This window comes from Synchiropus splendidus, chromosome 18, assembly GCF_027744825.2.
Source record: "Synchiropus splendidus isolate RoL2022-P1 chromosome 18, RoL_Sspl_1.0, whole genome shotgun sequence".
In the NCBI taxonomy this organism is placed as follows: Eukaryota; Metazoa; Chordata; class Actinopteri; order Syngnathiformes; family Callionymidae; genus Synchiropus; species Synchiropus splendidus.
In genome coordinates, this window is record NC_071351.1 from 16,375,992 (window position 1) to 16,664,349 (window position 288,358).

Here is a 288,358-nt window from a genome sequence, read left to right on the forward strand (position 1 = left end):
AAGACCCTTTCTGCTATAGTGGGAGGTTAAAATTTCATCTTCTGAAGCTTCCCTGAGAAGTTATGGCTCAATGCACAAAAACGCTTTTCAGACTGAGATAAGGTGGGTTTCGCAACGCCAAACATAAAGGTGTTGATAACTTTCGAAAAACACTTCAGACACCTTAGATTTGATGTGCAACTGCTAGAAAAACCCTTTCTGCTATCGTGGGAGGTTAAACTTTCATGTTCTGAAGCTTCCCTGAAAAGTTATGGCACAATGCACAAAAACGCTTTTCAGCCTGAGATAAGGTGGGTTTCGGAACGCCAAACATAAAAGTGTTGATAACTTTCGAAAAACACTCCAGACAGCTTAGATTTGATGTGCAACTACTAGAAAGACCCTTTCTGCGATAGTGGGAGGTTAAAATTTCATGTTCTGAAGCTTCCCTGAAAAGTTATGGCACAATCCACAAAAACGCTTTTCAGCCTGAGATAAGGTGGGTTTCGGAACGCCAAACATGAAAGTGTTGATAACTTTCGAAAAACACATCAGACAGTTTAGATTTGATATGCAACTTCTGGAAAGACCCTTTCTGCTATAGTGGGAGGTTAAAATTTCATGTTCTGAAGCTTCCCTGAAAAGTTATGGCACAATGCACAAAAACGCTTTTCAGCCTGAGATAAGGTGGGTTTCGGAACGCCAAACATCAGAGTGTTGATAACTTTCGAAATACACTTCAGACAGCTTAGATTTGATGTGCAACTACTGGAAAGACCCTTTCTGCTATAGTGGGAGATTAAAATTTCATGTTCTGAAGCTTCCCTGAAAAGTTATGGCACAATGCACAAAAACGCTTTTCAGCCTGAGATAAGGTGGGTTTCGGAACGCCAAACATAAAAGTGTTGATAGCTTTCGAAAAACACTTCAGACAGCTTATATTTGATGTGCAACTACTAGAAAGACCGTTTCTGCTATAGTGGGAGGTTAAAATTTCATGTTCTGAAGCTTCCCTGAGAAGTTATGGCACAATCCAAAAAAACGCTTTTCAACCTGAGATAAAGTGGGTTTCGGAACGCCAAACATAAAAGTGTTGATAACTTTTGAAAAACACTTCAGACAGCTTAGATTTGATGTGCAACTTCTAGAAAGACCCTTTCTGCTATAGTCGGCGGTTAAAATTTCATGTTCTGAAGCTTCCCTGAAAAGTTATGGCACAATGCGTAAAAACGCTTTTCAGCCTGAGATAAGGTGGGTGTCGGAAAGCCAAACATAAAAGTGTTAATAACTTTCGAAAAACACTTCAGACAACTTAGATTTGATGTGCAACTACTAGAATGACCCTTTCTGCTATAGTGGGAGGTTAAAATTTCATCTTCTGAAGCTTCCCTGAGAAGTTATGGCACATTGCACAAAAACGCTTTTCAGCCTGAGATAAGGTGGGTTTCGGAACGCCAAACATAAAAGTGTTGATAACTTTCGAAAAACACTTCAGACAGCTTAGATTTGATGTGCAACTTCTAGAAAGACCCTTTCTGCTGTAGTGGGAGGTTAAAATTTCATGTTCTGAAGCTTCGCTGAAAAGTTATGGCACAATGCACAAAAACGCTTTTCAGCCAGAGATAAGGTGGGTTTCGGAACACCAAACATAAAAGTGTTGATAACTTTTGAAAAACACTTCAGACAGCTTAGATTTGATGTGCAACTACTCGAAAGACCCTTTCTGCTATAGTGGGAGGTTAAAATTTCATGTTCTGAAGCTTCCCTGAAAAGTTATGGCACAATACGTAGAAACGCTTTTCAGCCTGAGATAAGGTGGGTTTCGGAACGCCAAACATAAAAGTGTTAATAAGTTTCAAAAAACACATCAGACAGCTTAGATTTGATGTGCAACTTCTGGAAAGACCCTTTCTGCTATAGTGGGAGGTTAAAATTTCATGTTCTGAAGCTTCCCTGAAAAGTTATGGCACAATGCACAAAAACGCTTTTCAGCCTGAGATAAGGTGGGTTTCGGACCGCCAAACATAAGTGTTGATAACTTCCGAAAAACACTTCAGACAGCTTAGATTTGATGTGCAACTACTAGAAAGACCCTTTCTGCTATAGTGGGAGGTTAAAATTTCATCTTCTGAAGCTTCCCTGAGAAGTTATGGCTCAATGCACAAAAACGCTTTTCAGACTGAGATAAGGTGGGTTTCGCAACGCCAAACATAAAGGTGTTGATAACTTTCGAAAAACACTTCAGACAGCTTAGATTTGATGTGCAACTACTAGAAAGACCCTTTCTGCTATAGTGGGATGTTAAAATTTCATGTTCTGAAGCTTCCCTGAAACGTTATGGCACAATGCAAAAAAAACGCTTTTCAGCCTGAGATAAGGTGGGTTTCGGAACGCCAAACAAAAAAGTGTTGATAACTTTCGAAAAACACTTCAGACAGCTTAGATTTGATGTGCCACTACAAGAAAGACCCCTTCTGCTATAGTGGGAGGTTAAAATTTCATGTTCTGAAGCTTCCCTGAAAAGTTATGGCACAATGCGTAAAAACGCTTTTCAGCCTGAGATAAGGTGGGTGTCGGAAAGCCAAACATAAAAGTCTTAATAACTTTCGAAAAACACTTCAGACAGCTTAGATTTGATGTGCAACTACAGGAAAGACCCTTTCTGCTATAGTGGGAGATTAAAATTTCATGTTCTGAAGCTTCCCTGAAAAGTTATGGCACAATGCACAAAAACGCTTTTCAGCCTGAGATAAGGTGGGTTTCGGAACGCCAAACATAAAAGTGTTGATAGCTTTCGAAAAACACTTCAGACAGCTTATATTTGATGTGCAACTACTAGAAAGACAGTTTCTGCTATAGTGGGAGATTAAAATTTCATGTTCTGAAGCTTCCCTGAAAAGTTATGGCACAATGCACAAAAACGCTTTTCAGCCTGAGATAAGGTGGGTTTCGGAACGCCAAACATAAAAGTGTTGATAGCTTTCGAAAAACACTTCAGACAGCTTATATTTGATGTGCAACTACTAGAAAGACCGTTTCTGCTATAGTGGGAGGTTAAAATTTCATGTTCTGAAGCTTCCCTGAAAAGTTATGGCACAATCCAAAAAAACGCTTTTCAACCTGAGATAAAGTGGGTTTCGGAACGCCAAACATAAAAGTGTTGATAACTTTTGAAAAACACTTCAGACAGCTTAGATTTGATGTGCAACTTCTAGAAAGACCCTTTCTGCTATAGTCGGCGGTTAAAATTTCATGTTCTGAAGCTTCCCTGAAAAGTTATGGCACAATGCACAAAAACGCTTTTCAGCCTGAGATAAGGTGGGTTTCGGAACGCCAAACATAAAAGTGTTGATAGCTTTCGAAAAACACTTCAGACAGCTTATATTTGATGTGCAACTACTAGAAAGACCCTTTCTGCTATAGTGGGAGGTTAAAATTTCATGTTCTGAAGCTTCGCTGAAAAGTTATGGCACAATGCACAAAAACGCTTTTCAGCCTGAGATAAGGTGGGTTTCGGAAGGCCAAACATAAAAGTGTTGATAACTTTTGAAAAACACTTCAGACAGCTTAGATTTGATGTGCAACTTCTAGAAAGACCCTTTCTGCTATAGTGGGAGGTTAAAATTTGATGTTCTGAAGCTTCCCTGAAAAGTTATGGCACAATACGTAGAAACGCTTTTCAGCCTGAGATAAGGTGGGTTTCGGAACGCCAAACATAAAAGTGTTAATAACTTTCAAAAAACACATCAGACAGCTTAGATTTGATGTGCAACTACTAGAAAGACCCTTTCTGCTATAGTGGGAGGTTAAAATTTCCTGTTCTGAAGCTTCCCAGAAAAGTTATGGCACAATGCACAAAAACGCTTTTCAGCCTGAGATAAGGTGGGTTTCGGAACGCCAAACATAAAAGTGTTGATAACTTTCGAAAAACACTTCAGACACCTTAGATTTGATGTGCAACTACAACAAAGACCCTTTCTGCTATAGTGGGAGGTTAAAATTTCATCTTCTGAAGCTTCCCTGAAAAGTTATGGCACAATGCACAAAAACGCTTTTCAGACTGAGATAAGGTGGGTTTCGCAACGCCAAACATAAAGGTGTTGATAACTTTCGAAAAACACTTCAGACAGCTTAGATTTGATGTGCAACTACTAGAAAGACCCTTTCTGCTATAGTGGGATGTTAAAAATTCATGTTCTGAAGCTTCCCTGAAACGTTATGGCACAATGCAAAAAAAACGCTTTTCAGCCTGAGATAAGGTGGTTTTCGGAACACCAAACAAAAAAGTGTTGATAACTTTCGAAAAACACTTCAGACAGCTTAGATTTGATGTGCCACTACAAGAAAGACCCCTTCTGCTATAGTGGGAGGTTAAAATTTCATGTTCTGAAGCTTCCCTGAAAAGTTATGGCACAATGCGTAAAAACGCTTTTCAGCCTGAGATAAGGTGGGTGTCGGAAAGCCAAACATAAAAGTCTTAATAACTTTCGAAAAACACTTCAGACAGCTTAGATTTGATGTGCAACTACTAGAAAGAACATTTCTGCTAAAGTGGGAGGTTAAAATTTCATGTTCTGAAGCTTCCTTGAAAAGTTATGGCACAATGCACAAAAAACGCTTTTCAGCCTGAGATAAGGTGGGTTTCGGAACGCCAAACATAAAGGTGTTGATAACTTTCGAAAAACACTTCAGACAGCTTAGATTTGATGTACAACTACTAGAAAGACCCTTTCTGCTGTAGTGGGAGGTTAAAATTTCATGTTCTGAAGCTTCGCTGAAAAGTTATGGCACAATGCACAAAAACGCTTTTCAGCCTGAGATAAGGTGGGTTTCGGAAGGCCAAACATCAAAGTGTTGATAACTTTCGAAACACACTTCAGACAGCTTAGATTTGATGTGCAACTACGAGAAAGACCCTTTCTGCTATAGTGGGAGGTTAAAATTTCATGTTCTGAAGCTTCCCTGAAAAGTTATGGCACAATGCACAAAAACGCTTTTCAGCCTGAGATAAGGTGGGTTTCGGAACGCCAAACATAAAAGTGTTGATAACTTTCGAAAAACACTTCAGACAGCTTAGATTTGATGTGCAACTACCAGAAAGACCTTTTCTGCAATAGTGGAAGGTTAAAATTTCATGTTCTGAAGCTTCCCTGATAAGTTATGGCACAATGCACAAAAACGCTTTTCAGCCTGAGATAAGGTGGGTTTTTAGAACGCCAAACATAAAAGTGTTGATAACTTTCGAAAAACACTTCAGACAGCTTAGATTTGATGTGCAACTACTAGAAAGACCCTTTCTGCTATAGTGGGAGGTTAAAATTTCATGTTCTGAAGCTTCCCTGAAAAGTTATGGCACAATGCACAAAAACGCTTTTCAGCCTGAGATAAGGTGGGTTTCGGAACGCCAAACATAAATGTGTTGATAACTTTCGAAAAACACATCAGACAGCTTAGATTTGATGTGCAACTTCTGGAAAGACCCTTTCTGCTATAGTGGGAGGTTAAAATTTCATGTTCTGAAGCTTCCCTGAAAAGTTATGGCACAATGCACAAAAACGCTTTTCAGCCTGAGTTAAGGTGGGTTTCGGAACGCCAAACATAAAAGTGTTGATAACTTTCGAAAAACTCTTCAGACAGCTTATATTTGATGTGCAACTACTACTTTCTGCTATAGTGGGAGGTTAAAATTTCATGTTCTGAAGCTTCCCTGAAAAGTTATGGCACAATCCACAAAAACGCTTTTCAACCTGAGATAAGGTGTGTTTCGGAACGCCAAACATAAAAGTGTTGATAACTTTCGAAAAACACTTCAGACAGCTTAGATTTAATGTGCAACTACTAGAAAGACCCTTTCTGCTATAGTGGGAGGTTAAAATTTCATGTTCTGAAGCTTCCCTGAGAAGTTATGGCACAATGCACAAAAACGCTTTTCAGCCTAAGATAAGGTGGGTTTCGGAACGCCAAACATGAAAGTGTTAATAACTTTCTAAAAACACTTCAGACAGCTTAGATTTGATCTGCAACTACGAGAAAGACCCTTTCTGCTAGAGTGGGAGGTTAAAATGTCATGTTCTGAAGCTTCCCTGAAAAGTTATGCCACAATGCACAAAAACGCTTTTCAGCCTGAGATAAGGTGGGTTTCGGAACGCCAAACATAAAAGTGTTGATAACTATCGAAAAACACATGAGACAGCTTAGATTTGATGTGCAACTACTAGAAAGACCCTTTCTACTAGAGTGGGAGGTTAAAATTTTATGTTCTGAAGCTTCCCTGAAAAGTTATGGCACAATGCACAAAAAAGCTTTTCAGCCTGAGATAAGGTGGGTTTCGGAACGCCAATGATAAAAGTGTTGATAACTTTCGAAAAACTCTTCAGACAGCTTATATTTGATGTGCAACTACTACTTTCTGCTATAGTGGGAGGTTAAAATTTCATGTTCTGAAGCTTCCCTGAAAAGTTATGGCACAATCCACAAAAACGCTTTTCAACCTGAGATAAGGTGTGTTTCGGAACGCCAAACATAAAAGTGTTGATAACTTTCGAAAAACACTTCAGACAGCTTAGATTTAATGTGCAACTACTAGAAAGACCCTTTCTGCTATAGTGGGAGGTTAAAATTTCATGTTCTGAAGCTTCCCTGAGAAGTTATGGCACAATGCACAAAAACGCTTTTCAGCCTAAGATAAGGTGGGTTTCGGAACGCCAAACATAAAAGTGTTGATAACTATCGAAAAACACTTGAGACAGCTTAGATTTGATGTGCAACTACTAGAAAGACCCTTTCTACTAGAGTGGGAGGTTAAAATTTTATGTTCTGAAGCTTCCCTGAAAAGTTATGGCACAATGCACAAAAAAGCTTTTCAGCCTGAGATAAGGTGGGTTTCGGAACGCCAATGATAAAAGTGTTCATAACTTTCGAAAAACACTCCAGACAGCTGAGATTTGATGTGCAACTACTAGAAAGACCCTTTCTGCTATAGTGGGAGGTTAAAATTTCATGTTCTGAAGCGTCCCTGAAAAGTTATGGCACAATCCACAAAAACGCTTTTCAGCCTGAGATAAGGTGGGTTTCGGAACGCCAAACAAAAAAGTGTTGATAACTTTCGAAAAACACATCAGACAGCTTAGATTTGATGTGCAACTTCTGGAAAGACCCTTTCTGCTATAGTGGGAGGTTAAAATTTCATGTTCTGAAGCTTCCCTGAAAAGTTATGGCACAATGCACAAAAACGCTTTTCAGCCTGAGATAAGGTGGGTTTTTAGAACGCCAAACATAAAAGTGTTGATAACTTTCGAAAAACACTTCAGACAGCTTAGATTTGATGTGCAACTACTAGAAAGACCCTTTCTGCTATAGTGGGAGGTTAAAATTTTATGTTCTGAAGCTTCCCTGAAAAGTTATGGCACAATGCACAAAAACGCTTTTCAGCCTGAGATAAGGTGGGTTTCGGAACGCCAAACATAAAAGTGTTGATAACTTTCGAAAAACACTTCAGACAGCTTATATTTGATGTGCAACTACTAGAAAGACCCTTTCTGCTATAGTGGGAGGTTAAAATTTCATGTTCTGAAGCTTCCCTGAAAAGTTATGGCACAATCCACAAAAACGCTTTTCAACCTGAGATAAGGTGGGTTTCGGAACGCCAAACATAAAAGTGTTGATAACTTTCGAAAAACACTTCAGAAAGCATAGATGTGATGTGCAACTACTAGAAAGACCCTTTCTGCTATAGTGGGAGGTTAAAATTTCATCTTCTGAAGCTTCCCTGAAAAGTTATGGCACAATCCACAAAAACGCTTTTCAACCTGAGATAAGGTGTGTTTCGGAACGCCAAACATAAAAGTGTTGATAACTTTCGAAAAACACTTCAGACAGCTTAGATTTAATGTGCAACTACTAGAAAGACCCTTTCTGCTATAGTGGGAGGTTAAAATTTCATGTTCTGAAGCTTCCCTGAGAAGTTATGGCACAATGCACAAAAACGCTTTTCAGCCTAAGATAAGGTGGGTTTCGGAACGCCAAACATAAAAGTGTTAATAACTTTCTAAAAACACTTCAGACAGCTTAGATTTGATGTGCAACTACGAGAAAGACCCTTTCTGCTAGAGTGGGAGGTTAAAATGTCATGTTCTGAAGCTTCCCTGAAAAGTTATGCCACAATGCACAAAAACGCTTTTCAGCCTGAGATAAGGTGGGTTTCGGAACGCCAAACATAAAAGTGTTGATAACTATCGAAAAACACATGAGACAGCTTAGATTTGATGTGCAACTACTAGAAAGACCCTTTCTACTAGAGTGGGAGGTTAAAATTTTATGTTCTGAAGCTTCCCTGAAAAGTTATGGCACAATGCACAAAAAAGCTTTTCAGCCTGAGATAAGGTGGGTTTCGGAACGCCAATGATAAAAGTGTTGATAACTTTCGAAAAACTCTTCAGACAGCTTATATTTGATGTGCAACTACTACTTTCTGCTATAGTGGGAGGTTAAAATTTCATGTTCTGAAGCTTCCCTGAAAAGTTATGGCACAATCCACAAAAACGCTTTTCAACCTGAGATAAGGTGTGTTTCGGAACGCCAAACATAAAAGTGTTGATAACTTTCGAAAAACACTTCAGACAGCTTAGATTTAATGTGCAACTACTAGAAAGACCCTTTCTGCTATAGTGGGAGGTTAAAATTTCATGTTCTGAAGCTTCCCTGAGAAGTTATGGCACAATGCACAAAAACGCTTTTCAGCCTAAGATAAGGTGGGTTTCGGAACGCCAAACATAAAAGTGTTAATAACTTTCTAAAAACACTTCAGACAGCTTAGATTTGATGTGCAACTACGAGAAAGACCCTTTCTGCTAGAGTGGGAGGTTAAAATTTCATGTTCTGAAGCTTCCCTGAAAAGTTATGCCACAATGCACAAAAACGCTTTTCAGCCTGAGATAAGGTGGGTTTCGGAACGCCAAACATAAAAGTGTTGATAACTATCGAAAAACACTTGAGACAGCTTAGATTTGATGTGCAACTACTAGAAAGACCCTTTCTACTAGAGTGGGAGGTTAAAATTTTATGTTCTGAAGCTTCCCTGAAAAGTTATGGCACAATGCACAAAAAAGCTTTTCAGCCTGAGATAAGGTGGGTTTCGGAACGCCAATGATAAAAGTGTTGATAACTTTCGAAAAACACTCCAGACAGCTGAGATTTGATGTGCAACTACTAGAAAGACCCTTTCTGCTATAGTGGGAGGTTAAAATTTCATGTTCTGAAGCGTCCCTGAAAAGTTATGGCACAATCCACAAAAACGCTTTTCAGCCTGAGATAAGGTGGGTTTCGGAACGCCAAACAAAAAAGTGTTGATAACTTTCGAAAAACACATCAGACAGCTTAGATTTGATGTGCAACTTCTGGAAAGACCCTTTCTGCTATAGTGGGAGGTTAAAATTTCATGTTCTGAAGCTTCCCTGAAAAGTTATGGCACAATGCACAAAAACGCTTTTCAGCCTAAGATAAGGTGGGTTTCGGAACGCCAAACATAAAAGTGTTAATAACTTTCTAAAAACACTTCAGACAGCTTAGATTTGATGTGCAACTACGAGAAAGACCCTTTCTGCTAGAGTGGGAGGTTAAAATTTCATGTTCTGAAGCTTCCCTGAAAAGTTATGCCACAATGCACAAAAACGCTTTTCAGCCTGAGATAAGGTGGGTTTCGGAACGCCAAACATAAAAGTGTTGATAACTATCGAAAAACACTTGAGACAGCTTAGATTTGATGTGCAACTACTAGAAAGACCCTTTCTACTAGAGTGGGAGGTTAAAATTTTATGTTCTGAAGCTTCCCTGAAAAGTTATGGCACAATGCACAAAAAAGCTTTTCAGCCTGAGATAAGGTGGGTTTCGGAACGCCAATGATAAAAGTGTTGATAACATTCGAAAAACACTCCAGACAGCTGAGATTTGATGTGCAACTACTAGAAAGACCCTTTCTGCTATAGTGGGAGGTTAAAATTTCATGGTCTGAAGCGTCCCTGAAAAGTTATGGCACAATCCACAAAAACGCTTTTCAGCCTGAGATAAGGTGGGTTTCGGAACGCCAAACAAAAAAGTGTTGATAACTTTCGAAAAACACATCAGACAGCTTAGATTTGATGTGCAACTTCTGGAAAGACCCTTTCTGCTATAGTGGGAGGTTAAAATTTCATGTTCTGAAGCTTCCCTGAAAAGTTATGGCACAATGCACAAAAACGCTTTTCAGCCTGAGATAAGGTGGGTTTTTAGAACGCCAAACATAAAAGTGTTGATAACTTTCGAAAAACACTTCAGACAGCTTAGATTTGATGTGCAACTACTAGAAAGACCCTTTCTGCTATAGTGGGAGGTTAAAATTTTATGTTCTGAAGCTTCCCTGAAAAGTTATGGCACAATGCACAAAAACGCTTTTCAGCCTGAGATAAGGTGGGTTTCGGAACGCCAAACATAAAAGTGTTGATAACTTTCGAAAAACACTTCAGACAGCTTATATTTGATGTGCAACTACTAGAAAGACCCTTTCTGCTATAATGGGAGGTTAAAATTTCATGTTCTGAAGCTTCCCTGAAAAGTTATGGCACAATCCACAAAAACGCTTTTCAACCTGAGATAAGGTGGGTTTCGGAACGCCAAACATAAAAGTGTTGATAACTATCGAAAAACACTTGAGACAGCTTAGATTTGATGTGCAACTACTAGAAAGACCCTTTCTACTAGAGTGGGAGGTTAAAAGTTTATGTTCTGAAGCTTCCCTGAAAAGTTATGGCACAATGCACAAAAAAGCTTTTCAGCCTGAGATAAGGTGGGTTTCGGAACGCCAATGATAAAAGTGTTGATAACTTTCGAAAAACACTCCAGACAGCTGAGATTTGATGTGCAACTACTAGAAAGACCCTTTCTGCTATAGTGGGAGGTTAAAATTTCATGTTCTGAAGCGTCCCTGAAAAGTTATGGCACAATCCACAAAAACGCTTTTCAGCCTGAGATAAGGTGGGTTTCGGAACGCCAAACAAAAAAGTGTTGATAACTTTCGAAAAACACATCAGACAGCTTAGATTTGATGTGCAACTTCTGGAAAGACCCTTTCTGCTATAGTGGGAGGTTAAAATTTCATGTTCTGAAGCTTCCCTGAAAAGTTATGGCACAATGCACAAAAACGCTTTTCAGCCTGAGATAAGGTGGGTTTTTAGAACGCCAAACATAAAAGTGTTGATAACTTTCGAAAAACACTTCAGACAGCTTAGATTTGATGTGCAACTACTAGAAAGACCCTTTCTGCTATAGTGGGAGGTTAAAATTTTATGTTCTGAAGCTTCCCTGAAAAGTTATGGCACAATGCACAAAAACGCTTTTCAGCCTGAGATAAGGTGGGTTTCGGAACGCCAAACATAAAAGTGTTGATAACTTTCGAAAAACACTTCAGACAGCTTATATTTGATGTGCAACTACTAGAAAGACCCTTTCTGCTATAGTGGGAGGTTAAAATTTCATGTTCTGAAGCTTCCCTGAAAAGTTATGGCACAATCCACAAAAACGCTTTTCAACCTGAGATAAGGTGGGTTTCGGAACGCCAAACATAAAAGTGTTGATAACTTTCGAAAAACACTTCAGACAGCATAGATGTGATGTGCAACTACTAGAAAGACCCTTTCTGCTATAGTGGGAGGTTAAAATTTCATCTTCTGAAGCTTCCCTGAGAAGTTATGGCACAATGCACAAAAAAAGGTTTTCAGCCTGACATAAGGTGGGTTTCGGAACGCCAAACATAAAAGTGTTGATAACTTTCGAAAAACACTTCAGACAGCTTAGATTTGATGTGCAACTACTAGAAAGACCCTTTCTGCTATAGTGGGAGGTTAAAATTTCATGTTCTGAAGCCTCCCTGAAAAGTTATGGCACAATGCACAAAAACGCTTTTCAGCCTGAGATAAGGTGGGTTTCGGAACGCCAAACATAAAAGTGTTGATAACTTTCGAAAAACACTTCAGACAGCTTATATTTGATGTGCAACTACTAGAAAGACCCTTTCTGCTATAGTGGGAGGTTAAAATTTCATGTTCTGAAGCTTCCCTGAAAAGTTATGGCACAATCCACAAAAACGCTTTTCAGCCTGAGATAAGGTGGGTTTCGGAACGCCAAACATAAAAGTGTTGATAACTTTCGAAAAACACATCAGACAGCTTAGATTTGATGTGCAACTTCTGGAAAGACCCTTTCTGCTATAGTGGGAGGTTAAAATTTCATGTTCTGAAGCTTCCCTGAAAAGTTATGGCACAATGCACAAAAACGCTTTTCAGCCTGAGTTAAGGTGGGTTTTTAGAACGCCAAACATAAAAGTGTTGATAACTTTCGAAAAACACTTCAGACAGCTTAGATTTGATGTGCAACTACTAGAAAGACCCTTTCTGCTATAGTGGGAGGTTAAAATTTTATGTTCTGAAGCTTCCCTGAAAAGTTATGGCACAATGCACAAAAACGCTTTTCAGCCTGAGATAAGGTGGGTTTCGGAACGCCAAACATAAAAGTGTTGATAACTTTCGAAAAACACTTCAGACAGCTTATATTTGATGTGCAACTACTAGAAAGACCCTTTCTGCTTTAGTGGGAGGTTAAAATTTCATGTTCTGAAGCTTCCCTGAAAAGTTATGGCACAATCCACAAAAACGCTTTTTAACCTGAGATAAGGTGGGTTTCGGAACGCCAAACATAAAAGTGTTGATAACTTTCGAAAAACACTTCAGACAGCTTAGATTTGATGTGCAACTACTAGAAAGACCCTTTCTGCTTTAGTGGGGCGTTAAAATGTCATGTTCTGAAGCTTCCCTGAAAAGTTATGGCACAATGCACAAAAACGCTTTTCAGCCTGAGATAAGGTGGGTTTCGGAACGCCAAACATAAAAGTGTTAATAACTTTCGAAAAACACTTCAGACAGCTTAGATTTGATGTGCAACTAATAGAAAGACCCTTTCTGCTATAGTGGGAGGTTAAAATTTCATGTTCTGAAGCTTCCCTGAAAAGTTATGGCAAAATGCAAAAAAACGCTTTTCAGCCTGAGATAAGGTGGGTTTCGGAACGCCAAACATAAAAGTATTGATAACTTTCGAAAAACACTTCAGACAGCTTAGATTTGATGTGCAACTACTAGAAAGACCCTTTCTGCTGTTGTGGGAGGTTAAAATTTCGTGTTCTGAAGCTTCCCTGAGAAGTTATGGCACAATGCACAAAAACGCATTTCAGCCTGAGATAAGGTGGGTTTCGGAACGCCAAAAAAAAAAGTGTTAACTTTCGAAAAACACTTCAGACAGCTTAGATTTGATGTGCAACTACTAGAAAGACCCTTTCTGCTGTAGTGGGAGGTTAAAATTTCATGTTCTGAAGCTTCCCTGAAAAGTTATGGCACAATGCACAAAAACGCTTTTCAGCCTGATATAAGGTGGGTTTCGGAACGCCAAACATAAAAGTGTTGATAACTTTCGAAAAACACTTCAGACAACTTAGATTTGATGTGCAACTACGAGAAAAACCTATTCCGCTATAGTGGGAGGTTAAAATTTCATGTTCTGAAGCTTCCCTGAAAAGTTATGGCACAATGCACAAAAACGCTTTTCAGCCTGAGATAAGGTGGGTTTCGGAACGCCAAACATCAGTGTTGATAACTTTCGAAAAACACTTCAGACAGCTTAGATTTGATGTGCAACTACTAGAAAGACCCTTTCTGCTATAGTGGGAGGTTAAAATTTCATGTACTGAAGCTTCCCTGAGAAGTTATGGCACAATGCACAAAAACGCTTTTCAGCCTGAGGTAAGGTGGGTTTCGGAACGCCAAACAAAAGTGTTGATAACTTTCGAAAAACACTTCAGACAGCTTAGATTTGATGTGCAACTACTAGAAAGACCCTTTCTGCTATAGTGGGAGGTTAAAATGTCATGTTCTGAAGCTTCCCTGAAAAGTTATGGCACAATGCACAAAAACGCTTTTCAGCCTGAGATAAGGTGGGTTTCGGTACGCCAAACATAAGTGTTAATAACTTTCGAAAAACACTTCAGACCCCTTAGATTTGATGTGCAACTACTAGAAAGTGTCACGAGACGAACGGACGAGGGAGTTAGAGCCACGTATAGAGGACGTGGTGTAGGACCCAAGTGCAAGTGGTTATAGGCACAGGAGGTAGGAGGGAATTATAAATAATATTTAATAATTAAACAAACTAAAATAGAACAGAAAGCGTTACCGAACCGGGAAGAAACAGAGCAAACGCAGAGTGTAAAAACAGTAACGAAACTAACAGAAGTGCACGAACATGAGTAAAAAGTCAAAACAGAAAACGTCACCGAACCGGGAGTTAAATGAACATAAATCACAAATGAAACCGAGAATAAACTACAAAAGAAACCAAGAAACACACGGCAAACAGCAAGAAACCAAAAACACTAACTCAGGAACCATAGTTAAACACAGACAAATCCAAAATAAGCTAGCTGACAGAACAGGGGACCGAAAATAAGGAGAACCAGGAGTTAAACGAGCTAGCGAGCTCAAAGAACAAGACAGAACAAAAAGCCGAACACAGGAAGAGACACGAGAACCAGGAGTGACCACAAGAGCTAGCAAACAGAACAAAAGAAGCCGAACACAGGGAGAGACACGAGAACCGGGAGTTACAGCTAGCAAACAGAACAAAAGAAGCCGAACACAGGGAGAGACACAAGAACCAGGAGTTAAATGAACTAGCTAGCAAACAGAACAGGAGCCGAACACAGGGAGAGACACGAGAACCAGGAATTACCACAGGGGAACGAGAGGAGTCCAAAATCAAGCCGAACACAGGGAGAGACACGAGAACCAGGAGTTACCACAGGGGAACGAGAGGAGTCCAAAATCACAGGAATCAGGAAACTTCACAGGGGCCGTGGAAACACACAGGGACTAGGCGAAGTGGCAGGAAACAAACACAACGATTTGGCACACGTTGCTGGAGCCCAGGTGTTCTTGAAGACAGTAATCAGGGGGTAATCGGCTCCAGCCGTGTGCCAAAGGAACAGAGGGAGAGAAGCAAAACCAGGACTCGGAGCCTGGAAGCGGAGCCATGACAGAAAGAACCTTTCTGCTATAGTGGGAGGTTAAAATTTCATGTTCTGAAACTTCGCTGAAAAGTTATGGCACAATGCACAAAAACGCTTTTCAGCCTGAGATAAGGTGGGTTTCGGAACGCCAAACATCAGAGTGTTGATAACTTTCGAAATACACTTCAGACAGCTGAGATTTGATGTGCAACTACTAGAAAGACCCTTTCTACTAGAGTGGGAGGTTAAAATTTCATGTTCTGAAGCTTCCCTGAAAAGTTATGGCACAATGCACAAAAACGCTTTTCAACCTGAGATAAGGTGGGTTTCGGAGCGCCAAACATAAGTGTTGATAACTTTCGAAAAACACTTCAGACAGCTTAGATTTGATGTGCAACTATTAGAAAAACCCTTTCTGCTATAGTGGGAGGTTAAAATGTCATGTTCTGAAGCTTCCCTGAAAAGTTATGGCACAATGCACAAAAACGCTTTTCAGCCTGAGATAAGGTGGGTTTCGGAACGCCAAACATAAAAGTGTTAATAACTTTCGAAAAACACTTCAGACAGCTTAGATTTGATGTGCAACTAATAGAAAGACCCTTTCTGCTATAGTGGGAGGTTAAAATTTCATGTTCTGAAGCTTCCCTGAAAAGTTATGGCACAATGCAAAAAAACGCTTTTCAGCCTGAGATAAGGTGGGTTTCGGAACGCCAAACATAAAAGTGTTGATAACTTTCGAAAAACACTTCAGACAGCTTAGATTTGATGTGCAACTACTAGAAAGACCCTTTCTGCTGTAGTGGGAGGTTAAAATTTCATGTTCTGAAGCTTCCCTGAGAAGTTATGGCACAATGCACAAAAACGCATTTCAGCCTGAGATAAGGTGGGCTTCGGAACGCCAAATATAAAAGTGTTGATAACTTTCGAAAAACACTTCAGACAACTTAGATTTGATGTGCAACTACGAGAAAAACCTATTCCGCTATAGTGGGAGGTTAAAATTTCATGTTCTGAAGCTTCCCTGAAAAGTTATGGCACAATGCACAAAAACGCTTTTCAGCCTGAGATAAGGTGGGTTTCGGAACGCCAAACATAAGTGTTGATAACTTTCGAAAAACACTTCAGACAGCTTAGATTTGATGTGCAACTACTAGAAAGACCCTTTCTGCTATAGTGGGATGTTAAAATTTCATGTACTGAAGCTTCCCTGAGAAGTTATGGCACAATGCACAAAAACGCTTTTCAGCCTGAGATAAGGTGGGTTTCGGAACGCCAAACAAAAGTGTTGATAACTTTCGAAAAACACTTCAAACAGCTTAGATTTGATGTGCAACTACTAGAAAGACCCTTTCTGCTATAGTGGTAGGTTAAAATTTTATGTTCTGAAGCTTCCCTGAAAAGTTATGGCACAATGCGTAAAAACGCTTTTCAGCCTGAAAAAAGGTGGGTTTCGGAACGCCAAACAAAAAAGTGTAGATAACTTTCGAAAAACACTTCAGACAGCTTAGATTTGATGTGCAACTACTAGAAAGACCCTTTCTGCTATAGTGGGAGGTTAAAATGTCATGTTCTGAAGCTTCCCTGAAAGGTTATGGCACAATGCACAAAAACGCTTTTCAGCCTGAGATAAGGTGGGTTTCGGAACGCCAAAGATAAAAGTGTTGATAACTTTCGAAAAACACTTCAGACAGCTTAGATTTGATGTGCAACTTCTAGAAAGACCATTTCTGCTATAGTGGGAGGTTAAAATTTCATGTTCTGAAGCTTCCCTGAAAAGTTACGGCACAATGCGTAGAAACGCTTTTCAGCCTGAGATATGGTGGGTTTCGGAACGCCAAACATAAAAGTGTTAATAACTTTCGAAAAACACTTCAGACAGCTTAGATTTGATGTGCCACTACTAGAAATACCCCATCTGCTATAGTGGGAGGTTAAAATTTCATGTTCTGAAGCTTCCCTGAAAAGTTATGGCACAATGCGTAAAAACGCTTTTCAGCATGAGATAAGGTGTGTTTCGGAACGCCAAACATAAAAATGTTGATAACTTTCGAAAAACACTTCAGACAGCTTAGATTTGATGTGCAACTACTAGAAAGACCCTTTCTGCTATAGTGGGAGGTTAAAATTTCATGTTCTGAAGCTTCCCTGAAAAGTTATGGCACAATGCACAAAAACGCTTTTCAGCCTGAGATAAGGTGGGTTTTTAGGACGCCAAACATAAAAGTGTTGATAACTTTCGACAAAAACTTCAGACAGCTTAGATTTGATGTGCAACTACTAGAAAGACCCTTTCTGCTATAGTGGGAGGTTAAAATTTTAAGTTCTGAAGCTTCCCTGAAAAGTTATGGCACAATGCACAAAAACGCTTTTCAGCCTGAGATAAGGTGGGTTTCGGAAAGCCATACATAAAAGTGTTGATAACCTTCGAAAAACACTTCAGACAGCTTAGATTTGATGTGCAACTACAAGAAAGACCCTTTCTGCTATAGTGGGAGGTTAAAATTTTAAGTTCTGAAGCTTCCCTGAAAAGTTATGGCACAATGCACAAAAACGCTTTTCAGCCTGAGACAAGGTGGGTTTCGGAACGCCAAACATAAAAGTGTTAATAACTTTCGAAAAACACTTCAGACAGCTTAGATTTGATGTGCAACTACTAGAAATACCCTTTCTGCAATAGTGGGAGGTTAAAATTTCATGTTCTGAAGCTTCCCTGAAAAGTTATGTCACAATGCACAAAAACGCTTTTCAGCCTGAGATAAGGTGGGTTTCGGAACGCCAAACATAAAAGTGTTGATAACTTTCGAAAAACACTTCAGACAGCTTAGATATGTGCAACTACTAGAAAGACCCTTTCTGCTATAGTGGAAGGTTAAAATTTCATGTTCTGAAGCTTCCCTGAAAAGTTATGGCACAATGCAAAAAAACGCTTTTCAGCCTGAGATAAGGTGGGTTTCGGAACGCCAAACATAAAATTGTTGATAACTTTCTAAAAACACTTCAGACAGCTTAGATTTGATGAGCAACTACTAGAAAGAACCTTTCTGCTATAGTGGGACGTGAAAATTTCATGTTCTGAAGCTTCCCTGAAAAGTTATGGTACAATGCACGAAAACGCTTTTCAGCCTGAGATAAGGTGGGTTTCGGAAAGCCATACATAAAAGTGTTGATAACCTTCGAAAAACACTTCAGACAGCTTAGATTTGATGTGCAACTACAAGAAAGACCACTTTCTGCTATAGTGGGAGGTTAAAATTTCATGTTCTGAAGCTTCCCTGAAAAGTTATGGCAATATGCACAAAACCGCTTTTCAGCCTGAGACAAGGTGGGTTTCGGAACGCCAAACATAAAAGTGTTGATAACTTTCGAAAAACACTTCAGACAGCTTTGATTTGATGTGCAACTGCTAGAAAGACCCTTTCTGCTATAGTGGGAGGTTAAAATTTCATGTTCTGAAGCTTCCCTGAAAAGTTACGGCACAATCCACAAAAACGCTTTTCAGCCTGAGATAAGGTGGGTTTCGGAACGCCAAACATAAAAGTGTTGATAACTTTCGAAAAACACATCGGACAGCTTAGATTTGATGGGGAACTTCTTGAAAGACCCTTTCTGCTATAGTGGGAGGTTAAAATTTCATGTTCTGAAGCTTCCCTGAAAAGTTACGGCACAATCCACAAAAACGCTTTTCAGCCTGAGATAAGGTGGGTTTCGGAACGCCAAACATAAAAGTGTTGATAACTTTCGAAAAACACTTCAGACAGCTTAGATTTGATGTGCAACTACTAGAAAGACCCTTTCTGCTATAGTGGGAGGTTAAAATTTCATGTTCGAAAGGTTCGATGCAAAGTTATGGGACAATGCAGAAAACGCGTTTTCAGCCTGAGATAAGGTCGATTCCGGAACCCCAAACATAAAAATGTTGATAACTATGGAAAAACACTTCAGACATCTTAGATTTGATGTGCAACTACTAGAAAGACCCTTTCTGCTATAGTGGGACGTTAAAATTTCATGTACGAAAGCTTCTATGCAAAGTTATGGCACAATTTAGAAAACGCGTTTTCAGCCTGAGATAAGGTCGATTCCGGAACCCCAAACATAAAAATGTTGATAACTATGGAAAAACACTTCAGACATCTTAGATTTGATGTGCAACTACTAGAAAGACCCTTTCTGCTATAGTGGGACGTTAAAATTTCATGTACGAAAGCTTCTATGCAAAGTTATGGCACAATGCAAAAAACGCGTTTTCAGCCTGAGATAAGGTCGATTCCGGAACGCCAAACATAAAAATGTTGATAACTTTGGAAAAACACATCAGACAGCTTAGATTTGATGTGCATCTACTAGAAAGACCCTTTCTGCTATAGTGGGAGGTTAAAATTTCATGTTCGAAAGCTTCCATGCAAAGTTATGGCACAATGCACACAACGCGTTTTCAGCCTGACATAAGGTCGGTTCTGGCACGCCAAACATAAAAACGTTGATAACTTTTGGAAAACACTTCAGACAGCTTAGATTTGATGTGCAACTACTAGAAAGACCCTTTCTGCGAAAGTGGGAGGTGAACATTTCATGTTCTGAAGCTTCCCTGCAAAGTTATGGCACAATGCAGACAACGCGTTTTCAGCCTGAGATAAGGTCGATTCTGGAACGCCAAACATAAAAATGTTGATAACTTTCGAAAAACACTTCAAACAGCTTAGATTTGATGTGCAACTACTAGAAAGACCCTTTCTGCTATAGTGGGAGGTGAAAATTTCATGTTCTGAAGCTTCCCTGCAAAGTTATGGCACAATGCGTAAAACGCGTTTTCAGCCTGAGATAAGGTCGATTCCCGAACGCCAAAAGTAAAAATGTTGATAACTATGGAAAAACACTTCAGACAGCTTAGATTTGATGTGCAACTACTAGAAAGACCCTTTCTGCTATAGTGGGAGGTGAAAATTTCATTATCTGAAGCTTCCCTGCAAAGTTATGGGACAATGCGTGAAACGCGTTTTCAGCCTGAGATAAGGTCGATTCCGGAACGCCAAACATAAAAATGTTGATAACTTTGGTAAAACACTTCAGACAGCTTAGATTTGATGTGCAACTACGAGAAAGACCCTTCCTGCTATAGTGGGAGGTGAAAATTTCATGTTCTGAAGCTTCCCTGCAAAGTTATGGCACAATGCAGAAAACGCGTTTTCAGCATGAGATAAGGTGGGTTCCGGAACGCCAAACATAAAAATGTTGATAACTTTCGAAAACACCTCAGACAGCTTAGATTTGATGTGCAAATACTAGAAAGACCCTTTCTGCTATAGTGGGACGTGAAAATTTCATGTTCTGAAGCTTCCCTGCAAAGTTATGGGACAATGCAGAATACGATTTTTCATCCTGAGATAAGGTCGATTCCGGAACGCCAAACATAAAAAGGTTGATAACTTTGGAAAAACACTTCAGACAGCTTAGAATTGATGTGCAACTACTAGAAAGACCCTTTCTGCTATAGTGGGAGGTGAACATTTCATGTTCTGAAGCTTCCCTGCAAAGTTATGGCACAATGCAGAAAACGCGTTTCCACCTTGAGATTAGGTCGATTCCGGTACACCAAACATAAAAATGTTGATAACTTTCGAAAAACACTTCAGACAGCTTAGATTTGATGTGCAACTACTAGAAAGACCCTTTCTGCTATAGTGGGACGTGAAAATTTCATGTTCTGAAGCTTCCCTGCAAAGTTATGGCACAATGCAGAAAATGCGTTTTCAGCTTGAGATAAGGTGGGTTCCGGAACGCCAAACATATAAATGTTGATAACTTTCGAAAAACACTTCAGACAGCTTAGATTTGATGTGCAAATACTAGAAAGACCCTTTCTGCTATAGTGGGACGTGAAAATTTCACGTTCTGAAGCTTCCCTGCAAAGTTATGGGACAATGCAGAAAACGATTTTTCATCCTGAGATAAGGTCGATTCCGGAACGCCAAACATAAAAATGTTGATAACTTTCGGAAAACACTTCAGACAGCTTAGATTTGATGTGCAACTACTAGAAAGACCCTTTCTGCTATAGTGGGAGGTGAACATTTCACGTTTTGAAGCTTCCCTGCAAAGTTATGGCACAATGCAGAAAACGCGTTTTCAGCTTGAGATAAGGTGGGTTCTGGAACGCCAAACATAAAAATGTTGATAACTTTGGAAAAACACTTCAGACAGCTTAGATTTGATGTGCAACTACTAGAAAGACCCTTTCTGCTATAGTGGGACGTGAAAATTTCATGTTCTGAAGCTTCCCTGCAAAGTTATGGCACAATGCAGAAAACGCGTTTTCAGCATGAGATAAGGTGGGTTCCGGAACGCCAAACATAAAAATGTTGATAACTTTCGAAAGCACCTCAGACAGCTTAGATTTGATGTGCAAATACTAGAAAGACCCTTTCTGCTATAGTGGGACGTGAAAATTTCATGTTCTGAATCTTCCCATGGAAAGTTATGGGACAATGCAGAAAACGCGTTTTCAGCTTGAGATAAGGTGGGTTCTGGAACGCCAAACATAAAAATGTTGATAACTTTGGAAAAACACTTCAGACAGCTTAGATTTGATGTGCAACTACTAGAAAGACCCTTTCTGCTATAGTGGGACGTGAAAATTTCATGTTCTGAAGCTTCCCTGCAAAGTTATGGCACAATGCAGAAAACGCGTTTTCAGCATGAGATAAGGTGGGTTCCGGAAAGCCAAACATAAAAATGTTGATAACTTTCGAAAGCACCTCAGACAGCTTAGATTTGATGTGCAAATACTAGAAAGACCCTTTCTGCTATAGTGGGAGGTGAACATTTCATGTTCTGAAGCTTCCCTGCAAAGTTATGGCACAATGCAGAAAACGCGTTTTCAGCTTGAGATAAGGTGGGTTCCGGAACGCCAAACATAAAAATGTTGATAACTTTGGAAAAACACTTCAGACAGCTTAGATTTGATGTGCAACTACTAGAAAGACCCTTTCTGCTATAGTGGGAGGTGAAAATTTCATGTTCTAAAGGTTCCCTGCAAAGTTATTGCACAATGCGTAAAACGCGTTTTCAGCCTGAGATAAGGTCAATTCCGGAACGCCATACATAAAAATGTTGATAACTTTGGAAAAACACATCAGACAGCTTAGATTTGATGTGCAACTACTAGAAAGACCCTTTCTGCCATAGCGGGAGGTTAAAATTTCATGTTCGGAAGCTTCCATGCAAAGTTATGGCACAATGCAGACAACGCGTTTTCAGCCAGAGATAAGGTGGGTTCCGGAACGGCAAACATAAAAATGTTGATAACTTTCGAAAAACACTTCAGAGAGCTTAGATTTGATGTGCAACTACTAGAAAGACCCTTTCTGCTATAGTGGGAGGTGAACATTTCATGTTCTGAAGCTTCCCTGAGAAGTTATGGCACAATGCAGAAAACGCGTTTTCAGCCTGAGATAAGGAAGGTTCCGGAACGCCAAGCGTAAAAATGTTGATAACTTTGGAACAACACTTCAGACAGCTTAGATTTGATGTGCAACTACTAGAAAGACCCTTTCTGCTATAGTGGGAGGTTAAAATTTCATGTTCGAAAGCTTCGATGCAAAGTTATGGCACAATGCAGAAAACGCGTTTTCAGCCTGAGATAAGGTCGATTCCGGAACCCCAAACATAAAAATGTTGATAACTATGGAAAAACACTTCAGACATCTTAGATTTGATGTGCAACTACTAGAAAGACCCTTTCTGCTATAGTGGGAGCTTAAAATTTCATGTTCGAAAGCTTCCATGCAAAGTTATGGCACAATGCAGAAAACGCGTTTTCAGCCTGAGATAAGGTCGATTCCGGAACGCCAAACATAAAAATGTTGATAAATTTGGAAAAACACATCAGACAGCTTAGATTTGATGTGCATCTACTAGAAAGACCCTTTCTGCTATAGTGGGAGGTTAAAATTTCATGTTCGAAAGCTTAAATGCAAAGTTATGGAACAATGCAGACAACGCGTTTTCAGCCTGAGATAAGGTCGATTCTGGAACGCCAAACATAAAAACGTTGATAACTTTCGGAAAACACTTCAGACAGCTTAGATTTGATGTGCAACTACTAGAAAGACCCTTTCTGCTAAAGTGGGAGGTGAACATTTCATGTTCTGAAGCTTCCCTGCAAAGTTATGGCACAATGCAGAAAACGCGTTTCCAGCTTGAGATAAGGTGGGTTCCGGAACGCCAAATATGAAAATGTTGATAACTTTGGAAAAACACATCAGAATGCTTAGATTTGATGTGCAACTACTAGAAAGACCCTTTCTGCGATAGTGGGAGGTGAACATTTCATGTTCTGAAGCTTCCCTGCAAATTTATTGCACAATGTGTAAAACGCGTTTTCAGCCTAAGATAAGGTCGATTCCGGAACGCCAAACATAAAAATGTTGATAACTTTGGAAAAACACATCAGACAGCTTAGATTTGATGTGCAACTACTAGAAAGACCCTTTCTGCTTTAGTGGGAGGTTAAAATTTCATGTTCGTAAGCTTTCAGGCAAAGTTATGGCACAATGCAGACAATGCGTTTTCAGCCTGAGATAAGATCGATTCTGGAACGCCAAACATAAAAATGTTGATAACTTTCGAAAAACACTTCAGACAGCTTAGATTTGATGTGCAACTACTAGAAAGACCCTTTCTGCTATAGTGGGACGTGAAAATTTCATGTTCTGAAGCTTTCATGCAAAGTTATGGCACAATGCAGACATTGCGTTTTTTGCCTGAGATAAGGTCGATTCTGGAACGCCAAACATAAAAATGTTGATAACTTTGGAAAAACACTTCAGACAGCTTAGATTTGATGTGCTACTACTAGAAAGACCCTTTCTGCCATAGTGCGAGGTGAACATTTCATGTTCTGACGCTTCCCTGCAAAGTTATGGCACAATGCAGAAAACGCGTTTTCAGCTTGAGATAAGGTGGGTTCCGGAACGCCAAACATAAAAATGTTGATAACTTTGGAAAAACACATCAGACAGCTTAGATTTGATGTGCAACTACTAGAAAGACCCTTTCTACTATAGTGGGAGGTTAACATTTCATGTTCTGAGGCTTCCCTGCAAAGTTATGGCACAATGCGTAAAACGCGTCTTCAGCCCGAGATAAGGTCGATTCCGGAACGCCAAACATAAAAATGTTGATAACTTTGGAAAAACACTTCAGACAGCTTAGATTTGATGTGCAACTACTAGAAAGACCCTTTCTGCTATAGTGGGAGGTGAACATTTCATGTTCTGAAGCTTCCCTGCAAAGTTATTGCACAATGTGTAAAACGCGTTTTCAGCCTAAGATAAGGTCGATTCCGGAACGCCAAACATAAAAATGTTGATAACTTTGGAAAAACACATCAGACAGCTTAGATTTGATGTGCAACTACTAGAAAGACCCTTTCTGCTATAGTGGGAGGTTAAAATTTCATGTTCGTAAGCTTTCATGCAAAGTTATGGCACAATGCAGACAATGCGTTTTCAGCCTGAGATAAGGTCGATTCTGGAACGCCAAACATAAAAATGTTGTTAACTTTCGAAAAACACTTCAGACAGCTTAGATTTGATGTGCAACTACTAGAAAGACCCTTTCTCCTTTAGTGGGAGGTGAAAATTTCATGTTCTGAAGCTTCCCTGCAAAGTTATGGCCCAATGCAGAAAACGCGTTTTCATCCTGAGATCAGGTGGGTTCCGGAATGCCAAACATAAAAATGTTGATAACTTTAGAAAAAAAAACTTCAGACGGCTTAGATTTGATTTGCAACTTCTAGAAAGACCCTTTCTGCTATAGTGGGAGGTGAAAATTTCATTTTCTGAAGCTTCCCTGCAAAGTTGTGGCACAATGCGTAAAACGCGTTTTCAGCATGAGATAAGGCCGATTCCAGAACGCCAAACATAAAAATGTTGATAACTTTGGAAAAACACTTGAGACAGCTTAGACTTGATGTGCAACTACTAGAAAAACCCTTTCTGCTATAGTGGGAGGTGAAAATTTCATTTTCTGAAGCTTCCCTGCAAAGTTATGGCACAATGCGTAAAACGCGTTTTCAGCCTGAGATAAGGCTTTGGAAAAACACTTCAGACAGCTTAGATTTGATGTGCAACTACTAGAAAGACCCTTTCTGCTATAGTGGGAGGAGAAAATTTCATGTTCTAAAGGTTCCCTGCAAAGTTATGGCATAATGCGTAAAACGCGTTTTCACCCTGAGATAAGGTCGATTCCGGAACGCCAAACATAAAAATGTTGATAACTTTAAAAAAAACACTTCAGACAGCTTAGATTTGATGTGCAACTACTAGAAAGACCCTTTCTGCTATAGTGGGAGGTTAAAATTTCATGTTCGGAAGCTTCAAAGCAAAGTTATGGCACAATGCAGACAACGCGTTTTCAGCCCGAGATAAGGTCGTTTCCGGAACGCCAAACATAAAAATGTAGATGACTTTGGAAAAACACTTCAGACAACTTAGATTTGATGAGCAACTACTAGAAAGACCCTGTCTGTTATAGTGGGAGTTGAAAATTTCATGTTCTGAAGCTTCCCTGCAAAGTTATTGCACAATGCAGAAAACGCGTTTTCAGCCTGAGATAAGGTGGGTTCCGAAACGCCAAACGTAAAAATGTTGATAACTTTGGAACAACATTTCAGACAGCTTAGATTTGATGTGCAACTACGAGAAAGACCCTTTCTGCTATAGTGGGAGGAGAAAATTTCATGTTCTAAAGGTTCCCTGCAAAGTTATGGCATAATGCGTAAAACGCGTTTTCACCCTGAGATAAGGTCGATTCCGGAACGCCAAACATAAAAATGTTGATAACTTTAAAAAAACACTTCAGACAGCTTAGATTTGATGTGCAACTACTAGAAAGACCCTTTCTGCAATAGTGGGAGGTTAAAATTTCATGTTCGGAAGCTTCCATGCAAAGTTATGGCACAATGCAGACAACGCGTTTTCAGCCTCAGATAAGGTCGATTCTGGAACGGCAAACATAAAAATGTTGATAACTTTCGAAAAACACTTCAGACAGCTTAGATTTGATGTGCAACTACTAGAAAGACCCTTTCTGCTATAGTGGGAGGTGAAAATTTCATGTTTTGAAGCTTTCTTGCAAAGTTATGGCACAATGCAGAAAATGCGTTTTCAGCCTGAGATAAGGTGGGTTCCGGAATGCCAAACATAAAAATGTTGATGACTTTGGAAAAACATTTCAGACAGCTTAGATTTGATGTGCAACTACTAGAAAGACCCTTTCGGCTATAGTGGGAGGTGAAAGTTTCATGTTCTGAAGCTTCCCTCCAAAGTTATGGCACAATGCGTAAAATGCGTTTTCAGCCTGAGATAAGGTTGATTCTGGAACGCCAAACATAAAAATCTTGATAACTTTGGAAAAACACATCAGACAGCTTAGATTTGATGTGCAGCTACTAGAAAGACCCTTTCTGCTATAGTGGGAGGTGAACATTTCATGTTCTGAAGCTTCCCTGAGAAGTTATGGCACAATGCAGAAAACGCGTTTTCAGCCTGAGATAAGGTGGGCTCCGAAACGCCAAACGTAAAAATGTTGATAACTTTGGAACATTTCAGACAGCTTAGATTTGATGTGCAACTACTAGAAAGACCCTTTCTGCTATAGTGGGAGGTGAAAATTTCATGTTTTGAAGCTTCCCTGCAAAGTTATGGCACAATGCAGAAAATGCGTTTTCAGCTTTAGATAAGGTGGGTTCCGGAACGCCAAACATATAAATGTTGATAACTTTCGAAAAACACTTCAGACAGCTTAGATTTGATGTGCAAATACTAGAAAGACCCTTTCTGCTCTAGTGGGACGTGAAAATTTCACGTTCTGAAGCTTCCCTGCAAAGTTATGGGACAATGCAGAAAACGATTTTTCATCCTGAGATAAGGTCGATTCCGGAACGCCAAACATAAAAATGTTGATAACTTTGGAAAAACACTTCAGACAGCTTAGATTTGATGTGCAACTACTACAAAGACCCTTTTTGCTATAGTGGGAGGTGAAAATTTCATTTTCTGAAGCTTTCCTGCAAAGTTATGGTACAATGCAGAAAACGCGTTTTCAGCCTGAGATAAGGTGGGCTCCGAAACGCCAAACGTAAAAATGTTGATAACTTTGGAACATTTCAGACAGCTTAGATTTGATGTGCAACTACTAGAAAGACCCTTTCTGCTATAGTGGGAGGTGAAAATTTCATGTTCTGAAGCTTCCCTGCAAAGTTATGGCACAATGCAGAAAATGCGTTTTCAGCTTTAGATAAGGTGGGTTCCGGAACGCCAAACATATAAATGTTGATAACTTTCGAAAAACACTTCAGACAGCTTAGATTTGATGTGCAAATACTAGAAAGACCCTTTCTGCTCTAGTGGGACGTGAAAATTTCACGTTCTGAAGCTTCCCTGCAAAGTTATGGGACAATGCAGAAAACGATTTTTCATCCTGAGATAAGGTCGATTCCGGAACGCCAAACATAAAAATGTTGATAACTTTGGAAAAACACTTCAGACAGCTTAGATTTGATGTGCAACTACTCCAAAGACCCTTTTTGCTATAGTGGGAGGTGAAAATTTCATTTTCTGAAGCTTCCCTGCAAAGTTATGGTACAATGCGTAAAACGCATTTTCAGCCTGAGATAAGGTCGATTCCGGAACGCCAAACATAAAAATGTTGATAACTTTGGAAAAACACTTCAGACAGCTTAGATTTGATGTGCAACTACTAGAAAGACCCTTTCTGCTATAGTGGGAGGTGAAAATTTCATGTTCTAAAGGTTCCCTGCAAAGTTATTGCACAATGCGTAAAACGCGTTTTCAGCCTGAGATAAGGTCAATTCCGGAACGCCATACATAAAAATGTTGATAACTTTGGAAAAACACATCAGACAGCTTAGATTTGATGTGCAACTACTAGAAAGACCCTTTCTGCCATAGCGGGAGGTTAAAATTTCATGTTCGGAAGCTTCCATGCAAAGTTATGGCACAATGCAGACAACGCGTTTTCAGCCAGAGATAAGGTGGGTTCCGGAACGGCAAACATAAAAATGTTGATAACTTTCGAAAAACACTTCAGACAGCTTAGATTTGATGTGCAACTACTAGAAAGACCCTTTCTGCTATAGTGGGAGGTGAACATTTCATGTTCTGAAGCTTCCCTGAGAAGTTATGGCACAATGCAGAAAACGCGTTTTCAGCCTGAGATAAGGAAGGTTCCGTAACGCCAAGCGTAAAAATGTTGATAACTTTGGAACAACACTTCAGACAGCTTAGATTTGATGTGCAACTACTAGAAAGACCCTTTCTGCTATAGTGGGAGGTTAAAATTTCATGTTCGAAAGCTTCGATGCAAAGTTATGGCACAATGCCGAAAACGCGTTTTCAGCCTGAGATAAGGTCGATTCCGGAACCCCAAACATAAAAATGTTGATAACTATGGAAAAACACTTCAGACATCTTAGATTTGATGTGCAACTACTAGAAAGACCCTTTCTGCTATAGTGGGAGCTTAAAATTTCATGTTCGAAAGCTTCCATGCAAAGTTATGGCACAATGCAGAAAACGCGTTTTCAGCCTGAGATAAGGTCGATTCCGGAACGCCAAACATAAAAATGTTGATAAATTTGGAAAAACACATCAGACAGCTTAGATTTGATGTGCATCTACTAGAAAGACCCTTTCTGCTATAGTGGGAGGTTAAAATTTCATGTTCGAAAGCTTAAATGCAAAGTTATGGAACAATGCAGACAACGCGTTTTCAGCCTGAGATAAGGTCGATTCTGGAACGCCAAACATAAAAACGTTGATAACTTTCGGAAAACACTTCAGACAGCTTAGATTTGATGTGCAACTACTAGAAAGACCCTTTCTGCGATAGTGGGAGGTGAACATTTCATGTTCTGAAGCTTCCCTGCAAAGTTATTGCACAATGTGTAAAACGCGTTTTCAGCCTAAGATAAGGTCGATTCCGGAACGCCAAACATAAAAATGTTGATAACTTTGGAAAAACACATCAGACAGCTTAGATTTGATGTGCAACTACTAGATAGACCCTTTCTGCTTTAGTGGGAGGTTAAAATTTGATGTTCGTAAGCTTTCAGGCAAAGTTATGGCACAATGCAGACAATGCGTTTTCAGCCTGAGATAAGGTCGATTCTGGAACGCCAAACATAAAAATGTTGATAACTTTCGAAAAACACTTCAGACAGCTGAGATTTGATGTGCAACTACTAGAAAGACCCTTTCTGCTATAGTGGGACGTGAAAATTTCATGTTCTGAAGCTTTCATGCAATGTTATGGCACAATGCAGACATTGCGTTTTTAGCCTGAGATAAGGTCGATTCTGGAACGCCAAACATAAAAATGTTGATAACTTTCGAAAAACACTTCAGACAGCTTAGATTTGATGTGCAACTACTAGAAAGACCCTTTCAGCTATAGTGGGACGTGAAAATTTCATGTTCTGAAGCTTCCCTGCAAAGTCATGGGACAATGCAGAAAACGATTTTTCATCCTGAGATAAGGTCGATTCCGGAACGCCAAACATAAAAATGTTGATAACTTTGGAAAAACACTTCAGACAGCTTAGATTTGATGTGCTACTACTAGAAAGACCCTTTCTGCCATAGTGCGAGGTGAACATTTCATGTTCTGACGCTTCCCTGCAAAGTTATGGCACAATGCAGAAAACGCGTTTTCAGCTTGAGATAAGGTGGGTTCCGGAACGCCAAACATAAAAATGTTGATAACATTGGAAAAACACATCAGACAGCTTAGATTTGATGTGCAACTACTAGAAAGACCCTTTCTACTATAGTGGGAGGTTAACATTTCATGTTCTGAGGCTTCCCTGCAAAGTTATGGCACAATGCGTAAAACGCGTCTTCAGCCCGAGATAAGGTCGATTCCGGAACACCAAACATAAAAATGTTGATAACTTTGGAAAAACACATCAGAATGCTTAGATTTGATGTGCAACTACTAGAAAGACCCTTTCTGCTATAGTGGGAGGTGAAAATTTCATGTTCTGAAGCTTCCCTGCAAAGTTATGGCACAATGCAGAAAAATCGTTTTCAGCCTGAGATAATGTCGATTCCGGAACGCCAAACATAAAAATGTTGATAACTTTGGAAAAACACTTCAGACAGCTTAGATTTGATGTGCAACTACTAGAAAGACCCTTTCTGCTATAGTGGGAGGTGAACATTTCATGTTCTGAAGCTTCCCTGCAAAGTTATTGCACAATGTGTAAAACGCGTTTTCAGCCTAAGATAAGGTCGATTCCGGAACGCCAAACATAAAAATGTTGATAACTTAGGAAAAACACATAAGACAGCTTAGATTTGATGTGCAACTACTAGAAAGACCCTTTCTGCTATAGTGGGAGGTTAAAATTTCATGTCCGTAAGCTTTCATGCAAAGTTATGGCACGATGCAGACAATGCGTTTTCAGCCTGAGATAAGGTCGATTCTGGAACGCCAAACATAAAAATGTTGTTAACTTTCGAAAAACACTTCAGACAGCTTAGATTTGATGTGCAACTACTAGAAAGACCCTTTCTCCTTTAGTGGGAGGTGAACATTTCAAGTTCTGAAGCTTCCCTGAGAAGTTATGGCACAATGCAGAAAACGCGTTTTCAGCCTGAGATAAGGTGGGTTCCGAAACGCCAAACGTAAAAATGTTGATAACTTTGGAAAAACATTTCAGACAGCTTAGATTTGATGTGCAACTACTAGAAAGACACTTTCTGCTATAGTGGGAGGTTAAAATTTCATGTTCTGAAGCTTCCCTGCAAAGTTATGGCCCAATGCAGAAAACGCGTTTTCATCCTGAGATCAGGTGGGTTCCGGAATGCCAAACAAAAAAAATGTTGATAACTTTAGAAAAAAAAACTTCAGACGGCTTAGATTTGATTTGCAACTTCTAGAAAGACCCTTTCTGCTAGAGTGGGAGGTGAAAATTTCATGTTCTGAAGCTTCCCTGCAAAGTTGTGGCACAATGCGTAAAACGCATTTTCAGAATGAGATAAGGCCGATTCCAGAACGCCAAACATAAAAATGTAGGTAACTTTGGAAAAACAATTCAGACAGCTTAGATTTGACGTGCAACTACGCGAAAGACCCTTTCTGCTATAGTGGGAGGTTAAAATTTCATGTACTGAAGCTTCCCTGCAAAGTTATGGCACAATGCAGAAAATGCGTTTTCAGCCTGAGATAAGGTTGATTCCGGAACGCCAAACATAAAAATGTTGATAACTTTGGAAAAACACTTGAGACAGCTTAGACTTGATGTGCAACTACTAGAAAAACCCTTTCTGCTATAGTGGGAGGTGAAAATTTCATTTTCTGAAGCTTCCCTGCAAAGTTATGGCACAATGCGTAAAACGCGTTTTCAGCCTGAGATAAGGCTTTGGAAAAACACTTCAGACAGCTTAGATTTGATGTGCAACTACAAGAAAGACCCTTTCTGCTATAGTGGGAGGAGAAAATGTCATGTTCTGAAGCTTCCCTGCAAAGTTATGGCATAATGCGTAAAACGCGTTTTCACCCTGAGATAAGGTCGATTCCGGAACGCCAAACATAAAAATGTTGATAACTTTAAAAAAACACTTCAGACAGCTTAGATTTGATGTGCAACTACTAGAAAGACCATTTCTGCTATAGTGGGAGGTGAAAATTTCATGTTTTGAAGCTTTCTTGCAAAGTTATGGCACAATGCAGAAAATGCGTTTTCAGCCTGAGATAAGGTGGGTTCCGGAATGCCAAACATAAAAATGTTGCTGACTTTGGAAAAACATTTCAGACAGCTTAGATTTGATGTGCAACTACTAGAAAGACCCTTTCGGCTATAGTGGGAGGTGAAAGTTTCATGTTCTGAAGCTTCCCTCCAAAGTTATGGCACAATGCGTAAAATGCGTTTTCAGCCTGAGATAAGGTTGATTCTGGAACGCCAAACATAAAAATCTTGATAACTTTGGAAAAACACATCAGACAGCTTAGATTTGATGTGCAGCTACTAGAAAGACCCTTTCTGCTATAGTGGGAGGTGAACATTTCATGTTCTGAAGCTTCCCTGAGAAGTTATGGCACAATGCAGAAAACGCGTTTTCAGCCTGAGATAAGGTGGGTTCCGAAACTCCATACGTAAAAATGTTGATAGCTTCGGAACAACATTTCAGACAGCTTAGATTTGATGTGCAACTACTAGAAAGACCCTTTCTGCTATAGTGGGAGCAGAAAATTTCATGTTCTAAAGGTTCCCTGCAAATTTATGGCATAATGCGTAAAACGCGTTTTCACCCTGAGATAAGGTCGATTCCGGAACGCCAAACATAAAAATGTTGATAACTTTAAAAAAACACTTCAGACAGTTTATATTTGATGTGCAACTACTAGAAAGACCCTTTCTGCTATAGTGGGAGGTGAAAATTTCATTTTCTGAAGCTTCCCTCCAAAGTTATGGCACAATGCGTAAAACGCGTTTTCAGCCTGAGATAAGTTCGATTCCGGAACGCCAAACATAAAAATGTTGATAACTTTGGAAAAACACTTCAGACAGCTTAGTGTTGATGTGCAACTACTAGAAAAACCCTTCCTGCTATAGTGGGAGGTGAAAATTTCATTTTCTGAAGCTTCCCTGCAAAGTTATGGCACAATGCGTAAAACGCGTTTTCAGCCTGAGATAAGGTCGATTCCGGAACGCCAAACATAAAAATGTTGATAACTTTGGAAAAACACTTCAGACGGCTTAGATTTGATGTGCAACTACGAGAAAGACCCTGTCTGTTATAGTGGGAGTTGAAAATTTCATGTTCTGAAGCTTCCCTGCAAAGTTAAGGAACAATGAAGAAAACGCGTTTTCAGCCTGAGATAAGGTGGGTTCCGGAACGCCAAACATAAAAATGTTGATAACTTTGGAAAAACACTTCAGAAAGCACAGTGTCGATGTGCAACTACTAGAAAAACCCTTCCTGCTTTAGTGGGAGGTTAAAATTTCATGTTCGGAAGCTTCCATGCAAAGTTATGGCACAATGCAGACAACGCGTTTTCAGCCTGAGATAAGGTCGATTCTGGAACGCCAAACATAAAAATGTTGATAACTTTGGAAAAACACTTCAAAAAGCTTAGATTTGATGTGCAGCTACTAGAAAGACCCTTTCTGCTATAGTGGGAGTTGAAAATTTCATGTTCTGAAGCTTCCCTGCAAAGTTAAGCAACAATGAAGAAAACGCGTTTTCAGCCTGAGATAAGGTCGATTCCGGAACGCCAAACATAAAAATGTTGATAACTTTGAAAAAACACTTCAGACAGCTTAGATTTGATGTGCAGCTACTAGAAAGACCCTTTCTGCTATAGTGGGAGGTGAACATTTCATGTTCTGAAGCTTCCCTGCAAAGTTATGGCACAATGCAGAAAACGCGTTTTCAGCCTGAGATAAGGTGGGTTCCGAAACGCCAAACGTAAAAATGTTGATAACTTTGGAACAACATTTCAGACAGCTTAGATTTGATGTGCAACTAGTAGAAAGACCCTTTCTGCTAAAGTGGGAGGTCAAAATTTCATGTTCTGAAGCTTCCCTGCAAAGTTATGGCACAATGCGTAAAACGCGTTTTCAGCCTGAGATAAGTTCGATTCCGGAACGCCAAACATAAAAATGTTGATAACTTTGGAAAAACACTTCAGACAGCTTAGTGTTGATGTGCAACTACTAGAAAAACCCTTCCTGCTATAGTGGGAGGTGAAAATTTCATTTTCTGAAGCTTCCCTGCAAAGTTATGGCACAATGCGTAAAACGCGTTTTAAGCCTGAGATAAGGTCGATTCCGGAACGCCAAACATAAAAATGTTGATAACTTTGGAAAAACACTTCAGACGGCTTAGATTTGATTTGCAACTACGAGAAAGACCCTGTCTGTTATAGTGGGAGTTGTAAATTTCATGTTCTGAAGCTTCCCTGCAAAGTTAAGGAACAATGAAGAAAACGCGTTTTCAGCCTGAGATAAGGTGGGTTCCGGAACGCCAAACATAAAAATGTTGATAACTTTGGAAAAACACTTCAGAAAGCACAGTGTCGATGTGCAACTACTAGAAAAACCATTCCTGCTTTAGTGGGAGGTGAAAATTTCATTTTCAAAAGCTTCGCTGCAAAGTAATGGCACAATGCGTAAAACGCGTTTTCAGCCTGAGATAAGGTCGATTCCGGAACGCCAAACATAAAAATGTTGATAACTTTGGAAAAACACTTCAGACGGCTTAGATTTGATGTGCAACTACTAGAAAGACCCTTTCTGCTATAGTGGGAGGTGAAAATTTCATGTTCTGAAGCTTCCCTGCAAAGTTAAGCAACAATGAAGAAAACGCGTTTTCAGCCTGAGATAAGGTCGATTCCGGAACGCCAAACATAAAAATGTTGATAACTTTGAAAAAACACTTCAGACAGCTTAGATTTGATGTGCAGCTACTAGAAAGACCCTTTCTGCTATAGTGGGAGGTGAACATTTCATGTTCTGAAGCTTCCCTGCAAAGTTATGGCACAATGCAGAAAACGCGTTTTCAGCCTGAGATAAGGTGGGTTCCGAAACGCCAAACGTAAAAATGTTGATAACTTTGGAACAACATTTCAGACAGCTTAGATTTGATGTGCAACTAGTAGAAAGACCCTTTCTGCTAAAGTGGGAGGTCAAAATTTCATGTTCTGAAGCTTCCCTGCAAAGTTATGGCACAATGCGTAAAACGCGTTTTCAGCCTGAAATAAGTTCGATTCCGGAACGCCAAACATAAAAATGTTGATAACTTTGGAAAAACACTTCAGACAGCTTAGTGTTGATGTGCAACTACTAGAAAAACCCTTCCTGCTATAGTGGGAGGTGAAAATTTCATTTTCTGAAGCTTCCCTGCAAAGTTATGGCACAATGCGTAAAACGCGTTTTAAGCCTGAGATAAGGTCGATTCCGGAACGCCAAACATAAAAATGTTGATAACTTTGGAAAAACACTTCAGACGGCTTAGATTTGATGTGCAACTACGAGAAAGACCCTGTCTGTTATAGTGGGAGTTGTAAATTTCATGTTCTGAAGCTTCCCTGCAAAGTTAAGGAACAATGAAGAAAACGCGTTTTCAGCCTGAGATAAGGTGGGTTCCGGAACGCCAAACATAAAAATGTTGATAACTTTGGAAAAACACTTCAGAAAGCACAGTGTCGATGTGCAACTACTAGAAAAACCATTCCTGCTTTAGTGGGAGGTGAAAATTTCATTTTCAAAAGCTTCGCTGCAAAGTTATGGCACAATGCGTAAAACGCGTTTTCAGCCTGAGATAAGGTCGATTCCGGAACGCCAAACATAAAAATGTTGATAACTTTGGAAAAACACTTCAGACGGCTTAGATTTGATGTGCAACTACTAGAAAGACCCTTTCTGCTATAGTGGGAGGTGAACATTTCATGTTCTGAAGCTTCCCTGCAAAGTTATGGCACAATGCAGAAAATGCGTTTTCAGCTTGAGATAAGGTGGGTTCCGGAACGCCAAACATATAAATGTTGATAACTTTCGAAAAACACTTCAGACAGCTTAGATTTGATGTGCAAATACTAGAAAGACACTTTCTGCTTCAGTGGGACGTGAAAATTTCACGTTCTGAAGCTTCCCTGCAAAGTTATGGGACAATGCAGAAAACGATTTTTCATCCTGACATAAGGTCGATTCCAGAACACCAAACATAAAAATGTTGATAACTTTCGAAAAAAAACTTCAGACAGCTTAGATTTGATGTGCAACTACTAGAAAGACCCTTTCTGCTATTGTGGGAGGTGAAAATTTCATGTTCTGAAGCTTCCCTGCAAAGTTATGGCACAATGCCGAAAACGCGTTTTCAGCCTGAGATAAGGTGGGTTCCGGAACGCCAAACATAAAAATGTTGATAACTTTGGAAAAACACTTCAGACAGCTTATATTTGATGTGCAACTACTAGAAAGACCCTTTCTGCTATGGTGGGAGGTGAACATTTCATGTTCTGAAGCTTCCCTGCAAAGTTATGGCACAATGCAGAAAACGCGTTTTCAGCTTGAGATAAGGTGGGTTCCGGAACGCCAAACATAAAAATGTTGATAACTTTGGAAAAACACTTCAGACAGCTTAGATTTGATGTGCAACTACTAGAAAGACCCTTTCTGCTATAGTGGGAGGTTAAAATTTCATGTTCTAAAGGTTCCCTGCAAAGTTATGGCACAATGCGTAAAACGCGTTTTCAGCCTGAGATAAGGTGGATTCTGGAACGCCATACATAAAAAGGTTGATAACTTTGGAAAAACACTTCAGACAGCTTAGATTTGATGTGCAACTACTAGAAAGACCCTTTCTGCTATAGTGGGAGGTGAAATTTTCATATTCTAAAGGTTCCCTGCAAAGTTATGGCACAATGCGTAAAACGCATTTTCAGCCTGAGATAAGGTCGATTCCGGAACGCCAAACATAAAAATGTTGATAACTTTGGAAAAACACTTCAGACAGCTTAGATTTGATGTGCAACTACTAGAACGACCCTTTCTGCTATAGTGGGAGGTGAAAATATCATTTTCTGAACCTTCCTTGCAAAGTTGTGGCACAATGCGTAAAACGCATTTTCAGCCTGAGATAAGGACGATTCCGGAACGCCAAACATAAAAATGTTAATAACTTTGGAAAAAAACACTTCAGACAGCTTAGATTTGATGTGCAACTACTAGAAAGACCCTTTCTGCTATAGTGGGAGGTGAACATTTCATGTTCTGAAGCTTCCCTGCAAAGTTATGGCACAATGCAGAAACCGCGTTTTCAGCCTGAGATAAGGTGGTTTCCGAAATGCCCAACGTAAAAATGTTGATACCTTTGGAACAACACTTCAGACAGCTTAGATTTGATGTTGCACAGCTAGAAAGACCATTTCTGCTATAGTGGGAGGTGCAAATTTTATTTTCTGAAGCTTCCCTGGAAAGTTATGGGACAATGCAGAAAACGCATTTTCATCCTGAGATTGGATCGATTCCGGAACGCCAAACATAAAAATGTTGATAACTTTGGAAAAACACTTCAGACAGCTTAGATTTGATGTGCAACTACTAGAAAGACCCTTTCTGCTATAGTGGGAGGTGAAATTTTCATATTCTAAAGGTTCCCTGCAAAGTTATGGCACAATGCGTAAAACGCGTTTTCAGCCTGAGATAAGGAGGATTCTGGAACGCCATACATAAAAATGTTGATAACTTTGGAAAAAGACATCAGACAGCTTAGATTTGATGTGCAACTACTAGAAAGACCCTTTCTGCTATAGTAGGAGGTGAACATTTCATGTTCTGAAGCTCCCCTGCAAAGTTATGGCACAATGCAGAAAACGTGTTTTCTGCTTGAGATAAGGTGGGTTCCGGAACGCCAAACAAAAAAATGTTGATAACTTTCGAAAAACACTTCAGACAGCTTAGATTTGATGTGCAAATACTAGAAAGACCCTTTCTGCTATAGTGGGACGTGAAAATTTCATGTTCTGAAGCTTCCCTGCAAAGTTATGGGACAATGCAGAAAACGATTTTTCATCCTGAGATAAGGTCGATTCCGGAACGCCAAACATAAAAATGTTGATAACTTTGGAAAAACACTGCAGACAGCTTAGATTTGATTTGCAACTACTAGAAAGACCCTTTCTGCTATAGTGGGAGGTGAACATTTCATGTTCTGAAGCTTCCCTGCAAAGTTATGGCACAATGCAGAAAACGCGTTTTCAGCCTGAGATAAGGTGGTTTCCGAAATGCCCAACGTAAAAATGTTGATACCTTTGGAACAACACTTCAGACAGCTTAGATTTGATGTTGCACAGCTAGAAAGACCATTTCTGCTATAGTTGGAGGTGCAAATTTCATTTTCTGAAGCTTCCCTGGAAAGTTATGGGACAATGCAGAAAACGCATTTTCATCCTGAGATTGGATCGATTCCGGAACGCCAAACATAAAAATGTTGATAACTTTGGAAAAACACTTCAGACAGCTTAGATTTGATGTGCAACTACTAGAAAGACCCTTTCTGCTATAGTGGGAGGAGAAATTTTCATATTCTAAAGGTTCCCTGCAAAGTTATGGCACAATGCGTAAAACGCGTTTTCAGCCTGAGATAAGGTCGATTCCGGAACGCCAATCATAAAAATGTTGATAACTTTGGAAAAACACTTCAGACAGCTTAGATTTGATGTGCAACTACTAGAACGACCCTTTCTGCTATAGTGGGAGGTGAAAATATCATTTTCTGAACCTTCCTTGCAAAGTTGTGGCACAATGCGTAAAACGCATTTTCAGCCTGAGATAAGGTGGATTCCGGAACGCCAAACATAAAAATGTTAATAACTTTGGAAAAACACTTCAGACAGCTTAGATTTGATGTGCAAATACTAGAAAGACCCTTTCTGCTATAGTGGGACGTGAAAATTTCATGTTCTGAAGCTTCCCTGAAAAGTTATGGGACAATGCAGAAAACGATTTTTCATCCTGAGATAAGGTCGATTCCGGAACGCCAAACATAAAAATGTTGATAACTTTGGAAAAACACTGCAGACAGCTTAGATTTGATTTGCAACTACTAGAAAGACCCTTTCTGCTATAGTGGGAGGTGAACATTTCATGTTCTGAAGCTTCCCTGCAAAGTTATGGCACAATGCAGAAAACGCGTTGTCAGCCTGAGATAAGGTGGTTTCCGAAATGCCCAACGTAAAAATGTTGATACCTTTGGAACAACACTTCAGACAGCTTAGATTTAATGTGCAACTACTACAAAGACCCTTTCTGCTATAGTGGGAGGTGAACATTTCATGTTCTGAAGCTTCCCTGAGAAGTTATGGCACAATGCAGAAAACGCGTTTTCAGCCTGAGATAAGGTGGGTTCCGGAACGCCAAGCGTAAAAATGTTGATAACTTTCGAAAAACACTTCAGACAGCTTAGATTTGATGTGCAAATACTAGAAAGACCCTTTCTGCTATAGTGGGACGTGAAAATTTCATGTTCTGAAGCTTCCCTGCAAAGTTATGGGACAATGCAGAAAACGATTTTTCATCCTGAGATAAGGTCGATTCCGGAACGCCAAACATAAAAATGTTGATAACTTTGGAAAAACACTGCAGACAGCTTAGATTTGATTTGCAACTACTAGAAAGACCCTTTCTGCTATAGTGGGAGGTGAACATTTCATGTTCTGAAGCTTCCCTGCAAAGTTATGGCACAATGCAGAAAACGCGTTTTCAGCCTGAGATAAGGTGGTTTCCGAAATGCCCAACGTAAAAATGTTGATACCTTTGGAACAACACTTCAGACAGCTTAGATTTGATGTTGCACAGCTAGAAAGACCATTTCTGCTATAGTGGGAGGTGCAAATTTCATTTTCTGAAGCTTCCCTGGAAAGTTATGGGACAATGCAGAAAACGCATTTTCATCCTGAGATTGGATCGATTCCGGAACGCCAAACATAAAAATGTTGATAACTTTGGAAAAACACTTCAGACAGCTTAGATTTGATGTGCAACTACTAGAAAGACCCTTTCTGCTATAGTGGGAGGTGAAATTTTCATATTCTAAAGGTTCCCTGCAAAGTTATGGCACAATGCGTAAAACGCGTTTTCAGCCTGAGATAAGGTCGATTCCGGAACGCCAATCATAAAAATGTTGATAACTTTGGAAAAACACTTCAGACAGCTTAGATTTGATGTGCAACTACTAGAACGACCCTTTCTGCTATAGTGGGAGGTGAAAATATCATTTTCTGAACCTTCCTTGCAAAGTTGTGGCACAATGCGTAAAACGCATTTTCAGCCTGAGATAAGGTGGATTCCGGAACGCCAAACATAAAAATGTTAATAACTTTGGAAAAACACTTCAGACAGCTTAGATTTGATGTGCAAATACTAGAAAGACCCTTTCTGCTATAGTGGGACGTGAAAATTTCATGTTCTGAAGCTTCCCTGAAAAGTTATGGGAAATGCAGAAAACGATTTTTCATCCTGAGATAAGGTCGATTCCGGAACGCCAAACATAAAAATGTTGATAACTTTGGAAAAACACTGCAGACAGCTTAGATTTGATTTGCAACTACTAGAAAGACCCTTTCTGCTATAGTGGGAGGTGAACATTTCATGTTCTGAAGCTTCCCTGCAAAGTTATGGCACAATGCAGAAAACGTGTTGTCAGCCTGAGATAAGGTGGTTTCCGAAATGCCCAACGTAAAAATGTTGATACCTTTGGAACAACACTTCAGACAGCTTAGATTTAATGTGCAACTACTACAAAGACCCTTTCTGCTATAGTGGGAGGTGAACATTTCATGTTCTGAAGCTTCCCTGAGAAGTTATGGCACAATGCAGAAAACGCGTTTTCAGCCTGAGATAAGGTGGGTTCCGGAACGCCAAGCGTAAAAATGTTGATAACTTTGGAACAACACTTCAGACAGCTTAGATTTGATGTGCAACTACTAGAAAGACCCTTTCTGCTATAGTAGGAGGTGAACATTTCATTTTCTGAAGCTTCCCTGCAAAGTTATGGCACAATGCGTAAAACGCATTTTCAGCCTGAGATAAGGTCGATTCCGGAACGCCAAACATAAAAATGTTGATAACTATGGAAAAACACTTCAGACAGCTTAGATTTGATGTGCAACTACTAGAAAGACCCTTTCTGCCATAGCGGGAGGTTAAAATTTCATGTTCGGAAGCCTCCATGCAAAGTTATGGCACAATGCAGACAACGCGTTTTCAGCCTGAGATTAGGTCGATTCTGGAACGCCAAACAAAAAAATGTTGACAACTTTCGAAAAACACTTCATACAGCTTAGATTTGATGTGCAACTACTAGAAAGACCCTTTCTGCCATAGTGGGAGGTTAAAATTTCATGTTCGAAAGCTTCCATGCAAAGTTATGGCACAATGCAGAAAACGCGTTTTCAGCCTGAGATAAGGTCGATTCCGGAACGCCATACATAAAAATGTTGATAACTTTGGAAAAACACATCAGACAGCTTAGATTTGATGTGCAACTACTAGAAATACCCTTTCTGCCATAGCGGGGGGTTAAAATTTCATGTTCGGAAGCTTCCATGCAAAGTTATGGCACAATGCAGACAACGCGTATTCAGCCTGAGATTAGGTCGATTATGGAACGCCAAACAAAAAAATGTTGATAACTTTCGAAAAACACTTCAGACAGCTTAGATTTGATGTGCAACTACTAGAAAGACCCTTTCTGCTATAGTGGGAGGTGAAAATTTCATTTTCTGAAGCTTCCCTGCAAAGTTATGGCACAATGCGTAAAACGCGTTTTCAGCCTGAGATAAGGTCGATTCCGGAACGTTAAACATAAAAATGTTGATAGCTTTCGAAAAACACTTCAGACAGCTTAGATTTGATGTGCAACTACTAGAAAGACCCTTTCTGCCATAGTGGGAGGTTAAAATTTCATGTTCGAAAGCTTCCAAGCAAAGTTATGGCACAATGCAGAAAACGCGTTTTCAGCCTGAGATAAGGTGGTTTCCGAAACGCCCAACGTAAAAATGTTGATAACTTTGGAACAACACTTCAGACAGCTTAGATTTAATGTGCAACTACTAGAAAGACCCTTTCTGCTATAGTGGGAGGTAAAAATGTCATGTTCTGAAGATTCCCTGCAAAGTTATGGCACAATGCAGAAAACGCGTTTTCAGCTTGAGATAAGGTGGGTTCCGGAACGCCAAACATAAAAATGTTGATAACTTTGGAAAAACACTTCAGACAGCTTAGATTTGATGTGCAACTACTAGAAAGACCCTTTCTGCTATAGTGGGAGGTTTAAATTTCATGTTCGAAAGCTTCCATGCAAAGTTATGGCACAATGCAGACAACGCGTTTTCAGCCTGAGATAAGGTCGATTCTGGAAAGCCAAACATAAAAATGTGGATAACTTTCGAAAAACACTTCAGAGGGGAAGGGAAATTTTAATTTTAACCTCCCACTATAACAGAAAGGGTCTTTCTAGTAGTTGCACATCAAATCTAAGCTGTCTGAAGTGTTTTTCGAAAGTTATCAACATTTTTATGTTTGGCGTTCCGAAACCCACCTTATCTCAGGCTGAAAAGCGTTTTTGTGCATTGTGCCATAACTTTTCAGGTAAGCTTCACAACATGAAATTTTAACTTCCCACTATAGCAGAAGGGGTATTTCTAGTAGTGGCACATCAAATCTAAGCTGTCTGAAGTGTTTATCGAAAGTTATCAACACTATTATGTTTGGCGTTCCGAAACCCACCATTATCTCTGGCTGAAAAGCATTTGTGTGCATTGTGCCATAACTTTGCACGGAAGCTTCAGAACATGAAATTTTAACCTCCCACTATAGCAGAAAGGTTCTTTCTAGTAGTTGCACATCAAATCGAAGCTGTCTGAAGTGTTTTTCGAAAGTTATCTACACTTTTATGATTGGCGTTCCGAAACCCACCTTATCTCAGGCTGAAAAGCGTTTTTGTGCATTGTGCCATAACTTCTCAGGGAAGCCTCAGAAGATGAAATTTTAATCTCCCACTATAGCAGAAAGGGTCTTTCTACTAGTTGCACATCAAATCTAAGCTGTCTGAAGTGTTTTTCGAAAGTCATTAACACTTTTATTTTTGGCGTTCCGACAACCACCTTATCTCAGGCTGAAAAGCGTTTTTGTGCATTGTGCCATAATTTTTCAGGGAAGCTTCAGAACATGAAATTTTAGCCTCCCACTATAGCAGAAAGGGCCTTTCTAGTTGTTGCAAATCAAATCTAAGCTGTCTGAAGTGTTTTTCGAAAGTTATCAACACTTTTATGTTTGGCGTTCCGAAACCCACCTTATCTCAGGCTGAAAAGCGTTTTTGTGCATTGTGCCATAACTTTTCAGGGAAGCTTCAGAACATGAAATGTTAACCTCCCACTATAGCAGAAATGGTCTTTCTAGTAATTGCTCATCAAATCTAAGCTGTCTGAATTGTTTTTCGAAAGTTATCAACACTTTTATGTTTGGCGTTCCGAAACCCACCTTATCTCAGGCTGAAAAGCGTTTTTGTGCATTGTGCCTTAACTTCTCAGGGAAGCTTCAGAAGATGAAATTTTAAGCTCCCACTATAGCAGAAATGGTCTTTCTAGTAGTTGCACATCAAATCGAAGCTGTCTGAAGTGTTTTTCGAAAGTTATTAACACTTTTATGTTTGGCTTTCCGACACGCACCTTATCTCACGCTGAAAAGCGTTTCTACGCAATGTGCCATAACTTTCCATGGGAAGCTTCAGAACATGAAATTTTGACCTCCCACTATAGCAGAAAGGGTCTTTCTAGTAGATGCACATCAAATCTAAGCTGTCTGAAGTGTATTTCCAAAGTTATCAACATTTTTATGTTTGGCGTTCCGGAACCCACCTTATCTCAAGCTGAAAACGCGTTTTCTGCATTGTGCCATAACTTTGCAGGGAAGCTTCAGAACATGAAACGTTCACCTACCACTATAGCAGAAAGGGTCTTTCTAGTAGTTGCACATCAAATCTAAGCTGTCTGAAGTGTTTTTCGAAAGTTATCAACATTTTTACGTATGGCGTTCCGGAATCGACCTTATTTCAGGCTGAAAACGCGTTTTACGCATTGTGCCATAACTTTGCAGGGAAGCTTCAGAAAATGAAATTTTGACCTCCCACTATAGAAGAAAGGGTCTTTCTAGTAGTTGCACATCAAATCTAAGCTGTCTGAAGTGTTTTTCAAAAGTTATCAACATTTTTATGTTTGGCGTTCCGGATCACACCCTTATCTCAAGCTGAAAACGCGTTTTCTGGATTGTGCCATAACTTTGCAGCGAAGCTTCAGAACATGAAATGTTCACCTCCCACTATAGCAGAAAGGGTCTTTCTAGTAGTTGCACATCAAATCTAAGCTGTCTGAAGTGTTTTTCTAAAGTTATCAACATTTTTATATTTGGCGTTCCAGAATCGACCTTATCTCAGGCTGAAAACGCGTTGTCTGCATTGTGCCATAACTTTGCATGGAAGCTTTCGAACATGAAATTTTAACCTCCCACTATAGCAGAAAGGGTCTTTCTACTAGTTGCTCATCAAATCTAAGCTGTCTGAAGTGTTTTTCGAAAGTTATCAACACTTTTATGTTTGGCGTTCCGAAACCCACCTTATCTCAGGCTGAAAAGCGTTTTTGTGCATTGTGCCTTAACTTCTCAGTGAAGCTTCAGAAGATGAAATTTTAAGCTCCCACTATAGCAGAAATGGTCTTTCTAGTAGTTGCACATCAAATCGAAGCTGTCTGAAGTGTTTTTCGAAAGTTATTAACACTTTTATGTTTGGCTTTCCGACACGCACCTTATCTCACGCTGAAAAGCGTTTCTACGCAATGTGCCATAACTTTCCATGGGAAGCTTCAGAACATGAAATTTTGACCTCCCACTATAGCAGAAAGGGTCTTTCTAGTAGATGCACATCAAATCTAAGCTGTCTGAAGTGTATTTCCAAAGTTATCAACATTTTTATGTTTGGCGTTCCGGAACCCACCTTATCTCAAGCTGAAAACGCGTTTTCTGCATTGTGCCATAACTTTGCAGGGAAGCTTCAGAACATGAAATGTTCACCTACCACTATAGCAGAAAGGGTCTTTCTAGTAGTTGCACATCAAATCTAAGCTGTCTGAAGTGTTTTTCGAAAGTTATCAACATTTTTATGTATGGCGTTCCGGAATCGACCTTATTTCAGGCTGAAAACGCGTTTTACGCATTGTGCCATAACTTTGCAGGGAAGCTTCAGAAAATGAAATTTTGACCTCCCACTATAGAAGAAAGGGTCTTTCTAGTAGTTGCACATCAAAACTAAACTGTCTGATGTGTTTTTCAAAAGTTATCAACATTTTTATGTTTGGCGTTCAGGAATCGACCTTATCTCAGGCTGAACACGCGTTGTGCGCATTGTGCCATAACTTTGCAGGGAACCTTTAGATCATGAAATTTTCACCTCCCACTATAGCAGAAAGGGTCTTTCTATTAGTTGCACATCAAATCTAAGCTGTCTGAAGTGTTTTTCAAAAGTTATCAACATTTTTATGTTTGCGTTCCGGATCACACCTTATCTCAAGCTGAAAATGCGTTTTCTGGATTGTGCCATAACTTTGCAGCGAAGCTTCAGAACATGAAATGTTCACCTCCCACTATAGCAGAAAGGGTCTTTCTAGTAGTTGCACATCAAATCTAAGCTGTCTGAAGTGTTTTTCCAAAGTTATCAACATTTTTATATTTGGCGTTCCAGAATCGACCTTATCTCAGGCTGAAAACGCATTGTCTGCATTGTGCCATAACTTTGCATGGAAGCTTTCGAAGATGAAATTTTAACCTCCCACTATAGCAGAAATGGTCTTTCTAGTAGTTGCACATCAAAACTAAACTGTCTGATGTGTTTTTCCAAAGTTATCAACATTTTTATGTTTGGCAATCGGAAACCACCTTATCTCAGGCTGAAAACGCGTTTTCTGCATTGTGCCATAACTTTGCATCGAAGCTTCAGAACATGAAATGTTCACCTCACACTATAGCAGAAAGCGTCTTTCTAGTAGTTGCACATCAAATCTAAGCTGTCTGAAGTGTTTTTCGAAAGTTATCAACATTTTTTTGTTTGGCGTTCCAGATTCGACCTTATCTCAGGCTGTAAACGCGTTGTCTGCATTGTGCCATAACTTTGCATGGAAGCTTTCGAACATGAAATTTTAACCTCCCACTATAGCAGAAAGGGTCTTTCTAGTAGTTGCACATCAAATCTAAGCTGTCTGATGTGTTTTTCCAAAGTTATCAACATTTTTATGTATGGCGTTCCGGAATCGACCTTATCTCAGGCTGAAAACGCGTTTTACGCATTGTGCCATAACTTTGCTGGGAACCTTCAGAACATGAAATGTTCACCTCCCACTATAGCAGAAAGGGTCTTTCTCGTAGTTGCACATCAAATCTAAGCTGTCTGAAGTGTTTTTCAAAAGTTATCAACATTTTTATGTTTGGCGTTCCGGATCACACCTTATCTCAAGCTGAAAAGCGTTTTTGTGCATTGTGCCATAACTTTTCAGGGAAGCTTCAGAACATGAAATTTTAACCTCCCACTGTAGCAGAAAGGGTCTTTCTAGTAGTTGCACATCAAATCTAAGGTGTCTGAAGCGTTTTTCGAAAGTTATCAACACTTTTATGTTTGGCGTTCCGAAACCCACCTTATCTCAGGCTGAAAAGCGTTTTTGTGCATTGTGCCATAACTTTTCAGGGAAGCTTCAGAACATGAAATTTTAACCTCCCACTATAGCAGAAAGGGCCTTTCTCGTTGTTGTACATCAAATCTAAGCTGTCTGAAGTGTTTTTCGAAAGTTATTAACACTTTTATGTTTGGCGTTCCGAAACCCACCTTATCTCAGGCTGAAAAGCGTTTTTGTGCATTGTGCCATAACTTTTCAGGGAAGCTTCAGAACATGAAATTTTAACCTCCCACTATAGCAGAAAGGGTCTTTTTAGTAGTTGCACATAAAATCTAAGCTGTCTGAAGTGTTTTTCGATATTTTTCAACACTTTTATGTTTGGCTTTCCGAAACCCACCTTATCTCAGGCTGAAAAGCGTTTTTGTGCATTGTGCCATAACTTTTCAGGGAAGCTTCAGAACATGAAATGTTAACCTCCCACTATAGCAGAAATGGTCTTTCTAGTAGTTGCTCATCAAATCTAAGCTGTCTGAAGTGTTTTTCGAAAGTTATCAACATTTTTATATTTGGCGTTCCAGAATCGACCTTATCTCAGGCTGAAAACGGGTTGTCTGCATTGTGCCATAACTTTGCATGGAAGCTTTCGAACATGAAATTTTAACCTCCCACTATAGCAGAAAGGGTCTTTCTAGTAGTTGCTCATCAAATCTAAGCTGTCTGAAGTGTTTTTCGAAAGTTATCAACACTTTTATGTTTGGCTTTCCGACACGCACCTTATCTCACGCTGAAAAGCGTTTCTACGCAATGTGCCATAACTTTCCATGGGAAGCTTCAGAACATGAAATTTTGACCTCCCACTATAGCAGAAAGGGTCTTTCTAGTAGATGCACATCAAATCTAAGCTGTCTGAAGTGTATTTCCAAAGTTATCAACATTTTTATGTTTGGCGTTCCGGAACCCACCTTATCTCAGGCTGAAAACGCGTTGTCTGCATTGTGCCATAACTTTGCATGGAAGCTTTCGAACATGAAATTTTAACCTCCCACTATAGCAGAAAGGGTCTTTCTAGTAGTTGCACATCAAAACTAAACTGTCTGATGTGTTTTTCAAAAGTTATCAACATTTTTATGTTTGGCGTTCAGGAATCGACCTTATCTCAGGCTGAACACGCGTTTTGCGCATTGTGCCATAACTTTGCAGGGAACCTTTAGATCATGAAACTTTCACCTCCCACTATAGAAGAAAGGGTCTTTCTAGTAGTTGCACATCAAATCTAAGCTGTCTGAAGTGTTTTTCAAAAGTTATCAACATTTTTATGTTTGCGTTCCGGATCACACCTTATCTCAAGCTGAAAATGCGTTTTCTGGATTGTGCCATAACTTTGCAGCGAAGCTTCAGAACATGAAATGTTCACCTCCCACTATAGCAGAAAGGGTCTTTCTAGTAGTTGCACATCAAATCTAAGCTGTCTGAAGTGTTTTTCCAAAGTTATCAACATTTTTATATTTGGCGTTCCAGAATCGACCTTATCTCAGGCTGAAAACGCATTGTCTGCATTGTGCCATAACTTTGCATGGAAGCTTTCGAAGATGAAATTTTAACCTCCCACTATAGCAGAAATGGTCTTTCTAGTAGTTGCACATCAAAACTAAACTGTCTGATGTGTTTTTCCAAAGTTATCAACATTTTTATGTTTGGCGTATCGGAAACCACCTTATCTCAGGCTGAAAACGCGTTTTCTGGATTGTGCCATAACTTTGCATCGAAGCTTCAGAACATGAAATGTTCACCTCCCACTATAGCAGAAAGCGTCTTTCTAGTAGTTGCACATCAAATCTAAGCTGTCTGAAGTGTTTTTCGAAAGTTATCAACATTTTTTTGTTTGGCGTTCCAGATTCGACCTTATCTCAGGCTGTAAACGCGTTGTCTGCATTGTGCCATAACTTTGCATGGAAGCTTTCGAACATGAAATTTTAACCTCCCACTATAGCAGAAAGGGTCTTTCTAGTAGTTGCACATCAAATCTAAGCTGTCTGATGTGTTTTTCCAAAGTTATCAACATTTTTATGTATGGCGTTCCGGAATCGACCTTATCTCAGGCTGAAAACGCGTTTTACACATTGTGCCATAACGTTGCAGGGAACCTTCAGAACATGAAATGTTCACCTCCCACTATAGCAGAAAGGGTCTTTCTAGTAGTTGCACATCAAATCTAAGCTGTCTGAAGTGTTTTTCCAAAGTTATCAACATTTTTATGTTTGGCATTCCGGAATCGACCTTATCTCAGGCTGAAAACGCGTTTTACGCATTGTGCCATAACTTTGCAGGGAAGCTTCAGAAAATGAAATTTTGACCTCCCACTATAGCAGAAAGGGTCTTTCTAGTAGTTGCACATCAAATCTAAGCTGTCTGAAGTGTTTTTCAAAAGTTATCAACATTTTTATGTTTGGCGTTCCGGATCACACCTTATCTCAAGCTGAAAACGCGTTTTCTGGATTGTGCCATAACTTTGCAGCGAAGCTTCAGAACATGAAATGTTCACCTCCCACTATAGCAGAAAGGGTCTTTCTAGTAGTTGCACATCAAATTTAAGCTGTCTGAAGTGTTTTTCCAAAGTTATCAACATTTTTATGTTTGGCGTTCCGGAACCCACCTTATCTCAAGCTGAAAACGCATTTTCTGCATTGTGCCATAACTTTGCAGGGAAGCTTCTGAACATGAAATTTTAACCTCCCACTATAGCAGAAAGGGTATTTTTAGTAGTTGCACATCAAATCTAAGCTGTCTGAAGTGTTTTTCGAAAGTTATCAACACTTTTATGTTTGGCGTTCCGAAACCCACCTTATCTCAGGCTGAAAAGCGTTTTTGTTCATTGTGCCATAACTTTTCAGGGAAGCTTCAGAACATGAAATTTTAACCTCCCACTGTAGCAGAAAGGGTCTTTCTAGTAGTTGCACATCAAATCTATGGTGTCTGAAGCGTTTTTCGAAAGTTATCAACACTTTTATGTTTGGCGTTCCGAAACCCACCTTATCTCAGGCTGAAAAGCGTTTTTGTGCATTGTGGCATAACTTTTCAGGGAAGCTTCAGAACATGAAATTTTAACCTCCCACTGTAGCAGAAAGGGCCTTTCTCGTTGTTGTACATCAAATCTAAGCTGTCTGAAGTGTTTTTCGATATTTTTCAACACTTTTATGTTTGGCGTTCCGAAACCCACCTTATCTCAGGCTGAAAAGCGATTTTGTGCATTGTGCCTTAACTTCTCAGGGAAGCTTCAGAAGATGAAATTTTAAGCTCCCACTATAGCAGAAATGGTCTTTCTAGTAGTTGCACATCAAATCGAAGCTGTCTGAAGTGTTTTTCGAAAGTTATTAACACTTTTATGTTTGGCTTTCCGACACGCACCTTATCTCACGCTGAAAAGCGTTTCTACGCAATGTGCCATAACTTTCCATGGGAAGCTTCAGAACATGAAATTTTGACCTCCCACTATAGCAGAAAGGGTCTTTCTAGTAGATGCACATCAAATCTAAGCTGTCTGAAGTGTTTTTCCAAAGTTATCAACATTTTTATGTTTGGCGTTCCGGAACCCACCTTATCTCAAGCTGAAAACGCATTTTCTGCATTGTGCCATAACTTTGCAGGGAAGCTTCAGAACATGAAATGTTCACCTCCCACTATAGCAGAAAGGGTCTTTCTAGTAGTTGCACATCAAATCTAAGCTGTCTGAAGTGTTTTTCTAAAGTTATCAACATTTTTACATTTGGCGTTCCAGAATCGACCTTATCTCAGGCTGAAAACGCGTTGTCTGCATTGTGCCATAACTTTGCATGGAAGCTTTCGAACATGAAATTTTAACCTCCCACTATAGCAGAAAGGGTCTTTCTAGTAGTTGCACATCAAAACTAAACTGTCTGAAGTGTTTTTCCAAAGTTATCAACATTTTTATGTTTGGCGTTCCGGAACCCACCTTATCTCAAGCTGAAAACGCATTTTCTGCATTGTGCCATAACTTTGCAGGGAAGCTTCAGAACATGAAATTTTAACCTCCCACTATAGCAGAAAGGGTATTTATAGTAGTTGCACATCAAATCTAAGCTGTCTGAAGTGTTTTTCGAAAGTTATCAACACTTTTATGTTTGGCGTTCCGAAACCCACCTTATCTCAGGCTGAAAAGCGTTTTTGTGCATTGTGCCATAACTTTTCAGGGAAGCTTCAGAACATGAAATTTTAACCTCCCACTGTAGCAGAAAGGGTCTTTCTAGTAGTTGCACATCAAATCTAAGGTGTCTGAAGCGTTTTTCGAAAGTTATCAACACTTTTATGTTTGGCGTTCCGAAACCCACCTTATCTCAGGCTGAAAAGCGTTTTTGTGCATTGTGCCATAACTTTTCAGGGAAGCTTCAGAACATGAAATTTTAACCTCCCACTATAGCAGAAAGGGCCTTTCTCGTTGTTGTACATCAAATCTTAGCTGTCTGAAGTGTTTTTCGAAAGTTATTAACACTTATGTTTGGCGTTCCGAAACCCACCTTATCTCAGGCTGAAAAGCGTTTTTATGCATTGTGCCATAACTTTTCAGGGAAGCTTCAGAACATGAAATTTTAACCTCCCACTATAGCAGAAAGGGTCTTTTTAGTAGTTGCACATAAAATCTAAGCTGTCTGAAGTGTTTTTCGATATTTTTCAACATTTTTATGTTTGGCTTTCCGAAACCCACCTTATCTCAGGCTGAAAAGCGTTTTTGTGCATTGTGCCATAACTTTTCAGGGAAGCTTCAGAACATGAAATTTTAACCTCCCACTGTAGCAGAAATGGTCTTTCTAGTAGTTGCTCATCAAATCTAAGCTGTCTGAAGTGTTTTTCGAAAGTTATCAACACTTTTATGTTTGGCGTTCCGAAACCCACCTTATCTCAGGCTGAAAAGCGTTTTTGTGCATTGTGCCTTAACTTCTCAGGGAAGCTTCAGAAGATGAAATTTTAAGCTCCCACTATAGCAGAAATGGTCTTTCTAGTAGTTGCACATCAAATCGAAGCTGTCTGAAGTGTTTTTCGAAAGTTATTAACACTTTTATGTTTGGCTTTCCGACACGCACCTTATCTCACGCTGAAAAGCGTTTCTACGCAATGTGCCATAACTTTCCATGGGAAGCTTCAGAACATGAAATTTTGACCTCCCACTATAGCAGAAAGGGTCTTTCTAGTAGTTGCACATCAAATCGAAGCTGTCTGAAGTGTTTTTCCAAAGTTATCAACATTTTTATGTTTGGCGTTCCGGAACCCACCTTATCTCAAGCTGAAAATGCATTTTCTGCATTGTGCCATAACTTTGCAGGGAAGCTTCAGAACATGAAATTTTAACCTCCCACTATAGCAGAATGGGTATTTATAGTAGTTGCACATCAAATCTAAGCTGTCTGAAGTGTTTTTCGAAAGTTATCAACACTTTTATGTTTGGCGTTCCGAAACCCACCTTATCTCAGGCTGAAAAGCGTTTTTGTGCATTGTGCCATAACTTTTCAGGGAAGCTTCAGAACATGAAATTTTAACCTCCCACTATAGCAGAAAGGGTCTTTTTAGTAGTTGCACATAAAATCTAAGCTGTCTGAAGTGTTTTTCGATATTTTTCAACATTTTTATGTTTGGCTTTCCGAAACCCACCTTATCTCAGGCTGAAAAGCGTTTTTGTGCATTGTGCCATAACTTTTCAGGGAAGCTTCAGAACATGAAATTTTAACCTCCCACTATAGCAGAAATGGTCTTTCTAGTAGTTGCTCATCAAATCTAAGCTGTCTGAAGTGTTTTTCGAAAGTTATCAACACTTTTATGTTTGGCGTTCCGAAACCCACCTTATCTCAGGCTGAAAAGCGTTTTTGTGCATTGTGCCTTAACTTCTCAGGGATGCTTCAGAAGATGAAATTTTAAGCTCCCACTATAGCAGAAATGGTCTTTCTAGTAGTTGCACATCAAATCTAAGCTGTCTGAAGTGTTTTTCGAAAGTTATTAACACTTTTATGTTTGGCTTTCCGACACGCACCTTATCTCACGCTGAAAAGCGTTTCTACGCAATGTGCCATAACTTTCCATGGGAAGCTTCAGAACATGAAATTTTGACCTCCCACTATAGCAGAAAGGGTCTTTCTAGTAGATGCACATCAAATCTAAGCTGTCTGAAGTGTATTTCCAAAGTTATCAACATTTTTATGTTTGGCGTTCCGGAACCCACCTTATCTCAAGCTGAAAACGCGTTTTCTGCATTGTGCCATAACTTTGCAGGGAAGCTTCAGAACATGAAATGTTCACCTACCACTATAGCAGAAAGGGTCTTTCTAGTAGTTGCACATCAAATCTAAGCTGTCTGAAGTGTTTTTCGAAAGTTATCAACATTTTTATGTTTGGCGTTCCAGATTCGACCTTATCTCAGGCTGTAGGCGCGTTGTCTGCATTTTGCCATAACTTTGCATGGAAGCTTTCGAACATGAAATTTTAACCTCCCACTATAGCAGAAAGGGTCTTTCTAGTAGTTGCACATCAAATCTAAGCTGTCTGATGTGTTTTTCCAAAGTTATCAACATTTTTATGTATGGCGTTCCGGAATCGACCTTATCTCAGGCTGAAAACGCGTTTTACGCATTGTGCCATAACTTTGCAGGGAAGCTTCAGAAAATGAAATTTTGACCTCCCACTATAGAAGAAAGGGTCTTTCTAGTAGTTGCACATCAAATCTAAGCTGTCTGAAGTGTTTTTCAAAAGTTATCAACATTTTTATGTTTGGCGTTCCGGATCACACCTTATCTCAAGCTGAAAACGCGTTTTCTGGATTGTGCCATAACTTTGCAGCGAAGCTTCAGAACATGAAATGTTCACCTCCCACTATAGCAGAAATGGTCTTTCTAGTAGTTGCACATCAAATCTAAGCTGTCTGATGTGTTTTTCCAAAGTTATCAACATTTTTATGTTTGGCGTTCCGGAAACCACCTTATCTCAAGCTGAAAACGCATTTTCTGCATTGTGCCATAACTTTGCAGGGAAGCTTCAGAACATGAAATGTTCACCTCCCACTATAGCAGAAAGGGTCTTTCTAGTAGTTGCACATCAAAACTAAACTGTCTGATGTGTTTTTCAAAAGTTATCAACATTTTTATGTTTGGCGTTCAGGAATCGACATTATCTCAGGCTGAACACGCGTTTTGCGCATTGTGCCATAACTTTGCAGGGAACCTTTAGAACATGAAATTTTCACCTCCCACTATAGCAGAAAGGGTCTTTCTAGTAGTTGCACATCAAATCTAAGCTGTCTGAAGTGTTTTTCAAAAGTTATCAACATTTTTATGTTTGCGTTCCGGATCACACCTTATCTCAAGCTGAAAATGCGTTTTCTGGATTGTGCCATAACTTTGCAGCGAAGCTTCAGAACATGAAATGTTCACCTCCAACTATAGCAGAAAGGGTCTTTCTAGTAGTTGCACATCAAATCTAAGCTGTCTGAAGTGTTTTTCTAAAGTTATCAACATTTTTATGTTTGGCGTTCCGGAACCCACCTTATCTCAAGCTGAAAACGCATTTTCTGCATTGTGCCATAACTTTGCAGGGAAGCTTCAGAACATGAAATGTTCACCTCCCACTATAGCAGAAAGGGTCTTTCTAGTAGTTGCACATCAAATCTAAGCTGTCTGAAGTGTTTTTCTAAAGTTATCAACATTTTTATATTTGGCGTTCCAGAATCGACCTTATCTCAGGCTGAAAACGCGTTGTCTGCATTGTGCCATTACTTTGCATGGAAGCTTTCGAACATGAAATTTTAACCTCCCACTATAGCAGAAAGGGTCTTTCTAGTAGTTGCACATCAAAACTCAACTGTCTGATGTGTTTTTCCAAAGTTATCAACATTTTTATGTTTGGCGTTCCGGAATCGACCTTATCTCAGGCTGAACACGCGTTTTGCGCATTGTGCCATAACTGCAGGGAACCTTTAGAACATGAAATTTTCACCTCCCACTATAGCAGAAAGGGTTTTTCTAGTAGTTGCACATTAAATATTAGCTGTCTGAAGTGTTGTTCCAAAGTTATAAACATTTTTACGTTTGGCGTATGGGAAACCACCTTATCTCAGGCTGAAAACGCGTTTTCTGCATTGTGCCATAACTTTGCATCGAAGCTTCAGAACATGAAATGTTCACCTCCCACTACAGCAGAAAGGGTCTTTCTAGTAGTTGCACATCAAATCTAAGCTGTCTGATGTGTTTTTCCAAAGTTATCAACATTTTTATGTATGGCGTTCCGGAATCGACCTTTTCTCAGGCTGAAAACGCGTTTTACGCATTGTGCCATAACTTTGCAGGGAACCTTTAGAACATGAAATTTTCACCTCCCACTATAGCAGAAAGGGTCTTTCTAGTAGTTGCACATCAAATCTAAGCTGTCTGAAGTGTTTTTCCATAGTTATCAACATTTTTATGTTTGGCGTTCCGGAATCGACCTTATCTCAGGCTGAAAACGCGTTTTACGCATTGTGCCATAACTTTGCAGGGAACCAACTACTAGAAAGACCCTTTCTGCTATAGTGGGAGGTTAAAATTTCATGTTCGAAAGCTTCCATGCAAAGTTATGACACAATGCAGACAACGCGTTTTCAGCCTGAGATAAGGTCGATTCTGGAACGCCAAACATAAAAATGTTGATAACTTTGGAAATACACTTCAGACTGCTTAGATTTGATGTGCATCTACTAGAAAGACCTTTTCTGCTATAGTGGGAGGTCAAAATTTCATGTTCTGAAGCTTCCCATGGAAAGTTATGGGACAATGCAGAAAACAAATTTTCATCCTGAGATAAGGTCGATTCCGGAACGCCGAACATAAAAATGTTGATAACTTTCGAGAAACACTTCAAACAGCTTAGATTTGATGTGCAACTACTAGAAAGACCCTTTCTGCTATAGTGGGACGTGAAAATTTCATGTTCTGAAGCTTCCCTGCAAAGTTATGGCACAATGCAGAAAATGCGTTTTCAGCTTGAGATAAGGTGGGTTCCGGAACGCCAAACATATAAATGTTGATAACTTTCGAAAAACATTTAAGACAGCTTAGATTTAATGTTCAAATACTAGCAAGACCCTTTCTGCTATAGTGGGACGTGAAAATTTCACGTTCTGAAGCTTCCCTGCAAAGTTATGGGACAATGCAGAAAACGATTTTTCATCCTGAGATAAGGTCGATTCCAGAACGCCAAACATAAAAATGTTGATAACTTTGGAAAAACACTTCAGACAGCTTAGATTTAATGTGCAACTACTATAAAAACCCTTTCTGCTATAGTGGGAGGTGAAAATTTCATGTTGTAAAGGTTCCCTGCAGTTACGGCACAATGCAGAAAACGCGTTTTCAGCCTGAGATAAGGTGGGTTCCGGAACGCCAAACCTAAAAATGTTGATAATTTTAGAAAAACACTTCAGACAGCTTAGATTTGATGTGCAACTACTAGAAAGACCCTTTGTGCTATAGTGGGAGGTTAAAATTTCATGTTCGAAACCTTCCATGCAAAGTTATGGTACAAGGCAGACAACGCGTTTTCAGCCTGAGATACTGTCGATTCTGGAACGCCAAACATAAAAATATTGATAACTTTGGAAAAACACTTCAGACTGCTTAGATTTGATGTGCAACTACTAGAAAGACCCTTTCTGCTATAGTGGGAGGTGAACATTTCATGTTCTGAAGCTTCCCTGCAAAGTTATGGCATAATGCGTAAAACGCGTTTTCAGCCTGAGATAAGGTCGATTCCGGAACGCCAAACATAAAAATTTTGATAACTTTGGAAAAACACTTCAGACAGCTTAGATTTGATGTGCAACTACTAGAAAGACCCTTTCTGCTATAGTGGGAGGTGAAAATTTCATGTTCAAAAGGTTCCCTGCAAAGTTATGGCACAATGCGTAAAACGCATTTTCAGCCTGAGATAAGGTCGATTCCGGAACGCCATACATAAAAATGTTGATAACTTTGGAAAAATACATCAGACAGCTTAGATTTGATGTGCAACTACTAGAAAGACCCTTTCTGCTATAGTGGGAGGTGAAAATTTCATGTTCTAAAGGTTCCCTGCAAAGTTATGGCACAATGCGTAAAACGCGTTTTCAGCCTGAGATAAGGTCGATTCCGGAACGCCAAACATAAAAATGTTGATAACTTTGGAAAAACACATCAGACAGCTTAGATTTGATGTGCAACTACTAGAAAGACCCTTTTTGCTATAGTGGGAGGTGAACATTTCATGTTCTGAAGCTTCCCTGCAAAGTTATGGCACAATGCAGAAAACGCGTTTTCAGCTTGAGATTAGGTGGGTTCCGGTACGCCAAACATAAATATGTTGATAACTTTGGAAAAACACTTCAGACAGCTTAGATTTGATGTGCAACTACTAGAAAGACCCTTTCTGCTATAGTGGGACGTGAAAATTTCATGTTCTGAAGCTTCCCTGCAAAGTTATGGCACAATGCAGAAAATGCGTTTTCAGCTTGAGATAAGGTGGGTTCCGGAACGCCAAACATAAAAATGTTGATAACTTTGGAAAAACACTTCAGACAGCTTAGATTTGATGTGCAACTACGAGAAAGACCCTTTCTGCTATAGTGGGAGGTGAAAATTTCATGTTCTAAAGGTTCCCTGCAAAGTTATGGCACAATGCGTGGAACCCGTTTTCAGCCTGAGATAAGGTCGATTCCGGAACGCCAAACATAAAAATGTTGATAACTTTGGAAAAACACTTCAGACAGCTTAGATTAAATGTGCAACTACTAGAAGGACCCTTTCTGCCATAGTGGGAGGTGAAAATTTCATGTTCTTAAGGTTCCCTGCAAAGTTATGGCACAATGCGTAAAACGCGTGTTCAGCCTGAGATAAGGTCGATTCCGGAACGCCAAACATAAAAATGTTGATAACTTCGGAAAAACACATCAGACAGCTTAGATTTGATGTGCAACTACTAGAAAGACCCTTTCTGCTATAGTGCGAGGTGAACATTTCATGTTCTGACGCTTCCCTGCAAAGTTATGGCACAATGCAGAAAACGCGTTTTCAGCTTGAGATAAGGTGGGTTCCGGAACGCCAAACATAAAAATGTTGATAACTTTGGAAAAACACTTCAGACAGCTTAGATTTGATGTGCAACTACTAGAAAGACCCTTTCTGCTATAGTGGGAGGTTAAAATTTCATGTTCTAAAGGTTCCCTGCAAAGTTATGGCACAATGCAGAAAATGCGTTTTCAGCCTGAGATAAGGTGGTTTCCGAAACGACCAACGTAAAAATGTTGATAACTTTGGAACAACACTTCAGACAGCTTAGATTTAATGTGCAACTACGAGAAGGACCCTTTCTGCTATAGTGGGAGGTGAAAATTTCATGTTCTAAAGGTTCCCTGCAAAGTTATGGCACAATGCGTAAAACGCCTGTTCAGCCTGAGATAAGGTGGATTCCGGAACGCCAAACGTAAAAACGTTGATAACTTTCGGAATACACTTCAGACAGCTTAGATTTGATGTGCAACTACTAGAAAGACCCTTTCTGGTATAGTGGGACGTGAAAATTTCATGTTCTAAAGCTTCCCTGCAAAGTTATGGCACAATGCGTAAAACGCGTTTTCAGCCTGAGATAAGGTCGATTCCGGAACGCCAAACATAAAAATGTTGATAACTTTGGAAAAACACATCGGACAGCTTAGATTTGATGTGCAACTACTAGAAAGACCCTTTCTGCTATAGTGGGACGTTAAAATTTCATGTTCTAAAGGTTCACTGCAAAGTTATGGCACAATGCAGAAAACGCGTTTTCAGCTTGAGATAAGGTGGGTTCCGGAACGCCAAACATAAAAATGTTGATAACTTTGGAAAAACACTTCAGACAGCTGAGATTTGATGTGCAACTACTAGAAAGACCCTTTCTGCTGTCGTGGGACGTGAAAATTTCATGTTCTGAAGCTTCCCTGCAAAGTTATGGCACAATGCAGAAAACACGTTTTCAGCATGAGATAAGGTGGGTTCTGGAACGCCAAACATAAAATGTTGATAACTTTCGAAAACACTTCAGACAGCTTAGATTTGATGTGCAAATACTAGAAAGACCCTTTCTGCTATAGTGGGATGTGAAAATTTCATGTTCTGAAGCTTCCCTGCAAAGTTATGGCACAATGCGTAAAACGCGTTTTCAGCCTGAGATAAGGTCGATTCCGGAACGCCAAACATAAAAATGTTGATAACTTTGGAAAAACACATCAGACAGCTTAGATTTGATGTGCAACTACTAGAAAGACCCTTTCTGCTATAGTGGGACGTTAAAATTTCATGTTCTAAAGGTTCCCTGCAAAGTTATGGCACAATGCAGAAAACGCGTTTTCAGCTTGAGATAAGGTGGGTTCCGGAACGCCAAACATAAAAATGTTGATAACTTTGGAAAAACACTTCAGACAGCTGAGATTTGATGTGCAACTACTAGAAAGACCCTTTCTGCTGTCGTGGGACGTGAAAATTTCATGTTCTGAAGCTTCCCTGCAAAGTTATGGCACAATGCAGAAAACACGTTTTCAGCATGAGATAAGGTGGGTTCTGGAACGCCAAACATAAAATGTTGATAACTTTCGAAAACACTTCAGACAGCTTAGATTTGATGTGCAAATACTAGAAAGACCCTTTCTGCTATAGTGGGATGTGAAAATTTCATGTTCTGAAGCTTCCCTGCAAAGTTATGGGACAATGCAGAAAACGATTTTTCATCCTGAGATTAGTTCGATTTCGGAACGCCAAACATAAAAATGTTGATAACTTTGGAAAAACACTTCAGACAGCTTAGATTTGATGTGCAACTACTAGAAAGACCCTTTCTGCTATAGTGCGAGGTGAACATTTCATGTTCTGAAGCTTCCCTGCAAAGTTAAGGCACAATGCAGAAAACGCGTTTTCAGCTTGAGATAAGGTGGGTTCCGGAACGCCAAACATAAAAATGTTGATAACTTTGGAAAAACACTTCAGACAGCTCAGATTTGATGTGCAACTACTAGAAAGACCCTTTCTCCTATAGTGGGAGATGAAAATTTCATTTTCTGAAGCTTCCCTGCAAAGTTATGGCACAATGCGTAAAACGCGTTTTCAGCCTGAGATAAGGTCGATTCCGGAACGCCAAACATAAAAATGTTGATAACTTTGGAAAAACACATCAGACAGCTTAGATTTGATGTGCAACTACGAGAAAGACCCTTTCTGCTATAGTGGGAGGTTAAAATTTCATGTTCTAAAGGTTCCCTGCAAAGTTATGGCACAATGCGTAAAACGTGTTTTGAGCCTGAGGTAAGGTCGATTCCGGAACGCCATATATAAAAATGTTGATAACTTTGGAAAAACACATCAGACAGCTTAGATTTGATGTGCAACTACTCGAAAGACCCTTTCTGCTATAGCGGGAGGTTAAAATTTTATGTTCGGAAGCTTCCATGCAAAGTTATGGCACAATGCAGAAAACGCGTTTTCAGCCTGAGATAAGGTCGATTCCGGAACGCCAAACATAAAAATGTTGATAACTTTGGAAAAACACATCAGACAGCTTAGATTTGATGTGCAACTGCTCGAAAGACCCTTTCTGCTATCGAGGGAGGAGAACATTTCATGTTCTGAAGCTTCCCTACAAAGTTATGGCACAATGCAGAAAACCCGTTTTCAGCTTGAGATAAGGTGGGTTCCGGAACGCCAAACATAAAAATGTTGATAACTTTGGAAAAACACTTCAGACAGCTTAGATTTGATGTGCAACTACTAGAAAGACCCTTTCCACTATAGTGGGAGGTGAACATTTCATGTTCTGAGGCTTCCCTGCAAAGTTATGGCACAATGCGTAAAACGCGTCTTTAGCCCGAGATAAGGTCGATTCCGGAACACCAAACATAAAAATGTTGATACCTTTGGAAAAACACTTCAGACAGCTTAGATTTGATGTGCAACTACTAGAAAGACCCTTTCTGCTATAGTGGGAGGTGAAAATTTCATGTTCTGAAGCTTCCCTGCAAAGTTATGGCACAATGCAGAAAACGCGTTTTCAGCCTGAGATAAGGTCGATTCCGGAACGCCAAACATAAAAATGTTGATAACTTTGGAAAAACACATCAGACAGCTTAGATTTGATGTGCAACTACTAGAAAGACCCTTTCTGCTATAGTGGGAGGTGAACATTTCATGTTCTGAAGCTTCCATGCAAAGTTATGGCACAATGCAGACACCGCGTTTTCAGCCTGAGATAAGGTCGATTCTGGAACGCCAAACATAAAAATGTTGATAACTTTGGAAATACACTTCAGACTGCTTAGATTTGATGTGCATCTACTAGAAAGACCTTTTCTGCTATAGTGGGAGGTCAAAATTTCATGTTCTGAAGCTTCCCTGCAAAGTTATGGCACAATGCAGAAAATGCGTTTTCAGCTTGAGATAAGGTGGGTTCCGGAACGCCAAACATATAAATGTTGATAACTTTCGAAAAACATTTGAGACAGCTTAGATTTAATGTTCAAATACTAGCAAGACCCTTTCTGCTATAGTGGGACGTGAAAATTTCACGTTCTGAAGCTTCCCTGCAAAGTTATGGGACAATGCAGAAAACGATTTTTCATCCTGAGATAAGGTCGATTCCAGAACGCCAAACATAAAAATGTTGATAACTTTGGAAAAACACTTCAGACAGCTTAGATTTGATGTGCAACTACTAGAAAGACCCTTTCTGCTATAGTGGGAGGTGAAAATTTCATTTTCTGATGCTTCCCTGCAAAGTTATGGCATAATGTGTAAAACGCGTTTTCAGCCTGAGATAAGGTCGATTCCGGAACGCCAAACATAAAAATGTTGATAACTTTGGAAAAACACTTCAGACAGCTTATATTTGATGTGCAACTACTACAAAGACCCTTTCTGCCATAGCGGGAGGTTAGAATTTCATGTTCGGAAGCTTCCATGCAAAGTTATGGCACAATGCAGACAACGCGTTTTCAGCCTGAGATAAGGTCGATTCTGGAACGCCAAACATAAAAATATTGATAACTTTGGAAAAACACTTCAGACTGCTTAGATTTGATGTGCAACTACTAGAAAGACCCTTTCTGCTATAGTGGGAGGTGAACATTTCATGTTCTGAAGCTTCCCTGCAAAGTTATGGCATAATGCGTAAAACGCGTTTTCAGCCTGAGATAAGGTCGATTCCGGAACGCCAAACATAAAAATTTTGATAACTTTGGAAAAACACTTCAGACAGCTTAGATTTGATGTGCAACTACTAGAAAGACCCTTTCTGCTATAGTGGGAGGTGAAAATTTCATGTTCAAAAGGTTCCCTGCAAAGTTATGGCACAATGCGTAAAACGCATTTTCAGCCTGAGATAAGGTCGATTCCGGAACGCCATACATAAAAATGTTGATAACTTTGGAAAAACACATCAGACAGCTTAGATTTGATGTGCAACTACTAGAAAGACCCTTTCTGCTATAGTGGGAGGTTAAAATTTCATGTTCGAAAGCTTCCATGCAAAGGTATGGCACAAAGCAGACAACGCGTTTTCAGCCTGAGATAAGGTCGATTCTGGAACGCCAAACATAAAAATGTTGATAACTTTCGAAAAACACTTCAGACAGCTTAGATTTGATGTGCAACTACTAGAAAGACCCTTTCTGCTATAGTTGGAGGTGAACATTTCATGTTCTGAAGCTTCCCTGCAAAGTTATGGCACAATGCAGAAAACGCGATTTCAGCTTGAGATAAGGTGGGTTCCTGAACGCCAAACATAAAAATGTTGATAACTTTGGAAAAACACCTCAGACAGCTTAGATTTGATGTGCAACTACGAGAAAGACCCTTTCTGCTATAGTGGGAGGTGAAAATTTCATGTTCTAAATGTTCCCTGCAAAGTTATGGCACAATGCGTAAAACGCGTTTTCAGCCTGAGATAAGGTCGATTCCGGAACGCCAAACATAAAAATGTTGATAACTTTGGAAAAACACATCAGACAGCTTAGATTTGATGTGCAACTACTAGAAAGACCCTCTCTGCTATAGTGGGAGGTGAACATTTCATGTTCTGAAGCTTCCCTGCAAAGTAATGGCACAATGCAGAAAACGCGTTTTCAGCTTGAGATTAGGTGGGTTCCGGTACGCCAAACATAAATATGTTGATAACTTTGGAAAAACACTTCAGACAGCTTAGATTTGATGTGCAACTACTCGAAAGACCCTTTCTGCTATAGCGGGAGGTTAAAATTTTATGTTCGGAAGCTTCCATGCAAAGTTATGGCACAATGCAGAAAACGCGTTTTCAGCCTGAGATAAGGTCGATTCCGGAACGCCAAACATAAAAATGTTGATAACTTTGGAAAAACACATCAGACAGCTTAGATTTGATGTGCAACTGCTCGAAAGACCCTTTCTGCTATCGAGGGAGGAGAACATTTCATGTTCTGAAGCTTCCCTACAAAGTTATGGCACAATGCAGAAAACGCGTTTTCAGCTTGAGATAAGGTGGGTTCCGGAACGCCAAACATAAAAATGTTGATAACTTTGGAAAAACACTTCAGACAGCTTAGATTTGATGTGCAACTACTAGAAAGACCCTTTCCACTATAGTGGGAGGTGAACATTTCATGTTCTGAGGCTTCCCTGCAAAGTTATGGCACAATGCGTAAAACGCGTCTTTAGCCCGAGATAAGGTCGATTCCGGAACACCAAACATAAAAATGTTGATACCTTTGGAAAAACACTTCAGACAGCTTAGATTTGATGTGCAACTACTAAAAAGACCCTTTCTGCTATAGTGGGAGGTGAAAATTTCATGTTCTGAAGCTTCCCTGCAAAGTTATGGCACAATGCAGAAAACGCGTTTTCAGCCTGAGATAAGGTCGATTCCGGAACGCCAAACATAAAAATGTTGATAACTTTGGAAAAACACATCAGACAGCTTAGATTTGATGTGCAACTACTAGAAAGACCCTTTCTGCTATAGTGGGAGGTGAACATTTCATGTTCTGAAGCTTCCATGCAAAGTTATGGCACAATGCAGACACCGCGTTTTCAGCCTGAAATAAGGTCGATTCTGGAACGCCAAACATAAAAATGTTGATAACTTTGGAAATACACTTCAGACTGCTTAGATTTGATGTGCATCTACTAGAAAGACCTTTTCTGCTATAGTGGGAGGTCAAAATTTCATGTTCTGAAGCTTCCCTGCAAAGTTATGGCACAATGCAGAAAATGCGTTTTCAGCTTGAGATAAGGTGGGTTCCGGAACGCCAAACATATAAATGTTGATAACTTTCGAAAAACATTTGAGACAGCTTAGATTTAATGTTCAAATACTAGCAAGACCCTTTCTGCTGTAGTGGGACGTGAAAATTTCACGTTCTGAAGCTTCCCTGCAAAGTTATGGGACAATGCAGAAAACGATTTTTCATCCTGAGATAAGGTCGATTCCAGAACGCCAAACATAAAAATGTTGATAACTTTGGAAAAACACTTCAGACAGCTTAGATTTGATGTGCAACTACTAGAAAGACCCTTTCTGCTATAGTGGGAGGTGAAAATTTCATTTTCTGATGCTTCCCTGCAAAGTTATGGCATAATGTGTAAAACGCGTTTTCAGCCTGAGATAAGGTCGATTCCGGAACGCCAAACATAAAAATGTTGATAACTTTGGAAAAACACTTCAGACAGCTTAGATTTGATGTGCAACTACTAGAAAGACCCTTTCTGCTATAGTGGGAGGTGAAAATTTCATGTTCAAAAGGTTCCCTGCAAAGTTATGGCACAATGCGTAAAACGCATTTTCAGCCTGAGATAAGGTCGATTCCGGAACGCCATACATAAAAATGTTGATAACTTTGGAAAAACACATCAGACAGCTTAGATTTGATGTGCAACTACTAGAAAGACCCTTTCTGCTATAGTGGGAGGTTAAAATTTCATGTTCGAAAGCTTCTATGCAAAGGTATGGCACAAAGCAGACAACGCGTTTTCAGCCTGAGATAAGGTCGATTCTGGAACGCCAAACATAAAAATGTTGATAACTTTCGAAAAACACTTCAGACAGCTTAGATTTGATGTGCAACTACTAGAAAGACCCTTTCTGCTATAGTTGGAGGTGAACATTTCATGTTCTGAAGCTTCCCTGCAAAGTTATGGCACAATGCAGAAAACGCGATTTCAGCTTGAGATAAGGTGGGTTCCTGAACGCCAAACATAAAAATGTTGATAACTTTGGAAAAACACTTCAGACAGCTTAGATTTGATGTGCAACTACGAGAAAGACCCTTTCTGCTATAGTGGGAGGTGAAAATTTCATGTTCTAAATGTTCCCTGCAAAGTTATGGCACAATGCGTAAAACGCGTTTTCAGCCTGAGATAAGGTCGATTCCGGAACGCCAAACATAAAAATGTTGATAACTTTGGAAAAACACATCAGACAGCTTAGATTTGATGTGCAACTACTAGAAAGACCCTCTCTGCTATAGTGGGAGGTGAACATTTCATGTTCTGAAGCTTCCCTGCAAAGTTATGGCACAATGCAGAAAACGCGTTTTCAGCTTGAGATTAGGTGGGTTCCGGTACGCCAAACATAAATATGTTGATAACTTTGGAAAAACACTTCTGACAGCTTAGATTTGATGTGCAACTACTAGAAAGACCCTTTCTGCTATAGTGGGACGTGAAAATTTCATGTTCTGAAGCTTCCCTGCAAAGTTATGGCACAATGCAGAAAATGCGTTTTCAGCTTGAGATAAGGTGGGTTCCGGAACGCCAAACATAAAAATGTTGATAACTTTGGAAAAACACTTCAGACAGCTTAGATTTGATGTGCAACTACGAGAAAGACCCTTTCTGCTATAGTGGGAGGTGAAAATTTCATGTTCTAAAGGTTCCCTGCAAAGTTATGGCACAATGCGTAAAACCCGTTTTCAGCCTGAGATAAGGTCGATTCCGGAACGCCAAACATAAAAATGTTGATAACTTTGGAAAAACACTTCAGACAGCTTAGATTTGATGTGCAACTACTAGAAAGACCCTTTCTGCTATAGTGGGAGGTGAACATTTCATGTTCTGAAGCTTCCCTGCAAAGTTATGGCACAATGCAGAAAACGCGTTTTCAGCTTGAGATTAGGTGGGTTCCGGTACGCCAAACACAAATATGTTGATAACTTTGGAAAAACACTTCAGACAGCTTAGATTTGATGTGCAACTACTAGAAAGACCCTTTCTGCTATAGTGGGACGTGAAAATTTCATGTTCTGAAGCTTCCCTGCAAAGTTATGGCACAATGCGTGAAACGCGTTTTCAGCCTGAGATAAGGTCGATTCAGGAACGCCAAACATAAAAATGTTGATAACTTTGGAAAAACACTTCAGACAGCTTAGATTTGATGTGCAACTACGAGAAAGACCCTTTCTGCTATAGTGGGAGGTGAAAATTTCATGTTCTAAAGGTTCCCTGCAAAGTTATGGCACAATGCGTAAAACGCGTTTTCAGCCTGAGATAAGGTCGATTCAGGAACGCCAAACATAAAAATGTTGATAACTTTGGAAAAACACTTCAGACAGCTTAGATTTGATGTGCAACTACGAGAAAGACCCTTTCTGCTATAGTGGGAGGTGAACATTTCATGTTCTGAAGCTTCCCGGCAAAGTTATGGCACAATGCAGAAAACGTGTTTTCAGCTTGAGATAAGGTGGGTTCCGGAACACCAAGCATAAAAATGTTGATAACTTTGGAAAAACACTTCAGACAGCTTAGATGTGATGTGCAACTACTACAAAGACCCTTTCTGCTATAGTGGGAGGTGAAAATTTCATTTTCTGAAGCTTCCCTGCAAAGTTATGGCACAATGCAGAAAACGCGTTTTCAGCTTGAGATAAGGTGGGTTCCGGAACGCCAAACATAAAAATGTTGATAACTTTGGAAAAACACTTCAGACAGCTTAGATTTGATGTGCAACTACGAGAAAGACCCTTTCTGCTATAGTGGGAGGTGAAAATTTCATGTTCTAAAGGTTCCGTGCAAAGTTATGGCACAATGCGTAAAACGCGTTTTCAGCCTGAGATAAGGTCGATTCCGGAACGCCAAACATAAAAATGTTCATAACTTTGGAAAAACACATCAGACAGCTTAGATTTGATGTGCAACTACTAGAAAGACCCTTTCTGCCATAGCGGGAGGTTAAAATTTCATGTTCGGAAGCTTCCATGCAAAGTTAAGGCACAATGCAGAAAACGCGTTTTCTGCTTGAGATAAGGTGGGTTCCGGAACGCCAAACATAAAAATGTTGATAACTTTCGAAAAACACTTCAGACAGCTAAGATTTGATGTGCAAATACTAGAAAGACCCTTTCTGCTATAGTGGGAGGTTAAAATTTCACGTTCTGAAGCTTCCCTGCAAAGTTATGGGACAATGCAGAAAACGATTTTTCATCCTGAGATAAGGTCGATTCCGGAACGCCAAACATAAAAATGTTGATAACTTTGGAAAAACACTTCAGACAGCTTAGATGTGATGTGCAACTACTACAAAGACCCTTTCTGATATAGTGGGAGGTGAAAATTTCATTTTCTGAAGCTTCCCTGCAAAGTTATGGCACAATGCAGAAAACGCGTTTTCAGCTTGAGATAAGGTGGGTTCCGGAACGCCAAACATAAAAATGTTGATAACTTTGAAAAAACACTTCAGACAGCTTAGATTTGATGTGCAACTACGAGAAAGACCCTGTCTGCTATAGTGGGAGGTGAAAATTTCATGTTCTACAGGTTCCCTGCAAAGTTATGGCACAACGCGTAAAACGCCTTTTCAGCCTGAGATAAGGTCGATTCCGGAACGCCAAACATAAAAATGTTGATAACTTTGGAAAAACACATCAGACAGCTTAGATTTGATGTGCAACTACTAGAAAGACCCTTTCTGCCATAGCGGGAGGTTAAAATTTCATGTTCGGAAGCTTCCATGCAAAGTTAAGGCACAATGCAGAAAATGCGTTTTCTGCTTGAGATAAGGTGGGTTCCGGAACGCCAAACATAAAAATGTTGATAACTTTCGAAAAACACTTCAGACAGCTAAGATTTGATGTGCAAATACTAGAAAGACCCTTTCTGCTATAGTGGGAGGTTAAAATTTCACGTTCTGAAGCTTCCCTGCAAAGTTATGGGACAATGCAGAAAACGATTTTTCATCCTGAGATAAGGTCGATTCCGGAACGCCAAACATAAAAATGTTGATAACTTTGGAAAAACACTTCAGACAGCTTAGATTTGATGTGCAACTACTAGAAAGACCCTTTCTGCTATAGTGCGAGGTGAACATTTCATGTTCTGAAGCTTCCCGGCAAAGTTATGGCACAATGCAGAAAACGCGTTTTCAGCCTGAGATATGGTGGGTTCCGGAACGCCAAGCATAAAAATGTTGATAACTTTGGAAAAACACTTCAGACAGCTTAGATTTGATGTGCAACTACGAGAAAGACCCTGTCTGCTATAGTGGGAGGTGAAAATTTCATTTTCTGAAGCTTCCCTGCAAAGTTATGGCACAACGCGTAAAACGCGTTTTCAGCCTGAGATAAGGTGGGTTCCGGAACGCCAAACATAAAAATGTTGATAACTTTGGAAAAACACATCAGACAGCTTAGATTTGATGTGCAACTACTAGAAAGACCCTTTCTGCCATAGCGGGAGGTTAAAATTTCATGTTCGGAAGCTTCCATGCAAAGTTAAAGCACAATGCAGAAAACGCGTTTTCTGCTTGAGAAAAGGTGGGTTCCGGAACGCCAAACATAAAAATGTTGATAACTTTCGAAAAACACTTCAGACAGCTTAGATTTGATGTGCAACTACTAGAAAGACCCTTTCTGCTATAGTGGGAGGTGAACATTTCATGTTCTGAAGCTTCCCTGAGAAGTTATGGCACAAGGCAGAAAACGCGTTTTCAGCCTGAGATATGGTGGGTTCCGGAACGCCAAGCGTAAAAATGTTGATAACTTTTAAACAACACTTCAGACAGCTTAGATTTGATGTGCAACTACTAGAAAGACCCTTTCTGCTATAGTGGGAGGTGAAAATTTCATTTTCTGAATCTTCCCTGCAAAGTTATGGCACAATGCGTAAAACGCGTTTTCAGCCTGAGATAAGGTCGATTCCGGAACGCCAATCATAAAAATGTTGATAACTATGGAAAAACACTTCAGACAGCTTAGATTTGATGTGCAACTACTAGAAAGACCCCTTCTCCTATAGTGGGAGGTAAAAATTTCATGTTCGAAAGCTTCCATGCAAAGTTATGGCACAATGCAGAAAACACGTTTTCAGCCTGAGATAAGGTGGTTTCCGAAACGCCCAACGTAAAAATGTTGATAACTTTGGAACAACACTTCAGACAGCTTAGATTTAATGTGCAACTACTAGAAGGACCCTTTCTGCTATAGTGGGAGGTGAAAATTTCATGTTCTTAAGGTTCCCTGCAAAGTTATGGCACAATGCGTAAAACGCGTGTTCAGCCTGAGATAAGGTCGATTCCGGAACGCCAAACATAAAAATGTTGATAACTTCGGAAAAACACATCAGACAGCTTAGATTTGATGTGGAACTACTAGAAAGACCCTTTCTGCTATAGTGGGACGTGAAAATTTCATGTTCTGAAGCTTCCCTGCAAAGTAATGGGACAATGCAGAAAACGATTTTTCATCCTGATATAAGGTCGATTCCGGAACGCCAAACATAAAAATGTTGATAACTTTGGAAAAACACTTCAGACAGCTTAGATTTGATGTGCAACTACTAGAAAGACCCTTTCTGCTATAGTGGGAGGTTAAAATTTCATGTTCTAAAGGTTCCCTGCAAAGTTATGGCACAATGCAGAAAACGCGTTTTCAGCCTGAGATAAGGTGGTTTCCGAAACGCCCAACGTAAAAATGTTGACAACTTTGGAACAACACTTCAGACAGCTTAGATTTGATGTGCAACTACTAGAAAGACCCTTTCTGCTATAGTGGGAGGTGAAAATTTCATTTTCTGAATCTTCCCTGCAAAGTTATGGCACAGTGCGTAAAACGCGTTTTCAGCCTGAGATAAGGTCGATTGCGGAACGCCAATCATAAAAATGTTGATAACTATGGAAAAACACTTCAGACAGCTTAGATTTGATGTGCAACTACTAGAAAGACCCCTTCTCCTATAGTGGGAGGTAAAAATTTCATGTTCGAAAGCTTCCATGCAAAGTTATGGCACAATGCAGAAAACACGTTTTCAGCCTGAGATAAGGTGGTTTCCGAAACGCCCAACGTAAAAATGTTGATAACTTTGGAACAACACTTCAGACAGCTTAGATTTAATGTGCAACTACTAGAAGGACCCTTTCTGCTATAGTGGGAGGTGAAAATTTCATGTTCTTAAGGTTCCCTGCAAAGTTATGGCACAATGCGTAAAACGCGTGTTCAGCCTGAGATAAGGTGGTTTCCGAAACGCCCAACGTAAAAATGTTGACAACTTTGGAACAACACTTCAGACAGCTTAGATTTAATGTGCAACTACTAGAAAGACCCTTTCTGCTATAGTGGGACGTGAAAATTTCATGTTCTGAAGCTTCCCTGCAAAGTTATGGCACAATGCGTAAAACGCGTTTTCAGCCTGAGATAAGGTCGATTCCGGAACGCCAAACATAAAAATGTTGATAACTTTGGAAAAACACATCGGACAGCTTAGATTTGATGTGCAACTACTAGAAAGACCCTTTCTGCTATAGTGGGACGTTAAAATTTCATGTTCTAAAGGTTCCCTGCAAAGTTATGGCACAATGCAGAAAACGCGTTTTCAGCTTGAGATAAGGTGGGTTCCGGAACGCCAAACATAAAAATGTTGATAACTTTGGAAAAACACTTCAGACAGCTGAGATTTGATGTGCAACTACTAGAAAGACCCTTTCTGCTGTCGTGGGACGTGAAAATTTCATGTTCTGAAGCTTCCCTGCAAAGTTATGGCACAATGCAGAAAACACGTTTTCAGCATGAGATAAGGTGGGTTCTGGAACGCCAAACATAAAATGTTGATAACTTTCGAAAACACTTCAGACAGCTTAGATTTGATGTGCAAATACTAGAAAGACCCTTTCTGCTATAGTGGGATGTGAAAATTTCATGTTCTGAAGCTTCCCTGCAAAGTTATGGGACAATGCAGAAAACGATTTTTCATGCTGAGATTAGTTCGATTTCGGAACGCCAAACATAAAAATGTTGATAACTTTGGAAAAACACTTCAGACAGCTTAGATTTGATGTGCAACTACTAGAAAGACCCTTTCTGCTATAGTGCGAGGTGAACATTTCATGTTCTGAAGCTTCCCTGCAAAGTTAAGGCACAATGCAGACAACGCGTTTTCAGCCTGAGATAAGGTCGATTCTGGAACGCCACATCAAAAAAATGTTGATAACTTTCGAAAAACACTTCAGACAGCTTAGATTTGATGTGCAACTGCTAGAAAGACCCTTTCTGCTATAGTGGGAGGAGAACATTTCATGTTCTGAAGCTTCCCTACAAAGTTATGGCACAATGCAGAAAACGCGTTTTCAGCTTGAGATAAGGTGGGTTCCGGAACGCCAAACATAAAAATGTTGATAACTTTGGAAAAACACTTCAGACAGCTTAGATTTGATGTGCAACTACTAGAAAGACTCTTTCTCCTATAGTGGGAGGTGAAAATTTCATTTTCTGAAGCTTCCCTGCAAAGTTATGGCACAATGCGTAAAACGCGTTTTCAGCCTGAGATAAGGTCTATTCCGGAACGCCAAACATAAAAATGTTGATAACTTTGGAAAAACACATCAGACAGCTTAGATTTGATGTGCAACTACTAGAAAGACCCTTTCCACTATAGTGGGAGGTGAACATTTCATGTTCTGAGGCTTCCCTGCAAAGTTATGGCACAATGCGTAAAACGCGTCTTTAGCCCGAGATAAGGTCGATTCAGGAACGCCAAACATAAAAATGTTGATAACTTTGGAAAAACACTTCAGACAGCTTAGATTTGATGTGCAACTACGAGAAAGACCCTTTCTGCTATAGTGGGAGGTGAAAATTTCATGTTCTAAAGGTTCCCTGCAAAGTTATGGCACAATGCGTAAAACGCGTTTTCAGCCTGAGATAAGGTCGATTCAGGAACGCCAAACATAAAAATGTTGATAACTTTGGAAAAACACTTCAGACAGCTTAGATTTGATGTGCAACTACGAGAAAGACCCTTTCTGCTATAGTGGGAGGTGAACATTTCATGTTCTGAAGCTTCCCGGCAAAGTTATGGCACAATGCAGAAAACGTGTTTTCAGCTTGAGATAAGGTGGGTTCCGGAACACCAAGCATAAAAATGTTGATAACTTTGGAAAAACACTTCAGACAGCTTAGATGTGATGTGCAACTACTACAAAGACCCTTTCTGCTATAGTGGGAGGTGAAAATTTCATTTTCTGAAGCTTCCCTGCAAAGTTATGGCACAATGCAGAAAACGCGTTTTCAGCTTGAGATAAGGTGGGTTCCGGAACGCCAAACATAAAAATGTTGATAACTTTGGAAAAACACTTCAGACAGCTTAGATTTGATGTGCAACTACGAGAAAGACCCTTTCTGCTATAGTGGGAGGTGAAAATTTCATGTTCTAAAGGTTCCGTGCAAAGTTATGGCACAATGCGTAAAACGCGTTTTCAGCCTGAGATAAGGTCGATTCCGGAACGCCAAACATAAAAATGTTCATAACTTTGGAAAAACACATCAGACAGCTTAGATTTGATGTGCAACTACTAGAAAGACCCTTTCTGCCATAGCGGGAGGTTAAAATTTCATGTTCGGAAGCTTCCATGCAAAGTTAAGGCACAATGCAGAAAACGCGTTTTCTGCTTGAGATAAGGTGGGTTCCGGAACGCCAAACATAAAAATGTTGATAACTTTCGAAAAACACTTCAGACAGCTAAGATTTGATGTGCAAATACTAGAAAGACCCTTTCTGCTATAGTGGGAGGTTAAAATTTCACGTTCTGAAGCTTCCCTGCAAAGTTATGGGACAATGCAGAAAACGATTTTTCATCCTGAGATAAGGTCGATTCCGGAACGCCAAACATAAAAATGTTGATAACTTTGGAAAAACACTTCAGACAGCTTAGATGTGATGTGCAACTACTACAAAGACCCTTTCTGATATAGTGGGAGGTGAAAATTTCATTTTCTGAAGCTTCCCTGCAAAGTTATGGCACAATGCAGAAAACGCGTTTTCAGCTTGAGATAAGGTGGGTTCCGGAACGCCAAACATAAAAATGTTGATAACTTTGAAAAAACACTTCAGACAGCTTAGATTTGATGTGCAACTACGAGAAAGACCCTGTCTGCTATAGTGGGAGGTGAAAATTTCATGTTCTACAGGTTCCCTGCAAAGTTATGGCACAACGCGTAAAACGCCTTTTCAGCCTGAGATAAGGTCGATTCCGGAACGCCAAACATAAAAATGTTGATAACTTTGGAAAAACACATCAGACAGCTTAGATTTGATGTGCAACTACTAGAAAGACCCTTTCTGCCATAGCGGGAGGTTAAAATTTCATGTTCGGAAGCTTCCATGCAAAGTTAAGGCACAATGCAGAAAATGCGTTTTCTGCTTGAGATAAGGTGGGTTCCGGAACGCCAAACATAAAAATGTTGATAACTTTCGAAAAACACTTCAGACAGCTAAGATTTGATGTGCAAATACTAGAAAGACCCTTTCTGCTATAGTGGGAGGTTAAAATTTCACGTTCTGAAGCTTCCCTGCAAAGTTATGGGACAATGCAGAAAACGATTTTTCATCCTGAGATAAGGTCGATTCCGGAACGCCAAACATAAAAATGTTGATAACTTTGGAAAAACACTTCAGACAGCTTAGATTTGATGTGCAACTACGAGAAAGACCCTGTCTGCTATAGTGGGAGGTGAAAATTTCATTTTCTGAAGCTTCCCTGCAAAGTTATGGCACAACGCGTAAAACGCGTTTTCAGCCTGAGATAAGGTGGGTTCCGGAACGCCAAACATAAAAATGTTGATAACTTTGGAAAAACACATCAGACAGCTTAGATTTGATGTGCAACTACTAGAAAGACCCTTTCTGCCATAGCGGGAGGTTAAAATTTCATGTTCGGAAGCTTCCATGCAAAGTTAAAGCACAATGCAGAAAACGCGTTTTCTGCTTGAGAAAAGGTGGGTTCCGGAACGCCAAACATAAAAATGTTGATAACTTTCGAAAAACACTTCAGACAGCTTAGATTTGATGTGCAACTACTAGAAAGACCCCTTCTCCTATAGTGGGAGGTAAAAATTTCATGTTCGAAAGCTTCCATGCAAAGTTATGGCACAATGCAGAAAACACGTTTTCAGCCTGAGATAAGGTGGTTTCCGAAACGCCCAACGTAAAAATGTTGATAACTTTGGAACAACACTTCAGACAGCTTAGATTTAATGTGCAACTACTAGAAGGACCCTTTCTGCTATAGTGGGAGGTGAAAATTTCATGTTCTTAAGGTTCCCTGCAAAGTTATGGCACAATGCGTAAAACGCGTGTTCAGCCTGAGATAAGGTCGATTCCGGAACGCCAAACATAAAAATGTTGATAACTTCGGAAAAACACATCAGACAGCTTAGATTTGATGTGGAACTACTAGAAAGACCCTTTCTGCTATAGTGGGACGTGAAAATTTCATGTTCTGAAGCTTCCCTGCAAAGTAATGGGACAATGCAGAAAACGATTTTTCATCCTGATATAAGGTCGATTCCGGAACGCCAAACATAAAAATGTTGATAACTTTGGAAAAACACTTCAGACAGCTTAGATTTGATGTGCAACTACTAGAAAGACCCTTTCTGCTATAGTGGGAGGTTAAAATTTCATGTTCTAAAGGTTCCCTGCAAAGTTATGGCACAATGCAGAAAACGCGTTTTCAGCCTGAGATAAGGTGGTTTCCGAAACGCCCAACGTAAAAATGTTGACAACTTTGGAACAACACTTCAGACAGCTTAGATTTGATGTGCAACTACTAGAAAGACCCTTTCTGCTATAGTGGGAGGTGAAAATTTCATTTTCTGAATCTTCCCTGCAAAGTTATGGCACAGTGCGTAAAACGCGTTTTCAGCCTGAGATAAGGTCGATTGCGGAACGCCAATCATAAAAATGTTGATAACTATGGAAAAACACTTCAGACAGCTTAGATTTGATGTGCAACTACTAGAAAGACCCCTTCTCCTATAGTGGGAGGTAAAAATTTCATGTTCGAAAGCTTCCATGCAAAGTTATGGCACAATGCAGAAAACACGTTTTCAGCCTGAGATAAGGTGGTTTCCGAAACGCCCAACGTAAAAATGTTGATAACTTTGGAACAACACTTCAGACAGCTTAGATTTAATGTGCAACTACTAGAAGGACCCTTTCTGCTATAGTGGGAGGTGAAAATTTCATGTTCTTAAGGTTCCCTGCAAAGTTATGGCACAATGCGTAAAACGCGTGTTCAGCCTGAGATAAGGTGGTTTCCGAAACGCCCAACGTAAAAATGTTGACAACTTTGGAACAACACTTCAGACAGCTTAGATTTAATGTGCAACTACTAGAAAGACCCTTTCTGCTATAGTGGGACGTGAAAATTTCATGTTCTGAAGCTTCCCTGCAAAGTTATGGCACAATGCGTAAAACGCGTTTTCAGCCTGAGATAAGGTCGATTCCGGAACGCCAAACATAAAAATGTTGATAACTTTGGAAAAACACATCGGACAGCTTAGATTTGATGTGCAACTACTAGAAAGACCCTTTCTGCTATAGTGGGAAGTTAAAATTTCATGTTCTAAAGGTTCCCTGCAAAGTTATGGCACAATGCAGAAAACGCGTTTTCAGCTTGAGATAAGGTGGGTTCCGGAACGCCAAACATAAAAATGTTGATAACTTTGGAAAAACACTTCAGACAGCTGAGATTTGATGTGCAACTACTAGAAAGACCCTTTCTGCTGTCGTGGGACGTGAAAATTTCATGTTCTGAAGCTTCCCTGCAAAGTTATGGCACAATGCAGAAAACACGTTTTCAGCATGAGATAAGGTGGGTTCTGGAACGCCAAACATAAAATGTTGATAACTTTCGAAAACACTTCAGACAGCTTAGATTTGATGTGCAAATACTAGAAAGACCCTTTCTGCTATAGTGGGATGTGAAAATTTCATGTTCTGAAGCTTCCCTGCAAAGTTATGGGACAATGCAGAAAACGATTTTTCATGCTGAGATTAGTTCGATTTCGGAACGCCAAACATAAAAATGTTGATAACTTTGGAAAAACACTTCAGACAGCTTAGATTTGATGTGCAACTACTAGAAAGACCCTTTCTGCTATAGTGCGAGGTGAACATTTCATGTTCTGAAGCTTCCCTGCAAAGTTAAGGCACAATGCAGACAACGCGTTTTCAGCCTGAGATAAGGTCGATTCTGGAACGCCACATCAAAAAAATGTTGATAACTTTCGAAAAACACTTCAGACAGCTTAGATTTGATGTGCAACTGCTAGAAAGACCCTTTCTGCTATAGTGGGAGGAGAACATTTCATGTTCTGAAGCTTCCCTACAAAGTTATGGCACAATGCAGAAAACGCGTTTTCAGCTTGAGATAAGGTGGGTTCCGGAACGCCAAACATAAAAATGTTGATAACTTTGGAAAAACACTTCAGACAGCTTAGATTTGATGTGCAACTACTAGAAAGACTCTTTCTCCTATAGTGGGAGGTGAAAATTTCATTTTCTGAAGCTTCCCTGCAAAGTTATGGCACAATGCGTAAAACGCGTTTTCAGCCTGAGATAAGGTCTATTCCGGAACGCCAAACATAAAAATGTTGATAACTTTGGAAAAACACATCAGACAGCTTAGATTTGATGTGCAACTACTAGAAAGACCCTTTCCACTATAGTGGGAGGTGAACATTTCATGTTCTGAGGCTTCCCTGCAAAGTTATGGCACAATGCGTAAAACGCGTCTTTAGCCCGAGATAAGGTCGATTCCGGAACACCAAACATAAAAATGTTGATAACTTTGGAAAAACACTTCAGACAGCTTAGATTTGATGTGCAACTACTAGAAAGACCCTTTCTGCTATAGTGGGAGGTGAAAATTTCATGTTCTGAAGCTTCCCTGCAAAGTTATGGCACAATGCAGAAAACGCGTTTTCAGCCTGAGATAAGGTCGATTCCGGAACGCCAAACATAAAAATGTTGATAACTTTGGAAAAACACATCAGACAGCTTAGATTTGATGTGCAACTACTAGAAAGACCCTTTCTGCTATAGTGGGAGGTGAACATTTCATGTTCTGAAGCTTCCATGCAAAGTTATGGCACAATGCAGACAATGCTTTTCAGCCTGAGATAAGGTCGATTCTGGAACGCCAAAACAAAAAAATGTTGATAACTTTCGAAAAACACTTCAGACAACTTAGATTTGATGTGCAACTGCTCGAAAGACCCTTTCTGCTATCGTGGGAGGTGAACATTTATGTTCTGAAGCTTCCCTGCAAAGTTATGGCACAATGCAGAAAACGCGTTTTCAGCCTGAGAAAAGGTCGATTCCGGAACGGCAAACATAAAAATGTTGATAACTTTGGAAAAAGACATCAGACAGCTTAGATTTGATGTGCAACTACTAGAAAGACCCTTTCTGCTATAGTGGGAGGTGAACATTTCATGTTCTGAAGCTTCCATGCAAAGTTATGGCACAATGCAGACAACGCGTTTTCAGCCTGAGATAAGGTCGATTCTGGAACGCCAAAACAAAAAAATGTTGATAACTTTCGAAAAACACTTCAGACTGCTTAGATTTGATGTGTAACTGCTCGAAAGACCCTTTCTGCTATCGTGGGAGGTGAACATTTCATGTTCTGATGCTTCGCTGCAAAGTTATGGCACAATGCAGAAAACGCGTTTTCAGCCTGAGATAAGGTCGATTCCGGAACGCCAAACATAAAAATGTTGATAACTTTGGAAAAACACATCAGACAGCTTAGATTTGATGTGCAACTACTAGAAATACCATTCTGCTATAGTGGGAGGTTAAAATTTCATGTTCTGAAGTTTCCATGCAAAGTTATGGCACAATGCAGACAACCCGTTTTCAGCCTGAGATAAGGTCGATTCTGGAACGCCAAAACAAAAAAATGTTGATAACTTTCGAAAAACAATTCAGACAGCTTAGATTTGATGTGCAACTGCTCGAAAGACCCTTTCTGCTATCGTGGGAGGTGAACATTTCATGTTCTGAAGCTTCCTTGCAAAGTTATGGCTCAAAGCAGAAAACGCGTTTTCAGCTTGAGATCAGGTGGGTTCCGGAACGCCAAACATAAAAATGTTGATAACTTTGGAAAAACACTTCAGACAGCTTAGATTTGATGTGCAACTACTAGAAAGACCCTTTCTCCTATAGTGGGAGGTGAAAATTTCATTTTCTGAAGCTTCCCTGCAAAGTTATGTCACAATGCGTAAAACGCGTTTTCATCCTGAGATAAGGTCGATTCCGGAACGCCAAACATAAAAATGTTGATAACTTTGGAAAAACACATCAGACAGCTTCGATTTGATGTGCAACTACTAGAAAGACCCTTTCTACTATAGTGGGAGGTGAACATTTCATGTTCTGAAGCTTCCCTGCAAAGTTAAGGCACAATGCAGAAAACGCGTTTTCAGCTTGAGATAAGGTGGGTTCCGGAACGCCAAACATAAAAATGTTGATAACTTTGGAAAAACACTTCAGACAGCTGAGATTTGATGTGCAACTACTAGAAAGACCCTTTCTGCTGTCGTGGGACGTGAAAATTTCATGTTCTGAAGCTTCCCTGCAAAGTTATGGCACAATGCAGAAAACACGTTTTCAGCATGAGATAAGGTGGGTTCTGGAACGCCAAACATAAAATGTTGATAACTTTCGAAAACACTTCAGACAGCTTAGATTTGATGTGCAAATACTAGAAAGACCCTTTCTGCTATAGTGGGATGTGAAAATTTCATGTTCTGAAGCTTCCCTGCAAAGTTATGGCACAATGCGTAAAACGCGTTTTCAGCCTGAGATAAGGTCGATTCCGGAACGCCAAACATAAAAATGTTGATAACTTTGGAAAAACACATCAGACAGCTTAGATTTGATGTGCAACTACTAGAAAGACCCTTTCTGCTATAGTGGGACGTTAAAATTTCATGTTCTAAAGGTTCCCTGCAAAGTTATGGCACAATGCAGAAAACGCGTTTTCAGCTTGAGATAAGGTGGGTTCCGGAACGCCAAACATAAAAATGTTGATAACTTTGGAAAAACACTTCAGACAGCTGAGATTTGATGTGCAACTACTAGAAAGACCCTTTCTGCTGTCGTGGGACGTGAAAATTTCATGTTCTGAAGCTTCCCTGCAAAGTTATGGCACAATGCAGAAAACACGTTTTCAGCATGAGATAAGGTGGGTTCTGGAACGCCAAACATAAAATGTTGATAACTTTCGAAAACACTTCAGACAGCTTAGATTTGATGTGCAAATACTAGAAAGACCCTTTCTGCTATAGTGGGATGTGAAAATTTCATGTTCTGAAGCTTCCCAGCAAAGTTATGGGACAATGCAGAAAACGATTTTTCATCCTGAGATTAGTTCGATTTCGGAACGCCAAACATAAAAATGTTGATAACTTTGGAAAAACACTTCAGACAGCTTAGATTTGATGTGCAACTACTAGAAAGACCCTTTCTGCTATAGTGCGAGGTGAACATTTCATGTTCTGAAGCTTCCCTGCAAAGTTAAGGCACAATGCAGAAAACGCGTTTTCAGCTTGAGATAAGGTGGGTTCCGGAACGCCAAACATAAAAATGTTGATAACTTTGGAAAAACACTTCAGACAGCTCAGATTTGATGTGCAACTACTAGAAAGACCCTTTCTCCTATAGTGGGAGATGAAAATTTCATTTTCTGAAGCTTCCCTGCAAAGTTATGGCACAATGCGTAAAACGCGTTTTCAGCCTGAGATAAGGTCGATTCCGGAACGCCAAACATAAAAATGTTGATAACTTTGGAAAAACACATCAGACAGCTTAGATTTGATGTGCAACTACGAGAAACACCCTTTCTGCTATAGTGGGAGGTTAAAATTTCATGTTCTAAAGGTTCCCTGCAAAGTTATGGCACAATGCGTAAAACGTGTTTTGAGCCTGAGGTAAGGTCGATTCCGGAACGGCATATATAAAAATGTTGATAACTTTGGAAAAACACATCAGACAGCTTAGATTTGATGTGCAACTACTCGAAAGACCCTTTCTGCTATAGCGGGAGGTTAAAATTTTATGTTCGGAAGCTTCCATGCAAAGTTATGGCACAATGCAGAAAACGCGTTTTCAGCCTGAGATAAGGTCGATTCCGGAACGCCAAACATAAAAATGTTGATAACTTTGGAAAAACACATCAGACAGCTTAGATTTGATGTGCAACTGCTCGGAAGACCCTTTCTGCTATCGAGGGAGGAGAACATTTCATGTTCTGAAGCTTCCCTACAAAGTTATGGCACAATGCAGAAAACGCGTTTTCAGCTTGAGATAAGGTGGGTTCCGGAACGCCAAACATAAAAATGTTGATAACTTTGGAAAAACACTTCAGACAGCTTAGATTTGATGTGCAACTACTAGAAAGACCCTTTCCACTATAGTGGGAGGTGAACATTTCATGTTCTGAGGCTTCCCTGCAAAGTTATGGCACAATGCGTAAAACGCGTCTTTAGCCCGAGATAAGGTCGATTCCGGAACACCAAACATAAAAATGTTGATAACTTTGGAAAAACACTTCAGACAGCTTAGATTTGATGTGCAACTACTAGAAAGACCCTTTCTGCTATAGTGGGAGGTGAAAATTTCATGTTCTGAAGCTTCCCTGCAAAGTTATGGCACAATGCAGAAAACGCGTTTTCAGCCTGAGATAAGGTCGATTCCGGAACGCCAAACATAAAAATGTTGATAACTTTGGAAAAACACATCAGACAGCTTAGATTTGATGTGCAACTACTAGAAAGACCCTTTCTGCTATAGTGGGAGGTGAACATTTCATGTTCTGAAGCTTCCATGCAAAGTTATGGCACAATGCAGACACCGCGTTTTCAGCCTGAGATAAGGTCGATTCTGGAACGCCAAACATAAAAATGTTGATAACTTTGGAAATACACTTCAGACTGCTTAGATTTGATGTGCATCTACTAGAAAGACCTTTTCTGCTATAGTGGGAGGTCAAAATTTCATGTTCTGAAGCTTCCCTGCAAAGTTATGGCACAATGCAGAAAATGCGTTTTCAGCTTGAGATAAGGTGGGTTCCGGAACGCCAAACATATAAATGTTGATAACTTTCGAAAAACATTTGAGACAGCTTAGATTTAATGTTCAAATACTAGCAAGACCCTTTCTGCTATAGTGGGACGTGAAAATTTCACGTTCTGAAGCTTCCCTGTAAAGTTATGGGACAATGCAGAAAACGATTTTTCATCCTGAGATAAGGTCGATTCCAGAACGCCAAACATTAAAATGTTGATAACTTTGGAAAAACACTTCAGACAGCTTAGATTTGATGTGCAACTACTAGAAAGACCCATTCTGCTATAGTGGGAGGTGAAAATTTCATTTTCTGATGCTTCCCTGCAAAGTTATGGCATAATGTGTAAAACGCGTTTTCAGCCTGAGATAAGGTCGATTCCGGAACGCCAAACATAAAAATGTTGATAACTTTGGAAAAACACTTCAGACAGCTTATATTTGATGTGCAACTACTACAAAGACCCTTTCTGCCATAGCGGGAGGTTAAAATTTCATGTTCGGAAGCTTCCATGCAAAGTTATGGCACAATGCAGACAACGCGTTTTCAGCCTGAGATAAGGTCGATTCTGGAACGCCAAACATAAAAATATTGATAACTTTCGAAAAACACATCAGACAGCTTAGATTTGATGTGCAACTACTAGAAAGACCCTTTCTGCTATAGTGGGAGGTTAAAATTTCATGTTCGAAAGCTTCCATGCAAAGGTATGGCACAAAGCAGACAACGCGTTTTCAGCCTGAGATAAGGTCGATTCTGGAACGCCAAACATAAAAATGTTGATAACTTTCGAAAAACACTTCAGACAGCTTAGATTTGATGTGCAACTACTAGAAAGACCCTTTCTGCTATAGTGGGAGGTGAAAATTTCATGTTCAAAAGGTTCCCTGCAAAGTTATGGCACAATGCGTAAAACGCATTTTCAGCCTGAGATAAGGTCGATTCCGGAACGCCATACATAAAAATGTTGATAACTTTGGAAAAACACATCAGACAGCTTAGATTTGATGTGCAACTACTAGAAAGACCCTTTCTGCTATAGTGGGAGGTTAAAATTTCATGTTCGAAAGCTTCCATGCAAAGGTATGGCACAAAGCAGACAACGCGTTTTCAGCCTGAGATAAGGTCGATTCTGGAACGCCAAACATAAAAATGTTGATAACTTTCGAAAAACACTTCAGACAGCTTAGATTTGATGTGCAACTACTAGAAAGACCCTTTCTGCTATAGTTGGAGGTGAACATTTCATGTTCTGAAGCTTCCCTGCAAAGTTATGGCACAATGCAGAAAACGCGATTTCAGCTTGAGATAAGGTGGGTTCCTGAACGCCAAACATAAAAATGTTGATAACTTTGGAAAAACACTTCAGACAGCTTAGATTTGATGTGCAACTACGAGAAAGACCCTTTCTGCTATAGTGGGAGGTGAAAATTTCATGTTCTAAATGTTCCCTGCAAAGTTATGGCACAATGCGTAAAACGCGTTTTCAGCCTGAGATAAGGTCGATTCCGGAACGCCAAACATAAAAATGTTGATAACTTTGGAAAAACACATCAGACAGCTTAGATTTGATGTGCAACTACTAGAAAGACCCTCTCTGCTATAGTGGGAGGTGAACATTTCATGTTCTGAAGCTTCCCTGCAAAGTAATGGCACAATGCAGAAAACGCGTTTTCAGCTTGAGATTAGGTGGGTTCCGGTACGCCAAACATAAAAATGTTGATAACTTTGGAAAAACACTTCAGACAGCTTAGATTTGATGTGCAACTACTAGAAAGACCCTTTCTGCTATAGTGGGACGTGAAAATTTCATGTTCTGAAGCTTCCCTGCAAAGTTATGGCACAATGCAGAAAATGCGTTTTCAGCTTGAGATAAGGTGGGTTCCGGAACGCCAAACATAAAAATGTTGATAACTTTGGAAAAACACTTCAGACAGCTTAGATTTGATGTGCAACTACGAGAAAGACCCTTTCTGCTATAGTGGGAGGTGAAAATTTCATGTTCTAAAGGTTCCCTGCAAAGTTATGGCACAATGCGTAAAACCCGTTTTCAGCCTGAGATAAGGTCGATTCCGGAACGCCAAACATAAAAATGTTGATAACTTTGGAAAAACACTTCAGACAGCTTAGATTTGATGTGCAACTACTAGAAAGACCCTTTCTGCTATAGTGGGAGGTGAACATTTCATGTTCTGAAGCTTCCCTGCAAAGTTATGGCACAATGCAGAAAACGCGTTTTCAGCTTGAGATTAGGTGGGTTCCGGTACGCCAAACATAAATATGTTGATAACTTTGGAAAAACACTTCAGACAGCTTAGATTTGATGTGCAACTACTAGAAAGACCCTTTCTGCTATAGTGGGACGTGAAAATTTCATGTTCTGAAGCTTCCCTGCAAAGTTATGGCACAATGCGTGAAACGCGTTTTCAGCCTGAGATAAGGTCGATTCAGGAACGCCAAACATAAAAATGTTGATAACTTTGGAAAAACACTTCAGACAGCTTAGATTTGATGTGCAACTACGAGAAAGACCCTTTCTGCTATAGTGGGAGGTGAAAATTTCATGTTCTAAAGGTTCCCTGCAAAGTTATGGCACAATGCGTAAAACGCGTTTTCAGCCTGAGATATGGTCGATTCAGGAACGCCAAACATAAAAATGTTGATAACTTTGGAAAAACACTTCAGACAGCTTAGATTTGATGTGCAACTACGAGAAAGACCCTTTCTGCTATAGTGGGAGGTGAACATTTCATGTTCTGAAGCTTCCCGGCAAAGTTATGGCACAATGCAGAAAACGTGTTTTCAGCTTGAGATAAGGTGGGTTCCGGAACACCAAGCATAAAAATGTTGATAACTTTGGAAAAACACTTCAGACAGCTTAGATGTGATGTGCAACTACTACAAAGACCCTTTCTGCTATAGTGGGAGGTGAAAATTTCATTTTCTGAAGCTTCCCTGCAAAGTTATGGCACAATGCAGAAAACGCGTTTTCAGCTTGAGATAAGGTAGGTTCCGGAACGCCAAACATAAAAATGTTGATAACTTTGAAAAAACACTTCAGACAGCTTAGATTTGATGTGCAACTACGAGAAAGACCCTTTCTGCTATAGTGGGAGGTGAAAATTTCATGTTCTAAAGGTTCCGTGCAAAGTTATGGCACAATGCGTAAAACGCGTTTTCAGCCTGAGATAAGGTCGATTCCGGAACGCCAAACATAAAAATGTTCATAACTTTGGAAAAACACATCAGACAGCTTAGATTTGATGTGCAACTACTAGAAAGACCCTTTCTGCCATAGCGGGAGGTTAAAATTTCATGTTCGGAAGCTTCCATGCAAAGTTAAGGCACAATGCAGAAAACGCGTTTTCTGCTTGAGATAAGGTGGGTTCCGGAACGCCAAACATAAAAATGTTGATAACTTTCGAAAAACACTTCAGACAGCTAAGATTTGATGTGCAAATACTAGAAAGACCCTTTCTGCTATAGTGGGAGGTGAACATTTCATGTTCTGAAGCTTCCCGGCAAAGTTATGGCACAATGCAGAAAACGCGTTTTCAGCCTGAGATATGGTGGGTTCCGGAACGCCAAGCATAAAAATGTTGATAACTTTGGAAAAACACTTCAGACAGCTTAGATGTGATGTGCAACTACTACAAAGACCCTTTCTGATATAGTGGGAGGTGAAAATTTCATTTTCTGAAGCTTCCCTGCAAAGTTATGGCACAATGCAGAAAACGCGTTTTCAGCTTGAGATAAGGTGGGTTCCGGAACGCCAAACATAAAAATGTTGATAACTTTGAAAAAACACTTCAGACAGCTTAGATTTGATGTGCAACTACGAGAAAGACCCTGTCTGCTATAGTGGGAGGTGAAAATTTCATGTTCTACAGGTTCCCTGCAAAGTTATGGCACAACGCGTAAAACGCGTTTTCAGCCTGAGATAAGGTGGGTTCCGGAACGCCAAACATAAAAATGTTGATAACTTTGGAAAAACACATCAGACAGCTTAGATTTGATGTGCAACTACTAGAAAGACCCTTTCTGCCATAGCGGGAGGTTAAAATTTCATGTTCGGAAGCTTCCATGCAAAGTTAAGGCACAATGCAGAAAACGCGTTTTCTGCTTGAGAAAAGGTGGGTTCCGGAACGCCAAACATAAAAATGTTGATAACTTTCGAAAAACACTTCAGACAGCTTAGATTTGATGTGCAACTACTAGAAAGACCCTTTCTGCTATAGTGGGAGGTGAACATTTCATGTTCTGAAGCTTCCCTGAGAAGTTATGGCACAAGGCAGAAAACGCGTTTTCAGCCTGAGATATGGTGGGTTCCGGAACGCCAAGCGTAAAAATGTTGATAACTTTTAAACAACACTTCAGACAGCTTAGATTTGATGTGCAACTACTAGAAAGACCCTTTCTGCTATAGTGGGAGGTGAAAATTTCATTTTCTGAATCTTCCCTGCAAAGTTATGGCACAATGCGTAAAACGCGTTTTCAGCCTGAGATAAGGTCGATTCCGGAACGCCAATCATAAAAATGTTGATAACTATGGAAAAACACTTCAGACAGCTTAGATTTGATGTGCAACTACTAGAAGGACCCTTTCTGCTATAGTGGGAGGTGAAAATTTCATGTTCTTAAGGTTCCCTGCAAAGTTATGGCACAATGCGTAAAACGCGTGTTCAGCCTGAGATAAGGTCGATTCCGGAACGCCAAACATAAAAATGTTGATAACTTCGGAAAAACACATCAGACAGCTTAGATTTGATGTGGAACTACTAGAAAGACCCTTTCTGCTATAGTGGGACGTGAAAATTTCATGTTCTGAAGCTTCCCTGCAAAGTAATGGCACAATGCAGAAAACGATTTTTCATCCTGATATAAGGTCGATTCCGGAACGCCAAACATAAAAATGTTGATAACTTTGGAAAAACACTTCAGACAGCTTAGATTTGATGTGCAACTACTAGAAAGACCCTTTCTGCTATAGTGGGAGGTTAAAATTTCATGTTCTAAAGGTTCCCTGCAAAGTTATGGCACAATGCAGAAAACGCGTTTTCAGCCTGAGATAAGGTGGTTTCCGAATCGCCCAACGTAAAAATGTTGACAACTTTGGAACAACACTTCAGACAGCTTAGATTTGATGTGCAACTACTAGAAAGACCCTTTCTGCTATAGTGGGAGGTGAAAATTTCATTTTCTGAATCTTCCCTGCAAAGTTATGGCACAATGCGTAAAACGCGTTTTCAGCCTGAGATAAGGTCGATTCCGGAACGCCAATCATAAAAATGTTGATAACTATGGAAAAACACTTCAGACAGCTTAGATTTGATGTGCAACTACTAGAAAGACCCCTTCTTCTATAGTGGGAGGTAAAAATTTCATGTTCGAAAGCTTCCATGCAAAGTTATGGCACAATGCAGAAAACACGTTTTCAGCCTGAGATAAGGTGGTTTCCGAAACGCCCAACGTAAAAATGTTGATAACTTTGGAACAACACTTCAGACAGCTTAGATTTAATGTGCAACTACTAGAAGGACCCTTTCTGCTATAGTGGGAGGTGAAAATTTCATGTTCTTAAGGTTCCCTGCAAAGTTATGGCACAATGCGTAAAACGCGTGTTCAGCCTGAGATAAGGTCGATTCCGGAACGCCAAACATAAAAATGTTGATAACTTCGGAAAAACACATCAGACAGCTTAGATTTGATGTGGAACTACTAGAAAGACCCTTTCTGCTATAGTGGGACGTGAAAATTTCATGTTCTGAAGCTTCCCTGCAAAGTAATGGGACAATGCAGAAAACGATTTTTCAGCCTGAGATAAGTTGGTTTCCGAAACGCCCAACGTAAAAATGTTGACAACTTTGGAAAAACACTTCAGACAGCTTAGATTTGATGTGCAACTACTAGAAAGACCCTTTCTGCTATAGTGCGAGGTGAACATTTCATGTTCTGACGCTTCCCTGCAAAGTTATGGCACAATGCAGAAAACGCGTTTTCAGCTTGAGATAAGGTGGGTTCCGGAACGCCAAACATAAAAATGTTGATAACTTTGGAAAAACACTTCAGACAGCTTAGATTTGATGTGCAACTACTAGAAAGACCCTTTCTGCTATAGTGGGAGGTTAAAATTTCATGTTCTAAAGGTTCCCTGCAAAGTTATGGCACAATGCAGAAAACGCGTTTTCAGCCTGAGATAAGTTGGTTTCCGAAACGCCCAACGTAAAAATGTTGACAACTTTGGAACAACACTTCAGACAGCTTAGATTTAATGTGCAACTACTAGAAAGACCCTTTCTGCTATAGTGGGACGTGAAAATTTCATGTTCTGAAGCTTCCCTGCAAAGTTATGGCACAATGCGTAAAACGCGTTTTCAGCCTGAGATAAGGTCGATTCCGGAACGCCAAACATAAAAATGTTGATAACTTTGGAAAAACACATCGGACAGCTTAGATTTGATGTGCAACTACTAGAAAGACCCTTTCTGCTATAGTGGGACGTTAAAATTTCATGTTCTAAAGGTTCCCTGCAAAGTTATGGCACAATGCAGAAAACGCGTTTTCAGCTTGAGATAAGGTGGGTTCCGGAACGCCAAACATAAAAATGTTGATAACTTTGGAAAAACACTTCAGACAGCTGAGATTTGATGTGCAACTACTAGAAAGAACCTTTCTGCTGTCGTGGGACGTGAAAATTTCATGTTCTGAAGCTTCCCTGCAAAGTTATGGCACAATGCAGAAAACACGTTTTCAGCATGAGATAAGGTGGGTTCTGGAACGCCAAACATAAAATGTTGATAACTTTCGAAAACACTTCAGACAGCTTAGATTTGATGTGCAAATACTAGAAAGACCCTTTCTGCTATAGTGGGATGTGAAAATTTCATGTTCTGAAGCTTCCCTGCAAAGTTATGGGACAATGCAGAAAACTATTTTTCATCCTGAGATTAGTTCGATTTCGGAACGCCAAACATAAAAATGTTGATAACTTTGGAAAAACACTTCAGACAGCTTAGATTTGATGTGCAACTACTAGAAAGACCCTTTCTGCTATAGTGCGAGGTGAACATTTCATGTTCTGAAGCTTCCCTGCAAAGTTAAGGCACAATGCAGAAAACGCGTTTTCAGCTTGAGATAAGGTGGGTTCCGGAACGCCAAACATAAAAATGTTGATAACTTTGGAAAAACACTTCAGACAGCTCAGATTTGATGTGCAACTACTAGAAAGACCCTTTCTCCTATAGTGGGAGATGAAAATTTCATTTTCTGAAGCTTCCCTGCAAAGTTATGGCACAATGCGTAAAACGCGTTTTCAGCCTGAGATACGGTCGATTCCGGAACGCCAAACATAAAAATGTTGATAACTTTGGAAAAACACATCAGACAGCTTAGATTTGATGTGCAACTACGAGAAAGACCCTTTCTGCTATAGTGGGAGGTTAAAATTTCATGTTCTAAAGGTTCCCTGCAAAGTTATGGCACAATGCGTAAAACGTGTTTTGAGCCTGAGGTAAGGTCGATTCCGGGACGCCATAAATAAAAATGTTGATAACTTTGGAAAAACACATCAGACAGCTTAGATTTGATGTGCAACTACTCGAAAGACCCTTTCTGCTATAGCAGGAGGTTAACATTTTATGTTCGGAAGCTTCCATGCAAAGTTATGGCACAATGCAGACAACGCGTTTTCAGCCTGAGATAAGGTCGATTCTGGAACGCCACATCAAAAAAATGTTGATAACTTTCGAAAAACACTTTAGACAGCGTAGATTTGATGTGCAACTGCTAGAATGACCCTTTCTGCTATAGTGGGAGGAGAACATTTCATGTTCTGAAGCTTCCCTACAAAGTTATGGCACAATGCAGAAAACGCGTTTTCAGCTTGAGATAAGGTGGGTTCCGGAACGCCAAACATAAAAATGTTGATAACTTTGGAAAAACACTTCAGACAGCTTAGATTTGATGTGCAACTACTAGAAAGACTCTTTCTCCTATAGTGGGAGGTGAAAATTTCATTTTCTGAAGCTTCCCTGCAAAGTTATGGCACAATGCGTAAAACGCGTTTTCAGCCTGAGATAAGGTCTATTCCGGAACGCCAAACATAAAAATGTTGATAACTTTGGAAAAACACATCAGACAGCTTAGATTTGATGTGCAACTACTAGAAAGACCCTTTCCACTATAGTGGGAGGTGAACATTTCATGTTCTGAGGCTTCCCTGCAAAGTTATGGCACAATGCGTAAAACGCGTCTTTAGCCCGAGATAAGGTCGATTCCGGAACACCAAACATAAAAATGTTGATAACTTTGGAAAAACACATCAGACAGCTTAGATTTGATGTGCAACTACTCGAAAGACCCTTTCTGCTATAGCGGGAGGTTAAAATTTTATGTTCGGAAGCTTCCATGCAAAGTTATGGCACAATGCAGACAACGCGTTTTCAGCCTGAGATAAGGTCGATTCTGGAACGCCACATCAAAAAAATGTTGATAACTTTCGAAAAACACTTCAGACAGCGTAGATTTGATGTGCAACTGCTAGAATGACCCTTTCTGCTATAGTGGGAGGAGAACATTTCATGTTCTGAAGCTTCCCTACAAAGTTATGGCACAATGCAGAAAACGCGTTTTCAGCTTGAGATAAGGTGGGTTCCGGAACGCCAAACATAAAAATGTTGATAACTTTGGAAAAACACTTCAGACAGCTTAGATTTGATGTGCAACTACTAGAAAGACTCTTTCTCCTATAGTGGGAGGTGAAAATTTCATTTTCTGAAGCTTCCCTGCAAAGTTATGGCACAATGCGTAAAACGCGTTTTCAGCCTGAGATAAGGTCTATTCCGGAACGCCAAACATAAAAATGTTGATAACTTTGGAAAAACACTTCAGACAGCTTAGATTTGATGTGCAACTACTAGAAAGACCCTTTCTGCTATAGTGGGAGGTGAAAATTTCATGTTCTGAAGCTTCCCTGCAAAGTTATGGCACAATGCAGAAAACGCGTTTTCAGCCTGAGATAAGGTCGATTCCGGAACGCCAAACATAAAAATGTTGATAACTTTGGAAAAACACATCAGACAGCTTAGATTTGATGTGCAACTACTAGAAAGACCCTTTCTGCTATAGTGGGAGGTGAACATTTCATGTTCTGAAGCTTCCATGCAAAGTTATGGCAGAATGCAGACAATGCTTTTCAGCCTGAGATAAGGTCGATTCTGGAACGCCAAAACAAAAAAATGTTGATAACTTTCGAAAAACACTTCAGACAACTTAGATTTGATGTGCAACTGCTCGAAAGACCCTTTCTGCTATCGTGGGAGGTGAACATTTATGTTCTGAAGCTTCCCTGCAAAGTTATGGCACAATGCAGAAAACGCGTTTTCAGCCTGAGAAAAGGTCGATTCCGGAACGGCAAACATAAAAATGTTGATAACTTTGGAAAAAGACATCAGACAGCTTAGATTTGATGTGCAACTACTAGAAAGACCCTTTCTGCTATAGTGGGAGGTGAACATTTCATGTTCTGAAGCTTCCATGCAAAGTTATGGCACAATGCAGACAACGCGTTTTCAGCCTGAGATAAGGTCGATTCTGGAACGCCAAAACAAAAAAATGTTGATAACTTTCGAAAAACACTTCAGACTGCTTAGATTTGATGTGCAACTGCTCGAAAGACCCTTTCTGCTATCGTGGGAGGTGAACATTTCATGTTCTGATGCTTCGCTGCAAAGTTATGGCACAATGTAGAAAACGCGTTTTCAGCCTGAGATAAGGTCGATTCCGGAACGCCAAACATAAAAATGTTGATAACTTTGGAAAAACACATCAGACAGCTTAGATTTGATGTGCAACTACTAGAAATACCATTCTGCTATAGTGGGAGGTTAAAATTTCATGTTCTGAAGCTTCCATGCAAAGTTATGGCACAATGCAGACAACCCGTTTTCAGCCTGAGATAAGGTCGATTCTGGAACGCCAAAACAAAAAAATGTTGATAACTTTCGAAAAACAATTCAGACAGCTTAGATTTGATGTGCAACTGCTCGAAAGACCCTTTCTGCTATCGTGGGAGGTGAACATTTCATGTTCTGAAGCTTCCTTGCAAAGTTATGGCTCAAAGCAGAAAACGCGTTTTCAGCTTGAGATCAGGTGGGTTCCGGAACGCCAAACATAAAAATGTTGATAACTTTGGAAAAACACTTCAGACAGCTTAGATTTGATGTGCAACTACTAGAAAGACCCTTTCTCCTATAGTGGGAGGTGAAAATTTCATTTTCTGAAGCTTCCCTGCAAAGTTATGTCACAATGCGTAAAACGCGTTTTCATCCTGAGATAAGGTCGATTCCGGAACGCCAAACATAAAAATGTTGATAACTTTGGAAAAACACATCAGACAGCTTCGATTTGATGTGCAACTACTAGAAAGACCCTTTCTACTATAGTGGGAGGTGAACATTTCATGTTCTGAGGCTTCCCTGCAAAGTTGTGGCACAATGCAGGAAACGCGTTTTCAGCCTGACATAAGGTGCGTTCCGGAACGCCAAACATAAAAATGTTGATAACTTTCGAAAAACACTTCAGACAGCTTCGATTTGATGTGCAAATACTAGAAAGACCCTTTCTGCGATAGTGGGAGGTTAAAATTTCATGTTCTAAAGGTTCCCTGCAAAGTTATGGCACAATGCGTAAAACGCGTTTTCAGCCTGAGATAAGGTCGATTCCGGAACGCCATACATAAAAATGTTGATAACTTTCGAAAAACACTTCAGTCAGCTTAGATTTGATGTGCAACTACTAGAAAGACCCTTTCTGCTATAGTGGGAGGTGAACAATTCATGTTCTGAAGCTTCCCTGCAAAGTTATGGGACAATGCAGAAAACGATTTTTCATCCTGAGATAAGGTCTATTCCGGAACGCCAAACATAAAAATGTTGATAACTTTCGAAAAACACTTCAGACAGCTAAGATTTGATGTGCAAATACTAGAAAGACCCTTTCTGCTATAGTGGGAGGTTAAAATTTCACGTTCTGAAGCTTCCCTGCAAAGTTGTGGCACAATGCAGGAAACGCGTTTTCAGCCTGACATAAGATGCGTTCCGGAACGCCAAACATAAAAATGTTGATAACTTTGGAAAAACACATCAGACAGCTTAGATCTGATGTGCAACTACTAGAAATACCCTTTCTGCTATAGTGGGAGGTTAAAATTTCATGTTCTAAAGGTTCCCTGCAAAGTTATGGCACAATGCGTAAAACGCGTTTTCAGCCTGAGATAAGGTCGATTCCGGAACGCCATACATAAAAATGTTGATAACTTTGGAAAAACACATCAGACAGCTTAGATTTGATGTGGAACTACTCGAAAGACCCTTTCTGTTATAGCGGGAGGTTAAAATTTCATGTTCGGAAGCTTCCATGCAAAGTCATGGCACAATGCAGACAACGCGTTTTCAGCCTGAGATAAGGTCGATTCTGGAACGCCAAACAAAAAAATGTTGATAACTTTCGAAAAACACTTCAGTCAGCTTAGATTTGATGTGCAACTACTAGAAAGACCCTTTCTGCTATAGTGGGAGGTGAACATTTCATGTTCTGAAGCTTCCCTGCAAAGTTATGGCACGATGCAGAAAACGCGTTTTCAGCTTGAGATAAGGTGGGTTCCGGAACGCCAAACATAAAAATGTTGATAACTTTCGAAAAACACTTCAGACAGCTTAGATTTGATGTTCAAATACTAGAAAGACCCTTTCTGCTATAGTGGGACGTGAAAATGTGATGTTCTGAAGCTTCCCTGCAAAGTTATGGGACAATGCAGAAAACGATTTTTCATCCTGAGATAAGGTCTATTCAGGAACGCCAAACATAAAAATGTTGATAACTTTCGAAAAACACTTCAGACAGCTTAGATTTGATGTGCAACTACTAGAAAGACCCTTTCTGCTATAGTGGGAGGTGAAAATTTAATGTTCTGAAGCTTCCCTGCAAAGTTATGGCACAATGCCGAAAACGTGTTTTCAGCCTGAGATAAGGTGGGTTCCGGAACGCCAAACATAAAAATGTTGATAACTTTGGAAAAACACTTCAGACAGCTTAGATTTGATGTGCAACTACTAGAAAGACCCTTTCTGCTATAGTGGGAGGTTAAAATTTCATGTTCTAAAGGTTCCCTGCAAAGTTATGGCACAATGCGTAAAACGCGTTTTCAGCCTGAGATAAGGTCGATTCCGGAACGCCATACATAAAAATGTTGATAACTTTGGAAAAACACATCAGACAGCTTAGATTTGATGTGGAACTACTCGAAAGACCCTTTCTGTTATAGCGGGAGGTTAAAATTTCATGTTCGGAAGCTTCCATGCAAAGTTATGGCACAATGCAGACAACGCGTTTTCAGCCTGAGATAAGGTCGATTCTGGAACGCCAAACAAAAAAATGTTGATAACTTTCGAAAAACACTTCAGACAGATTAGATTTGATGTGCAACTACGAGAAAGACCATTTCTGCTATAGTGGGAGGTGAACATTTCATGTTCTGTAGCTTCCCTGCAAAGTTATGGCACAATGCAGAAAACGCGTTTTCAGCTTGAGATAAGGTGGGTTCCGGAACGCCAAACATAAAAATGTTGATAACTTTGGAAAAACACTTCAGACAGCTTAGATTTGATGTGCAACTACTAGAAAGACTCTTTCTGCTATAGTGGGAGGTGAAAATTTCATGTTCTGAAGCTTCCATGCAAAGCTATGGCACAATGCGTAAAACGCGTTTTCAGCCTGAGATAAGGTCGATTCCGGAACGGCATACATAAAAATGTTGATAACTTTGGAAAAACACATCAGACAGCTTAGATTTGATGTGCAACTACTACAAAGACCCTTTCTGCTATAGCGGGAGGTTAAAATTTCATGTTCGGAAGCTTCCATGCAAAGTAATGGCACAATGCAGAAAACACGTTTTCAGCTTGAGATAAGGTGGTTTCCGGAACACCAAACATAAAAATGTTGATAACTTTCGAAAAACACTTCAGACAGCTTAGATTTGATGTGCAACTACTAGAAAGACCCTTTCTGCTACAGTGGGAGGTGAACATTTCATGTTCTGAAGCTTCCCTGCAAGTTATGGCACAATGCAGAAAACGCGTTTTCAGCTTGAGATAAGGTGGGTTCCGGAACGCCAACCATAAAAATGTTGATAACTTTCGAAAAACACTTCAGACAGCTTAGATTTGATGTGCAACTACTAGAAAGACACTTTCTGCTATAGTGGGACGTGGAAATTTCATGTTCTGAAGCTTCCCTGCAAAGTTATGGCACAATGCAGAAAACGCGTTTTCAGCTTGAGATAACGTGGGTTCCGGAACGCCAAACATAAAAATGTTGATAACTTTCGAAAAACACTTCAGACAGGTTAGATTTGATATGCAAATACTAGAAAGACCCTTTCTACTATAGTGGGACGTGAAAATTTCATGTTCTGAAGCTTCCCTGCAAAGTCATGGGACAATGCAGAAAACGATTTTTAATCCTGAGATAAGGTCGATTCCTGAACGCCAAACATAAAAATGTTGATAACTTTGGAAAAACACTTCAGACAGCTTAGATTTGATGTGCAACTACTAGAAAGACCCTTTCTGCTATAGTGGGAGGTGAAAATTTCATGTTCTGGAGCTTCCATGCAAAGTTATGGCACAATGCAGAAAACGCGTTTTCAGCCTGAGATAAGGTCGATTCCGGAACACCAAACATAAAAATGTTGATAACTTTGGAAAAACACATCAGACAGCTTAGATTTGATGGGCAACTACTAGACAGACCCTTTCTGCTATAGTGGGAAGTGAAAATTTCATGTTCTGAAGCTTCCCTGCAATGTTATGGCAAAATGCAGGAAAACGCGTTTTCAGCCTGAGATAAGGTTGATTCCGGAACGCCAAACATAAAAATGTTGATAACTTTGGAAAAACACTTCAGACAGCTTAGATTTGATGTGCAACTACTAGAAAGACCCTTTCTCCTATAGTGGGAGGTGAAAATTTCATTTTCTGAAGCTTCCCTGCAAAGTTATGGCACAATGCGTAAAACGCGTTTTCAGCCTGAGATAAGGTTGATTCCGGAACGCCAAACATAAAAATGTTGATAACTTTAGAAAAACACATCAGACAGCTTCGATTTGATGTGCAACTACTCGAAAGACCATTTCTGCTTAAGCGGGATGTTAAAATTTCATGTTCCGAAACTTCCATGCAAAGTTATGGCACAATGCAGAAAACGCGTTTTCAGCCTGAGATAAGGTTGATTCCGGAACGCCAAACATAAAAATGTTGATAACTTTGGAAAAACACTTCAGACAGCTTTGATTTGATGTGCAACTACTAGAAAGACCCTTTCTGCTATAGTGGGAGGTGAACATTTCATGTTCTGAAGCTTCCCATGGAAAGTTATGGGACAATGCAGAAACAAATTTTCATCCTGAGATAAGGTCGATTCCGGAACGCCAAACATAAAAATGTTGATAACTTTCGAAAAACACTTCAGACAGCTTAGATTTGATGTGCAACTACTAGAAATACCCTTTCTGCTGTAGTGGGACGTGAAAATTTCATGTTCTGAAGCTTCCCTGCAAAGTTATGGCACAATGCAGAAAACGCGTTTTCAGCTTGAGATAAGGTGGGTTCCGGAACGCCAAACATAAAAATGTTGATAACTTTCGAAAAACACTTCAGACAGCTTAGATTTGATGTGCAACTACTAGAAAGACCCTTTTTGCTATAGTGGGAGGTGAACATTTCATGTTCTGAAGCTTCCCTGCAAAGTTATGACACAATGCAGAAAACGCGTTTTCAGCTTGAGATAAGGTGGGTTCCGGAACGCCAAACATAAAAATGTTGATAACTTTGGAAAAACACATCAGACAGCTTAGATTTGATGTGCAACTACTAGAAAGACCCTTTTTGCTATAGTGGGAGGTTAAAATTTCATGTTCTAAAGGTTCACTGCAAAGTTATGGCACAATGCGCAAAAAGCGTTTTCAGCCTGAGATAAGGTCGATTCCGGAATGCCATACATAAAAATGTTGATAACTTTCTAAAAACACATCAGACAGCTTAGATTTGATGTGCAACTACTCGAAAGACCCTTTCTGCTATAGTGAGAGGTGAACATTTCATATTCTGAAGCTTCCCTCCAAAGTTATGGCACAATGCAGAAAACGCGTTTTCAGCTTGAGATAAGGTCGATTCCGGAACGCCAAACATAAAAATGTTGATAACTTTGGAAAAACACTTCAGACAGCTTAGATTTGATGTGGAACTACTCGAAAGACCCTTTCTGTTATAGCGGGAGGTTAAAATTTCAAGTTCGGAAGCTTCCATGCAAAGTTATGGCACAATGCAGAAAACGCGTTTTCAGCCTGAGATAAGGTCGATTCCGGAACGCCATACATAAAAATGTTGATAACTGTGGAAAAACACATCAGACAGCTTAGATTTGATGTGCAACCACTAATAAGACCCTTTCTGCTATAATGGGAGGTGAACATTTCATGTTCTGAAGCTTCCCCGAGAAGTTATGGCACAATGCAGAAAACGCGTTTTCAGCTTGAGATAAGGTGGGTTCCGGAACGCCAAACATAAAAATGTTGATAACTTTCGAAAAACACTTCAGACAGCTTAGATTTGATGTGGAACTACTCGAAAGACCCTTTTTGCTATAGTGGGAGGTCAAAATTTCATGTTCTGAAGCTTCCCATGGAAAGTTATGGGACAATGCAGAAAACGAATTTTCATCCTGAGATAAGGTCGATTCCGGAACGCCAAACCTAAAAATGTTGATAACTTTCGAAAAACACTTCAGACAGCTTAGATTTGATGTGCAACTACTAGAAAGACCCGTTCTGCTATAGTGGGACGTGAAAATTTCATGTTCTGAAGCTTAGCTGCAAAGTTATGGCACAATGCAGAAAACGCGTTTTCAGCTTGAGATAAGGTGGGTTCCGGAACGCCAAACATAAAAATGTTGATAACTTTCGAAAAACACTTCAGACAGCTTAGATTTGATGTGCAAATACTAGAAAGACCCTTTCTGCTATAGTGGGATGTGAAAATTTCATGTTCTGAAGCTTCCCTGCAAAGTTATGGGACAATGTAGAAAACGATTTTTCATCCTGAGATAAGGTCGATTCCGGAACGCCAAACATAAAAATGTTGATAACTTTGGAAAAACACTTCAGACAGCTTAGATTTGATGTGCAACTACTAGAAAGACCCTTTCTCCTATAGTGGGAGGTGAAAATTTCATTTTCTGAAGCGTCCCTGCAAAGTTATGGCACAATGCGTAAAACGCGTTTTCAGCCTGAGATAAGGTCGATTCCGGAACGCCAAACATAAAAATGTTGATAACTTTGGAAAAACACATCAGACAGCTTAGATTTGATGTGCAACTACTAGAAAGACCCTTTCTGCTATAGTGGGAGGTTAAAATTTCATGTTCTAAAGGTTCACTGCAAAGTTATGGCACAATGCGCAAAACGCGTTTTCAGCCTGAGATAAGGTCGATTCCGGAACGTCATACATAAAAATGTTGATAACTTTGGAAAAACACATCAGACAGCTTAGATTTGATGTGCAACCACTAATAAGACCCTTTCTGCTATAATGGGAGGTGAACATTTCATGTTCTGAAGCTTCCCCGAGAAGTTATGGCACAATGCAGAAAACGCGTTTTCAGCTTGAGATAAGGTCGATTCCGGAACGTCATACATAAAAATGTTGATAACTTTGGAAAAACACATCAGACAGCTTAGATTTGATGTGCAACTACTCGAAAGACCCTTTCTGCTATAGTGAGAGGTGAACATTTCATATTCTGAAGCTTCCCTCCAAAGTTATGGCACAATGCAGAAAACGCGTTTTCAGCCTGAGATAAGGTCGATTCCGGAACGCCAAACATAAAAATGTTGATAACTTTGGAAAAACACTTCAGACAGCTTAGATTTGATGTGCAACTACTAGAAAGACCCTTTCTGCTATAGTGGGGGGTGAAAATTTCATGTTCTGAAGCTTCCATGCAAAGTTATGGCACAATGCAGAAAACGCGTTTTCAGCCTGAGATAAGGTCGATTCCGGAACGCCATACATAAAAATGTTGATAACTGTGGAAAAACACATCAGACAGCTTAGATTTGATGTGCAACTACTCGAAAGACGCTTTCTGCTATAGTGGGAGGCGAACATTTCAAGTTCTGAAGCTTCCCTGCAAAGTTATGGCACAATGCAGAAAACGCGTTTTCAGCTTGAGATAAGGTGGGTTCCGGAACGCCAAACATAAAAGTGTTGATAACTTTCGAAAAACACTTCAGACAGCTTAGACTTGATGTGCAACTACTAGAAAGACCCTTTCTCCTATAGTGGGAGGTGAAAATTTCATTTTCTGAAGCTTCACTGCAAAGTTATGGCACAATGCGCAAAACGCGTTTTCAGCCTGAGATAAGGTCGATTCCGGAACGCCATACATAAAAATGTTGATAACTTTGGAAAAACACATCAGACAGCTTAGATTTGATGTGCAACTACTCGAAAGACCCTTTCTGCTATAGTGAAAGGTGAACTTTTCATATTCTGAAGCTTCCCTCCAAAGTTATGGCACAATGCAGAAAACGCGTTTTCAGCTTGAGATTAGGTGGGTTCCGGAACGCCAAACATAAAAATGTTGATAACTTTCGAAAAACACTTCAGACAGCTTAGATTTGATGTGCAACTACCAGAAAGACTCTTTCTGCTATAGTGGGAGGTCAAAATTTCATGTTCTGAAGCTTCCCATGGAAAGTTATGGGACAATGCAGAAAACGAATTTTCATCCTGAGATAAGGTTGATTCCGGAACGCCAAACATAAAAATGTTGATAACTTTCGAAAAACACTTCAGACAGCTTAGATTTGATGTGCAACTACTAGAAAGACCCGTTCTGCTATAGTGGGACGTGAAAATGTCATGTTCTGAAGCTTAGCTGCAAAGTTATGGCACAATGCAGAAAACGCGTTTTCAGCTTGAGATAAGGTGGGTTCCGGAACGCCACACATAAAAATGTTGATCACTTTGGAACAACACTTCAGACAGCTTAGATTTGATGTGCAACTACTAGAAAGACCCTTTCTGCGATAGTGGGAGGTGAAAATTTCATGTTCTAAAGGTTCCCTGCAAAGTTATGGCACAATGCGTAAAACGCGTTTTCAGCCGGAGATAAGGTCGATTCCGGAACGCCATACATAAAAATGTTGATAACTTTGGAAAAACACATCAGACAGCTTAGATTTGATGTGCAACTACTAGAAAGACCCTTTCTGCCATAGTGGGAGGTCAAAATTTCATGTTCTGAAGCTTCCCCGGAAAGTTATGGGACAATGCAGAAAACGCATTTTCATCCTGAGATAAGGTCGATTCCGGAACGCCAAACATAAAAATGTTGATAACTATCGAAAAACACTTCAGACAGCTTAGATTTGATGTGCAACTACTAGAAAGACCCTTTCTGCATAAGTGGGAGGTTAAAATTTCATGTTCTGAGGCTTCCCTGCAAAGTTATGGCACAAAGCGTAAAAAGTGTTTTCAGCCTGAGATAAGGTCGATTCCGGAACGCCAAACATAAAAATGTTGATAACTTTGGAAAAACATTTCAGACAGCTTAGATTTGATGTGCAACTACTAGAAAGACCCTTTCTGCTATAGTGGGAGGTGAACATTTCATCTTCTAAAGGTTCCCTTCAAAGTTATGGCACAATGCGTAAAACGCGTTTTTAGCCTGAGATAAGGTCGATTCCGGAACGCCAAACAAAAAAATGTTGATAACTTTGGAAAAACACTTCAGACAGCTTAGATTTGAAGTGCAACTACTACAAGGACCCTTTCTGCTATAGTGGGACGTGAACATTTCATGTTCTGAAGCTTCCCTGAGAAGTTATGGCACAATGCAAAAAACGCGTTTTCAGCCTGAGACAAGGTGGGTTCCGAAACGCCAAACGTAAAAATGTTGATCACCTTGGAACAACACTTCAGACAGCTTAGATTTGATGTGCAACTACTAGAAAGACCCTTTCTGCGATAGTGGGAGGTGAAAATTTTATGTTCTAAAGGTTCCCTGCAAAGTTATGGCACAATGCGTAAAACTCGTTTTCAGCCGGAGATAAGGTGGGTTCCGGAACGCCTAACATAAAAATGTTGATAACTTTGGAAAAACACTTCAGACAGCTTCGATTTGATGTGCAACTACTAGAAGGACCCTTTCTGCTATAGTGGGAGGTTAAAATTTCATGTTCTGAAGCTTCCCTGCAAAGTTATGGCACAATGCAGAAAACGCGATTTCAACCTGAGATAAGGTGGGTTCCGGAACGCCAAACACAAAAATGTTGCTAACTTTGGAAAAACATTTCAGACAGCTTCGATTTGATGTGCAACTACTAGAAAGACCCTTTCTGCTATAGTGGGACGTGAACATTTCATGTTCTGAAGCTTCCCTGAGAAGTTATGGCACAATGCAGAAAACGCGTTTTCAGCCTGAGACAAGGTGGGTTCCGAAACGCTAAACGTAAAAATGTTGATCACTTTGGAACAACACTTCAGACAGCTAAGATTTGATGTGCAACTACTAGAAAGACCCTTTCTGCGATAGTGGGAGGTGAAAATTTCATGTTCTAAAGGTTCCCTGAAAAGTTATGGCACAATGCGTAAAACGCGTTTTCAGCCGGAGATAAGGTCGATTCCGGAACGCCATACATAAAAATGTTGCTAACTTTGGAAAAACATTTCAGACAGCTTAGATTTGATGTGCAACTACTAGAAAGACCCTTTCTGCTATAGTGGGAGGTGAACATTTCATGTTCTGAAGCTTCCCTGCAAAGTTATGGCACAATGCGTAAAATGCGTTTTCAGCCTGAGATAAGGTCATTTCCTGAACGCCAAACATAAAAATGTTGATAACTTTGGAAAAACACTTCAGACAGCTTCGATTTGATGTGCAACTACAAGAAAGACCCTTTCTGCTATAGTGGGACGTGAACATTTCATGTTCTGAAGCTTCCCTGAGAAGTTATGGCACAATGCAGAAAACGCGTTTTCAGCCTGAGACAAGGTGGGTTCCGAAACGCCAAACGTAAAAATGTTGATCACTTTGGAAGAACGCTTCAGACAGCTTAGATTTGATGTGCAACTACTAGAAAGACCCTTTCTGTGATCGTGGGAGGTGAAAATTTCATGTTTTATAGGTTCCCTGCAAAGTTATGGCACAATGCGTAAAACGCGTTTTCAGCCGGAGATAAGGTCGATTCCGGAACGCCATACATTACAATGTTGATAACTTTGGAAAAACACATCAGACAGCTTAGATTTGATGTGCAACTACTAGAAAGACCCTTTCTGCTATAGATGGAGGTCAAAATTTCATGTTCTGAAGCTTCCCCGGAAAGTTATGGGACAATGCAGAAAACGCATTTTCATTCTGAGATAAGGTCGATTCCGGAACGCCAAACACAAAAATGTTGATAACTTTGGAAAAACACTTCAGACAGCTTAGATTTGAGGTGCAACTACTACAAGGACCCTTTCTGCTATGGTGGGAGGTTAAAATTTCATGTTCTGAAGCTTCCCTGCAAAGTTATGGCACAATGCAGAAAACACGTTTTCAGCCTGAGACAAGGTGGGTTCCGAAACGCCAAACGTAAAAATGTTGATCACTTTGGAACAACACTTCAGACAGCTTAGATTTGATGTGCAACTACTAGAAAGACCCTTTCTGCGATAGTGGGAGGTGAAAATTTCATGTTCTGAAGCTTCCCTGCAAAGTTATGGCACAATGCGTAAAACGCGTTTTCAGCCGGAGATAAGGTCGATTCCGGAACGCCATACATAAAAATGTTGATAACTTTGGAAAAACACATCAGACAGCTTAGATTTGATGTGCAACTACTAGAAAGACCCTTTCTGCGATAGTGGGAGGTCAAAATTTCATGTTCTGAAGCTTCCCCGGAAAGTTATGGGACAATGCAGAAAACGCATTTTCATCCTGAGATAAGGTCGATTCCGGAACGCCAAACATAAAAATGTTGATAACTATCGAAAAACACTTCAGACAGCTTAGATTTGATGTGCAACTACTAGAAAGACCCTTTCTGCATAAGTGGGAGGTTAAAATTTCATGTTCGGAAGCTTCCATGCAAAGTTATCGCACAATGCAGACAACGCGTTTTCAGACTGAGATAAGGTCGATTCTGGAACGCCAAACATAAAAAATGTTGATAACTTTCGAAAAACACTTCAGACATCTTAGATTTGATGTGCAACTACTAGAAAGACCCTTTCTGCTATAGTGGGAGGTGAAAATTTCATGTTCTGAAGCTTCCTCGGAAAGTTATGGGACAATGCAGAAAACGCATTTTCATCCTGAGATAAGGTCGATTCCGGAATGCCAAACACAAAAATGTTGATAACTTTGGAAAAACACTTCAGACAGCTTAGATTTGATGTGCAACTGATAGAAAAACCCTTTCTGCTATAGTGGAAGGTGAAAATTTTATTTTCTGAAGCTTCCCTGCAAAGTTATGGCACAAAGCGTAAAAAGCGTTTTCAGCCTGAGACAAGGTGGGTTCCGAAACGCCAAACGTAAAAATGTTGATCACTTTGGAACAACACTTCAGACAGCTTAGATTTGATGTGCAACTACTAGAAAGACCCTTTCTGTCATCGTGGGAGGTGAAAATTTCATGTTTTATAGGTTCCCTGCAAAGTTATGGCACAATGCGTAAAACGCGTTTTCAGCCGGAGATAAGGTCGATTCCGGAACGCCATACATAAAAATGTTGATAACTTTGGAAAAACACATCAGACAGCTTAGATTTGATGTGCAACTACTAGAAAGACCCTTTCTGCTATAGAGGGAGGTCAAAATTTCATGTTCTGAAGCTTCCCCGGAAAGTTATGGGACAATGCAGAAAACGCATTTTCATTCTGAGATAAGGTCGATTCCGGAACGCCAAACATAAAAATGTTGATAACTATCGAAAAACACTTCAGACAGCTTAGATTTGATGTGCAACTACTAGAAAGACCCTTTCTGCATAAGTGGGAGGTTAAAATTTCATGTTCGGAAGCTTCCATGCAAAGTTATGGCATAATGCAGACAACGCGTTTTCAGCCTGAGATAAGGTCGATTCTGGAACGCCAAACATAAAAATGTTGATAACTTTCGAAAAACACTTCAGACAGCTTAGATTTGATGTGCAACTACTAGAAAGACCCTTTCTGCTATAGTGGGAGGTGAAAATTTCATGTTCTGAAGCTTCCTTGCAAAGTTATGGCACAATGCAGAAAATGTGTTTTCAGCCTGAGATAAGGTTGATTCCGGAATGCCAAACACAAAAATGTTGATAACTTTGGAAAAACACTTCAGACAGCTTAGATTTGATGTGCAACTGATAGAAAAACCCTTTCTGCTATAGTGGAAGGTGAAAATTTTATTTTCTGAAGCTTCCCTGCAAAGTTATGGCACAAAGCGTAAAAAGCGTTTTCAGCCTGAGACAAGGTGGGTTCCGAAACGCCAAACGTAAAAATGTTGATCACTTTGGAACAACACTTCAGACAGCTTAGATTTGATGTGCAACTACTAGAAAGACCCTTTCTGCGATAGTGGGAGGTGAAAATTTCATGTTCTGAAGCTTCCCTGCAAAGTTATGGCACAATGCGTAAAACGCGTTTTCAGCCGGAGATAAGGTCGATTCCGGAACGCCATACATAAAAATGTTGATAACTTTGGAAAAACACATCAGACAGCTTAGATTTGATGTGCAACTACTAGAAAGACCCTTTCTGCGATAGTGGGAGGTCAAAATTTCATGTTCTGAAGCTTCCCCGGAAAGTTATGGGACAATGCAGAAAACGCATTTTCATCCTGAGATAAGGTCGATTCCGGAACGCCAAACATAAAAATGTTGATAACTAGCGAAAAACACTTCAGACAGCTTAGATTTGATGTGCAACTACTAGAAAGACCCTTTCTGCATAAGTGGGAGGTTAAAATTTCATGTTCGGAAGCTTCCATGCAAAGTTATGGCACAATGCAGACAACGCGTTTTCAGCCTGAGATAAGGTCGATTCTGGAACGCCAAACATAAAAATGTTGATAACTTTCGAAAAACACTTGAGACAGCTTAGATTTGATGTGCAACTACTAGAAAGACCCTTTCTGCTATAGTGGGAGGTCAAAATTTCATGTTCTGAAGCTTCCTCGGAAAGTTATGGGACAATGCAGAAAACGCATTTTCATCCTGAGATAAGGTCGATTCCGGAACGCCAAACATAAAAATGTTGATAACTTTCGAAAAACACTTTAGACAGCTTAGATTTGATGTGCAACTACTAGAAAGACCCTTTCTGTCATCGTGGGAGGTGAAAATTTTATGTTTTATAGGTTCCCTGCAAAGTTATGGCACAATGCGTAAAACGCGTTTTCAGCCGGAGATAAGGTCGATTCCGGAACGCCATACATAAAAATGTTGATAACTTTTGAAAAACACATCAGACAGCTTAGATTTGATGTGCAACTACTAGAAAGACCCTTTCTGCTTTAGAGGGAGGTCAAAATTTCATGTTCTGAAGCTTCCCCGGAAAGTTATGGGACAATGCAGAAAACGCATTTTCATTCTGAGATAAGGTCGATTCCGGAACGCCAAACATAAAAATGTTGATAACTTTCGAAAAACACTTCAGACAGCTTAGATTTGATGTGCAACTGATAGAAAAACCCTTTCTGCTATAGTGGAAGGTGAAAATTTTATTTTCTGAAGCTTCCCTGCAAAGTTATGGCACAAAGCGTAAAAAGCGTTTTCAGCCTGAGACAAGGTGGGTTCCGAAACGCCAAACGTAAAAATGTTGATCACTTTGGAACAACACTTCAGACAGCTTAGATTTGATGTGCAACTACTAGAAAGACCCTTTCTGCGATAGTGGGAGGTGAAAATTTCATGTTCTGAAGCTTCCCTGCAAAGTTATGGCACAATGCGTAAAACGCGTTTTCAGCCGGAGATAAGGTCGATTCCGGAACGCCATACATAAAAATGTTGATAACTTTGGAAAAACACATCAGACAGCTTAGATTTGATGTGCAACTACTAGAAAGACCCTTTCTGCGATAGTGGGAGGTCAAAATTTCATGTTCTGAAGCTTCCCCGGAAAGTTATGGGACAATGCAGAAAACGCATTTTCATCCTGAGATAAGGTCGATTCCGGAACGCCAAACATAAAAATGTTGATAACTATCGAAAAACACTTCAGACAGCTTAGATTTGATGTGCAACTACTAGAAAGACCCTTTCTGCATAAGTGGGAGGTTAAAATTTCATGTTCGGAAGCTTCCATGCAAAGTTATGGCACAATGCAGACAACGCGTTTTCAGCCTGAGATAAGGTCGATTCTGGAACGCCAAACATAAAAATGTTGATAACTTTCGAAAAACACTTGAGACAGCTTAGATTTGATGTGCAACTACTAGAAAGACCCTTTCTGCTATAGTGGGAGGTCAAAATTTCATGTTCTGAAGCTTCCTCGGAAAGTTATGGGACAATGCAGAAAACGCATTTTCATCCTGAGATAAGGTCGATTCCGGAACGCCAAACATAAAAATGTTGATAACTTTCGAAAAACACTTTAGACAGCTTAGATTTGATGTGCAACTACTAGAAAGACCCTTTCTGTCATCGTGGGAGGTGAAAATTTCATGTTTTATAGGTTCCCTGCAAAGTTATGGCACAATGCGTAAAACGCGTTTTCAGCCGGAGATAAGGTCGATTCCGGAACGCCAAACATAAAAATGTTGATAACTATCGAAAAAAACTTCAGACAGCTTAGATTTGATGTGCAACTACTAGAAAGACCCTTTCTGCTATAGTGGGTGGTCAAAATTTCATGTTCTGAAGCTTCCTCGGAAAGTTATGGGACAATGCAGAAAACGCATTTTCATGCTGAGATAAGGTCGATTCCGGAACGCCAAACATAAAAATGTTGATAACTTTCGAAAAACACTTCAGACAGCTTAGATTTGATGTGCAACTTCTAGAAAGACCCTTTCTGCTATAGTGGGAGGTGAAAATTTCATGTTCTGAAGCTTCCTTGCAAAGTTATGGCACAAGGCAGAAAATGCGTTTTCAGCCTGAGATAAGGTTGATTCCGGAACGCCAAACACAAAAATGTTGATAACTTTGGAAAAACATTTCAGACAGCTTAGATTTGATGTGCAACTACTAGAAAAACCCTTTCTGCTATAGTGGGAGGTGAAAATTTCATGTTCTGAAGCTTCCTTGCAAAGTTATGGCACAATGCAGAAAACGCGTTTTCAGCCTGAGACAAGGTGGGTTCCGAAACGCCAAACGTAAAAATGTTGATCACTTTGGAACAACACTTCAGACAGCTTAGATTTGATGTGCAACTACTAGAAAGACCCTTTCTGTCATCGTGGGAGGTGAAAATTTCATGTTTTATAGGTTCCCTGCAAAGTTATGGCACAATGCGTAAAACGCGTTTTCAGCCGGAGATAAGGTCGATTCCGGAACGCCATACATAAAAATGTTGATAACTTTGGAAAAACACATCAGACAGCTTAGATTTGATGTGCAACTACTAGAAAGACCCTTTCTGCTATAGAGGGAGGTCAAAATTTCATGTTCTGAAGCTTCCCCGGAAAGTTATGGGACAATGCAGAAAACGCATTTTCATTCTGAGATAAGGTCGATTCTGGAACGCCAAACATAAAAATGTTGATAACTTTCGAAAAACACTTCAGACAGCTTAGATTTGATGTGCAACTACTAGAAAGACCCTTTCTGCTATAGTGGGAGGTGAAAATTTCATGTTCTGAAGCTTCCTTGCAAAGTTATGGCACAATGCAGAAAATGCGTTTTCAGCCTGAGAAAAGGTGGGTTCCGGAACGCCAAATATAAAAATGTTGCTAACTTTGGAAAAACATTTCAGACAGCTTAGATTTGATGTGCAACTACGAGAAAGACCCTTTTTGCTATAGTGGGAGGTGAACATTTCATGTTCTGAAGCTTCCCTGCAAAGTCATGGCACAATGCGTAAAACGCATTTTCAGCCTGAGATAAGGTCATTTCCGGAACGCCAAACATAAAAATGTTGATAACTTTGGAAAAACACTTCAGACAGCTTTGATTTGATGTGCAACTACTAGAAAGACCCTTTCTGCTATAGTGGGACGTGAACATTTCAAGTTCTGAAGCTTCCCATAGAAGTTATGGCACAATGCAGAAAACGCGTTTTCAGCATGAGACAAGGTGGGTTCCGAAACGCCAAACGTAAAAATGTTGATCACTTTGGAACAACACTTCAGACAGCTTAGATTTGATGTGCAACTACCAGAAAGACCCTTTCTGCGATAGTGGGAGGTGAAAATTTCATGTTCTAAAGGTTCCCTGCAAAGTTATGGCACAATGCGTAAAACGCGTTTTCAGCCGGAGATAAGGTCGATTCCGGAACGCCATACATAAAAATGTTGATAACTTTGGAAAAACACATCAGACATCTTAGATTTGATGAGCAACTACTAGAAAGACCCTTTCTGCTATAGTGGGAGGTCAAAATTTCATGTTCTGAAGCTTCCCCGGACAGTTATGGGACAATGCAGAAAACGCATTTTCATCCTGAGATAAGGTGGATTCCGGAACGCCAAACATAAAAATGTTGATAACTATCGAAAAACACTTCAGACAGCTTAGATTTGATGTGCAAGTACTAGAAAGACCCTTTCTGCATAAGTGGGAGGTTAAAATTTCTTTTTCTGAAGCTTCCCTGCAAAGTTATGGCACAAAGCGTAAAAAGCGTTTTCAGCCTGAGATAAGGTCGATTCCGGAACGCCAAACATAAAAATGTTGATAACTTTGGAAAAACACTTCAGACAGCTTAGATTTGATGTGCAACTACTAGAAGGACCCTTTCTGCTATAGTGGGAGGTTAAAATTTCATGTTCTGAAGCTTCCCTGCAAAGTTATGGCACAATGCAGAAAACGCGTTTTCAGCATGAGACAAGGTGGGTTCCGAAACGCCAAACGTAAAAATGTTGATCACTTTGGAACAACACTTCAGACAGCTTAGATTTGATGTGCAACTACCAGAAAGACCCTTTCTGCGATAGTGGGAGGTGAAAATTTCATGTTCTAAAGGTTCCCTGCAAAGTTATGGCACAATGCGTAAAACGCGTTTTCAGCCTGAGATAAGGTCATTTCCGGAACGCCAAACATAAAAATGTTGATAACTTTGGAAAAACACTTCAGACAGCTTAGATTTGATGTGCAACTACTACAAGGACCCTTTCTGCTATAGTGGGACGTGAACATTTCATGTTCTGAAGCTTCCCTGAGAAGTTACGGCACAATGCAAAAAACGCGTTTTCAGCCTGAGACAAGGTGGGTTCCGAAACGCCAAACGTAAAAATGTTGATCACTTTGGAACAACACTTCAGACAGCTTAGATTTGATGTGCAACTACTAGAAAGACCCTTTCTGCGATAGTGGGAGGTGAAAATTCCATGTTCTAAAGGTTCCCTGCAAAGTTATGGCACATTGCGTAAAACTCGTTTTCAGCCGAAGATAAGGTCGATTCCGGAACGCCATACATAAAAATGTTGATAACTTTGGAAAAACACATCAGACAGCTTAGATTTGATGTGCAACTACTAGAAAGACCCTTTCTGCTATAGTGGGAGGTCAAAATTTCATGTTCTGAAGCTTCCTTGCAAAGTTATGGCACAATGCAGAAAATGCGTTTTCAGCATGAGATAAGGTTGATTCCGGAACGCCAAACACAAAAATGTTGATAACTTTGGAAAATCATTTCAGACAGCTTAGATTTGATGTGCAACTACTAGAAAGACCCTTTCTGCATAAGTGGGAGGTTAAAATTTCATGTTCCGAAGCTTCCATGCAAAGTTATGGCACAATGCAGACAACGCGTTTTCAGCCTGAGATAAGGTCGATTCTGGAACGCCAAACATAAAAATGTTGATAACTTTCGAAAAACACTTCAGACAGCTTAGATTTGATGTGCAACTACTAGAAAGACCCTTTCTGCTATAGTGGGAGATGAAAATTTCATGTTCTGAAGCTTCCTTGCAAAGTTATGGCACAATGCAGAAAATGCGTTTTCAGCCTGCGATATGGTTGATTCCGGAACGCCAAACACAAAAATGTTGATAACTTTGGAAAAACACTTCAGACAGCTTAGATTTGATGTGCAACTACTAGAAAAACCCTTTCTGCTATAGTGGGAGGTGAACATTTCATGTTCTGAAGCTTCCCTGCAAAGTTATGGCACAATGCGTAAAATGCGTTTTCAGCCTGAGATAAGGTCATTTCCTGAACGCCAAACATAAAAATGTTGATAACTTTGGAAAAACACTTCAGACAGCTTCGATTTGATGTGCAACTACAAGAAAGACCCTTTCTGCTATAGTGGGACGTGAACATTTCATGTTCTGAAGCTTCCCTGAGAAGTTATGGCACAATGCAGAAAACGCGTTTTCAGCCTGAGACAAGGTGGGTTCCGAAACGCCAAACATAAAAATGTTGATAACTTTGGAAAAACCCTTCAGACAGCTTAGATTTGATGTGCAACTACTAGAAAGACCCTTTCTGCTATAGTGGGAGGTGAAAATTTCATGTTCTGAAGCTTCCTTGCAAAGTTATGGCACAATGCAGAAAACGCATTTTCATTCTGAGATAAGGTCGATTCCGGAACGCCAAACATAAAAATGTTGATAACTATCGAAAAACACTTCAGACAGCTTAGATTTGATGTGCAACTACTAGAAAGACCCTTTCTGCATAAGTGGGAGGTTAAAATTTCATGTTCGGAAGCTTCCATGCAAAGTTATGGCATAATGCAGACAACGCGTTTTCAGCCTGAGATAAGGTCGATTCTGGAACGCCAAACATAAAAATGTTGATAACTTTGGAAAAACACTTCAGACAGCTTAGATTTGATGTGCAACTACTAGAAAGACCCTTTCTGCTATAGTGGGAGGTGAAAATTTCATGTTCTGAAGCTTCCTTGCAAAGTTATGGCACAATGCAGAAAATGCGTTTTCAGCCTGAGATAAGGTTGATTCCGGAATGCCAAACAAAAAAATGTTCATAACTTTGGAAAAACACTTCAGACAGCTTAGATTTGATGTGCAACTGATAGAAAGACCCTTTCTGCATAAGTGGGAGGTTAAAATTTCATGTTCGGAAGCTTCCATGCAAAGTTATGGCATAATGCAGTCAACGCGTTTTCAGCCTGAGATAAGGTCGATTCTGGAACGCCAAACATAAAAATGTTGATAACTTTGGAAAAACACTTCAGACAGCTTAGATTTGATGTGCAACTACTAGAAAGACCCTTTCTGCTATAGTGGGAGGTTAAAATTTCATGTTCTGAAGCTTCCCTGTAAAGTTATGGCACAATCCACAAAAACGCTTTTCAACATGAGATAAGGTGGGTTTCGGAACGCCAAACATAAAAGTGTTGATAACTTTCGATAAACACTTCAGACAGCTTAGATTTGATGTGCAACTACTAGAAAGACCCTTTCTGCTATAGTGGGAGGTTAAAATTTCATGTTCTGAAGCTTCCCTGAAAAGTTATGGCACAATGCACAAAAACGCTTTTCAGCCTGAGATAAGGTGGGTTTCGGAACGCCAAACATAAAAGTGTTGATAACTTTCGAAAAACACTTCAGACAGCTTAGATTTGATGTGCAACTACTAGAAAGACCCTTTCTGCTATAGTGGGAGGTTAAAATTTCATGTTCTGAAGCTTCCCTGAGAAGTTATGGCACAATGCGGAAAACACGTTTTCAGCCTGAGATAAAGTCGATTCCGGAACGCCAAACATAACAATTTTGATAACTTTGGAAAAACACATCAGACAGCTTAGATTTGATGTGCAACTTCTAGAAAGACCCTTTCTGCTATAGTGGGAGGTGAAAATTTCATGTTCTGAAGTTTTATGCAAAGTTATGGCACAATGCGTAAAACGCGTTTTCAGCCTGAGATAAGGTCGATTCCAGAACGCCAAACATTAAAATGTGGATAACTTTGGAAAAACACTTCACACAGCATAAATTTGATGTACAACTACTGGAAAGACCTTTTCTGCTATAGCGCAAGTTTAAAATTTCATGTTCTGAAGCTTCCCTGCAAAGTTGTGTCACAATGCAGAATACGGGTTTTCAGCCTGAGATATGGTCGATTCCGGAACGCCAAACATAAAAATTTTGAAAACTTTGGAAAAACACTTCAGACAGATTAGATTTGATGTGCAACTACTAGAAAGACCCTTTCTGCTATAGTGGCATGTGAAAATTTCATGTTCTGAAGCGTGCCTGCAAAGTTATGGCACAATGCAGAAAATGCGTTTTCAGCCTGAGATAAGGTGGGTTCCGGAACGCCAAACATAAAAGTGTTGATAACTTTCGAAAAACACATCAGACAGCTTAGATTTGATGTGCAACTACTAGAAAGCCCCTTTCTACTAGAGTGGGAGGTTAAAATTTCATGTTCTGAAGCTTCCCTGAAAAGTTATGGCACAATGCACAAAAAAGCTTTTCAGCCTGAGATAAGGTGGGTTTCGGAACGCCAAACATAAAAGTGTTGATAACTTTCGAAAAACACTCCAGACAGCTTAGATTTGATGTGCAACTACAAGAAAGACCCTTTCTGCTATAGTGGGAGGTTAAAATTTCATGTTCTGAAGCTTCCCTGAAAAGTTATGGCACAATCCACAAAAACGCTTTTCAGCCTGAGATAAGGTGGGTTTCGGAACGCCAAACATAAAACTGTTGATAACTTTCGAAAAACACATCAGACAGCTTAGATTTGATGTGCAACTTCTGGAAAGACCCTTTCTGCTATAGTGGGAGGTTAAAATTTTATGTTATGAAGCTTACCTGAAAAGTTATGGCACAATGCACAAAAACGCTTTTCAGACTGAGATAAGGTGGGTTTCGGAACGCCAAACATAAAAGTGTTGATAACTTTCGAAAAACACTTCAGGCAGCTTATATTTGATGTGCAACTACTAGAAAGACCCTTTCTGCTATAGTGGGAGGTTAAAATTTCATGTTCTGAAGCTTCCCTGAAAAGTTATGGCACAATCCACAAAAACGCTTTTCAACCTGAGATAAGGTGGGTTTCGGAACGCCAAACATAAAAGTGTTGATAACTTTCGAAAAACACTTCAGACAGCTTAGATTTGATGGGCAACTACTAGAAAGACCCTTTCTGCTATAGTGGGAGGTTAAAATTTCATCTTCTGGAGCTTCCCTGAGAAGTTATGGCACAATGCACAAAAACGCTTTTCAGCCTGAGATAAGGTGGGTTTCGGAACGCCAAACAAAGTGTTGATAACTTTCGAAACACACTTCAGACAGCTTAGATTTGATGTGCATTTACGAGAAAGACCCTTTCTGCTATAGTGGGAGGTTAAAATTTCATGTTCTGAAGCTTCCCTGAAAAGTTATGGCACAATGCACAAAAACGCTTTTCAGCCTGAGATAAGGTGGGTTTCGGAACGCCAAACATAAAAGTGTTGATAACTTTCGAAAAACACTTCAGACAGCTTAGATTTGATGTGCATTTACGAGAAAGACCCTTTCTGCTATAGTGGGAGGTTAAAATTTCATGTTCTGAAGCTTCCCTGAGAAGTTATGGCACAATGCACAAAAACGCATTTCAGCCTGAGATAAGGTGGGTTTCGGAACGCCAAACATAAAAGTGTTGATAACTTTCGAAAAACACTTCAGACAACTTAGATTTGATGTGCAACTACTAGAAAGACCCTTTCCGCTATAGTGGGAGGTTAAAATTTCATGTTTTGAAGCTTCCCTGAAAAGTTATGGCACAATGCACAAAAACGCTTTTCATCCTGAGATAAGGTGGGTTTCGGAACGCCAAACATAAGTGTTGATAACTTTCGAAAAACACTTCAGACAGCTTAGATTTGATGTGCAACTACTAGAAAGACCCTTTCTGCTATAGTGGGAGGTTAAAATTTCATGTACTGAAGCTTCCCTGAGAAGTTATGGCACAATGCACAAAAACGCTTTTCAGCCTGAGATAAGGTGGGTTTCGGAACGCCAAACATAAAAGTGTTAATAACTTTCGAAATACACTTCAGACAGCTTAGATTTGATGTGTAACTACTAGAAAGACCCTTTCTGCTATAGTGGGATGTTAAAATTTCATGTTCTGAAGATTCCCTGAGACGTTTTGGCACAATGCACAAAAACGCTTTTCAGCCTGAGATAAGGTGGGTTTCGGAACGCCAAACATAAAAGTGTTGATAATTTTCGAAAAACACTTCAAACAACTTAGATTTGATGTGAAACTACTAGAAAGACCTTTTCTGCTATAGTGGGATGTTAAAATTTCATGTTCTGAAGATTCCCTGAGAAGTTATGGCACAATGCACAAAAACGCTTTTCAGCCTGAGATAAGGTGGGTTTCGGAACGCCAAACAAAAGTGTTGATAACTTTCGAAAAACAATTCAAACAGCTTAGATTTGATGTGCAACTACTAGAAAGACCCTTTCTGCTATAGTGGGAGGTTAAAATGTCATGTTCTGAAGCTTCCCTGAAAAGTTATGGCACAATGCACAAAAACGCTTTTCAGCCTGAGATAAGGTGGGTTTCGGAACGCCAAACATAAGTGTTAATAACTTTCGAAAAACACTTCAGACACCTTCGATATGATGTGCAACTACTAGAAAGACCCTTTCTGCTATAGTGGGAGGTTAAACTTTCAGGTTCTGAAGCTTCCCTGAAAAGTTTTGGCACAATGCACAAAAACGCTTTTCAGCCTGAGATAAGATGGATTTCGCAACGCCAAACATAAAAGTGTTGATAACTTTCGAAAAACACTTCAGACAGCTTAGATTTGATGTGCAACTACTAGAAAGACCTTTTCTGCTGTAGTCGGAGGTTAAACTTTCATGTTCTGAAGCTTCCCTGAAAAGTTATGGCACAATGCACAAAAACGCTTTTCAGCCTGAGATAAGGTGGGTTTCGGAACGCCAAACATAAAAGTGTTGATAACTTTCGAAAAACACTTCAGACAGCTTAGATTTGATGTGCAACTACTAGAAAGACCCTTTCTGCGATAGTGGGATGTTAAAATTTCATGTTCTGAAGATTCCCAGAGAAGTTTTGGCACAATGCACAAAAACGCTTTTCAGCCTGAGATAAGGTGGGTTTCGGAACGCCAAACATAAAAGTGTTGATAATTTTCGAAAAACACTTCAAACAGCTTAGATTTGATGTGAAACTACTAGAAAGACCCTTTCTGCTATAGTGGGAGGTTAAAATTTTATGTTCTGAAGCTTCCCTGAAAAGTTATGGCACAATGCACAAAAACGCTTTTCAGCCTGAAATAAGGTGGGTTTCGGAACGCCAAACATAAAAGTGTTGATAACTTTCGAAAAACACGTCAGACAGCTTAAATTTGAAGTGTAACTACTAGAAAGACCCTTTCTGCTATAGTGGGAGGTTAAAATGTCATGTTCTGAAGCTTCCCTGAATAGTTATGGCACAATGCACAAAAACGCTTTTCAGCCTGAGATAAGGTGGGTTTCGGAACGCCAAACAAAAGTGTTGATAACTTTCGAAAAACACTTCAAACAGCTTAGATTTGATGTGCAACTACTAGAAAAACCCTTTCTGCTATAGTGGGAGGTTAAAATTTTATGTTCTGAAGCTTCCCTGAAAAGTTATGGCACAATGCGTAAAAACGCTTTTCAGCCTAAAATAAGGTGGGTTTCAGAACGCCAAACAAAAAAGTGTAGATAACTTTCGAAAAACACTTCAGACAGCTTAGATTTGATGTGCAACTACTAGAAAGACCCTTTCTGCTATAGTGGGAGGTTAAAATGTCATGTTCTGAAGCTTCCCTGAAAAGTTATGGCACAATGCACAAAAACGCTTTTCAGCCGGAGATATGGTGGGTTTCGGAACGCCAAACATAAGTGTTAATAACTTTCGAAAAACACTTCAGACACCTTAGATTTGATGTGCAACTACTAGAAAAACCCTTTCTGCTATAGTGGGAGGTTAAAATTTCATGTTCTGAAGCTTCCCTGAAAATTTATGGCACAATGCACAAAAACGCTTTTCAGCCTGAGATAAGGTGGGTTTCGGAACGCCAAACATAAAAGTGTTGATAACTTTCGAAAAACACGTCAGACAGCTGAGATTTGATGTGCAACTACTAGAAAGACCCTTTCTACTAGAGTGGGAGGTTAAAATTTCATGTTCTGAAGCTTCCCTGAAAAGTTATGGCACAATGCACAAAAACGCTTTTCAGCCTGAGATAAGGTGGGTTTCGGAACGCCAAACAAAAAAGTGTTGATAACTTTAGAAAAACACTTCAGACAGCTTAGATTTGATGTGCAACTACTAGAAAGACCCTTTCTGCTGTAGTGGGAGGTTAAAATTTCATGTTCTGAAGCTTCCCTGAGAAGTTATGGCACAATGCACAAAAACGCATTTCAGCCTGAGATAAGGTGGGTTTCGGAACGCCAAACAAAAAAGTGTTAACTTTCGAAAAACACTTCAGACAGCTTAGATTTGATGTGCCACTACTAGAAAGACCCCTTCGGCTATAGTGGGAGGTTAAAATTTCATGTTCTGAAGCGTCCCTGAAAAGTTATGGCACAATGCACAAAAACGCTTTTCAGCCTGAGATAAGGTGGGTTTCGGAACGCCAAACATAAAAGTGTTGATAACTTTCGAAAAACACTTCAGACAACTTAGATTTGATGTGCAACTACTAGAAAGACCCTTTCCGCTATAGTCGGAGGTTAAAATTTCATGTTCTGAAGCTTCCCTGAAAAGTTATGGCACAATACACAAAAACGCTTTTCATCCTGAGATAAGGTGGGTTTCGGAACGCCAAACATAAGTGTTGATGACTTTCGAAAAACACTTCAGACAGCTTAGATTTGATGTGCAACTACTAGAAAGACCCTTTCTGCTATAGTGGGAGGTTAAAATTTCATGTACTGAACCTTCCCTGAGAAGTTATGGCACAATGCACAAAAACGCTTTTCAGCCTGAGATAAGGTGGGTTTCGGAACGCCAAACATAAAAGTGTTAATAACTTTCGAAATACACTTCAGACAGCTTAGATTTGACGTGCAACTACTAGAAAGACCCTTTCTGCTATAGTGGGATGTTAAAATTTCATGTTCTGAAGATTCCCTAAGAAGTTTTGGCACAATGCACAAAAACGCTTTTCAGCCTGAGATAAGGTGGGTTTCGGAACGCCAAACATAAAAGTGTTGATAATTTTCGAAAAACACTTCAAAAAACTTAGATTTGATGTGAAACTACTAGAAAGACCCTTTCTGCTATAGTGGGAGGTTAAAATGTCATGTTCTGAAGCGTCCCTGAAAAGTTATGGCACAATGCACAAAAACGCTTTTCAGCCTGAGATAAGGTGGGTTTCGGAACGCCAAACATAAGTGTTGATAACTTTCGAAAAACACTTCAGACAGCTTAGATTTGATGTGCAACTACGAGTAAGACCCTTTCTGCTATAGTGGGAAGTTATAATGTCATTTTCTGAAGCTTCCCTAAAAAGTTATGGCACAATGCGTAAAAACGCTTTTCAGCCTGAAATAAGGTGGGTTTCGGAACGCCAAACAAAAAAGTGTAGATAACTTTCGAAAAACACTTCAGACAGCTTAGATTTGATGTGCAACTACTAGAAAGACCCTTTCTGCTATAGTGGGAGGTTAAAATGTCATGTTCTGAAGCTTCCCTGAAAAGTTATGGCACAATGCACAAAAACGCTTTTCAGCCTGAGATAAGGTGGGTTTCGGAACGCCAAACATAAGTGTTAATAACTTTCGAAAAACACTTCAGACACCTTCGATTTGATGTGAAACTACTAGAAAGACCTTTTCTGCTATAGTGGGAGGTTAAAATTTTATGTTCTGAAGCTTCCCTGAAAAGTTATGGCACAATGCGTAAAAACGCTTTTCAGCCTGAAATAAGGTGGGTTTCGGAACGCCAAACAAAAAAGTGTAGATAACTTTCGAAAAACACTTCAGACAGCTTAGATTTGATGTGCAACTACTAGAAAGACCCTTTCTGCTATAGTGGGAGGTTAAAATGTCATGTTCTGAAGCTTCCCTGAAAAGTTATGGCACAATGCACAAAAACGCTTTTCAGCCTGAGATAAGGTGGGTTTCGGAACGCCAAACATAAGTGTTAATAACTTTCGAAAAACACTTCAGACACCTTCGATTTGATGTGCAACTACTAGAAAGACCCTTTCTGCTATAGTGGGAGGTTAAAATTTCATGTTCTGAAGCTTCCCTGAAAAGTTATGGCACAATGCACAAAAACGCTTTTCAGCCAGAGATAAGGTGGGTTTCGGAACGCCGAACATAAAAGTGTTGATAACTTTCGAAAAACACTTCAGACAGCTGAGATTTGATGTGCAACTACTAGAAAGACCCTTTCTACTAGAGTGGGAGGTTAAAATTTCATGTTCTGAAGCTTCCCTGAAAAGTTATGGCACAATGCACAAAAACGCTTTTCAACCTGAGATAAGGTGGGTTTCGGAACGCCAAACATAAGTGTTGATAACTTTCGAAAAACACTTCAGACAGCTTAGATTTGATGTGCAACTACGAGAAAGACCCTTTCTGCTATAGTGGGAGGTTAAAATGTCATTTTCTGAAGCTTCCCTGAAAAGTTATGGCACAATGCACAAAAACGCTTTTCACCCTGAGATAAGGTGGGTTTCGGAACGCCAAACATCAACGTGTTGCTAACTTTCGAAAAACACTTCTGACAGCTTAGATTTGATGTGCAACTACTAGAAAGACCCCTTCTGCTATAGTGGGAGGTTAAAATTTCATGTTCTGAAGCTTCCCTGAAAAGTTATGGCACAATGCACAAAAACGCTTTTCAGCCTGAGATAAGGTGGGTTTCGGAACGCCAAACATAAAAGTGTTGATAACTTTCGAAAAACACTTCAGACAGCTTAGATTTGATGTGCAACTACTAGAAAAACCACTTCTGCTATAGTGGGAGGTTAAAATTTCATGTTCTGAAGCTTCCCTGAAAAGTTATGGCACAATGCACAAAAACGCTTTTCAGCCTGAGATAAGGTTGGTTTCGGACCGCCAAACATAAAAGTGTTGATGACTTTCGAAAAACACTTCAGGCAGCTTAGATTTGATGTGCAACTACTAGAAAGTGTCACGAGACGAACGGACGAGGGAGCTAGAGCCACGTATAGAGGACGTGGTGTAGGACCCAAGTGCAAGTGGTTATAGGCACAGGAGGTAGCAGGGAATTATAAATAATATTTAATAATTAAACAAACTAAAATAGAACAGAAAGCGTCACCGAACCGGGAAGAAACTGAGCAAACGCAGAGTGTAAAAACAGTAACGAAACTAACAGAAGTGCACGAACATGAGTAAAAAGTCAAAACAGAAAACGTCACCGAACCGGGAGTTAAATGAACATAAATCACAAATGAAACCGAGAATAAACTACAAAAGAAACCAAGAAAGACACGGCAAAGAGCAAGAAACCAAAAACACTAACTCAGGAACCATAGTTAAACACAGACAAATCCAAAATAAGCTAGCTGACAGAACAGGGGACCGAAAATAAGGAGAACCAGGAGTTAAACGAGCTAGCTAGCACAAAGAACAAGACAGAACAAAAAGCCGAACACAGGAAGAGACACGAGAACCAGGAGTGACCACAAGAGCTAGCAAACAGAACAAAAGAAGCCGAACACAGGGAGAGACACGAGAACCGGGAGTTACAGCTAGCAAACAGAACAAAAGAAGCCGAACACAGGGAGAGACACAAGAACCAGGAGTTAAATGAACTAGCTAGCAAACAGAACAGGAGCGGAACACAGGGAGAGACACGAGAACCAGGAATTACCACAGGGGAACGAGAGGAGTCCAAAATCAAGCCGAACACAGGCAGAGACACGAGAACCAGGAGTTACCACAGGGGAACGAGAGGAGTCCAAAATCACAGGAATCAGGAAACTTCACAGGGGCCGTGGAAACACACAAGGACTAGGCGAAGTGGCAGGAAACAAACACAACGATCTGGCACACGTTGCTGGAGCCCAGGTGTTCTTGAAGACAGTAATCAGGGGGTAATCGGCTAAAGCCGTGTGCCAAAGGAACAGAGGGAGAGAAGCAAAACCAGGACTCGGAGCCTGGAAGCGGAGCCATGACAGAAAGACCCTTTCTGCTATAGTGGGAGGTTAAAATTTCATGTTCTGAAACTTCGCTGAAAAGTTATGGCACAATGCACAAAAACGCTTTTCAGCCTGAGATAAGGTGGGTTTCGGAACGCCAAACATAAAAGTGTTGATAACTTTCGAAAAACACATCAGACAGCTTAGATTTGATGTGCAACTTCTAGAAAGACCCTTTCTGCGATAGTGGGAGGTGAAAATTTCATGTTCTGAAGCTTCCCTGAAAAGTTATGGCACAATGCACAAAAACGCTTTTCAGCCTGAGATAAGGTGGGTTTCGGAACGCCAAACATAAAAGTGTTGATAACTTTCGAAAAACACATCAGACAGCTTAGATTTGATGTGCAACTTCTAGAAAGACCCTTTCTGCTATAGTGGGAGGTTAAAATTTCATGTTCTGAAGCTTCCCTGAAAAGTTATGGCACAATGCACAAAAACGCTTTTCAGCCTGAGATAAGGTGGGTTTCGGAACGCCAAACATAAAAGTGTTGATAACTTTCGAAAAACACATCAGACAGCTTAGATTTGATGTGCAACTTCTAGAAAGACCCTTTCTGCGATAGTGGGAGGTTAAAATTTCATGTTCTGAAGCTTCCCTGAAAAGTTATGGCACAATGCACAAAAACGCTTTTCAGCCTGAGATAAGGTGGGTTTCGGAACGCCAAACATCAAAGTGTTGATAACTTTCGAAAAACACTTCAGACAGCTTAGATTTGATGTGCAACTACTAGAAAGACCCTTTCTGCTATAGTGGGAGGTTAAAATTTCATGTTCTGAAGCTTCCCTGAAAAGTTATGGCACAATGCACAAAAACGCTTTTCAGCCTGAGATAAGGTGGGTTTCGGAACGCCAAACATAAAAGTGTTGATAACTTTCGAAAAACACATCAGACAGCTTAGATTTGATGTGCAACTTCTAGAAAGACCCTTTCTGCTATAGTGGGAGGTTAAAATTTCATGTTCTGAAGCTTCCCTGAAAAGTTATGGCACAATGCACAAAAACGCTTTTCAGCCTGAGATAAGGTGGGTTTCGGAACGCCAAACATCAAAGTGTTGATAACTTTCGAAAAACACTTCAGACAGCTTAGATTTGATGTGCAACTACTAGAAAGACCCCTTCTGCTATAGTGGGAGGTTAAAATTTCATGTTCTGAAGCTTCCCTGAAAAGTTATGGCACAATGCACAAAAACGCTTTTCAGCCTGAGATAAGGTGGGTTTCGGAACGCCAAACATAAAAGTGTTGATAACTTTCGAAAAACACTTCAGACAGCTTAGATTTGATGTGCAACTACTAGAAAAACCACTTCTGCTATAGTGGGAGGTTAAAATTTCATGTTCTGAAGCTTCCCTGAAAAGTTATGGCACAATGCACAAAAACGCTTTTCAGCCTGAGATAAGGTTGGTTTCGGACCGCCAAACATAAAAGTGTTGATAACTTTCGAAAAACACTTCAGGCAGCTTAGATTTGATGTGCAACTACTAGAAAGACCCCTTCTGCTATAGTGGGAGGTTAAAATTTCATGTTCTGAAGCTTCCCTGAAAAGTTATGGGACAATGCACAAAAACGCTTTTCAGACTGAGATAAGGTTGGTTTCGGAACGCCAAACATAAAAGTGTTGATAACTCTCGAAAAACACATCAGACAGCTTAGATTTGATGTGCAACTACTAGAAAGGCCCTTTCTGCTATAGTGGGAGGTTAAAATTTCATGTTCTGAAGCTTCCCTGAAAAGTTATGGCAATATGCACAAAAACGCTTTTCAGCCTGAGATATGGTGGGTTTCGGAACGCCAAACATAAAATTGTTGATAACTTTCGAAAAACACTTCAGACAGCTTAGATTTGATGAGCAACTACTAGAAAGAACCTTTCTGCTATAGTGGGAGGTTAAAATTTCATGTTCTGAAGCTTCCCTGAAAAGTTATGGCACAATGCACAAAAACGCTTTTCAGCCTGAGATAAGGTGGGTTTAGGAACGCCAAACATTAAAGTGTTGATAACTTTCGAAAAACACTTCAGACAGCTTAGATTTGATGTGGAACTACTAGAAAGACCCTTTCTGCTATAGTGGGAGGTTAAAATTTCATGTTCTGAAGCTTCCCTGAAAGGTTATGGCACAATGCACAAAAACGCTTTTCAGCCTGAGATAAGGTGGGTTTCGGAACGCCAAACATAAAAGTGTTGATAACTTTCGAAAAACACTTCAGACAGCTTAGATTTGATGTGCAACTTCTAGAAAGACCATTTCTGCTATAGTGGGAGGTTAAAATTTCATGTTCTGAAGCTTCCCTGAAAAGTTATGGTACAATGCACAAAAACGCTTTTCAGCCTGAGATAAGGTGGGTTTCGGAACGCCAAACATAAAAGTGTTGATAACTTTCGAAAAACACTTCAGCCAGCTTAGATTTGATGTGCAACTACTAGAAAGACCCTTTCTGCTACAGTGGGAGGTTAAAATTTCATGTTCTGAAGCTACCCTGAAAAGTTATGGCACAATGCACAAAAACGCTTTTCAGCCTGAGATAAGGTGGGTTTCGGAAAGCCATACATAAAAGTGTTGGTAACCTTCGAAAAACACTTCAGACAGCTTAGATTTGATGTGCAACTACAAGAAAGACCACTTTCTGCTATAGTGGGAGGTCAAAATTTCATGTTCTGAAGCTTCCCTGAAAAGTTATGGCACAATGCGTAGAAACGCTTTTCAGCCTGAGATAAGGTGGGTTTCGGAACGCCAAACGTAAAAGTGTTAACTTTCGAAAAACACTTCAGACAGCTTAGATTTGATGTGCAACTACTAGAAAGACCCTTTCTGCAATAGTGGGAGGTTAAAATTTCATGTTCTGAAGCTTCCCTGAAAAGTTATGGCACAATGCACAAAAACGCTTTTCAGCCTGAGATAAGGTGGGTTTCGGAACGCCAAACATAAAAGGGTTGATAACTTCCGAAAAACACTTCAGACGGCGTAGATTTGACGTGCAACTACTAGAAAGACCCTTTCTGCTATAGTGGGAGGTTAAAATTTCATGTTCTGAAGCTTCCCTGAAAAGTTATGGCACAATGTACAAAAACGCTTTTCAGCCTGAGATAAGGTGGGTTTCGGAACGCCAAACATAAAAGTGTTGATAACTTTCGAAAAACACTTCAGACAGCTTAGATTTGATGTGCAACTTCTAGAAAGACCATTTCTGCTATAGTGGGAGGTTAAAATTTCATGTTCTGAAGCTTCCCTGAAAAGTTATGGCACAATGCACAAAAACGCTTTTCAGCCTGAGATAAGGTGGGTTTTTAGAACGCCAAACATAAAAGTGTTGATAACTTTCGAAAAACACTTCAGACAGCTTCGATTTGATGTGCAACTACTAGAAAGACCCTTTCTGCTACAGTGGGAGGTTAAAATTTCATGTTCTGAAGCTACCCTGAAAAGTTATGGCACAATGCACAAAAACGCTTTTCAGCCTGAGATAAGGTGGGTTTTTAGAACGCCAAACATAAAAGTGTTGATGACTTTCGACAAAAACATCAGACAGCTTAGATTTGATGTGCAACTACTAGAAAGACACTTTCTGCTATAGTGGGAGGTTAAAATTTTAAATTCTGAAGCTTCCCTGAAAAGTTATGGCACAATGCACAAAAACGCTTTTCAGCCTGAGATAAGGTGGGTTTCGGAAAGCCATACATAAAAGTGTTGATAACTTTCGAAAAACACTTCAGACAGCTTAGATTTGATGTGCAACTACAAGAAAGACCACTTTCTGCTATAGTGGGAGGTTAAAATTTCATGTTCTGAAGCTTCCCTGGAAAGTTATGGCAATATGCACAAAAACGCTTTTCAGCCTGAGATAAGGTGGGTTTCGGAACGCCAAACATAAAAGTGTTGATAACTTTCGAAAAACAGTTCAGACTCCTTAGATTTGATGTGCAACTACTAGAAAGACCCTTTCTGCTATAGTGGGAGGATAAAATTTCATGTTCTGAAGCTTCCCTGAAAAGTTATGGCAATATGCAAAAAAACGCTTTTCAGCCTGAGATAAGGTGGGTTTCGGAAAGCCAAACATAAAATTGTTGATAACTTTCGAAAAACACTTCAGACAGCTTAGATTTGATGAGCAACTACTAGAAAGAACCTTTCTGCTATAGTGGGAGGTTAAAATTTCATGTTCTGAAGCTTCCCTGAAAAGTTATGGCACAATGCACAAAAACGCTTTTCAGCCTGAGATAAGGTGGGTTTAGGAACGCCAAACATTAAAGTGTTGATAACTTTCCAAAAACACTTCAGACAGCTTAGATTTGATGTGGAACTACTAGAAAGACCCTTTCTGCTATAGTGGGAGGTTAAAATTTCATGTTCTGAAGCTTCCCTGAAAGGTTATGGCACAATGCACAAAAACGCTTTTCAGCCTGAGATAAGGTGGGTTTCGGAACGCCAAACATAAAAGTGTTGATAACTTTCGAAAAACACTTCAGACAGCTTAGATTTGATGTGCAACTTCTAGAAAGACCATTTCTGCTATAGTGGGAGGTTAAAATTTCATGTTCTGAAGCTTCCCTGAAAAGTTATGGCACAATGCGTAGAAACGCTTTTCAGCCTGAGATAAGGTGGGTTTCGGAACGCCAAACATAAAAGTGTTAATAACTTTCGAAAAACACTTCAGACAGCTTAGATTTGATGTGCAACTACTAGAAAGACCCTTTCTGCTATAGTGGGAGGTTAAAATTTCATGTTCTGAAGCTTCCCTGAAAAGTTATGGCACAATGCACAAAAACGCTTTTCAGCCTGAGATATGGTAGGTTTCGGAACGCCAAACATAAAAGTGTTGATAACTTTCGAAAAAACACTTCAGACAGCTTAGATTTGATGTGCAACTACAAGAAAGACCCTTTCTGCTATAGTGGGAGGTTAAAATTTCATGTTCTGAAGCTACCCTGAAAAGTTATGGCACAATGCACAAAAACGCTTTTCAGCCTGAGATAAGGTGGGTTTTTAGAACGCCAAACATAAAAGTGTTGCTAACTTTCGAAAAACACTTCAGACAGCTTAGATTTGATGTGCAACTACAAGAAAGACCACTTTCTGCTATAGTGGGAGGTTAAAATTTCATGTTCTGAAGCTTCCCTGGAAAGTTATGGCAATATGCACAAAAACGCTTTTCAGCCTGAGATAAGGTGGGTTTCGGAACGCCAAACACAAAAGTGTTGATAACTTTCGAAAAACACTTCAGACTCCTTAGATTTGATGTGCAACTACTAGAAAGACCCTTTCTGCTTTAGTGGGAGGATAAAATTTCATGTTCTGAAGCTTCCCTGAAAAGTTATGGCAATATGCAAAAAAACGCTTTTCAGCCTGAGATAAGGTGGGTTTCGGAAAGCCAAACATAAAATTGTTGATAACTTTCGAAAAACACTTCAGACAGCTTAGATTTGATGAGCAACTACTAGAAAGAACCTTTCTGCTATAGTGGGAGGTTAAAATTTCATGTTCTGAAGCTTCCCTGAAAAGTTATGGCACAATGCACAAAAACGCTTTTCAGCCTGAGATAAGGTGGGTTTAGGAACGCCAAACATAAAAGTGTTAATAACTTTCCAAAAACACTTCAGACAGCTTAGATTTGATGTGGAACTACTAGAAAGACCCTTTCTGCTATAGTGGGAGGTTAAAATTTCATGTTCTGAAGCTTCCCTGAAAGGTTATGGCACAATGCACAAAAACGCTTTTCAGCCTGAGATAAGGTGGGTTTCGGAACGGCAAACATAAAAGTGTTGATAACTTTCGAAAAACACTTCAGACAGCTTAGATTTGATGTGCAACTTCTAGAAAGACCCTTTCTGCTATAGTGGGAGGTTAAAATTTCCTGTTCTGAAGCTTCCCTGAAAGGTTATGGCACAATGCACAAAAACGCTTTTCAGCCTGAGATAAGGTGGGTTTCGGAACGGCAAACATAAAAGTGTTGATAACTTTCGAAAAACACTTCAGACAGCTTAGATTTGATGTGCAACTTCTAGAAAAACCATTTCTGCTATAGTGGGAGGTTAAAATTTCATGTTCTGAAGCTTCCCTGAAAAGTTATGGCACAATGCGTAGAAACGCTTTTCAGCCTGAGATAAGGTGGGTTTCGGAACGCCAAACATAAAAGTGTTAATAACTTTCGAAAAACACTTCAGACAGCTTAGATTTGATGTGCAACTACTAGAAAGACCCTTTCTGCTATAGTGGGAGGTGAACATTTCATGTTCTGAAGCTTCCCTGAGAAGTTATGGCAAAATGCAGAAAACGCGTTTTCAGCCTGAGATAAGGTGGGTTCCGGAACGCCAAGCGAAAAAATGTTGATAACTTTGGAACAACACTTCAGACAGCTTAGATTTGATGTGCAACTACTAGAAAGACCCTTTCTGCTATAGAGGGAGGTGAAAATTTCATTTTCTGAAGCTTCCCTGCAAAGTTATGGCACAATGCGTAAAACGCGTTTTCAGCCTGAGATAAGGTCGATTCCGGAACGCCAAAAGTAAAAATGTTGATAACTATGGAAAAACACTTCAGACAGCTTAGATTTGATGTGCAACTACTAGAAAGACCCTTTCTGCTATAGTGGGAGGTGAAAATTTCATTATCTGAAGCTTCCCTGCAAAGTTATGGCACAATGCGTGAAACGCGTTTTCAGCCTGAGATAAGGTCGATTCCGGAACGCCAAACATAAAAATGTTGATAACTTTGGAAAAATACTTCAGACAGCTTAGATTTGATGTGCAACTACGAGAAAGACCCTTTCTGCTATAGTGGGAGGTTTGAATTTCATGTTCGAATGCGTAAATGTAAAGTTATGGAACAATGCAGACAACGCGTTTTCAGCCTGAGATAAGGTCGGTTCTGGAACGCCAAACATAAAATTGTTGATAACTTTCGAAAAACACTTCAGACAGCTTAGATGTGATGTGCAACTACTAGAAAGACCCTTTCTGCTATAGTGGGACGTGAAAATTTCATGTTCGGAAGCTTCCCTGCAAAGTTATGGCACAATGCAGAAAATGCGTTTTCAGCTTGAGATAAGGTGGATTCCGGAACGCCAAACATATAAATGTTGATAACTTTCGAAAAACACTTGAGACAGCTTAGATTTGATGTGCAAATACTAGCAAGACCCTTTCTGCTATAGTGGGAGGTGAAAATTTCACGTTCTGAAGCTTCCCTGAAAGGTTATGGCACAATGCACAAAAACGCTTTTCAGCCTGAGATAAGGTGGGTTTCGGAACGGCAAACATAAAAGTGTTGATAACTTTCGAAAAACACTTCAGACAGCTTAGATTTGATGTGCAACTTCTAGAAAGACCATTTCTGCTATAGTGGGAGGTTAAAATTTCATGTTCTGAAGCTTCCCTGAAAAGTTATGGCACAATGCGTAGAAACGCTTTTCAGCCTGAGATAAGGTGGGTTTCGGAACGCCAAACATAAAAGTGTTAATAACTTTCGAAAAACACTTCAGACAGCTTAGATTTGATGTGCAACTACTAGAAAGACCCTTTCTGCTATAGTGGGAGGTTAAAATTTCATGTTCTGAAGCTTCCCTGAAAAGTTATGGCACAATGCACAAAAACGCTTTTCAGCCTGAGATAAGGTGGGTTTCGGAACGCCAAACATAAAAGAGTTGATAACCTTCGAAAAAACACTTCAGACAGCTTAGATTTGATGTGCAACTACAAGAAAGACCCTTTCTGCTATAGTGGGAGGTTTAAATTTCATGTTCGAAAGCGTAAATGTAAAGTTATGGAACAATGCAGACAACGCGTTTTCAGCCTGAGATAAGGTCGGTTCTGGAACGCCAAACATAAAATTGTTGATAACTTTCGAAAAACACTTCAGACAGCTTAGATTTGATGTGCAACTACTAGAAAGACCCTTTCTGCTATAGTGGGACGTGAAAATTTCATGTTAGGAAGCTTCCCTGCAAAGTTATGGCACAATGCAGAAAATGCGTTTTCAGCTTGAGATAAGGTGGGTTCCGGAACGCCAAACATATAAATGTTGATAACTTTCGAAAAACACTTGAGACAGCTTAGATTTGATGTGCAAATACTAGCAAGACCCTTTCTGCTATAGTGGGAGGTGAAAATTTCACGTTCTGAAGCTTCCCTGAAAGGTTATGGCACAATGCACAAAAACGCTTTTCAGCCTGAGATAAGGAGGGTTTCGGAACGGCAAACATAAAAGTGTTGATAACTTTCGAAAAACACTTCAGACAGCTTAGATTTGATGTGCAACTTCTAGAAAGACCATTTCTGCTATAGTGGGAGGTTAAAATTTCATGTTCTGAAGCTTCCCTGAAAAGTTATGGCACAATGCGTAGAAACGCTTTTCAGCCTGAGATAAGGTGGGTTTCGGAACACCAAACATAAAAGTGTTAATAACTTTCGAAAAACACTTCAGACAGCTTAGATTTGATGTGCAACTACTAGAAAGACCCTTTCTGCTATAGTGGGAGGTTAAAATTTCATGTTCTGAAGCTTCCCTGAAAAGTTATGGCACAATGCACAAAAACGCTTTTCAGCCTGAGATAAGGTGGGTTTCGGAACGCCAAACATAAAAGAGTTGATAACTTTCGAAAAAACACTTCAGACAGCTTAGATTTGATGTGCAACTACTAGAAAGACCCTTTCTGCTATAGTGGGAGGTGAAAATTTCATTATCTGAAGCTTCCCTGCAAAGTTATGGCACAATGCGTGAAACGCGTTTTCAGCCTGAGATAAGGTCGATTCCGGAACGCCAAACATAAAAATGTTGATAACTTTGGAAAAACACTTCAGACAGCTTAGATTTGATGTGCAACTACGAGAAAGACCCTTTCTGCTATAGTGGGAGGTTTAAATTTCATGTTCGAAAGCGTAAATGTAAAGATATGGAACAATGCAGACAACGCGTTTTCAGCCTGAGATAAGGTCGGTTCTGGAACGCCAAACATAAAATTGTTGATAACTTTCGAAAAACACTTCAGACAGCTTAGATTTGATGTGCAACTACTAGAAAGACCCTTTCTGCAATAGTGGGACGTGAAAATTTCATGTTCGGAAGCTTCCCTGCAAAGTTATGGCACAATGCAGAAAATGCGTTTTCAGCTTCAGATAAGGTGGGTTCCGGAACGCCAAACATATAAATGTTGATAACTTTCGAAAAACACTTGAGACAGCTTAGATTTGATGTGCAAATACTAGCAAGACCCTTTCTGCTATAGTGGGAGGTGAAAATTTCACGTTCTGAAGCTTCCCTGAAAGGTTATGGCACAATGCTCAAAAACGCTTTTCAGCCTGAGATAAGGTGGGTTTCGGAACGGCAAACATAAAAGTGTTGATAACTTTCGAAAAACACTTCAGACAGCTTAGATTTGATGTGCCACATCTAGAAAGACCATTTCTGCTATAGTGGGAGGTTAAAATTTCATGTTCTGAAGCTTCCCTGAAAAGTTATGGCACAATGCGTAGAAACGCTTTTCAGCATGAGATAAGGTGGGTTTCGGAACGCCAAACATAAAAGTGTTAATAACTTTCGAAAAACACTTCAGACAGCTTAGATTTGATGTGCAACTACTAGAAAGACCCTTTCTGCTATAGTGGGAGGTTAAAATTTCATGTTCTGAAGCTTCCCTGAAAAGTTATGGCACAATGCACAAAAACGCTTTTCAGCCTGAGATAAGGTGGGTTTCGGAACGCCAAACATAAAAGAGTTGATAACTTTCGAAAAAACACTTCAGACAGCTTAGATTTGATGTGCAACTACTAGAAAGACCCTTTCTGCTATAGTGGGAGGTGAAAATTTCATTATCTGAAGCTTCCCTGCAAAGTTATGGCACAATGGGTGAAACGCGTTTTCAGCCTGAGATAAGGTCGATTCCGGAACGCCAAACATAAAAATGTTGATAACTTTGGAAAAACACTTCAGACAGCTTAGATTTGATGTGCAACTACGAGAAAGACCCTTTCTGCTATAGTGGGAGGTTTAAATTTCATGTTCGAAAGCGTAAATGTAAAGTTATGGAACAATGCAGACAACGCGTTTTCAGCCTGAGATAAGGTCGGTTCTGGAACGCCAAACATAAAATTGTTGATAACTTTCGAAAAACACTTCAGACAGCTTAGATTTGATGTGCAACTACTAGAAAGACCCTTTCTGCTATAGTGGGACGTGAAAATTTCATGTTCGGAAGCTTCCCTGCAAAGTTATGGCACAATGAAGAAAATGCGTTTTCAGCTTGAGATAAGGTGGGTTCCGGAACGCCAAACTTATAAATGTTGATAACTTTCGAAAAACACTTGAGACAGCTTAGATTTGATGTGCAACTTCTAGAAAGACCATTTCTGCTATAGTGGGAGGTTAAAATTTCATGTTCTGAAGCTTCCCTGAAAAGTTATGGCACAATGCGTAGAAACGCTTTTCAGCATGAGATAAGGTGGGTTTCGGAACGCCAAACATAAAAGTGTTAATAACTTTCGAAAAACACTTCAGACAGCTTAGATTTGATGTGCAACTACTAGAAAGACCCTTTCTGCTATAGTGGGAGGTTAAAATTTCATGTTCTGAAGCTTCCCTGAAAAGTTATGGCACAATGCACAAAAACGCTTTTCAGCCTGAGATAAGGTGGGTTTCGGAACGCCAAACATAAAAGAGTTGATAACTTTCGAAAAAACACTTCAGACAGCTTAGATTTGATGTGCAACTACTAGAAAGACCCTTTCTGCTATAGTGGGACGTGAAAATTTCATGTTCGGAAGCTTCCTTGCAAAGTTATGGCACAATGCAGAAAATGCGTTTTCAGCTTGAGATAAGGTGGGTTCCGGAACGCCAAACATATAAATGTTGATAACTTTCGAAAAACACTTGAGACAGCTTAGATTTGATGTGCAAATACTAGCAAGACCCTTTCTGCTATAGTGGGAGGTGAAAATTTCACGTTCTGAAGTTTCCCTGAAAGGTTATGGCACAATGCACAAAAACGCTTTTCAGCCTGAGATAAGGTGGGTTTCGGAACGGCAAACATAAAAGTGTTGATAACTTTCGAAAAACACTTCAGACAGCTTAGATTTGATGTGCAACTTCTAGAAAGACCATTTCTGCTATAGTGGGAGGTTAAAATTTCATGTTCTGAAGCTTCCCTGAAAAGTTATGGCACAATGCGTAGAAACGCTTTTCAGCCTGAGATAAGGTGGGTTTCGGAACGCCAAACATAAGTGTTAATAACTTTCGAAAAACACTTCAGACAGCTTAGATTTGATGTGCAACTACTAGAAAGACCCTTTCTGCTATAGTGGGAGGTTAAAATTTCATGTTCTGAAGCTTCCCTGAAAAGTTATGGCACAATGCACAAAAACGCTTTTCAGCCTGAGATAAGGTGGGTTTCGGAACGCCAAACATAAAAGAGTTGATAACTTTCGAAAAAACACTTCAGACAGCTTAGATTTGATGTGCAACTACTAGAAAGACCCTTTCTGCTATAGTGGGAGGTGAAAATTTCATTATCTGAAGCTTCCCTGCAAAGTTATGGCACAATGCGTGAAACGCGTTTTCAGCCTGAGATAAGGTCGATTCCGGAACGCCAAACATAAAAATGTTGATAACTTTGGAAAAACACTTCAGACAGCTTAGATTTGATGTGCAACTACGAGAAAGACCCTTTCTGCTATAGTGGGAGGTTTAAATTTCATGTTCGAAAGCGTAAATGTAAAGTTATGGAACAATGCAGACAACGCGTTTTCAGCCTGAGATAAGGTCGGTTCTGGAACGCCAAACATAAAATTGTTGATAACTTTCGAAAAACACTTCAGACAGCTTAGATTTGATGTGCAACTACTAGAAAGACCCTTTCTGCTATAGTGGGACGTGAAAATTTCATGTTCGGAAGCTTCCCTGCAAAGTTATGGCACAATGCAGAAAATGCGTTTTCAGCTTGAGATAAGGTGGGTTCCGGAACGCCAAACATATAAATATTGATAACTTTCGAAAAACACTTCAGACAGCTTAGATTTGATGTGCAACTACTAGAAAGACCCTTTCTGCTATAGTGGGAGGTTAAAATTTCATGTTCTGAAGCTTCCCTGAAAAGTTATGGCACAATGCACAAAAACGCTTTTCAGCCTGAGATAAGGTGGGTTTCGGAACGGCAAACATAAAAGAGTTGATAACTTTCGAAAAAACACTTCAGACAGCTTAGATTTGATGTGCAACTACAAGAAAGACCCTTTCTGCTATAGTGGGAGGTTAAAATTTCATGTTCTGAAGCTTCCCTGAAAAGTTATGGCACAATGCACAAAAACGCTTTTCAGCCTGAGATAAGGTGGGTTTCGGAACGCCAAACATAAAAGAGTTGATAACTTTCGAAAAAACACTTCAGACAGCTTAGATTTGATGTGCAACTACTAGAAAGACCCTTTCTGCTATAGTGGGAGGTGAAAATTTCATTATCTGAAGCTTCCCTGCAAAGTTATGGCACAATGCGTGAAACGCGTATTCAGCCTGAGATAAGGTCGATTCCGGAACGCCAAACATAAAAATGTTGATAACTTTGGAAAAACACTTCAGACAGCTTAGATTTGATGTGCAACTACGAGAAAGACCCTTTCTGCTATAGTGGGAGGTTTAAATTTCATGTTCGAAACCGTAAATGTAAAGTTATGGAACAATGCAGACAACGCGTTTTCAGCCTGAGATAAGGTCGGTTCTGGAACGCCAAACATAAAATTGTTGATAACTTTCGAAAAACACTTCAGACAGCTTAGATTTGATGTGCAACTACTAGAAAGACCCTTTCTGCTATAGTGGGACGTGAAAATTTCATGTTCGGAAGCTTCCCTGCAAAGTTATGGCACAATGCAGAAAATGCGTTTTCAGCTTGAGATAAGGTGGGTTCCGGAACGCCAAACATATAAATGTTGATAACTTTCGAAAAACACTTGAGACAGCTTAGATTTGATGTGCAAATACTAGCAAGAACCTTTCTGCTTTAGTGGGAGGTGAAAATTTCACGTTCTGAAGCTTCCCTGAAAGGTTATGGCACAATGCACAAAAACGCTTTTCAGCCTGAGATAAGGTGGGTTTCGGAACGGCAAACATAAAAGTGTTGATAACTTTCGAAAAACACTTCAGACAGCTTAGATTTGATGTGCAACTTCTAGAAAGACCATTTCTGCTATAGTGGGAGGTTAAAATTTCATGTTCTGAAGCCTCCCTGAAAAGTTATGGCACAATGCGTAGAAACGCTTTTCAGCCTGAGATAAGGTGGGTTTCGGAACGCCAAACATAAAAGTGTTAATAACTTTCGAAAAACACTTCAGACAGCTTAGATTTGATGTGCAACTACTAGAAAGACCCTTTCTGCTATAGTGGGAGGTTAAAATTTCATGTTCTGAAGCTTCCCTGAAAGGTTATGGCACAATGCACAAAAACGCCTTTCAGCCTGAGATAAGGTCGATTCCGGAACGCCAAACATAAAAATGTTGAAAACTTTGGAAAGACACATCAGACAGCTTAGATTTGATGTGCATCTACTAGAAAGACCCTTTCTGCTATAGTGGGAGGTTTAAATTTCATGTTCGAAAGCGTAAATGTAAAGTTATGGAACAATGCAGACAACGCGTTTTCAGCCTGAGATAAGGTCGGTTCTGGAACGCCAAACATAAAATTGTTGATAACTTTCGAAAAACACTTCAGACAGCTCAGATTTGATGTGCAACTACTAGAAAGACCCTTTCTGCTATAGTGGGACGTGAAAATTTCATGTTCGGAAGCTTCCCTGCAAAGTTATGGCACAATGCAGAAAATGCGTTTTCAGCTTGAGATAAGGTGGATTCCGGAACGCCAAACATATAAATGTTGATAACTTTCGAAAAACACTTGAGACAGCTTAGATTTGATGTGCAAATACTAGCAAGACCCTTTCTGCTATAGTGGGAGGTGAAAATTTCACGTTCTGAAGCTTCCCTGAAAGGTTATGGCACAATGCACAAAAACGCTTTTCAGCCTGAGATAAGGAGGGTTTCGGAACGGCAAACATAAAAGTGTTGATAACTTTCGAAAAACACTTCAGACAGCTTAGATTTGATGTGCAACTTCTAGAAAGACCATTTCTGCTATAGTGGGAGGTTAAAATTTCATGTTCTGAAGCTTCCCTGAAAAGTTATGGCACAATGCGTAGAAACGCTTTTCAGCCTGAGATAAGGTGGGTTTCGGAACGCCAAACATAAAAGAGTTGATAACTTTCGAAAAAACACTTCAGACAGCTTAGATTTGATGTGCAACTACTAGAAAGACCCTTTCTGCTATAGTGGGAGGTGAAAATTTCATTATCTGAAGCTTCCCTGCAAAGTTATGGCACAATGCGTGAAACGCGTTTTCAGCCTGAGATAAGGTCGATTCCGGAACGCCAAACATAAAAATGTTGATAACTTTGGAAAAACACTTCAGACAGCTTAGATTTGATGTGCAACTACGAGAAAGACCCTTTCTGCTATAGTGGGAGGTTTAAATTTCATGTTCGAAAGCGTAAATGTAAAGATATGGAACAATGCAGACAACGCGTTTTCAGCCTGAGATAAGGTCGGTTCTGGAACGCCAAACATAAAATTGTTGATAACTTTCGAAAAACACTTCAGACAGCTTAGATTTGATGTGCAACTACTAGAAAGACCCTTTCTGCAATAGTGGGACGTGAAAATTTCATGTTCGGAAGCTTCCCTGCAAAGTTATGGCACAATGCAGAAAATGCGTTTTCAGCTTCAGATAAGGTGGGTTCCGGAACGCCAAACATATAAATGTTGATAACTTTCGAAAAACACTTGAGACAGCTTAGATTTGATGTGCAAATACTAGCAAGACCCTTTCTGCTATAGTGGGAGGTGAAAATTTCACGTTCTGAAGCTTCCCTGAAAGGTTATGGCACAATGCTCAAAAACGCTTTTCAGCCTGAGATAAGGTGGGTTTCGGAACGGCAAACATAAAAGTGTTGATAACTTTCGAAAAACACTTCAGACAGCTTAGATTTGATGTGCCACATCTAGAAAGACCATTTCTGCTATAGTGGGAGGTTAAAATTTCATGTTCTGAAGCTTCCCTGAAAAGTTATGGCACAATGCGTAGAAACGCTTTTCAGCATGAGATAAGGTGGGTTTCGGAACGCCAAACATAAAAGTGTTAATAACTTTCGAAAAACACTTCAGACAGCTTAGATTTGATGTGCAACTACTAGAAAGACCCTTTCTGCTATAGTGGGAGGTTAAAATTTCATGTTCTGAAGCTTCCCTGAAAAGTTATGGCACAATGCACAAAAACGCTTTTCAGCCTGAGATAAGGTGGGTTTCGGAACGCCAAACATAAAAGAGTTGATAACTTTCGAAAAAACACTTCAGACAGCTTAGATTTGATGTGCAACTACTAGAAAGACCCTTTCTGCTATAGTGGGAGGTGAAAATTTCATTATCTGAAGCTTCCCTGCAAAGTTATGGCACAATGGGTGAAACGCGTTTTCAGCCTGAGATAAGGTCGATTCCGGAACGCCAAACATAAAAATGTTGATAACTTTGGAAAAACACTTCAGACAGCTTAGATTTGATGTGCAACTACGAGAAAGACCCTTTCTGCTATAGTGGGAGGTTTAAATTTCATGTTCGAAAGCGTAAATGTAAAGTTATGGAACAATGCAGACAACGCGTTTTCAGCCTGAGATAAGGTCGGTTCTGGAACGCCAAACATAAAATTGTTGATAACTTTCGAAAAACACTTCAGACAGCTTAGATTTGATGTGCAACTACTAGAAAGACCCTTTCTGCTATAGTGGGACGTGAAAATTTCATGTTCGGAAGCTTCCCTGCAAAGTTATGGCACAATGAAGAAAATGCGTTTTCAGCTTGAGATAAGGTGGGTTCCGGAACGCCAAACTTATAAATGTTGATAACTTTCGAAAAACACTTGAGACAGCTTAGATTTGATGTGCAACTTCTAGAAAGACCATTTCTGCTATAGTGGGAGGTTAAAATTTCATGTTCTGAAGCTTCCCTGAAAAGTTATGGCACAATGCGTAGAAACGCTTTTCAGCATGAGATAAGGTGGGTTTCGGAACGCCAAACATAAAAGTGTTAATAACTTTCGAAAAACACTTCAGACAGCTTAGATTTGATGTGCAACTACTAGAAAGACCCTTTCTGCTATAGTGGGAGGTTAAAATTTCATGTTCTGAAGCTTCCCTGAAAAGTTATGGCACAATGCACAAAAACGCTTTTCAGCCTGAGATAAGGTGGGTTTCGGAACGCCAAACATAAAAGAGTTGATAACTTTCGAAAAAACACTTCAGACAGCTTAGATTTGATGTGCAACTACTAGAAAGACCCTTTCTGCTATAGTGGGAGGTGAAAATTTCATTATCTGAAGCTTCCCTGCAAAGTTATGGCACAATGCGTGAAACGCGTTTTCAGCCTGAGATAAGGTCGATTCCGGAACGCCAAACATAAAAATGTTGATAACTTTGGAAAAACACTTCAGACAGCTTAGATTTGATGTGCAACTACGAGAAAGACCCTTTCTGCTATAGTGGGAGGTTTAAATTTCATGTTCGAAAGCGTAAATGTAAAGTTATGGAACAATGCAGACAACGCGTTTTCAGCCTGAGATAAGGTCGGTTCTGGAACGCCAAACATAAAATTGTTGATAACTTTCGAAAAACACTTCAGACAGCTTAGATTTGATGTGCAACTACTAGAAAGACCCTTTCTGCTATAGTGGGACGTGAAAATTTCATGTTCGGAAGCTTCCTTGCAAAGTTATGGCACAATGCAGAAAATGCGTTTTCAGCTTGAGATAAGGTGGGTTCCGGAACGCCAAACATATAAATGTTGATAACTTTCGAAAAACACTTGAGACAGCTTAGATTTGATGTGCAAATACTAGCAAGACCCTTTCTGCTATAGTGGGAGGTGAAAATTTCACGTTCTGAAGTTTCCCTGAAAGGTTATGGCACAATGCACAAAAACGCTTTTCAGCCTGAGATAAGGTGGGTTTCGGAACGCCAAACATAAAAGAGTTGATAACTTTCGAAAAAACACTTCAGACAGCTTAGATTTGATGTGCAACTACTAGAAAGACCCTTTCTGCTATAGTGGGAGGTGAAAATTTCATTATCTGAAGCTTCCCTGCAAAGTTATGGCACAATGCGTGAAACGCGTTTTCAGCCTGAGATAAGGTCGATTCCGGAACGCCAAACATAAAAATGTTGATAACTTTGGAAAAACACTTCAGACAGCTTAGATTTGATGTGCAACTACGAGAAAGACCCTTTCTGCTATAGTGGGAGGTTTAAATTTCATGTTCGAAAGCGTAAATGTAAAGTTATGGAACAATGCAGACAACGCGTTTTCAGCCTGAGATAAGGTCGGTTCTGGAACGCCAAACATAAAATTGTTGATAACTTTCGAAAAACACTTCAGACAGCTTAGATTTGATGTGCAACTACTAGAAAGACCCTTTCTGCTATAGTGGGACGTGAAAATTTCATGTTCGGAAGCTTCCCTGCAAAGTTATGGCACAATGCAGAAAATGCGTTTTCAGCTTGAGATAAGGTGGGTTCCGGAACGCCAAACATATAAATATTGATAACTTTCGAAAAACACTTCAGACAGCTTAGATTTGATGTGCAACTACTAGAAAGACCCTTTCTGCTATAGTGGGAGGTTAAAATTTCATGTTCTGAAGCTTCCCTGAAAAGTTATGGCACAATGCACAAAAACGCTTTTCAGCCTGAGATAAGGTGGGTTTCGGAACGGCAAACATAAAAGAGTTGATAACTTTCGAAAAAACACTTCAGACAGCTTAGATTTGATGTGCAACTACAAGAAAGACCCTTTCTGCTATAGTGGGAGGTTAAAATTTCATGTTCTGAAGCTTCCCTGAAAAGTTATGGCACAATGCACAAAAACGCTTTTCAGCCTGAGATAAGGTGGGTTTCGGAACGCCAAACATAAAAGAGTTGATAACTTTCGAAAAAACACTTCAGACAGCTTAGATTTGATGTGCAACTACTAGAAAGACCCTTTCTGCTATAGTGGGAGGTGAAAATTTCATTATCTGAAGCTTCCCTGCAAAGTTATGGCACAATGCGTGAAACGCGTATTCAGCCTGAGATAAGGTCGATTCCGGAAAGCCAAACATAAAAATGTTGATAACTTTGGAAAAACACTTCAGACAGCTTAGATTTGATGTGCAACTACGAGAAAGACCCTTTCTGCTATAGTGGGAGGTTTAAATTTCATGTTCGAAACCGTAAATGTAAAGTTATGGAACAATGCAGACAACGCGTTTTCAGCCTGAGATAAGGTCGGTTCTGGAACGCCAAACATAAAATTGTTGATAACTTTCGAAAAACACTTCAGACAGCTTAGATTTGATGTGCAACTACTAGAAAGACCCTTTCTGCTATAGTGGGACGTGAAAATTTCATGTTCGGAAGCTTCCCTGCAAAGTTATGGCACAATGCAGAAAATGCGTTTTCAGCTTGAGATAAGGTGGGTTCCGGAACGCCAAACATATAAATGTTGATAACTTTCGAAAAACACTTGAGACAGCTTAGATTTGATGTGCAAATACTAGCAAGAACCTTTCTGCTTTAGTGGGAGGTGAAAATTTCACGTTCTGAAGCTTCCCTGAAAGGTTATGGCACAATGCACAAAAACGCTTTTCAGCCTGAGATAAGGTGGGTTTCGGAACGGCAAACATAAAAGTGTTGATAACTTTCGAAAAACACTTCAGACAGCTTAGATTTGATGTGCAACTTCTAGAAAGACCATTTCTGCTATAGTGGGAGGTTAAAATTTCATGTTCTGAAGCCTCCCTGAAAAGTTATGGCACAATGCGTAGAAACGCTTTTCAGCCTGAGATAAGGTGGGTTTCGGAACGCCAAACATAAAAGTGTTAATAACTTTCGAAAAACACTTCAGACAGCTTAGATTTGATGTGCAACTACTAGAAAGACCCTTTCTGCTAAAGTGGGAGGTTAAAATTTCATGTTCTGAAGCTTCCCTGAAAAGTTATGGCACAATGCACAAAAACGCTTTTCAGCCTGAGATAAGGTGGGTTTCGGAACGCCAAACATAAAAGAGTTGATAACTTTCGAAAAAACACTTCAGACAGCTTAGATTTGATGTGCAACTACAAGAAAGACCCTTTCTGCTATAGTGGGAGGTTAAAATTTCATGTTCTGAAGCTATCCTGAAAAGTTATGGCACAATGCACAAAAACGCTTTTCAGCCTGAGATAAGGTGGGTTGTTAGAACGCCAAACATAAAAGTGTTGATAACTTTCGAAAAAAACTTCAGACAGCTTAGATTTGATGTGCAACTTCTAGAAAGACCATTTCTGCTAAAGTGGGAGGTTAAAATTTCATGTTCTGAAGCTTCCCTGAAAAGTTATGGCACAATGCGTAAAAAGGCTTTTCAGCCTGAGATAAGGTGGGTTTCGGAACGCCAAACATAAAAGTGTTAATAACTTTCGAAAAACACTTCAGACAGCTTAGATTTGATGTGCAACTACTAGAAAGACCCTTTCTGCTATAGTGGGAGGTTAAAATTTCATGTTCTGAAGCTTCCCTGAAAAGTTATGGCACAATGCGTGAAACGCGTTTTCAGCCTGAGATAAGGTCGATTCCGGAACGCCAAACATAAAAATGTTAATAACTTTCGAAAAACACATCAGACAGCTTAGATTTGATGTGCAACTACTAGAAAGACCCTTTCTGCTATAGTGGGAGGTTAAAATTTCATGTTCTGAAGCTTCCCTGAAAGGTTATGGCACAATGCACAAAAACGCCTTTCAGCCTGAGATAAGGTCGATTCCGGAACGCCAAACATAAAAATGTTGAAAACTTTGGAAAGACACATCAGACAGCTTAGATTTGATGTGCATCTACTAGAAAGACCCTTTCTGCTATAGTGGGAGGTTTAAATTTCATGTTCGAAAGCGTAAATGTAAAGTTATGGAACAATGCAGACAACGCGTTTTCAGCCTGAGATAAGGTCGGTTCTGGAACGCCAAACATAAAATTGTTGATAACTTTCGAAAAACACTTCAGACAGCTCAGATTTGATGTGCAACTACTAGAAAGACCCTTTCTGCTATAGTGGGACGTGAAAATTTCATGTTCGGAAGCTTCCCTGCAAAGTTATGGCACAATGCAGAAAATGCGTTTTCAGCTTGAGATAAGGTGGATTCCGGAACGCCAAACATATAAATGTTGATAACTTTCGAAAAACACTTGAGACAGCTTAGATTTGATGTGCAAATACTAGCAAGACCCTTTCTGCTATAGTGGGAGGTGAAAATTTCACGTTCTGAAGCTTCCCTCAAAGTTATGGCACAATGCAGAAAACACGTTTTCAGCCAGATATAAGGTGGGTTCCGGAGCGCCAAGCGAAAAAATGTTGATAACTTTGGAACAGCACTTCAGACAGCTTAGATTTGATGTGCAACTACTAGAAAGACCCTTTCTGCTATAGTGGGAGGTGAAAATTTCATTTTCTGAAGCTTCCCTGCAAAGTTATGGCACAATGCGTAAAACGCGTTTTCAGCCTGAGATAAGGTCGATTCCGGAACGCCAAAAGTAAAAATGTTGATAACTATGGAAAAACACTTCAGACAGCTTAGATTTGATGTGCATCTACTAGAAAGACCCTTTCTGCTATAGTGGGAGGTTTAAATTTCATGTTCGAAAGCGTAAATGTAAAGTTATGGAACAATGCAGACAACGCGTTTTCAGCCTGAGATAAGGTCGGTTCTGGAACGCCAAACATAAAATTGTTGATAACTTTCGAAAAACACTTCAGACAGCTCAGATTTGTTGTGCAACTACTAGAAAGACCCTTTCTGCTATAGTGGGACGTGAAAATTTCATGTTCGGAAGCTTCCCTGCAAAGTTATGGCACAATGCAGAAAATGCGTTTTCAGCTTGAGATAAGGTGGATTCCGGAACGCCAAACATATAAATGTTGATAACTTTCGAAAAACACTTGAGACAGCTTAGATTTGATGTGCAAATACTAGCAAGACCCTTTCTGCTATAGTGGGAGGTGAAAATTTCACGTTCTGAAGCTTCCCTCAAAGTTATGGCACAATGCAGAAAACACGTTTTCAGCCAGAGATAAGGTGGGTTCCGGAGCGCCAAGCGAAAAAATGTTGATAACTTTGGAACAACACTTCAGACAGCTTAGATTTGATGTGCAACTACTAGAAAGACCCTTTCTGCTATAGTGGGAGGTGAAAATTTCATTTTCTGAAGCTTCCCTGCAAAGTTATGGCACAATGCGTAAAACGCGTTTTCAGCCTGAGATAAGGTCGATTCCGGAACGCCAAAAGTAAAAATGTTGATAACTATGGAAAAACACTTCAGACAGCTTAGATTTGATGTGCAACTACTAGAAAGACCCTTTCTGCTATAGTGGGAGGTGAAAATTTCATTATCTGAAGCTTCCCTGCAAAGTTATGGCACAATGCGTGAAACGCGTTTTCAGCCTAAGATAAGGTCGATTCCGGAACACCAAACATAAAAATGTTGATAACTTTGGAAAAACACTTCAGACAGCTTAGATTTGATGTGCAACTACGAGAAAGACCCTTTCTGCTATAGTGGGAGGTGAAAATTTCATGTTCTAAAGGTTCCCTGCAAAGTTATGGCACAATGCGTAAAACGCGTTTTCAGCCTGAGATAAGGTCGATTCCGGAACGCCAAAAGTAAAAATGTTGATAACTATGGAAAAACACTTCAGACAGCTTAGATTTGATGTGCAACTACTAGAAAGACCCTTTCTGCTATAGTGGGAGGTGAAAATTTCATTATCTGAAGCTTCCCTGCAAAGTTATGGCACAATGCGTGAAACGCGTTTTCAGCCTAAGATAAGGTCGATTCCGGAACGCCAAACATAAAAATGTTGATAACTTTGGAAAAACACTTCAGACAGCTTAGATTTGATGTGCAACTACGAGAAAGACCCTTTCTGCTATAGTGGGAGGTGAAAATTTCATGTTCTAAAGGTTCCCTGCAAAGTTATGGCACAATGCAGAAAACGCGTTTTCAGCATGAGATAAGGTGTGTTCCGGAACGCCAAACATAAAAATGTTGATAACTTTCGAAAACACCTCAGACAGCTTAGATTTGATGTGCAAATACTAGAAAGACCCTTTCTGCTATAGTGGGACGTGAAAATTTCATGTTCTGAAGCTTCCCTGCAAAGTTATGGGACAATGCAGAAAACGATTTTTCATCCTGAGATAAGGTCGATTCCGGAACGCCAAACATAAAAATGTTGATAACTTTGGAAAAACACTTCAGTCAACATAGAATTGATGTGCAACTACTAGAAAGACCCTTTCTGCTATAGTGGGAGGTAAACATTTCATGTTCTGAAGCTTCCCTGCAAAGTTATGGCACAATGCAGAAAACGCGTTTTCAGCTTGAGATAAGGTGGGTTCCGGAACGCCAAACATAAAAATGTTGATAACTTTGGAAAAACACTTCAGACAGCTTAGATTTGATGTGCAACTACTACAAAGACCCTTTCTGCTATAGTGGGAGGTGAAAATTTCATTTTCTGAAGCTTCCCTGCAAAGTTATGGTACAATGCGTAAAACGCATTTTCAGCCTGAGATAAGGTCGATTCCGGAACGCCAAACATAATAATGTTGATAACTTTGGCAAAACACTTCAGACAGCTTAGATTTGATGTGCAACTACTAGAAAGACCCTTTCTGCTATAGTGGGAGGTGAAAATTTCATGTTCTAAAGGTTCCCTGCAAAGTTATTACACAATGCGTAAAACGCGTTTTCAGCCTGAGATAAGGTCGATTCCGGAACGCCATACATAAAAATGTTGATAACTTTGGAAAAACACATCAGACAGCTTAGATTTGATGTGCAACTACAAGAAAGACCCTTTCTGCTATAGTGGGAGGTTTAAATTTCATGTTCGAAAGCGTAAATGTAAAGTTATGGAACAATGCAGACAACGCGTTTTCAGCCTGAGATAAGGTCGGTTCTGGAACGCCAAACATAAAATTGTTGATAACTTTCGAAAAACACTTCAGACAGCTTAGATTTGATGTGCAACTACTAGAAAGACCCTTTCTGCTATAGTGGGACGTGAAAATTTCATGTTAGGAAGCTTCCCTGCAAAGTTATGGCACAATGCAGAAAATGCGTTTTCAGCTTGAGATAAGGTGGGTTCCGGAACGCCAAACATATAAATGTTGATAACTTTCGAAAAACACTTGAGACAGCTTAGATTTGATGTGCAAATACTAGCAAGACCCTTTCTGCTATAGTGGGAGGTGAAAATTTCACGTTCTGAAGCTTCCCTGAAAGGTTATGGCACAATGCACAAAAACGCTTTTCAGCCTGAGATAAGGAGGGTTTCGGAACGGCAAACATAAAAGTGTTGATAACTTTCGAAAAACACTTCAGACAGCTTAGATTTGATGTGCAACTTCTAGAAAGACCATTTCTGCTATAGTGGGAGGTTAAAATTTCATGTTCTGAAGCTTCCCTGAAAAGTTATGGCACAATGCGTAGAAACGCTTTTCAGCCTGAGATAAGGTGGGTTTCGGAACACCAAACATAAAAGTGTTAATAACTTTCGAAAAACACTTCAGACAGCTTAGATTTGATGTGCAACTACTAGAAAGACCCTTTCTGCTATAGTGGGAGGTTAAAATTTCATGTTCTGAAGCTTCCCTGAAAAGTTATGGCACAATGCACAAAAACGCTTTTCAGCCTGAGATAAGGTGGGTTTCGGAACGCCAAACATAAAAGAGTTGATAACTTTCGAAAAAACACTTCAGACAGCTTAGATTTGATGTGCAACTACTAGAAAGACCCTTTCTGCTATAGTGGGAGGTGAAAATTTCATTATCTGAAGCTTCCCTGCAAAGTTATGGCACAATGCGTGAAACGCGTTTTTAGCCTGAGATAAGGTCGATTCCGGAACGCCAAACATAAAAATGTTGATAACTTTGGAAAAACACTTCAGACAGCTTAGATTTGATGTGCAACTACGAGAAAGACCCTTTCTGCTATAGTGGGAGGTTTAAATTTCATGTTCGAAAGCGTAAATGTAAAGATATGGAACAATGCAGACAACGCGTTTTCAGCCTGAGATAAGGTCGGTTCTGGAACGCCAAACATAAAAGTGTTGATAACTTTCGAAAAACACTTCAGACAGCTTAGATTTGATGTGCAACTTCTAGAAAGACCATTTCTGCTATAGTGGGAGGTGAAAATTTCATGTTCGGAAGCTTCCCTGAAAAGTTATGGCACAATGCGTAGAAACGCTTTTCAGCCTGAGATAAGGTGGGTTTCGGAACACCAAACATAAAAGTGTTAATAACTTTCGAAAAACACTTCAGACAGCTTAGATTTGATGTGCAACTACTAGAAAGACCCTTTCTGCTATAGTGGGAGGTTAAAATTTCATGTTCTGAAGCTTCCCTGAAAAGTTATGGCACAATGCACAAAAACGCTTTTCAGCCTGAGATAAGGTGGGTTTCGGAACGCCAAACATAAAAGAGTTGATAACTTTCGAAAAAACACTTCAGACAGCTTAGATTTGATGTGCAACTACTAGAAAGACCCTTTCTGCTATAGTGGGAGGTGAAAATTTCATTATCTGAAGCTTCCCTGCAAAGTTATGGCACAATGCGTGAAACGCGTTTTTAGCCTGAGATAAGGTCGATTCCGGAACGCCAAACATAAAAATGTTGATAACTTTGGAAAAACACTTCAGACAGCTTAGATTTGATGTGCAACTACGAGAAAGACCCTTTCTGCTATAGTGGGAGGTTTAAATTTCATGTTCGAAAGCGTAAATGTAAAGATATGGAACAATGCAGACAACGCGTTTTCAGCCTGAGATAAGGTCGGTTCTGGAACGCCAAACATAAAATTGTTGATAACTTTCGAAAAACACTTCAGACAGCTTAGATTTGATGTGCAACTACTAGAAAGACCCTTTCTGCAATAGTGGGACGTGAAAATTTCATGTTCGGAAGCTTCCCTGCAAAGTTATGGCACAATGCAGAAAATGCGTTTTCAGCTTCAGATAAGGTGGGTTCCGGAACGCCAAACATATAAATGTTGATAACTTTCGAAAAACACTTGAGACAGCTTAGATTTGATGTGCAAATACTAGCAAGACCCTTTCTGCTATAGTGGGAGGTGAAAATTTCACGTTCTGAAGCTTCCCTGAAAGGTTATGGCACAATGCTCAAAAACGCTTTTCAGCCTGAGATAAGGTGGGTTTCGGAACGGCAAACATAAAAGTGTTGATAACTTTCGAAAAACACTTCAGACAGCTTAGATTTGATGTGCCACATCTAGAAAGACCATTTCTGCTATAGTGGGAGGTTAAAATTTCATGTTCTGAAGCTTCCCTGAAAAGTTATGGCACAATGCGTAGAAACGCTTTTCAGCCTGAGATAAGGTGGGTTTCGGAACGCCAAACATAAGTGTTAATAACTTTCGAAAAACACTTCAGACAGCTTAGATTTGATGTGCAACTACTAGAAAGACCCTTTCTGCTATAGTGGGAGGTTAAAATTTCATGTTCTGAAGCTTCCCTGAAAAGTTATGGCACAATGCACAAAAACGCTTTTCAGCCTGAGATAAGGTGGGTTTCGGAACGCCAAACATAAAAGAGTTGATAACTTTCGAAAAAACACTTCAGACAGCTTAGATTTGATGTGCAACTACTAGAAAGACCCTTTCTGCAATAGTGGGAGGTGAAAATTTCATTATCTGAAGCTTCCCTGCAAAGTTATGGCACAATGCGTGAAACGCGTTTTCAGCCTGAGATAAGGTCGATTCCGGAACGCCAAACATAAAAATGTTGATAACTTTGGAAAAACACTTCAGACAGCTTAGATTTGATGTGCAACTACGAGAAAGACCCTTTCTGCTATAGTGGGAGGTTTAAATTTCATGTTCGAAAGCGTAAATGTAAAGTTATGGAACAATGCAGACAACGCGTTTTCAGCCTGAGATAAGGTCGGTTCTGGAACGCCAAACATAAAATTGTTGATAACTTTCGAAAAACACTTCAGACAGCTTAGATTTGATGTGCAACTACTAGAAAGACCCTTTCTGCTATAGTGGGACGTGAAAATTTCATGTTCGGAAGCTTCCCTGCAAAGTTATGGCACAATGCAGAAAATGCGTTTTCAGCTTGAGATAAGGTGGGTTCCGGAACGCCAAACATATAAATATTGATAACTTTCGAAAAACACTTCAGACAGCTTAGATTTGATGTGCAACTACTAGAAAGACCCTTTCTGCTATAGTGGGAGGTTAAAATTTCATGTTCTGAAGCTTCCCTGAAAAGTTATGGCACAATGCACAAAAACGCTTTTCAGCCTGAGATAAGGTGGGTTTCGGAACGGCAAACATAAAAGAGTTGATAACTTTCGAAAAAACACTTCAGACAGCTTAGATTTGATGTGCAACTACAAGAAAGACCCTTTCTGCTATAGTGGGAGGTTAAAATTTCATGTTCTGAAGCTTCCCTGAAAAGTTATGGCACAATGCACAAAAACGCTTTTCAGCCTGAGATAAGGTGGGTTTCGGAACGCCAAACATAAAAGAGTTGATAACTTTCGAAAAAACACTTCAGACAGCTTAGATTTGATGTGCAACTACTAGAAAGACCCTTTCTGCTATAGTGGGAGGTGAAAATTTCATTATCTGAAGCTTCCCTGCAAAGTTATGGCACAATGCGTGAAACGCGTATTCAGCCTGAGATAAGGTCGATTCCGGAACGCCAAACATAAAAATGTTGATAACTTTGGAAAAACACTTCAGACAGCTTAGATTTGATGTGCAACTACGAGAAAGACCCTTTCTGCTATAGTGGGAGGTTTAAATTTCATGTTCGAAAGCGTAAATGTAAAGTTATGGAACAATGCAGACAACGCGTTTTCAGCCTGAGATAAGGTCGGTTCTGGAACGCCAAACATAAAATTGTTGATAACTTTCGAAAAACACTTCAGACAGCTTAGATTTGATGTGCAACTACTAGAAAGACCCTTTCTGCTATAGTGGGACGTGAAAATTTCATGTTCGGAAGCTTCCCTGCAAAGTTATGGCACAATGCAGAAAATGCGTTTTCAGCTTGAGATAAGGTGGGTTCCGGAACGCCAAACATATAAATGTTGATAACTTTCGAAAAACACTTGAGACAGCTTAGATTTGATGTGCAAATACTAGCAAGAACCTTTCTGCTTTAGTGGGAGGTGAAAATTTCACGTTCTGAAGCTTCCCTGAAAGGTTATGGCACAATGCACAAAAACGCTTTTCAGCCTGAGATAAGGTGGGTTTCGGAACGGCAAACATAAAAGTGTTGATAACTTTCGAAAAACACTTCAGACAGCTTAGATTTGATGTGCAACTTCTAGAAAGACCATTTCTGCTATAGTGGGAGGTTAAAATTTCATGTTCTGAAGCCTCCCTGAAAAGTTATGGCACAATGCGTAGAAACGCTTTTCAGCCTGAGATAAGGTGGGTTTCGGAACGCCAAACATAAAAGTGTTAATAACTTTCGAAAAACACTTCAGACAGCTTAGATTTGATGTGCAACTACTAGAAAGACCCTTTCTGCTAAAGTGGGAGGTTAAAATTTCATGTTCTGAAGCTTCCCTGAAAAGTTATGGCACAATGCACAAAAACGCTTTTCAGCCTGAGATAAGGTGGGTTTCGGAACGCCAAACATAAAAGAGTTGATAACTTTCGAAAAAACACTTCAGACAGCTTAGATTTGATGTGCAACTACAAGAAAGACCCTTTCTGCTATAGTGGGAGGTTAAAATTTCATGTTCTGAAGCTATCCTGAAAAGTTATGGCACAATGCACAAAAACGCTTTTCAGCCTGAGATAAGGTGGGTTGTTAGAACGCCAAACATAAAAGTGTTGATAACTTTCGAAAAAAACTTCAGACAGCTTAGATTTGATGTGCAACTTCTAGAAAGACCATTTCTGCTAAAGTGGGAGGTTAAAATTTCATGTTCTGAAGCTTCCCTGAAAAGTTATGGCACAATGCGTAAAAAGGCTTTTCAGCCTGAGATAAGGTGGGTTTCGGAACGCCAAACATAAAAGTGTTAATAACTTTCGAAAAACACTTCAGACAGCTTAGATTTGATGTGCAACTACGAGAAAGACCCTTTCTGCTATAGTGGGAGGTTAAAATTTCATGTTCTGAAGCTTCCCTGAAAAGTTATGGCACAATGCACAAAAACGCTTTTCAGCCTGAGATAAGGTGGGTTTCGGAACGCCAAACATAAAAGTGTTGATAACTTTCGAAAAACACTTCAGACAGCTTAGATTTGATGTGCAACTACTAGAAAGACCCTTTCTGCTATAGTAGGAGGTTAAAATTTCATGTTCTGAAGCTTCCCTGAAAAGTTATGGCACAATGCGTAAAAACGCTTTTCAGCCTGAGATAAGGTGGGTTTCGGAACGCCAAACATAAAAGTGTTAATAACTTTCGAAAAACACATCAGACAGCTTAGATTTGATGTGCAACTACTAGAAAGACCCTTTCTGCTATAGTGGGAGGTTAAAATTTCATGTTCTGAAGCTTCCCTGAAAGGTTATGGCACAATGCACAAAAACGCCTTTCAGCCTGAGATAAGGTCGATTCCGGAACGCCAAACATAAAAATGTTGAAAACTTTGGAAAGACACATCAGACAGCTTAGATTTGATGTGCATCTACTAGAAAGACCCTTTCTGCTATAGTGGGAGGTTTAAATTTCATGTTCGAAAGCGTAAATGTAAAGTTATGGAACAATGCAGACAACGCGTTTTCAGCCTGAGATAAGGTCGGTTCTGGAACGCCAAACATAAAATTGTTGATAACTTTCGAAAAACACTTCAGACAGCTCAGATTTGATGTGCAACTACTAGAAAGACCCTTTCTGCTATAGTGGGACGTGAAAATTTCATGTTCGGAAGCTTCCCTGCAAAGTTATGGCACAATGCAGAAAATGCGTTTTCAGCTTGAGATAAGGTGGGTTCCGGAACGCCAAACATATAAATGTTGATAACTTTCGAAAAACACTTGAGACAGCTTAGATTTGATGTGCAAATACTAGCAAGACCCTTTCTGCTATAGTGGGAGGTGAAAATTTCACGTTCTGAAGCTTCCCTGCAAAGTTATGGCACAATGCGTAAAACGCGTTTTCAGCCTGAGATAAGGTCGATTCCGGAACGCCAAAAGTAAAAATGTTGATAACTATGGAAAAACACTTCAGACAGCTTAGATTTGATGTGCAACTACTAGAAAGACCCTTTCTGGTATAGTGGGAGGTGAAAATTTCATTATCTGAAGCTTCCCTGCAAAGTTATGGCACAATGCGTGAAACGCGTTTTCAGCCTAAGATAAGGTCGATTCCGGAACGCCAAACATAAAAATGTTGATAACTTTGGAAAAACACTTCAGACAGCTTAGATTTGATGTGCAACTACGAGAAAGACCCTTTCTGCTATAGTGGGAGGTGAAAATTTCATGTTCTAAAGGTTCCCTGCAAAGTTATGGCACAATGCGTAAAACGCGTTTTCAGCCTGAGATAAGGTCGATTCCGGAACGCCAAAAGTAAAAATGTTGATAACTATGGAAAAACACTTCAGACAGCTTAGATTTGATGTGCAACTACTAGAAAGACCCTTTCTGCTATAGTGGGAGGTGAAAATTTCATTATCTGAAGCTTCCCTGCAAAGTTATGGCACAATGCGTGAAACGCGTTTTCAGCCTAAGATAAGGTCGATTCCGGAACGCCAAACATAAAAATGTTGATAACTTTGGAAAAACACTTCAGACAGCTTAGATTTGATGTGCAACTACGAGAAAGACCCTTTCTGCTATAGTGGGAGGTGAAAATTTCATGTTCTAAAGGTTCCCTGCAAAGTTATGGCACAATGCAGAAAACGCGTTTTCAGCATGAGATAAGGTGGGTTCCGGAACGCCAAACATAAAAATGTTGATAACTTTCGAAAACACCTCAGACAGCTTAGATTTGATGTGCAAATACTAGAAAGACCCTTTCTGCTATAGTGGGACGTGAAAATTTCATGTTCTGAAGCTTCCCTGCAAAGTTATGGGACAATGCAGAAAACGATTTTTCATCCTGAGATAAGGTCGATTCCGGAACGCCAAACATAAAAATGTTGATAACTTTGGAAAAACACTTCAGACAACATAGAATTGATGTGCAACTACTAGAAAGACCCTTTCTGCTATAGTGGGAGGTAAACATTTCATGTTCTGAAGCTTCCCTGCAAAGTTATGGCACAATGCAGAAAACGCGTTTTCAGCTTGAGATAAGGTGGGTTCCGGAACGCCAAACATAAAAATGTTGATAACTTTGGAAAAACACTTCAGACAGCTTAGATTTGATGTGCAACTACTACAAAGACCCTTTCTGCTATAGTGGGAGGTGAAAATTTCATTTTCTGAAGCTTCCCTGCAAAGTTATGGTACAATGCGTAAAACGCATTTTCAGCCTGAGATAAGGTCGATTCCGGAACGCCAAACATAATAATGTTGATAACTTTGGCAAAACACTTCAGACAGCTTAGATTTGATGTGCAACTACTAGAAAGACCCTTTCTGCTATAGTGGGAGGTGAAAATTTCATGTTCTAAAGGTTCCCTGCAAAGTTATTACACAATGCGTAAAACGCGTTTTCAGCCTGAGATAAGGTCGATTCCGGAACGCCATACATAAAAATGTTGATAACTTTGGAAAAACACATCAGACAGCTTAGATTTGATGTGCAACTACTAGAAAGACCCTTTCTGCCATAGCGGGAGGTTAAAATTTCATGTTCGGAAGCTTCCATGCAAAGTCATGGCACAATGCAGACAACGCGTTTTCAGACAGAGATAAGGTGGGTTCCGGAACGCCAAACATAAAAATGTTGATAACTTTCGAAAAACACTTCAGACAGCTTAGATTTGATGTGCAACTACTAGAAAGACCCTTTCTGCTATAGTGGGAGGTGAACATTTCATGTTCTGAAGCTTCCCTGAGAAGTTATGGCACAATGCAGAAAACGCGTTTTCAGCCTGAGATAAGGAAGGTTCCGGAACGCCAAGCGTAAAAATGTTGATAACTATTTAAAAACACTTCAGACAGCTTAGATTTGATGTGCAACTACTAGAAAGACCCTTTCTGCTATAGTGGGAGGTGAACATTTCATGTTCTGAAGCTTCCCTGCAAAGTTATGGCACAATGCAGAAAACGCGTTTTCAGCTTGAGATAAGGTGGGTTCCGGAACGCCAAACATAAAAATGTTGATAACTTTGGAAAAACACTTCAGACAGCTTAGATTTGATGTGCAACTACTACAAAGACCCTTTCTGCTATAGTGGGAGGTGAAAATTTCATTTTCTGAAGCTTCCCTGCAAAGTTATGGTACAATGCGTAAAACGCATTTTCAGCCTCAGATAAGGTCGATTCCGGAACGCCAAACATAAAAATGTTGATAACTTTGGAAAAACACTTCAGACAGCTTAGATTTGATGTGCAACTACTAGAAAGACCCTTTCTGCTATAGTGGGAGGTGAAAATTTCATGTTCTAAAGGTTCCCTGCAAAGTTATGGCACAATGCGTAAAACGCGTTTTCAGCCTAAGATAAGGTCGATTCCGGAACGCCATACATAAAAATGTTGATAACTTTGGAAAAACACATCAGACAGCTTAGATTTGATGTGCAACTACTAGAAAGACCCTTTCTGCTATAGTGGGAGGTTAAAATTTCATGTTCGAAAGCTTCGATGCAAAGTTATGGCACAATGCAGAAAACGCGTTTTCAGCCTGAGATAAGGTCGATTCCGGAACCCCAAACATAAAAATGTTGATAACTATGGAAAAACACTTCAGACATCTTAGATTTGATGTGCAACTACTAGAAAGACCCTTCTGCTAAAGTGGGAGGTGAACATTTCATGTTCTGAAGCTTCCCTGCAAAGTTATGGCAAAATGCAGAAAACGCGTTTTCAGCTTGAGATAAGGTCGATTCTGGAACGCCAAACAAAAAAATGTTGATAACTTTCGAAAAACACTTCAGACAGCTTAGATTTGATGTGCAACTACTAGAAAGACCCTTTCTGCTATAGTGGGAGGTGAACATTTCATGTTCTGAAGCTTCCCTGCAAAGTTATGGCACAATGCAGAAAACGCGTTTTCTGTTTCAGATAAGGTGGGTTCCGGAACGCCAAGCAAAAAAATGTTGATAACTTTGGAAAAACACTTCAGACAGCTTAGATTTGATGTGCAACTACTAGAAATACCCTTTCTGCTATAGTGGGAGGTGAACATTTCATGTTCTGAAGCTTCGCTGCAAAGTTATGGCACAATGCAGAAAACGCGTTTTCAGCTTGAGATAAGGTGTGTTCCGGAACGCCAAACATAAAACTGTTGATAACTTTTGAAAAACATTTCAGACAGCTTAGATTTGATGTGCAACTACTAGAAAGACCCTTTCTGCTATAGTGGGAGGTCAAAATTTCATTTTCTGAAGCTTCCCTGCAAAGTTATGGCACAATGCGTAAAACGCGTTTTCAGCCAGAGATAAGGTCGATTCCGGAACGCCAAACATAAAAATGTTGATAACTTTGGAAAAACACCTCAGACAGCTTAGATTTGATGTGCAACAACTAGAAAGACCCTTTCTGCTATAGTGGGAGGTCAAAATTTCATGTTCTGAAGCTTCCCTGCAAAGTTATGGCATTATGCAGAAAACGCGTTTTCAGCCTGAGATAAGGTCGATTCCGGAACGCCAAACATAAAAATGTTGATATCTTTGGAAAAACACTTCAGACAGCTTAGATTTGATGTGCAACTACTAGAAAGACCCTTTCTGCCATAGTGCGAGGTGAACATTTCATGTTCTGACGCTTCCCTGCAAAGTTATGGCACAATGCAGAAAACGCGTTTTGAGCTTGAGATAAGGTGGGTTCCGGAACGCCAAACATAAAAATGTTGATAACTTTGGAAAAACACTTCAGACAGCTTAGATTTGATGTGCAACTACTAGAAAGACCCTTTCTGCTATAGTGGGAGGTGAACATTTCATGTTCTGAAGCTTCCCTGCAAAGTTATTGCACAATGTGTAAAACGCGTTTTCAGCCTAAGATAAGCTCGATTCCGGTACGCCAAACATAAAAATGTTGATAACTTTGGAAAAACACATCAGACAGCTTAGATTTGATGTGCAACTACTAGAAAGACCCTTTCTGCTATAGTGGGAGGTTAAAATTTCATGTTCGTAAGCTTTCATGCAAAGTTATGGCACAATGCAGACAATGCGTTTTCAGCCTGAGATAAGGTCGATTCTGGAACGCCAAACATAAAAATGTTGATAACTTTCGAAAAACACTTCAGACAGCTTAGATTTGATGCGCAACTACTAGAAAGACCCTTTCTGCTATAGTGGGACGTGAAAATTTCATGTTCTGAAGCTTCCCTGCAAAGTTATGGTACAATGCAGAAAACGATTTTTCATCCTGAGATAAGGTCGATTCCGGAACGCCAAAAATAAAAATGTTGATAACTTTGGAAAAACACTTCAGACAGCTTAGATTTGATGTGCAACTACTAGAAAGACCCTTTCTGCTATAGTGGGACGTGAAAATTTCATGTTCTGAAGCTTCCCTGCAAAGTTATGGGACAATGCAGAAAACGATTTTTCATCCTGAGATAAGGTCGATTCCGGAACGCCAAACATAAAAATGTTGATAACTTTGGAAAAACACTTCAGACAGCTTAGATTTGATGTGCAACTACTAGAAAGACCCTTTCTGCTATAGTGGGAGGTTAAAATTTCATGTTCTGAAGCTCCCCAGAAAAGTAAAGGCACAATGCAGAAAACGCGTTTTCAGCCAGAGATAAGGTGGGTTCCGGAACGCCAAACATAAAAATGTTGATAACTTTGGAAAAACACTTCAGACAGCTTAGATTTGATGTGCAACTACTAGAAAGACCCTTTCTCCTATAGTGGGAGGTGAAAAATTCATTTTCTGAAGCTTCCCTGCAAAGTTATGGCACAATGCGTAAAACGCGTTTTCAGCCTGAGATAAGGTTGATTCTGGAACGCCAAACATAAAAATGTTGATAACTTTCGAAAAACACTTCAGACAGCTTAGATTTGATGTGCAACTACGAGAAAGACCCTTTCTGCTATAGTGGGATGTGAAAATTTCATGTTCTGAAGTTTCCCTGCAAAGTTATGGGACAATGCAGAAAACGATTTTTCATCCTGAGATAAGGTCGATTCCGGAACGCCAAAAATAAAAATGTTGATAACTTTGGAAAAACACTTCAGACAGCTTAGATTTGATGTGCAACTACTAGAAAGACCCTTTCTGCTATAGTGGGAGGTGAACATTTCATGTTCTGACGCTTCCCTGCAAAGTTATGGCACAATGCAGAAAACGCGTTTTCAGCTTGAGATAAGGTGGGTTCCGGAACGCCAAACATAAAAATGTTGATAACTTTGGAAAAACACTTCAGACAGCTTAGATTTGATGTGCAACTACTAGAAAGACCCTTTCTCCTATAGTGGGAGGTGAAAATTTCATTTTCTGAAGCTTCCCTGCAAAGTTATGGCACAATGCGTAAAACGCGTTTTCAGCCTGAGATAAGGTCGATTCCGGAACGCCAAACATAAAAATGTTGATAACTTTGGAAAAACACATCAGACAGCTTAGATTTGATGTGCAACTACTAGAAAGACCCTTTCTGCTATAGTGGGAGGTTAAAATTTCATGTTCTAAAGGTTCCCTGCAAAGTTATGGCACAATGCAGAAAACGCGTTTTCAGCTTGAGATAAGGTGGGTTCCGGAACGCCAAACATAAAAATGTTGATAACTTTGGAAAAACACTTCAGACAGCTTAGATTTGATGTGCAACTACTAGAAAGACCCTTTCTGCTATATTGGGACGTGAACATTTCATGTTCGGAAGCTTCCCTGCAAAGTTATGGCACAATGCAGAAAATGCGTTTTCAGCTTGAGATAAGGTGGGTTCCGGAACGCCAAACATATAAATGTTGATAACTTTCGAAAAACACTTGAGACAGCTTAGATTTGATGTGCAAATACTAGCAAGACCCTTTCTGCTATAGTGGGAGGTGAAAATTTCACGTTCTGAAGCTTCCCTCAAAGTTATAGCACAATGCAGACAACGCATTTTCAGCCTGAGATAAGGTCGATTCTGGAACGCCAAACATAAAAATGTTGATAACTTTTGAAAAACACTTCAAACAGCTTAGATTTGATGTGCAACTACTATAAAGACCCTTTCTGCTATAGTGGGAGGTGAACATTTCATGTTCTGAAGCTTCCCTGAGAAGTTATGGCAAAATGCAGAAAACGCGTTTTCAGCCAGAGATAAGGTGGGTTCCGGAACGCCAAGCGAAAAAATGTTGATAACTTTGGAACAACACTTCAGACAGCTTAGATTTGATGTGCAACTACTAGAAAGACCCTTTCTGCTATAGTGGGAGGTGAAAATTTCATTTTCTGAAGCTTCCCTGCAATGTTATGGCACAATGCGTAAAACGCGTTTTCAGCCTGAGATAAGGTCGATTCCGGAACGCCAAAAGTAAAAATGTTGATAACTATGGAAAAACACTTCAGACAGCTTAGATTTGATGTGCAACTACTAGAAAGACCCTTTCTGCTATAGTGGGAGGTGAAAATTTCATTATCTGAAGCTTCCCTGCAAAGTTATGGCACAATGCGTGAAACGCGTTTTCAGCCTAAGATAAGGTCGATTCCGGAACCCCAAACATAAAAATGTTGATAACTTTGGAAAAACACTTCAGACAGCTTAGATTTGATGTGCAACTACGAGAAAGACCCTTTCTGCTATAGTGGGAGGTGAAAATTTCATGTTCTAAAGGTTCCCTGCAAAGTTATGGCACAATGCGTAAAACGCGTTTTCAGCCTGAGATAAGGTCGATTCCGGAACTCCATACATAAAAATGTTGATAACTTTGGAAAAACACATCACACAGGTTAGATTTGATGTGCAACTACTAGAAAGACCCTTTCTGCCATAGCGGTAGGTTCAAATTTCATGTTCGGAAGCTTCCATGCAAAGTTATGGCACATTGCAGACAACGCGTTTTCAGCCTGAGATAAGGTCGATTCTGGAACGCCAAACAAAAAAATGTTGATAACTTTCGGAAAACACTTCAGACAGCTTAGATTTGATGTGCAACTACTAGAAAGACCCTTTCTGCTATAGTGGGACGTGAAAATTTCATGTTCTGAAGCTTCCCTGCAAAGTTATGGCACAATGCAGAAAACGCGTTTTCAGCATGAGATAAGGTGGGTTCCGGAACGCCAAACATAAAAATGTTGATAACTTTCGAAAACACCTCAGACAGCTTAGATTTGATGTGCAAATACTAGAAAGACCCTTTCTGCTATAGTGGGACGTGAAAATTTCATGTTCTGAAGCTTCCCTGAAAAGTTATGGGACAATGCAGAAAACGATTTTTCATCCTGAGATAAGGTCGATTCCGGAACGCCAAACATAAAAATGTTGATAACTTTGGAAAAACACTTCAGACAACATAGAATTGATGTGCAACTACTAGAAAGACCCTTTCTGCTATAGTGGGAGGTGAACATTTCATGTTCTGAAGCTTCCCTGCAAAGTTATGGCACAATGCAGAAAATGCGTTTTCAGCTTGAGATAAGGTGGGTTTCGGAACGCCAAACATATAAATGTTGATAACTTTCGAAAAACACTTCAGACAGCTTAGATTTGATGTGCAAATACTAGAAAGACCCTTTCTGCTATAGTGGGACGTGAAAATTTCACGTTCTGAAGCTTCCCTGCAAAGTTATGGCACAATGCGTAAAACGCGTTTTCAGCCTGAGATAAGGTCGATTCCGGAACTCCATACATAAAAATGTTGATAACTTTGGAAAAACACATCACACAGGTTAGATTTGATGTGCAACTACTAGAAAGACCCTTTCTGCCATAGCGGTAGGTTCAAATTTCATGTTCGGAAGCTTCCATGCAAAGTTATGGCACATTGCAGACAACGCGTTTTCAGCCTGAGATAAGGTCGATTCTGGAACGCCAAACAAAAAAATGTTGATAACTTTCGGAAAACACTTCAGACAGCTTAGATTTGATGTGCAACTACTAGAAAGACCCTTTCTGCTATAGTGGGACGTGAAAATTTCATGTTCTGAAGCTTCCCTGCAAAGTTATGGCACAATGCAGAAAACGCGTTTTCAGCATGAGATAAGGTGGGTTCCGGAACGCCAAACATAAAAATGTTGATAACTTTCGAAAACACCTCAGACAGCTTAGATTTGATGTGCAAATACTAGAAAGACACTTTCTGCTATAGTGGGACGTGAAAATTTCATGTTCTGAAGCTTCCCTGCAAAGTTATGGGACAATGCAGAAAACGATTTTTCATCCTGAGATAAGGTCGATTCCGGAACGCCAAACATAAAAATGTTGATAACTTTGGAAAAACACTTCAGACAACATAGAATTGATGTGCAACTACTAGAAAGACCCTTTCTGCTATAGTGGGAGGTGAACATTTCATGTTCTGAAGCTTCCCTGCAAAGTTATGGCACAATGCAGAAAATGCGTTTTCAGCTTGAGATAAGGTGGGTTTCGGAACGCCAAACATATAAATGTTGATAACTTTCGAAAAACACTTCAGACAGCTTAGATTTGATGTGCAAATACTAGAAAGACCCTTTCTGCTATAGTGGGACGTGAAAATTTCACGTTCTGAAGCTTCCCTGCAAAGTTATGGGACAATGCAGAAAACGATTTTTCATCCTGAGATAAGGTCGATTCCGGAACGCCAAATATAAAAATGTTGATAACTTTGGAAAAACACTTCAGACAGCTTAGATTTGATGTGCAACTACTAGAAAGACCCTTTCTGCTATAGTGGGAGGTGAAAATTTCATTTTCTGAAGCTTCCCTGCAAAGTTATGGTACAATGCGTAAAACGCATTTTCAGCCTGAGATAAGGTCGATTCCGGAACGCCAAACATAATAATGTTGATAACTTTGGCAAAACACTTCAGACAGCTTAGATTTGATGTGCAACTACTAGAAAGACCCTTTCTGCTATAGTGGGAGGTGAAAATTTCATGTTCTAAAGGTTCCCTGCAAAGTTATTGCACAATGCGTAAAACGCGTTTTCAGCCTGAGATAAGGTCGATTCCGGAACGCCATACATAAAAATGTTGATAACTTTGGAAAAACACATCAGACAGCTTAGATTTAATGTGCAACTACTAGAAAGACCCTTTCTGCCATAGCGGGAGGTTAAAATTTCATGTTCGGAAGCTTCCATGCAAAGTCATGGCACAATGCAGACAACGCGTTTTCAGCCAGAGATAAGGTGGGTTCCGGAACGCCAAACATAAAAATGTTGATAACTTTCGAAAAACACTTCAGACAGCTTAGATTTGATGTGCAACTACTAGAAAGACCCTTTCTGCTATAGTGGGAGGTGAACATTTCATGTTCTGAAGCTTCCCTGAGAAGTTATGGCACAATGCAGAAAACGCGTTTTCAGCCTGAGATAAGGAAGGTTCCGGAACGCCAAGCGTAAAAATGTTGATAAGTATTTAAAAACACTTCAGACAGCTTAGATTTGATGTGCAACTACTAGAAAGACCCTTTCTGCGATAGTGGGAGGTGAACATTTCATGTTCTGAAGCTTCCCTGCAAAGTTATGGCACAATGCAGAAAACGCGTTTTCAGCTTGAGATAAGGTGGGTTCCGGAACGCCAAACATAAAAATGTTGATAACTTTGGAAAAACACTTCAGACAGCTTAGATTTGATGTGCAACTACTACAAAGACCCTTTCTGCTATGGTGGGAGGTGAAAATTTCATTTTCTGAAGCTTCCCTGCAAAGTTATGGTACAATGCGTAAAACGCATTTTCAGCCTGAGATAAGGTCGATTCCGGAACGCCAAACATAAAAATGTTGATAACTTTGGAAAAACACTTCAGACAGCTTAGATTTGATGTGCAACTACTAGAAAGACCCTTTCTGCTATAGTGGGAGGTGAAAATTTCATGTTCTAAAGGTTCCCTGCAAAGTTATTGCACAATGCGTAAAACGCGTTTTCAGCCTAAGATAAGGTCGATTCCAGAACGCCATACATAAAAATGTTGATAACTTTGGAAAAACACATCAGACAGCTTAGATTTGATGTGCAACTACTAGAAAGACCCTTTCTGCCATAGCGGGAGGTTAAAATTTCATGTTTGGAAGCTTCCATGCAAAGTCATGGCACAATGCAGAAAACGCGTTTTCAGCCTGAGATAAGGTCGATTCCGGAACCCCAAACATAAAAATGTTGATAACTATGGAAAAACACTTCAGACATCTTAGATTTGATGTGCAACTACTAGAAAGACCCTTTCTGCTATAGTGGGAGGTTAAAATTTCATGTTCGAAAGCTTCCATGCAAAGTTATGGAACAATGCAGACAACGCGTTTTCAGCCTGAGATAAGGTCGATTCTGGAACGCCAAACATAAAAACGTTGATAACTTTCGGAAAACACTTCAGACAGCTTAGCTTTGATGTGCAACTATTAGAAAGACCCTTTCTGCTAAAGTGGGAGGTGAACATTTCATGTTCTGAAGCTTCCCTGCAAAGTTATGGCAAAATGCAGAAAACGCGTTTTCAGCTTGAGATAAGGTCGATTCTGGAACGCCAAACAAAAAAATGTTGATAATTTTCGAAAAACACTTCAGACAGCTTAGATTTGATGTGCAACTACTAGAAAGACCCTTTCTGCTATAGTGGGAGGTTAAAATTTCATGTTCGAAAGCTTCGATGCAAAGTTATGGCACAATGCAGAAAACGCGTTTTCAGCCTGAGATAAGGTCGATTCCGGAACCCCAAACATAAAAATGTTGATAACTATGGAAAAACACTTCAGACATCTTAGATTTGATGTGCAACTACTAGAAAGACCCTTTCTGCTATAGTGGGAGGTTAAAATTTCATGTTCGTAAGCTTTCATGCAAACTTATGGCACAATGCAGACATTGCGTTTTCAGCCTGAGATAAGGTCGATTCTGGAAGGCCAAACATAAAAATGTTGATAACTAAGACAGCTTAGATTTGATGTGCAGCTACTAGAAAGACCCTTTCTGCTATAGTGGGACGTGAAAATTTCATGTTCTGAAGCTTCCCTGCAAAGTTATGGGACAATGCAGAAAACGATTTTTCATCCTGAAATAAGGTCGATTCCGGAACGCCAAACATAAAAATGTTGATAACTTTGGAAAAACACTTCAGACAGCTTAGATTTGATGTGCAACTACTAGAAAGACCCTTTCTGCTATAGTGGGAGGTGAAAATTTCATGTTCTAAAGGTTCCCTGCAAAGTTATTGCACAATGCGTAAAACGCGTTTTCAGCCTAAGATAAGGTTGATTCCGGAACGCCATACATAAAAATGTTGATAACTTTGGAAAAACACATCAGACAGCTTAGATTTGATGTGCAACTACTAGAAAGACCCTTTCTGCCATAGCGGGAGGTTAAAATTTCATGTTCGGAAGCTTCCATGCAAAGTCATGGCACAATGCAGTCAACGCGTTTTCAGCCAGAGATAAGGTGGGTTCCGGAACGCCAAACATAAAAATGTTGATAACTTTCGAAAAACACTTCAGACAGCTTAGATTTGATGTGCAACTACGAGAAAGACCCTTTCCGCTATATTGGGAGGTTAAAATTTCATGTTCTGAAGCTTCCCTGAGAAGTTATGGCACAATGCAGAAAACGCGTTTTCATCCTGAGATAAGGTCGATTCCGGAACGCCAAAAATAAAAATGTTGATAACTTTGGAAAAACACTTCAGACAGCTTAGATTTGATGTGCAACTACTAGAAAGACCCTTTCTGCTATAGTGGGACGTGAAAATTTCATGTTCTGAAGCTTCCCTGCAAAGTTATGGGACAATGCAGAAAACGATTTTTCATCCTGAGATAAGGTCGATTCCGGAACGCCAAACATAAAAATGTTGATAACTTTGGAAAAACACTTCAGACAGCTTAGATTTGATGTGCAACTACTAGAAAGACCCTTTCTGCTATAGTGGGAGGTTAAAATTTCATGTTCGAAAGCTTCGATGCAAAGTTATGGCACAATGCAGAAAACGCGTTTTCAGCCTGAGATAAGGTCGATTCCGGAACCCCAAACATAAAAATGTTGATAACTATGGAAAAACACTTCAGACATCTTAGATTTGATGTGCAACTACTAGAAAGACCCTTTCTGCTATAGTGGGAGGTTAAAATTTCATGTTCGTAAGCTTTCATGCAAACTTATGGCACAATGCAGACATTGCGTTTTCAGCCTGAGATAAGGTCGATTCTGGAAGGCCAAACATAAAAATGTTGATAACTAAGACAGCTTAGATTTGATGTGCAGCTACTAGAAAGACCCTTTCTGCTATAGTGGGACGTGAAAATTTCATGTTCTGAAGCTTCCCTGCAAAGTTATGGGACAATGCAGAAAACGATTTTTCATCCTGAAATAAGGTCGATTCCGGAACGCCAAACATAAAAATGTTGATAACTTTGGAAAAACACTTCAGACAGCTTAGATTTGATGTGCAACTACTAGAAAGACCCTTTCTGCTATAGTGGGAGGTGAAAATTTCATGTTCTAAAGGTTCCCTGCAAAGTTATTGCACAATGCGTAAAACGCGTTTTCAGCCTAAGATAAGGTTGATTCCGGAACGCCATACATAAAAATGTTGATAACTTTGGAAAAACACATCAGACAGCTTAGATTTGATGTGCAACTACTAGAAAGACCCTTTCTGCCATAGCGGGAGGTTAAAATTTCATGTTCGGAAGCTTCCATGCAAAGTCATGGCACAATGCAGTCAACGCGTTTTCAGCCAGAGATAAGGTGGGTTCCGGAACGCCAAACATAAAAATGTTGATAACTTTCGAAAAACACTTCAGACAGCTTAGATTTGATGTGCAACTACGAGAAAGACCCTTTCCGCTATATTGGGAGGTTAAAATTTCATGTTCTGAAGCTTCCCTGAGAAGTTATGGCACAATGCAGAAAACGCGTTTTCATCCTGAGATAAGGTCGATTCCGGAACGCCAAAAATAAAAATGTTGATAACTTTGGAAAAACACTTCAGACAGCTTAGATTTGATGTGCAACTACTAGAAAGACCCTTTCTGCTATAGTGGGACGTGAAAATTTCATGTTCTGAAGCTTCCCTGCAAAGTTATGGGACAATGCAGAAAACGATTTTTCATCCTGAGATAAGGTCGATTCCGGAACGCCAAACATAAAAATGTTGATAACTTTGGAAAAACACTTCAGACAGCTTAGATTTGATGTGCAACTACTAGAAAGACCCTTTCTGCTATAGTGGGAGGTTAAAATTTCATGTTCTGAAGCTCCCCAGAAAAGTAAAGGCACAATGCAGAAAACGCGTTTTCAGCCAGAGATAAGGTGGGTTCCGGAACGCCAAACACAAAAATGTTGATAACTTTCGAAAAACACTTCAGACAGCTTAGATTTGATGTGCAACTGCTTGAAAGACCCTTTCTGCTATAGTGGGAGGTGAACATTTCCTGTTCTGAAGCTTCCCTGCAAAGTTATGGCACAATGCAGAAAACGCGTTTTCAGCTTGAGATAAGGTGGGTTCCGGAACGCCAAACATCAAAATGTTGATAACTTTGGAAAAACACTTCAGACAGCTTAGATTTGATGTGCAACTACTAGAAAGACCCTTTCTCCTATAGTGGGAGGTGAAAAATTCATTTTCTGAAGCTTCCCTGCAAAGTTATGGCACAATGCGTAAAACGCGTTTTCAGCCTGAGATAAGGTTGATTCTGGAACGCCAAACATAAAAATGTTGATAACTTTCGAAAAACACTTCAGACAGCTTAGATTTGATGTGCAACTACGAGAAAGACCCTTTCTGCTATAGTGGGATGTGAAAATTTCATGTTCTGAAGTTTCCCTGCAAAGTTATGGGACAATGCAGAAAACGATTTTTCATCCTGAGATAAGGTCGATTCCGGAACGCCAAAAATAAAAATGTTGATAACTTTGGAAAAACACTTCAGACAGCTTAGATTTGATGTGCAACTACTAGAAAGACCCTTTCTGCTATAGTGCGAGGTGAACATTTCATGTTCTGACGCTTCCCTGCAAAGTTATGGCACAATGCATAAAACGCGTTTTCAGCTTGAGATAAGGTGGGTTCCGGAACGCCAAACATAAAAATGTTGATAACTTTGGAAAAACACTTCAGACAGCTTAGATTTGATGTGCAACTACTAGAAAGACCCTTTCTCCTATAGTGGGAGGTGAAAATTTCATTTTCTGAAGCTTCCCTGCAAAGTTATGGCACAATGCGTAAAACGCGTTTTCAGCCTGAGATAAGGTCGATTCCGGAACGCCAAACATAAAAATGTTGATAACTTTGGAAAAACACATCAGACAGCTTAGATTTGATGTGCAACTACTAGAAAGACCCTTTCTGCTATAGTGGGAGGTTAAAATTTCATGTTCTAAAGGTTCCCTGCAAAGTTATGGCACAATGCAGAAAACGCGTTTTCAGCTTGAGATAAGGTGGGTTCCGGAACGCCAAACATAAAAATGTTGATAACTTTGGAAAAACACTTCAGACAGCTTAGATTTGATGTGCAACTACTAGAAAGACCCTTTCTGCTATAGTGGGAGGTCAAAATTTCATGTTCTGAAGCTTCCCATGGAAAGTTATTTGACAATGAAGAAAACGAATTTTCATCCTGAGATAAGGTCGATTCCGGAACGCCAAACATAAAAATGTTGATATCTTTCGAAAAACACTTCAGACAGCTTAGATTTGATGTGCAACTACTAGAAAGACCCTTTCTGCTATAGTGGGACGTGAAAATTTCATGTTCTGAAGCTTCCCTGCAAAGTTATGGCACAATGCAGAAAACACGTTTTCAGCATGAGATAAGGTGGGTTCTGGAACGCCAAACATAAAATGTTGATAACTTTCGAAAACACTTCAGACAGCTTAGATTTGATGTGCAAATACTAGAAAGACCCTTTCTGCTATAGTGGGATGTGAAAATTTCATGTTCTGAAGCTTCCCTACAAAGTTATGGCACAATGCAGACAACGCGTTTTCAGCCTGAGATAAGGTCGATTCTGGAACGCCAAAACAAAAAAAAGTTGATAACTTTCGAAAAACACTTCAGACAGCTTAGATTTGATGTGCAACTGCTTGAAAGACCCTTTCTGCTATAGTGGGAGGTGAACATTTCATGTTCTGAAGCTTCCCTGCAAAGTTATGGCACAATGCAGAAAACGCGTTTTCAGCTTGAGATAAGGTGGGTTCCGGAACGCCAAACATAAAAATGTTGATAACTTTGGAAAAACACTTCAGACAGCTTAGATTTGATGTGCAACTACTAGAAAGACCCTTTCTCCTATAGTGGGAGGTGAAAATTTCATTTTCTGAAGCTTCCCTGCAAAGTTATGGCACAATGCGTAAAACGCGTTTTCAGCCTGAGATAAGGTCGATTCTGGAACGCCAAACACAAAAATGTTCATAACTTTGGAAAAACACTTCAGACAGCTTAGATTTGATGTGCAACTACTAGAAAGACCCTTTCTGCTATAGTGGGAGGTGAAAATTTCATTTTCTGAAGCTTCCCTGCAAAGTTATGGGACAATGCAGAAAACGATTTTTCATCCTGAGATAAGGTCGATTCCGCAACGCCATAAAATTAAAAATGTTGATAACTTTGGAAAAACACTTCAGACAGCTTAGATTTGATGTGCAACTACTAGAAAGACCCTTTCTGCTATAGTGGGATGTGAAAATTTCATGTTCTGAAGCTTCCCTACAAAGTTACGGGAGAATGCAGAAAACGATTTTTCATCCTGAGATAAGGTCGATTCCGGAACGCCAAACATAAAAATGTTGATAACTTTGGAAAAACAATTCAGACAGCTTAGATTTGATGTGCAGCTACTAGAAAGACCCTTTCTGCTATAGTGGGAGGTGAACATTTCATTTTCTGAAGCTTCCCTGCAAAGTTATGGCACAATGCGTAAAACGCGTTTTCAGCCTGAGATAAGGTCGATTCCGGAACGCCAAACATAAAAATGTTGATAACTTTGGAAAAACACATCAGACAGCTTAGATTTGATGTGCAACTACTAGAAAGACCCTTTCTGCTATAGTGGGAGGTTAAAATTTCATGTTCTAAAGGTTCCCTGCAAAGTTATGGCACAATGCAGAAAACGCGTTTTCAGCTTGAGATAAGGTGGGTTCCGGAACGCCAAACATAAAAATGTTGATAACTTTGGAAAAACACTTCAGACAGCTTAGATTTGATGTGCAACTACTAGAAAGACCCTTTCTGCTATAGTGGGAGGTCAAAATTTCATGTTCTGAAGCTTCCCATGGAAAGTTATTTGACAATGAAGAAAACGAATTTTCATCCTGAGATAAGGTCGATTCCGGAACGCCAAACATAAAAATGTTGATATCTTTCGAAAAACACTTCAGACAGCTTAGATTTGATGTGCAACTACTAGAAAGACCCTTTCTGCTATAGTGGGACGTGAAAATTTCATGTTCTGAAGCTTCCCTGCAAAGTTATGGCACAATGCAGAAAACACGTTTTCAGCATGAGATAAGGTGGGTTCTGGAACGCCAAACATAAAATGTTGATAACTTTCGAAAACACTTCAGACAGCTTAGATTTGATGTGCAAATACTAGAAAGACCCTTTCTGCTATAGTGGGATGTGAAAATTTCATGTTCTGAAGCTTCCCTACAAAGTTATGGCACAATGCAGACAACGCGTTTTCAGCCTGAGATAAGGTCGATTCTGGAACGCCAAAACAAAAAAACGTTGATAACTTTCGAAAAACACTTCAGACAGCTTAGATTTGATGTGCAACTGCTTGAAAGACCCTTTCTGCTATAGTGGGAGGTGAACATTTCATGTTCTGAAGCTTCCCTGCAAAGTTATGGCACAATGCAGAAAACGCGTTTTCAGCTTGAGATAAGGTGGGTTCCGGAACGCCAAACATAAAAATGTTGATAACTTTGGAAAAACACTTCAGACAGCTTAGATTTGATGTGCAACTACTAGAAAGACCCTTTCTCCTATAGTGGGAGGTGAAAATTTCATTTTCTGAAGCTTCCCTGCAAAGTTATGGCACAATGCGTAAAACGCGTTTTCAGCCTGAGATAAGGTCGATTCTGGAACGCCAAACACAAAAATGTTCATAACTTTGGAAAAACACTTCAGACAGCTTAGATTTGATGTGCAACTACTAGAAAGACCCTTTCTGCTATAGTGGGAGGTGAAAATTTCATTTTCTGAAGCTTCCCTGCAAAGTTATGGGACAATGCAGAAAACGATTTTTCATCCTGAGATAAGGTCGATTCCGCAACGCCATAAAATTAAAAATGTTGATAACTTTGGAAAAACACTTCAGACAGCTTAGATTTGATGTGCAACTACTAGAAAGACCCTTTCTGCTATAGTGGGATGTGAAAATTTCATGTTCTGAAGCTTCCCTACAAAGTTACGGGAGAATGCAGAAAACGATTTTTCATCCTGAGATAAGGTCGATTCCGGAACGCCAAACATAAAAATGTTGATAACTTTGGAAAAACAATTCAGACAGCTTAGATTTGATGTGCAGCTACTAGAAAGACCCTTTCTGCTATAGTGGGAGGTGAACATTTCATGTTCTGAAGCTTCCCTGAGAAGTTATGGCACAATGCAGAAAACGCGTTTTCAGCCTGAGATAAGGTGGGTTCCGAAACGCCAAACGTAAAAATGTTGATAACTTTGGAACAACATTTCAGACAGCTTAGATTTGATGTGCAACTACTAGAAAGACCCTTTCTGCTATAGTGGGAGGAGAAAATTTCATGTTCTAAAGGTTCCCTGCAAAGTTATGGCATAATGCGTAAAACGCGTTTTCACCCTTAGATAAGGTCGATTCCGGAACGCCAAACATAAAAATGTTGATAACTTTAAAAAAACACTTCAGACAGCTTAGATTTGATGTGCAACTACTAGAAAGACCTTTTCTGCTATAGTCGGAGGTGAAAATTTCATGTTCTGAAGCTTCCTTGCAAAGTTATGGCACAATGCAGAAAATGCGTTTTCAGCCTGAGATAAGGTCGATTCCGGAACGCCAAACATAAAAATGTTGATAACTTTGGAAAAGCACTTGAGACAGCTTAGATTTGATGTGCAACTACTAGAAAAACCCTTTCTGCTATAGTGGGAGGTGAAAATTTCATTTTCTGAAGCTTCCCTCCAAAGTTATGGCACAATGCGTAAAACGCGTTTTCAGCCTGAGATAAGGTCGATTCCGGAACGCCAAACATAAAAATGTTGATAACTTTGGAAAAAGACTTCAGACAGCATAGTGTTGATGTGCAACTACTAGAAAAACCCTTTCTGCTATAGTGGGAGGTGAAAATTTCATGTTCTGAAGCTTCCTTGCAAAGTTATGGCACAATGCAGAAAATGCGTTTTCAGCCTGAGATAAGGAAGGTTCTGGAACACCAAACATAAAAATGTTGATAACTTTGGAACAACATTTCAGACAGCTAAGATTTGATGTGCAACTACTAGAAAAGACCCTTTCTGCTATAGTGGGAGGTGAAAATTTCATGTTCTGAAGCTTCCCTGGAAAGTTATGGGACAATGCAGAAAACGCATTTTCATCCTGAGATTGGGTCGATTCCAGAACGCCAAACATAAAAATGTTGATAAATTTGGAACAACATTTAAGACAGCTTAGATTTGATGTGCAACTACTAGAAAGACCCTTTCTGCTATAGTGGGAGGTGAAAATTTCATTTTCAAAAGCTTCGCTGCAAAGTTATGGCACAATGCGTAAAACGCGTTTTCAGCCTGAGATAAGGTCGATTCCGGAACGCCAAACATAAAAATGTTGATAACTTTGGAAAAACACTGCAGGCAGCTTAGATTTGATTTGCAGCTACTAGAATTACCCTTTCTGCTATAGTGGGAGGTGAAAATTTCATGTTCTGAAGCTTCCATGCAAAGTTATGGCACAATGCGTAAAACGCGTTTTCAGCCTGAGATAAGGTCGATTCCGGAACGCCAAACATAAAAATGTTGATAACTTTGGAAAAACACTTCAGACAGCTTAGTGTTGATGTGCAACTACTAGAAAAACCCTTCCTGCTATAGTGGGAGGTGAAAATTTCATTTTCTGAAGCTTCCCTGCAAAGTTATTGCACAATGCGTAAAACTCGTTTTCAGCCTGAGATAAGGTCGATTCCGGAACGCCAAACATAAAAATGTTGATAACTTTGGAAAAACACTTCAGACGGCTTAGATTTGATGTGCAACTACGAGAAAGCCCCTGTCTGTTATAGTGGGAGTCGAAATTTCATGTTCTGAAGCTTCCCTGCAAAGTTAAGGAACAATGAAGAAAACGCGTTTTCAGCCTGAGATAAGGTGGGTTCCGGAATGCCAAACATGAAAATGTTGATAACTTTGGAAAAACACTTCAGAAAGCACAGTGTCGATGTGCAACTACTAGAAAGACCCTTTCTGCTATAGTGGGACGTTAAAATTTCATGTTCGAAAGCTTCCATGCAAAGTTATGGCACAATGCAGACAACGCGTTTTCAGCCTGAGATAAGGTCGATTCTGGAAAGCCAAACATAAAAATGTTGATAACTTTCGAAAAACACTTCAGAGGGGAAGGGAAATTTTAATTTTAACCTCCCACTATAACAGAAAGGGTCTTTCTAGTAGTTGCACATCAAATCTAAGCTGTCTGAAGTGTTTTTCGAAAGTTATCAACACTTTTATGATTGGTGTTTCGAAACCCACCTTATCTCAGGCTGAAAAGCGTTTTTGTGCATTGTGCCATAACTTTTCAGGGAAGCTTCAGAACATGAAATTTTAACCTCCCACTATAGCAGAAAGGGTCTTTCTAGTTGTTGCACATCAAATCTAAGCTGTCTGAAGTGTTTTTCGAAAGTTATCAACATTTTTATGTTTGGCGTTCCGAAACCCACCTTATCTCAGGCTGAAAAGCGTTTTTGTGCATTGTGCCATAACTTTTCAGGGAAGCTTCACAACATGAAATTTTAACCTCCCACTATAGCAGAAGGGGTATTTCTAGTAGTGGCACATCAAATCTAAGCTGTCTGAAGTGTTTATCGAAAGATATCAACACTATTATGTTTGGCGTTCCGAAACCCACCATTATCTCTGGCTGAAAAGCATTTGTGTGCATTGTGCCATAACTTTGCACGGAAGCTTCAGAACATGAAATTTTAACCTCCCACTATAGCAGAAAGGTTCTTTCTAGTAGTTGCACATCAAATCGAAGCTGTCTGAAGTGTTTTTCGAAAGTTATCAACACTTTTATGATTGGCGTTCCGAAACCCACCTTATCTCAGGCTGAAAAGCGTTTTTGTGCATTGTGCCATAACTTTTCAGGGAAGCTTCAGAACATGACATTTTAACCTCCCACTATAGCAGAAAGGGTCTTTCTAGTAGTTGCACATCAAATTTAAGCTGTCTACAGTGTTTTTCGAAAGTTATTAACACTTTTATGTTTGCTGTTCCGAAACCCACCTTATCTCAGGCTGAAAAGCGTTTCTACGCATTGTGCCATAACTTTTCAGGGAAGCTTCAGAACATCAAATTTTAACCTCCCACTATAGCAGAAAGGGTCTTTCTTGTAGTTGCACATCAAATCTAAGCTGTCTGAAGTGTTTTACGAAAGTTATCAACACTTTTATGTTAGCGTTCCGAAACCCACCTTATCTCAGGCTGAAAACGCGTTTTTGTGCATTGTGCCATAACTTCTCAGGGAAGCTTCAGAAGATGAAATTTTAACCTCCCACTATAGCAGAAAGGGTCTTTCTAGTAGTTGGTTCCCTGCAAAGTTATGGCACAATGCGTAAAACGCGTTTTCAGCCTGAGATAAGGCCGATTCCGGAACGCCAAACATAAAAATGTTGATAACTATGGAAAAACACTTCAGACAGCTTAGATTTGATGTGCAACTACTAGAAAGACCCTTTCTGCTATAGTGGGAGGTTAAAATTTCATGTTCGAAAGCTTCCATGCAAAGTTATGGCACAATGCAGACAACGCGTTTTCAGCCTGAGATAAGGTGGGTTCCGGAACGCCAAACATAAAAATGTTGATAACTTTGGAAATACTCTTCAGACAGCTTAGATTTGATGTGCATCTACTAGAAAGACCTTTCCTGCTATAGTGGGAGGTCAAAATTTCATGTTCTGAAGCTTCCCATGGAAAGTTATGGGACAATGCAGAAAACAAATTTTCATCCTGAGATAAGGTCGATTCCGGAACGCCGAACAAAAAAATGTTGATAACTTTCGAGAAACACTTCAAACAGCTTAGATTTGATGTGCAACTACTAGAAAGACCCTTTCTGCTATAGTGGGACGTGAAAATTTCATGTTCTGAAGCTTCCCTGGAAAGTTATGGCACAATGCAGAAAATGCGTTTTTAGCTTGAGATAAGGTGGGTTCCGGAACGCCAAACATATAAATGTTGATAACTTTCGAAAAACATTTGAGACAGCTTAGATTTGATGTGCAAATACTAGCAAGACCCTTTCTGCTATAGTGGGACGTGAAAATTTCACGTTCTGAAGCTTCCCTGCAAAGTTCTGGGACAATGCAGAAAACGATTTTTCATCCTGAGATAAGGTGGATTCCAGAACGCCAAACATAAAAATGTTGATAACTTTGGAAAAACACTTCAGACAGCTTAGATTTGATGTGCAACTACTAGAAAGACCCTTTCTGCTATAGTGGGAGGTGAAAATTTCATTTTCTGATGCTTCCCTGCAAAGTTATGGCACAATGTGTAAAACGCGTTTTCAGCCTGAGATAAGGTCGATTCCGGAACGCCAAACATAAAAATGTTGATAACTTTGGAAAAACACTTCAGACAGCTTATATTTGATGTGCAACTACTACAAAGACCCTTTCTGCCATAGCGGGAGGTTAAAATTTCATGTTCGGAAGCTTCCATGCAAAGTTATGGCACAATGCAGACAACGCGTTTTCAGCCTGAGATAAGGTAGATTCTGGAACGCCAAACAAAAAAATGTTGATAACTTTCGAAAAACACTTCAGACAGCTTAGATTTGATGTGCAACTACTAGAAAGACCCTTTCTGCTATAGTGGGAGGTGAACATTTCATGTTCTGAAGCTTCGATGCAAAGTTATGGCACAATGCAGAAAACGCGTGTTCAGCCTGAGATAAGGTGGTTTCCGAAACGCCCAACGTAAAAATGTTGATAACTTTGGAACAACACTTCAGACAGCTTAGATTTAATGTGCAACTACAAGAAAAACCCTTTCTGCTATAGTGGGAGGTGAAAATTTCATGTTCTAAAGGTTCCCTGCAGTTATGGCACAATGCGCAAAACGCGTGTTCAGCCTGAGATAAGGTCGATTCCGGAACGCCAAACATAAAAATGTTGATTACTTTGGAAAAACACATCAGACAGTTTAGTTTTGATGTGCAACTACTAGAAAGACCCTTTCTGCTATAGTGGGAGGTTAAAATTTCATGTTCGAAAGCTTCCATGCAAAGTAATGGAACAATGCAGACAACGCGTTTTCAGCCTCAGATAAGGTTGATTCTCGAACGCCAAACATAAAAATATTGATAACTTTGGAAAAACACTTCAGACTGCTTAGATTTGATGTGCAACTACTAGAAAGACCCTTTCTGCTATAGTGGGAGGTGAACATTTCATGTTCTGAAGCTTCGATGCAAAGTTATGGCACAATGCGTAAAACGCGTTTTCAGCCTGAGATAAGGTCGATTCCGGAAAGCCATAGATAAAAATGTTGATAACTTTGGAAAAACACATCAGACAGCTTAGATTTGATGTGCAACTACTAGAAAGACCCTTTCTGCTATAGTGGGAGGTTAAAATTTCATGTTCGAAAGCTTCCATGCAAATTTATGGCACAATGCAGACAACGCGTTTTCAGCCTGAGATAAGGTCGATTCTGGAACGCCAAACATAAAAATGTTGATAACTTTCGAAAAACACTTCAGACAGCTTAGATTTGATGTGCAACTACTAGAAAGACCCTTTCTGCTATAGTTGGAGGTGATCATTTCATGTACTGAAGCTTCCCTGCAAAGTTATGGCACAATGCAGAAAACGCGTTTTCAGCTTGAGATAAGGTGGGTTCCGGAACGCCAAACATAAAAATGTTGATAACTTTGGAAAAACACTTCAGACAGCTTAGATTTGATGTGCAACTACTAGAAAGACCCTTTCTGCTGTAGTGGGAGGTGAAAATTTCATGTTCTGAAGCTTCCCTGCAAAGTTATGGCACAATGCGTGAAAATCGTTTTCAGCCTGAGATAAGGTCGATTCCGGAACGCCAAACATAAAAATGTTGATAACTTTGGAAAAACACTTCAGACAGCTTAGATTTGATGTGCAACTACGAGAAAGACCCTTTCTGCTATAGTGGGAGGTGAAAATTTCATGTTCTGAAGCTTCCCTGCAAAGTTATGGCACAATGCAGAAAACGCGTTTTCAGCATGAGATAAGGTGGGTTCCAGAACGCCAAACATAAAAATGTTGATAACTTTCGAAAACACTTCAGACAGCTTAGATCTGATGTGCAAATACTAGAAAGACCCTTTCTGCTATAGTGGGACGTGAAAATTTCATGTTCTGAAGCTTCCCTGCAAAGTTATGGGACAATGCAAAAAACGATTTTTCATCCTGAGATAAGGTCGATTCCGGAAGGCCAAACATAAAAATGTTGATAACTTTGGAAAAACACTTCAGACAGCTTAGATTTGATGTGCAACTACTAGAAAGACCCTTTCTGCTATAGTGGGAGGTGAACATTTCATGTTCTGAAGCTTCCCTGCAAAGTTATGGCACAATGCAGAAAACGCGTTTTCAGCTTGAGATTAGGTGGGTTCCGGTACGCCAAACATAAATATGTTGATAACTTTTGAAAAACACTTCAGACAGCTTAGATTTGATGTGCAACTACTAGAAAGACCCTTTCTGCTATAGTGGGACGTGAAAATTTCATGTTCTGAAGCTTCCCTGCAAAGTTATGGCACAATGCAGAAAATGCGTTTTCAGCTTGAGATAAGGTGGGTTCCGGAACGCCAAACATATAAATGTTGATAACTTTTGAAAAACACTTCAGACAGCTTAGATTTGATGTGCAAATACTAGAAAGACCCTTTCTACTATAGTGGGAGGTTAAAATTTCACGTTCTGAAGCTTCCCTGCAAAGTTATGGGACAATGCAGAAGACGATTTTTCATCCTGAGATAAGGTCGATTCCGGAACGCCAAACATAAAAATGTTGATAACTTTGGAAAAACACTTCAGACAGCTTAGATTTGATGTGCAACTACTAGAAAGACCCTTTCTGCTATAGTGGGAGGTGAACATTTCATGTTCTGAAGATTCCCTGCAAAGTTATGGCACAATGCAGATAACGCGTTTTCAGCTTGAGATAAGGTGGGTTCCGGAACGCCAAGCATAAAAATGTTGATAACTTTGGAAAAACACTTCAGACAGCTTAGATGTGATGTGCAACTACTACAAAGACCCTTTCTGCTATAGTGGGAGGTGAAAATTTCATTTTCTGAAGCTTCCCTGCAAAGTTATGGCACAATGCAGAAAACGCGTTTTCAGCCTGAGATAAGGTCGATTCCGGAACGCCAAACATAAAAATGTTGATAACTTTGGAAAAACACTTCAGACAGCTTAGATTTGATGTGCAACTACTACAAAGACCCTTTCTGCCATAGCGGGAGGTTAAAATTTCATGTTCGGAAGGTTCCATGAAAAGTTATGGCACAATGCAGACAACGCGTTTTCAGCCTGAGATAAGGTAGATTCTGGAACGCCAAACAAAAAAATGTTGATAACTTTCGAAAAACACTTCAGACAGCTTAGATTTGATGTGCAACTACTAGAAAGACCCTTTCTGCTATAGTGGGAGGTGAACATTTCATGTTCTGAAGCTTCGATGCAAAGTTATGGCACAATGCAGAAAACGCGTGTTCAGCCTGAGATAAGGTGGTTTCCGAAACGCCCAACGTAAAAATGTTGATAACTTTGGAACAACACTTCAGACAGCTTAGATTTAATGTGCAACTACAAGAAAAACCCTTTCTGCTATAGTGGGAGGTGAAAATTTCATGTTCTAAAGGTTCCCTGCAGTTATGGCACAATGCGCAAAACGCGTGTTCAGCCTGAGATAAGGTCGATTCCGGAACGCCAAACATAAAAATGTTGATTACTTTGGAAAAACACATCAGACAGTTTAGTTTTGATGTGCAACTACTAGAAAGACCCTTTCTGCTATAGTGGGAGGTTAAAATTTCATGTTCGAAAGCTTCCATGCAAAGTTATGGAACAATGCAGACAACGCGTTTTCAGCCTCAGATAAGGTTGATTCTGGAACGCCAAACATAAAAATATTGATAACTTTGGAAAAACACTTCAGACTGCTTAGATTTGATGTGCAACTACTAGAAAGACCCTTTCTGCTATAGTGGGAGGTTAAAATTTCATGTTCGAAAGCTTCCATGCAAATTTATGGCACAATGCAGACAACGCGTTTTCAGCCTGAGATAAGGTCGTTTCTGGAACGCCAAACATAAAAATGTTGATAACTTTCGAAAAACACTTCAGACAGCTTAGATTTGATGTGCAACTACTAGAAAGACCCTTTCTGCTATAGTTGGAGGTGATCATTTCATGTACTGAAGCTTCCCTGCAAAGTTATGGCACAATGCAGAAAACGCGTTTTCAGCTTGAGATAAGGTGGGTTCCGGAACGCCAAACATAAAAATGTTGATAACTTTGGAAAAACACTTCAGACAGCTTAGATTTGATGTGCAACTACTAGAAAGACCCTTTCTGCTGTAGTGGGAGGTGAAAATTTCATGTTCTGAAGCTTCCCTGCAAAGTTATGGCACAATGCGTGAAAATCGTTTTCAGCCTGAGATAAGGTCGATTCCGGAACGCCAAACATAAAAATGTTGATAACTTTGGAAAAACACTTCAGACAGCTTAGATTTGATGTGCAACTACGAGAAAGACCCTTTCTGCTATAGTGGGAGGTGAAAATTTCATGTTCTGAAGCTTCCCTGCAAAGTTATGGCACAATGCAGAAAACGCGTTTTCAGCCTGAGATAAGGTAGATTCTGGAACGCCAAACAAAAAAATGTTGATAACTTTCGAAAAACACTTCAGACAGCTTAGATTTGATGTGCAACTACTAGAAAGACCCTTTCTGCTATAGTGGGAGGTGAACATTTCATGTTCTGAAGCTTCGATGCAAAGTTATGGCACAATGCAGAAAACGCGTGTTCAGCCTGAGATAAGGTGGTTTCCGAAACGCCCAACGTAAAAATGTTGATAACTTTGGAACAACACTTCAGACAGCTTAGATTTAATGTGCAACTACAAGAAAAACCCTTTCTGCTATAGTGGGAGGTGAAAATTTCATGTTCTAAAGGTTCCCTGCAGTTATGGCACAATGCGCAAAACGCGTGTTCAGCCTGAGATAAGGTCGATTCCGGAACGCCAAACATAAAAATGTTGATTACTTTGGAAAAACACATCAGACAGTTTAGTTTTGATGTGCAACTACTAGAAAGACCCTTTCTGCTATAGTGGGAGGTTAAAATTTCATGTTCGAAAGCTTCCATGCAAAGTTATGGAACAATGCAGACAACGCGTTTTCAGCCTCAGATAAGGTTGATTCTGGAACGCCAAACATAAAAATATTGATAACTTTGGAAAAACACTTCAGACTGCTTAGATTTGATGTGCAACTACTAGAAAGACCCTTTCTGCTATAGTGGGAGGTTAAAATTTCATGTTCGAAAGCTTCCATGCAAATTTATGGCACAATGCAGACAACGCGTTTTCAGCCTGAGATAAGGTCGATTCTGGAACGCCAAACATAAAAATGTTGATAACTTTCGAAAAACACTTCAGACAGCTTAGATTTGATGTGCAACTACTAGAAAGACCCTTTCTGCTATAGTTGGAGGTGATCATTTCATGTACTGAAGCTTCCCTGCAAAGTTATGGCACAATGCAGAAAACGCGTTTTCAGCTTGAGATAAGGTGGGTTCCGGAACGCCAAACATAAAAATGTTGATAACTTTGGAAAAACACTTCAGACAGCTTAGATTTGATGTGCAACTACTAGAAAGACCCTTTCTGCTGTAGTGGGAGGTGAAAATTTCATGTTCTGAAGCTTCCCTGCAAAGTTATGGCACAATGCGTGAAAATCGTTTTCAGCCTGAGATAAGGTCGATTCCGGAACGCCAAACATAAAAATGTTGATAACTTTGGAAAAACACTTCAGACAGCTTAGATTTGATGTGCAACTACGAGAAAGACCCTTTCTGCTATAGTGGGAGGTGAAAATTTCATGTTCTGAAGCTTCCCTGCAAAGTTATGGCACAATGCAGAAAACGCGTTTTCAGCATGAGATAAGGTGGGTTCCAGAACGCCAAACATAAAAATGTTGATAACTTTCGAAAACACTTCAGACAGCTTAGATCTGATGTGCAAATACTAGAAAGACCCTTTCTGCTATAGTGGGACGTGAAAATTTCATGTTCTGAAGCTTCCCTGCAAAGTTATGGGACAATGCAAAAAACGATTTTTCATCCTGAGATAAGGTCGATTCCGGAAGGCCAAACATAAAAATGTTGATAACTTTGGAAAAACACTTCAGACAGCTTAGATTTGATGTGCAACTACTAGAAAGACCCTTTCTGCTATAGTGGGAGGTGAACATTTCATGTTCTGAAGCTTCCCTGCAAAGTTATGGCACAATGCAGAAAACGCGTTTTCAGCTTGAGATTAGGTGGGTTCCGGTACGCCAAACATAAATATGTTGATAACTTTTGAAAAACACTTCAGACAGCTTAGATTTGATGTGCAACTACTAGAAAGACCCTTTCTGGTATAGTGGGACGTGAAAATTTCATGTTCTGAAGCTTCCCTGCAAAGTTATGGCACAATGCAGAAAATGCGTTTTCAGCTTGAGATAAGGTGGGTTCCGGAACGCCAAACATATAAATGTTGATAACTTTTGAAAAACACGTCAGACAGCTTAGATTTGATGTGCAAATACTAGAAAGACCCTTTCTACTATAGTGGGAGGTTAAAATTTCACGTTCTGAAGCTTCCCTGCAAAGTTATGGGACAATGCAGAAAACGATTTTTCATCCTGAGATAAGGTCGATTCCGGAACGCCAAACATAAAAATGTTGATAACTTTGGAAGAACACTTCAGACAGCTTAGATTTGATGTGCAACTACTAGAAAGACCCTTTCTGCTATAGTGGGAGGTGAACATTTCATGTTCTGAAGATTCCCTGCAAAGTTATGGCACAATGCAGATAACGCGTTTTCAGCTTGAGATAAGGTGGGTTCCGGAACGCCAAGCATAAAAATGTTGATAACTTTGGAAAAACACTTCAGACAGCTTAGATGTGATGTGCAACTACTACAAAGACCCTTTCTGCTATAGTGGGAGGTGAAAATTTCATTTTCTGAAGCTTCCCTGCAAAGTTATGGCACAATGCAGAAAACGCGTTTTCAGCCTGAGATAAGGTCGATTCCGGAACGCCAAACATAAAAATGTTGATAACTTTGGAAAAACACTTCAGACAGCTTAGATTTGATGTGCAACTACGAGAAAGACCCTTTCTGCTATAGCGGGAGGTTAAAATTTCATGTTCTAAAGGTTCCATGCAAAGTAATGGCACAATGCAGAAAACACGTTTTCAGCTTGAGATAAGGTGGGTTCCGGAACGCCAAACATAAAAATGTTGATAACTTTCGAAAAACACTTCAGACAGCTTAGATTTGATGTGCAACTACTAGAAAGACCCTTTCTGCTACAGTGGGAGGTGAACATTTCATGTTCTGAAGCTTCCCTGCAAGTTATGGCACAATGCAGAAAACGCGTTTTCAGCCTGAGATAAGGTGGGTTCCGGAACGCCAAACATAAAAATGTTGATAACTTTCGAAAAACACTTCAGACAGCTTAGATGTGACGTGCAACTACCAGAAAGACCCTTTTTGCTATAGTGGGAGGTCAAAATTTCATGTTCTGAAGCTTCACATGGAAAGTTATGGGACAATGCAGAAAACGAATTTTCATCCTGAGATAAGGTCGAGTCCGGAACGCCAAACCTAAAAATGTTGATAACTTTCGAAAAACACTTCAGACAGCTTAGATTTAATGTGCAACTACTAGAAAGACCCCTTCTCCTATAGTGGGAGGTGAAAATTTCATTTTCTGAAGCGTCCCTGCAAAGTTATGGCACAATGCGTAAAACGCGTTTTCAGCCTGAGATAAGGTCGTTTCCGGAACGCCAAACATAAAAATGTTGATAACTTTGGAAAAACTCATCAGAAAGCTTCCATTTGATGTGCAACTACTCGAAAGACCCTTTCTGCTATAGCGGGACGTTAAAATTTCGTGTTCGGAAGCTTCCATGCAAAGTTATGGGACAATGCAGAAAACGAATTTTCATCCGGAGATAAGGTCGATTCCGGAACGCCAAACATAAAAATGTTGATAACTTTGGAAAAACACATCAGACAGCTTAGATTTGATGTGCAACTACTAGACAGACCCTTTCTGCTATAGTGGGAGGTGAAAATTTCATTTTCTGAAGCTTCCCTGCAAAGTTATGGCACAATGCGTAAAACGCGTTTTCAGCCTGAGATAAGGTCGATTCCGGAACGCCAAACATAAAAATGTTGATAACTTTGGAAAAACACATCAGACAGCTTAGATTTGATGTGCAACTACTAGAAAGACCCTTTCTGCTATAGCGGGAGGTTAAAATATCATGTTGGGAAGCTTCCATGCAAAGTTATGCCACAATGCAGGAAACGCGTTTTCAGCTTGAGATAAGGTGGGTTCCGTAACGCCAAACGTAAAAATGTTGATAACTTTCGAAAAACACTTCAGACAGCTTAGATTTGATGTGCAACTACTAGAAAGACCCTTTCTGCTACAGTGGGAGGTGAACATTTCATGTTCTGAAGCTTCCCTGCAAGTTATGGCACAATGCAGAAAACGCGTTTTCAGCTTGAGATAAGGTGGGTTCCGGAACGCCAAACATAAAAATGTCGATAACTTTCGAAAAACACTTCAGACAGCTTAGATTTGATGTGCAACTGCGAGAAAGACCCTTACTGCTATAGTGGGAGGTTAAAATTTCATGTTCTAAAGGTTCACTGCAAAGTTATGGCACAATGCGCAAAACGCGTTTTCAGCCTGAGATAAGGTCGATTCCGGAACGCCATACATAAAAATGTTGATAACTTTGGAAAAACACATCAGACAGCTTAGATTTGATGTGCAACTACTAGAAAGACCCTTTTTGCTATAGTGGGACGTGAAAATTTCATGTTCTGAAGCTTAGCTGCAAAGTTATGGCACAATGCAGAAAACGCGTTTTCAGCTTGAGATAAGGTGGGTTCCGGAACGCCAAACATAAAAATGTTGTTAACTTTCGAAAAACACTTCAGACAGCTAAGATTTGATGTGCAAATACTAGAAAGACCCTTTCTGCTATAGTGGGATGTGAAAATTTCATGTTCTGAAGCTTCCCTGCAAAGTTATGGGACAATGTAGAAAACGATTTTTCATCCTGAGATAAGGTCGATTCCGGAACGCCAAACATAAAAATGTTGATAACTTTCGAAAAACACTTCAGACAGCTTTGATTTGATGTGCAACTACTAGAAAGACCCTTTCTGCTATAGTGGGAGGTGAAAATTTCATGTTCTGAAGCTTCCCTACAAAGTTATGGCACAATGCCGAAAACGCGTTTTCAGCCTGAGATAAGGTGGGTTCCGGAACGCCAAACATAAAAATGTTGATAACTTTGGAAAAACACTTCAGACAGCTTAGATTTGATGTGCAACTACTAGAAAGACCCTTTCTCCTATAGTGGGAGGTGAAAATTTAATTTTCTGAAGCGTCCCTGCAAAGTTATGGCACAATGCGTAAAACGCGTTTTCAGCCTGAGATAAGGTCGATTCCGGAACGCCAAACATAAAAATGTTGATAACTTTGGAAAAACACATCAGACAGCTTCCATTTGATGTGCAACTACTCGAAAGACCCTTTCTGCTATAGCGGGACGTTCAAATTTCATGTTTGGAAGCTTCCATGCAAAGTTATGGGACAATGCAGAAAACGAATTTTCATCCGGAGATAAGGTCGATTCCGGAACGCCAAACATAAAAATGTTGATAACTTTGGAAAAACACATCAGACAGCTTAGATTTGATGTGCAACTACTAGACAGACCCTTTCTGCTATAGTGGGAAGTGAAAAGTTCATGTTCTGAAGCTTCCCTGCAATGTTATGGCACAATGCAGGAAAATGCGTTTTCAGCCTGAGATAAGGTTGATTCCGGAACGCCAAACATAAAAATGTTGATAACTTTGGAAAAACACTTCAGACAGCTTAGATTTGATGTGCAACTACTAGAAAGACCCTTTCTCCTATAGTGGGAGGTGAAAATTTCATTTTCTGAAGCTTCCCTGCAAAGTTATGGCACAATGCGTAAAACGCGTTTTCAGCCTGAGATAAGGTTGATTCCGGAACGCCATACATAAAAATGTTGATAACTTTGGAAAAACAAATCAGACAGCTTCGATTTGATGTGCAACTACTAGAAAGACCCTTTCTGCTATAGTGGGAGGTGAACATTTCATGTTCTGAAGCTTCCCATGGAAAGTTATGGGACAATGCAGAAAACAAATTTTCATCCTGAGATATGGTCGATTCCGGAACGCCAAACATAAAAATGTTGATAATTGTCGAAAAACACTTCAGACAGCTTAGATTTGATGTGCAACTACTAGAAATACCCTTTCTGCTATAGTGGGACGTGAAAATTTCATGTTCTGAAGCTTCCCTGCAAAGTTATGGCACAATGCAGAAAACGCGTTTTCAGCTTGAGATAAGGTGGGTTCCGGAACGCCAAACATAAAAATGTTGATAACTTTGGAAAAACACTTCAGACAGCTTAGATTTGATGTGTAACTACTAGAAAGACCCTTTCTGCTATAGTGGGAGGTGAACATTTCATGTTCTGAAGCTTCCCTGCAAAGTTATGACACAATGCAGAAAATGCGTTTTCAGCTTGAGATAAGGTCGATTCCGGAACGCCAAACATAAAAATGTTGATAACTTTGGAAAAACACTTCAGACAGCTTAGATTTGATGTGCAACCACGAGAAAGACCCTTTCTGCTATAGTGGGAGGTGAAAATTTCATGTTCTGGAGCTTCGATCCAAAGTTATGGCACAATGCAGAAAACGCGTTTTCAGCCTGAGATAAGGTGAGTTCCGGTAAGCCCAACATAAAAATGTTGATAACTTTGGAAAAACACTTCAGACAGCTAAGATTTGATGTGCAACTACTAGAAAGACCATTTCTGCTATAGTGGGAGGTTAAAATTTCATGTTGTGAAGCTTCCATGCAAAGTTATGGCACAATGCAGAAAACGCGTTTTCAGCCTGAGATAAGGTCGATTCCTGAACGCCATACATAAAAATGTTGATAACTTTCGAAAAACACTTCAGGCAGCTTAGATTTGATGTGCAACTACTAGAAAGACCCTTTCTCCTATAGTGGGAGGTGAAAATTTCATTTTCTGAAGCATACCTGCAAAGTTATGGCACAATGCGTAAAACGCGTTTTCAGCCTGAGATAAGGTCGATTCCGGAACCCCAAACATAAAAATGTTGATAACTTTGGAAAAACACATCAGACAGCTTAGATTTGATCTGCAACTGCGAGAAACACCCTTACTGCTATAGTGGGAGGTTAAAATTTCATGTTCTAAAGGTTCACTGCAAAGTTATGGCACAATGCGCAAAACGCGTTTTCAGCCTGAGATAAGGTCGATTCCGGAACGCCATACATAAAAATGTTGATAACTTTGGAAAAACACATCAGACAGCTTAGATTTGATGTGCAACTACTCGAAAGACCCTTTCTGCTATAGTGAGAGGTGAACATTTCATATTCTGAAGCTTCCCTGCAAAGTTATGGCTCAATGCAGAAAACGCGTTTTCAGCTGGAGATAAGGTGGGTTCCGGAACGCCAAAAATAAAAATGTTGATAACTTTCGAAAAACACTTCAGGCAGCTTAGATTTGATGTGCAAGTACTAGAAAGACCCTTTCTCCTGTAGTGGGAGGTGAAAATTTCATTTTCTGAAGCATCCCTGCAAAGTTATGGCACAATGCGTAAAACGCGTTTTCAGCCTGAGATAAGCTCGATTCCGGAACCCCAAACATAAAAATGTTGATAACTTTGGAAAAACACATCAGACAGCTTAGATTTGATCTGCAACTACTAGAAAGACCCTTTCTGCTATAGTGGGAGGTGAAAATTTCATGTTCTAAAGCTTCCCTGCAAAGTTATTGCACAATGTGTAAAACGCGTTTTCAGCCTAAGATAAGGTCGATTCCAGAACGCCAAACGTAAAAATGTTGATAACTTTGGAAAAACACATCAGACAGCTTAGATGTGATGTGCAACTACTAGAAAGACCCTTTCTGCTATAGTGGGACGAGAAAATTTCATGTTCTGAAGCTTCCCTGCAAAGTTATGGCACAATGCAGAAAACCTGTTTTCAGCCTGAGATAAGGTGGGTTCCGGAACGCCAAACATAAAAATGTTGATAACTTTGGAAAAACACTTCAGACAGCTTAGATTTGATGTGCAACTACTAGAAAGACCCTTTCTGCTTTAGTGGGAGGTGAACATTTCATGTTCTGAAGCTTCCCTGCAAAGTTATGGAACAATGCAGAAAACGCGTTTTCAGCCCGAGATAAGTTCGTTTCCGGAACGCCAAACGTAAAAATGTTGATAGCTTTCAAAAAACACTTCAGACAGCTTAGATTTGATGTGCAACTACTAGAAAGACCCTTTCTGCTACAGTGGGAGGTTAAAATTTCATGTTCTGAAGCTTCCCTGCAAAGTTATGGCACAATGCGTAAAACGCGTTTTCAGCCTGAGATAAGGTCGATTACGGAACGCCAAACATAAAAATGTTGATAACTTTGGAAAAACACATCAGACAGCTTAGATTTGATGTGCAACTACTAGAAAGACCCTTTCTGCTATAGTGGGAGGTGAACATTTCATGTTCTGAAGCTTCCCTGCAAAGTTATGGCACAATGCAGAAAACGCGTTTTCAGCCCGAGATAAGTTCGTTTCCGGAACGCCAAACATAAAAATGTTGATAGCTTTCGAAAAACACTTCAGACAACTTAGATTTCATGTGCAACTACTAGAAAGACCGTGTCTGTTATCGTGGGAGTTGAAAATTTCATGTTCTGAAGCTTCCCTACAAAGTTAAGGAACAATGCAGAAAACGGGTTCACAGGCAGAGATAAGGTGGGTTCCGGAACTCCAAGCGTAAAAATGTTGATAACTTTGGAAAATCACTTCAGACAGCTTAGATTTAATGTACAACTACTAGAAAGACCCTTTCTGCTGTAGTGGGAGGTGAACATTTCATGTTCTGAAGCTTCCCTGAGAAGTTATGGCACAATGCAGAAAACGCGTTTTCAGCCTGGGATAAGGTGGGTTCCGGAACGCCAAGCGTAAAAATGTTGATAACTTTGGAACAACACTTCAGACACCTTAGATTTGATGTGCAACTACTAGAAAGACCCTTTCTGCTATAGTGGGAGGTGAAAATTTCATTTTCTGAAGCTTCCCCGCAAAGTTATGGCAGAAAGCGTTAAAAGCGTTTTCAGCCTGAGATAAGGTCGATTCCGGAACCCCAAACATAAAAATGTTAATAACTTTGGAAAAACATTTCAGACAGCTTAGATTTGATGTGCAAATGCTAGAAAGACCGTATCTGCTATAGTGTTAGGTCAAAATTTCATGGTCGGAAGCTTCCATGCAAAGTTATGGCACAATGCAGACCACGCGTTTTCAGCCTGAGATAAGGTCGATTCTGGAACGCCAAACATAAAAATGTTGATAACTTTCGAAAAACACTACAGACAGCTTAGATTTGATGTGCAACTACTAGAAAGACCCTTTCTGCTATCGTGGGAGGTGAACATGTCATGTTCTGAAGCTTCCCTGAGAAGTTATGGCACAATGCAGAAAACACGTTTTCAGCCTGAGATAAGTTGGGTTCCGGTACGCCAAGCGTAAAAATGTTGATAACTTTGGAACAACACTTCAGACAGCTTAGATTTGATGTGCAACTACTGGAAAGACCCTTTCTGCTATAGTGGGAGGTGAAAATTTCATTTTCTGAAGCTTCCCTACAAAGTTATGGCACAATGCCGAAAACGCGTTTTCAGCCTGAGATAAGGTGGGTTCCGGAACGCCAAACATAAAAATGTTGATAACTTTGGAAAAACACTTCAGACAGCTTCCATTTGATGTGCAACTACTAGAAAGACCCTTTCTGCTATGGTGGGAGGTCAAAATTTCATGTTCTGAAGCGGACGTGGAAAGTTATGGGACAATGCAGAAAACGATTTTTCATCCTGAGATAAGGTTGATTCCGGAACGCCAAACATAAAAATGTGGATAACTTTGGAAAAACACTTCAGACAGCTTAGATTTGACGTGCAACTACTAGAAAGACCCTTTCTGCTATAGTGGGAGGTGAACATTTCATGTTCTGAAGCTTCCCTGAGTAGTTATGGCACAATGCAGAAAATGCGTTTTCTGCCTAAGATACGGTTGATTCCGGAACGCCAAACATAAAAATGTTGATAACTTTGGAAAAAAACTTCAGACAGCTTAGATTTCATGTGCAACTACTAGAAAGAGCCTTTCTGCTATAGTGGGAGGTGAACATTTCATGTTCTGAAGCTTCCCTGCAAAGTTATGGCACAAGGCAGAAAACGCGTTTTCAGCCAGAGATAAGGTCGATTCCGGAACGCCAAACATAAAAATGTTGATAACTTTGGAAAAACACTTCAGACAGCTTAGATTTGATGTGCATCCACTAATAAGACCCTTTCTGCTATAGTGGGAGGTGAACATTTCATGTTCTGAAGCTTCCCTGAGAAGTTATGGCACAATGCAGAAAACGCGTTTTCAGCCTGAGATAAGGTGGGTTCCAAAACGCCAAACGTAAAAATGTTGATAACATTGGAACAACACTTCAGACAGCTTAGATTTGATGTGCAACTACTAGAAAGACCCTTTCTGCGATAGTGGGAGGTGAAAATTTCATGTTCAATAGGTTCCCTGTAAAGTTATGGCAAAATGCGTGAAACGCGTTTTCAGCCTGAGATAAGGTCGATTCCGGAACGCCAAACATAAAAATGTTGATAACTTTAGAAAAACACTTCAGACAGATTAGATTTGATGTGCAACTACTAGAAAGACCCTTTCTGCTATAGTGGGAGGTTAAAATTTTATGTTCGGAAGCTTCCATGCAAAGTCATGGCACAATGCAGACAACTCGTTTTCAGCCTGAGATAAGGTCGATTCTGGAACGCCAAACATAAATATGTTGATAACTTTCGAAAAACACTTCAGACAGCTTAGATTTGATGTGCAACTACTAGAAAGACCCTTTCTGCTATAGTGGGAGGTCAAAATTTCATGTTCTGAAGCTTCCCTGGAAAGTTATGGGACAATGCAGAAAACGATTTTTCATCCTGAGATAAGGTTGATTCCGGAACACCAAACATAAAAATGTTGATAACTTTGGAAAAACACTTCAGACAGCTTAGATTTGATGTGCAACTACTAGAAAAACCCTTTCTGCTATATTGGGAGGTGAAAATTTCATTTTCTGAAGCTTCCCTGCAAAGTTATGGCACAAAGCGTAAAAAGCGTATTCAGCCTGAGACAAGGTCGATTCCGGAACGCCAAGCGTAAAAATGTTGATAACTTTGGAACAACACTCAGACAGCTTAGATTTGATGTGCAACTACGAGAAAGGCCCTTTCTGCGATAGTGGGAGGTGAAAATTTCATGTTCTGAAGCTTCCTTGCAAAGTCATGGCACAATGCAGAAAATGCGTTTTCAGCCTGAGATAAGGTTGATTCCGGAACGCCAATCATAAAAATGTTGATAACTTTGGAAAAACACTTCAGACAGCTTAGATTTGATGTGCAACTAATAGAAAGAGCCTTTCTGCGATAGTGGGAGGTCAAAATGTCAAGTTCTGAAGCTTCCCTGGAAAGTTATGGGACAATGCAGAAAACGATTTTTCATCCTGAGATAAGGTCGATTCCGGAACGCCAAACATAAAAATGTTGATAACTTTGGAAAAACACTTCAGACAGCTTAGATTTGATGTACAACTACTAGAAAGACCCTTTCTGCTATAGTGGGAGGTGAACATTTCATGTTCTGACGCTTCCCTGAGAAGTTATGGCACAATGCAGAAAACGCGTTTTCAGCCTGAGATAAGGTGGGTTCCGGAACGCCAAGCGTAAAAATGTTGATAACTTTGGAACAACACTTCAGACAGCTTAGATTTGATGTGCAACTACTAGAAAGACACTTTCTGCGATAGTGGGAGGTGAAAATTTCATGTTCAATAGGTTCCCTGCAAAGTTATGGCAAAATGCGTAAAACGCGTTTTCAGCCTGAGATAAGGTCGATTCCGGAACGCCAAACATAAAAATGTTGATAACTTTGGAAAAACACTTCAGACAGATTAGATTTGATGTGCAACTACTAGAAAGACCCTTTCTGCTATAGTGGGAGGTTAAAATTGTATGTTCGGAAGCTTCCATGCAAAGTCATGGCACAATGCAGACAACTCGTTTTCAGCCTGAGATAAGGTCGATTCTGGAACGCCAAACATAAATATGTTGATAACTTTCGAAAAACACTTCAGACAGCTTAGATTTGATGTGCAACTACTAGAAAGACCCTTTCTGCTATAGTGGGAGGTCAAAATTTCATGTTCTGAAGCTTCCCTGGAAAGTTATGGGACAATGCAGAAAACGATTTTTCATCCTGAGATAAGGTCGATTCCGGAACGCCAACCATAAAAATGTTGATAACTTTGGAAAAACACTTCAGACAGCTTAGATTTGATGTGCAACTACTAGAAAAACCCTTTCTGCTATATTGGGAGGTGAAAATTTCATTTTCTGAAGCTTCCCTGCAAAGTTATGGCACAAAGCGTAAAAAGCGTATTCAGCCTGAGACAAGGTCGATTCCGGACCGCCAAACATAAAAATGTTGATAACTTTGGAAAAACACTTCAGACAGCTTAGATTTGATGTGCAACTACTAGAAAAACCCTTTCTGCTATAGTGGGAGGTTAAAATTTTATGTTCTGAAGCTTCCCTGCAAAGTTATGGCACAATGCAGAAAACGCGTTTTCAGCTTGAGATAAGGTGGGTTCCGGAACGCCAAACATAAAAATGTTGATAACTTTCGAAAAACACTTCAGACAACTTAGATTTGATGTGCAACTACTAGAAAGAGCCATTCTGCGATAGTGGGAGGTCAAAATTTCATGTTCTGAAGCTTCCTTGCAAAGTCATGGCACAATGCAGAAAATGCGTTTTCAGCCTGAGATAAGGTTGATTCCGGAACGCCAATCATAAAAATGTTGATAACTTTGGAAAAACACTTCAGACAGCTTAGATTTGATGTGCAACTTCTAGAAAGAGCCATTCTGCGATAGTGGCAGGTCAAAATTTCATGTTCTGAAGCTTCCCTGCAAAGTTATGGCACAAAGCGTAAAAAGCGTATTCAGCCTGAGATAAGGTCGATTCCGGAACCCCAAACATAAAAATGTTGATAACTTTGGAAAAACACATCAGACAGCTTAGATTTGATGTGCAACTACTAGAAAGACCCTTTCTGCTATCGTGGGACGAGAAAATTTCATGTTCTGAAGCTTCCCTGCAAAGTTATGGCACAATGCAGAAAACGCGTTTTCAGCCTGAGATAAGGTCGATTCCGGAACGCCAAATATAAAAATGTTGATAACTTTGGAAAAACACATCAGACAGCTTAGATTTGATGTACAACTACTAGAAAGACCCTTTCTGCTATAGTGGGAGGTGAACATTTCATGTTCTGAAGCTTCCCTGCAAAGTTATGGCACAATGCAGAAAACGCGTTTTCAGCCTGAGATAAGGTGGGTTCCGGAACGCCAAGCGTAGAAATGTTGATAACTTTGGAAAAACAGTTCAGACTGCTTAGATTTGATGTGCAACTACTAGAAAGAGCCTTTCTGCTATAGTGGGAGGTGAACATTTCATGTTCTGAAGCTTCCCTGCAAAGTTATGACACAATGCAGAAAACGCGTTTTCAGCTTGAGATAAGGTCGATTCCGGAACGCCAAACATAAAAATGTTGATAACTTTGGAAAAACACTTCAGACAGCTTAGATTTGATGTGCAACCACGAGAAAGACCCTTTCTGCTATAGTGGGAGGTGAAAATTTCATGTTCTGGAGCTTCGATCCAAAGTTATGGCACAATGCAGAAAACGCGTTTTCAGCCTGAGATAAGGTGAGTTCCGGTAAGCCCAACATAAAAATGTTGATAACTTTGGAAAAACACTTCAGACAGCTAAGATTTGATGTGCAACTACTAGAAAGACCCTTTCTGCTATAGTGGGAGGTTAAAATTTCATGTTCTAAAGGTTCCCTGCAAAGTTATGGCACAATGCGTAAAGCGCGTTTTCAGCCTGAGATAAGGTCGATTCCGGAACGCCAAACATAGAAATGTTGATAACTTTGGAAAAACACATCAGACAGCTTAGATTTGATGTGCAACTACTAGAAAGACCCTTTCTGCTATAGTGGGAGGTGAAAATTTCATGTTCTGAAGCTGCCCTGCAAAGTTATGGCACAATGCAGGAAAACGCGTTTTCAGCCTGAGAAAAGGTTGATTCCGGAACGCCAAACATAAAAATGTTGATAACTTTTTAAAAACACTTCAGACAGCTTAGATTTGATGTGCAACTACTAGAAAGACCCTTTCTGCTATAGTGGGAGGTTAAAATTTCATGTTCGTAAGCTTTCATGCAAAGTTATGGCACAATGCAGACAATGCGTTTTCAGCCTGAGATAAGGTCGATTCTGGAACGCCAAACATAAAAGTGTTGATAACTTTCGAAAAACACTTCAGACAGCTTAGATTTGATGTGCAACTACTAGAAAGACCCTTTCTGCTATAGTGGGGGTTGAAAATTTCATGTTCTGAAGCTTCCATGCAAAGTTATGGCACAATGCAGAAAACGCGTTTTCAGCCTGAGATAAGGTCGATTCCTGAACGCCATACATAAAAATGTTGATAACTTTCGAAAAACACTTCAGGCAGCTTAGATTTGATGTGCAACTACTAGAAAGACCCTTTCTCCTATAGTGGGAGGTGAAAATTTCATTTTCTGAAGCATACCTGCAAAGTTATGGCACAATGCGTAAAACGCGTTTTCAGCCTGAGATAAGGTCGATTCCGGAACCCCAAACATAAAAATGTTGATAACTTTGGAAAAACACATCAGACAGCTTAGATTTGATCTGCAACTGCGAGAAACACCCTTACTGCTATAGTGGGAGGTTAAAATTTCATGTTCTAAAGGTTCACTGCAAAGTTATGGCACAATGCGCAAAACGCGTTTTCAGCCTGAGATAAGGTCGATTCCGGAACGCCATACATAAAAATGTTGATAACTTTGGAAAAACACATCAGACAGCTTAGATTTGATGTGCAACTACTCGAAAGACCCTTTCTGCTATAGTGAGAGGTGAACATTTCATATTCTGAAGCTTCCCTGCAAAGTTATGGCACAATGCAGAAAACGCGTTTTCAGCTGGAGATAAGGTGGGTTCCGGAACGCCAAAAATAAAAATGTTGATAACTTTCGAAAAACACTTCAGGCAGCTTAGATTTGATGTGCAAGTACTAGAAAGACCCTTTCTCCTGTAGTGGGAGGTGAAAATTTCATTTTCTGAAGCATCCCTGCAAAGTTATGGCACAATGCGTAAAACGCGTTTTCAGCCTGAGATAAGGTCGATTCCGGAACCCCAAACATAAAAATGTTGATAACTTTGGAAAAACACATCAGACAGCTTAGATTTGATCTGCAACTACTAGAAAGACCCTTTCTGCTATAGTGGGAGGTGAAAATTTCATGTTCTAAAGCTTCCCTGCAAAGTTATTGCACAATGTGTAAAACGCGTTTTCAGCCTAAGATAAGGTCGATTCCAGAACGCCAAACGTAAAAATGTTGATAACTTTGGAAAAACACATCAGACAGCTTAGATGTGATGTGCAACTACTAGAAAGACCCTTTCTGCTATAGTGGGAGGTTAAAATTTCATGTTCGTAAGCTTTCATGCAAAGTTATGGCACAATGCAGACAATGCGTTTTCAGCCTGAGATAAGGTCGATTCTGGAACGCCAAACATAAAAGTGTTGATAACTTTCGAAAAACACTTCAGACAGCTTAGATTTGATGTGCAACTACTAGAAAGACCCTTTCTGCTATAGTGGGGGTTGAAAATTTCATGTTCTGAAGCTTCCATGCAAAGTTATGGCACAATGCAGAAAACGCGTTTTCAGCCTGAGATAAGGTCGATTCCTGAACGCCATACATAAAAATGTTGATAACTTTCGAAAAACACTTCAGGCAGCTTAGATTTGATGTGCAACTACTAGAAAGACCCTTTCTCCTATAGTGGGAGGTGAAAATTTCATTTTCTGAAGCATACCTGCAAAGTTATGGCACAATGCGTAAAACGCGTTTTCAGCCTGAGATAAGGTCGATTCCGGAACCCCAAACATAAAAATGTTGATAACTTTGGAAAAACACATCAGACAGCTTAGATTTGATCTGCAACTGCGAGAAACACCCTTACTGCTATAGTGGGAGGTTAAAATTTCATGTTCTAAAGGTTCACTGCAAAGTTATGGCACAATGCGCAAAACGCGTTTTCAGCCTGAGATAAGGTCGATTCCGGAACGCCATACATAAAAATGTTGATAACTTTGGAAAAACACATCAGACAGCTTAGATTTGATGTGCAACTACTCGAAAGACCCTTTCTGCTATAGTGAGAGGTGAACATTTCATATTCTGAAGCTTCCCTGCAAAGTTATGGCACAATGCAGAAAACGCGTTTTCAGCTGGAGATAAGGTGGGTTCCGGAACGCCAAAAATAAAAATGTTGATAACTTTCGAAAAACACTTCAGGCAGCTTAGATTTGATGTGCAAGTACTAGAAAGACCCTTTCTCCTGTAGTGGGAGGTGAAAATTTCATTTTCTGAAGCATCCCTGCAAAGTTATGGCACAATGCGTAAAACGCGTTTTCAGCCTGAGATAAGGTCGATTCCGGAACCCCAAACATAAAAATGTTGATAACTTTGGAAAAACACATCAGACAGCTTAGATTTGATCTGCAACTACTAGAAAGACCCTTTCTGCTATAGTGGGAGGTGAAAATTTCATGTTCTAAAGCTTCCCTGCAAAGTTATTGCACAATGTGTAAAACGCGTTTTCAGCCTAAGATAAGGTCGATTCCAGAACGCCAAACGTAAAAATGTTGATAACTTTGGAAAAACACATCAGACAGCTTAGATGTGATGTGCAACTACTAGAAAGACCCTTTCTGCTATAGTGGGACGAGAAAATTTCATGTTCTGAAGCTTCCCTGCAAAGTTATGGCACAATGCAGAAAACCTGTTTTCAGCCTGAGATAAGGTGGGTTCCGGAACGCCAAACATAAAAATGTTGATAACTTTGGAAAAACACTTCAGACAGCTTAGATTTGATGTGCAACTACTAGAAAGATCCTTTCTGCTAGAGTGGGACGTCAAAATTTCATGTTCTGAAGCTTCCCATGGAAAGTTATGGCACAATGCAGAAAACGCGTTTTCAGCTTGAGATAAGGTGGGTACCGGAACGCCAAACATAAAAATGTTCATAACTTTGGAAAAACACTTCAGACAGCTTAGATTTGATGTGCAACTACTAGAAAGACCCTTTCTGCTTTAGTGGGAGGTGAACATTTCATGTTTTGAAGCTTCCCTGCAAAGTTATGGAACAATGCAGAAAACGCGTTTTCAGCCCGAGATAAGTTCGTTTCCGGAACGCCAAATGTAAAAATGTTGATAGCTTTCAAAAAACACTTCAGACAGCTTAGATTTGATGTGCAACTACTAGAAAGACCCTTTCTGCTACAGTGGGAGGTTAAAATTTCATGTTCTGAAGCTTCCCTGCAAAGTTATGGCACAATGCAGAAAACGCGTTTTCAGCCTGAGATAAGGTGGGTTCCGGAACGCCAAACATAAAAATGTTGATAATTTTGGAAAAACACTTCAGACAGCTTAGATTTGATGTGCAACTACTAGAAAGACCCTTTCTGGTATAGTGGGAGGTTAAAATTTCATGTTCTGAAGCTTCCCTGCAAAGTTATGGCACAATGCAGAAAACGCCCTTTCAGCCTGAGATAAGGTTGATTCCGGAACGCCAAACACAAAAATGTTCATAACTTTGAAAAAACACTTCAGACAGCAAAGATGTGATGTGTAACTACTAGAAAGACCCTTTCTGCTATAGTGCGAGGTGAACATTTCATGTTCTGAAGCTTCCCTGCAAAGTTATGGCACAATGCGTAAAACGCGTTTTCAGCCTGAGATAAGGTCGATTACGGAACGCCAAACATAAAAATGTTGATAACTTTGGAAAAACACATCAGACAGCTTAGATTTGATGTGCAACTACTAGAAAGACCCTTTCTGCTATAGTGGGAGGTGAACATTTCATGTTCTGAAGCTTCCCTGCAAAGTTATGGCACAATGCAGAAAACGCGTTTTCAGCCCGAGATAAGTTCGTTTCCGGAACGCCAAACATAAAAATGTTGATAGCTTTCGAAAAACACTTCAGACAACTTAGATTTCATGTGCAACTACTAGAAAGACCCTGTCTGTTATCGTGGGAGTTGAAAATTTCATGTTCTGAAGCTTCCCTACAAAGTTAAGGAACAATGCAGAAAACGGGTTTACAGGCAGAGATAAGGTGGGTTCCGGAACTCCAAACATAAAAATGTTGATAACTTTGGAAAAACACTTCAGACAGCTTAGATTTGAAGTGCAACTACTAGAAAGACCCTTTCTGCTGTAGTGGGAGGTGAACATTTCATGTTCTGAAGCTTCCCTGCAAAGTTATGGCACAAGGCAGAAAACGCGTTTTCAGCGAGAGATAAGGTCGATTCCGGAACGCCAAACATAAAAATGTTGATAACTTTGGAAAAACACTTCAGACAGCTTAGATTTGATGTGCATCCACTAATAAGACCCTTTCTGCTATAGTGGGAGGTGAACATTTCATGTTCTGAAGCCTCCCTGAGAAGTTATGGCACAATGCAGAAATCGCGTTTTCAGCCTGAGAAAAGGTGGGTTCCGAATCGCCAAACGTAAAAATGTTGATCACTTTGGAACAACACATCAGACAGCTTAGATTTGATGTGCAACTACTAGAAAGACCCTTTCTGATATAGTGGGAGGTGAACATTTCATGTTCTGAAGCTTCCCTGCAAAGTTATGGCACAATGCAGAAAACGCGTTTTCAGCTTGAGATAAGGTGGGTTCCGGAACGCCAAACATAAAAATGTTGATAACTTTCGAAAAACACTTCAGACAACTTAGATTTGATGTGCACCTACTAGAAAGAGCCTTTCTGCGATAGTGGGAGGTCAAAATGTCATGTTCTGAAGCTTCCCTGGAAAGTTATGGGACAATGAAGAAAACGATTTTTCATCCTGAGATAAGGTCGATTCCGGAACGCCAAACATAAAAATGTTGATAACTTTGGAAAAACACTTCAGACAGCTTAGATTTGATGTGCAACTACGAGAAAGACCCTTTCTGCTATAGTGGGAGGTGAACATTTCATGTTCTGACGCTTCCCTGCAAAGTTATGGCACAATGCATAAAACGCGTTTTCAGCCTGAGATAATGTCGATTCCGGAACGCCAAGCGTAAAAATGTTGATAACTTTGGAACAACACTTCAGACAGCTTAGATTTGATGTGCAACTACTAGAAAGACCCTTTCTGCTATAGTGGGAGGTGAAAATTTCATTTTCTGAAGCTTCCCTGCGTAGTTATGGCACAAAGCGTAAAACGCGTTTTCAGCCTGAGATAAGGTCGATTCTTTAACGCCAATGATAAAAATGTTGATAACTTTGGAAAACCACTTCAGACAGCTTAGATTTGATGTGCAACTACTAGAAAGACCCTTTCTGCTATAGTGGGAGGTGAACATTTCATGTTCTGAAGCTTCCCTGAGAAGTTATGGCACAATGCAGAAAACGCGTTTTCAGCCTGAGATAAGGTGGGTTCCAAAACGCCAAACGTAAAAATGTTGATAACATTGGAACAACACTTCAGACAGCTTAGATTTGATGTGCAACTACTAGAAAGACCCTTTCTGCGATAGTGGGAGGTGAAAATTTCATATTCAATAGGTTCCCTGTAAAGTTATGGCAAAATGCGTGAAACGCGTTTTCAGCCTGAGATAAGGTCGATTCCGGAACGCCAAACATAAAAATGTTGATAACTTTGGAAAAACACTTCAGACAGATTAGATTTGATGTGCAACTACTAGAAAGACCCTTTCTGCTATAGTGGGAGGTTAAAATTTTATGTTCGGAAGCTTCCATGCAAAGTCATGGCATAATGCAGACAACTCGTTTTCAGCCTGAGATAAGGTCGATTCTGGAACGCCAAACATAAATATGTTGATAACTTTCGAAAAACACTTCAGACAGCTTAGATTTGATGTGCAACTACTAGAAAGACCCTTTCTGCTATAGTGGGAGGTCAAAATTTCATGTTCTGAAGCTTCCCTGGAAAGTTATGGGACAATGCAGAAAACGATTTTTCATCCTGAGATAAGGTCGATTCCGGAACGCCAACCATAAAAATGTTGATAACTTTCGAAAAACACTTCAGACAGCTTAGCTTTGATGTGCAACTACTAGAAAGACCCTTCCTGCTATAGTGGGAGGTGAAAATTTCATGTTCGGAAGCTTCCTTGCAAAGTTATGGCACAATGCAGAAAATGCGTTTTCAGCCTGAGATAAGGTTGATTCCGGAACACCAAACATAAAAATGTTGATAACTTTGGAAAAACACTTCAGACAGCTTAGATTTGATGTGCAACTACTAGAAAAACCCTTTCTGCTATATTGGGAGGTGAAAATTTCATGTTCTGAAGCTTCCTTGCAAAGTCATGGCACAATGCAGAAAATGCGTTTTCAGCCTGAGATAAGGTTGATTCCGGAACGCCAATCATAAAAATGTTGATAACTTTGGAAAAACACTTCAGACAGCTTAGATTTGATGGGCAACTAATAGAAAGAGCCTTTCTGCGATAGTGGGAGGTCAAAATGTCAAGTTCTGAAGCTTCCCTGGAAAGTTATGGGACAATGCAGAAAACGATTTTTCATCCTGAGATAAGGTCGATTCCGGAACGCCAAACATAAAAATGTTGATAACTTTGGAAAAACACTTCAGACAGCTTAGATTTGATGTACAACTACTAGAAAGACCCTTTCTGCTATAGTGGGAGGTGAACATTTCATGTTCTGATGCTTCCCTGAGAAGTTATGGCACAATGCAGAAAACGCGTTTTCAGCCTGAGATAAGGTGGGTTCCGGAACGCCAAGCGTAAAAATGTTGATAACTTTGGAACAACACTTCAGACAGCTTAGATTTGTTGTGCAACTACTAGAAAGCTCCTTTCTGCTATAGTGGGAGGTCAAAATTTCATGTTTTGAAGCTTCCCTGGAAAGTTATGGGACAATGCAGAAAACAATTTTTCATCCAGAGATAAGGTTGATTCCGGAACGCCAATCATAAAAATGTTGATAACTTTGGAAAAACACTTCAGACAGCTTAGATTTGATGTGCATGTACTAGAAAGAGCCTTTCTGCGATAGTGGGAGGTCAAAATGTCAAGTTCTGAAGCTTCCCTGGAAAGTTATGGGACAATGCAGAAAACGATTTTTCATCCTGAGATAAGGTCGATTCCGGAACGCCAAACATAAAAATGTTGATAACTTTGGAAAAACACTTCAGACAGCTTAGATTTGATGTACAACTACTAGAAAGACCCTTTCTGCTATAGTGGGAGGTGAACATTTCATGTTCTGACGCTTCCCTGAGAAGTTATGGCACAATGCAGAAAACGCGTTTTCAGCCTGAGATAAGGTGGGTTCCGGAACGCCAAGCGTAAAAATGTTGATAACTTTGGAACAACACTTCAGACAGCTTAGATTTGATGTGCAACTACTAGAAAGACCCTTTCTGCGATAGTGGGAGGTGAAAATTTCATGTTCAATAGGTTCCCTGCAAAGTTATGGCAAAATGCGTAAAACGCGTTTTCAGCCTGAGATAAGGTCGATTCCGGAACGCCAAACATAAAAATGTTGATAACTTTGGAAAAACACTTCAGACAGATTAGATTTGATGTGCAACTACTAGAAAGACCCTTTCTGCTATAGTGGGAGGTTAAAATTGTATGTTCGGAAGCTTCCATGCAAAGTCATGGCACAATGCAGACAACTCGTTTTCAGCCTGAGATAAGGTCGATTCTGGAACGCCAAACATAAATATGTTGATAACTTTCGAAAAACACTTCAGACAGCTTAGATTTGATGTGCAACTACTAGAAAGACCCTTTCTGCTATAGTGGGAGGTCAAAATTTCATGTTCTGAAGCTTCCCTGGAAAGTTATGGGACAATGCAGAAAACGATTTTTCATCCTGAGATAAGGTCGATTCCGGAACGCCAACCATAAAAATGTTGATAACTTTGGAAAAACACTTCAGACAGCTTAGATTTGATGTGCAACTACTAGAAAAACCCTTTCTGCTATATTGGGAGGTGAAAATTTCATTTTCTGAAGCTTCCCTGCAAAGTTATGGCACAAAGCGTAAAAAGCGTATTCAGCCTGAGACAAGGTCGATTCCGGACCGCCAAACATAAAAATGTTGATAACTTTGGAAAAACACTTCAGACAGCTTAGATTTGATGTGCAACTACTAGAAAAACCCTTTCTGCTATAGTGGGAGGTTAAAATTTTATGTTCTGAAGCTTCCCTGCAAAGTTATGGCACAATGCAGAAAACGCGTTTTCAGCTTGAGATAAGGTGGGTTCCGGAACGCCAAACATAAAAATGTTGATAACTTTCGAAAAACACTTCAGACAACTTAGATTTGATGTGCAACTACTAGAAAGAGCCATTCTGCGATAGTGGGAGGTCAAAATTTCATGTTCTGAAGCTTCCTTGCAAAGTCATGGCACAATGCAGAAAATGCGTTTTCAGCCTGAGATAAGGTTGATTCCGGAACGCCAATCATAAAAATGTTGATAACTTTGGAAAAACACTTCAGACAGCTTAGATTTGATGTGCAACTTCTAGAAAGAGCCATTCTGCGATAGTGGCAGGTCAAAATTTCATGTTCTGAAGCTTCCCTGCAAAGTTATGGCACAAAGCGTAAAAAGCGTATTCAGCCTGAGACAAGGTCGATTCCGGACCGCCAAACATAAAAATGTTGATAACTTTGGAAAAACACTTCAGACAGCTTAGATTTGATGTGCAACTACTAGAAAAACCCTTTCTGCTATTGTGGGAGGTTAAAATTTTATGTTCTGAAGCTTCCCTGCAAAGTTATGGCACAATGCAGAAAACGCGTTTTCAGCTTGAGATAAGGTGGGTTCCGGAACGCCAAACATAAAAATGTTGATAACTTTCGAAAAACACTTCAGACAACTTAGATTTGATGTGCAACTACTAGAAAGAGCCATTCTGCGATAGTGGGAGGTCAAAATTTCATGTTCTGAAGCTTCCTTGCAAAGTCATGGCACAATGCAGAAAATGCGTTTTCAGCCTGAGATAAGGTTGATTCCGGAACGCCAATCATAAAAATGTTGATAACTTTGGAAAAACACTTCAGACAGCTTAGATTTGATGTGCAACTTCTAGAAAGAGCCATTCTGCGATAGTGGGAGGTCAAAATTTCATGTTCTGAAGCTTCCTTGCAAAGTCATGGCACAATGCAGAAAACGCGTTTTCAGCCTGAGATAAGGTGGGTTCCGGAACGCCAAGCGTAAAAATGTTGATAACTTTGGAACAACACTTCAGACAGCTTAGATTTGATGTGCAACTACTAGAAAGACCTTTCTGCGATAGTGGGAGGTGAAAATTTCATGTTCTAAAGGTTCCCTGCAAAGTTATGGCACAATGCGTAAAACGCGTTTTCAGCCTGAGATAAGGTCGATTCCGGAACGCCAAACATAAAAATGTTGATAACTTTGGAAAAACGCTTCAGACAGCTTAGATTTGATGTGCAACTACTAGAAAGACCCTTTCTGCTATAGTGGGGGGTGAACATTTCATGTTTTGAAGCTTCCCTGAGAAGTTATGGCACAATGCAAAAAACGCGTTTTCAGCCTGAGATAAGGTGGGTTCCGGAACGCCAAGCGTAAAAATGTTGATAACTTTGGAACAACACTCAGACAGCTTAGATTTGATGTGCAACTACTAGAAAGACCCTTTCTGCGATAGTGGGAGGTGAAAATTTCATGTTCTGAAGCTTCCTTGCAAAGTCATGGCACAATGCAGAAAATGCGTTTTCAGCCTGAGATAAGGTTGATTCCGGAACGCCAATCATAAAAATGTTGATAACTTTGGAAAAACACTTCAGACAGCTTAGATTTGATGTGCAACTAATAGAAAGAGCCTTTCTGCGATAGTGGGAGGTCAAAATGTCAAGTTCTGAAGCTTCCCTGGAAAGTTATGGGACACTGCAGAAAACGATTTTTCATCCTGAGATAAGGTCGATTCCGGAACGCCAAACATAAAAATGTTGATAACTTTGGAAAAACACTTCAGACAGCTTAGATTTGATGTGCAACTACTAGAAAGACCCTTTCTGCTATAGTTGGAGGTGAAATTTTCATTTTCTGATGCCTCCCTGCAAATTTATGGCACAATGCGTGAAACGTGTTTTCAGCCTGAGATAAGGTCGATTCCGGAACGCCAAACATAAAACTGTTGATAACTTTCGAAAAACACTTCAGACAGCTTAGATTTGATGTGCAACTACTAGAAAGACCCTTTCTACTAGAGTGGGAGGTCAAAATTTCATGTTCTGAAGCTTCCCATGGAAAGTTATGGCACAATGCAGACAACGCGTTTTCAGCCTGAGATAAGGTCGATTATGGAACGCCAAACATAAAAATGTTGATAACTTTGGAAAAACACTTCAGACAGCTTAGATTTGATGTGCAACTACTAGAAAGACCCTTTCTGCTATAGTGGGAGGTGAACATTTCATGTTCTGAAGCTTCCCTGCAAAGTTATGGCACAATGCAGAAAACGCGTTTTCAGCTTGAGATGAGGTGGGTACCGGAACGCCAAACATAAAAATGTTGATAACTTTGGAAAAACACTTCAGACAGCTTAGATTTGATGTACAACTACTAGAAAGACCCTTTCTGGTATAGTGGGAGGTTAAAATTTCATGTTCTGAAGCTTCCCTGCAAAGTTATGGCACAATGCGTAAAACGCGTTTTCAGCCTGAGATAAGGTCGATTCCGGAACGCCAAACATAAAAATGTTGATAACTTTGGAAAAACACATCAGACAGCTTAGATTTGATGTACAACTACTAGAAAGACCCTGTCTGTTATCGTGGGAGTTGAAAATTTCATGTTCTGAAGCTTCCCTGCAAATTTAAGGAACAATGCAGAAAATGCGTTTTCAGCCTGAGATAAGGTGGGTTCCGGAACGCCAAACATAAAAATGTTGATAACTTTGGAAAAACACTTCAGACAGCTTAGATTTGATATGCAACTACTAGAAAGACCCTTTCTGCTACAGTGGGAGGTTAAAATTTCATGTTCTGAAGCTTCCCTGCAAAGTTATGGCACAATGCAGACGACGCGTTTTCAGCCTGAGATAAGGTCGATTACGGAACGCCAAACATAAAAATGTTGATAACTTTGGAAAAACACTTCAGACAGCTTAGATTTGATGTGCAACTACTAGAAAGACCCTTTCTGCTATATTGGGAGGTGAACATTTCATGTCCTGAAGCTTCCCTGCAAAGTTATGACACAATGCAGAAAACGCGTTTTCAGATTGAGATAAGGTCGATTCCGGAACGCCTAAGATAAAAATGTTGATAACTTTGGAAAAACACTTCAGACAGCTTAGATTTGATGTGCAACTACTAGAAAGACCCTTTCTGCTATCGTGGGACGAGAAAATTTCATGTTCTGAAGCTTCCCTGCAAAGTTATGGCACAATGCAGAAAACGCGTTTTCAGCCTGAGATAAGGTTGATTCCGGAACGCCAAAAACCAAAATGTTCATAACTTTGGAAAAACACTTCAGACAGCTGAGATTTGATGTGCAACTACTAGAAAGACCCTTTCTGCTATAGTGGGAGGTGAACATTTCATGTTCTGAAGCTTCCCTGCAAAGTTATGGCACAATGCGTAAAACGCGTTTTCAGCCTGAGATAAGGTCGATTCCGGAACGCCAAATATAAAAATGTTGATAACTTTGGAAAAACACATCAGACAGCTTAGATTTGATGTACAACTACTAGAAAGACCCTTTCTGCTATAGTGGGAGGTGAACATTTCATGTTCTGAAGCTTCCCTGCAAAGTTATGGCACAATGCAGAAAACGCGTTATCAGCCTGAGATAAGGTGGGTTCCGGAACGCCAAGCGTAGAAATGTTGATAACTTTGGAAAAACAGTTCAGACTGCTTAGATTTTATGTGCAACTACTAGAAAGACCCTTTCTGCGATAGTGGGAGGTGAAAATTTCATGTTCAATAGGTTCCCTGTAAAGTTATGGCAAAATGCGTAAAACGCGTTTTCAGCCTGAGATAAGGTCGATTCCGGAACGCCAAACATAAAAATGTTGATAACTTTGGAAAAACACTTCAGACAGATTAGATTTGATGTGCAACTACTAGAAAGACCCTTTCTGCTATAGTGGGAGGTTAAAATTTTATGTTCGGAAGCTTCCATGCAAAGTCATGGCACAATGCAGACAACTCGTTTTCAGCCTGAGATAAGGTCGATTCTGGAACGCCAAACATAAATATGTTGATAACTTTCGAAAAACACTTCAGACAGCTTAGATTTGATGTGCAACTACTAGAAAAACCCTTTCTGCTATATTGGGAGGTGAAAATTTCATTTTCTGAAGCTTCCCTGCAAAGTTATGGCACAAAGCGTAAAAAGCGTATTCAGCCTGAGACAAGGTCGATTCCGGAACGCCAAGCGTAAAAATGTTGATAACTTTGGAACAACACTCAGACAGCTTAGATTTGATGTGCAACTACGAGAAAGGCCCTTTCTGCGATAGTGGGAGGTGAAAATTTCATGTTCTGAAGCTTCCTTGCAAAGTCATGGCACAATGCAGAAAATGCGTTTTCAGCCTGAGATAAGGTTGATTCCGGAACGCCAATCATAAAAATGTTGATAACTTTGGAAAAACACTTCAGACAGCTTAGATTTGATGTGCAACTAATAGAAAGAGCCTTTCTGCGATAGTGGGAGGTCAAAATGTCAAGTTCTGAAGCTTCCCTGGAAAGTTATGGGACAATGCAGAAAACGATTTTTCATCCTGAGATAAGGTCGATTCCGGAACGCCAAACATAAAAATGTTGATAACTTTGGAAAAACACTTCAGACAGCTTAGATTTGATGTACAACTACTAGAAAGACCCTTTCTGCTATAGTGGGAGGTGAACATTTCATGTTCTGACGCTTCCGTGAGAAGTTATGGCACAATGCAGAAAACGCGTTTTCAGCCTGAGATAAGGTGGGTTCCGGAACGCCAAGCGTAAAAATGTTGATAACTTTGGAACAACACTTCAGACAGCTTAGATTTGATGTGCAACTACTAGAAAGATCCTTTCTGCTATAGTGGGAGGTCAAAATTTCATGTTTTGAAGCTTGCCTGGAAAGTTATGGGACAATGCAGAAAACAATTTTTCATCCAGAGATAAGGTGGGTACCGGAACGCCAAGCGTAAAAATGTTGATAACTTTGGAACAACACTCAGACAGCTTAGATTTGATGTGCAACTACGAGAAAGGCCCTTTCTGCGATAGTGGGAGGTGAAAATTTCATGTTCTGAAGCTTCCTTGCAAAGTCATGGCATAATGCAGAAAATGCGTTTTCAGCCTGAGATAAGGTTGATTCCGGAACGCCAATCATAAAAATGTTGATAACTTTGGAAAAACACTTCAGACAGCTTAGATTTGATGTGCATCTACTAGAAAGAGCCTTTCTGCGATAGTGGGAGGTCAAAATGTCAAGTTCTGAAGCTTCCCTGGAAAGTTATGGGACAATGCAGAAAACGATTTTTCATGCTGAGATAAGGTCGATTCCGGAACGCCAAACATAAAAATGTTGATAACTTTGGAAAAACACTTCAGACAGCTTAGATTTGATGTACAACTACTAGAAAGACCCTTTCTGCTATAGTGGGAGGTGAACATTTCATGTTCTGACGCTTCCCTGAGAAGTTATGGCACAATGCAGAAAACGCGTTTTCAGCCTGAGATAAGGTGGGTTCCGGAACGCCAAGCGTAAAAATGTTGATAACTTTGGAACAACACTTCAGACAGCTTAGATTTGATGTGCAACTACTAGAAAGACCCTTTCTGCGATAGTGGGAGGTGAAAATTTCATGTTCAATAGGTTCCCTGCAAAGTTATGGCAAAATGCGTAAAACGCGTTTTCAGCCTGAGATAAGGTCGATTCCGGAACGCCAAACATAAAAATGTTGATAACTTTGGAAAAACACTTCAGACAGATTAGATTTGATGTGCAACTACTAGAAAGACCCTTTCTGCTATAGTGGGAGGTTAAAATTGAATGTTCGGAAGCTTCCATGCAAAGTCATGGCACAATGCAGACAACTCGTTTTCAGCCTGAGATAAGGTCGATTCTGGAACGCCAAACATAAATATGTTGATAACTTTCGAAAAACACTTCAGACAGCTTAGATTTGATGTGCAACTACTAGAAAGACCCTTTCTGCTATAGTGGGAGGTCAAAATTTCATGTTCTGAAGCTTCCCTGGAAAGTTATGGGACAATGCAGAAAACGATTTTTCATCCTGAGATAAGGTCGATTCCGGAACGCCAACCATAAAAATGTTGATAACTTTGGAAAAACACTTCAGACAGCTTAGATTTGATGTGCAACTACTAGAAAAACCCTTTCTGCTATAGTGGGAGGTTAAAATTTTATGTTCTGAAGCTTCCCTGCAAAGTTATGGCACAATGCAGAAAACGCGTTTTCAGCTTGAGATAAGGTGGGTTCCGGAACGCCAAACATAAAAATGTTGATAACTTTCGAAAAACACTTCAGACAACTTAGATTTGATGTGCAACTACTAGAAAGAGCCATTCTGCGATAGTGGGAGGTCAAAATTTCATGTTCTGAAGCTTCCTTGCAAAGTCATGGCACAATGCAGAAAATGCGTTTTCAGCCTGAGATAAGGTTGATTCCGGAACGCCAATCATAAAAATGTTGATAACTTTGGAAAAACACTTCAGACAGCTTAGATTTGATGTGCAACTTCTAGAAAGAGCCATTCTGCGATAGTGGGAGGTCAAAATTTCATGTTCTGAAGCTTCCTTGCAAAGTCATGGCACAATGCAGAAAACGCGTTTTCAGCCTGAGATAAGGTGGGTTCCGGAACGCCAAGCGTAAAAATGTTGATAACTTTGGAACAACACTTCAGACAGCTTAGATTTGATGTGCAACTACTAGAAAGACCTTTCTGCTATAGTGGGAGGTGAAAATTTCATGTTCTAAAGGTTCCCTGCAAAGTTATGGCACAATGCGTAAAACGCGTTTTCAGCCTGAGATAAGGTCGATTCCGGAACGCCAAACATAAAAATGTTGATAACTTTGGAAAAACACTTCAGACAGCTTAGATTTGATGTGCAACTACTAGAAAGACCCTTTCTGCTATAGTGGGGGGTGAACATTTCATGTTTTGAAGCTTCCCTGAGAAGTTATGGCACAATGCAGAAAACGCGTTTTCAGCCTGAGATAAGGTGGGTTCCGGAACGCCAAGCGTAAAAATGTTGATAACTTTGGAACAACACTCAGACAGCTTAGATTTGATGTGCAACTACGAGAAAGGCCCTTTCTGCGATAGTGGGAGGTGAAAATTTCATGTTCTGAAGCTTCCTTGCAAAGTCATGGCACAATGCAGAAAATGCGTTTTCAGCCTGAGATAAGGTTGATTCCGGAACGCCAATCATAAAAATGTTGATAACTTTGGAAAAACACTTCAGACAGCTTAGATTTGATGTGCAACTAATAGAAAGAGCCTTTCTGCGATAGTGGGAGGTCAAAATGTCAAGTTCTGAAGCTTCCCTGGAAAGTTATGGGACAATGCAGAAAACGATTTTTCATCCTGAGATAAGGTCGATTCCGGAACGCCAAACATAAAAATGTTGATAACTTTGGAAAAACACTTCAGACAGCTTAGATTTGATGTGCAACTACTAGAAAGACCCTTTCTGCTATAGTTGGAGGTGAAATTTTCATTTTCTGATGTCTCCCTGCAAATTTATGGCACAATGCGTGAAACGTGTTTTCAGCCTGAGATAAGGTCGATTCCGGAACGCCAAACATAAAACTGTTGATAACTTTCGAAAAACACTTCAGACAGCTTAGATTTGATGTGCAACTACTAGAAAGACCCTTTCTGCTATTGTGGGAGGTTAAAATTTCATGTTCTGAAGCTTCCCTGCAAAGTTACTGCACAATGTGTAAAACCCGTTTTCAGCCTAAGATAAGGTCGATTCCGGAACGCCAAACATAAAAATGTTCATAACTTTGGAAAAACACTTGAGAAAGCTTAGATTTGATGTGCAACTACTAGAAAGACCCTTTCTACTAGAGTGGGAGGTCAAAATTTCATGTTCTGAAGCTTCCCATGGAAAGTTATGGCACAATGCAGACAACGCGTTTTCAGCCTGAGATAAGGTCGATTATGGAACGCCAAACATAAAAATGTTGATAACTTTGGAAAAACACTTCAGACAGCTTAGATTTGATGTGCAACTACTAGAAAGACCCTTTCTGCTATAGTGGGAGGTGAACATTTCATGTTCTGAAGCTTCCCTGCAAAGTTATGGCACAATGCAGAAAACGCGTTTTCAGCTTGAGATAAGGTGGGTACCGGAACGCCAAACATAAAAATGTTGATAACTTTGGAAAAACACTTCAGACAGCTTAGATTTGATGTACAACTACTAGAAAGACCCTTTCTGGTATAGTGGGAGGTTAAAATTTCATGTTCTGAAGCTTCCCTGCAAAGTTATGGCACAATGCAGAAAACGCCCTTTCAGCCTGAGATAAGGTTGATTCCGGTACGCCAAACACAAAAATGTTCATAACTTTGGAAAAACACTTCAGACAGCTTAGATTTGATCTACAACTACTAGAAAGACCCTTTCTGCTATAGTGGGAGGTGAACATTTCATGTTCTGAAGCTTCCCTGCAAAGTTATGGCACAATGCGTAAAACGCGTTTTCAGCCTGAGATAAGGTCGATTCCGGAACGCCAAACATAAAAATGTTGATAACTTTGGAAAAACACATCAGACAGCTTAGATTTGATGTACAACTACTAGAAAGACCCTATCTGCTATAGTGGGAGGTGAACATTTCATGTTCTGAAGCTTCCCTGCAAAGTTATGGCACAATGCAGAAAACGCGTTTTCAGCCCGAGATAAGTTGGTTTCCGGAACGCCACACGTAAAAATGTTGATAGCTTTCGAAAAACACTTCAGACAACTTAGATTTGATGTGCAACTACTAGAAAGACCCTGTCTGTTATCGTGGGAGTTGAAAATTTCATGTTCTGAAGCTTCCCTGCAAATTTAAGGAACAATGCAGAAAATGCGTTTTCAGCCTGAGATAAGGTGGGTTCCGGAACGCCAAACATAAAAATGTTGATAACTTTGGAAAAACACTTCAGACAGCTTAGATTTGATATGCAACTACTAGAAAGACCCTTTCTGCTACAGTGGGAGGTTAAAATTTCATGTTCTGAAGCTTCCCTGCAAAGTTATGGCACAATGCAGACGACGCGTTTTCAGCCTGAGATAAGGTCGATTACGGAACGCCAAAGATAAAAATGTTGATAACTTTGGAAAAACACTTCAGACAGCTTAGATTTGATGTGCAACTACTAGAAAGACCCTTTCTGCTATATTGGGAGGTGAACATTTCATGTCCTGAAGCTTCCCTGCAAAGTTATGACACAATGCAGAAAACGCGTTTTCAGATTGAGATAAGGTCGATTCCGGAACGCCTAAGATAAAAATGTTGATAACTTTGGAAAAACACTTCAGACTGCTTAGATTTGATGTGCAACTACTAGAAAGACCCTTTCTGCTATCGTGGGACGAGAAAATTTCATGTTCTGAAGCTTCCCTGCAAAGTTATGGCACAATGCAGAAAACGCGTTTTCAGCCTGAGATAAGGTTGATTCCGGAACGCCAAAAACCAAAATGTTCATAACTTTGGAAAAACACTTCAGACAGCTGAGATTTGATGTGCAACTACTAGAAAGACCCTTTCTGCTATAGTGGGAGGTGAACATTTCATGTTCTGAAGCTTCCCTGCAAAGTTATGGCACAATGCGTAAAACGCGTTTTCAGCCTGAGATAAGGTCGATTCCGGAACGCCAAATATAAAATGTTGATAACTTTGGAAAAACACATCAGACAGCTTAGATTTGATGTACAACTACTAGAAAGACCCTTTCTGCTATAGTGGGAGGTGAACATTTCATGTTCTGAAGCTTCCCTGCAAAGTTATGGCACAATGCAGAAAACGCGTTTTCAGCCTGAGATAAGGTGGGTTCCGGAACGCCAAGCGTAGAAATGTTGATAACTTTGGAAAAACAGTTCAGACTGCTTAGATTTTATGTGCAATTACTAGAAAGTCCCTTTCTGCTATAGTCGGAGGTGAAAATTTCATTTTCTGAAGCTTCCCTGTAAAGTTATGGCACAATGCGTAAAACGCGTTTTCAGCCTGAGATAAGGTGGGTTCCGAAACGCCAAACGTAAAAATGTTGATAACTTTGGAACAACACATCAGACAGCTTAAATTTGATGTGAAACTACTAGAAAGACCCTGTCTGTTATCGTGGGAGTTGAAAATTTCATGTTCTGAAGCTTCCCTACAAAGTTAAGGAACAATACAGAAAACGCGTTTCCAGGCAGAGATAAGGAGGGTTCCGGAACTCAAAACATAAGAATGTTGATAACTTTGGAAAAACACTTCAGACAGCTTAGATTTGTTGTGCAACTACTAGAAACACCCTTTCTGCTATAGTGGGAGGTGAAAATTTCATGTTCTGAAGCTTCCTTGCAAAGTTATGGCACAATGCAGAAAATGCGTTTTCAGCCTGAGATACGGTTGATTCCGGAACGCCAAACATAAAAATGTTGATAACTTTGGAACAACACTTCAGACAGCTTAGATTTGATGTGCAACTACTAGAGAGACCCTTTTTGCTATAGTGGGAGGTGAAATTTTCATTTTCTGAAGCTTCCCTGCAAAGTTATGGCACAATGTGTAAAACGCTTTTCAGCCTGAGATAAAGTCGATTCCGGAACGCCAAACATAAAAATGTTGATAACTTTGGAAAAACACTTCAGACAGCTTAGAATTGATGTGCAACTACTAGAAAGACCCTTTCTGCTATAGTGGGAGGTCAAAATTTCAGGTTCTGAAGCTTCCTTGCAAAGTTATGGCACAATGCAGAAAATGCGTTTTCAGCCTGAGATACGGTTGATTCCGGAACGCCAAACATAAAAATGTTGATAACTTTGGAACAACACTTCAGACAGCTTAGATTTGATGTGCAACTACTAGAAAGACCCTTTCTGCTATAGTGGAGGGTGAACATTTCATTTTCTGAAGCTTCCCTGAGAAGTTATGGCACAATGCAGAAAACGCGTTTTCAGCCTGAGATAAGGTGGGTTCCGAAACGCCAAACGTAAAAATGTTGATAACTTTGGAAAAACACTTCAGACAGCTTAGATTTGATGTGAAACTACTAGAAAGACCCTTTCTGCTATAGTGGGAGGTCAAAATTTCATGTTCTGAAGCTTACCAGGAAAGTTATGGGACAATGCAGAAAACGATTTTTCATCCTGAGATATGGTTGATTCCGGAACGCCAAACATAAAAATGTGGATAACTTTGGAAAAACACTTCAGACAGCTTAGATTTGATGTGCAACTACTAGAAAGACCCTTTCTGCTATAGTGGGAGGTGAACATTTCATGTTCTGAAGCTTCCCTGCAAAGTTGTGGCACAATGCGTATTACGCGTTTTCAGCCTGAGATAAGGTCGATTCCGGAACGCCAAACATAAAAATGTTGATAACTTTGGAAAAACACTTCAGACAGCTTAGATTTGATGTGCAACTACTAGAAAGACCCTTTATGCTATAGTGGGAGGTGAACATTTCATGTTCTGAAACTTCCCTGAGAAGTTATGGCACAATGCAGAAAACGCGTTTTCAGCATCAGATAAGGTGGGTTCCGGAACGCCAAGCGTAAAAATGTTGATAACTTTGGAACAACACTTCAGACAGCTTAGATTTGATGTGCAACTACTAGAAAGACCCTTGCTGCTATAGTGGGAGGTGAACATTTCATGTTCTGAAGCTTCCCTGGAAAGTTATGGGACAATGCAGAAAACGATTTTTCATCCTGAGATCACGTCGATTCCGGAACGCCAACCATAAAAATGTTGATAACTTTCGAAAAACACTTCAGACAGCTTAGATTTGATGTGCAACTACTAGAAAGACCCTTTCTGCTATAGTGGGAGGTGAAAATTTCATGTTCTGAAGCTTCCTTGCAAAGTTTTGGCACAATGCAGAAAATGCGTTTTCAGCCTGAGATAAGGTTCATTCCGGAACACCAAACATAAAAATTTTGATATCTTTGGAAAAACACTTCAGACAGCTTAGATTTGATGTGCAACTACTAGAAGGACCTTTTCTGCTATAGTGGGAGGTTAAAATTTTATGTTCTGAAGCTTCCCTGGAAAGTTATGGGACAATGCAGAAAACGATTTTTCATCCTGAGATAAGGTCGATTCCGGAACGCCAAACATAAAAATGTTGATAACTTTGGAAAAACACTTCAGACAGCTTAGATTTGATGAGCAACCACTAATAAGACCCTTTCTGCTATAGTGGGAGGTGAACATTTCATGTTCTGAAGCTTCCCTGAGAAGTTATGGCACAATGCAGAAAACGCGTTTTCAGCCTGAGAAAAGGTGGGTTCCGAAACGCCAAACGTAAAAATGTTGATCACTTTGGAACAACACATCAGACAGCTTAGATTTGATGTGCAACTACGAGAAAGACCCTTTCTGCTATAGTGGGAGGTGAACATTTCATGTTCTGAAGCTTCCCTGCAAAGTTATGGCACAATGCAGAAAACGCGTTTTCAGCTTGAGATAAGGTGGGTTCCGGAACGCCAAACAAAAAAATGTTGATAACTTTGGAACAACACTTCAGACAGCTTAGATTTGATGTGCAACCACGAATAAGACCCTTTCTGCTATAGTGGGAGGTGAACATTTCATGTTCTGAAGCTTCCCCGAGAAGTTATGGCACAATGCAGAAAACACGTTTTCAGCCTGAGAAAAGGTGGGTTCCGAAACGCCAAACATAAAAATGTTGATCACTTTGGAACAACACATCAGACAGCTTAGATTTGATGTGCAACTACTAGAAAGACCCTTTCTGCTATAGTGGGAGGTGAACATTTCATGTTCTGAAGCTTCCCTGCAAAGTTATGGCACAATGCAGAAAACGCGTTTTCAGCTTGAGATAAGGTGGGTTCCGGAACGCCAAACATAAAAATGTTGATAGCTTTCCAAAAACACTTCAGACAACTTAGATTTGATGTGCAACTACTAGAAAGAGCCTTTCTGCTATAGTGGGAGGTCAAAATGTCATGTTCTGAAGCTTCCCTGGAAAGTTATGGGACAATGCAGAAAACGATTTTTCATCCTGAGATAAGGTCGATTCCGGAACGCCAAACATAAAAATGTTGATAACTTTGGAAAAACACTTCAGACAGCTTAGATTTGATGTGCAACCACTAATAAGACCCTTTCTGCTATAGTGGGAGGTGAACATTTCATGTTCTGAAGCTTCCCTGAGAAGTTATGGCACAATGCAGAAAACGCGTTTTCAGCTTGAGATAAGGTGGGTTCCGGAACGCCAAACATAAAAATGTTGATAACTTTCGAAAAACACTTCAGACGACTCAGATTTGATGTGCAACTACTAGAAAGAGCCTTTCTGCGATAGTGGGAGGTCAAAATGTCATGTTCTGAAGCTTCCCTGCAAAGTTATGGCACAATGCAGAAAACGCGTTTTCAGCCAGAGATAAGGTCGATTCCGGAACGCCAAACATAAAAATGTTGATAACTTTGGAAAAACACTTCAGACAGCTTAGATTTGATGTGCAACTACTAGAAAGACCCTTTCTGCTATAGTGGGAGGTGAACATTTCATGTTCTGAAGCTTCCCTGAGAAGTTATGCCACAATGCAGAAAACACGTTTTCAGCCTTGAGATAAGGTGGGTTCCGAAACGCCAAATGTAAAAATGTTGATATCTTTGGAACAACACTTCAGACAGCTTAGATTTGATGTGCAACTACTAGAAAGACCCTTTCTGCTATAGTGGGAGGTGAACATTTCATGTTCTGAAGCTTCCCTGAGAAGTTATGGCACAATGCAGAAAACGCGTTTTCAGGCTGACATACGATTGACTCCGGAACGCCAAATATAAAAATGTTGATAACTTTGGAAAAACACTTCAGACAGCTTAGATTTGATGTGCAACTACTAGAAAGACCTATTCTGCTATAGTGGGAGGTGAACATTTCATGTTCTGAAGCTTCCCTGCAAAGTTATGGCACAATGCAGAAAACGCGTTTTCAGCTTGAGATAAGGTGGGTTCCGGAACGCCAAACATAAAAATGTTGATAACTTTCGAAAAACACTTCAGACAACTTAGATTTGATGTGCAACTACTAGAAAGAGCCTTTCTGCGATAGTGGGAGGTTAAAATGTCATGTTCTGAAGCTTCCCTGCAAAGTTATAGGACAATGCAGAAAACGATTTTTCATCCTGAGATAAGGTCGATTCCGGAACGCCAAACATAAAAATGTTGATAACTTTGGAAAAACACTTCAGACAGCTTAGATTTGATGTGGAACTACTAGAAAGACCCTTTCTGCTATAGTGGGAGGTGAACATTTCATGTTCTGACGCTTCCCTGAGAAGTTATGGCACAATGCAGAAAACGCGTTTTCAGCCTGAGATAAGGTGGGTTCCGGAACGCCAAGCGTAAAAATGTTGATAACTTTGGAACAACACTTCAGACAGCTTAGATTTGATGTGCAACTACTAGAAAGACACTTTCTGCTATAGTGGGAGGTCAAATTTTCATTTTCTGAAGCTTCCCTGCTAAGTTATGGCACAATGCAGAAAACGCGTTTTCAGCTTGAGATAAAGTGGGTTCCGGAACGCCAAACATAAAAACGATAACTTTCGCAAAACACTTCAGACAACTTAGATTTGATGTGCAACTACTAGAAAGAGCCTTTCTGCGATAGTGGGAAGTCAAAATGTCATGTTCTGAAGCTTCCATGGAAAGTTATGGGACAATGCAGAAAACGATTTTTCATCCTGAGATAAGGTCGATTCCGGAACGCCAAACATAAAAATGTTGATAACTTTGGAAAAACACTTCAGACAGCTTAGATTTTATCTGCAACTACGAGAGAGACCCTTTCTGCTATAGTGGGAGGTCAAAATTTCATGTTCTGAAGCTTCCCTGGAAAGTTATGGGACAATGCAGAAAACGATTTTTCATCCAGAGATTAGGTCGATTCCGGAACGCCAACCATAAAAATGTTGATAACTTTCGAAAAACACTTCAGACAGCTTAGATTTGATGTGCAACTACTAGAAAGACCCTTTCTGCTATAGTGGGAGGTGAAAATTTCATGTTCTGAAGCTTCCTTGCAAAGTTATGGCACAATGCAGAAAATGCGTTTTCAGCCTGAGATAAGGTTGATTCCGGAACACCAAACATAAAAATTTTGATATCTTTGGAAAAACACTTCAGACAGTTTAGATTTGATGTGCAACTACTAGAAAAACCCTTTCTGCTATAGTGGGAGGTGAAAATTTCATTTTCTGAAGCTTCCCTGCAAAGTTATGGCACAAAGCGTAAAAAGCGTTCTCAGCCTGAGATAAGGTCGATTCCGGAACGCCAAACATAAAAATGTTGATAACTTTGGAAAAACACTTCAGACAGCTTAGATTTGATGTGCAACCACTAATAAGACCCTTTCTGCTATAGTGGGAGGTGAAAATTTCATGTTCTGAAGCTTCCTTGCAAAGTTATGGCACAATGCAGAAAATGCGTTTTCAGCCTGAGAAAAGGTGGGTTCCGAAACGCCAAACGTAAAAATGTTGATCACTTTGGAACAACACATCAGACAGCTTAGATTTGATGTGCAACTACTAGAAAGACCTATTCTGCTATAGTGGGAGGTGAACATTTCATTTTCTGAAGCTTCCCTGCAAAGTTATGGCACAATGCAGAAAACGCGTTTTCAGCTTGAGATAAGGTGGGTTCCGGAACGCCAAACATAAAAATGTTGATAACTTTTGAAAAACACTTCAGACAACTTAGATTTGATGTGCAACTACTAGAAAGAGCCTTTCTGCGATAGTGGGAGGTTAAAATGTCATGTTCTGAAGCTTCCCTGCAAAGTTATGGGACAATGCAGAAAACGATTTTTCATCCTGAGATAAGGTCGATTCCGGAACGCCAAACATAAAAATGTTGATAACTTTGGAAAAACACTTCAGACAGCTTAGATTTGATGTGGAACTACTAGAAAGACCCTTTCTGCTATAGTGGGAGGTGAACATTTCATGTTCTGACGCTTCCCTGAGAAGTTATGGCACAATGCAGAAAACGCGTTTTCAGCCTGAGATAAGGTGGGTTCCGGAACGCCAAGCGTAAAAATGTTGATAACTTTGGAACAACACTTCAGACAGCTTAGATTTGATGTGCAACTACTAGAAAGACACTTTCTGCTATAGTGGGAGGTCAAATTTTCATTTTCTGAAGCTTCCCTGCAAAGTTATGGCACAATGCAGAAAACGCGTTTTCAGCTTGAGATAAGGTGGGTTCCGGAACGGCAAACATAAAAATGTTGATAACTTTCGAAAAACACTTCAGACAACTTAGATTTGATGTGCAACTAGTAGAAAGAGCCTTTCTGCGATAGTGGGAGGTTAAAATGTCATGTTCTGAAGCTTCCCTGCAAAGTTATGGGACAATGCAGAAAACGATTTTTCATCCTGAGATAAGGTCGATTCCGGAACGCCAAACATAAAAATGTTGATAACTTTGGAACAACACTTCAGACAGCTTAGATTTGATGTGCAACAACAAGAAAGACCCTTTCTGCTATAGTGGGAGGTGAAATTTTCATTTTCTGAAGCTTCCCTGAGAAGTTATGACACAATGCAGAAAATGGGTTTTCAGCCTGAGATAAGGTGGGTTCCGGAACGCCAAGCGTAAAAATGTTGATAACTTTGGAACAACACTTCAGACAGCTTAGATTTGATGTGCAACTTTTAGAAAGACCCTTTCTGCGATAGTGGGAGGTGAAAATTTCATGTTCTGACGCTTCCCTGAGAAGTTATGGCACAATGCAGAAAACGCGTTTTCAGCCTGAGATAAGGTGGGTTCCGGAACGCCAAGCGTAAAATTGTTGATAACTTTGGAACATCACTTCAGACAGCTTAGATTTGATGTGCAACTACTAGAAAGACCCTTTCTGCTATAGTGGGAGGTGAAATTTTCATTTTCTGAAGCTTCCCTGCAAAGTTATGGCACAATGCATAAAACGCGTTTTCAGCCTGAGATAAGGTGGGTTCCGGAACGCCAAGCGTAAAAATGTTGATAACTTTGGAACAACACTTCAGACAGCTTACATTTGATGTGCAACTACTAGAAAGACCCTTTCTGCTATTGTGGGATGTGAAAATTTCATTTTCTGAAGCTTCCCTGCAAAGTTATGGCACAAAGCGTAAAACGCGTTTTCAGCCTGAGATAAGGTCGATTCTGGAACGCCAAAGATAAAAATGTTGATAACTTTGGAAAACCACTTCAGACAGCTTAGATTTGATGTGCAACTACTAGAAAGACACTTTCTGCTATAGTGGGAGGTGAACGTTTCATGTTCTGAAGCTTCCCTGAGAAGTTATGGCACAATGCAGAAAACGCGTTTTCAGCCTGAGATAAGGTTGGTTCCGAAACGCCAAACGTAAAAATGTTGATAACTTTGGAACAACACTTCAGAAAGCTTAGATTTGATGTGCAACTACTAGAAAGACCCTTTCTGCGATAGTGGGAGGTGAAAATTTCATGTTCTAAAGGTTCCCTGCAAAGTTATGGCACAATGCATAAAACGCGTTTTCAGCCTGAGATACGGTTGATTCCGGAACGCCAAACATAAAAGTGTTGATAACTTTCGAAAAACACTTCAGACAACTTAGATTTGATGTGCAACTACGAGAAAGAGCCTTTCTGCGATAGTGGGAGGTTAAAATGTCATGTTCTGAAGCTTCCCTGCAAAGTTATGGGACAATGCAGAAAACGATTTTTCATCCTGAGATAAGGTCGATTCCGGAACGCCAAACATAAAAATGTTGATAACTTTGGAAAAACACTTCAGACAGCTTAGATTTGATGTGGAACTACTAGAAAGACCCTTTCTGCTATAGTGGGAGGTGAACATTTCATGTTCTGACGCTTCCCTGAGAAGTTATGGCACAATGCATAAAACGCGTTTTCAGCCTGAGATAAGGTGGGTTCCGGAACGCCAAGCGTAAAAATGTTGATAACTTTGGAACAACACTTCAGACAGCTTAGATTTGATGTGCAACTACTAGAAAGACACTTTCTGCTATAGTGGGAGGTCAAATTTTCATTTTCTGAAGCTTCCCTGCAAAGTTATGGCACAATGCAGAAAACGCGTTTTCAGCTTGAGATAAGGTGGGTTCCGGAACGCCAAACATAAAAACGTTGATAACTTTCGCAAAACACTTCAGACAACTTAGATTTGATGTGCAACTACTAGAAAGAGCCTTTCTGCGATAGTGGGAGGTCAAAATGTCATGTTCTGAAGCTTCCATGGAAAGTTATGGGACAATGCAGAAAACGATTTTTCATCCAGAGATTAGGTCGATTCCGGAACGCCAACCATAAAAATGTTGATAACTTTCGAAAAACACTTTAGACAGCTTAGATTTGATGTGCAACTACTAGAAAGACCCTTTCTGCTATAGTGGGAGGTGAAAATTTCATGTTCTGAAGCTTCCTTGCAAAGTTATGGCACAATGCAGAAAATGCGTTTTCAGCCTGAGATAAGGTCGATTCCGGAACGCCAAACATAAAAATGTTGATAACTTTGGAAAAACACTTCAGACAGCTTAGATTTGATGTGCAACCACTAATAAGACCCTTTCTGCTATAGTGGGAGGTGAACATTTCATGTTCTGAAGCTTCCCTGAGAAGTTATGGCACAATGCAGTAAACGCGTTTTCAGCCTGAGAAAAGGTGGGTTCCGGAACGCCAAACGTAAAAATGTTGATCACTTTGGAACAACACATCAGACAGCTTAGATTTGATGTGCAACTACTAGAAAGACCTATTCTGCTATAGTGGGAGGTGAACATTTCATGTTCTGAAGCTTCCCTGCAAAGTTATGGCACAATGCAGAAAACGCGTTTTCAGCTTGAGATAAGGTGGGTTCCGGAACGCCAAACATAAAAATGTTGATAACTTTCGAAAAACACTTCAGACAACTTAGATTTGATGTGCAACTAGTAGAAAGAGCCTTTCTGCGATAGTGGGAGGTTAAAATGTCATGTTCTGAAGCTTCCCTGCAAAGTTATGGGACAATGCAGAAAACGATTTTTCATCCTGAGATAAGGTCGATTCCGGAACGCCATACATAAAAATGTTGATAACTTTGGAACAACACTTCAGACAGCTTAGATTTGATGTGCAACTACAAGAAAGACCCTTTCTGCTATAGTGGGAGGTGAAATTTTCATTTTCTGAAGCTTCCCTGCAAAGTTATGGCACAATGCATAAAACGCGTTTTCAGCCTGAGATAAGGTGGGTTCCGGAACGCCAAGCGTAAAAATGTTGATAACTTTGGAACAACACTTCAGACAGCTTACATTTGATGTGCAACTACTAGAAAGACCCTTTCTGCTATAGTGGGATGTGAAAATTTCATTTTCTGAAGCTTCCCTGCAAAGTTATGGCACAAAGCGTAAAACGCGTTTTCAGCCTGAGATAAGGTCGATTCTGGAACGCCAAAGATAAAAATGTTGATAACTTTGGAAAACCACTTCAGACAGCTTAGATTTGATGTGCAACTACTAGAAAGACACTTTCTGCTATAGTGGGAGGTGAACGTTTCATGTTCTGAAGCTTCCCTGAGAAGTTATGGCACAATGCAGAAAACGCGTTTTCAGCCTGAGATAAGGTTGGTTCCGAAACGCCAAACGTAAAAATGTTGATAACTTTGGAACAACACTTCAGAAAGCTTAGATTTGATGTGCAACTACTAGAAAGACCCATTCTGCGATAGTGGGAGGTGAAAATTTCATGTTCTAAAGGTTCCCTGCAAAGTTATGGCACAATGCATAAAACGCGTTTTCAGCCTGAGATACGGTTGATTCCGGAACGCCAAACATAAAAATGTTGATGACTTTGGAAAAACACTTCAGACAGCTTAGATTTTATCTGCAACTACGAGAGAGACCCTTTCTGCTATAGTGGGAGGTCAAAATTTCATGTTCTGAAGCTTCACTGGAAAGTTATGGGACAATGCAGAAAACGATTTTTCATCCAGAGATTAGGTCGATTCCGGAATGCCAACCATAAAAATGTTGATAACTTTCGAAAAACACTTCAGACAGCTTAGATTTGATGTGCAACTACTAGAAAGACCCTTTCTGCTATAGTGGGAGGTGAAAATTTCATGTTCTGAAGCTTCCTTGCAAAGTTATGGCACAATGCAGAAAATGCGTTTTCAGCCTGAGATAAGGTTGATTCCGGAACACCAAACATAAAAATTTTGATATCTTTGGAAAAACACTTCAGACAGCTTAGATTTGATGTGCAACTACTAGAAAAACCCTTTCTGCTATAGTGGGAGGTGAAAATTTCATTTTCTGAAGCTTCCCTGCAAAGTCATGGCACAAAGCGTAAAAAGCGTTCTCAGCCTGAGACAAGGTCGATTCCGGAACGCCAAACATAAAAATGTTGATAACTTTGGAAAAACACTTCAGACAGCTTAGATTTGATGTGCAACTACAAGAAGGACCCTTTCTGCTATAGTGGGAGGTTAAAATTTTATGTTCTGAAGCTTCCCTGCAAAGTTATGGCACAATGCAGAAAACGCGTTTTCAGCCAGAGATAAGGTCGATTCCGGAACGCCAAACATAAAAATGTTGATAACTTTGGAAAAACACTTCAGACAGCTTAGATTTGATGTGCAACCACTAATAAGACCCTTTCTGCTATAGTGGGAGGTGAACATTTCATGTTCTGAAGCTTCCCTGAGAAGTTATGGCACAATGCAGTAAACGCGTTTTCAGCCTGAGAAAAGGTGGTTTCCGGAACGCCAAACGTAAAAATGTTGATCACTTTGGAACAACACATCAGACAGCTTAGATTTGATGTGCAACTACTAGAAAGACCTATTCTGCTATTGTGGGAGGTGAACATTTCATGTTCTGAAGCTTCCCTGCAAAGTTATGGCACAATGCAGAAAACGCGTTTTCAGCTTGAGATAAGGTGGGTTCCGGAACGCCAAACATAAAAATGTTGATAACTTTCGAAAAACACTTCAGACAACTTAGATTTGATGTGCAACTAGTAGAAAGAGCCTTTCTGCGATAGTGGGAGGTTAAAATGTCATGTTCTGAAGCTTCCCTGCAAAGTTATGGGACAATGCAGCAAACGATTTTTCATCCTGAGATAAGGTCGATTCCGGAACGCCAAACATAAAAATGTTGATAACTTTGGAAAAACACTTCAGAAAGCTTAGATTTGATGTGCAACTACTAGAAAGACCCATTCTGCGATAGTGGGAGGTGAAAATTTCATGTTCTAAAGGTTCCCTGCAAAGTTATGGCACAATGCATAAAACGCGTTTTCAGCCTCAGATAATGTCGATTCCGGAACGCCAAGCGTAAAAATATTGATAACTTTGGAACAACACTTCAGACAGCTTAGATTTGATGTGCAACTACTAGAAAGACCCTTTCTGCTATAGTGGGAGGTTAAAATTTCATGTTCTGAAGCTTCCCTGCAAAGTTATGGCACAATGCAGAAAACGCCCTTTCAGCCTGAGATAAGGTTGATTCCGGAACGCCAAACACAAAAATGTTCATAACTTTGGAAAAACACTTCAGACAGCATAGATGTGATGTGCAACTACTAGAAAGACCCTTTCTGCTATAGTGGGAGGTGAACATTTCATTTTCTGAAGCTTCCCTGAGAAGTTATGACACAATGCAGAAAATGCGTTTTCAGCCTGAGATAAGGTGGGTTCCGGAACGCCAAGCGTAAAAATGTTGATAACTTTGGAACAACACTTCAGACAGCTTAGATTTGATGTGCAACTACTAGAAAGACCCTTTCTGCGATAGTGGGAGGTGAAAATTTCATGTTCTGACGCTTCCCTGAGAAGTTATGGCACAATGCAGAAAACGCGTTTTCAGGTTGAGATAAGGTGGGTTCCGGAACGCCAAGCGTAAAAATGTTGATAACTTTGGAACATCACTTCAGACAGCTTAGATTTGATGTGCAACTACTAGAAAGACCCTTTCTGCTATAGTGGGAGGTGAAATTTTCATTTTCTGAAGCTTCCCTGCAAAGTTATGGCACAATGCATAAAACGCGTTTTCAGCCTGAGATAAGGTGGGTTCCGGAACGCCAAGCGTAAAAATGTTGATAACTTTGGAACAACACTTCAGACAGCTTACATTTGATGTGCAACTACTAGAAAGACCCTTTCTGCTATAGTGGGAGGTGAAAATTTCATTTTCTGAAGCTTCCCTGCAAAGTTATGGCACAAAGCGTAAAACGCGTTTTCAGCCTGAGATAAGGTCGATTCTGGAACGCCAAAGATAAAAATGTTGATAACTTTGGAAAACCACTTCAGACAGCTTAGATTTGATGTGCAACTACTAGAAAGACACTTTCTGCTATAGTGGGTGGTGAACATTTCATGTTCTGAAGCTTCCCTGAGAAGTTATGGCACAATGCAGAAAACGCGTTTTCAGCCTGAGATAAGGTTGGTTCCGAAACGCCAAACGTAAAAATGTTGATAACTTTGGAACAACACTTCAGAAAGCTTAGATTTGATGTGCAACTACTAGAAAGACCCTTTCTGCTATAGTGGGAGGTCAAAATTTTATGTTCTGAAGCTTCCCTGGAAAGTTATGGGACAATGCAGAAAACGATTTTTCATCCTGAGATAAGGTCGATTCCGGAACGCCAACCAAAAAAATGTTGATAACTTTCGAAAAACACTTCAGACAGCTTAGATCTGATGTGCAACTACTAGAAAGACCCTTCCTGCTATAGTGGGAGTTGAAAATTTCATGTTCTGAAGCTTCCCTGCAAATTTAAGGAACAATGCAGAAAATGCGTTTTCAGCCTGAGATAAGGTGGGTTCCGGGAACGCCAAACATAAAAATGTTGATAACTTTGGAAAAACACTTCAGACAGATTAGATTTGATGTGCAACTACTAGAAAGACCCTTTCTGCTATAGTGGGAGGTTAAAATTTTTTGTTCGGAAGCTTCCATGCAAAGTCATGGCACAATGCAGACAACGCCTTTTCAGCCTGAGATAAGGTCGATTCTGGAACGCCAAACATAAAAATGTTCATAACTTTCGAAAAACACTTAAGACAGCTTAGATTTGATGTGCAACTACTAGAAAGACCCTTTCTGCTACAGTGGGAGGTTAAAATTTCATGTTCTGAAGCTTCCCTGCAAAGTTATGGCAGAATGCAGAAAACGCGTTTTCAGCCTGAGATAAGGTGGGTTCCGGAACGCCAAACATAAAAATGTTGATAACTTTGGAAAAACACTTCAGACAGCTTAGATTTGATGTGCAACTAGTAGAAAGACCCTTTCTGCTATAGTGGGAGGTGAAAATTTCATTTTCTGAAGCTTCCCTGCAAAGTTATGGCACAATGCAGAAAACGCGTTTTCAGCCCGAGATAAGTTCGTTTCCGGAACGCCAAACATAAAAATGTTGATAATTTTGGAAAAACACTTCAGACAGCTTAGATTTGATGTGCAACTACTAGAAAGACCCTTTCTGCTATAGTGGGAGCTGAACATTTAATGTTCTGAAGCTTCCCTGAGAAGTTATGGCACAATGCAGAAAATGCGTTTTCAGCCTGAGATAAGGTGGGTTCCGGAACACCAAGCGTAAAAATGTTGATAACTTTGGAACAACACTTCAGACAGCTTAGATTTGATGTGCAACTACTAGAAAGACCCTTTCTGCTATAGTGGGAGGTGAAATTTTCATTTTCTGAAACTTCCCTGAGAAGTTATGGCACAATGCATAAAACGCGTTTTCAGCCTGAGATGATGTCGATTCCGGAACGCCAAGCGTAAAAATGTTGATAACTTTGGAACAACACTTCAGACAGCTTACATTTGATGTGCAACTACTAGAAAGACCCTTTCTGCTATAGTGGGAGGTGAAAATTTCATTTTCTGAAGCTTCCCTGCAAAGTTATGGCACAAAGCGTAAAACGCGTTTTCAGCCTGAGATAAGGTCGATTCTGGAACGCTAAAGATAAAAATGTTGATAACTTTGGAAAACCACTTCAGACAGCTTAGATTTGATGTGCAACTACTAGAAAGACACTTTCTGCTATAGTGGGAGGTGAACATTTCATGTTCTGAAGCTTCCCTGAGAAGTTATGGCACAATGCAGAAAACGCGTTTTCAGCCTGAGATAAGGTTGGTTCCGAAACGCCAAACCTAAAAATGTTGATAACTTTGGAACAACACTTCAGAAAGCTTAGATTTGATGTGCAACTACTAGAAAGACCCTTTCTGCGATAGTGGGAGGTGAAAATTTCATGTTCTAAAGGTTCCCTGCAAAGTTATGGCACAATGCGTAAAACGCGTTTTCAGTCTGAGATAAGGTCGATTCCGGAACGCCAAACATAAAAATGTTGATAACTTTGGTAAAACACTTCAGACAGATTAGATTTGATGTGCAACTACTAGAAAGACCCTTTCTGCTATAGTGGGAAGTTAAAATTTTATGTTCGGAAGCTTCCATGCAAAGTCATGGCACAATGCAGACAACGCGTTTTCAGCCTGAGATAAGGTCGATTCTGGAACGCCAAACATAAAAATGTTGATAACTTTCGAAAAACACTTCAGACAGCTTAGATTTGATGTGCAACTACTAGAAAGACCCTTTCTGCTATAGTGGGAGGTCAAAATTTCATGTTCTGAAGCTTCCCTGGAAAGTTATGGGACAATGCAGAAAACGATTTTTCATCCTGAGATAAGGTCGATTCCGGAACGCCAACCAAAAAAATGTTGATAACTTTCGAAAAACACTTCAGACAACTTAGATTTGATGTGCAACTACTAGAAAGACCCTTCCTGCTATAGTGGGAGTTGAAAATTTCATGTTCCGAAGCTTCCCTGCAAATTTAAGGAACAATGCAGAAAATGCGTTTTCAGCCTGAGATAAGGTGGGTTCCGGAACGCCAAACATAAAAATGTTGATAACTTTGGAAAAACACTTCAGACAGATTAGATTTGATGTGCAACTACTAGAAAGACCCTTTCTGCTATAGTGGGAGGTTAAAATTTTATGTTCGGAAGCTTCCATGCAAAGTCATAGCACAATGCAGACAACGCGTTTTCAGCCTGAGATAAGGTCGATTCTGGAACGCCAAACATAAAAATGTTCATAACTTTCGAAAAACACTTCAGACAGCTTAGATTTGATGAGCAACTACTAGAAAGACCCTTTCTGCTACAGTGGGAGGTTAAAATTTCATGTTCTGAAGCTTCCCTGCAAAGTTATGGCAGAATGCCGAAAACGCGTTTTCAGCCTGAGATAAGGTGGGTTCCGGAACGCCAAACATAAAAATGTTGATAACTTTGGAAAAACACTTCAGACAGCTTAGATTTGATGTGCAACTAGTAGAAAGACCCTTTCTGCTATAGTGGGAGGTGAAAATTTCATTTTCTGAAGCTTCCCTGCAAAGTTATGGCACAATGCAGAAAACGCGTTTTCAGCCCGAGATAAGTTCGTTTCCGGAACGCCAAACATAAAAATGTTGATAATTTTGGAAAAACACTTCAGACAGCTTAGATTTGATGTGCAACTACTAGAAAGACCCTTTCTGCTATAGTGGGAGCTGAACATTTCATGTTCTGAAGCTTCCCTGAGAAGTTATGGCACCCTGCAGAAAATGCGTTTTCAGCCTGAGATAAGGTCGATTCCGGAACGCCAACCAAAAAAATGTTGATAACTTTCGAAAAACACTTCAGACAGCTGAGATTTGATGTGCAACTACTAGAAAGACCCTTCCTGCTACAGTGGGAGTTGAAAATTTCATGTTCTGAAACTTCCCTGCAAATTTAAGGAACAATGCAGAAAATGCGTTTTCAGCCTGAGATAAGGTGGGTTCCGGAACTCCAAACATAAAAATGTTGATAACTTTGGAAAATCACTTCAGACAGCTTAGATTTAATGTGCAACTACTAGAAAGACCCTTTCTGCAATAGTGGGAGGTGAACATTTCATGTTCTGAAGCTTCCCTGAGAAGTTATGGCACAATGCAGAAAACGCGTTTTCAGCCTGAGATAAGGTGGGTTCCGGAACGCCAAACATAAAAATGTTGAAAACCTTCAAAAAACACTTCATACAGCTTAGATTTGATGTGCAACTATTAGAAAGACCCTATATGCTATTGTGGGAGGTGAAAATTTCATGTACTGATGCATCCCTGCAAAGTTATGGCACAATGCCGAAAAAGCGTTTTCAGCCTCAGATAAGGTTGATTCCGGAACGCCATACATAAAAATGTTGATAACTTATGAAAGACACTTCAGACTGCTTAGAATTGATGTGCAACTACTAGAAAGACCCTTTCTACTATAGTGGAAGGTGAAAATTTCATGTTCTGAGGCTTCCCTGCAAAGTTATGGCACAATGCAGAAAACACGTTTTCAGACTGAGATAAGGTGGGTTCCAGAACGGCAAACATAAAAATGTTGATAACTTTGGAAAAACACTTCAGACAACTTAGATTTGATGTGCAACTACTAGAAAGACCCTTTCTGCTATAGTGGGATGTTTAAATGTCATGTTCTGAAGCATCCCTGCAAAGTTATGGCACAATGCAGAAAAGGCGTTTTCAATAAGGTGCGATCCGGAACGCCAAACATAAAAATGTTGATAACTTTGGAAAAACACTTCAGACAGCTTAGATTTGTTGTGCAACTACTAGAAAGACCCTTTCTGCTATAGTGAGAGGTGGAAATTTCATATTCTGCAGCTTTCCTGCAAAGTCATGGCACAATGCAGAAAACGCGTTTTCAGCCTGAGATAAGGTTGATTCCGGAACGCCAAACATAAGGATGTTGATAACTTTGGAAAAACACTTCAGACAGCTTAGATTTGACGAGCAACTACTAGAAAGACCCTTTCTGCTATAGTGGGAGGTGAAAACTTCATGTTCTGAAGCTTCCCTGCAAAGTTATGGCACAATGCATAAAACGCATTTTCAGCCTGAAATAAGGTGGGTTCCGGAACGCCAAACATAAAAATGTTGATAACTTTGGAAAAAAACTTCAGAGAGCATGGATTTGATGTGCAACTACTACAAGGACCCTGTCTGTTATAGTGGGAGTTGAAAATTTCATGATCTGAAGCTTCCCTGCAAAGTTATGGCACAATGCAGAAAACGCGCTTTCAGCCTGAAAAAAGGTGGGTTCCGGTACGCCAAACATAAAAATGTCGATAATTTTGGAAAACCACTTCAGACAGCTTAGATTTGATGTGCAACTACAAGAAAGACCGTTTATGCTATTGTGGGAGGTTAAAATTTCATGTTCTGAAGATTCCCATCAAAGTTATGGCACGAAGCAGAAAACGCGTTTTCAGCCAGAGATAATGTGGGTTTCGGAACGCCAAATATAAAAATGTTGATAACTTTGGAAAAACACTTCAGAGAGCTTAGATTTGATGTGTAACTACTAGAAAGACCCTTTCTGCTATAGTGGGAGGTGAAACTTTCATGTTCTGAAGCTTCCCTGCAAAGTTAAGGAACAATGCAGAAAACGCGTTTTCAGCCTGAGATAAGATGTTTTCCGGAACGCCAAAAATAAAAATGTTGATAACTTTAGAAAAACACTTCAGACAGCTTAGATTTGAGGTGCAACTACTAGAAAGACCCATTCTGCTGTCGTGGGAGGTGAAAATTTCATTTTTGAAGCTTTCCTGCAAAGTTATGGCACAATGCAGAAAACGTGTTTTCAGCCTGAGATAAGGTGGGTTCCGCAACGCCAAGCGTAAAAATGTTGATAACTTTGGAACAACACTTCAGACAGCTTAGATTTGATGTGCAACTACTACAAGGACCCTGTCTGTTATAGTGGGAGGTGAACATTTCATGTTCTGAAGCTTCCCTGAGAAGTTATGGCACAATGCGTAAAACGCGTTTTCAGGCTGAGATAAGGTCGATTACGGAACGCGAAACATAAAAATGTTCATAACTTTCGAAAAACACTTCAGACAACTTAGATTTGATGTGCAACTACTAGAAAGACCCTTTCTGGTATAGTGGGACGTGAAAATTTCATGTTCTGAAGCTTCCCTGCAAAGTTATGGCACAATGCCGAAAACGCGTTTTCAGCCTGAGATAAGGTGGGTTCCGGAACGCCAAACATAAAAATGTTGATAACTTTCGAAAAACACTTCAGACAGTTTAGATTTGATGTGCAATTACTAGAAAGACCCTTTCTGCGATAGTGGGAGGTGAACATTTCATGTTCTGAAGCTTCCCTGCAAAGTAATGGCACAATGCCGAAAACGCGTTTTCAGCTTGAGATAAGGTGGGCTCCGGAACGCCAAACATAAAAATGTTGATAACTTTCGAAAAACACTTCAGACAGCTTAGATTTGATGTGCAACTACTAGAAAGACCCTTTCTGCTATAGAGGGACGTGAAAATTTCATGTTCTGAAGTTTCTCTGCAAAGTTATGGGACAATGCAGAAAACGATTTTTCATCCTGAGATTACGTCGATTCCGGAACGCCAGACATAAAAATGTTGATAACTTTCGGAAAACATTTCAGTCAGCTTAGATTTGATGTGCAACTACTAGAAAGACCCTTTCTGCTAGAGTGGGAGGTGAACATTTCATGTTCTGAAGCTTCCCTGAGAAGTTATGGCACAATGCGTAAAACGCGTTTTCAGGCTGAGATAAGGTCGATTACGGAACGCGAAACATAAAAATGTTCATAACTTTCGAAAAACACTTCAGACAACTTAGATTTGATGTGCAACTACTAGAAAGACCCTTTCTGGTATAGTGGGACGTGAAAATTTCATGTTCTGAAGCTTCCCTGCAAAGTTATGGCACAATGCCGAAAACGCGTTTTCAGCCTGAGATAAGGTGGGTTCCGGAATGCCAAACATAAAAATGTTGATAACTTTCGAAAAACACTTCAGACAGTTTAGATTTGATGTGCAATTACTAGAAAGACCCTTTCTGCGATAGTGGGAGGTGAACATTTCATGTTCTGAAGCTTCCCTGCAAAGTAATGGCACAATGCCGAAAACGCGTTTTCAGCTTGAGATAAGGTGGGCTCCGGAACGCCAAACATAAAAATGTTGATAACTTTCGAAAAACACTTCAGACAGCTTAGATTTGATGTGCAACTACTAGAAAGACCCTTTCTGCTATAGTGGGACGTGAAAATTTCATGTTCTGAAGCTTCCCAGCAAAGTTATGGCACAATGCCGAAAACGCGTTTTCAGCCTCAGATAAGGTGGGTTCCGGAACGCCAAACATAAAAATGTTGATAACTTTGGAAAAACACTTCAGACAGCTTAGATTTGATGTGCAACTACTAGAAAGACCCTTTCTGCGATAGTGGGAGGTGAACATTTCATGTTCTGAAGATTCCCTGCAAAGTTATGGCACAATGCGTAAAACGCCTTTTCAGCCTGAGATAAGGTCGATTCCGGAACGCCAAACATAAAAATGTTGATAACTTTCGAAAAACACTTCAGACAGCTTACATTTGATGTGCAACTACCAGAAAGACCCTTTCTGCTATAGTGGGAGGTGAAAATTCCATGTTCTGAAGATTCCCTGCAAAGTTATGGGACAATGCAGAAAACGATTTTTCATCCTGAGATAAAGTCGATTCCGGAACGCCAAACGTAAAAATGTTGATAACTTTCGAAAAACACTTCAGACAGCTTAGAGTTGATGTGCAACTACTAGAAAGACCCTTTCTGCTATAGTGGGACGTGAAAATTTCATGTTCTGAAGCTTCCCTGCAAAGTTATGGCAAAATATGTAAAACGCGTTTTCAGACTGAGATAAGGTGGGTTCCGGAACGCCAAACATAAAAATGTTGATAACTTTAGAAAAACACTTCAGACAGCTTAGATTTGATGTGCAACTACTAGAAAGACCCATTCTGCTATAGTGGGAGGTTCAAATTTCATGTTCTGAAGCTTCCCTGCAAAGTTATGGCACAATGCAGAAAACGCATTTTCAGCCTGAGATAAGGTCGATTCCGAAACGCCAAACATAAAAATGTTGATAACTTTGGAAAAACACTTTCGACAGCTTAGATTTGATGTGCAACTACTAGAAAGACCCTTTCTGCTATAGTGGGAGGTTAAAATTTCATTTTCTGAAGCTTCCCTGCAAAGTTATGGCACAATGCGTTAAACGCGTTTTCAGCCTGAGTTGAGGTTGATTTCAGAACGCCAAACATAAAAACGTTGAGAACTTTGGAAAATCACTTCAGACAGCTTAGATTTGATGTGCATCTACTAGAAAGACCCTTTCTGCTATAGTGGGAGGTGAAATTTTCATGTTCTGAAACTTCCCTGCAAAGTTATGGCACAATGCAGAAAACGCGTTTTCGGCCTGAGATAAGGTCGATTCAGGAACACCAAACATAAAAATGTTGAGAAGTTTGGAAAAACACTTCAGACAGCTAAGATTTGATGTGCAACTACTAGAAAGACCCATTCTGCTATAGTGGGAGGATAAAATTTCATGTTCTGAAGCTTCCATGCAAAGTTATGGCACAATGCGTTAAACGCGTTTTCAGCCTGAGATAAGGTCGATTACGGAACGCAAAACATAAAAATGTTGATAATTTTGGAAAAACACTTCAGACAGCCTAGATTTGATGTGCAACTACAACAAAGAACCTTTCTGCTATAGTGGGAGGTGACAATTTCATGTTCGGAAGCTTCCATGCAAAGTTATGTCACAATGCAGACAACGCGTTTTCAGCCTGAGATAAGGTCGATTCTGGAACGCCAAACATAAAAATGTTGATAACATTCGAAAAACACTTCAGACAGCTTAGATTTGATGTGCAACTATTAGAAAGAACCTTTCTGCTATAGTGGGAGGTCAAAATTTCATGTTCTGAAGACTCCCTGCAAAGTTATGGCACAATGCGTAAAAACGCGTTTTCAGCCTGAGATAAGGTCGATTCCGGAACGCTAAACATAAAAATGTTGATAACTTTGGAAAAACACTTCAGACAGCTTAGATTTGATGTGCAACTACTAGAAAGACCCTTTCTGCTATCGTGGGAGGTGAACATTTCATGTTCTGAAGATTCCCTGAGAAGTTATGGCACAAGGCAGAAAACGCGTTTTCAGCCTGAGATAAGGTGGGTTCCGAAACGCTAAACGTAAAAATGCTGATAACTTTGGAAAAACACTTCAGACAGCTTCGATTTGATGTGCAACTACTAGAAAGACCCTTTCTGCCATAGTGGGAGGTCAAAATTTCATGTTCTGAAGCTTCCCTGCAAAGTTATGGCACAATGCAGAAAACGCGTTTTCAGCTTGTGATAAGGTGGGTTCCAGAACGGCAAGCATAAAAATGTTGATAACTTTCGAAAAACACTTCAGACAGCTTAGATTTGATGTGCAAATACTAGAAAGACCCTTTTTGCTATATTGGTACGTTAAAATTTCATGTTCTGAAGCTTCCCTGCAAAGTTATGGCACAATGCCGAAAACGCGTTTTCAGCCTGAGATAAGGTGGGTTTCGGAACGCCAAACATAAAAATGTTGATAACTTTGGAAAAACACTTCAGACAGCTTAGATTTAATGTGCAACTACTAGAAAGACCCTTTCTGCTATAGTGGGAGGTGAACATTTCATGTTCTGAAGCTTCCCTGCAAAGTTATGGCACTATGCAGAAAACGCGTTTTCAGCTTGAGATAAGGTGGGTTCCGGAACGCCAAACATAAAAATGTTGATAACTTTGGAAAAACACTTCAGACAGCTTAGATTTGATGTGCAACTACTAGAAAGACCCTTTCTGCTATAGTGGGAGGTGAACATTTCATGTTCTGAAGTTTCCCTGAGAAGTTATGGCACAATGCAGAAAACGCGTTTTCAGCCTGAGATAAGGTGGTTTCCAAAACGCCAAACGTAAAAATGTTGATAACTTTGGAACAACACTTCTGACAGCTTAGATTTAATGTGCAACTACTAGAAAGACCCTTTCTGCTATAGTGGGAGGTGAAAATTTCATTTTCTGAAGCTTCCCTGCAAAGTCATGGCACAATGCGTAAAACGCGTTTTCAGCCTGAGATAAGGTGGGTTCCGGAACGCCAAACATAAAAATGTTGATAACTTTCGAAAAACACTTCAGACAGCTTACATTTGATGTGCAACTACCAGAAAGACCCTTTCTGCTGTAGTGGGAGGTGAAAATTTCATGTTCTGAAGCTTCCCAGCAAAGTTATGGCACAATGCCGAAAACGCGTTTTGAGCCTGAGATAAGGTCGATTCCGGAACGCCAAATGTAAAAATGTTGATAACTTTCGAAAAACACTTCAGACAGCTTAGAGTTGACGTGCAACTACTAGAAATACCCTTTCTGCTATAGTGGGACGTGAAAATTTCATGTTCTGAAGCTTCCCAGCAAAGTTATGGCACAATGCCGAAAACGCGTTTTGAGCCTGAGATAAGGTCGATTCCGGAACGCCAAACATAAATATGTTGATAACTTTCGAAAAACACTTCAGACAGCTTAGATTTGATGTGCAACTACTAGAAAGACCCTTTCTGCTATAGTGGGAGGTCAAAATTTCATGTTCTGAAGCTTCCCAGCAAAGTTATGGCACAATGCCGAAAACGCGTTTTCAGCCTGAGATAAGGTGGGTTCCGGAACGCCAAACATAAAAATGTTGATAACTTTGGAAAAACACTTCAGACAGCTTAGATTTGATGTGCAACTACTAGAAAGACCCTTTCTGCGATAGTGGGAGGTGAACATTTCATGTTCTGAAGCTTCCCTGCAAAGTTATGGCACAATGCGTAAAACGCGTTTTGAGGCTGAGATAAGGTCGATTCCGGAACGCCAAACATAAAAATGTTGATAACTTTCGAAAAACACTTCAGACAGCCTACATTTGATGTGCAACTACCAGAAAGACCCTTTCTGCTATAGTGGGAGGTGAAAATTTCATGTTCTGAAGCTTCCCTGCAAAGTTATGGGACAATGCAGAAAACGATTTTTCATCCTGAGATAAAGTCGATTCCGGAACGCCAAATGTAAAAATGTTGATAACTTTCGAAAAACACTTCAGACAGCTTAGAGTTGACGTGCAACTACTAGAAATACCCTTTCTGCTATAGTGGGACGTGAAAATTTCATGTTCTGAAGCTTCCCAGCAAAGTTATGGCACAATGCCGAAAACGCGTTTTGAGCCTGAGATAAGGTCGATTCCGGAACGCCAAACATAAAAATGTTGATAACTTTCGAAAAACACTTCAGACAGCTTAGATTTGATGTGCAACTACTAGAAAGACCCTTTCTGCTATAGTGGGAGGTCAAAATTTCATGTTCTGAAGCTTCCCATGGAAAGTTATGGGACAATGCAGAAAACGATTTTTCATCCTGAGATAAGGTCGATTACGGAACGCGAAACATAAAAATGTTCATAACTTTCGAAAAACACTTCAGACAGCTTAGATTTGATGTGCAACTACGAGAAAGACCCTTTCTGCTATAGTGGGAGATGAACATTTCATGTTCTGAAGCTTCCCTGAGAAGTTATGGCACAATGCAGAAAACGCGTTTTCAGCCTGAGATAAGGTGGTTTCCAAAACGCCAAACGTAAAAATGTTGATTACTTTGGAACAACACTTCTGACAGCTTAGATTAATGTGCAACTACTAGAAAGACCCTTTCTGCTATAGTGGGAGGTGAAAATTTCATTTTCTGAAGCTTCCCTGCAAAGTTATGGCACAATGCGTAAAACGCGTTTTCAGCCTGAGATAAGGTCGATTCCGGAACGCCAAACATAAAAATGTTGATAACTTTCGAAAAACACTTCAGACAGCTTAGATTTGATGTGCAACTACCAGAAAGACCCTTTCTGCTATAGTGGGAGGTGAAAATTTCATGTTCTGAAGCTTCCCTGCAAAGTTATGGGACAATGCAGAAAACGATTTTTCATCCTGAGATAAAGTCGATTCCGGAACGCCAAACGTAAAAATGTTGATAACTTTCGAAAAACACTTCAGACAGCTTAGATTTGCTCTGCAACTACTAGAAAGACCCTTTCTGCTGTAGTGGGAGGTGAAAATTTCATGTTCTGAGGCTTCCCTGCAAAGTTATGGCACAATGCAGAAAACGTGTTTTCAGCCTGAGATAAGGTGGGTTCCAGAACGCCAAACATAAAAATGTTGATAACTTTGGAAAAACACTTCAGACAGCTTAGATTTGATGTGCAACTACTAGAAAGACCCTATCTGCTATAGTGGGAGGCGAACATTTCATGTTCTGAAGCTTCCCTGCAAAGTTACGGCAAAATATGTAAAACGCATTTTCAGACTGAGATAAGGAGGGTTCCGGAACGCCAAACATAAAAACGTTGATAACTTTAGAAAAACACTTTAGACAGCTTAGATTTGATGTGCAACTACTAGAAAGACCCATTCTGCTTTCGTGGGACGTGAAAATTTCATGTTCTGAAGCTTCCCTGCAAAGTTATGGCACAATGCAGAAAACGCGTTTTCGGCCTGAGATAAGGTCGATTCAGGAACACCAAACATAAAAATGTTGAGAACTTTGGAAAAACACTTCAGACAGCTAAGATTTGATGTGCAACTAGTAGAAAGACCCTTTCTGCTATAGTGGGATATGAACATTTCATGTTCTGAAGCTTCCCTGCAAAGTTATGGCAGAATGCGTAAATCGTGTTTTCAGCCTGAGATAAGGTCGATTCCGGAACGCCAAACATAAAAGTGTTGATAACTTTGGAAAAACACTTCAAACAGCTTTGATTTGATGTGCACCTACTCGAAAGACCCTTTCTGCTAGAGTGGGAGGTGAAATTTTCATGTTCTGAAGCTTCCCTGCAAAGTTATGGCACAATGCAGAAAACGCGTTTTCGGCCTGAGATAAGGTCGATTCTAGAACACCAAACATAAAAATGTTGAAAACTTTCGAAAAACACTTCAGACAGCTTAGATTTGATGTGCAACTACGAGAAAGACCCTTTCTGCTATAGTGGGAGGTGAAAATATCATGTTCTGAAGCTTTCTAGCAAAGTTATGGCACAACACGTAAAACGCGTTTTCAGCCTGAGATAAGGTTGATTCCGGAACGCCAAACATAAGAATGTTGATAACTTTACAAAAACACTTCAGACAGCTTAGATTTGATGTGCAACTACTAGAAAGACCCTTTCTGCTATAGTGGGATGTTAAAATTTCATGTTCTGAAGCTTCCCTGCAAAGTTATGGCACAATGCGTGAAACGCGTTTTCAGCCTGAGATGAGGTTGATTTCAGAACGCCAAACATAAAAATGTTGATAGCTCAGGAAAAACTCTACAGACAGCTTAGATTTGATGTGCAACTACTAGAAAGAATCTTTCTGCTATAGTGGGATACGAAAATTTCATGTTCTGAAGCTTGCCTGCAAAGTTATGGCAGAATGCGTAAATCGTGTTTTCAGCCTAAGATAAGGTCGATTCCGGAACGCCAAACATAAAAGTGTTGATAACTTTGGAAAAACACTTCAAACAGCTTTGATTTGATGTGCACCTACTCGAAAGACCCTTTCTGCTAAAGTGGGAGGTGAAATTTTCATGTTCTGAAGCTTCCCTGCAAAGTTATGGCACAATGCAGAAAACGCGTTTTCGGCCTGAGATAAGGTCGATTCAGGAACACCAAACATAAGAATGTTGATAACTTTACAAAAACACTTCAGACAGCTTAGATTTGATGTGCAACTACGAGAAAGACCCTTTCTGCTATAGTGGGAGGTGAAAATATCATGTTCTGAAGCTTTCCAGCAAAGTTATGGCACAATACGTAAAACGCGTTTTCAGCCTGAGATAAGGTTGATTCCGGAACGCCAAACATAAGAATGTTGATAACTTTACAAAAACACTTCAGACAGCTTAGATTTGATGTGCAACTACTAGAAAGACCATTTCTGCTATAGTGGGATGTTAAAATTTCATGTTCTGAAGCTTCCCTGCAAAGTTATGGCACAATGCGTGAAACGCGTTTTCAGCCTGAGATGAGGTTGATTTCAGAACGCCAAACATAAAAATGTTGATAGCTCAGGAAAAACTCTACAGACAGCTTAGATTTGATGTGCAACAACTAGAAAGACTCTTTCTGCTATAGTGGGAGGTTAAAATTTCATGTTCTGAAGCTTCCCTGCAAAGTTATGGCAGAATGCGTAAATCGTGTTTTCAGCCTAAGATAAGGTCGATTCCGGAACGCCAAACATAAAAGTGTTGATAACTTTGGAAAAACACTTCAAACAGCTTTGATTTGATGTGCACCTACTCGAAAGACCCTTTCTGCTAAAGTGGGAGGTCAAATTTTCATGTTCTGAAGCTTCCCTGCAAAGTTATGGCACAATGCAGAAAACGCGTTTTCGGCCTGAGATAAGGTCGATTCAGGAACACCAAACATAAAAATGTTGAAAACCTTCGTAAAACACTTCGGACAGCTTAAATTTGATGTGCAACTACTAAAAAGACTCTTTCTGCTATAGTGGGATACGAAAATTTCATGTTCTGAAGCTTCCCTGCAAAGTTATGGCAGAATGCGTAAATCGTGTTTTCAGCCTAAGATAAGGTCGATTTCGGAACGCCAAACATAAAAGTGTTGATAACTTTGGAAAAACACTTCAAACAGCTTTGATTTGATGTGCACCTACTCGAAAGACCCTTTCTGCTAAAGTGGGAGGTGAAATTTTCATGTTCTGAAGCTTCCCTGCAAAGTTATGGCACAATGCAGAAAACGCGTTTTCGGCCTGAGATAAGGTCGATTCAGGAACACCAAACATAAAAATGTTGAAAACCTTCGTAAAACACTTCGGACAGCTTAAATTTGATGTGCAACTACTAGAAAGACTCTTTCTGCTATAGTGGGAGGTGAAAATATCATGTTCTGAAGCTTCCCTGCAAAGTTATGGCACAATGCGTAAAACGCGTTTTCAGCCTGAGATGAGGTTGATTTCAGAACGCCAAACATAAAAATGTTGATAACTCAGGAAAAACTCTACAGACAGCTTAGATTTGATGTGCAACTACTGGAAATACCCTTTCTGCTCTAGTCGGAGGTGAAAATTTCATGTTCTAAAGCTTCCCTGCAAAGTTATGGCACAATGCAGAAAACGCGTTTTCAGCCTGAGATAAGGTGGGTACCAGAACGCCAAACATATAAATGTTGATAACTTTGGAAATACACTTCAGACAGCTTAGATTTGATGTGCAACTACTAGAAAGACCCTTTCTGCTATAGTGGGATGTGGAAATTTAATGTTCTGAAGCTTGCCTGCAAAGTTACGGCACAATGCAGGAAACATGTTTTCAGCCTAAGATATGGTTGATTCCGGAACGCCAAACATAAGAATGTTGACAACTTTGGAAAAACACTTCAGACAGCTTCGATTTGATGTGCACCTACTAGAAAGACCCTTTCTGCTATAGTGGGGGGTGAAATTTTCATGTTCTGAAGTTTCCTGCAAAGTTATGGCTCAATGCATAAAACGCGTTTTCAGCCTGAGATAAGGTCGATTCAGGAACGCCAAACATAAAAGAGTTGATAACTTTGGAAAAACACTTCAAACAGCTTAGTTTTGATGTGCAACTACTAGAAAGACCCTTTCTGCTATAGTGGGAGGTGAGAATTTTATGTTCTGGAGCTTACCTACAAAGTTTTGGCACAATGCAGAAAACGCGTTTTCATCCTCAGATAAGGTCGATTCCGGAACGCCAAACATCAAAATGTTGATAACTTTGGAAAAACACTTCAGACAGCTTAGATTTGATGTGCAACTACGAGAAAGACCCTTTCTGCAATAGTGGGAGGTGAAAATTTCATGTTCTGAAGCTTCGCTGCAAAGTTATGGCACAATGCGTAAAACTCGTTTTCTGCCTGAGATGAGGTTGATTTCAGAACGCCAAACATAAAAATGTTGATAACTTTGGAAAAACACTTCAGACAGCTTAGATTTGATGTGCAACTACTAGAAATACCCTTTCTGATATAGTGGGAGGAGAAAATTTCATGTTCTGAAGTCGCCCTGCAAAGTTATGGCACAATGCAGAAAACGCGTTTTCCGCCTGAGATAATGTGGGTTCCAGAACGCCAAACATAAAAATGGTGTTAACTTTGGAAAAACACTTCAGACAACTTAGATTTGATGTGCAACTACTAGAAAGAACCTTTCTGCTATAGTTGGACGTGAAAATTTCATGTTCTGAAGTTTCCCTGCAAAGTTATGGCACAATGCAGAAAACACGTTTTCAGTCTGAGATAAGGTTGATTCCGGAACGCCAAACATAAGAACGTTGATAACTTTGGAAAAACACTTCAGACAACTTAGATTTCATGTGCAACTATTAGAAATACCCTTTCTGACATAGTGGGAGGTGAAAATTTCATGTTCTGAAGCTTCCCTGCAAAGTTATGGCACAATGCAGAAAACGCGTTTTCAGCCTGAGATAAGGTGGGTTCCAGAACGCCAAACTTAAAAATGTTGATAACTTTGGAAAAACACTTCAGACACCTTAGATTTGATGTGCAACTACTAGAAAGACCCTATCTGCTGTAGTGGGAGTCGAACATTTCATTTTCTGAAGCTTCCCTGAAAAGTTATGGCACAATGCAGAAAACGCGTTTTCAGCCTGAGATAAGGTGGGTTCCAGAACGCCAAACATAAAAATATTGATAAATTTGGAAAAACACTTCAGACAGCTTAGATTTGATGTGCAACTACTAGAAAGACCCTTTCTGCTATAGTGGGAGTTGAAAATTTCATGTTCTCAAGCTTTCCTGCAAAGTTATGGCACAATGCGTAAAACGCGTTTTCAGCCTGAGATAAGGTTGATTCCAGAACGCCAAACATAAGAATGTTGATCACTTTGGAAAAACACTTCAGACAGCTTTGATTTGATGTGCAACTACTAGAAAGATCCTTTCTGCTATAGTGGGATGTTAAAATTTCATGTTCTGAAGCTTCCCTGCAAAGTTATGGCAAAATATGTAAAACGCGTTTTAAGGCTGAGATAAGATGGGTTCCGGAACGCCAAACATAAAAATGTTGATAACTTTACAAAAACACTTCAAGACAGCTTAGATTTGATGTGCAACTACTAGAATGACCCTTTCTGCTATAGTGGGAGGTTAAAATTTCATGTTCTGAAGCTTCCCTGCAAAGTTATGGCACAATGCAGAAAACGCGTTTTCAGCCGGAGATAGGGTCGATTCCGTAATGCCAAACATAAAAATGTTGATAACTTTGGAAAAACACTTTCGACAGCTTAGATTTGATGTGCAACTACTAGAAATACCCTTTCTGCTATAGTGGGAGGAGAAAATTTCATGTTCTGAAGTCTCCCTGCAAAGTTACGGCACAATGCAGAAAACACTTTTTCAGCCAGAGATAAGGTGGGTTCCAGAACGCCAAACATAAAAACGTTGATAACTTTGGAAAAACACTTCAGACAGTTTAGATTTGATGTGAGACTACTAGAAAGACCCTTTCTGCTATAGTGGGTGTTGAAAATATCATGTTCTGAAGCTTCCCTGCAAAGTTATGGCACAATGCGTAAAACGCGTTTTCAGCCTGAGATGAGGTTGATTTCAGAACGCCAAACATAAAAATGTTGATAACTTTGAAAAAACACTTCAGACAGCTTAGATTTGATGTGCAACTACTAGAAAGACCCTTTCTGCTATAGTGGGAGGTGAAAATTTCATGTACTGAAGCTTCCCTGCAAAGTTATGGCACAATATGTAAAGCGCGTTTTCAGGCTGAGATAAGGTCGATTCTGAAAGGCCAACCATAAAAATGTTGATAACTTTGGAAAAACACTTTCGACAGCTTAGATTTGATGTGCAACTACTAGAAAGGCCCTTTCTGCCATAGTGGGAGGTTAAAATTTCGTGTTCTGAAGCTTCCCTGCAAAGTTATGGCAGAAGGCGTAAATCGTGTTTTCAGCCTGAGATATGGTCGATTCCGGAACGGCAAACATAAAAGTGTTGATAACTTTGGAAAAACACTTCAGACAGCTTCGATTTGATTTGCACCTTCTAGAAAGACCCTTTCTGTTATAGTGGGAGGTGAAATTTTCATGTTCTGAAGCTTCCCTGCAAAGTTATGGCACAATGCAGAAAACTCGTGTTCAGTCTCACATAAGGTCAATTCCGGATCGCCAAACATAAAAATGTTGATAACTTTGGAAAAACACTTCAAACAGCTTAGATTTGATGTGCAACTACTAGAAAGACCCTTTCTGCTATAGTGGGATGTGGAAATTTCATGTTCTGAAGCTTGCCTGCAAAGTTATGGCACAATGCAGGTAACATGTTTTCAGCCTAAGATATGGTTGATTCCGGAACTCCAAACATAAGAAGGTTGATAACTTTGGAAAAATACTTCAGACAGCTTAGATTTGATGTGCAACTACGAGAAAGACCCTTTCTGCTATAGTGGGAGGTGAAAATATCATGTTCTGAAGCTTCCCTGCAAAGTTATGGCACAATGCGTTAAAAGCGTTTTCAGCCTGAGATAAGGTCGATTCAGGAACGCCAAACATAAAAGTGTTGATAACTTTGGAAAAACACTTCAAACAGCTTAGATTTGATGTGCAACTACTAGAAAGACCCTTTCTGCTATAGTGGGAGGTGAAAATTTCATGTTCTGGAGCTTACCTACAAAGTTTTGGTACAATGCAGAAAACGCGTTTTCATCCTCAGATAAGGTCGATTCCGGAACGCCAAACATCAAAATGTTGATAACTTTGGAAAAACACTTCAGACAGCTTAGATTTGATGTGCAACTACGAGAAAGACCCTTTCTGCTATAGTGGGAGCTGAAAATTTCATGTTCTGAAGCTTCCCTTCAAAGTTATCTCACAATGCATAAAACGCGTTTTCAGCCTGAGATAAGGTCGAATCAGGAACGCCAAACATAAAAGTGTTGATAACTTTGGAAAAACACTTCAAACAGCTTAGATTTGATGTGCAACTACTAGAAAGACCCTTTCTGCTATAGTGGGAGGTGAAAATTTCATGTTCTGGAGCTTACCTACAAAGTTTTGGCACAATGCAGAAAACAAATTTTCATCCTCAGACAAGGTCGATTTCAGAACGCCAAACATAAAAATGTTGAGAACTTTGGAAAAACACTTCAGACAGCTAAGATTTGATGTGCAACTACTAGAAAGACGCATTCTGCTATAGTGGGAGGTTAAAATTTCATGTTCTGAAGCTTCCCTGCAAAGTTAAGGCACAATGCAGAAAACGCGTTTTCAGCCTGAGAAAAGGTCGATTCAGGAACACCAAACATAAAAATGTTGAAAACTTTCGAAAAACACTTCAGACACCTTAGATTTGATGTGCAACTACTAGAAAGACCCTATCTGCTGTAGTGGGAGTCGAACATTTCATTTTCTGAAGCTTCCCTGAAAAGTTATGGCACAATGCAGAAAACGCGTTTTCAGCCTGAGATAAGGTTGATTCCGGAAAGCCAAACATAAAAATATTGATAAATTTGGAAAAACACTTCAGACAGCTTAGATTTGATGTGCAACTACTAGAAAGACACTTTCTGCTATAGTGGGAGTTGAAAATTTCATGTTCTCAAGCTTTCCTGCAAAGTTATGGCACAATGCGTAAAACGCGTTTTCAGCCTGAGATAAGGTTGATTCCAGAACGCCAAACATAAGAATGTTGATCACTTTGGAAAAACACTTCAGACAGCTTTGATTTGATGTGCAACTACTAGAAAGATCCTTTCTGCTATAGTGGGATGTTAAAATTTCATGTTCTGAAGCTTCCCTGCAAAGTTATGGCAAAATATGTAAAACGCGTTTTAAGGCTGAGATAAGATGGGTTCCGGAACGCCAAACATAAAAATGTTGATAACTTTACAAAAACACTTCAAGACAGCTTAGATTTGATGTGCAACTACTAGAATGACCCTTTCTGCTATAGTGGGAGGTTAAAATTTCATGTTCTGAAGCTTCCCTGCAAAGTTATGGCACAATGCAGAAAACGCGTTTTCAGCCGGAGATAAGGTCGATTCCGTAATGCCAAACATAAAAATGTTGATAACTTTGGAAAAACACTTTCGACAGCTTAGATTTGATGTGCAACTACTAGAAAGAACCTTTCTGCTATAGTTGGACGTGGAAATTTCATGTTCTGAAGTTTCCCTGCAAAGTTATGGCACAATGCAGAAAACACGTTTTCAGTCTGAGATAAGGTTGATTCCGGAACGCCAAACATAAGAATGTTGATAACTTTGGAAAAACACTTCAGACAACTTAGATTTGATGTGCAACAATTAGAAATACCCTTTCTGATATAGTGGGAGGTGAAAATTTCATGTTCTGAAGCTTCCCTGCAAAGTTATGGCACAATGCAGAAAACGCGTTTTCAGCCTGAGATTAGGTGGGCTCCAGAACGCCAAACATAAAAATGTTGATACCTTTGGAAAAACACTTCAGACAGCTTAGATGTGATGTGCAACTACTAGAAAGACGCTATCTGCTATAGTGGGAGGCTAACATTTCATGTTCTGAAGCTTCCCTGAAAAGTTATGGCACAATGCAGAAAACGCGTTTTCAGCCTGAGATAAGGTCGATTCCGGAACGCCAAACATAAAAATGTTGAAAACTTTCGAAAAACACTTCAGACAGCTTAGATTTGATGTGCAACTACGAGAAAGACCCTTTCTGCTATAGTGGGAGGTGAAAATTTCATGTTCTGAAGCTTCGCTGCAAAGTTATGGCACAATGCGTAAAACTCGTTTTCAGCCTGAGATGATGTTGATTTCAGAACGCCAAACATTAAAATGTTGATAACTTTGGAAAAACACTTCAGACAGCTTAGATTTGATGTGCAACTACGAGAAAGACCCTTTCTGCTATAGTGGGAGGTGAAAATATCATGTTCTGAAGCTTCCCTGCAAAGTTATGGCACAATGCGTTAAAAGCGTTTTCAGCCTGAGATGAGGTTGATTTCAGAACGCCAAACATAAAAATGTTGATAACTCAGGAAAAACTCTACAGACAGCTTAGATTTGATGTGCAACTACTAGAAATACCCTTTCTGATATAGTGGGAGGAGAAAATTTCATGTTCTGAAGTCGCCCTGCAAAGTTATGGCACAATGCAGAAAACGCGTTTTCAGCCTGAGATAATGTGGGTTCCAGAACGCCAAACATAAAAATGGTGTTAACTTTGGAAAAACACTTCATACAGCTTAGATTTGATGTGCAACTACTAGAAAGAACCTTTCTGCTATAGTTGGACGTGAAAATTTCATGTTCTGAAGTTTCCCTGCAAAGTTATGGCACAATGCAGAAAACACGTTTTCAGTCTGAGATAAGGTTGATTCCGGAACGCCAAACATAAGAATGTTGATAACTTTGGAAAAACACTTCAGACAACTTAGATTTGATGTGCAACAATTAGAAATACCCTTTCTGATATAGTGGGAGGTGAAAATTTCATGTTCTGAAGCTTCCCTGCAAAGTTATGGCACAATGCAGAAAACGCGTATTCAGCCTGAGATTAGGTGGGTTCCAGAACGCCAAACATAAAAATGTTGATAACTTTGGAAAAACACTTCAGACAGCTTAGATTTGATGTGCAACTACTAGAAAGACCCTTTCTGCTATAGTGGGATGTTAAAATTTCATCTTCAGAAGCTTCCCTGCAAAGTTATGGCAAAATATGTAAAACGCGTTTTCAGGTTGAGATAAGGTGGGTTCCGGAACGCCAAACATAAAAATGTTGATAACTTTGGAAAAACATTTCAGACAGCTGAGATTTGATCTGCAACTACTAGAAAGACCCTTTCTGCTATAGTGGGAGGTGAAAATTTCATGTTCTGAAGCTTTATGCAAAGTTATGGCACAATGCAGAAAACGCGTTTTAGGCCTGAGATAAGGTCGATTCCGGTACGCCAAATATAAAAATGTTGATAACTTTGGAAAAACACTTCAGACTGCTTAGATTTGATGTGCAACTACTAGAAAGACCCTTTCTGATATAGTGGGTGGTGAAAATTCGATGTTCTGAAGCTTCCCTCCAAAGTTATGGCACAATGCGTAAAACGCGTTTTCAGTCTGAGATAAGGTTGATTCCGGAACTCCAAACATAAAAATGTTGATAACTTTGGAAAGCCATTTCAGACAGCTTACATTTGATGTGCAACTACTAGAAAGACCCTTTCTGCTATAGTGGGAGGTCAAAATTTCATGTTCTGAAGCTTCCCATGGAAAGTTATGGGACAATGCAGAAAACGATTTTTCATCCTCAGATATGGTCGATTACGGAACGCGAAACATAAAAATGTTCATGACTTTCGAAAAACACTTCAAACAGCTTAGATTTGATGTGCAACTACTAGAAAGACCCTTTCTGGTATAGTGGGAGGTGAAATATTCATGTTCTGAAGTTTTCCTTCAAAGTTATGGCACAATGCAGAAAACGCGTTTTCAGAATGAGACAAGGTGGGTTCCGGAACGGCAAACATAAAAATGTTGATAACTTTCGAAAAACACTTCAGACAGCTTAGATTTGATGTGCAACGACTACAAAGACCCTGTCTGTTATAGTGGGAGTTGAAAATTTCATGTTCTGAAGCTTCCCTGCAAAGTTAAGCAACAATGCAGAAAACGCATTTTCAGCCTGACATAAGGTGGGTTCCGGAACGCCAAACATAAAAATGTTGATAACTTTGGAAAAACACTTCAGACAGCTTTGATTTGATTTGCAACCACTAGAAAGACCCTTTCTGCTACAGTGGGTGGTTAAAATTTCATGTTCTGAAGCTTCCCTGCAAAGTTATGGCACAATGCAGAAAACGCGTTTTCAGCCTGAGATAAGGTGTGTTCCGGAACGCCAATCATAAAAATGTTGATAACTTTGGAAAAAACATTTCAGACAGCTTAGATTTGATGTGCAAGTACGAGAAAGACCCTTTCTGCTATAGTGGGAGGTGAAAATATCATGTTCTGAAGCTTTCCAGCAAAGTTATGGACAATACGTAAAACGCGTTTTCAGCCTGAGATAAGGTTGATTCCGGAACGCCAAACATAAGAATGTTGATAACTTTACAAAAACACTTCAGACAGCTTAGATTTGATGTGCAACTACTAGAAAGACCCTCTCTGCTATAGTGGGATGTTAAAATTTCATGTTCTGAAGCTTCCCTGCAAAGTTATGGCACAATGCGTGAAACGCGTTTTCAGCCTGAGATGAGGTTGATTTCAGAACGCCAAACATAAAAATGTTGATAGCTCAGGAAAAACTCTACAGACAGCTTAGATTTGATGTGCAACTACTAGAAAGACTCTTTCTGCTATAGTGGGATACGAAAATTTCATGTTCTGAAGCTTCCCTGCAAAGTTATGGCAGAATGCGTAAATCGTGTTTTCAGCCTAAGATAAGATCGATTCCGGAACGCCAAACATAAAAGTGTTGATAACTTTGGAAAAACACTTCAAACAGCTTTGATTTGATGTGCACCTACTCGAAAGACCCTTTCTGCTAAAGTGGGAGGTGAAATTTTCATGTTCTGAAGCTTCCCTGCAAAGTTATGGCACAATGCAGAAAACGCGATTTCGGCCTGAGATAAGGTCGATTCAGGAACACCAAACATAAAAATGTTGAAAACCTTCGAAAAACACTTCGGACAGCTTAGATTTGATGTGCAACAATGAGAAAGACCCTTTCTGCTATAGTGGGAGGTGAAAATATCATGTTCTGAAGCTTCCCTGCAAAGTTATGGCACAATGCGTAAAACGCGTTTTCAGCCTGAGATGAGGTTGATTTCAGAACGCCAAACATAAAAATGTTGATAACTCAGGAAAAACTCTACAGACAGCTTAGATTTGATGTGCAACTACTAGAAATACCCTTTCTGCTCTAGTCGGAGGTGAAAATTTCATGTTCTAAAGCTTCCCTGCAAAGTTATGGCACAATGCAGAAAACGCGTTTTCAGCCTGAGATAAGGTGGGTACCAGAACGCCAAACATATAAATGTTGATAACTTTGGAAATACACTTCAGACAGCTTAGATTTGATGTGCAACTACTAGAAAGACCCTTTCTGCTATAGTGGGATGTGGAAATTTCATGTTCTGAAGCTTGCCTGCAAAGTTATGGCACAATGCAGGAAACATGTTTTCAGCCTAAGATATGGTTGATTCCGGAACGCCAAACATAAGAATGTTGATAACTTTGGAAAAACACTTCAGACAGCTTCGATTTGATGTGCACCTACTAGAAAGACCCTTTCTGCTATAGTTGGGGGTGAAATTTTCATGTTCTGAATCTTCCCTGCAAAGTTATGGCACAATGCAGAAAACTCGTGTTCAGCCTCACATGAGGTCAATTCCGGAACGCCAAACATAAAATTGTTAATAACTTCGGAAAAACACTTCAGACAGCTTAGATTTGATGTGCAAGTACTAGAAAGACCCTTTCTGGTATAGTGGGACGTGAAAATTTCAGGTTCTGAAGCTTACCTGCAAAGTTATGGCTCAATGCATAAAACGCGTTTTCAGCCTGAGATAAGGTCGATTCAGGAACGCCAAACATAAAAGAGTTGATAACTTTGGAAAAACACTTCAAACAGCTTAGTTTTGACGTGCAACTACTAGAAAGACCCTTTCTGCTATAGTTGGGGGTGAAATTTTCATGTTCTGAATCTTCCCTGCAAAGTTATGGCACAATGCAGAAAACTCGTGTTCAGCCTCACATGAGGTCAATTCCGGAACGCCAAACATAAAATTGTTAATAACTTCGGAAAAACACTTCAGACAGCTTAGATTTGATGTGCAAGTACTAGAAAGACCCTTTCTGGTATAGTGGGACGTGAAAATTTCATGTTCTGAAGCTTACCTGCAAAGTTATGGCTCAATGCATAAAACGCGTTTTCAGCCTGAGATAAGGTCGATTCAGGAACGCCAAACATAAAAGAGTTGATAACTTTGGAAAAACACTTCAAACAGCTTAGTTTTGATGTGCAACTACTAGAAAGACCCTTTCTGCTATAGTGGGAGGTGAAAATTTCATGTTCTGGAGCTTACCTACAAAGTTTTGGCACAATGCAGAAAACGCGTTTTCATCCTCAGATAAGGTCGATTCCGGAACGCCAAACATCAAAATGTTGATAACTTTGGAAAAACACTTCAGACAGCTTAGATTTGATGTGCAACTACGAGAAAGACCCTTTCTGCTATAGTGGGAGGTGAAAATTTCATGTTCTGAAGGTTCCCTGCAAAGTTATGGCACAATGCAGAAAACGCGTTTTCAGCCTGAGAAAAGGTCGATTCAGGAAGACCAAACATAAAAATGTTGAAAACATTCGAAAAACACTTCAGACAGCTTAGATTTGATGTGCAACTACGAGAAAGACCCTTTCTTCTATAGTGGGAGGTGAAAATATCATGTTCTGAAGCTTCCCTGCAAAGTTATGGCACAATGCGTAAAACGCGTTTTCAGCCTGAGATGAGGTTGATTCCGAAACGCCAAACATAAGAATGTTGATAACTTTGGAAAAACACTTCAGACAACTTAGATTTGATGTGCAACTACTAGAAATACCCTTTCTGATATAGTGGGAGGAGAAAATTTCATGTTCTGAAGTCGCCCTGCAAAGTTATGGCACAATGCAGAAAACGCGTTTTCAGCCTGAGATAATGTGGGTTCCAGAACGCCAAACATAAAAATTGTGTTAACTTTGGAAAAACACTTCAGACAACTTAGATTTGATGTGCAACTACTAGAAAGAACCTTTCTGGTATAGTTGGACGTGAAAATTTCATGTTCTGAAGTTTCCCTGCAAAGTTATGGCACAATGCAGAAAACACGTTTTCAGTCTGAGATAAGGTTGATTCCGGAACGCCAAACATAAGGACGTTGATAACGTTGGAAAAACACTTCAGACAACTTAGATTTGATGTGCAACTATTAGAAATACCCTTTCTGATATAGTGGGAGGTGAAAATTTCATGTTCTGAAGCTTCCCTGCAAAGTTATGGCACAATGCAGAAAACGCGTTTTCAGCCGGAGATAAGGTCGATTCCGTAATGCCAAACATAAAAATGTTGATAACTTTGGAAAAACACTTTCGACAGCTTAGATTTGATGTGCAACTACTAGAAATACCCTTTCTGCTATAGTGGGAGGAGAAAATTTCATGTTCTGAAGTCTCCCTGCAAAGTTACGGCACAATGCAGAAAACACGTTTTCAGCCAGAGATAAGGTGGGTTCCAGAACGCCAAACATAAAAACGTTGATAACTTTGGAAAAACACTTCAGACAGCTTAGATTTGATGTGAGACTACTAGAAAGACCCTTTCTGCTATAGTGGGTGTTGAAAATATCATGTTCTGAAGCGTCCCTGCAAAGTTATGGCACAATGCGTAAAACGCGTTTTCAGCCTGAGATGAGGTTGATTTCAGAACTCCAAACATAAAAATGTCGATAACTCAGGAAAAACACTACAGACAGCTTAGATTTGATGTGCAACTACTAGAAAGACCCTTTCTGCTATAGTGGGAGGTGAAAATTTCATGTTCTGAAGTTTCCCTGCAAAGTTATGGCACAATGCAGAAAACGCGTTTTCAGCCTGAGATAAGGTGGGTTCCAGAACGCCAAACATAAAAATGTTGATAACTTTGGAAAAACACTTCAGACAGCTTAGATTTGATGTGCAACTACTAGAAAGACCCTTTCTGCTATAGTGGGAGGTGAAAATTTCATGTACTGAAGCTTCCCTGCAAAGTTATGGCACAATATGCAAAGTGCGTTTTCAGGCTGAGATAAGGTCGATTCTGAAAGGCCAACCATAAAAATGTTGATAATTTTGGAAAAACACTTTCGACAGCTTAGATTTGATGTGCAACTACTAGAAAGACCCTTTCTGCTATAGTGGGAGGTTAAAATTTCATGTTCTGAAGCTTCCCTGCAAAGTTATGGCAGAAGGCGTAAATCGTGTTTTCAGCCTGAGATAAGGTCGATTCCGGAACGGCAAACATAAAAGTGTTGATAACTTTGGAAAAACACTTCAGACAGCTTCGATTTGAGGTGCACCTTCTAGAAAGACGCTTTCTGCTATAGTGGGAGGTGAAATTTTCATGTTCTGAAGCTTCCCTGCAAAGTTATGGCACAATGCAGAAAACTCGTGTTCAGCCTCACATAAGGTCAATTCCGGATCGCCAAACATAAAAGTGTTGATAACTTTGCAAAAACACTTCAAACAGCTTAGATTTGATGTGCAACTACTAGAAAGACCCTTTCTGCTATAGTGGGAGGTGAAAATTTCATGTTCTGGAGCTTACCTACAAAGTTTTGGCACAATGCAGAAAACGCGTTTTCATCCTCAGATAAGGTCGATTCCGGAACGCCAAACATCAAAATGTTGATAACTTTGGAAAAACACTTCAGACAGCTTAGATTTGATGTGCAACTACGAGAAAGACCCTTTCTGCTATAGTGGGAGCTGAAAATTTCATGTTCTGAAGCTTCCCTGCAAAGTTATGGCACAATGCATAAAACGCGTTTTCAGCCTGAGATAAGGTCGATTCAGGAACGCCAAACATAAAAGTGTTGATAACTTTGGAAAAACACTTCAAACAGCTTAGATTTGATGTGCAACTACTAGAAAGACCCTTTCTGCTATAGTGGGAGGTTAAAATTTCATGTTCTGAAGCTTCCCTGCAAAGTTAAGGCACAATGCAGAAAACGCGTTTTCAGCCTGAGAAAAGGTCGATTCAGGAACACCAAACATAAAAATGTTGAAAACTTTCGAAAAACACTTCAGACAGCTTAGATTTGATGTGCAACTACGAGAAAGACCCTTTCTGCTTTAGTGGGAGGTGAAAATTTCATGTTCTGAAGCTTCGCTGCAAAGTTATGGCACAATGCGTAAAACTCGTTTTCAGCCTGAGAGGAGGTTGATTTCAGAACGCCAAACATAAAAATGTTGATAACTTTGGAAAAACACTTCAGACAGCTTAGATTTGAGGTGCACCTTCTAGAAAGACCCTTTCTGCTATAGTGGGAGGTGAAATTTTCATGTTCTGAAGCTTCCCTGCAAAGTTATGGCACAATGCAGAAAACTCGTGTTCAGCCTCATATAAGGTCAATTCCGGATCGCCAAACATAAAAATGTTGATAACTTTGGAAAAACACTTCAAACAGCTTAGATTTGATGTGCAACTACTAGAAAGACCCTTTCTGCTATAGTGGGATGTGGAAATTTCATGTTCTGAAGCTTGCCTGCAAAGTTATGTCACAATGCAGGAAACATGTTTTCAGCCTAAGATATGGTTGATTCCGGAACTCCAAACATAAGAAGGTTGATAACTTTGGAAAAATACTTCAGACAGCTTAGATTTGATGTGCAACTACGAGAAAGACCCTTTCTGCTATAGTGGGAGCTGAAAATTTCATGTTCTGAAGCTTCCCTGCAAAGTTATGGCACAATGCATAAAACGCGTTTTCAGCCTGAGATAAGGTCGATTCAGGAACGCCAAACATAAAAGTGTTGATAACTTTGGAAAAACACTTCAAACAGCTTAGATTTGATGTGCAACTACTAGAAAGACCCTTTCTGCTATAGTGGGAGGTTAAAATTTCATGTTCTGAAGCTTCCCTGCAAAGTTAAGGCACAATGCAGAAAACGCGTTTTCAGCCTGAGAAAAGGTCGATTCAGGAACACCAAACATAAAAATGTTGAAAACTTTCGAAAAACACTTCAGACAGCTTAGATTTGATGTGCAACTACGAGAAAGACCCTTTCTGCTATAGTGGGAGGTGAAAATTTCATGTTCTGAAGCTTCGCTGCAAAGTTATGGCACAATGCGTAAAACTCGTTTTCAGCCTGAGATGAGGTTGATTTCAGAACGCCAAACATAAAAATGTTGATAACTTTGGAAAAACACTTCAGACAGCTTAGATTTGATGTGCAACTACGAGAAAGACCCTTTCTGCTATAGTGGGAGGTGAAAATATCATGTTCTGAAGCTTCCCTGCAAAGTTATAGCACAATGCGTTAAAAGCGTTTTCAGCCTGAGATGAGGTTGATTTCAGAACGCCAAACATAAAAATGTTGATAACTCAGGAAAAACTCTACAGACAGCTTAGATTTGATGTGCAACTACTAGAAAGACCCTTTCTGCTACAGTGGGAGGTGAAAATTTCATGTTCTGAGGCTTTCCTGCAAAGTTATGGCAAATTGCGTAAAACGCGTTTTCAGCTTGAGATAAGGTTGATTCCGAAACGCCAAACATAAGAATGTTGATAACTTTGGAAAAACACTTCAGACAACTTAGATTTGATGTGCAACTACTAGAAAGACCCTTTCTGATATAGTGGGAGGTGAAAATTTCATGTTCTGAAGCTTCCCTGCAAAGTTATGGCACAATGCAGAAAACGCGTTTTCAGCCTGAGATTAGGTGGGTTCCAGAACGCCAAACATAAAAATGTTGATACCTTTGGAAAAACACTTCAGACAGCTTAGATGTGATGTGCAACTACTAGAAAGACTCTATCTGCTATAGTGGGAGGCTAACATTTCATGTTCTGAAGCTTCCCTGAAAAGTTATGGCACAATGCAGAAAACGCGTTTTCAGCCCGAGATAAGGTCGATTCCGGAACGCCAAACATAAAAATATTGATAACTTTGGAAAAACACTTCAGACAGCTTAGATTTGATGTGCAACTACTAGAAAGACCCTTTCTGCTATAGTGGGAGTTGAAAATTTCATGTTCTGAAGCTTCCCTGCAAAGTTATGGCAAAATATGTAAAACGCGTTTTCAGGCTGAGATAAGGTGGGTTCCAGAACGCCAAACAGAAAAATGTTGATAACTTTGGAAAAACACTTCAGACAGCTTAGATTTGATGTGCAACTACTAGAAAGACCCTTTCTGCTATAGTGGGATGTTAAAATTTCATCATCAGAAGCTTCCCTGCAAAGTTATGGCAAAATATGTAAAACGCGTTTTCAGGTTGAGATAAGGTGGGTTCCGGAACGCCAAACATAAAAATGATGATAACTTTGGAAAAACATTTCAGACAGCTGAGATTTGGTCTGCAACTACTAGAAAGACCCTTTCTGCTATAGTGGGAGGTGAAAATTTCATGTTCTGAATCTTTATGCAAAGTTATGGCACAATGCAGAAAACGCGTTTTAGGCCTGAGATAAGGTCGATTCCGGTACGCCAAATATAAAAATGTTGATTACTTTGGAAAAACACTTCAGACTGCTTAGATTTGATGTGCAACTACTAGAAAGACCCTTTCTGTTATAGTGGGTGGTGAAAATTCGATGTTCTGAAGCTTCCCTCCAAAGTTAAGCCACAATGCAGAAAACGCGTTTTCAGCCTGAGAAAAGGTCGATTCAGGAACACCAAACATAAAAATGTTGAAAACTTTCGAAAAACACTTCAGACAGCTTAGATTTGATGTGCAACTACGAGAAAGACCCTTTCTGCTATAGTGGGAGGTGAACATTTCATGTTCTGAAGCTTCCCTGAGAAGTTATGGCACAATGCAGAAAACGCGTTTTCAGCCTGAGATAAGGTGGTTTCCAAAACGCCAAACGTAAAAATGTTGATTACTTTGGAACAACACTTCAGACAGCTTAGATTTGATGTGCAACTACTAGAAAGACCCTTTCTGCTATAGTGGGAGGTGAACATTTCATGTTCTGAAGCTTCCCTGAGAAGTTATGGCACAATGCAGAAAACGCGTTTTCAGCCTGAGATAAGGTGGTTTCCAAAACGCCAAACGTAAAAATGTTGATTACTTTGGAACAACACTTCTGACAGCTTAGATTTAATGTGCAACTACTAGAAAGACCCTTTCTGCTATAGTGGGAGGTGAACATTTCATGTTCTGAAGCTTCCCTGCAAAGTTATGGCACAATGCAGAAAACGCGTTTTCAGCTTGAGATAAGGTGGGTTCCGGAACGCCAAACAAAAAAATGTTGATAACTTTGGAAAAACACTTCAGACAGCTTAGATTTGATGTGCAACTACTAGAAAGACCCTTTCTGCTATAGTGGGAGGTGAAAATTTCATTTTCTGAATCTTCCCAGAGAATATTTGGCACAATGCACAAAACGCGTTTTCAGCCTGACATAAAGTGGGTTCCGGAACGCCAAACATAAAAATGTTGATAACTTTGGAAAAAACATTTCAGACAGCTTAGATTTGATGTGCAACTACTAGAATGACCCTGTCTGCTATAGTGGTAGGTGAAAATTTCATGTTCTGAAGCTTCCCTGCAAAGTTATGGCACAATACGTAAAACGCGTTTTCAGACTGAGATAAGGTCGATTCCAGAACGCCAAACATAAAAATGTTGATAACTTTGGAAAAACACTTCAGACAGCTTAGATTTGATGTGCAACTACTAGAAAGACCCTTTCTGCTATAGTGGGAGGTGAAAATTTCATTTTCTGAATCTTCCCAGAGAATTTTTGGCACAATGCACAAAACGCGTTTTCAGCCTGAGATAAGGTGGGTTCCGGAACGCCAAACCTAAAAATGTTAATAACTTTGGAACCACCCTTCAGACAGCTTAGATTTGATGTGCAGCTACTAGAAAGACCCTTTCTGCCATAGTGGGAGGTCAAAATTTCATGTTCTGAAGCTTCCCTGGAAAGTTATGGGACAATGCGTAATACACGATTTCAGCCTGAGATAAGGTCGATTCCGGAACGCCAAACATAAAAATGTTGATAACTTTCGAAAAACACTTCAGACAGATTAGATTTGATGTGCAACTATTAGAAAGAACCTGTTTGTCATAGTTGGAGCTGAAAATTTCATGTTCTGATGCTTCCCTGCAAAGTTAAGGTACAATGCAGAAAACGCGTTTTCAGCCTGAGATAAGGTGGGTTCCGGAACGCCAAACATAAAAATGTTGATAACTTTGGAAAAACACTTCAGACAGCTTAGATTTGATGTGTAACTACTAGAAAGACCCCTTCTGCTATAGTGGGAGGTGAAATATTCATGTTCTGAAGTTTTCCTTCAAAGTTATGGCACAATGCAGAAAACGCGTTTTCAGAATGAGACAAGGTGGGTTCCGGAACGGCAAACATAAAAATGTTGATAACTTTCGAAAAACACTTCAGACAGCTTAGATTTGATGTGCAACGACTACAAAGACCCTGTCTGTTATAGTGGGAGTTGAAAATTTCATGTTCTGAAGCTTCCCTGCAAAGTTAAGCAACAATGCAGAAAACGCATTTTCAGCCTGACATAAGGTGGGTTCCGGAACGCCAAACATAAAAATGTTGATAACTTTGGAAAAAACATTTCAGTCAGCTTAGATTTGATGTGCAACTAATAGAAAGACCCTTTCTGCTATAGTGGGAGGTGAAAATTTCATGTTCTGAAGATTTCCAGCAAAGTTATGGCATAAAGCAGAAAACGCGTTTTCAGCCAGAGATAAGGTGGGTTCCGGAACGCCAAACTTAAAAATGTTGATAACTTTGGAAAAACACTTCAGACAGCTTAGATTTGATGTGCAACTACTAGAAAGACCCTTTCTGCTACAGTGGGAGGTTAAAATTTCATGTTCTGAAGCTTCCCTGCAAAGTTATGGCACAATGCAGAAAACGCGTTTTCAGCCCGAGATAATGTGGGTTCCGGAGCGGCAAACGTAAAAATGTTGATAACTTTGGAAAAACATATCAGACAGCTTAGATTTAATGTGCAACGACTAGAAAGACCCTTTCTACTATAGTGGGAGGTGAAAATTTCATGTTCTGAAGATTCCCAGCAAAGTTATGGCATAAAGCAGAACACGCGTTTTCAGCCAGAGATAAGGTGGGTTCCGGAACGCCAAACATAAAAATGTTGATAACTTTGGAAAAAAAACTTCATACAGCTTTGATTTGATGTGCAACTACTAGATAGACCCTTTCTGCTATAGTGGGAGGTGAAAATTTCATTTTCTGAAGCTTCCCTGCAAAGTTATCCCACAATGCAGAAAACGCGTTTTCAGCTTGAGATAAGGTCGATTTCGGAACACCATACATAAAAATGTTGATAACTTTGGAAAAACACTTCAGACAACTTAGATTTGATGTGCAACTACTAGAAAGACCCTATCTGCTATAGTGGGAGGTGAACATTCCATGTTCTGAAGCTTCCCTGCAATGTAATGGCACAATGCAGAAAACGCGTTTTCAGCTTGAGATAAGGTGTGTTCCGGAACGCCAAACATAAAAATGTGGATAATTTTCGAAAAGCACTTCAGTCAGCTTAGATTTGATGTGCAACTACTAGAAAGACCCTGTCTGTTATAGTGGGAGTTGAAAATTTCATGTTCTGAAGCTTCCCTGCAAAGTTATGGCACAATGCAGAAAACGCGATTTCAGCCTGAAAAAAGGTGGGTTCCGGAACGCCAAACATAAAAATGTTGGTAACTTTGGAAAAAAACTTCATACAGCTTAGATTTGATGTGCAACTACTAGAAAGACCCTTTCTGCTATAGTGGGAGGTGAACATTTCATGTTCCGTAGCTTCCCTGCAAAGTAATGGCACAATCCAGAAAACGCGTTTTCAGCCTGAGATAAGGTCGATTCCGGAACGCCAAACATAAAAATGTTGATAACTTTCGAAAAACACTTCAGACAGCTTAGATTTGATGTGCAACTACTAGAAAGACCCTTTGTGCTATAGTGGGAGGTCAAAATTTCATGTTCTGAAGCTTCCCTGGAAAGTTATGGGACAACGCGTGAAACGCGTTTTCAGCCTGAGATAAGGTCGATACCGGAACGCCAAACATAAAAATGTTGATTACTTTCGAAAAACACTTCAGACAGCTTAGATTTGATGTGCAACTACTAGAAAGACCCTTTGTGCTATAGTGGGAGGTGAAAATTTCATGTTCTGAAGATTTCCAGCAAAGTTATGGCATAAAGCAGAAAACGCGTTTTCAGCCTGAGATAAGGTGGGTTCCGGAACGCCAAACTTAAAAATGTTGATAACTTTGGAAAAACACTTCAGACAGCTTAGATTTGATGTGCAACTACTAGAAAGACCCTTTCTGCTACAGTGGGAGGTTAAAATTTCATGTTCTGAAGCTTCCCTGCAAAGTTATGGCACAATGCAGAAAACGCATTTTCAGCCTGAGATAATGTGGGTTCCGGAGCGGCAAACGTAAAAATGTTGATAACTTTGGAAAAACATATCAGACAGCTTAGATTTAATGTGCAACGACTAGAAAGACCCTTTCTACTATAGTGGGAGGTGAAAATTTCATGTTCTGAAGCTTCCCTGCAAAGTTATGGCACAATGCAGAAAACGCGTTTTCAGCCTGAGATAAGGTGGGTTCCGGAACACCAACCTAAAAAATGTTGATAGCTTTCGAAAAACACTTCAGACAACTTAGATTTGATGTGCAACTACTAGAAAGACCCTGTCTGTTATAGTGGGAGTTGAAAATTTCATGTTCTGAAGCTTCCCTGCAAAGTTATGGCACAATGCAGAAAACATGTTTTCAGCCTGAGATAAGGAGGGTTCCGGAACGCCAAACATAAAAATGTTGATAATTTGGAAAAAACATTTCAGACACCTTAGATTTGATGTGTAACTACTAAAAAGATCTTTCTGCTATAGTGGGAGGTGAAACTTTCATGTTCTGAAGCTGTCCGTCAAAGTTATGGCACAATGCAGAAAACGCGTTTTCAGCCTGAGACAAGGTGGGTTCCGGAACGGCAAGCAGAAAAATGTTGATAACTTTGGAAAAACACTTCAGACAGATTAGATTTGATGTGCAACTATTAGAAAGACCCTGTTTGTCATAGTGGGAGCTGAAAATTTCATGTTCTGATGCTTCCCTGCAAAGTTAAGGAACAATGCAGAAAACGCCTCTTCAGCCGGAGATAATGTGGGTTCCGGAGCGGCAAACGTAAAAATGTTGATAACTTTGGAAAAACATATCAGACAGCTTAGATTTAATGTGCAACGACTAGAAAGACCCTTTCTGCTATAGTGGGATGTGAAAATTTCATGTTCTGAAGCTTCCCTGCAAAGTTATGGCACAATGCAGAAAACGCGTTTTCAGCCTGAGATAAGGTGGGTTCCGGAACACCAAACTTAAAAATGTTGATAACTTTGGAAAAACACTTCAGACAGCTTAGATTTGATGTGCAACTACGAGAAAGACCCTGTCTGTTATAGTGGGAGTTGAAAATTTCATGTTCTGAAGCTTCCCTGCAAAGTTATGGCACAATGCAGAAAACGCGATTTCAGCCTGAAAAAAGGTGGGTTCCGGAACGCCAAACATAAAAATGTTGATAACTTTGGAAAAAAACTTCATACAGCTTAGATTTGATGTGCAACTACGAGAAAGACCCTTTCTGCTATAGTGGGAGGTGAACATTTCATGTTCTGAGGCTTCCCTGCAAAGTAATGGCACAATGCAGAAAACGCGTTTTCAGCTTGAGATAAGGTCGATTCCGGAACGCCATACATAAAAATGTTGATAACTTTGGAAAAACACTTCAGACAGCTTAGATTTGATGTGCAACTACTAGAAAGACCCTTTCTGCTATAGTGGGAGGTGAACATTTCATGTTCCGTAGCTTCCCTGCAAAGTAATGGCACAATCCAGAAAACGCATTTTCAGCCTGAGATAAGGTCGATTCCGGAACGCCAAACATAAAAATGTTGATAACTTTCGAAAAACACTTCAGACAGCTTAGATTTGATGTGCAACTACTAGAAAGACCCTTTGTGCTATAGTGGGAGGTCAAAATTTCATGTTCTGAAGCTTCCCTGGAAAGTTATGGGACAATGCGTGAAACGCGTTTTCAGCCTGAGATAAGGTCGATACCGGAACGCCAAACATAAAAATGTTGATTACTTTCGAAAAACACTTCAGACAGCTTAGATTTGATGTGCAACTACTAGAAAGACCCTTTGTGCTATAGTGGGAGGTGAAAATTTCATGTTCTGAAGATTTCCAGCAAAGTTATGGCATAAAGCAGAAAAACGCGTTTTCAGCCAGAGATAAGGTGGGTTCCGGAACGCCAAACTTAAAAATGTTGATAACTTTGGAAAAACACTTCAGACAGCTTAGATTTGATGTGCAACTACTAGAAAGACCCTTTCTGCTACAGTGGGAGGTTAAAATTTCATGTTCTGAAGCTTCCCTGCAAAGTTATGGCACAATGCAGAAAACGCGTTTTCAGCCCGAGATAATGTGGGTTCCGGAGCGGCAAACGTAAAAATGTTGATAACTTTGGAAAAACATATCAGACAGCTTAGATTTAATGTGCAACGACTAGAAAGACCCTTTCTACTATAGTGGGAGGTGAAAATTTCATGTTCTGAAGCTTCCCTGCAAAGTTATGGCACAATGCAGACCACGCGTTTTCAGCCTGAGATAAGGTGGGTTCCGGAACACCAACCTAAAAAATGTTGATAGCTTTCGAAAAACACTTCAGACAACTTAGATTTGATGTGCAACTACTAGAAAGACCCTATCTGTTATAGTGGGAGTTGAAAATTTCATGTTCTGAAGCTTCCCTGCAAAGTTAAGGAACAATGCAGAAACCGCGTTTTCAGCCTGAGATAAGGTGGGTTCCGGAACGCCAAACATAAAACTGTTTATAACTTTGGAAAAACGCTTCAGACAGCTTAGATTTGATGTGCAACTACTAGAAAGACCCTTTCTGCTACAGTGGGAGGTTAAAAATTCATGTTCTGAAGCTTCCCTGCAAAGTTATGGCACAATGCAGAAAACATGTTTTCAGCCAGAGATAAGGAGGGTTCCGGAACGCCAAACATAAAAATGTTGATAATTTGGAAAAAACATTTCAGACACCTTAGATTTGATGTGTAACTACTAAAAAGATCTTTCTGCTATAGTGGGAGGTGAAACTTTCATGTTCTGAAGCTGTCCGTCAAAGTTATGGCACAATGCAGAAAACGCGTTTTCAGCCTGAGACAAGGTGGGTTCCGGAACGGCAAGCAGAAAAATGTTGATAACTTTGGAAAAACACTTCAGACAGATTAGATTTGATGTGCAACTATTAGAAAGACCCTGTTTGTCATAGTGGGAGCTGAAAATTTCATGTTCTGATGCTTCCCTGCAAAGTTAAGGAACAATGCAGAAAACGCCTCTTCAGCCCGAGATAATGTGGGTTCCGAAGCGGCAAACGTAAAAATGTTGATAACTTTGGAAAAACATATCAGACAGCTTAGATTTAATGTGCAACGACTAGAAAGACCCTTTCTGCTATAGTGGGATGTGAAAATTTCATGTTCTGAAGCTTCCCTGCAAAGTTATGGCACAATGCAGAAAACGCGTTTTCAGCCTGAGATAAGGTGGGTTCCGGAACACCAAACTTAAAAATGTTGATAACTTTGGAAAAACACTTCAGACAGCTTAGATTTGATGTACAACGACTAGAAAGACCCTTTCTGCTATAGTGGGAGGTGAAAATTTCATGTTCTGAAGCTTCCCTGCAAAGTTAAGGCACAATGAAGAAAACGCGTTTTCAGCCCGAGATAAGGTCGTTTCCGGAACGCCAACCTAAAAAATGTTGATAGCTTTCGAAAAACACTTCAGACAACTTAGATTTGATGTCCAACTACTAGAAAGACCCTGTCTGTTATAGTGGGAGTTGAAAATTTCATGTTCTGAAGCTTTCCTGCAAAGTTAAGGAACAATGCAGAAACCGCGTTTTCAGCCTGAGATAAGGTGGGTTCCGGAACGCCAAACATAAAAATGTTTATAACTTTGGAAAAACACTTCAGACAGCTCAGATTTGATTTGCAACTACTAGAAAGACCCTTTCTGCTATAGTGGGATGTTAAAATTTCATGTTCTGAAGCTTCCCTGCAAAGTTATGGCACAATGCAGAAAACGCTTTTTCAGCCTGAGATAAGGAGGGTTCCGGAACGCCAAACATAAAAATGTTGATAACTTTGGAAAAAACATTTCAGACAGCTTAGATTTGATGTGCAACTACATTAAAGACCCTTGATGCTATTGTGGGAGGTTAAAATTTCATGTTCTAAAGATTCCCAGTAAAGTTATGGCACAAAGCAGAAAATGCGTTTTCAGCCAGAGATAAGGAGGGTTCCAGAACGCCTAACATAAAAATGTTGATAACTTTCGAAAAACACTTCAGACAGCTTAGATTTGATGTGCAACTACTACAAAGACCCTGTCTGTTGTAGTGGGAGTTGAAAATTTCATGTTCTGAAGCTTCCCTGCAAAGTTATGGCACAATGCAGAAAACGCGTTTTCAGCCCGAGATAAGGTCGTTTCCGGAACACCAACCTAAAAAATGTTGATAGCTTTCGAAAAACACTTCAGACAGAATAGATTTGATGTGCAACTATTAGAAAGACCCTGTTTGTCATAGTGGGAGTTGAAAATTTCATGTTCTGAAGCTTTCCTGCAAAGTTAAGGAACAATGCAGAAACCGCGTTTTCAGCCTGAGGTAATGTGGGTTCCAGAGCGCCAAACGTAAAAATGTTGATAACTTTGGAAAAACACTTCAGACAGCTTAGATTTGATGTACAACGACTAGAAATACCTATTCTGCTATAGTGGGAGGTGAAAATTTCATGTTCTGAAGCTTCCCTGCAAAGTTATGGCACAATGCAGAAAACGCGTTTCCAGCCTGAGGTAATGTGGGTTCCAGAGCGCCAAACGTAAAAATGTTGATAACTTTGGAAAAACACTTCAGACAGCTTAGATTTGATGTACAACGACTAGAAATACCTATTCTGCTATAGTGGGAGGCGAACATTTCATGTTTTGAAGCTTCCCTGCAAAGTTATGGCACAATGCGTAAAACGCGTTTTCAGCCTGAGATAAGGTTGATTCCGGAACGCCAAACATAAGAATGTTGATAACTTTGGAAAAACACTTCAGACAGCTTAGATTTGATGTGCAACTACTAGAAAGTCCCTTTCTGCTATAGTGGGAAGTTAAAATTTCATGTTCGGAAGCTTCCACGCAAAGTTATGGCACAATGCAGAAAATGCATTTTCATCCTGAGATAAGGTCGATTCCGGAACGCCACACATAAAAATGTTGATAACTTTCGAAAAACACTTCAGACAGCTTAGATTTGATGTGCAACTACTAGAAAGACCCTTTCTGCTATAGTGGGAGGTTAAAATTTCATGTTCTGAAGCTTCCCTGCAGAGTTATGGCACAATGCAGAAAACGCATTTTCAGCCTCAGATAAGGTGGATTCCGGAACGCCAAACATAAAAATGTTGATAACTTTGGAAAAACACTTCAGACAGCTTAGATTTGATGTGCAACTACTAGAAAGACCCTTTCTGCTATAGTGGGAGGTGAACATTTCATGTTCTGAAGCTTCCCTGCAAAGTTATGGCACAATGCGTAAAAACGCGTTTTCAGCCTTAGATAAGGTCGATTCCGGAAAGTTAAACATAAAAATATTGATAACTTTGGAAAAACACTTCAGACACCTTAGATTTGATGTGCAATTACTAGAAAGACCCTTTCTGCTATAGTGGGAGGTGAAAATTTCATGTTCTAAAGGTTCCCTGCAAAGCTATGGCACAATGCGTAAAACGCGTTTTCAGCCTGAGATAAGGTAGTTTCCGGAACGCCACTCATAAAAATGTTGATAACTTTCGAAAAACACTTCAGACAGCTTAGATTTGATGTGCAACTACTAGAAAGACCCTTTCTGCTATAGAGGGAGGTTAAAATTTCATGTTCTGAAGCTTCCCTGCAAAGTAATGGCACAATGCAGAAAACGCGTTTTCAGCCTGAGATAAGGTCGATTCCGGAACGCCAAACATAAAAATGTTGATAACTTTGGAAAAACACTTCAGACAGCTTAGATTTGATGTGCAACTACTAGAAAGACCCTTTCTGCTATAGTGGGAGGTGAACATTTCATGTTCTGAACTTTCCCTGAGAAGCTATGACACAATGCAGAAAACGCGTTTTCAGCATGAGATAAGGTGGGTTCCGGAACGCCAATCGTAAAAATGTTAATAACTTTCGAAAAACATTTCAGACAGCTTAGATTTGATGTGCAACTACTAGAAAGAACCTTTCTGCTATAGTGGGAGCTCAAAATTTCATGTTCTGAAGCTTCCCTGGAAAGTTATGGGACAATGCAGAAAATGCATTTTCATCCTGAGATAAGGTGGATTCCGGAACGCCACACATAAAAATGTTGATAACTTTCGAAAAACACTTCGGACAGCTTAGATTTGATGTGCAACTACTAGAAAGACCCTTTCTGCTACAGTGGGAGGTGAAAATGTCATGTTCTGAAGCTTCCTTGCAAAGTTATGGCACAATGCAGAAAATGCGTTTTCAGCCTGAGATAAGGTTGATTCCGGAACGCCAAACATAAAAATGTTGATAACTTTGGAAAAACACTTCAGACATCTTAGATTTGATGTGCAACTACTAGAAAGACCCTTTCTGCTATAGTGGGAGGTGAACATTCCATGTTCTGAAGCTTCCCTGCAATGTAATGGCACAATGCAGAAAACGCGTTTTCAGCTTGAGATAAGGTGTGTTCCGGAACGCCAAACATAAAAATGTTGATAATTTTCGAAAAGCACTTCAGTCAGCTTAGATTTGATGTGCAACTACTAGAAAAACCCTTTCTGCTATAGTGGGAGGTCAAAATTTCATGTTCTGAAGCTTCCCTGCAAAGTTATGGCACAATGCAGAAAACGCGTTTTCAGCACAAGATAAGGTCGTGTCCGGAACGCCAACCTAAAAAATGTTGATCGCTTTCGAAAAACACTTCAGACAACTTAGATTTGATGTGCAACTACTAGAAAGACCCTGTCTGTTACAGTGGGAGTTGAAAATTTCATGTTCTGAAGCTTCCATGCAAAGTTATGGCACAATGCAGAAAACGCGATTTCAGCCTGAAAAAAGGTGGGTTCCGGAACGCCAAACATAAAAATGTTGATAACTTTGGAAAAAACATTTCAGACAGCTTAGATTTGATGTGCAAGTACGAGAAAGACCCTTTCTGCTATAGTGGGAGGTGAACATTTCATGTTCTGAGGCTTCCCTGCAAAGTAATGGCACAATGCAGAAAACGCGTTTTCAGCTTGAGATAAGGTCGATTCCGGAACGCCATACATAAAAATGATGATAACTTTGGAAAAACACTTCAGACAGCTTAGATTTGATGTGCAACTACTAGAAAGACCCTTTCTGCTATAGTGGGAGGTGAACATTTCATGTTCCGTAGCTTCCCTGCAAAGTAATGGCACAATCCAGAAAACGCGTTTTCAGCCTGAGATAAGGTCGATTCCGGAACGCCAAACATAAAAATGTTGATAACTTTCGAAAAACACTTCAGACAGCTTAGATTTGATGTGCAACTACAAGAAAGACCCTTTGTGCTATAGTGGGAGGTCAAAATTTCATGTTCTGAAGCTTCCCTGGAAAGTTATGGGACAATGCGTGAAACGCGTTTTCAGCCTGAGATAAGGTCGATTCCGGAACGCCAAACATAAAAATGTTGATTACTTTCGAAAAACACTTCAGACAGCTTAGATTTGATGTGCTACTACTAGAAAGACCCTTTGTGCTATAGTGGGAGGTGAAAATTTCATGTTCTGAAGTTTCCATGCAAAGTTATGGCACAATGCAGAAATCGCGTTCTCAGCCTGAGATAAGGTGCGTTCCGGAACGCCAAACATAAAAATGTTGATAACTTTGGAAAAAACATTTCAGACAGCTTAGATTTGATGTGCAACTACTAGAAAGACCCTTTCTGCTATAGTGGGAGGTGAAAATTTCATGTTCTGAAGATTTCCAGCAAAGTTATGGCATAAAGCAGAAAACGCGTTTTCAGCCAGAGATAAGGTGGGTTCCGGAACGCCAAACTTAAAAATGTTGATAACTTTGGAAAAACACTTCAGACAGCTTAGATTTGATGTGCAACGACTAGAAAGACCCTTTCTACTATAGTGGGAGGTGAAAATTTCATGTTCTGAAGATTCCCAGCAAAGTTATGGCATAAAGCAGAACACGCGTTTTCAGCCAGAGATAAGGTGGGTTCCGGAACGCCAAACATAAAAATGTTGATAACTTTGGAAAAAAAACTTCATACAGCTTTGATTTGATGTGCAACTACTAGATAGACCCTTTCTGCTATAGTGGGAGGTGAAAATTTCATTTTCTGAAGCTTCCCTGCAAAGTTATCCCACAATGCAGAAAACGCGTTTTCAGCTTGAGATAAGGTCGATTTCGGAACGCCATACATAAGAATGTTGATAACTTTGGAAAAACACTTCAGACAGCTTAGATTTGATGTGCAACTACTAGAAAGACCCTTTCTGCTATAGTGGGATGTTAAAATTTCATGTTCATAAGCTTCCCTGCAAAGTTATGGCAAAATATGTTAAACGCAATTTCAGGCTGAGATAAGGTGGGTTCCGGAACGCCAAACATAAAAATGTTGATAAATTTAGAAAAACACTTCAGACAGCTAAGATTTGATGTGCAACTACTAGAAAGACCCATTCTGCTATAGTGGGAAGTTAAAATTTCATGTTCTGAAGCTTCCCTGCAAAGTTATGGCACAATGCGTGAAACGCGTTTTCAGCCTGAGATAAGGTCGATTCCGAAACGCCAAACATAAAAATGTTGATAACTTTGGAAAAACACTTCAGACTGCTTAGATTTGATGTGCAACTACTAGAAAGACCCTGTCTGCTATAGTGGGAGGAGAAAATTTCATGTTCTGAAGTCTCCATGCAAAGTTATGGCACAATGCAGAAAACGCGTTTTCAGCCTGAGATAAGGGGGGTTTCGGAACGCCAAACATAAAAATGTTGTTAACTTTCGAAAAACACTTCAGACAGCTTAGATTTGATGTGCAACTACTAGAAAGACCCGTTCTGCTACAGTGGGACATGAAAATTTCATGTTCTGAAGCTTCCCTGCAAAGTTATGGCACAATGCGTAAAACGCGTTTTCAGCCTGAGATAAGGTTGATTCCGGATCGCCAAACATAAGAATGTTGATAACTTTGGAAAAACACTTCAGACAGCTTAGATTTGATGTGCAACTACTAGAAAGACCCTGTCTGCTATAGTGGGAGGTGAAATTTTCATGTTCTGAAGCTTCCCTGTAAAGTTATGGCACAATGCAGAAAACGCGTTTTCGGCCTGAGATAAGGTCGATTCAGGAACACCAAACATAAAAATGTTGAAAACTTTCGAAAAACACTTCAGACAGCTTAGATTTGATGTGCAACTACGAGAAAGACCCTTTCTGCTATGGTGGGAGGTGAAAATTTCATGTTCTGAAGCTTCCCTGCAAAGTCATTGCACAATGCAGAAAACCTGTTTTCAGCCTGAGATAAGGTGGTTTCCAGAACGCCAAACATAAAAATGATGATAACTCAGGAAAAACTCTACAGACAGCTTAGATTTGATGTGCAACTACTAGAAATACCCTTTCTGATATAGTGGGAGGAGAAAATTTGATGATCTGAAGTCGCCCTGCAAAGTTATGGCACAATGCAGAAAACGCGTTTTCAGCCTGAGATAAGGTGGGTTCCAGAACGCCAAACATAAAAATGTTGATAACTTTGGAAAAGCACTTCAGACAGCTTAGATTTGATGTGCAACTACGAGAAAGACCCTTTCTGCTATAGTGGGAGGTGAAAATATCATGTTCTGAAACTTCCCTGCAAAGTTATGGCACAATGCGTAAAACCCGTTTTCAGCCTGAGATGAGGTTGATATCAGAACGCCAAACATAAAAATGTTGATAACTCAGGAAAAACTCTACAGACAGCTTAGATTTGATGTGCAACTACGAAAAAGACCCTTTCTGCTATAGTGGGAGGTGATAATATCATGTTAAGAAGCTTCCCTGCAAAGTTATGGCACAATGCGTAAAACGCGTTTTCAGCCTGAGATGAGGTTGATTTCAGAACGCCAAACATAAAAATGTTGATAACTCAGGAAAAACTCTACAGACAGCTTAGATTTGATGTGCAAGTACTAGAAATACCCTTTCTGCTCTAGTGGGAGGTGAAAACTTCATGTTGTAAAGCTTCCCTGCAAAGTTATGGCACAATGCAGAAAACGCGTTTTCAGCCTGAGATAAGGTGGGTTCCAGAACGCCAAACAAAAAAATGTTGATAACTTTGGAAATACACTTCAGACAGCTTAGATTTGATGTGCAACTACTAGAAATACCCTTTCTGCTATAGTGGGGGAGAAAATTTCATGTTCTGAAGTCTCCCTGCAAAGTTATGGCAAAATGCAGAAAACGCGTTTTCAACCTGAGATAAGGTGGGTTCCAGAACGCCAAACATAAAAATGTTGATAACTTTGGAAAAACACTTCAGACAGCTTAGATTTGATGTGCAACTACTAGAAAGACCCTTTCTGCTATAGTGGGAGGTGAAAATTTCATGTTCTGAAGCTTCCCTGCAAAGTTATGGCACAATGCGTGAAACGCGTTTTCAGCCTGAGATGAGGTTGATTTCAGAACGTCAAACATAAAAATGTTGATAACTCAGGAAAAACACTTCAGACAGCTTAGATTTGATGTGAGACTACTAGAAAGACCCTTTCTGCTATAGTGGGATATGAAAATTTCATGTTCTGAAGCTTCCCTGCAAAGTTATGGCAGAATGCGTAAATCGTGTTTTCAGCCTGAGATAAGGTCGATTCCGGAACGCCAAACATAAAAGTTTGAAAACTTTCGACAAACACTTCAGACAGCTTAGATTTGATGTGCAACTACGAGAAAGACCCTTTCTGCTATAGTGGGAGGTGAAAATTCCATGTTCTGAAGCTTCCCTGCAAAGTTATGGCACAATGCAGAAAACGCGTTTTCAGCCTGAGATAAGGTCGATTCCGGAACGCCAAACATAATAATGTTGATAACTCAGGAAAAACACTTCAGACAGCTTAGATTTGATGTGAGACTACTAGAAAGACCCTTTCTGCTATAGTGGGATATGAAAATTTCATGTTCTGAAGCTTCCCTGCAAAGTTATGGCAGAATGCGTAAATCGCGTTTTCAGCCTGAGATAAGGTCGATTCCAGAACGACAAACATAAAAATGTTGATAACTTTGGAAAAACACTTCAGACAGCTTAGATTTGATGCGCAACTACTAGAAAGACCCTGTCTGCTATAGTGGGAGGAGAAAATTTCATGTTCTGAAGTCTCCATGCAAAGTTATGGCACAATCCAGAAAACGCGTTTTCAGCCTGAGATAAGGGGGGTTTCGGAACGCCAAACATAAAAATGTTGATAACTCTCGAAAAACACTTCAGACAGCTTAGATTTGATGTGCAACTACTAGAAAGACCCGTTCTGCTACAGTGGGACTTGAAAATTTCATGTTCTGAAGCTTCCCTGCAAAGTTATGGCACAATGCGTAAAACGCGTTTTCAGCCTGAGATAAGGTTGATTCCGGATCGCCAATCATAAAAATCTTGATAACCTTGGAAAAAAACTTCAGACAGCTTAGATTTGATGTGCAACTACTAGAAAGACCCTTTCGGCTATTGTGGGAGGTTAAAATTTCATGTCCTGAAGCTTCCTTGCAAAGTTATGGCACAATGCAGAAAACGCCTTTTCAGCCTGAGATAAGGTTGATTCCCGAACGATAAACATAAAAATGTTCATAACTTTGGAAGAACACTTCAGACAGCTTACATTTGATGTGCAACATCTAGAAAGACCTTTTCTGCTATAGTGGGAGGTGAACATTTCATGTTCTGAAGCTTCCCTGAAAAGTAATGGCACAATGCGTAAAACGCGTTTTCAGCCTGAGATAAGGTCGATTCCGGAATGCCAAACATAAAAATGTTGATAACTTTGGAAAAACACTACAGACAGCTTAGATTTGATGTGCAACTACTAGAAAGACCCTTTCTGCTATAGTGGGATGTGAACATTCCATGTTCTGAAGCTTCCCTGCAAAGTTATTGCACAATGTGTAAATCGTGTTTTCAGCCTAACATAAGGTCGATTCCGGAACGCCAAACATAAAAATGTTGATAACTTTGGAAAAACACATCAGACAGCTTAGATTTGATCTGCAACTACTAAAAAGACCCTTTCTGCTATAGTGGGAGGTGAACATTTCATGTTCTGAAGCTTCCCTGCAAAGTTATGGCACAATGCAGACAATGCGTTTTCAGCCTGAGATAAGGTCGATTCTGGAACGCCAAACATAAAAATGTTGATAACTTTCGAAAAACACTTCAGACAGCTTAGATTTGATTTGCAACTACTGGATAGACCCTATCTGCTATAGTGGGAGGTGAACATTTCATGTTCTGAAGCTTCCCTGTAAAGTTATGGCACAATGCAGAAAACGCGTTTTCAGCTTGAGATAAGGTCGATTCCGGAACGCCAAACATAAAAATGTTGATAACCTTGGAAAAAAAACTTCAGACAGCTTAGATTTGATGTGCAACTACTAGAAAGACCCTTTCGGCTATTGTGGGAGGTGAAAATTTCATGTCCTGAAGCTTCCCTGCAAAGTTATGGCACAATGCAGAAAATGCGTGTTCAGCCTGAGATAAGGTGGGTTCCGGAACGCCAAAAGTAAAAATGTTGATAACTTTGGAAAAACATTTCAGACAGCTTAGATTTGATGTGCAACTACTAGAAAGTCCCTTTCTGCTATAGTGGGAGGTGAACATTTCATGTTCTGAAGCTTCCCTGCAAAGTTATTGCACAATGCGTAAAACGCGTTTTCAGCCTGAGATAAGGTCGATTCCGAAACGCCAAACATAAAAATGTTGATAACTTTGGAAAAACACATCAGACAGCTTAGATTTGTTGTGCACCTACTAGAAAGACCCTTTCTGCTATAGTGGGAGGTTACAATTTCATGTTCGGAAGCTTCCATGCAAAGTTATGGCACAATGCAGAAAACGCGTTTTCAGCCAGAGATAAGGTGGGTTCCAGAACGCCAAACATAAAAATGTTGATAACTTTGGAAAAATACTTCAGACAGCTTAGATTTGATGTGCAACTACTAGAAAGACCCTTTCGTCGATAGTGGGAGGTGAAAATTTAATGTTCTGAAGATTCCCTGCAAAGTGATGGCAGAATGCGTAAATCTTGTTTTCAGCCTGAGATATGGTCGATTCCGGAACACCGAACATAAAAGTGTTGATAACTTTGGAAAAACACTTCAAACAGCTTTGATTTGATGTGCACCTACTCGAAAGACCCTTTCTGCTATAGTGGGAGGTTAAAATTTCATGTTCAGAAGCTTCCCTGAAAAGTTATGGCACAATGCAGAAAACGCGTTTTCGGCCTGAGATAAGGTCGATTCAGGAACACCAAACATAAAAATGTTGAAAACTTTCGAAAAACACTTCAGACAGCTTAGATTTGATATGCAACTACTAGAAATACCCTTTCTGCTCTTGTGGGAGGTGAAAATTTCATGTTCTAAAGCTTCCCTGCAAAGTTATGGCACAATGCGTAAAACGCGTTTTCAGCCTGAGATGAGGTTGATTTCAGAACGCCAAACATAAAAATGTTGATAACTCAGGAAAAACTCTACAGACAGCTTAGATTTGATGTGCAACTACTAGAAATACCCTTTCTGCTCTAGTGGGAGGTGAAAATTTCATGTTGTAAAGCTTCCCTGCAAAGTTATGGCACAATGCAGAAAACGCGTTTTCAGCCTGAGATAAGGTGGGTTCCAGAACGCCAAACAAAAAAATGTTGATAACTTTGGAAATACACTTCAGACAGCTTAGATTTGATGTGCAACTACTTGAAATACCCTTTCTGCTATAGTGGGGCAGAAAATTTCATGTTCTGAAGTCTCCCTGCAAAGTTATGGCACAATGCAGAAAACGCGTTTTCAACCTGAGATAAGGTGGGTTCCAGAACGCCAAACATAAAAATGTTGATAACTTTGGAAAAATACTTCAGACAGCTTAGATTTGATGTGCAACTACTACAAAGACCCTTTCGTCGATAGTGGGAGGTGAAAATTTAATGTTCTGAAGCTTCCCTGCAAAGTTATGGCACAATGCAGAAAACGCGTTTTCAGCCTAAGATAAGGTCGATTCCGAAACGCCAAACATAAAATGTTGATAACTTTGGAAAAACACTTCAGACAGCTTAGATTTGATGTGCAACTACTAGAAAGACCCGTTCTGCTACAGTGGGACTTGAAAATTTCATGTTCTGAAGCTTCCCTGCAAAGTTATGGCACAATGCGTAAAACGCGTTTTCAGCCTGAGATAAGGTTGATTCCGGATCGCCAAACATAAGAATGTTGATAACTTTGGAAAAACACTTTCGACAGCTTAGATTTGATGTGCAACTACTAGAAATACCCTTTCTGCTATAGTGGGAGGAGAAAATTTCATTTTCTGAAGTCTCCCTGCAAAGTTACGGCACAATGCAGAAAACGCGTTTTCAGCCTGAGATAAGTTGGGTTCCAGAACGCCAAACATAAAAATGTTGATAACTTTGGAAAAACACTTCAGACAGCTTAGATTTGATGTGCAACTACTAGAAAGACCCTTTCTGCTATAGTGGGAGGTGAACATTTCATGTTCTGAAGTTTCCCTGCAAAGTTATTGCACAATGCGTAAAACGCGTTTTCAGCCTAAGATAAGGTCGATTCCGAAACGCCAAACATAAAAATGTTGATAACTTTGGAAAAACACATCACACAGCTTAGATTTGTTGTGCAACTACTAGAAAGACCCTTTCTGCTATAGTGGGAGGTTAAAATTTCATGTTCGGAAGCTTCCATGCAAAGTTATGGCACAATGCAGACAACGCGTTTCCAGCCTGAGATAATGTCGATTCTGGAACGCCAAACATAAAAATGTTGATAGCTTTCGAAAGACACTTCAGACAGCTTAGATTTGATGTGCAACTACTAGATAGACCCGTTCGGCTATTGTGGGAGGTGAAAATTTCATGTCCTGAAGCTTCCTAGCAAAGTTATGGCACAATGCAGAAAACGCCTTTTCAGACTGAGATAAGGTTGATTCCCGAACGATAAACATAAAAATGTTCATAACTTTGGAAGAACACTTCAGACAGCTTACATTTGATGTGCAACTTCTAGAAAGACCTTTTCTGCTATAGTGGGAGGTGAACATTTCATGTTCTGAAGCTTCCCTGAGAAGTAATGGCACAATGCAGAAAACGCGTTTTCAGCCTGAGATAAGGTCGATTCCGGAATGCCAAACATAAAAATGTTGATAACTTTGGAAAAACACAGCTTAGATTTGATGTGCAACTACTAGAAAGACCCTTTCTGCTATAGTGGGATGTGAACATTTCATATTCTGAAGCTTCCCTGCAAAGTTATTGCACAATGTGTAAATCGCGTTTTCAGCCTAACATAAGGTCGATTCCGGAACGCCAAACATAAAAATGTTGATAACTTTGGAAAAACATTTCAGATAGCTTAGATTTGATGTGCAACTACTAGAAAGACCCTTTCTGCTGTAGTGGGAGGTGAACATTTCATGTTCTGAAGCTTCCCTGCAAAGTTATGGCACAATGCAGAAAACCTGTTTTCAGCCTGAGATAAGGTGGGTTCCGGAACGCCAAACATAAAAATGTTGATAACTTTGGAAAAACACTTCAGACAGCTTAGATTTGATGTGATACTACAAGAAAGACCCTTTCTGCTATAGTGGGATATGAAAATTTCATGTTCTGAAGCTTCACTGCAAAGTTATGGCAGAATGCGTAAATCGTGTTTTCAGCCTGAGATAAGGTCGATTCCGGAACGCCGAACATAAAAGTGTTGATAACTTTGGAAAAACACTTCAAACAGCTTTGATTTGATGTGCACCTACTCGAAAGACCCTTTCTGCTATAGTGGGAGGTGAAATTTTCATGTTCTGAAGCTTCCCTGCAAAGTTATGGCACAATGCAGAAAACGCGTTTTCGGCCTGAGATAAGGTCGATTCAGGAACACCAAACATAAAAATGTTGAAAACTTTCGAAAAACACTTCAGACAGCTTAGATTTGATATGCAACTACTAGAAATACCCTTTCTGCTCTTGTGGGAGGTGAAAATTTAATGTTCTGAAGCTTTCCTGCAAAGTTATGGCACAATGCGTAAAACGCGTTTTCAGCCTGAGATAAGGTTGATTCCAGAACGCCAAACATAAAAATGTTGATAACTTTGGAAAAACACTTCAGACAGCTTAGATTTGATGTGCAACTACTAGAAAGACCCTTTCTGCTACAGTGGGAGGTGAAAATTTCATGTTCTGAAGCTTCCCTACAAAGTTATGCCACAATGCAGGAAACGCGTTTTCAGCCTGAGATAAGGTCGATTCCGGAACGCCAAACATAAAAATATTGATAACTTTGGAAAAACACTTCAGACAGCTTAGATTTGATGTGCAACTACTAGAAAGACCCTTTCTGCTATATTGGGAGTTGAAAATTTCATGTTCTGAAGCTTTCCTGCAAAGTTATGGCACAATGCGTAAAACGCGTTTTCAGCCTGAGATAAGGTTGATTCCGGGACGCCAAACATCAGAATGTTGATAACTTTGGAAAAACACTTCAGACAGCTTAGATTTGATGTGCAACTACTAGAAATACCCTTTCTGCTATAGTGGGATGTTAAAATTTCATGTTCTGAAGCTTCCCTGCAAAGTTATGGCACAATGCAGAAAACGCGTTTTCGGGCTGAGATAAGGTCGATTCAGGAACACCAAACATAAAAATGTTGAAAACTTTCGAAAAACACTTCAGACAGCTTAGATTTGATATGCAACTACTAGAAATACCCTTTCTGCTCTTGTGGGAGGTGAAAATTTCATGTTCTAAAGCTTCCCTGCAAAGTTATGGCACAATGCAGAAAACGCGTTTTCAGCCAGAGATAAGGTGGGTTCCAGAACGCCAAACATAAAAATGTTGATAACTTTGGAAAAATACTTCAGACAGCTTAGATTTGATGTGCAACTACTAGAAAGACCCTTTCGTCTATAGTCGGAGGTGAAAATTTAATGTTCTGAAGATTCCCTGCAAAGTTATGGCACTATGCAGAAAACCTGTTTTCAGCCTAACATAAGGTGGTTTACAGAACGCCAAACATAAAAATGTTGATAACTTTGGAAAAACACTTCAGACAGCTTAGATTTGATGTGAAACTACTAGAAAGACCCTTTCTGCTATATTGGGAGTTGAAAATTTCATGTTCTGAAGCTTTCCTGCAAAGTTATGGCACAATGCGTAAAACGCGTTTTCAGCCTGAGATAAGGTTGATTCCGGAACGCCAAACATAAGAATGTTGATAACTTTAGAAAAACACTTCAGACAGCTTAGATTTGATGTGCAACTACTTAAAAGACCCTTTCTGCTCTAGTGGGAGGTGAAAATTTAATATTCTGAAGCTTCCCTGCAAAGTTATGGCACAATGCAGAAATCCTGTTTTCAGCCTGAGATAAGGTGGTTTCCAGAACGCCAAACATAAAAATGTTGATAACTTTGGAAAAACACTTCAGACAGCTTAGATTTGATGTGCAACTACTAGAAAGACCCTTTCTGCTACAGTGGGAGGTGAAAATTTCATGTTGTGAAGCTTCCCTACAAAGTTATGCCACAATGCAGGAAACGCGTTTTCAGCCTGAGATAAGGTCGATTCCGGAACGCCAAACATAAAAATGTTGATAACTTTGGAAAAATACTTCAGACAGCTTAGATTTGATGTGCAACTACTAGAAAGACCCTTTCGTCTATAGTGGGAGGTGAAAATGTAATGTTCTGAAGCTTCCCTGCAAAGTTATGGCACAATGCAGAAAACCTGTTTTCAGCCAGAGGTGGTTTCCAGAACGCCAAACATGAAAATGTTGATAACTTTGGAAAAACACTTCAGACAGCTTAGATTTGATGTGCAACTACTAGAAAGACCCTTTCTGCTATATTGGGAGTTGAAAATTTCATGTTCTGAAGCTTTCCTGCAAAGTTATGGCACAATGCGTAAAACGCGTTATCAGCCTGAGATAAGGTTGATTCCGGAACGCCAAACATCAGAATGTTGATAACTTTCGAAAAACACTTCAGACAGCTTAGATTTGATGTGCAACTACTAGAAATACCCTTTCTGCTATAGTGGGATGTTAAAATTTCATGTTCTGAAGCTTCCCTGCAAAGTTATGGCACAATGCAGAAAACGCGTTTTCGGGCTGAGATAAGGTCGATTCAGGAACACCAAACATAAAAATGTTGAAAACTTTCGAAAAACACTTCAGACAGCTTAGATTTGATATGCAACTACTAGAAATACCCTTTCTGCTCTTGTGGGAGGTGAAAATTTCATGTTCTAAAGCTTCCCTGCAAGGTTATGGCACAATGCAGAAAACGCGTTTTCAGCCAGAGATAAGGTGGGTTCCAGAACGCCAAACATAAAAATGTTGATAACTTTGGAAAAATACTTCAGACAGCTTAGATTTGATGTGCAACTACTAGAAAGACCCTTTCGTCTATAGTGGGAGGTGAAAATTTAATGTTCTGAAGCTTCCCTGCAAAGTTATGGCACAATGCAGAAAACCTGTTTTCAGCCTAAGATAAGGTGGTTTCCAGAACGCCAAACATAAAAATGTTGATAACTTTGGAAAAACACTTCAGACAGCTTAGATTTGATGTGCAACTACTAGAAAGACCCTTTCTGCTACAGTGCGAGGTGAAAATTTCATGTTCTGAAGCTTCCCTACAAAGTTATGCCACAATGCAGGAAACGCGTTTTCAGCCTGAGATAAGATCGATTCCGGAACGCCAAACATAAAAATATTGATAACTTTGGAAAAACACTTCAGACAGCTTAGATTTGATGTGCAACTACGAGAAAGACCCTTTCTGCTACAGTGGGAGGTGAAAATTTCATGTTCTGAAGCTTTCCTGCAAAGTTATGGCACAATGCGTAAAACGCGTTTTCAGCCTGAGATAAGGTTGATTCCGGAACGCCAAACATAAGAATGTTGATAACTTTAGGAAAACACTTCAGACAGCTTAGATTTGATGTGCAACTACTTAAAAGACCCTTTCTGCTCTAGTGGGAGGTGAAAATTTTATGTTCTGAAGCTTCCCTGCAAAGTTATGGCACAATGCAGGAAACGCGTTTTCGGGCTGTGATAAGGTCGATTCAGGAACACCAAACATAAAAATGTTGAAAACTTTCGAAAAACACTTCAGACAGCTTAGATTTGATATGCAACTACTAGAAATACCCTTTCTGCTCTTGTGGGAGGTGAAAATTTCATGTTCTAAAGCTTCCCTGCAAAGTTATGGCACAATGCAGAAAGCGCGTTTTCAGCCAGAGATAAGGTGGGTTCGAGAACGCCAAACATAAAAATGTTGATAACTTTGGAAAAACACTTCAGACAGCTTAGATTTGATGTGCAACTACTAGAAAGACCCTTTCTGCTACAGTGCGAGGTGAAAATTTCATGTTCTGAAGCTTCCCTACAAAGTTATGCCGCAATGCAGGAAACGCGTTTTCAGCCTGAGATAAGATCGATTCCGGAACGCCAAACATAAAAATATTGATAACTTTGGAAAAACACTTCAGACAGCTTAGATTTGATGTGAAACTACTAGAAAGACCCTTTCTGCTATATTGGGAGTTGAAAATTTCATGTTCTGAAGCTTTCCTGCAAAGTTATGGCACAATGCGTAAAACGCGTTTTCAGCCTGAGATAAGGTTGATTCCGGAACGCCAAACATAAAAGTGTTGATAACTTTGGAAAAACACTTCAAACAGCTTTGATTTGATGTGCACCTACTCGAAAGACCCTTTCTGCTATAGTGGGAGGTGAAATTTTCATGGTCTGAAGCTTCCCTGCAAAGTTATGGCACAATGCAGAAAACGCGTTTTCGGCCTGAGATAAGGTCGATTCAGGAACACCAAACATAAAAATGTTGAAAACTTTCGAAAAACACTTCAGACAGCTTAGATTTGATGTGCAACTACGAGAAAGACCCTTTCTGCTATAGTGGGAGGTGAAAATATCATGTTCTGAAGCTTCCCTGCAAAGTTATGGCACAATGCGTAAAACGCGTTTTCAGCCTGAGATGAGGTTGATTTCAGAATGCCAAACATAAAAATGTTGATAACTCAGGACAAACTCTACAGACAGCTTAGATTTGATGTGCAACTACTAGAAATACCCTTTCTGCTCTAGTGGGAGGTGAAAATTTCATGTTCTAAAGCTTCCCTGCAAAGTTATGGCACAATGCAGAAAACGCGTTTTCAGCCTGAGATAAGGTGGGTACCAGAACGCCAAACATAAAAATGTTGATAACTTTGGAAATACACTTCAGACAGCTTAGATTTGATGTGCAACTACTAGAAATACCCCTTCTGCTATAGTGGGAGGAGAAAATTTCATGTTCTGAAGTATCCCTGCAAAGTTATGGCACAATGCAGAAAACGCGTTTTCAGCCTGAGATAAGGTGGGTTCCAGAACGCCAAACATAAAAATGTTGATAACTTTGGAAAAAGACTTCAGACAGCTTAGATTTGATGTGCAACTACTAGAAAGACCCTTTCTGCTATAGTGGGAGGTGAAAATTTCATGTTCTGAAGCTTCCCTGCAAAGTTATGGCACAATGCAGAAAACGCGTTTTCAGCCTGAGATAACGTGGGTTCCAGAACGCCAAACATAAAAATGTTGATAACTTTGGAAAAACACTTCAGACAGCTTAGATTTGATGTGCAACTACTAGAATTACCCTATCTGCTATAGTGGGAGGCGAATATTTCATGTTCTGAAGCTTCCCTGAAAAGTTATGGCACAATGCAGAAAACGCGTTTTCAGCCTGAGAAAAGGTCGATTCCGGAACGCCAAACATAAAAATGCTGATGACTATGGAAAAAACACTTCAGACAGCTTAGTTTTGATGTGCAACTAGGAGAAAGACCCTTTCTGCGATAGTGGGTGGTGAAAATTCGATGTTCTGAAGCTTCCCTGCAAAGTTATGGCACAATGCGTGAAAAGCGTTTTTAGCCTGAGATAAGGTCGATTCCAGAACGCCAAACATAAGAATGTTGATAACTTTGGAAAAACACTTCAGACAACTTAGATTTGATGTGCAACTACTTGAAATACCCTTTCTGCTATAGTTGGAGGTGAAAATTTCATGTTCTGAAGTTTCCCTGCAAAGTTATGGCACAATGCAGAAAACGCCTTTTCAGCCTGAGATAAGGTGGGTTCCAGAACGCCAAACATAAAAATGTTGATAACTTTGAAAAAACACTTCAGACAGCTTAGATTTGATGTGCAACTACTAGAAAGACCCTTTCTGCTATATGGGAGGAGAAAATTTCATGTTCTGAAGTCGTCCTGCGAAGTTATGGCACAATGCAGAAAACGCGTTTTCAGCCTGAGATAAGTTGGGTTCCATAACGCCAAACATAAAAATGTTGATAACTTTGGAAAAACACTTCAGACTGCTTAGATTTGATGGGCAACTACTAGAAAGACCCTTTCTGCTATAGTGGGAGGTGAAAATTTCATTTTCTGAAACTTCCCTGCAAAGTTATGGCACAATGCGTAAAACGCGTTTTCAGCCTGAGATAAGGTCGATTCCGGAACGCCAAACATAAAAATGTTGATAACTTTCGAAAAACATTTCAGACAGCTTAGATTAGATGTGCAACTACTAGAAAGACCCTTTCTGCTATAGTGGGAGGTCAACATTTCATGTTCTGAAGCTTCCCAAGGAAAGTTATGGGACAATGCAGAAAACGATTTTTCATCCTGAGATAAGGTCGATTACGGGACGCGAAACATAAAAATGTTCATAACTTTTGAAAAACACTTCAGACAGCTTAGATTTGATGTGCAACTACGAGAAAGACCCTTTCTGCTATAGTCGGAGGTGAAAATTTCATGTTCTGAAGCTTCCCTGCAAATTTATGGGACAATGCAGAAAACGATTTTTCATCCTGAGATAAGGTCGATTCCGGAACGCCAAAGGTAAAAATGTTGATAACTTTGGAAAAACACTTCAGACAGCTTAGATTTGATGTGCAACTACTAGAAAGACCCTTTCTGCTATAGTGGGAGGTGAAAATTTCATGTTCTGAAGCTTCCCTGCAAAGTTATGTCACAATGCAGAAAACGCGTTTTCAGCCTCACATAAGGTCAATTCCGGAACGCCAAACATAAAAATGTTAATAACTTCGGAAAAACACTTCAGACAGTTTAGATTTGTGTGCAACTACTAGAAAGATCCTTTCTGCTATAGTGGGAGGTGAAATTTTTTTGTTCTGAAGCTTCCCTGCAAAGTTATGGCACAATGCAAAAAACGCGTTTTCAACCTCACATAAGGTCGATTCCGGAACGCCAAACATAAAAATGTTGATAACTTCCGAAAAATACTTCAGACAGCTTAGATTTGATGTGCAACTACTAGAGAGACCCTTTATTCTATAGTGGGAGGTGAAAATGTCATGTTATGAAGTTTCCATGCAAAGTTATGGCACAATGCTGAAAACGCGTTTTCAGCCTCACATAAGGTCAGTTCCGGAACGCCAAACATAAAAATGTTAATAACTTCGGAAAAACACTTCAGACAGCATAGATTTGTGTGCAACTACTAGAAAGATCCTTGCTGCTATAGTGGGAGGTGAAAATGTGATGTCCTGAAGCTTCCATGCAAAGTTGTGGCACAATGCAGGAAACGCGTTTTCAGCCTCACATAAGGTCAATTCCGGAACGCCAAACATAAAAATGTTGATAACTTCTGAAAAACACTTCAGACAGCTTAGATTTGATGCGCAACTACTAGAAAGACCCTTTCTGCTATAGTGGGAGTTTAAAATTTCATTTTCTGAAGCTTCCCTGCAAAGTTATGGCACAATGCAGAAAACACATTTTCAGCCTGACAAAAGGTGGGTTCCGGAACGCCAAACATAAAAATGTTGAGAACTTTGGAAAAACACTTCAGACAGCTTCGATTTGATGTGCAACTACGAGAAAGACCCTTTCTGCTATAGTGGGAAATGAACATTTCATGATCTGAAGCTTCCCTGCAAAGTTATGGCACAATGCAGAAAACGCGTTTTCAGCCTGAGATAAGGTCGATTCAGGAACACCAAACATAAAAATGTTGAAAACTTTCGAAAAACACTTCAGACAGCTTAGATTTGATGTGCAACTACGAGAAAGACCCTTTCTGCTATAGTGGGAGGTGAAAATTTCATGTTCTGAAGCTTCGCTGCAAAGTTCTGGCACAATGCGTAAAACTCGTTTTCAGCCTGAGATGAGGTTGATTTCAGAACGGCAAACATAAAAATGTTGCTAACTTTGGAAAAACACTTCAGACAGCTTAGATTTGATGTGCAACTACTAGAAAGACCCTTTCTGCTATAGTGGGAGGTGAACATTTCATGTTCTGAAGCTTCCCTGAGAAGTTATGGCACAATGCAGAAAAGGCGTTTTCAGCCTGAGATAAGGTCGATTCAGGAACACCAAACATAAAAATGTTGAAAACTTTCGAAAAACACTTCAGACAGCTTAGATTTGATATGCAACTACTAGAAATACCCTTTCTGCTCTTGTGGGAGGTGAAAATTTCATGTTCTAAAGCTTCCCTGCAAAGTTATGGCACAATGCAGAAAACGCGTTTTCAGCCTGAGATAAGGTCGATTCCGGAACGCCAAACATAAAAATGTTGATAACTTTGGAAAAACACTTCAGACAACTTAGATTTGATGTGAGACTACTAGAAAGACCCTTTCTGCTATAGTGTGATATGAAAATTTCATGTTCTGAAGCTTCCCTGCAAAGTTATGGCAGAATGCGTAAATCGTGTTTTGAGCCTGAGATAAGGTTGATTCTGGAACGCCAAACATAAGAATGTTGATAACTTTAGAAAAACACTTCAGACAGCTTAGATTTGATGTGCAACTACTAGAAAGACCCTTTCTGCTATAGTGGGAGGTGAAAATTTCATGTTCTGAAGCCTCCCTGCAAAGTTATGGCACAATGCAGAAAACGCGTTTTCAGCCTGAGATAACGTGGGTTCCAGAACGCCAAACATAAAAATGTTGATAACTTTGGAAAAACACTTCAGACAGCTTAGATTTGATGTGCAACTAGGAGAAAGACCCTTTCTGCGATAGTGGGTGGTGAAAATTCGATGTTCTGAAGCTTCCCTGCAAAGTTATGGCACAATGCGTGAAAAGCGTTTTTAGCCTGAGATAAGGGAGATTCCAGAACGCCAAACATAAGAATGTTGATAACTTTGGAAAAACACTTCAGACAACTTGGATTTGATGTGCAACTACTTGAAATACCCTTTCTGCTATAGTTGGAGGTGAAAATTTCATGTTCTGAAGTTTCCCTGCAAAGTTATGGCACAATGCAGAAAACGCGTTTTCAGCCTGAGATAAGGTGGGTTCCAGAACGCCAAACATAAAAATGTTGATAACTTTGAAAAAACACTTCAGACAGCTTAGATTTGATGTGCAACTACTAGAAAGACCCTTTCTGCTATATGGGAGGAGAAAATTTCATGTTCTGAAGTCGTCCTGCGAAGTTATGGCACAATGCAGAAAACGCGTTTTCAGCCTGAGATAAGGTGGGTTCCAGAACGCCAAACATAAAAATGTTGATAACTTTGGAAAAACACTTCAGACTGCTTAGATTTGATGTGCAACTACTAGAAAGACGCTTTCTGCTATAGTGGGAGTTGAAAATGTCATGTTCTGAAGCTTTCCTGCAAAGTTATGGCACAATGCAGAAAACGCATTTTCAATAAGTTGCGATCCGGAACGCCAAACATAAAAATGTTGATAACTTTCGAAAAACACTTCAGACAGCTTAGATTTGTTGTGCAACTACTAGAAAGACCCTTGCTGCTATAGTGAGAGGTGAAAATTTCATATTCTTCAGCTTTCCTGCAAAGTGATGGCACAATGCAGAAAACGCGTTTTCAGCCTGAGATAAGGTTGATTCCGGAACGCCAAACATAAGAATGTTGATAACTTTGGAAAAACACTTCACACAGCTTACATTTGATGTGCAACTACTAGAAAGACCATTTCTGCTATAGTGGGAGGAGAAAATTTCAAGTTCTGAAACTTCCGTGCAAAGTTATGGCACAATGCAGAAAACGCGTTTTCAGCATGAGACAAGGTCAATTCCGGAACGCCAAATATAAAAATTTGATAAACTTTGAAAAACACTTCAGACAGCTTAGATTTGATGTGCAACTACTAGAAAGACCCTTTCTGCAACAGTGGGAGGTGAAAATTTCAAGTTCTGAAGCTTCCGTGCAAAGTTATAGCACAATGCAGAAAAGGCGTTTTCAGCCTGAGATAAGGTTGATTCCGGAACGCCAAACATAAAAATGTTTATAACTTTGGAAAAACACTTCAGACAGCTTAGATTTGATGTGCAAGTACTAGAAAGACCCTTTCTGCTATAGTGGGAGGTGAAAATTTCATGTTCTGAAGATTCACTGCAAAGTTATGGCACAATGCAGAAAAAGCGTATTCAGCCTGAGATAAGGTGGATTCCGTAATGCCAAACATAAAAATGTTTATAACTTTGGAAAAACACTTCAGACAGCTTAGATTTGATGTGCAACTACTAGAAAGACCCTTTCTGCTATAGTGGGATATGAAAATTTAATATTCTGAAGATTCCCTGCAAAATTATGGCAGAATGCGTAAATCGTGTTTTCAGCCTGAGATAAGGTCGATTCCTGAATGCCAAACATAAAAATGTTGATAACTTTGGAAAAACACTTCAAACAGCTTAGATTTGATGTGCAACTACTAGAAAGACCCTTTCTGCTATAGTGGGAGGTGAAAATTTCATTTTCTGAAGCTTCCCTGCAAAGTTATGGCACAATGCGTAAAACGCGTTTTCAGCCTGAGATAAGGTCGATTCCGGAACGCCAAACATAAAAATGTTGATAACTTTCGAAAAACATTTCAGACAGCTTAGATTAGATGTGCAACTACTAGAAAGACCCTTTCTGCTATAGTGGGAGGTCAACATTTCATGTTCTGAAGCTTCCCATGGAAAGTTATGGGACAATGCAGAAAACGATTTTTCATCCTGAGATAACGTCGATTACGGGACGCGAAACATAAAAATGTTCATAACTTTTGAAAAACACTTCAGACAGCTTAGATTTGATGTGCACCTACGAGAAAGACCCTTTCTGCTATAGTCGGAGGTGAAAATTTCATGTTCTGAAGCTTCCCTGCAAATTTATGGGACAATGCAGAAAACGATTTTTCATCCTGAGATAAGGTCGATTCCGGAACGCCAAAGGTAAAAATGTTGATAACTTTGGAAAAACACTTCAGACAGCTTAGATTTGATGTGCAACTACTAGAAAGACCCTTTCTGCTATAGTGGGAGGTGAAAATTTCATGTTCTGAAGCTTCCCTGCAAAGTTATGTCACAATGCAGTAAACGCGTTTTCAGCCTCACATAAGGTCAATTCCGGAACGCCAAACATAAAAATGTTAATAACTTCGGAAAAACACTTCAGACAGTTTAGATTTGTGTCCAACTACTAGAAAGATCCTTTCTGCTATAGTGGGAGGTGAAATTTTTTTGTTGTGAAGCTTCCCTGCAAAGTTATGGCACAATGCAGAAAACGTGTTTTCAACCTCACATAAGGTCGATTCCGGAACGCCAAACATAAAAATGTTGATAACTTCCGAAAAACACTTCAGACAGCTTAGATTTGATGTGCAACTACTAGAGAGACACTTTATGCTATAGTGGGAGGTGAAAATGTCATGTTCTGAAGCTTCGATGCAAAGTTATGGCACAATGCAGAAAACGCGTTTTCAGCCTCACATAAGGTCAATTCCGGAACGCCAAACATAAAAATGTTGATAACTTCTGAAAAACACTTCAGACAGCTTCGATTTGATGTGCAACTACGAGAAAGACCCTTTCTGCTATAGTGGGAAATGAACATTTCATGATCTGAAGCTTCCCTGCAAAGTTATGGCACAATGCAGAAAACGCGTTTTCAGCCTGAGATAAGGTCGATTCAGGAACACCAAACATAAAAATGTTGAAAACTTTCGAAAAACACTTCAGACAGCTTAGATTTGATGTGCAACTACGAGAAAGACCCTTTCTGCTATAGTGGGAGGTGAAAATTTCATGTTCTGAAGCTTCGCTGCAAAGTTCTGGCACAATGCGTAAAACTCGTTTTCAGCCTGAGATGAGGTTGATTTCAGAACGGCAAACATAAAAATGTTGCTAACTTTGGAAAAACACTTCAGACAGCTTAGATTTGATGTGCAACTACTAGAAAGACCCTTTCTGCTATAGTGGGAGGTGAACATTTCATGTTCTGAAGCTTCCCTGAGAAGTTATGGCACAATGCAGAAAAGGCGTTTTCAGCCTGAGATAAGGTCGATTCAGGAACACCAAACATAAAAATGTTGAAAACTTTCGAAAAACACTTCAGACACCTTAGATTTGATATGCAACTACTAGAAATGCCCTTTCTGCTCTTGTGGGAGGTGAAAATTTCATGTTCTAAAGCTTCCCTGCAAAGTTATGGCACAATGCAGAAAACGCGTTTTCAGCCTGAGATGAGGTTGATTTCAGAACGGCAAACATAAAAATGTTGCTAACTTTGGAAAAACACTTCAGACAGCTTAGATTTGATGTGCAACTACTAGAAAGACCCTTTCGTCTATAGTTGGAGGTGAAAATTTAATGTTCTGAAGCTTCCCTGCAAAGTTATGGCACAATGCAGAAAACCTGTTTTCAGCCTAAGATAAGGTGGTTTCCAGAACGCCAAACATAAAAATCTTGATCACTTTGGAAAAACACTTCAGACAGCTTAGATTTGATGTGCAACTACTAGAAAGACCCTTTCTGCTATAGTGGGAGGTGAAAATTTCATGTTCTGAAGCTTCCCTACAAAGTTATGCCACAATGCAGGAAACGCGTTTTCAGCCTGAGATAAGATCGATTCCGGAACGCCAAACATAAAAATATTGATAACTTTGGAAAAACACTTCAGACAGCTTAGATTTGATGTGAAACTACTAGAAAGACCCTTTCTGCTATATTGGGAGTTGAAAATTTCATGTTCTGAAGCTTTCCTGCAAAGTTATGGCACAATGCGTAAAAGGTGTTTTCAGCCTGAGATAAGGTTGATTCCGGAACGCCAAACATAAGAATGTTGATAACTTTAGAAAAACACTTCAGACAGCTTAGATTTGATGTGCAACTACGAGAAAGACCCTTTCTGCTATAGTGGGAAATGAACATTTCATGATCTGAAGCTTCCCTGCAAAGTTATGGCACAATGCAGAAAACGCGTTTTCAGCCTGAGATAAGGTCGATTCAGGAACACCAAACATAAAAATGTTGAAAACTTTCGAAAAACACTTCAGACAGCTTAGATTTGATGTGCAACTACGAGAAAGACCCTTTCTGCTATAGTGGGAGGTGAAAATTTCATGTTCTGAAGCTTCGCTGCAAAGTTCTGGCACAATGCGTAAAACTCGTTTTCAGCCTGAGATGAGGTTGATTTCAGAACGGCAAACATAAAAATGTTGCTAACTTTGGAAAAACACTTCAGACAGCTTAGATTTGATGTGCAACTACTAGAAAGACCCTTTCTGCTATAGTGGGAGGTGAACATTTCATGTTCTGAAGCTTCCCTGAGAAGTTATGGCACAATGCAGAAAAGGCGTTTTCAGCCTGAGATAAGGTCGATTCAGGAACACCAAACATAAAAATGTTGAAAACTTTCGAAAAACACTTCAGACACCTTAGATTTGATATGCAACTACTAGAAATGCCCTTTCTGCTCTTGTGGGAGGTGAAAATTTCATGTTCTAAAGCTTCCCTGCAAAGTTATGGCACAATGCAGAAAACGCGTTTTCAGCCTGAGATGAGGTTGATTTCAGAACGGCAAACATAAAAATGTTGCTAACTTTGGAAAAACACTTCAGACAGCTTAGATTTGATGTGCAACTACTAGAAAGACCCTTTCGTCTATAGTTGGAGGTGAAAATTTAATGTTCTGAAGCTTCCCTGCAAAGTTATGGCACAATGCAGAAAACCTGTTTTCAGCCTAAGATAAGGTGGTTTCCAGAACGCCAAACATAAAAATCTTGATAACTTTGGAAAAACACTTCAGACAGCTTAGATTTGATGTGCAACTACTAGAAAGACCCTTTCTGCTATAGTGGGAGGTGAAAATTTCATGTTCTGAAGCTTCCCTACAAAGTTATGCCACAATGCAGGAAACGCGTTTTCAGCCTGAGATAAGATCGATTCCGGAACGCCAAACATAAAAATATTGATAACTTTGGAAAAACACTTCAGACAGCTTAGATTTGATGTGAAACTACTAGAAAGACCCTTTCTGCTATATTGGGAGTTGAAAATTTCATGTTCTGAAGCTTTCCTGCAAAGTTATGGCACAATGCGTAAAAGGTGTTTTCAGCCTGAGATAAGGTTGATTCCGGAACGCCAAACATAAGAATGTTGATAACTTTAGAAAAACACTTCAGACAGCTTAGATTTGATGTGCAACTACTTAAAAGACCCTTTCTGCTCTAGTGGGAGGTGAAAATTTAATGTTCTGAAGCTTCCCTGCAAAGTTATGGCACAATGCAGAAAACCTGTTTTCAGCCTGAGATAAGGTGGTTTCCAGAACGCCAAACATAAAAATGTTGATAACTTTGGAAAAACACTTCAGACAGCTTAGATTTGATGTGCAATTACTAGAAAGACCCTTTCTGCTATATTGGGAGTTGAAAATTTCATGTTCTGAAGCTTTCCTGCAAAGTTATGGCACAATGCGTAAAACGCGTTTTCAGCCTGAGATAAGGTTGATTCCGGAACGCCAAACATCAGAATGTTGATGACTTTCGAAAAACACTTCAGACAGCTTAGATTTGATGTGCAACTACTAGAAATACCCTTTCTGCTATAGTGGGATGTTAAAATTTCATGTTCTGAAGCTTCCCTGCAAAGTTATGGCACAATGCAGAAAACGCGTTTTCGGGCTGAGATAAGGTCGATTCAGGAACACCAAACATAAAAATGTTGAAAACTTTGGAAAAACACTTCAGACAGCTTAGATTTGATGTGCAACTACAAGAAATACCCTTTCTGCAATAGTGGGATGTTAAAATTTCATGTTCTGAAGCTTCCCTGGAAAGTTATGGCACAATGCAGAAAACGCGTTTTCGGCCTGAGATAAGGTCGATTCAGGAACACCAAACATAAAAGTGTTGATAACTTTGGAAAAACACTTCAAACAGCTTTGATTTGATGTGCACCTACTCGAAAGACCCTTTCTGCTATAGTGGGAGGTGAAATTTTCATGGTCTGAAGCTTCCCTGCAAAGTTATGGCACAATGCAGAAAACGCGTTTTCGGCCTGAGATAAGGTCGATTCAGGAACACCAAACATAAAAATGTTGATAACTTTGGAAAAACACTTCAAACAGCTTTGATTTGATGTGCACCTACTCGAAAGACCCTTTCTGCTATAGTGGGAGGTGAAATTTTCATGGTCTGAAGCTTCCCTGCAAAGTTATGGCACAATGCAGAAAACGCGTTTTCGGCCTGAGATAAGGTCGATTCAGGAACACCAAACATAAAAATGTTGAAAACTTTCGAAAAACACTTCAGACAGCTTAGATTTGATGTGCAACTACGAGAAAGACCCTTTCTGCTATAGTGGGAGGTGAAAATATCATGTTCTGAAGCTTCCCTGCAAAGTTATGGCACAATGCGTAAAACGCGTTTTCAGCCTGAGATGAGGTTGATTTCAGAATGCCAAACATAAAAATGTTGATAACTCAGGACAAACTCTACAGACAGCTTAGATTTGATGTGCAACTACTAGAAATACCCTTTCTGCTCTAGTGGGAGGTGAAAATTTCATGTTCTAAAGCTTCTCTGCAAAGTTATGGCACAATGCAGAAAACGCGTTTTCAGCCTGAGATAAGGTGGGTTCCAGAACGCCAAACATAAAAATGTTGATAACTTTGGAAAAACACTTCAGACAGCTTAGATTTGATGTGCAACTACTAGAAATACCCTTTCTGCTATAGTGGGAGGTGAAAATTTCATGTTCTGAAGCTTCCCTGCAAAGTTATGGCACAATGCAAAAAACCTGTTTTCAGCCTGAGATAAGGTGGTTTCCAGAACGCCAAACATAAAAATGTTGATAACTTTGGAAAAACACTTCAGACAGCTAAGATTTGATGTGCAACTAGTAGAAAGACCCATTCTGCTATAGTGGAAGGTTAAAATTTCATGTTCTGAAGCTTCCCTGCAAAGTTATGGCACAATGCGGAAAACGCGTTTTCAGCCTGAGATAAGGTCGATTCCGGAACGCCAAACATAAAAATGTTGATAACTTTGGAAAAACACTTCAGACAACTTAGATTTGATGAGAGACTACTAGAAAGACCCTTTCTGCTATAGTGTGATATGAAAATTTCATGTTCTGAAGCTTCCCTGCAAAGTTAAGGCACAATGCAGAAAACGCGTTTTCAGCCTGAGAAAAGGTCGATTCCGGAACGCCAAACATAAAAATGCTGATGACTATGGAAAAAACACTTCAGACAGCTTAGTTTTGATGTGCAACTAGGAGAAAGACCCTTTCTGCGATAGTGGGTGGTGAAAATTCGATGTTCTGAAGCTTCCCTGCAAAGTTATGGCACAATGCGTGAAAAGCGTTTTTAGCCTGAGATAAGGTCGATTCCAGAACGCCAAACATAAGAATGTTGATAACTTTGGAAAAACACTTCAGACAACTTAGATTTGATGTGCAACTACTAGAAAGACCCTTTCTGCTATATGGGAGGAGAAAATTTCATGTTCTGAAGTCGCCCTGCGAAGTTATGGCACAATGCAGAAAACGCGTTTTCAGCCTGAGATAAGGTGGGTTCCAGAACGCCAAACATAAAAATGTTGATAACTTTGGAAAAACACTTCAGACTGCTTAGATTTGATGTGCAACTACTAGAAAGACCCTTTCTGCAACAGTGGGAGGTGAAAATTTCCTGTTCTGAAGCATCCCTGCAAAGTTATGCCACAATGCAGGAAACGCGTTTTCAGCCTGACATAAGGTCGATTCCAGAACGCCAAACATAAAAATATTGATAACTTTGGAAAAACACTTCAGACTGCTTAGATTTGATGTGCAACTACTAGAAAGACGCTTTCTGCTATAGTGGGAGTTGAAAATGTCATGTTCTGAAGCTTTCCTGCAAAGTTATGGCACAATGCAGAAAACGCATTTTCAATAAGTTGCGATCCGGAACGCCAAACATAAAAATGTTGATAACTTTCGAAAAACACTTCAGACAGCTTAGATTTGTTGTGCAACTACTAGAAAGACGCTTGCTGCTATAGTGACAGGTGAAAATTTCATATTCTTCAGCTTTCCTGCAAAGTGATGGCACAATGCAGAAAACGCGTTTTCTGCCTGAGATAAGGTTGATTCCGGAACGCCAAACATAAGAATGTTGATAACTTTGGAAAAACACTTCACACAGCTTACATTTGATGTGCAACTACTAGAAAGACCATTTCTGCTATAGTGGGAGGAGAAAATTTCAAGTTCTGAAACTTCCGTGCAAAGTTATGGCACAATGCAGAAAATGCGTTTTCAGCATGAGACAAGGTCAATTCCGGAACGCCAAATATAAAAATTTGATAAACTTTGAAAAACACTTCAGACAGCTTAGATGTGATGTGCAACTACTAGAAAGACCCTTTCTGCTACAGTGGGAGGTGAAAATTTCATGTTCTGAAGTTTCCCTGCAAAGTTATGGCACAATGCAGAAAGCACGTTTTCAGTCTGAGATAAGGTTGATTCCGGAACGCCAAACATAAGAATGTTGATAACTTTGGAAAAACACTTCAGACAACTTAGATTTTAGGTGCAACTATTAGAAATACCCTTTCTGATATAGTGGGAGGAGAAAATTTCATGTTCTGAAGTCTCCCTGCAAAGTTATGGCACAATGCAGAAAACACGTTTTCAGCCTGAGATAAGGTGGGTTCCAGAACGCCAAACATAAAAATGTTGATAACTTTGGAAAAACACTTCAGACAGCTTTGATTTGATGTGCAACTACTAGAAAGCCACATTCTGCTATAGTGGGAGGTGAAAATTTCATGTTCTGAAGCTTCCCTGCAAAGTTATGGCACAATGCAGAAAACGCGTTTTCAGCCTGAGATAAGGTGGGTTCCAGAACGTCAAACATAAAAATGTTGATAACTTTGGAAAAACACTTCAGACAGCTTAGATTTGATGTGCAACTACTAGAAAGACCCTTTCTGCTATAGTGGGAGTTGAAAATTTCATGTTCTGAAGCTTTACTGCAAAGTTATGGCACAATGCGTAAAACGCGTTTTCAGCCTGAAATAAGGTTGATTCCGGAACACCAAACATAAGAATGTTGATAACTTTGGAAAAACACTTCAGACAGCTTAGGTTTGATGTGCAACTACTAGAAAGACCCTTTCTGCTTTAGTGCGAGGTTAAAATTTCATGTTCTGAAGTTTCCCTGCAAAGTTATGGCACAATGCAGAAAACACGTTTTCAGTCTGAGATAAGGTTGTTTCTGGAACGCCAATCATAAAAATGGTGTTAACTTTGGAAAAACACTTCAAACAGCTTAGATTTGATGCGCAACTACTAGAAAGACCCATTCTGCTATAGTGGGAGGTGAAAATTTCATGTTCTGAAGTTTCCCTGCAAAGTTATGGCACAATGCAGAAAGCACGTTTTCAGTCTGAGATAAGGTTGATTCCGGAACGCCAAACATAAGAATGTTGATAACTTTGGAAAAACACTTCAAATAACTTAAATTTTAGGTGCAACTATTAGAAATACCCTTTCTGATATAGTGGGAGGAGAAAATTTCATGTTCTGAAGTCTCCCTGCAAAGTTATGGCACAATGCAGAAAACGCGTTTTCAGCCTGAGATAAGGTGGGTTCCAGAACGCCAAACATAAAAATGTTGATAACTTTGGAAAAACACTTCAGACAGCTTAGATTTGATGTGCAACTACTAGAAAGCCACCTTCTGCTATAGTGGGAGGTGAAAATTTCATGTTCTAAAGCTTTCCTGCAAAGTTATGGCAAATTGCGTAAAACGCGTTTTCAGCCTGAGATAAGGTTGTTTCTGGAACGCCAATCATAAAAATGGTGTTAACTTTGGAAAAACACTTCAAACAGCTTAGATTTGATGTGTAACTACTAGAAAGACCCATTCTGCTATAGTGGGAGGGGAAAATTTCATGTTCTGAAGCTTCCCTGCAAAGTTATGGCACAATGCGTAAAACGCGTTTTCAGCCTGAAATAAGGTTGATTTCGGAACGCCAAACATAAGAATGTTGATAACTTTGGAAAAACACTTCAGACAGCTTAGGTTTGATGTGCAACTACTAGAAAGACCGTTTCTGCTATAGTGCGAGGTTAAAATTTCATGTTCTGAAGTTTCCCAGCAAAGTTATGGCACAATGCAGAAAACACGTTTTCAGTCTAAGATAAGGTTGTTTCTGGAACGCCAATCATAAAAATGGTGTTAACTTTGGAAAAACACTTCAAACAGCTTAGATTAGATGTGCAACTACTAGAAAGACCCATTCTGCTATAGTGGGAGGTGAAAATTTCATGTTCTGAAGCTTCCCTGCAAAGTTATGGCACAATGCAGAAAACGCATTTTCATCCTGAGATAAGGTGGGTTCCAGAACGCCAAACATAAAAATGTTGATAACTTTAAAAAAACACTTCAGACAGCTTAGATTTGATGTGCAACTACTAGAAAGACCCTATCTGCTATAGTGGGAGGCGAACATTTCTTGTTCTGAAGCTTCCCAGAAAAGTTATGGCACATTGCAGAAAACGCGTTTTCAGCCTGAGATAAGGTTGATTCCGGAACTCCAAACATAAGAATGTTGATAACTTTGGAAAAACACTTCAGACAGCTTAGGTTTGATGTGCAACTACTAGAAAGACCCTTTCTGCTATAGTGGGAGGTGAAAATTTCATGTTCTGAAGCTTCCCTGAGAAGTTATGGCACAATGCAGACAACGCGTTTTCAGCCTGAGATAAGGTCGATTCTGGAACGCCAAACATAAAAATGTTGATAACTTTCGAAAAACACTTCAGACAGCTTAGATTTGATGTGCAACTACGAGAAAGACCCTTTCTGCTATAGTGGGAGGAGAAAATTTCATGTTCTGAAGTCTCCCTGCAAAGTTACGGCACAATGCAGAAAACGCGTTTTCAGCCTGAGATAAGGTGGGTCCCAGAACGCCAAACATAAAAATGTTGATAACTTTGGAAAAACACTTCAGACAGCTTAGATTTGATGTGCAAGTGCTAGAAAGACCCTATCCGCTATAGTGGGAGGCGAACATTTCATGTTCTGAAGCTTCCCTGAAAAGTTATGGCACAATGCAGAAAACGCGTTTTCAGCCTGAGATATGGTGGGTTCCAGAACGCCAAACATAAAAATGTTGATAACTTTGGAAAAACACTTCAGACAGCTTAGATTTGATGTGCAACTACTAGAAAGACCCTTTCTGCTATTGTGGGAGTTGAAAATTTCATGTTCTAAAGCTTCCCTGCAAAGTTATGGCAAAATATGTAAAACGCGTTTTCAGGCTGAGATAAGGTGGGTTCCGGAACACCAAACATAAAAATGTTGATAACTTTGGAAAAACACATCAGACAGCTTAGATTTGATGTGCAACTACTAGAAATACCATTTCTGCTATAGTGGGAGGTGAAAATTTCATGTTCTGAAGCTTCCCTGCAAAGTTATGGCACAATGCAGAAAACTCGTTTTCGGCCTGAGATAAGGTCGTTTCAGGAACACCAAACAAAAAAATGTTGAAAACTTTAGAAAAACACTTCAGACAGCTTAGATTTGATGTGCAACTATGAGAAAGAACCTTTCTGCTATAGTGGGAGGTGAAAATTTCATGTTCTGAGGCTTTCCTGCAAAGTTATGCCAAATTGCGTAAAACGCGTTTTCAGCTTGAGATAAGTTTGATTCCGGAACGCCAAACATAAGAATGTTGATAACTTTGGAAAAACACTTCAGACAACTTAGATTTGATGTGCAACTACTAGAAATACCCTTTCTGATATAGTGGGAGGAGAAAATT